Source organism: Podarcis liolepis (genome assembly GCF_965112155.1).
Source record: "Podarcis liolepis genome assembly, chromosome: 5".
NCBI lineage: Eukaryota > Metazoa > Chordata > Lepidosauria > Squamata > Lacertidae > Podarcis > Podarcis liolepis.
In genome coordinates this window covers 40,013,413-40,301,770 of record NC_139556.1, presented here as the reverse complement: position 1 = coordinate 40,301,770, position 288,358 = coordinate 40,013,413, and the positions used below count along the sequence as shown (strand labels likewise).

Genomic DNA, 288,358 nt, shown 5'->3' with positions numbered 1-288,358 from the left:
TGTATGCTAGATGCAGATAGTGAGAAAGTGGGCCTTGGATTTAGTACTTGGTGGAATAGAGTCTGATGTTTGCATCTCTCTCTATAGCAGTCTTCCAGCAGGTTGTTTGTGAACTGAGATTCTACACAAATTTGTGGGTGATCTGTGCAATATTACTTGTCTGCAGACTTGGTTTCTGCCGGATCTGAGAACTAAAGTGTGAATCAGTTGACTTCCCCATATATATATTTGCAAAATGAGGTATAAAGGTGTGATTTGCAGACCATTTAGCTTGGTAGGACACCTGCACAAATGATCAAAGAAAACTGCTTTAGAGTGCTTTCTATTTATCTTCCTCCTGTTTCTTCCCTGGTCGCAGTGCACCCCCCCCCCGCCCCACCCACCGCCATTAAGGAATGAATTGCTTCCTACGGACTTCAAAAGGAGAATTACAACAGCATGTCATCAAGTCAAGGATATTTCAATTTCATCTGGTAATTGCGTTAATAATGGTGTGTTTAGTGGTTTGTTTACTGTGCTATGACTTCAAACCCAGGTAACCTGAAAGGCGCTGGTGCAACTAAAGAGAAAGGAATTGTAGGTGCTTCCCTGAAAGATTATGCCTCTGTTGGTGAGATTAGCCTTTCCCCCCAAAAAGAGTGTGCCTTCCTTAAGACTTCTGCATTTTTCAAAAGGATTCTTCTCTATATGGTTTCCAGAGAGGTAGCTGTGTTAGTCTGTTGCAGAAAAAACAACAGAGGGTCTGTCATGGAAGACTTAGAGCATCTGGCATCTCCAGGTAAAAGAGCCAATCAGTATATCGGGAATGGGAAACCTGTGGCCTATCAGATGCTGTTGAACTACAACTCCCAACATCCCTGACCATTGACTGCCCAACAACTTCTGGAAGACTCCAGATTCCTCATCTGCACAGCAGGAAATAGGAAAGATTCAATCCTGCAGAGTCAGTACTGTACTGTTATAGGAGGGAATACTGGGCTAGAGGGAGAAAAACAATCTGTCCAGGTACAAGAAAGCATTCCACATTCCAGATTTCTTTCTCTATCCTTTTAGAGAACTGTCTCTTTGGAAATGGGCAATGGATTGCAAGACCCACACCTCTTATTTCCTGCTACAGTGGTACCTTGGGTTACATACGCTTCAGGTTACATATGCTTCAGGTTACAGACTCCGCTAACCCAGAAATAGTGCTTCAGGTTAAGAACTGTGCTTCAGGATGAGAACAGAAATCGTGCTCCAGTGGCGCAGCAGCAGCGGGAAGCCCCATTAGCTAAAGTGGTGCTTCAGGTTAAGAACAGTTTCAGGTTAAGAACGGACCTCCGGAACGAATTAAGTACTTAACCTGAGGTACCACTGTACTGTGTTGGAAGAATGAGCAAGCTGACTATTATGACACCATTACTATTCCCAATCAGAATGCAAACAAAGATGTCATTTTGTAGGGTGATGGCAGTTTATTTTTTTTATCCACAAAATTTGCTGAAACTGAACGCTGAGCTTTTTCAAGTACATGGAAATCCCCAGGTGTATTGTTTGCACAAGCGTGGGGGGTTTCCAGAGATATATCAAGCCCTAGCATCAGTAGCTTAAGTTCAGAAGTGTGGCTCTGCATCCTGGGTAAGTATATCCGTGTGACCTGTTATTGTAAAGGTAACAGATTTGCTGCTTTCTCCAGCTAATACAAGCATTTGGGGGGAGGAGATTAGCTCTGCTGAACCCTGCTGAAAACATGTACACAGATACGGAGATGCAGCTGAACAAGAGATGTACCAAAGGGGCTCTGTGTGTTCAATAAGGCTACTGAGGAATAGCAGAAAATGGTGTATGCAAGTACAGTATGTTCAGAAGACACTGAGAAATATATGTCAAAAGACAGAAGAAGAACAGAATTACCTCTCCATGTAGAACAGTGGTGTCCAAACTTTTTTCAAAGAGGGCCAGATGTGGTGAAGTGAAGGGCCGTGAGGGCTGGCCAAAGGGCCAACCAAAGTTGAGCTTTTTTAAGGGTTGAAGTGAAGTTGTTGAGGTTTTTTTAGGATTTTACCTCAGGAAATAAACTGCCACAGGGGCCAGGTTTAACCAGATTGTACACCCTAAACAGACTTTGGACATGCCTGATGTAGAAGAACTGCATAGATGCAGAGAACCAAGTGGTAATGGATTAGTGGTGGAACCAAGTGGTAATGGATTAGAACCAGACCAGGGTGACCCAATGCATGGCTTGAGGGCCGAGAGTGTTGGATTCAATGCAATAGAGAGAAAAACAATACTGGATAAATTTTAAATCTGTTCACCTTTCCTACAAAAACAAGAAACTGACTTAAAAACAAACAAACAACAAACCACAAGGCTTTTATGCCTCTAACCAAAGTCCTCTCCAGTAAACTAACGCAATGAAGCTATTTATTTATTTTGTTGCATTGAAAAAATGCACAAAAAGCAAAAGTCCTAGTGCACAAGGGGGAGCCTCCCTCAGTACGGATGTCCCATTTCTGAAGGGTGACCAATTCATGGATGGTGACCAGCATGGCAACTGGGACGTAGAGCTCACATGCTCTTCATTGCAGGGTCCAGCTCACATGTTGTTAATACAAATGTCAAATATTTGAAGTGGGCTAAAGGGAGAGATTCCACTATTTTGGACTAACTGCATGTCCTGATGCTAGGGGGGAGCGGGTGGCGCTCTGGTCTAAACCACTGAGCCTCTTGGGCTTGGCGATCAGAAGGTCGGCGGTTCAAATCCCCGCGACGGGGTGAGCTCCCGTTTTTCTGCCCCAGCTCCTCCCAACCTAGCAGTTTGAAAGCATCCCTGTGCAAGTAGATAAATAGGTACCACTACAGTGGGAAGGTAAACAGTGCTTCCGTGTGCTCTGGTTTCTGTCACTGTGTCCCGTTGCACCAGAAGCAGTTTAGTCATGCTGGCCACATGACCCGGAAAGCTGTTTGTGGACAAACGCCAGGTCCCTCGGCCTTGAAAGCAAGATGAGCCCTGCAACCCCATAGTTGCCTTTGACTGGAATTAACCATCCAGGGGTCCTTTACCTTTACCCCCCTTTTTTACCTGATGCTACTATGTCTTCCACATCTGTGCATCATAATTTCCTGGCGACAGATCCCAGAAATCCTTCCCGTTCCATCTTGTGTATATGAGTTGCAGAAAAGTGAGATTTCATCCTAAACTAGACCACATAATCTGACTTGAAAATCAAATCATATTATTAAGACCTATAATGTAAACTGCCATTTTCTTTTTTCTTGACTTTGCTTTTTGCCCAGGAGGCTAAAAATATGAGCATGTTAAAAGAAAGAAAGAAAGAAAGAAAGAAAGAAAGAAAGAAAGAAAGAAAGAAAGACATAGGCAAAGTTCTGCCAACAAGACAAGCTGCAGTTTGAAAATATTTATGCATTGTCAGGTTTGGTCTTAATCTTTCTCAATCGAATTGGCACACACACATGTCTACAGGTAATCCAAACTGTCAAGTATTGTGTCTGAAAACATGGATGGTGAATTTAATAAGGTCTAACTAAATTGCTGTGTGAAAATGCTGATTCTGAAACATGCTGTTTACCAATGCATGGGTAATTTTAATTAGAGAATGCAGCTCTGGATTTCATGTGGCTGAGAACTGCATTCAAACAAGTTAAACCAAAAAGTCTGCTTCCTGGAGTCCAAAAATTTTGGATGGTTGTAGAATCCCCATCCTTGTAATATACAATAATCATTCTGTGACACATAGAGGGAAATATTCCACACACAGGATTTGGGGGAGGGGAGAGGCTTTCTTAAACATCGGGTGATTTGTCTACATTTGCTGTTGCAGCTGATCACTTATGTGGCTCTTCAACTATGCTTGCATTTTGAATTTTCTCTCATTTTGTTCCATAAAACTACATCGCCTACCACTGATGCAGCATCTGTGATAACCCCTCTTTCTTTTTGCTTGTGTCACGTGATTCTGTTTCCCAAGCAAGTCAGCTGGAGTCAACAAGAGGACCGTGAATGTATGTTGGTGTAACTTGGTTCAGATTTAAAACTGTGAAGGTAATAATTCTGCTTTGTAACAAGCAACCATGCAAATATTTTAACAAAGTTCCAGAATACGCACAGAAATATCTTGCATTGTTTCCCTCTTCCTTGCACTAAACACTGTCAAACACACTTTATATTGCTGGTTCTGTAAATTGGTCACCCTTTTGTCGAGCTTCTCCTCAAGCTCTGGTGGCAACGGTAATGACTACAACCCCCCCCCCCCAATTTACTACAGTGCAGACATATGACCTTAAATGGGTCAGAAAGGTGGGAATGTCCTCCCTCAGAAAGTAAAAAACAAATAGTTCTGCTTGATCTGTGACTCATGGTAATTATAGCAGGTTGGAATTGGCTGGGTTGCGCTTTGCAACTTTTGGCATACCTTTGCAGTACAGACACATTTTGGCAACGAAAGTATGTTAAAAAAACAACATGGCCTCAAAGCTGTAAATAAAGTGTTACACCCAGGAAACATGGTGTTGCTAGTCCCAGATTATTGCATATTGGTGCTTTTCCAGGACCATCCAAATCATAAATCAGTAGGTCCTGAAATATTTTGTAATCCTTGGGAGGAGCAAATAGGTGTTAAAATCTGCCACAAGGCAGCAAGTCATCGCTAGGACTTTAAATCTCTCTGCTGCCTGTGAACTTGCTGATACTGTCTTGCTTCATTCTGTGTTATTCAATATCTGTCTCACTTAGCAGCATGCACAGTTTTAAAAGAAAGTTGCAAGGCGGTATGGCCCCAATCCAGCAGGGTTTAGTGCACTTAAGCTCTGATGCTCTTTGCGGTGTGGCAAACACTACTCTATATCTGCAGCAGTGATGGGTGAGAGTCAAGTGTACAATTCAGCCAGGTCATGTGATTTGATTCTACAGCAGTGCTAAATCTCCACCAATTGTATGGTTGGTTCTTACGTTATAATTGCAATATGGAGCCCCAACCACTTTGCCAAAACAATGAGTTGTATTCAACTAAATTTCACTCCGAATAGGTTCATTGAAATCAGTGGCTTTGACTAACTTAGGCCTACTTAGAGGTCTACTCTGAGCAAAAGCTTGTAGAATGCAATTCAATGTTTGGGCACTTACCATGGAAAAATACCAATAGACTTAATGGATGAGCCTAAGGCACATGAATCTAAGTCTAGATGACTATGCAAATATGGCCACACATATTCTTTTTTCCTCCCCTTAGGGTTTACAATGTAAATTATTTGTGCTTAACCATTAGAGCCAACTCCTTTCTTAATGGACATTTGTGGCCAGGTGTTTGACTGAGCATACAAGCTTTGTATTTGCAGACGTGTGGGCAGGGAGTGTGCATGAAAGCCCCACCTGTTAACTGACAATCCTTGTGTGTGTGTGTGTGTGTGAATATGTTTTTATTAAAAGATTTTCCACAAGTACATTCAATGTCTCTGTTTTCAAATTGTAGAATGCTTCATACAGGTCAACTGCAGCTAGTTTGAGATGTTTTTTGTTGTAGGCAATATGGGGTTGAGGGGGACAGAGATGTTGGGAGAGAGGGAGGAGAAAATAGAAAAAGAGAGAGAGAAAGGGAAGGAGGGGAGGTAAGGGAGACAGTAAACTTTTATTCTGAGTGGGGTATATGAGTTGAGCTTTTTGTCAGTGTCATGTGGCTAGGTGTCTTATTTTTGTTGGTGGAGCAAGATATCAGAGGACCGAAAGCAAAGCTTAGTTGCAGCTGATTAGTTGCAGTGTGTTTTGATTGTGTGTGTGTGGGGGGGAGCATTGCTAGGTTAAGTTAGCCATATTGATTTATATGTTGTGTGTGTTGGTCATTGACTTGTTGGCCTGTGTATGTGATAAGAGAGAGCCACACTGGGGGACAATTCCTGTGTTGAGTGGCTGGGGCAGAGATCCTCGGTGGGTTGTGCCCTCCACCCACTCACAGCTCCTGGCCATACCTGATTGCATGAAGTGTTCTGCTCATATTCAATAGAATGTGAATGGAATCTCACCACAGACCATGCACCATTTGAGCATTCATGTATTCAGGCAAATGCCCGAACTAGCCTTCTGGGTCCAACAGCTTTGTGCTGCAGGCAGTTGAAACTTTCCTTATTACTCTAGCTAGGGTCTAACAGTAGCTGCTAAGGCCAGACACAACTGTCAATAAAAAGTAGGTTTCTGCTTTAAAAGCTAGCCGGTATGTTTCTTTCCCAAACCATACATTTGCAACACATTTATAGTGCTTTAAAAGTTTGGTTTCTCCCAAAGAATCATGGGAAATGGAACTTACCACTCACAGGGCTAAAATTCCCAGCAGCCTCAACAAACTACAGTTTACAGCATTATTTGCGGGGGCGGGGGGGCGGGGGATAATGTGCTTTAACTGTATGAGGTGGATGAGAAACAACTCAGAGACAGTGTAAGAAATATGAAAGTCTATAGACCCAAGGAGTCATGGAAAGGAGAATGTTAACTTTTTAAAACGATGATTGCTGTTGTTTAGTTATACGTTACCTTTCAATACAAAGGCTTCCAAATGATGGTAGCATATTGATACAACAAAAGATACAATAAAATGCAACAAATCCTCAATATAAAGATAGCAAACTCACAAAACAGAAAGGGGAAAAATTGGTTCATTTTTAAGTTGTGCAGTAGAGGGAAAGGTAGGATTTCATGTTGAAGAGGACTAGGAGGTGAGGTCAAATTTACATAAAAACATTGCCTGCAGTTCAGGCTTTTACACTTGGAAATGAGATGTTTTCAAGTCTATTTTATTCCTATTGTTATGGACTTTAATTTGAATGGTACTGTGTTGGGAGGTCAGATTGTCTGCCTTTCAAATGCATTGAAAAGTATTTAGTTATTTACCATGGGGTTTAGCACAAGACTGTTTACCAAGTGGAAGGTTATTATTTTTAACCATTTCCAGAGCAGTAACTGTGTTTGCTGGTTGCAGCAAAACAAAGGAAGAACCTTCTGGCTTTGTAAAGTATTGATGCATTCATTAAGATACAAGCTTTCATGGATCAGATTTCTAATTTCACACATCTGCACACGTGCATGTCGCTGAAAAGGTTTGTTGTCAAAGCTAAATGCTATGAGATGAGACCTGATCTCATTTCGTATTTTTATGTTGTTAACCGCTTTGTGATCTTCAGACGAAGGGCGGTATACACATTTTGCTACTGCTTCTACTACAACAACTAATACTGCTTCTACTTCCAGGAGTCCAAGGAAGTTTATACCTTGTTTACTTGAACAGTGGCTGCCCCATGCTGTGGGGCAAACTTTTTTTTAAAACTGAGAAGTGTTTCAAAAGCAATTTGCATTATCACAGAGGATGTCAGCAATTAGGGTGCAAGGAGTTAAAACGCTGCATTGGCCTAGCACTACCCTCTTGCGGGAACCTCATTCTTCAGCCCTTGGGACTGTGTCCCAGGTTTCTGATTCTGGGTGACTCAGAAGGAAGTGGTTGATTTTGTATTTGTTTGTTTGAGGTACACACACACACACACACACACACACAGAGAGAGAGAGAGAGAGAGAGAGAGAGAGAGAGAGAGAGAGTACTGTCAGAAGTGCCAGTTTGGACCCCCTCAGGTTCCAAATGCCTAAAGAGTACTAAAAACATTCCAAAGGATGCCCTATGAGTCACAGAATAGGCCACCTCTTTCCAGGTGATCCTTCTAGGAATTAGTCTGCAGTTTTGGAGCAGGGGTCGGCAAGGTTTACCTCGCCTGGGCCAGTTCACTCCAGTGGAGATCCACCCATGGGCTGGATCGCACATGAACGTCAGCACGCACACCCACGATTTCTGGCATCTGTGCCTGTGCAGATGCAATTTCTGGCACCGCGGAAGCGATTTGCCAGTTTAGCACAGCACATGGGGACTCACTGAGCTGGCAGCTCAGTTCGGGGGCAGCTCGGGGGCCAGTTAAACGACCCCCCATGGGCCGCTTGTGGCCAATGGGCCTTAGGTTGCTGGCCCCTGACCTAGAGACAATGGCAGTTGCCTTGTTATTTATGTATTGGCAGGGCTGTCCTTTTAACTTCAGTGATTCAAAGAATCTTGCTTTTGCTTTTCAACATTCAAATGATTCTTTGATTGACACAACGAAAGCATTCAGTTAGCTTCTTATTAATGTATCCTAAGGACATCTATTTTCAGCTGAAGAAAAATGAGCCCAATTGCTCTGAATAGAACCATTGTATTTTATCACCATTAATTTCTATTCAGAGCAGCCCACTGAATTTAATGGGCCTAAGTTAGCCATGGGACGCGGGTGGCACTGTGGGTTAAACCACAGAGCCTAGGACTTGCTGATCAGAAGGTCGGCGGTTCGAATCCCCGCAACGGGGTGAGCTCCCATTGCTTGGTCCCTGCTCCTGCCAACCTAGCAGTTAGAAAGCACATCAAGTGCAAGTAGATAAATAGGTATCGCTCTGGCGGGAAGGTAAACAGTGTTTCCATGCACTGCTCTGGTTCGCCAGAAGCGGCTTAGTCATGCTAGCCACATGACCTGGAAGCTGTATGTCGGCTCCCTCGGCCAATAAAGTGAGATGAGTGCCGCAACCTCAGAGTCGGTCATGACTGGACCTATCCCTTTACCTTTACCTTTAAGTTAGCCATGCTTATTAATTTCAATGGGTCTGCTCCAAGTAGGACTATAATTAGATACCCCCCCCCAAGTTGCCAAATATTGGTACATTTAAAACAAGGAATATTTCAAAGCACTTTTCAGCTTTTATTATTGTAATGTGCATGCAGGAAAATTGCACCTTGAACTGTACTAGTTCTCTGAATGTTACATTAGACAGTTACAACATTACACAAACTACACATCCCTCTGCATGGGCACTGGAGTCTGATTATGCATACAGTATATCAAAGTCATTTGACTGGAATTTTGGTGTGTATACTGACATCTTGTGACTGGCAGAAGAAATACAAGCAGATGTCAGTAGAGTCAAGATGGTGAAACCTGCGGCCTTCCAGATGTTGTGGGACACCAGCAGCTCCCATCAGACCAAGCCAGCATGTCTGGTCAAGGATTATGCAAGTTGTAGTCCAGCAACATCTGGAGAACAAGTTTTACCATGTCTGCAGAGCTTTGTGTATAATGCATTTAGGAAGGGCAGAGGCAGGTGGATGGGTATTAGATTTTTTAAAATTGTGCTGTATACATTGAGCTGGTAAAGAGAGAGGAAATAATCACAGCACATTGTTTGTCTAGACTTCTATTCAACATAAATGAACTCTTCCCACCAAAGGCTGGTAGAGTTGAAAGGGAAGTGGCGGAGGGAAGAACAGAGCACAACAAAAACATCCGAACAAAATAATTGAGGAGGGGTCATGCATGTTTTGTTACATTAGGTCAAAGGTTCAGTTGCTGGCACCTCCAGTTTGAAGAGGCAGGAAGCAGGTGGTGTACCTGAGAGGTGTCGCTAGTCATAATACCTTGCGATGCAGGAAGTCCGTGTTTCTTTAAAATGAACAGCAGTTGTGGTATGTCCCAGTATGGATTGAAGCCATAGTGTTGGGGGAGAAGCTTTTACCCAACCACTTTTCCTAATTTAAGGCCATCAAGCTATTTGCACCACAGAAGAAAACATTGGAATACCAGTTGCCAAGGTGCAGGGAGGGATCAGTTAAATTGGGGGGGGGGGGGGATTGTACAGAGAAAAAGGATATATTCCTATCAGTTGCTTGCTTAAACAAGCAAAGGTGCACACAATCCCAAACATGGGAGGTCTGCTTTGGCTCCAACAGTAAAGAGTTTTAGCTTGATTTAGCTAACTGTTGGGTATGGAGTAGGGTGGTCTATAACAATGGTTCTCTGGGAATTAGTGATTTTGAAGCATTTTAAAATGGTTTCTAAGAAAATAAGGTTGTTTATAAACTAAGATGTCATATGCTTGCCAGTACTGCCAGAGAACCTTGAATCCAGATATTGACTGCAGTCCTCCAGGCCTATTTTTTCTTTGGGACTCTCCTTAGACTACCATACATTCCCTCCCCAGGCCGCTGGCCTCTCTTCCTATGCTGCATCCTTCCTTAGCCCTGCACTGCACCCTCCTCAAGGCCTTTTGCATGGCTGAAATGTGCCTCTTGCTTGCCTGAATGGAAGTGGGTGCAGGTATAGAAATCTCTGAATCTGACAAAGTAAGCATCACACCTGTTGCTCACCCACCCATTTTTACCTCTGACCCCATTTCCACCATGTAGTTCCCGCAAAAGATTCCCAAGAGGGAATGCAGCCCTAGTACTGAAAAAAGATTCCTCGCTCCTGTCCTAAAGGAATTCTATCCTTGGCAACTGCTTACAGGAGTGGGTTCACAAAATTTTATTAAGTGCTCTTTCAGTACCCGCAACATCTGTTAAATACGTTAAAATGCCAATCTCAGCAGAGAATAAGTTTTATTTTCACTCCACTAGCTTCTTCTTTGCTTACTGTTCTTCCCCTCCCCCTCCTCCCTTTCTTCATCTGCACTGTGCATTTAAAGCACATGTATATCATCATAATGGTCATGGCTTCCCCTAAAGAATCCTCACAGGGCCACAGTTCTAAGTCCCCTTAACGAAATATTTGGGGGAAGCCATAATCTTTAAATGTATGGTGTGGATCTCTCTGCCTTCTCTCCTTCCTGCTTTTCTTCAGTTCCCTCTCAGTGGCCAGCAACTGTCTTCTTCCTCTTTTTCACTTACCATTTGATATTCCTAGGCCTCAGGTTCCTTCAGTCGCCCAGTGTTTCACTGCTTGCCAACTATAGACATCACGCTAACCATAAAACACAGACTATGGGGTAACTCTAACACCTTAAATTCCAGCTTTTGGTTATCATACGTTTATGATGCTATAGCTGTTTTAGCCAAATAGCCTTTCTCCTGCAACACATTTTCATGAGTGAGGCAACAGGAAAAGCTACGTAGGGATAGCTCGCTTATGGCAGGGAACTCTTACAAAGCATGAGGCTTTAAAAGTGTTTGAGCAAGTTGTAGGCATTTTTGCTGTAGGCTTTGATGAGCAGTTGTTACATATTGAAAAGATCTGCTCAATGGTGGTTTTAGGGCTGTGAGCGGCTGATGCATTGCCAGTTCAAAAAAAAAACTCGTCACCTTCACACTCCAAGTGTGAAGGATTGCTCAGGTTCCGTTTTCATTATTGTTTTCCCCAGAATGGTGCTGACCAAATCTCTCTTTAATAGTATTTTAGCCTTTGGATGAAAAGCAAGTCTTCTGTGTTTTCCATCCCCTGTTAAATTTGTGTCACTGACTGAAAGGCCTTAAATCAGGAGTGATCAAACTTGCATTGACACAAGTTGCTGGTTGCTGCCAGAGTATTACAATTTCAATACTGAAGTGACAATCCATGTGGATTGTGATTAGTTCCAGCTCTGAGCTGTCACGTTTAGGTCATGCCTCATAAGTCGGTTCTTTCCAATCCCAAATAAAAGGCTATTATATCTTGACAGCACAACCGTTCCACGCTGGCACATAACACTCCACATTATGGAAATGATTTCCTGAAATTATACCCACCAGCTTACCTCAGAAAAATTGAGCTGATTATCATTTACCCACAAAAAGGTGCAAACCGACTGAAATCTACACATCTTTTTACACAGACGCAAGGTCTGCCCTGTCATGACTCATAGCAATGGCAGAGAGAACCTCATAACATCTATAGCTGCCATATTCTTATTGGTAGTGACAGGGCAAGTTGGGCTCCAACAGGAAATAAAGCCAAATTTCAGAATCCTAAATGTTTGCTCATAACCACACTTCACATATAAGTATAAACATATGTTAAAACTACAGTTTAGGGTGCCCTACAATAGGGGTGCCTATTGTATTGTAACTAAAGCCCTTTCTTTATTTCGTTAGTGACAACTGTGGATGAATTGGGCAATGTCAAAAGAGGGGGGCTGGTTCACATGTGCGCATACACCATCTTGGTTATACAATATTTGATTCCTCTCAGCAGCATGTGTGGACTTGCTCTGTTTTAAAAGATTGTGCTAGATATTGGTGGGCATGAAAGTTCTGTCTGTGATGGCTCATTCACACATATAAGTTACAGAGAGGGCAGGATGGACTTGCAGGATGTTTAAGGCAGCAATGCTATATACACTTAATGTACTTTTCCGCGCATAAGACTAGGATTTTATCTTAAAAAGTTATGTTAAAATTTGGAGGTTGTCTTATGCACGGATAGTGTATCCCTCCATTTTCTTAATTTGGAGTCCCCCCAAAAGGAGCGTCTTATACACGGTGGGTGGGTGGGTGTTATACACAGAAAAATACAGTAACTGGCTAGCGGTTGTGGTTCCTTAGGGAGCAACAAACCACATTCCCAGGTACAAATATAATGGGAAGCCAAGGTGATTGGATAGCGTACCCTCAACCCCCTGGCTTGCTGTAGCATCTAATCCTATATCAGGGGTGAGCAAACTTTTTCCGCAAGGGGCCAGTCCACTGTCCCTCAGACCTTGTGAGGGGCTGGACTATTTTTTTTTTTTTGGGGGGGGGGAATCTCTCCCCACCAACTTTCCCCTTCCTTCTCCATAGCACCAGACGAGCCCCGGTGGCTGCTTACCTGTGCCTTGTGAGTGCCAGGGGCTAGCGGTGGTGGCAGTATGATGAGTGGCACGAAAGGGGTGGCTCTGGAGAGGCGCTGCTTAAAATGGTGTTCAGCCAACCATGGCTCAACAAAGCCCAGCCCCCTTCCTCCTCTAGGCAGGGCAGGGAGAAGCCAGGAGGAAGCAGGCAGGAGGCGCCGCCACGGTGTGTGTGTGTGTGGGGGGGTAAATGGTGCGGACCGAATGATCAGAATCCCCACACTGATCCACGCAGCGATTCCCAGACTGACCATGGGCCGGATCCAGAAGGCTATTGGACCGGATCCAGCCCCCGGGCCTTAGTTTGCCGACCCATGTCCTATATAGTTAATCTTCACTCACCCCATTAATTGATTTCAGTGGGATTATGGGTATCCAACTGCACAGGACTGTAATAATGATACTACCACTGTCTTGACATCTGATTTCTGCTGTTGTGAACACATAATTGAAATTAGAAGTAACTATAATAAGCACAATGATAAACCACGAGTTTATATTGCTTTATTTCACCGTTTTGCTCTAAAAGTTGAACCACAGAGAATGGAAGCTTGTTGCTGTAAATATGACCTTTTAAAAACATGAGGTTCACACAGCTGGTGAACAATTATTATTGCACTGTTTTGTTTTTTTCATTTCTAAAAATGTAAGTAGTGCCTGCTTTTTCCATAAATCAAGAGGCAGGATTTCAAAGTGCTCATGATAAAAAAAACAATACTTTAAATAGAGTGCATCTTTAAAAAGAAGAGAGAAAGGGAAAGCTTTCTGGAATAATGTTTTTGGAAAGTAATTTTTAAAACAAAGATGATAACAAAATGAGAAAATAAACTGTTGTAGTCAAAATGCTGAACTGTAGCATAGTATTTTAGAGTTGGCACCACCCAATACATCATACATAACAGTTCAATTCTTAGAAATGACCCTCTTCCTGGTTAAAAACACAAGCAGTTTGATTTATGCCTCGATCCTATCCAGGGAGTAGGTCCCACTGAATTCAGTGGGGCTTGTTTTTGAGTAGATAGGTATAGGATTATCAGGTGGTTATGTTTGGTCCAAAGGTGGAGGTTTCAATACCTTACTGGAATGTAACATTTTATAGAAAAGGATCTTCCTTAACCAGATGGAAATGGATTCACAATCTTCATTGACAGGTAGTTCTACAAAAAAAGAGAAGGAAAAGTATCAAAGTGCACTCTGAATTTAAACACACACTTATTTTAGTTGAAGAGTGTTTTGCTAAAAACTCAGTTCAACAGACTTTTAATTTAATTTAGGCTCTTTATATCCTGTCCCACACCCACAGATCTCTGGGCAGGTAACAATAAAACCCATAAAACCACATTATCAATTATAAAAACCACAACAATACAATCAAAATAGCAATTGAAACCATTTCAAATGGCAGTGAAGCTATTGTCAAAGACCTGGACAGGACAGCCTGGCATCTACAGGTCAGCAGTTTAGGCACCAACTAGATTTCAAGGGGGAGGAAATTCCAAAACTAGGGCGCCATCATTAATGTCTGCCCTTGTTTCCCAGCAAAATGTACCATTCTAATGCTGGGATGCTAAGGATCATCCTCCCCAGACGCATCATCTGTAAAATTTGGATTTGGCTGGGAAATGTATTGGCAGAGCTTTGAGAACTGGAGTAACTCTGGCTAGTGGCCTCAGTCAACAAAGCAGCTAGCTGCTACATCTGCATTACGTCTTGTTCCAAGTTTTCTTCAGAGATAAACCCTCCGAAGATATAAAATACCCTTAAGGGAAATGACAGGCAATTTATTTCCTTCCCTTTCCAATGATAGTAATTCATGTACTGCTTCCTGGACAGGAGCATCAGGCTTGTATCCTGAATATAAGCCTATAACAGACAGACGCAATGTCACACACTAAAAACACTATTACACATTTTTTAAATGCTTACCGGCAGTGAGTACAGAAGAATTGCTACAAACAAGATCACAATCAGGAGGAGGATGATGCCAATGAAGACCCACTTAAATCTGCGCCACACAATGAATTTCATTGTCTTGCATGGATTTGTGAACCAAAGGAAAGATGTATCTGGTCGGCTATATTTTGGAACAACAACAAAAAAGTTGGTTACCTTAGCAAGGAACATACGATACCAAGTAACTAGCATATTTATTGCTAATGGGCTGTGCTCTCGATTTTGTGTAAGACAAAGATTGCCAACCTGGTAGCCTCTGAACAATTTGGACTACAATTCCTATCAACCCATGCCAGCAATAGTCAGGGATCATGGGAATTGTAGTCCAGCAATATCTGGAGGGTATCACATTGGCTACCCCATTATAGTTGATCATGCTTAGAGCATATCATTCAAAGAGAAAAGGCAGATGTTTTAAAATAAGACCAGTTTGAGCTAATTTACTGTAAATTCACATTTCTATTGCCTTCATCTTCTTGTATGCAGGTTAGGAGTCTTCAGGTGAGAGTCTTCAATCTATTCACTTCTATGGAGCTGAGCCTGCTATTCTGAATATTGAGTTAGGGAAAGGAAACTGGGTTTCTCCCATCCAGCATTTTCCTAGCTGCATGGTGCCTTTGGAATTTTGCCAGCCCTGTAGTTAGGGCAACCTTGCTTACAAATCTTACACAGTAGTTTTCTGTCCCTCATCCTTTTCATTTTCTTGCAGTGTTTGCCTGGCCTTTGCTTCTCTTGATGCCACTACCAGCTGTGCTCTGATGTCACACAGTTGTAATGGTTCCTCCATGACTTCCATTGCCTACTCTGCACTGAGAAGGTTCAAAAAATTCAAAAACTAGGGAGCTGAATCCCAATATGAAATCTGAATGCCAAGTTTCATTGACAATTTTTTATTAATGAAATCACATTACAATTACTTACATGTTGCCTTGGGCTTTTACGTGACTCCTTACTGGCAAATCAGTCAAGTGGGGTTTAAATGAAAACAGGCACATGATATTTGCTGCTTAGGTAGAAAAGTTAAATTATCTGGAAACTTAGTAAAGCCTAGCATATAATGTATCATATTTATAAAACTAAAGACCAGATAGTTCAGAATTTTGATTATGTGCTGCAGAGAGGACCTATATATCATGGATAGGTTCTATGAAACATCCAGTATATAGTTGATGCTAAATGTTTTAAAATAGTTGATTTGTTTAATTCATGTTACAGTCTGTTATTTCTTGAGAAAACTGTGTTGGATCCTGACTTGGTCATGCTTAGAATAAAATCATTTATTTCAATGGGTTTACATTAAGCCTGACTAAGGTCACACCCACACGATACATTTTAAGTACTCTTATATCACTTTTAACAGTCGTGGCTTCCCCCATGAATTGTAGTTTGTTAAGGATGCTGGAAATTGTAGTTCTGTGAGAGGTCTCCTAACTTTCAACACCATTAACAAACTGTAGCTCCCAGGATTCTTGGGGGAAGCCATGACTTTTAAAGTGGTATAAGGGTGCTTTAGATGTATGGCACAGACATCTAGATTTGGCATAGCATTCATTCATCTCCTATCCCCACAAATTCCATCATCCACAGCCAGCATAGCCAATCAGGGATGCTGGGAATTGTAGTTCAACAACATCTGGATACTCAAGGTTAAAGAATATTGAATTCAAATATAGGAAAGTATCTTACTTTGGTTGCTCTAATTTGGGGTTCATATTAGGTTCATCTCTGCCTTTACCAGCTGGCCGTTCATCAATGTCTTTTTCACCAAGGACTTCCAGAGTCATCTCAACTTTACCCTTCAAATAAATGAAAATACCATCAAGGATTTCACAATGAAAGTAAAACAGACCTCCAGTGTTAGGCATTACAGATGAAGAAGAGGAATTACACAGGGTGGGCTAGGTTCTTTATGCTTCCCATTAAGTTTTAAGAAATAAAACTGGAAATTTGTGTGCATAGAATCCTTGGGTTTATATGCCACAAAACACTTATGAATGCATTAAAATCAATGGGAGATAAGCTATTCATGTCAGTTGGTCCTGGCTGCAATCACTGGATCTTGTGCACATCTGGCAAGTTATTCCAGCCTCTTCCAACCTGGTGCCCTCCATATGTTTTTGACAGTAGCTCCCATTAGCCCCAGCTCTGATGATGGTCAGAACATCTGCAGGTCACCAGTCTGAGGAAGGCTGAGTTATGCTATTATGATATTTTGCTCATGGTATTTAAGGAAGGTGGAAAAGTGCTGGAGGGGAAGGGAGTTATAAGAGATTTAGAGGCAAAATGAAACCCTGGCAACTAATGATGTAATTATTTATGCATATTAACGGGGACGTACAGCCAAAACACGGGAGCCATCTTTTTCTGCATAGCATGGCCACCATCCTCTCATGGATTTCTGTTCAAAGAGTGAAGCAATCTTAGGGGTCTTGAGAGTGTTAGTTGGCTTGTATTCTGGAATCATGTCCAAAGAGCACTTTTCTGGAGACTTTGCTGGCACAATTGCATTGTGTAAATCAAGTTCAACAAAACCTATAGGAAAAGACAGAAGGGTGGGTAGGTGGGAAATCTGGTCACACACTTCGTTTCTCTCCAAATGAAAACTTGACAAAAATCTCTCCCTTTGCAAAACTCCCCACCCAACCAACCCATATTATACTTCAAAGGGCATACCGAGATAGTCATCCAAGGAAAACTTATCATTGTCCCATATTTGAATAAGCAGCTTGGGTGGAATTCTGAATTCTGTATTGTCAAGGCTCCAAAAGTGTTCCTAAGGAGAACAAAACCAGTAAAAAGAAATAGTAATTTTCATGCCTGCTGCAGTGACCCAACCTCCCTCCCACTGCCCCTAATTCCATCTCTCTGTCAGCAGCATTTCCACAAACAGGGAGTTGTGACTACAGGAAAAAAAGTGTGTGCCTAAAGCTGGGTTGGGCAACCTTTTGGCCCACCGGGGGACCCAATTCCCCAAACCACATCTACCTTTCAATCAGCTCATGTTTGGGCAGGTGATCTCAGATGATGGACAGAGTTAAATTCTGCATTGGCCAGACTCACTGTTTCCTACAAGGAACAGCACTATGCAGCCACAGCAGCACACTCAACTTCAGCTAATGAGTGAAGAGTTAAATCCTACTCAGTGCTAATTTACTGCTTAATATCTCTCCCCCCACACCTCTGCAGGCCAATTTTGATGAGTCAGACACCTGACATCATCATGACTGACAGTGCGTGGCTCCACCCACCTGTCAAAGTTGGCCAGTAGAGATGGAATGAGATAGAGATTTGGTCTGCTGGCCAAAAAGGATCACATTCAAAAGCAATTCATTAGAAGGTCCTCTGCTTGCCTAAGCTGGTGAAAACTTTTGCTGCTGCACTCACAGCAGACAAGTAATTGGTTTCCTTGCATCTTAACTGTCAATATATTGCTTTTTTTTTAAAAAAAGAATCTTACCTGAAATTTTCACACTATGAAACACTTTAATATTATGCAGGTTTGTAGTTCTGGAGCCAAAAAGGTGTGGGGTTTATTTTTTGTATCTTAGAACTCATTATCAGACATAGTGGAAAGAAAACTATCTCAGGGATATGCAAAGCAAGGTTCATAACAAAATATTTGCATTTTAAAATATTCAGGTGGCAAGGAGTGACAAATACTTGCTTGAATGTGTGAATTTGGTAAAGGCCACAATCTGACCTACCTATGGGCTACTCTAGATATGACATTACAGACACCTGTAATAGTTCTTCCAATATTAAGGCTGATTTTTCTTTATATGAAAAGCAGATGTGGGAGGCTGGAAGTTTCAGTGGAAGAACAGTAAGTGGGAAGGGCTTTTTAACCCTTTCTACTCTGGTCATTTCCTTCCCAAAATCATGTTCTTATACTTTGCTACTTTTCTACTTGTCTCTTTTCCTCTATGGATGGAAAAGCATCTGTGCAGGGGAACAGCAAATCTGAGCAGAAAAAAACAAAGGAGGGGACAGAACTTTCCTTCCATTCCAAACAGATCTACCAAAACATGTGGCTGTGGAGGTTGCAGTTTGCTGTGTCGTTTTTTATTTTTTTTAAAGATTCAGGAAAAATCTACACACAACTCAGTGTCCTGGTGCAAGGCCTTTGGCTGTGAATGGCCAAGCTTAATTTTTATTATTAACATAATCAGAGAAGAATCACCTTTTTTGAAACTGTACAGAGCTGCTCAGCTGGGAAATACTCAAAAGGAAAAATAAATCTCCAGTTGAAGTTCCCTTCCCCGTCTAGGGACCTGTAATGCACATCTGTTTTCTGTTTATTTTCTTCATGGCCAGGCATCCATCTGAAAGTCAGAAACAATGACATTTAGCTGTGTATAGTGAATAGGACTGATGGCTTTGCACAATGCAGCAACACTTCACTGCAGCTTCGGAGCTGTAATGTTTATGTTGCAAAACACCAGAACTGAAACAGAGACCCTGGCACTCTCTTGTCTGATTTCATCCCAAATAGCTCCACTAATCTCAGTGTAATGTGGCCAGTTCTGACAGTTAGATATATTGCCAGAAATCAGTCCCAATGTCCCCATTAAACTTCCTACACCCAAGATAACAAAGAAGTCATTTGACAGGGCCAGCTCAAGACATTTTCATGCCTGAGGACAACGTTCCAGCCTTTCATTAATTCCTTCTTCCAGTAATGACATCACAGGCAGCTGCCTTGTACCAAGTCCATCTAGGCCAGCTCTGTCTGCTCTGACAGGAAGTGGCTCTTCATGCTTCCAGACACGGGTTTTTCCCTCCTTGAGCTGCTGGGGATTGAACCTGGAAATGTCTGCAGTCAAAGCTCAATGCAGTGGTACTCTTAATGAGAACCAGACCTTTAAACTGATCTTACAGTTGTGTTCATCATTAACAAGATCTGGGATATGGGTCTCTTACCCTTTCACATAGATATCACTCATCTCTTCCCCTGTGATGCTTTTTTCATCCAGGATGACATCCTTTGTGTTCCACACAATTACCCGCAGCTCATACCTAGAATACAGGATTTGCTCTTAGGTTTATATCCAGCAGATCAGAGGGAGCCAATATGGTTCGTTCCTGATGTTTTGGACTACAGTTCCCATCATCACAAGCCAGCATGGCCAATGGTCAGGAATGGTTAAACTTGTAAAGGGTTCCCATTCATCTTTAAAGTCACAATTATCCTCGTCATGTAATTTGTGTGTCGGTATTTAAAGAAACAACAAAATGAACTGGACTCCTTGGCAGGTTTTGAATAAACATTCACAAACTTTTTACTGATAATATTTAGATAGATAAATTAAGGATCTGTACAGTTTTGTAACATGCAGAAAATAACATATGTTGGTAAACCAGAGAGAGGAGCTGAGGGAAGTCGGGGGGGGGGGGAGAAGGGGAGGGTGGGTTATGTTTTGGTGAGGGGGGAGGGAAAAAATAGGGGGGATTTAAGGATGATATGCTTTTTGATAATATGTTATGTTGAAATTACTAATAAAAAATATTTTTAAAAAAGGAATGGTTAAACTTGTAGTCCACAACATTTGGAAGGCACTTGGTTGGATATCCCTGTTGTGGAGTATAAAGAACACGTTTGTATTCTAGCAGTGGAAAGGACTGGAACAGAATATGAAGTACTGTGCTCATAATCATCACTGCAGTTAAAGAGTCAACATGGAAGTTCCAAAAAAGCATGCCACCTGCCGTAATCCTTATTTACTTACTTCTTAGCCTTGCGAGGAGTGATGTTGAAAGGAGGGCCGGGTGGACCCATGCTTTTGGGGAAAACATCCACCCACATCTGAAGCTTCCCCTGTATCAAGTAAGGCAATCGTGTCAGGTCTTTTTTTTAAAAAAAAACCCCTGTTATATGACATTATCAATATTCCAATTTGATATCGTGGCCTGAATCCAAAGAACCATGCAGCTTATTGCATATGCACAGTTAGATCTTGGGCTTGACTCTCCACTCTTACACCTGCCTACCATGTCACATGGCAACACATGGTTGAAACACATGAGACCTTTCAAAAGTAATTTATGACATGGCATTGCTGGGTTTCCTGTTGTTTCAAGGTGAAGATGTCAGAAATTTCACTTGGAACGCCCAAGCCCTTGCCACAGTCAATACAGCGCTTGAAGTGCTGCGAAAAATTACAGGTCTTTACCAAAACATCAAGAACGGAATACTGCAGTGACCCATGGAACAGCTTCTCATACCACTTCATATAATAACAAAACAAACAAACAAACAAACAAACAAACAAACAATGCTTAACATGCAGGGGGGGGAAAAGCTCACCCTGCCCCCAAATGACAAAATATGATAAAGATGAAAAATCCTCATCCAGCTCTAATTGTGTGCAGTATTTTTTTGAGGGGGGGGGGTTGATACAGCTAGAAGTCCCAGTGGATACACAGTGCACTTTTTTCCTTCTAAAAAAATGTTTAGGGGTACTGTCATTTTCCTGCTCCTATTGAAATACTGCCCCTCAATGAGGCCAAACTTAGATTCATAAAGTGTTTAGGGGTAGGCGTCCCCCTGCGTCCTCCCAGAAAAAAACACTGTATCTACATCAGGTATGTGATGCCAAGCCAGTCACCAGGGGATTTGGTGGATGTAACTGATGTAGAGATGAGCTCCTTGAAAGAAAAGTGGGATATAAATGCAGTAATAAATAAAATAAAAATGTATAGTACTTGTGAGATGTTTGGCTGGAAGGTACTGAACAAAGTTCTTGTCTCTACATGCTCAGGCACCAAGCCCTGAGTTCTGAGAATGTAAAGGGCAAGCCGTTCTTCACCAGGCCCAAGGTGTTCATGCAGTTTTTTGTTGGCCTCTGAAGTAAAGAAAGAAAAATGTAAATCAGTAGGCATTCACAGCCAAGTACTGAAATTAGCAAGTATCCACATTTGTATAAATATATGCAATCATTCAATAGATTTATGGTGGACCAAGAACAGCCTGCTAGATCTATGAGCACATGGGGTTTTCACTGCTAGCTATGGAAAGGCAAAATTCCACTGTCATGCATTGCATCTCTTTCACTTTCCTATAGCGAACAATTGGAAAGCCCCAGTTCCGCATGCTGATCTGGTTTTCCACATCAAAACTACTGGTTACAAATGACAATGCAGTTTCAATTCTATATTCTTATAAATATAAATGCTCAAGGAAAATACTGTGGGGACAGCACAAAACACAAATCAGCAAAACTCAATAACAAGGAGAAAACTCACCAAATTCTTCCAAAGTGTATTGTCTTCCTCCATAACTAATCCTCGTCCCATTTTCAGAAAGGACTGGGGGAGAATAGCCTTTAACCCTGGCTAAATTTTGCAAGAGTTGTGTTGGCTTCAGTTGGTCTCTCCATGTATTGATACCTGAGCTTTTTTAGGAATTAAGAGAAAATTTCAGGATAGATAGACAATGTGTCTCTTGGATACAGGCACATCATTTCTTAGTAACGCTTTGCCATATTCCTCAATATGATGAACAAGTGGATGGAATTATGTTGAATTTAAAAGACGGGTATTCAACTCCACAATAGGATGTTTTGCGAAACTAAAATATGCTAGGCTATTTTGGAGCCTATGAGAACTAGTTTAGCCTTCTTCTGAGCCCAAGTGATTTTCCCTCCATTGCCAATCACCTATTTCAAGCCTGGACAAACTGTGCTCACTCAGCTTCAAATCATAGTTGATAAAGCTGGCTGTTTTCACTAAGCATAGTTAAGATTAACCACATTTTATGGTTCGGAGGATACACTAAACTGTGGCTAATCTAAAATGGAAGCGGAGCTTCTAATTTTTTTCTAGCCAAGCTGGAGGAAAAGAATGAAGTACCATAGATGAGTCTGGGTGGATGCTATGCTCATTCCTGAAACCATGGTTTAGTGTTATGTCTGAATGAAGCCAAACATACACACACTTCTAGGCTATATTTTTTGTTGCAATGAAAATGAAGTGCCCACATGAAGGATGCTTCCCCCTTGATTTCTTACACACACACTGAAGCTGTAAAATATTATTTGGCACTGCTCACAAGGGCTTCCCATTTCCTGTAATAAAAGCAGCAGTCTTAGATATGAATCCTTTTTACTTATGAAGCTGCCTTATTGAAAAGCACACATGTGCAGGAGCTTCAGGGGCACATTGGCATATATATATATAGGATTCTGAACTGAGGTAAGTTCAGTGGAGACAATGCTTTAATCAGGAAAGCCATAGCATATCCTATCACAGTCTGTGAAAATGCAGTAAATATGAGGCGTTAAGCCAAGCCAAGATAACTGCTTCTAAGGAACGTCGTTTTTGCAGGGAGACATTTAATCATGGGCTTAGGTTTTCCATGTTTTTAATAGCTATAGCAGTGAGCAACTTACACACAGTACTGCTGTGGTATTCCACACTGAGATCCAAAGCGGGAGAGAAATCTGTTTTCCAAATCAATGATGGTTTCACCAACTTTTTCATCTCGAGTCAGCATATCATAGTCATAAACAGAAATTTTCAGATCCTTCTCTTGAGGCAAGAAGCAACTCAGTTCGTACATTCTAAACACAGGAATATTTGGCATGTTTGAAATTCAGAAAACTAACCACCCTGAAAACATTAGTGACACTCACAACAAATACGATCAGCATTTTTCATAAACCAGTAAGACACTGCAATTGGAATTACTAGTTAAACACCCTGCAAGGGTCACTATGGACCTGTGGGCTGATACAAGATAATTGGCTGATAGAAAAAACAGCAAATGAGTACTATAAAAATCCTTATTTCTAACTTATAAATACATCTTAATTCGTCACATTCTGAGGACATTAGCATATCATTAGCATAAGGATTAAACTCTCTACCTTCTTCCAAAATCCCCCACCCCTTTTAAAAAATAGTTTACAATTCCAGTTTATTAACTGGAATATTAGTACTATCAGCAGAATATATAAGCATTTTTAAATGGGAGAATTTTCTTCCTCTGTAAATTGAGGTGAATGTTCTAGTCCATCCCTCATTGTGTTCTAATCCAATTCAGGATCCTCCCATAACAAAAAACCAGAAGAAAAGCGTGCCACACTTTCCCCCCATTCCCCTGACTTTTTTTTTCATAAGCAAGAGTAAGGTGAAATAATGATTTCTTGAAACAAAATTAAATGCTATGAAAATGCTATGACAAGGCATAATTGTTCTTTAATCTATGAGAGGATTAGAGCCATTCTAATCACACAGAAGGAGGAAGTCTTAAAAGTTACCTGCCAAAAATTGGATTGATAGTGTTGGGAATATAATGATCTCTGTCTTCCACCACTTTTTTGCCCAAGGTGATTTTAATATAAGGATCACACTGTTTGGAAACAAGGGTATTGTTAATTCATGTGCACTGTAGGATTGATAATTAATACATGCCGCATTTTCTACGAAGGTCCATGTCTATATATGGAGCTCCTACACAAGGACATTTCCCAAGGAAATTTGGCCGATGGAACAGCTCTGGGCATGCAGCCTTTTGTGCAGATAGAGCTGGCCCTTTCACCTAAGAGGCTGGAGAACCACTCCAGCTCTTCCCAGCAAGGAGCGCCATTTATGCCTTGGTGCACTGGTCTCTGCAAGTAATTGCTATGTTAGTCATTCCAATCCTTATCTCATCTATTGCTGTGACACCACTGTGAGGCAGGTAACAGATGCTGCCTTTTAAGAGAGATAGATGGGGGAAGTGACTTGCTTAGGAGCGCCTGGGGGAGTCTACGTCCACCTGAAAATTTCAGCCAGATTCTCAATTCCAAGTCTGGCATTCTCAGTCATGGTATTATATTATAAAACATTTCAGTATTCATAGCTCTGTACACTCCTACCTTGGATCCCAAATGCCTTGTGAGTCAAACGTTTTGGCTCCCGAATGCCGCAAACCCAGAAGTGGGTGTTCTGGTTTGCGAACGTTCTTCAGAACCTGAATGTTTGACATGGCTTCTGCGGCTTCTAATTGGCTTCAGAAGCTTTCTGCAGCCAATCGGAAGCTGTACCTTGGTTTCTAGCCCAGTATACCTGAAGGAGTGTCTCCACCCCCATCGTTCTGCCCGGACACTGAGGTCCAGCGCCGAGGGCCTTCTGGCGGTTCCCTCACCGTGAGAAGCAAAGCTACAGGGAACCAGGCAGAGGGCCTTCTCAGTAGTGGCGCCTGCCCTGTGGAACGCCCTCCCATCAGATGTCAAAGAGATAAACAACTACCAGACATTTAGAAGACATCTGAAGGCAGCCCTGTTTTGGGAAGTTTTTAATGTGTGACATTTTAATGTATTTTTAATCTTTGTTGGAAGCCACCCAGAGTGGCTGGGGAAACCCAGCCAGATGGGTGGAGTACAAATAATAAATTATTATTGTTATTATTGTTATTATTGTGAACATTTTTGGAAGTGTAATGAACTTCTGGAACGGATTCCGTTTGACTTCCGAGGTACCACTGTATATATCTGCCTATTTCTTCCTGCTAAATTATTGCAAAATTATTATTACTATTAATAATAATATTACCCGAATCCTGGTCTAAACCAGAATCCTGGTCCAAAGCTGTACTACAACTTGCAGACCAGGGATGTCTAACTGGACAATCATGAGGTTCCGGTGTTGATTATGGGCTCCCTTGTGGTGGCATAAGAGCATCCGGCCCCTCCCCCTCCTCCATTCACGCATGATCGTTAGAACAGAAGACAGAGTTTTCGCTGCGAGGCAGATTGTTCCCTTGGTGAGCGACATTTTCCTCTCCAAAATGGGCTTTCCTCCCTAAATAAAGCTCAACAACTCAACACCTCAGGGGTAGATCCCTGCTAGTTTTTTATTCTGTGAGTAGATTGCAGTCTCTTGGGAGTTGGATGTCCCTGTTGTAGACAATAGTGGTCTAATCTTAATGCTCATCTGGAAATGTTAACTCACCATTCCATTGTTATCCTTAGGCTGGAGTTCTAAGCCTCGGACTATATAAATCCGAATGATACACTCTTGAGGCCCACTGTCTGGAAGTTCACGGAACTGCCGGGGAGGAGGTGGCACATTAGGGTCATCTGGTAATGCGTAGATCCTAAAAGAGCCCTATGAAGTTAAACAAAAATGAAAAGGTAAGTCCAAACCAAAACAAGCCTTTTTTACGTATCTGTTCTGTCTTAGGAATGGAGTACTACGCAGAACAGTACCGTACTTAAGCTTGGTTTTCTGCCTAATAATGTAATTTAAGGTGTGCGTGTTTTACCTTAAATTCTCCCACAACACTAGGGTCATCATTTTCTTCAGACCTGCCCCGATGCAGCTTGAAAGTATCACAAAAATCTGTTAAACCCCTAAAATCGGGTACATTCTCCAGTTCACTCTTGTACACCTTGAAACAAAAGTTAGGTAAAATTACCAAAAAAAGCATTAGAAACAAACAAGTGGCAAGCTTCAATAAATGCACAACTTTGCAAAACATCCCTAAGTTTTAAAGAAAGTGACTGTGTGTGTATATATAATTCATGGTGCGTGTGAAAGAACTTTAGATTGCCTGGGATAATAATACAGTAAGCAGCAATCTGTTATTTGGTGGCGTGATCTTGTCATTTTCCCATAGCACTCATGCAAAATGTGCAGTGATCATGCAAGAGAATATGCCTCTTTCAAGGTAACTTTGGAGTTTCCCCCCTGGGACCTATTTCACAACCCCTTGTACAAAAATAAAAAAGCAATATGCCTCAAGTTTTTTAAAATTGAGGGTGGCAACTTCAACCAAAAACAGTACATTGAACTAAAATCTGCTTATTTTTAAAGTTGGCGACATCTTTAATCAACAACAACAAGAAGAATGCACTCAAAACAAATACCTTTAGCGTATCGTATCCCTTTGCAATATATTGTCCACATTTCTCAGTATCTCCTATTGAAGCATAAAACTTGCTCCACCAGTCGACAATTTCTTCCTCCTATATAAAAATGGGAGATTATAGGTGGAAGTAAAAACAAACTGAAATTCTAGTATGATCTATTCCAGCCCATGGATGGGGACCCTGTGGCCCTCCAAATGTTGCTGAAATGCAACTTTCATCAGCCCTATCTGCTGGCCATGTTAACTTGGCCTGAAGGAATTTAGAAGTCCAGTAATACCTGGAAGTTCCCCACAGGCTCCCCACCTCAGATCTAGTCCTTAGGTGTGGAAGCTAGGCAGCACACATGTATAGCAGGGGCCAAGCCTTAACCAATCACAGCAAGCAGAGGAAGGGGCACCTTAAGCTGGATATGTGTGCTGTAGACCTCACCAGAAGACATTCTGATTAAATGGCCCAAAAGTCTATGATGGGGCAAAGAGAGATTCACAGATCATACAGTTCCTATAGCAAAAAGTTGCAAGGCAGAGAATGGCTCTAGATCTAACAGAGCCTCAAAGCCAGATTACATTGGATATGCCAGAAAACCCTCTTGCATGAGATGCCTTTTCCTGGCATAGGACCTCTTTCCCCACAATCCCAGCAAGGGCTCTTCCCAGCAGATCTCTTCAGAGTAGGTGCACTACTTGGCTCTGGGTGACCTGAGGGGCACAGAGAGGCCTCCAGTGGTTAAGATTCACACTGGCACATCTATGGCAAGGTGTCGGGAGCTCTGCACGTTTGCAGTTCCCTGACCCTAAATTTGGGTGCTGGTGACACTCAACCTGCTTTCCATGCAACTTGTACAGGGAGTGCACTGCGAATAAAAGGCAGAATATGTAAGAAGCTAAAGATTTAGTCCGAAATACAGAGCAGAAAACTGAAGTGACAAAGGTGCATCTGGCCAATTGCTATCGCTTTGTTATATCTCTTCATTTCAACAGAGCTTCATTGGTTCTCTGGTGGATATCTCATTAAAATAAATACGAGGAACGTGGAACTTTTCTTCCAATGGGTCCTCCTTTCAGAGCTGCTTTTTGAGAGGAAACGGGTGGGCCAAACTGCATGTAGCTCCACCCCTTTATTAATACAGTTGTACCTTGGAAGTCAAACAGAATCCATTAAAAAAGTTTGTTCGGCTGCCAAAGTGTTCGAAAACCAAAGCGCTACTTCTGATTGGCTGCAGGAAGCTCCTGCAGCCAATCGGAAGTTGCAGAAGCCCTGTTGTACGTTCGGCTTCCAAAAGAACGTTTGAAAACCAGTACAGTCACTTCCGGGTTTTGATCATTTGGGAGCAAAAACATTCGAGAACTAGGCTGCTCGAAAACCAAGGTACGACTGTATTCTTCCTTCCAGAAACTTAAACTCATGCAGCCGCAACTGACCAGGTTGAGGCTAGTTAACTTTAACAATGTAAAGTTATTGTGTGCTGTATTACCACATATTTTAGAACATGGTGAGACTTCTTAATAAGTACAAAGGGAATAGTTTACATAACCAAAATCAGGATAGATTTCATTACCTTTTCTGTGAGCTGTTCAGGAGGACACATCCAAAGGGATGGGGAAGGAAAAACCAAAGCAGAATAGTTAAAATTCAACCAATATTTCCCCCCGGTTCTATACACTGAATAAAATAAATTGTGGGTGTTTAATGAATATATTAAATGTGCAGGCAATATATTTTTTTATTTGTGTCTCTGCATATTGACCAAGTATTTATTAGGGTAGTATGTCCATTTCATAACCAACAGACCTGTTAATCCAACAATTTGATACTCCAGAAAATAAATACAGCAATTTGATACAGTTGGAAAATAAAGCATCTAATGGAAGTACCACAAGGGCTTAACCTGATTATCAGCCTGACAGTTCCAGGACTCATTCATTTGTTCAGAATCTCCCAAGTAATTAAAACTGCACTGGTGATCTGTTACTGTTAAAAGGTGACTAGGATGTGTTATATAAGAATTCCATTTTATTTTCAGTTTTATGAAGATTGCAGTCATACGCCACGTGATTTCAAATCCACGCTTTAGATAGGCTTACATTATTTTGAATTGCATTGTTTTATCACAGGGCTCCTTTGGGAGGATAGTCAAGAGAGAAAGTTAATAAATAAATATCTAAGCACTTACAGAACCACCTTATGCATGTCTGTTGAAAAGTAAGTTCCAGTGAGTTTGATAGGACTTATTTTGGGGTTGCAACCTTAATATCTGTTTTATTTTATTGGTTTACCATGATGTGAAAGCCAGTCTTTGTGCAATAAATACTTTCCACACAATATTGTGCCCTCAGCACCTGGTAAAGCTCTGACCATTTGGCTATTGAAAGTTGTAGTCCCATGAATTATTCTATATTGGGGGTGGCGGGGGGGAGAGAAACTGTTTTTTTTTTTCTGGAGTAGAAAACTTGTCATCTCCAAATGTTGTTGGATTCCAACTTCCATCAGCCCAAGCCAGCATGGCCAATGTGAGAGACGATGGGAGTTTAGGTTCAGCAACATCTGGAGGGTCCCAGATTCCCCAGCCCTCCTTTAGAGCTTGAAACAGAGAGAAAGTACTGTGAAAATTATTATTTCGATTGGCATTCTAATGAAAGAGAGAGAAAACACACGCAAAATGAACCATTATTTTCTTGCTGCACTTTGTACAGCTACCACCACCACTTCTGCCCTGATATTTTGAAAATATAAACTTGATGATTCTGTGTAAGTCTGTAAAACAAATTCCCACAACAAACTACAATTATAACCTCTAGCTGTGAATGCCACTGATTATAGTATAGCCCATGAACACTCATTGTGTCCCCAAAACCAATAAGTTTGAGATTTTGGAGAAAACATCCATATAAAGATCAGAATCATCTACTGCAGGGGTCGGCAAGCTTACCGGACAATGGGCCAGCCCATGCTCCATCCGTCGGAGAAGCGCCTGTGTGTGTGCGCACACGCTATTTCTGGCACACATCCAGGTCGGAGGAGCGCCTGTGCTCATGCACACAGGCACCATCAACTCGGAAGTTGGTCCCCGCGCTGCGCTGTGCCATGCCGAGTGGGTGGTAGGGGCAGCAGGGGTCGCCATGGGCCGGATAGAGGAGCCCCATGGGCTGCTACCAGCCCATGGGCCTTAGGTTGCTGACCCCTGATCTACTGCATGTGAAGATAAGAATTTTCCTTCAATATCCAACTTAACTTTTAAAAAATATTTTTATTATGTTTTATTTGTATATGATTCCATCTTATTGTCAACATCCAAATCCGCACCCTATGTGAATTGCTAATGTGAATGCAAGCTTTCCAGTTCCAAATGGAAATGCTGCTCTGCAAATGTCCAAATGTGAATGGAAATTTATTTTCTAAGTAATCATTCTGTTTTAAAACCTGAAACTTGGTTTTCTCCAAAACCTCCCTGCAAAAGATTCAAAGGAGGAATGAAAGTTCTGTGAACCAAAGCACCTAAGGCCCCAGGTGAATAGTGCGCATGCGTTTTCTTCATACATACATGCACTGTTGTTGGAGAAGCCATTTTGCTGAGTGCTGTTGACATACCGCTTAAACACTAGAAATTGGAATGTAGTTTAGGAAAGTTCTACATCTGTTATTCTAGTCTGTTAACGGCATACTCTTTTTTAATGTTTGCTTCCCCAAGAAGCCTTTATTTTGTCTTACCTTTAAAATATCTCAAATAATTGAAGTCCATATTTTATTGATATATTGATTTTTTGATTTTTTTTAAAAAAAGTTTGCTAGGTTGATCTCTTCAGAACCTAAGAATACCACTTCTTCCTTTTCATTCAAAAGTGTAATCCTACAACCTCTAGGTAAAATGTGAAGTTATCAAGTAAAATATTACAAGCCACAGGCAGTATACAACCCTACAGTCCTTCCTTTCTCCAATCTTTCTTGATAGTGGTTAGTGAATGGTGACCTCTAATTATTACAGTCGAACAGGAAGACTTACTGATACAATGAACATATGTTATTATCTGCAAGGACATGGACCTCTGTGGTTTACTTTATCATCACTCAGTGTGTTTACAATAACATAATGTTTGCTCATCTAATTGGCTCTCTCATATGGTACAATTAAAGGGCAGCTATACTACATCAAAGACTAAATGAAACGGCAGTCAACGAGGGAGAAGGGGCTTCTCAAAGCAAGACAAACACAGTTTTAAACAACCTGCAATTACACAGAAAGAGATAAATCACAATTTTAAAGCTTTTGTATTAAATGATGAACTTCAAATATGTTCATCATGTGTTAGCACGCAAGCTAAAAAATGCATTAAGCATTAGCATTTGGACTCATATTTGCCTTTGATGAACAATCTTGCATATTAGTTAACTGGCAATACTCAGTTTACAGTAAATAATATAGGAGTACGTATTGATGTTCAAAATTACTTTGAACTTGCTAAATGCAAATGTGCACTACATGCATCTAAGTTGAGCCATTCATCTTGCCATGTAATTGAGGAAATAACAGGTAGGCCATGCAACTGACAGGTGTTTTGTTTAACAGCACCTGCATGAAAATGCTATTTGGGCTCCCTAAATTCAACCAAATCTAATTAATATTTTGGATTTTGAACCTCAAGGATTGCCAGTGAACAGGATAAGAGTTCAAACATTATTCATCAATTTATTCACTGAATAATTTAGAACAGCAAATATGTTCTAAAGCTGCTGGCAAACAATTCACAACCAGCATGAACATATACAAGTAAGAGATTTCCATTTACACAGATAAATAAAATAGTAAGACTGGAGAAATAACAAAGTATACTTCTACATATACTTCTACACTGGATTCCCAGAGCTCCCTCCAACTTTTACAGACACTTTGCCTGGTTAGGTTTGTGTCTGCTGAAGTTGTAGGCTAAAAAGCCAATGAACTGACCACAAAAATGGAAAGGACTGAACCTGCAAATTAAGGCGATTACCTGCGCTGCTAGTAAAGGTTGCGTGTCTTCTACTTCAATGATCACATCCTGCCGAGGTGCAGCTGACAGAAGAGTAACTGAAAATCAAACATTCCATGATGATAAGCAACTCATGGGGGGGGGGGAGGGGAAATCACACCTGTAAACTTTTTTTTAGTCATAATTCTAGCCTTTATTTTTTCCAATTCCTCCTGCTATCTCTCTTTGTCTAGAAAAGTCTAGAGCCTGCACCAAATTGTCAGCTGCCTAGAGCTCAAACAAACATGTACACACAAAAATATTCTTGAATATATTGTACTTTTGTGTGGATTTTATTGTACACCACTTTGGGAGAAAATCTTGCCTAAAAAGCAGGGTAGTAAGTCAGGCTTTATGTTGTGGGGGGCAGAACCAAGTTATCTGTAGCACAATAGGTCAGTTAGTTAAGTATTTTTATTTCTTTCCCTGATTAAAGGGGCAGTTGCTATGCCCATGTAGCCAACAAGGTCATTCCATTTGTACAATGGAATCCCCGCCCAAAAAAAATCTGTTCTGAGAGGGGGAGAAGTTCTACTGCCCTACTGTGACAACTTTATTGGATACAACCCACAATAAAGATAGATGGGTTGGCTCTAACTGTTAGTCATACGTAGGTCTTACTGAAATTAATGTAAAAAAACAGTAATGACTAACTTCAGCCCTGTTGATTTCAATGGGAATGTAACTAGCTTAGGTTTGAGCCAACCCGTTTGCTTTCCACCAGGGCGCTGAAAACTATTAACTCCATAACTCAGTGTGGAGAACAATTAAAAAGGTGGGACTGGGTCACAGCAGTACCAAGAGTGACATTGCAAAATCATTCGCTAATATTCTTGCAGCTTTCTCAACTTTCTGTCATTATGTGTGAATACTAGGGATGGACTTATCAGTTTTCGTTTCAAGACTGTGACAGTTCTGCATGTGTTCATTCATAAGTATACCCTGTCCTGTTTCCACATTAATCTACATTTTTTTTAAAAAAATCCACACCATAACTTGTTTAAATACATATTTTCTCTCAAAACATGTATTCCCTCAAAGCACCCATTTCTAAATGCATCCCCCAACATGCAGAGAACTGCACCACAACATCTGAAGAAGTATAAAAACCAAAGGAAAACTGCATTCAGGTCTCTACACCGGTCCAGAAGATATTGGTACAGTCAATTTGTATCAAAATTCATGAATAATGTTTTCCTCAAGCATCCCTAGTGAATACTGGTTCTTTAAAAACGATACTGCCAGGTGTGCTGAGTCAGTCTAACATCCATGGAAAAAGTTGCCTCTACAACCTTCACAAACGAATGGGAGCTACAGAAAAGTCGGCATACATTTACTTCAAGAGATTGCATGTTTGCTATGTTTCCTGCAAATTGTGTTGATTGTTAACAAACCTACATCCAATAAGAAAAATATCATTATTATGGGAGCTCTACCTTTCATCTGTGGTGCAATGTCGGCTTTTGTCGCATAAGGATCACAGCGAAAACGCTCCAGTGCCCCAATGGTACATTGTCCCACGATAGGTTTACGGCCAAATTGCCTGTGGTCTATCACTTTAATAACTAGTGATGGCGTGTACAATTCCTCTTTGGGCAGCGACTAGTTCAAAACAAAAAAACAGAACACAGTTCCTTAACTTAAAACAAATACACACCTCACAGGATTCCTTTGCTTTCGAATGAGCTGTACAACCTGCCCTGATTCTGGCAACTCTTACATGTATGTAGGTCTGTACCAAAGCGGAATGTGGGTGGGCCAACTTTAAGAACAAAAGGGGTGCCTGGATGGGGATGCTAAGCGTCCTCACACCCCAAAACTTATTTCCATTCAAACTCTACCCCTGAGTGCTTCCCTTTCAGTTGGGCTCCAGGACTGGATAATGGAATAGTTTCATTTTTTTTTACTTGAAGGCACCCACAAGAGAGAGCTTTATACACCCGTAGTATAACCTTGAATCTAGCTTGGGAGCAACTAACAGCGAGTTTGTGAGTTGTAATCAAGAACGGATGGGAAATCCACTGGGCAAAAAGTGAAGCATTCTTGCAGTAGGCATGAATGCACATGCACCGGCATGCAAGTGCTATCTGTGCTACGTGAGTTTCCCACCCTCTTACACAGCCCTTCCCTGGATGGGCATGCAAATATACATCCACATCTAACGTCAGTGCCACTGAGCATGGCCATCCATGTGCAACAAAGGCTTCACACAGTGCTTTGCTGCACACAGGACTCTCTAGAAATATTTAAATTACCTCAAAGGTAATTTCCAGGGTGGGTTCATTTACTTCATGAGGTTGGGTGATGCGTTTGCCTCAGGTGGCACTCCCAAGGAGGTGTCACATGGTTCTGCCACCCAGCTTTGCCACTGGTTTCCCTGGCCTCTAGGGACAGAGGGGGACTGGCAGCAAAGCCTGAGTCAGTAAGAGGGGATGTGTTTCACCATCCAGCTTTGCTGCCGGGGGGGGGGGGAGATCTTCCCCGCTTCGTGGTGTGGTGGGGTTTTGCACTAGCTTATCCTGAAGGAACGGATTCAAAGGCTCACTGGCAGGCAGGAGGGGGGGGGACCCAGAAAGACTCTCCCCCCTATCCATCCATCAGGGAAGACTCCTTATGGAATTATGTCAAAGAGAACAACAACTACCAGATTTTTAGAGGACATCTGAAGGCAGCCCTGTTTAGGGAAGCTTTTAATGTTTGATGCATTACTGTATTTTAATATTTTGTTGGAAGCCACCCAGAGTGGCTGGGGAGGCCCAGCCAGATGGGCGGGGTATAAATATATTGTTGTTGTTGTTGTTGTTGTTGTTGTTGTTGTTGTTGTTGTTGTTGATTTATTTATTTTTATTTGCACTCCCATCGTGGGGATGACAGCAGGCTGTTTAGCCTCAGGTGCCAAAACGCCTCCGGCCACCTGATATCCACTGCTATTGCTCTAATATGAGCATCCTAATTCAAATTCCCCCCTTTACCAGCACCACAAGTGTGCTACAGATCTTCAATAAAAGAGAATTCAGTACCATACCACTGTCATGCAGAGAACAGATCCAGGAAAATTTGGTGTCTTCTTCAGGTTTTTAATCACAACAGATTCTATCATTTCACCTCCACACTCTATAATGAGACTGGGGGAAGTAACAGAAGCCATTTGGTAGCTTTTCATGTTGCGCAGTCCCCAGGCAAGGATCTGTTTCAAACAAAAAACAAAGCAAACACCATCAACGTTGCTAAAGGAAAACATGCTCTGTTGCCTGGGTCTCCAACCTTATCAGACCTGGGAGCACACTTAGAAACCCGAGAAGCAGTCATGAGACCACCTCAGAACAGTTCAATGATTAAATCTCCATTTTTTGCCACTCATTTAAACCACAAGTTACAGATTTATATCACTGGGAATGTTCTCAGCTGCATGCACTTACACAGAGCTTGGTGCATACAGTGCTTAAACAAGCCATACTTTATGGCATATTGTCACATCTGCTTGTGACCACCATATAGAACTCACACCTGCCCAATGTAAGGAAATGGGGGGCAGAACTCATCCCCTCCCATTTGTATAATGAACAGTGTGCTGTGGCTGGGTTCAAGGAAGTAGAGGACCCACAATGGTAAGACTACATTGTTTATTAATTCAAATACAATGTATAAATGTCAGCATTTATGCAACACTTTTTGTAAGCACTCAGTGTCCATCACTCGTGGGATTGCATTGCAGCCCTGTAAGATAAGCTGGTACTGTCATACCCACATCACATATGCAGGGCTGAGAGACATTTGCTAACCGAAGGCTAAGTTCATGACTTTGATTACATTTGGACAAGGAACTTCCCAACTCCTTTCTCAAGCATTCCATTGGCTACACATCTGGTGACAGTTTACCATGAACAGACATTTATCTGTTGCCATCAACCTGGGATAGAAACTTGCACAAATAAAGCCTAGTCCCCAAAAACATTCTGAACACTTTAATGCTTCTTGATCCAAAACAGCACCTGTTGTTTCCACACAGCCTTATGAATATCTCAGGTTTTGCCACGGCTAGCACCTGGCCTTATACATGCAGGTATCTATGAATTATAGTGAATGTTATTAAGCGCATGGCCCTGTGCATCATTGTCTATTTTCAAGTAACAACAACAATACCTCAATAGCAGTCCGTTGAACCACGGGTCTGATTCCTTGTGGCACCATATAAAGGTTTGATGCTTTTTTTGAAGGAAGAATTGGAAGGTTGGTTCCACCCTGCTCAAAGATACAAAGAAAAGGGTTTCTTAATGCATATAAAGCCTAAGTCATACAGAGCAATCATCTCGTCAAGGCGGCTTTAAGTCTGAAATCAATATATTTGTTTTCTGTTACCTTTTCACTCAGCAAAAGCTCAGCTGCTAAAAGCACATCTCCACAAGCTTTGCCCCCATTTATAACTGGATACCAGAGAAGTTTCGGACTGATGTCAATATCTGGGTTGAGCTTGACCATAGGACAGCAAGAGGTTCTTCCAAGGAACTCATCTTTGCCCTGCAAAAATGGACGAATCCAAAATGGTGAATTTGTAACCATCTGCTGTCATTATATAATCCAGAGGAAATCTGGATAAAAGCTGATATGATACCCACCACTTGGTCACTGTCAAAGAGTTCAACAACCACATGAGGAGGGCTTTGTTCTACCGTGTAGGGATCTCCATAGATTTCAATTTCATCAAATATGACAGTTTGATCCCATGTTGGGTTCAATGTTGACCTGATGGTTTCGGTTGTTTTGCTTCGGTGAAGGAATGAAACATGAGCATACGGATCTAACAAACCACAGGAGAACAGATATGGGTATAGTGATCCATTTTAAAAGACTGACTTTTATATTCCCATTCTCTCTTTCTTCTATAATTGGCAAACAAAAGTTGATCTGACAAGCTGGGTGTCTGCCAGCCCGTGCTGTAGATATGATAGACAATCCAATATAAAATTATTCTTGTGCATGGTAACCATTCTTGAATACCTTTGTATCTAAGGTACAACACCTAAGGACACATGAACAAGAGAGTCATTCCACCTGCAACTTAAACAGTACATCCCACAAACTGAACACACAGATCTGACATGAGTCTAAAACGTAGTTATTTATGGCCTTATTATGAAGCAGAGGTGAATGATTAAAGAGCTCTAGGCCTCCTGTTAGAAAGACTTTTAAACCATCAGGGCCTCTGAAGAAGGTACCTGATTATGGGTATTAGCATTTCCTGTACAAATTGTCATTACCCAGTGCCCAGAGCAATGTAAAATGTTAGATGGAGGCCATCCTCACTGACCTCTTAACAAGGGATCTAATTTCATTTAACTTTTTTTGGTCGTTAATAAGAAAAGGTGTTCAATACATTCTTTGAAGAGACAGGTTTTCAGAGGGTTAAGGGAGAAAAAATGGGATTGGGGAGTGGACATGAAAAAAAAAATCAAGAGAAACTCCCAAAGCCTTGAACATTTCAATCTAACTGCTGCAGAAAAAAAAAAGAATGGACTTGCTTTGGCAGACAAATGTGTCCTTTGGATTTAATAGATCCCCACCTCAGCCTAAGTACCTGAAAAGCTGTCTTTATCCAAAGCTATTAGATTTCTTGCTTGATAGATATAACATCGAAGGTGGTAACTGTAGACTCCTTAAAAAGAAAAAGAAGCTAAATCAGAAGGCTGTAAATGAAATAGCAACTTCACTTTTTCAGCTCTAAACCTCAGCATCTCTGCTTCTTCCCATCACTTGGCTCTTGGTGTGCTTTCCATGGCCATCCCCCCACCCCACGCTGCCTGATTTTAGTGGTCCACAAACTTCAAGTGGTTGAAGATGAGAGATAACATATCCAATGCATTAAAACATTGATTTTTAATTGCGTTTTTAATTATTTCTTTAATTCCCTATATACTGCATTGTTTTTCATTTGTTCACTGGAATTTGAATAGTAATGCAATGAAATACAACATATAAGAAATTAAGGAATTAAGTAGAATTAAAAATCATCCAGCACCTAGGACAGCGCATTACAATTGCTACAACACAGAGAAAAATCATGAAGTGGTTTGCCAAGACCCTCAGCAATTTTCAAGGGGTCCATAGGGAAAAGGTGTCTGAGAATCACTGGCTTAGCCTATTGTGCAACCAAAATCATGGTTAAGGTATCTGCTTCTTCACCGCATTTTGTAGCCAAGGTTTGTCCAGGTTTGTTACAGGTTGTGGTTAAGGACGAGAGATCCATGGAGAGGCAAAAATAGTTATTAATATTTTGATCACACAGAGAAAGCTGTATCAGATGAGGAAAAGGGTAAGGCCTTTAGAAAACTAGTCATGCAGCCACAACAAAAAGTCTTGCAGCACCTTAAAGAAATATACAGTCTCAAATCAGGAATTTCACATGAACTTACTGTCAAAGTTGCAAGAGATTATAGGAGTGCTTGCACCGAATATGCGTGTTGCTGCTGCCTCTTTGGTCTTCTCAGAAGATTTTTCTCCCTCATCAATGCTTGTATCTGCTCCCTAAGATTATATGCATATTATTATTGTTTCTCATTTATAAAACTTGAACGAAAAGCTCAGTTATTGATTCAGATATTCCCGGAAGGAGATGTAGTTGCTGTTTTAAAAAGTACACTAATATTTATTCACTATTGTGGGTTCAAAAGAGTAATGTCAGGACCCTAAACCAGTCACACCCAGAACACTTCAAAGAAAGGGAGAGACTGAAATTCACTTCTACAGGCAATTGATTATCATAGTTAGTAAAAATAAGCAGTTTCTATTCCTTGATCCCTTCCACCACTCCTGGGTCAATGCTGTTAGACAAAAGTTCATCAAAAGACTGCATGAAGAGATGAAAAGTTAAGCCTCATGTTTAACTCCACATATAGTTTGGGAGGAAGAAGATTGAGAGAAGACAGCTTGGGATGATCGTAAGTATTTGCACTTTAAAAAGTAAAAAAACAGGATTCTGGAGGCCCTGCTTTATGCTGAACTTTCTATATTGCTATTACAAGCTGCTGGATAAAAGCTTTAGTTGATTTAATTGCCTTCACATAATCCAGCATTTTACCAGGACGCGGGTGGCGCTGTGAGTGGCACAGGTGGCGCCTAGGACTTGCCAATCAGAAGGTCGGCGGTTCGAATCCCCGTGATGGGGTGAGCTCCCATTGCTCTGTCCCTGCTCCTGCCAACCTAGCAGTTTGAAAGCATGTCAAAGTGCAAGTAGATAAATAGGTACCACTCCGGCAGGAAGGTAAACGGCATTTCCGTGCGCTGCTCTGGTTTGCCAGAAGTGGCTTAGTCATGCTGGCCACATGACCCGGAAGCTGTACGCCGGCTCCCTTGGCCAATAAAGCAAGATGAGTTCCGCAACCCCAGAGTTGGTCACGACTGGACCTAATGGTCAGGGGTCCCTTTACCTTTTTAATCCAGCATTTTACAGCCTCCCCTTATACATTGCTTTCAATTATTCCATCAGGTATGGTTATATATATATATACTTCAAACTCTGTCGCATTCCTTTTTCTCTCTACAGCAGACAGACTCATCTACAGCATTTTGGCATTCTGCTGAAAACTCTCCCACACAGTCTTAGTCACAGTCAAGTACTACTTAGAATGCAGGAATATAGAAATGTGCCTCATGAAGTCAGACCATTGATTTATCTAACTCAGGGTTTAGCCATACCTTTCACCCTGCTCTTTCGAAGCACAGGCCTGTGCTGTAATGCTCAATATCCAAGCCTTTTGCAGGGTTCCCCCCACCCCCGGGGAAAACCCACTCTTTGAATCAGAACAAAGTCAGTTTAGGTTTTCCATGGACTGCTGTTTGCTCTGTTTGAGCTTTAAAGAGAAGGTTTTTGTGGCGCATTCGGACATGGGGCTCTAAATCACGGACTGTGCCTGGAAAGAGCAGAGGAAAGGAAAGTGTGGATAAGCCCTCAGGGTTACCTACGCTGAGAGCTCATCCAGACTTGCACTTGTCCCATGCCTAGAAAGTACGAGTCTGAGAAGTTTTCTGCTTATGAACAGTTTTGCCCTCACTCCATCACTTCCCCCAAAAAACTCACTCTTTAGCAACAAATTGGAGCAAACATCAATCCAGAGAAAACACAATTGACATTTGCTTGAATTCAGTGGTAAAGATGGGGTTTTCCCAGGGGAAAGTGGCAGGGCAAGGGCAATTCTGGGTGAGCCCTAACTGACACTGACTCTCCATGATTTCCAAAGGGGTCTCTTCCAGCCCTACCAGCCAAGGATTGAACCCAGACCTTTCTGTTTGAAAAGCAGGTGTTCTACCACTGAGCTACAGCCCATTCCACTTGATGATTCTCATTTAACTTTGAGATAATAATTAATGCTGAAGTTAAGTGGCATGAGCAAGCCAGCAAGTTAAGTTCCTCTTTCTTACAAGAGCTCCTTCAAGCTTAAAGATGGCTGATGAACCACATGTGTCAGAAGGAACCATTTCTCTCCTCCATCGCCTGCGGCGGAAAGTGTCGGAACTGCGTTGCTTCCAGTGAAATTTCCATCCAATCAGTGATGCAAATTCCCATCCTTCTTGATCTTCATAGGGTGTGGTTGCCTAGAAGACAATTGCAAAAACTCAATCCACAATGGCCAGAATGTAGGGTTAATGACGAACTCTGTAATCAATGCATGCCTTATTTTCTGATACACCATTATTTTTCTAAATAAACATGCACAACGTTCTAGTAAATGCCAATGTTTGGTTGCAATTTATATTTAGCCATTTTACCCTTGATGAAACTGTTTGGTTTGGATCTTTTCTGCGTCTTCGAACCAGCCTTCTTCTTCTATGAGTATGATACATTTTCTCTGCTGCAACCCACGACTTGGGCTTATCATCAGGGGGAATGGTAATTCCATATTCCCAAGCTAAAATAACACAGATAAAATATACACTGGTTACCATATCAGGATTTTGACTCAGTGACCAATATGGTAGCTGATTTATCAAATTCGTAGCTCTGACAAGCCGAACCACAGTAATTCACTACCCCTAATTATTCAAATAACTTATTGTACCATGTAGTTCCTTGGTGTAATTCTATGAAAAAAAAAACACCATTTACCCCAATTTTTCAGTTCATCTGTGTCTTGTACATTTCCTAGAAGTTATACTGTTTTTCTAAATATTTTGATTAGACTAAAAATCACACCCAAACTAATGTAACTTATTTCTTTGGGGTACAGTGGTGTACATACTGAAAAAGCAAAACCAAATGTGTATTGATGCCCAAAAAGCTGTTTGTGAATGCCTATGGGTCACACTGCAGGACTTCTGATTTGTCCCCAATAGCTGGCACTTCACCCCATGCCATCTTGCCAACTCTCCTCCAATTTAAACAGATTTTGCCATGCAGCATGTAGAGGTCTGCATTTCGAGGAACAGAAGTTCAAAGAACAATTTGGAATGCAGAAACAGTTGCCTGGTGCTAGCCCACGGATTAAGAATTCGACACGAGAGGCATTCTGTCCATTCTAACCCTTACCTTTTTCATCCACTGCTCGGTTTATATCGTATATCCAAGCATCATCCTCCCACATCCAGCCTGGAGGACAGGTTATTTCACCTGGTGGTGGTGCTTTTTCTCCATTCTTTGAAACAGAAAAGGCAACACACGCTTACACACTCCAAGATAGTCATACTTAAAAAGTAGCAATGACTACACATAACACACATCTAAACTTAATAGGATTTCACACACACACAAAAATCAAAACAAAATTTTTGGACAACCTTAAATCTAGTCCACAAAAACTGGTGTGGGGATAAATGTAAATGGTACAAGACGTTTTGTTGTTTTGGAGGCATGAGATCTAGAAACGTTGACCCTCAAAAGTAGCCTTGTTGTTTTTACTCTAGGCCTGCACAATTTGGGGCCCACCAAGCCAAATGCCGCACACCAGCCATGAATTTTGGCCTGTTGGGTGCTGGCAATGTCTGTTATTCCAATCCCAGGCATGAATCTAACACAGAAACTATATAGAGCCCCTGATGGATGCTTAGTAGGCTGGCTTTGGCTTGGTGGATCAAAAGGTTGTACCTGTTTTACTGAAAAGATGCCGTCCTCTGTAGGAAGTGGGAAGATGCTATAAAATTGTATTTCCACTTCCACTTTGTATGATCAGTTCACTCCATTGCCTGCTTTAAATTTAGCGGCATGCATTCTGTTTTTATACTGCAATTTGGATTTTAAGTATATTTTGCTGTGAAAACTAACAATCTGCCTTAACTTACATGCATTGCAGCTGTAACCTAAAGAGAGGTTATTGAAATTAAACACATTGGCTCATCAAAAGCGTGATCCTCACCACATCTGTAAAAGCGTCTTCAGCTGCTTTCCATTCTCCTCCAGGATAGCGGCTTTCATTTTGATACACTTCATCAGCAAACTCAGTGTGACCAGCATCTGCTTCCGTCAGCAAGCTGTGAAACCAGAAGCAGACCTTCCAACTATTGTTAGGTGCCAAAAGACGTTCACTGGACACATTGCACTGACAGAATCATGCTGTGCCCACCTGTCAAAGTGACTCACTGGGGTTCGGGAATTCAGGATCTGACCTATCTGCCAGATCCATTTCCCAGAGTCCCACAACCACTTAGGAACCACTTATCCACGAGCAGCTGCCACAGAGCTAGAAGAACGTTCAAACAAGCCACGTGGTCCCATGTGGGTAAGTGCCATGTGATCAAACCTTTTAATTTTTCTTCCAGCTGCCAGGATTTGAAGCCAGTTTGACACCCTGATTAAGTGAGAACTTTTACATAGCTCTGACTGCAGTCAACATTGCTGCCAATGAAATGCTTACAGGTTAATGCAGGGAGAGGCAAAAATTGTTTCCAGGAAGGGAGCAAAAGGCAGCATGTGCTCTTGTGGCTTATTCATGGTGGCTTATCATAGTTAAGAGCATATTTGCAGCTAGGAATGGAAGGATCTGCCAATTAAAGGTGTTTGTGGGGGGACTTACTGGTTTGTGTGTTCTTGTTTTTATTGTGTATTTTGTGTTTTTACTTTTTATGTTGTGAACCACCCTGAGATCTGTGTATGAAGGGCTGTATCCAAACTTAATGAATAGTAATAAATAATAATTTCGGTTCTCCCATTTTCTCGTATTTTTTCTAGTCCTAAATTCAGTTCCCTACATTTGGCAGCAATTTGCAATTTTCTTGTTCAACATTTTAGTGTGAATTTCTCCTGAGAAACACCTTTTAAAATGCACTTTGTCTAACGTATGCTCTTTTGCAAGCACTCTCCCCTTATATAATGCATTGCGTATGGCATTTTCACAAATATCTTTATTTTTATGCACATTTTCCTCCAATATCTGCATTTTTGTAAACACTGGTTAGCTGGAGAACTGTAGTGCAGAAGTTGGATGTGTGTGCATATGTGTGTTTCAGAAAGTGGGGGTTTGACAGATTCAGTATTAATTGCATATTGAATCAAATTTCTCCTTTGTTTGTAGCCAATGAAAACCCTAACATAGTTTTTTCATTTTACAGTCTTGATCCATTGGGCTGTGTTAGAGGAGAGCTTTAGGAGAAGAGGCTGAGAGATCTAACACCCTTGTAGGCCACATCTGGGTAGTTTAAATAATAATAATAATCCTAATTTTTATTGGGACCACAACATGTGGTGAGGAGGGGAGGTTTAATCCTTACCTTCTCAGCTGTAATCCCACTGGAAACAAGCCCTCATGCTGCAATTAGAATAGGGTGTCTGTGGAATCTGTATTAGGATTTTCTATTGTTAATTGCAGCACAGCTAATTGCTAAGCACAACAATTAACACAACATATAGTCAGGTCCACAGTTTACCAGGGTGGCAGTCATGGAGAAAGTGGACTGTGTTGGAGTCTACCTAAGGGTGTTAGCTAATTGGGGTTGCCAATGTGACCCGGGCCAATGCTAACCACTCCGGTAAAGACTTTATTTGGGGGGAAAGGATGTTTCTCTGCATGGCTGGACTTGGTCCAAACCACGTTGGCAGTTTGTAAATAGTCTCACTAGGTAGGAATCAGTGGCAACATTTTTAAATATTTTGAAATCACGAAGCTATTCCAAAGTGCTGAAATGCATAGTTGCAATCTGGAAACTATTATTCTTTTCCTGTCTCCTAGGCATCGTCTAGATAAAGAAATGGAGGAAGAAGGCAATTAAGCAGGCTGCCAGGAATCATTTGTAGCACTGAATTTACAATGAGCTATAAATGATCTGCAGCCAGTACTGTAAATTGTTTCTTCCATGGTACAGTGGATCACATTATTCCATAAAGCACATTATCACTGATGTAGCACACTCTTATTAATATATGCCTTTCAAAAACACACACAAAATAAACACATATATGCAATGTTATAAAAAATAATACTACAACAGAGATAAACACCTCATACCAAAGATACTCAGCTATTTATAGCAGGGATCAAAAAGAGCCTACAACTGTTCTATACTGCCATCTGTTGGCCAAAATACAGTTTGTAGATTATTTTCCGCCCATTGAAAGGCTGCTTCTTATTACCTCAACCTGTCTTTCCATCAGGCTTCCCTTTCCTTTGAAATAGCATTTGAGAGGCACTTCAATGCGAATGAACATTCCGGACAGCATAGATTTCCCAAATTGTGCCACGAATTGGATCGGAGCAAATTTCACCTCAGATGGGGAAAGCATCTTAAGGCTGTAATCTTGCACCCCAATCGCCACCATCCTCATAATGGTTTCTTACAGAAGATTTATTCTTTACGCCTCAGAGGTTCAAATCCCTGCTCAGCTACAGAGTATCACCGGGTCATCTTAGGCTAGTTGCCATTCCTAATCCAATTTGCAGGGTAGTTGTGAGCATAAAATAGAGGAACGATTTGCTCCTTGAAATTTGGGGGGGTGGGATATTATTAATAAATATTTTGCTCCAAGCACTAATTAGAGCTTGATTAGCACAAGGTCATTGAGAAAGCCTCGCATATCAAAGCTACTTCCAACCTGATGAGGAACCACTGCGTCAGAAAAGTATGTATTCTGTATGGAGCAGGCATAGGCAAACTTGGCCCTCCAGATGTTCGGGGACTACAATTCCCATCATCCCTGACCACTGGTCCTGTTAGCTAGGATTATGGGAGTTGTAGTCCCAAAACATTTGGAGGGCCAAGTTTGCCTATGCCGGGTATGGAGCATAGTTTGAGTGTGCTTTACATGTTATTTAAAGAGGAAGGGTGAGACACAACCAGGAAGTATGAAACATCTGTCCTGACTAACTGTGTAAAAGCTTGTTAAAATGCTGTTCCTCTTTTTTAAATGGACTATAAAATAGTGAGACATCCTGTAATGTAGCAGAGACTGCCTTGCCTCCCCAAAGATGTCAGTAAAGTTATATTAACGAAATTACCAGCGTGGACATATCCAAAGACAGGACTGACTCCACTGTTACTCATGACAACTATAAACATCTTCACTTGGGAGTTCCTAATGGAGCTGTTTTGTACTGAAACTTGGCATTTTATTGCCTCCCTCTCTTTTCGCAAGAGTTTTGAAATTTCCTTAGTGGGAAATTACACAAGCCCATCCCTTTGTCTTATTTTAGAGGAATCCAAACAAAAAACTGACTTTCTTTCAGGATCAATGAACCAGTCGTCTTTCCAGTCCCATCCTTTGGGAGGCAGAAAGTACTCTCTTTTCAGTTTTATTTTTCCTGTGACATCGGAAAACTTGTGGCGGCCAACGAGTCCGGAAGTTCCCCACTTCCCAAACATAAGTGCTTGGTTTTCATACTGTCGAGAAAGTAAAATAAAATAAAAAATAAAGCAACTGCACGGACTGCAGAAAAAAGTTTTATAAATTAAATATCTATCTCCCTGAATATGTATATACGAACAGTATACGAAGCCTTCTGCTCAGTTAGACAACTGATTCCTCTGGGGCAGCACTGCCTACACCAGGCTAACATTTTTTGGCACACTTGAAATTTTGAGAGAGTGCCTTTAAAATAGTCTGAAAAGAGGCGGTATACCCACAATGCCAATTACATCACCAAAGGAACCACAGATGATAAAAGTGATACAAAAGTCTCTTCTCTTTGACGGGACTGCTGGGGCAAAGGTTCTCATGTACATCTGATCTGGCATCTTAGGGCACAAACCCTTGGGATGCTCTCCTCTGCACATACCTGTGAAATGAGTGGGAGCTGCACCAGCACAATTGAAATGGGTGTGCTTTTTGCATGACTCCCATTCATTTCAATGGTGCTTGTGCAGGAGAACTTCCTGGTGGACTGTACCATTACAATTCTTTGGGGAAGATGCAATAGATAAATAAATAAATAAATTCAAATCCCTGGGACCTTATCTTAAATAGTAATCTTTACTGCACATACCATTTCAGCAAAGACGCTAAATGTTCCTTCTGCGAAGCTATTAAACTTCTTTTCTACTGCACTCAAGCCAAGCCAAAAACTAATTCGCAACTGTGCGGGTATTTTGTTGCCGTTGTTTTTGTCCTGTGGATACTAAACAAAACACACACACATACACAAAAGCGGTTACTTTCCGATGTGTCAGAAGGACTAACAAAAGATATACAATAGAAATATTTGTAGCCTGTGCCCCAGTGACAGCTTATTGGCATGTATGTTCCTGGCCAACATTTTCCTGTGCCAGAGGTTACTTCATAATGGTAGGAAAAGTTAAGGTGTTGAAAATTGAGCAGTGTCCCCAAACCAACTTTTAAATAGAGCAGTTTCCCTACATTTAGGAGACAATCGCAGCCAGATTGTTAATTCTTTTCCTGTTATTCCATTCTTGGCTCTTATCTAACAATGTGTTTACTCCTGCCTATTTCTGAGAACTTGGCAGTACCAGCCGTTAGTATTTCCTCGCCATAAGTGGTCTGAAAAGCAGTTGTGTGATGTGATGTTTGCATGAGTGTATCCACCACTACAGATAGTGGGAGAGGGAGCCCTGACTACAAGAGGTCAACCCCCCCAAAAATGACTCACACAAAGGTGGGCAGCCATATGTTGGGGATGCCCCAGCTCTGAATTTCCTGCACCGGGCAGGAGGTTGGAACAGATAAGCCTATTCTGTGACTCTGCGCAGAGCTGGTGTAGTGGTTAAGAGCGGTAGACTCGTAATCTGGTGAACCAGGTTCGTGTCTCCGCTCCTCCACATGCAGCTGCTGGGTGACCTTGGGCCAGTCACACTTCTCTGAAGTCTCTCAGCCCCACTCACCTCACAGAGTGTTTGTTGTGGGGGAGGAAGGGAAAGGAGAATGTTAGCCGCTTTGAGACTCCTTAGGGTAGTGATAAAGCGGGATATCAAATCCAAACTCCTCCTCCTCCTCCTCCTCTACAGCAGGCAGTCTTCATGAGAGAAGATAGGAATGAATGAAAGCAGTGCCAGTTAATGAGACACAACATGGTGCCAGAAGGATAGGAGCTTTTCTAACCTTACTGTTCAGCATGGGGAGGTGGTGAGTGATGCAGACACAACCGTGCAAGCATATGGCCACTGACCCTAATGACATTGGCAGCCTGTGCCCATGCCAGAATGACTAACAACAACAACAATTTATTACTTATACCCTGCCCATCTGGCTGGGCCTCCCCAGCCACTCTGGGCAGCTCCCAACAGAATATTAAAAGTATGATAAAACATCAAACATCAAAAGCTTCCCTAAACAGGACTCAGCAACTGTTGCTTGCACAGCACTGGCAGTGGCTGTCTTATACACATGCACATCTACCACGTCTTTCCCAGCTAAAGGCAGGAAGCCCCCTTTCCTCTATTCTGCCATGCTGCACAGGTTTCACCTGGCAAACTGCTTCAACGGCCACCACTGACTGAATCATCAAGTCCCACCTGAGGCAAAGACACTGTGTGTTTACCCATCTCAGCAAAGCCAGGTTGGAAAAAGGCAGTCCTCCTGAATACAGGCAGAGACCGTTTTGCATGGGGGTTCTGTTCTTGACCCCGTGTGTAGTGTACATAAACAACCCCGTCCTGTCCTGCCTCCTCTCTTCTGGGTCTGAAAGGATCCACACACTGGCAATTGCACACCAATTGGATGCACCTAAAATGGTTGCCTCCTGGAGTCAAAACCCAGGGGTGACAGAGCTTGGGAAAGCTCCAGGTCGGTGGCAGCCCTGAAGTCCTCTGACCTCTGTTTGTCGTTTAGTCATGTCCGACTCTTTGTGACCCCATGGACCAGAGCACACCAGGCACTCCTGTCTTCCACTGCCTCCCGCAGTTTGGTCAAACTCATGTTCGTAGCTTTGAGAACACTGTCCAACCATCTCGTCGTCTGTCGTCCCCTTCTCCTTGTGCCCTCCATCTTTCCCAACATCAGGGTCTTTTCCAGGGAGTCTTCTCTTCTCATGAGGTGGCCAAAGTATTGGAGCCTCAGCTTCAGGACCTGTCCTTCCTGTGAGCACTCAGGGCTGATTTCCTTAAGAATGGATAGGTTTGATCTTCTTGCAGTCCATGGGACTCTCAAGAGTCTCCTCCAGCACCATAATTCAAAAGCATCAATTCTTCAGCACCCCGTCCCAATGAGCACAGCATTTCTGCCACCGGCAGAATGCAACTGCCTCTGCCACCAGCCCACCACTGGTGAGAACACAGGGGAGACACAAGCAGGCCACTTCCTTGATAGATGAGTGACTTTGGACTCTGAAGCCTGAGTTTATTTATTTTATTTATCACGATCCATTTGGTTATTGCAAATTAAGAGGAAATAGATCCGTACACAGTTTGTGTGCATGTACATGGAAAGCATAAATTTATTTCAGTGTTATGCTTTCAAGCATCTCTGCCAGGACTACTGTATTTCCAGTAGTGGCATTCTGTACCAAGCTGACTCTGAAAAGGACTGCTCTCCAGGGCACAGATTTGAAGAAGCACTGGAGACCTAACCATGTTGGGCAGACAAGTGTTTGGCTTAGGTTACCTTTAAGAAGACGGTCCGGGACTTCCCACAAAATTTCCCAGATGCCCCAGGAATTGTGGAATATAAAACCTCGTGGGCAGGAATGCGAGCATAGGCAAGCCTCTTCTCCCCCCGAATCATCCAAACGATCACGTCAGGCATGCTGTTCTGTGGCTGTTGTTTTGCAATGAGAGGGGAAATGAGACAAAGTTTGTGTAAAACAATATTATTTCCTATTAAAAGCATTTGTAGACTCACATTTAAGGGGGAGGGGGAAGGCACGACAGATAATTTGCTCTAAAGAATTATATCACATTATACAGTAACAAAAAGATATGGCAGGCCAGCAGGCATTCTGGTATGTTTCATATATTGGCCAAGTTTGTTATTGAGTGTGCACTCAAAAGGAAGTTACAACCAATCCCAGGTCTCTGACGTGGGTGGCTGTATTAAACATGTAAAACAACAGGCAAAAACATTCTAATACACAAGAGTTTCTGTCTTCAGCACAACCATATGCTAAATGGGAATAGAATATGGAGAATGTAATGCTTTTATTTCAAGACCGTGACACCTGAGTCACAGAATACCTTGTATCTACACTGTTATTCTTCTGGTAAGTTGCCCTGGGAATGCAATTCCACAAGCAGCTACCACCTCCAAAAAGTCTCTTTCCTGTCACAACTAGTTGCATCTCAAATACCAGGTGTCTCACGCAGATCCTCTAAAGGTGACCTCAGTATGGCCTAGTTTTCATGTAATGCTAAACCATGGTTTAATAAATTACGGTTTGTCAATTCACGGTTTGTTGGGCCGTCTAAACCCTGACCAGCCCTTTGACTGTGGTTTGCTTACTAACAAGACATCATGGCTTGTTGTTTACTTACAAACCTTGGTTTGTTTTAACTATGGTTTGGCATTGCCTATGACTCCTTCCTTTTTTCTTGATTTACTTCTTGCAGTAACTCCTGATCAGAGGGTGAAGAGGCACATTTGCAAGGTAAGAAGACCTTGGAAAAGCTTTGTGCGTCCTCCCTATTATAGTGCTGGGGTAGGACAAGAGTGCTGATGTGGGAGGCAAAAATGCATCAGTTTTTCTCCACGATACAATATTGAAACTAGCACTGTAGCGGGGAGCAGAAACACTGGGCACCGCTGGTCTGCCTGCCTGCCTGCCTGAATGTGCGAGTTTGCTTCTGCTTGCCTGCTGGAGCCTGTCCCCCTCCTGCCTGTATGAGTGATAAGCATGTGGCCTCTATGTGCCTGTCTGTCTGTTTGTGTACTAGCAATGCCCAGCGCTAGCTTGCGACCCTCAGAAGAAAGAAAAAGTTAGCCCATTATCAATACAGAGAGAACAACCTCTTCAGATAGCAGTATTAATTTTTCCAGCCAATCCTCAATTTCTGTCAGTGTGGCCTTGATATCTGTGGCTTCTCTCCTCATTTTCAGAGCTGCCTCCTGAATCTGTCTGATTGATTTCTCCCGCAGTTTGTAGATCTGTGTATCGAGGACCGTGACATTGTGTTTGCCTTGCTGGCTTGGGAATTCCTTGCTGAAAGAAAAAATGAGTAGGCTTTCTTAGTAACAAACATACCAATCAACCAACAGTTTGTGGGAACGGCTGTGAAACCTGAAGTCAGTTTTTAAAATAACATCACAAACATTGGTGTGTAAGGCACCATGGACCCAAAGAGACTCTGGCTCAGGAGTTTTGCTTCCTCCCTGAGGAACTGGGACACTTCTTAAGCAGAAGGAACCAATCTCTGTACTGAATTTCTGGGCAGTTGTGAAGAGGGAAGATACAGAGCAACTTACCTCAGGTCCTCCATAAGCTCATCTATTAACTTCAGCCACGTTTCAGTCAACTGGTTTTCCGAAACCTTTGCTTGTATTCCTGATTTTAAGGCTGTCAGGTTTGTTTGCTATGGATTTAAAGAGTTGGGTAAGTCCATATGTGCTACTCATTTGCAACCTTTTTCCCCAGTGAGATTCTCTCATCGGTGTTACAGAAAACTATTTGTAAAGCACACAGCCGGATCCAGATTTAGACATATTCAGAGCTGACCCACTGAAATCAATGGGGCTTAAGCCAGCCATTGTGACTAACCTAAACCTCATTTGTTACTTATTTTCATTTTCAAATACTCATATACCATATTCATAATACCAGAGTGGTTCACAAAATACACATTAAAACTATACCAAATACCTTTGGCATGGTTTTGTTCTGTTTTCATGCTGGTATAAGAATTTATACTGCTGTGACTGTTGTTATAATTGTCATTGCTGTAGGAAAATTGTGGAGAAGTCCACATTGATAATTTCTTTAAAACTTTCAGGAAGGTTAAAAACTTGTATTAAAGGTATTGGGGGCGGGGAGAGTTATTCAGCTGACCTCATGGCACGTGCCAGGCAAGCCTCCCAAGAGAGAGAATTCCACAAATGGGGAGCCACTTTCCAGAAGGACCTTACCCAGGTATCTGCTCACTGCACCTCAGATAATGGGGACACCTGGAAAAAGGGCTTGTGATGATGTTCTTATCAGATCAACAGTCCCGGCATATGCCTGTTAATACACTGCCATATGTGGAGAAAAGTGATCCTTTGAGTGCCCTCATTCCATGCTGTAATGGACTTAAAAGTCATGAATCAGCTCTCTGAACTGGGCCTGGAAATGGACCAGGAACCAGTGCAACGTATGAAGCATCAGCATAATTTGTTCATCATGTCCAGGCCCAGTTAACAGCCTTGCAGCTGTATTTTATGCAGCTTACATCACAAAAAAACAACAACGTTTCTTGCATTTTTCACTGGACGAGACTGAAATTCTGCCTGCTGTGAAACCAGAAGCCCACTTTCTACCACAGTTTTGATTACATTGCTGCATGCAAGAATACAAATCCAAGAAGAAGCTTTATAACTTACTTACTTACTTACTTATTTTATATACAGCCACAACAATGTTGTATATATGAATTATGGGAAAGAGAAACAGTTGTGATTAACTTACCAGTTTTTCCACTATGGCAAGAAGAAGGTTCAAAGGGTCCAGTCTATGACTTATATCCTCCCAATATGAAGTAAGTGTCACCACTGGCTTCGTGTTTGCCCATGGCAGGTAGTAATAGAAGTTTCCTGGAGTGAAATAGGCACATTATTTGGGGGAATATGTCCTCTTACAAAAATATATTGGATTTCAACAATCTTTATTCACATTATTTCAACCAAGATTGGGCAAGCTATTTTTCTGCCTAAAGTAGAAAATGCAAATGAATATCTCAGGTTATTAGATATATACATATCTAAAAATAAATAATAACCTGATGCCCTACAATGGCACCCAAAATCTGCCTTGCTCTACCTAATCATAAGTACAGATTTAAAAGTTACAGCCCCCACCCACCCAAATATGTCATTATTGCTAGCTTTGTGCAGCAGTAATACTCACCATCAAATACAGCCCGACTGTACTGAGTTGTTGATGCCAGCGGTTTGCAGGTGGTATCAAATTTATTGCCATAGTTCCCTATGCTGACTTCAAATTGGATGGCTTCGCCAATATCTTGCAACATGGTGGCAGAATGGAACACGGCGCTGAGGCTGTACTTTCTTCTCCGCTGATATTTCTGTAGGTTCAAACAAGAACAGTGGTTCAACAAACAGTGGTTTAATTTTTGAAGCAAAACCCCACCTAAAATACATATAGGCACACACACACTCATTTACCAGTGTGGAGAAACATTAAATGTCAAACGAAACCACACATTTTAAATGATTTGCTGGCTACCAATACAGTGGAACCTCGGGTTGTGAACGTGATCCATGCGGGAGGCACGTTCGCAACCCGCAGCGTTCGCAACCCGCAGCGCCGCATCTGCGCATGCGCGGGTCGTGATTCTGCACATGTGTGAGCATCGAAACCTGGAAGTAACCTGTTCCAGCACTTCCGGGTTCGGTGCGGTGCGCAACCTGAAAACACATAACCTGAAGCGTCTGTAACCCTAGGTACCACTGTATGTGGAAAATAAATGCAAAAGGAGGCATAGTATTCTTTTCTGCCCACTCCAAAGATATGTCTAGGGGTGTGATTTGCCTAACCACCCTATGAGATCAAGGACCTCCGATTGTGTGGTGGGCCTTGCCCAAAAGGAGAAAGATTGAAATATTTCATATTTCACATATCGGGAACAAAACAGCACTTACCTCAACCACTAGTACATCATCACTGGGTATCATTTCAATCTTTTTAGAAAGGGGTTTGCTGTCAAGCAGTGTGGTTAGTTCAACCAGGATCCGGCCTCTGTAAGATACCCCCTCTCCCTGAAACACAAACGCGATACTTCAATCTATAGTATGTAAGCTGCAAAGCTAGTATATTCTTTAAAACTGTGAGTATCATCTGCACCCTCCAATTTGCATGCTTTATCACATCTCACAATAAAATAGGCTTCCCCCCCACGACATAATTTAAGTCAACAATCCCAGTTTTTCTACTGAAACTAATAAACATGGGTCATTGGATACAATTTTATAATATTGATCTTGAGCTTATTTGTTTATTTGTTTGATTACATCATTTGAAGATCCCTGGGTGAGTTACAAATAAGTTTAGTTAAAAGCAATAAGGTTATTAAAGTAAGTAAAACAGAACCACTTCTTTTGAGGCAGCTGGAATCAGGCCAATTAACCGCTTGGCAGGAAGGGGTGGGAAGATTGAATCCAGGCTGTTTTCGTGCCTTCCAAACAGTTGACTGATGCAATTCCAGCTTCCTTTACAGACCTAAGCATGCACAATCTTAGCTGCTTTGGAGAGAGGCAAGCAGCAATTTGTGTGAGAATCTCCCAATCCTGTTTCTGCATGCCTAGGGCCCATAGATGGACTAGACTTTGCAAGATGTGCCTGTTACAAAGGGCCACAGTGGTTTTTGGTACCAGAGAAATAACAATATTTTAATTTTAGCACCAATACAATTTGCACGTTATGTTTGAAGACTACAAACTGTGTTTTGAGAATCGGTACTATTGTTGCTTGAAAATGACATCACCAAATCAAATCCTTTTAAAAGGTACACATTATTTTATACATGTGATGGAGTGTTTGAAAGGACAGCTGGTGAAGGAGTCATAACACTATATTCTCAACTCCCTGCCAACATTCTTTCTCCTGCCATTGTGTGGAAGCAAGAGAACAGCAAAAAGCAGATATTTTGACGAAGAGATATTCCAAAAGATAAACAAACCTTTCCAGAATTTAGATCATCGTACGGATCTGGGAATCCAGTATATTCTCTTGGACTTCCATAAAGGTTTAGATAACAAGGCCCAAATGTTGGTAAGAATCCCACTTCCGTCTCTCCGGTATTTACTGATAAGCAAACATCATGATTAAAACTTGTTGTATTAGGGGCTACCTTAAGAGGGTATAAACATTAACTCTGGATGCAGCAAACTAAAATGTTAAATGTTAGTTGTTAGTCAAATAAGAACATTTTATTCTATGGGTATAAAGAAAGTCCAAGTGCTGGGAATATCTCTCAATAGATTAACCATGACCCATAAACTCTTGTGACTGGGCCATTTCTAATCCACGGTGACTAACCTGTGGTTCTCTACATGTTGTTGGACTCCAAATACCCTCGGTCCCAGCTATGCTGGGAATTGTAGTCCAGCAACATCTTGAGGCCACAGTTTCCCCACCCCCTCCTCTGGGGTGCACTGGGGTAAGGAACTGCCTGCCCCAGGGAAAATCTAGCCTCCCAAACAGGAACAGTGCAAAAATTTGGCTTCCTGCAAAAGAGCAGTGAGTGGGCAGGATCTATGGCAAGACCAGTTATGTATGTGGATCCACAAGGATGTCTCCATACACTTCAATGAAAGGAGCCCACTGCACATGACAGTGTCTGGAGAGCTCTGGGTCAGAACGGTGATGCATAAATTTGAATTTAGTCAAAACTTTATGGGAAAAGAACCCCATAGAATAAACTGGCTGTGCTACCTTCATGCTAAGAGACATTCATTTATTCAAAAGAACCATAGCACTGAGAGATATGTGTCCTGTATTAACATCTTTTTTCAGGAGCCAAAGGAAGGCGATGTAAGCATAGGAGAGAACTACAGGCACAACCAGAGCTTTGACAGCTGTTATTATCAGCGTAGATTCCTCGGCAGAAAGAAACATCCAGAAAAAACTCCAGCTATACTCATAGTTCTCTCGTCACTGTGCTTTTCTCTCTTCTTTAACTCCTGATCATAAACGTTAATGCATGACTGCTTTTTGCACATTAATAAAACTGAAAGGAGATATTAGCCACACGTTCTATCTAAACTACTGTTACAATCACAGGTGAAAGGTTAGCGTAGATCAGTACACGGTTGTAATAATTGAATTATTTAATTGTATCAGATGTTGCAGCAGAAGACTAGTAGAATCAGTTGCTGTTAAATGCTGGGAACAAATATCCAAACCAACTCATAGCCCCCTAGAAACACAACCACAGCTGCTCTCCAAACTGCACAGTGAGAGCAATCTATGAAGAAGTGAGATCCAGAACTCTTCTTTTTTTGCGTTTAGGGTGGGCAGATGCAAAGGAGGTTGGGGCTCCTGTAGTCACTAGATGTGCAGAAGCAGGAAGTTCAGCAGGTGTCGTTTGCCACAATATAATCCCCTATGTTTGCCATGATAAAATCCCTATTATACATCACTATTAAAAGTGAAGGTGCACCCTCCTGTATTTCACCCAACCATCTTATTCACATTATTTCCGTAGCAGTGTAGAATTAGAAGTGTGAATCACTCTCATCCCACAATTCTTTGTAATGTGAAAAAAATATAATCTCCTCTCCAAGTAAATGTGCCAAGGCCAGGCAAATATAAAGTTACACACTGTGTGTGTGTGTGTGTGTGTGTGTGTGTGTGTGTGTGTGTAATTCCTTTTTTAAAGTATTCACTAATCAGGCAAAGGTTTCTTAGAAATTTCACAGTATAATTACTGTTGCATAATTAAATTTTCAGTGCAATTCAGCACAGAAATGTGAAAATTTTCTGGATGAGAAAACAAAGTTTTATGGGTACCTTTCAGAGGCAGATCTTTAATATTGCACCCGTATTTATGAAAAGTTTTTTAATCTTTGAGAAATCAGGCACAGAATTTGAGGCAATGTGATAGTTTTCATAGATAAAATCTGTTTATGTGCTCTCATTAAACGCAGCAAGCCATTAAAGGCCCAAACCGCCAAGCACTGTCTCCAAAGCTCCTGCATATATCTTTAGTACTACAAGTTGGGGTATAGAATAAATTAAACAATTGCATGCAAAAATATACAGTAAAGCCATGCAAAAGTCAAAGAAAATCTCATGCAATCGTGATCCAATGCCCAAACTGTTAAAAATTATCATCATAAGTATCATCACAGCTGCTAACATTAATGTAAGTGTATGGGTTACACATTTGGGTTTAAAAGGAAATATTAGTTTGCGGAAAGGGCAAGAATTTGCATTGAACTCCAATATATGATTATGAACCTTCGTATGATGAAGCCCCAGCTCCCGAAGATGAAAACTCTATAGATTATAAAAGACAACACATTATTTGGTATGTAGTACTGTACAGAGAACGTACAACATATAAAACATTTAAATCAAAGTGAATCTGGAGTCTTGCTCTAAAAATAAGGCATGTCCTGATCCTAAGTCTTGCTTCTAAATCACATAAGTACTTAGGATGGGTTGTGCCGACAGCTTTGCCGGTATCAACCTCACAAAATAAGAAATTATAGCAGCATTTTACGGCTATTATGCGGGCATCACAGGATGACAGACAAGTGCAAACATTTAAGATCAGAGGTGCCACTCTCATGCAGTCCTCAAAGGAACTAGTCCTCAAAGCTAAATCAGCTTCAGAAGAAAATATAGCAACCCATAGTGGTAAGGAAACTCAAGATATTGCGTGGTATGCATAGACCTATAGCAACCAGTTTTCATTTTTCAACAATAGCGTACTACACACTCATTATGAAGGATATAATGGATTGGTCTAAGAGAGACACCTCCGAAGATTAGTAACTGTTCTACCCAAATGTGGGAAGTTTCACGGGGCGGGGGGGAGCCAACCAACTTTCATCAAGGCAACAACATCTATGGTGGGAAGCTGACCACCAAGACCACACTATTCCTGAAATAGTCCCTGTAGAGAGAAAACGACTACTCCAGGGGTCAGCAACCTTTTTCAGACATGGGCCAGTCCACTGTCCCTCAGACCATGTGATGGGCTGGACTATATTTTTTTGGGAAGAAATGAACGAATTCCTATGCCCCACAAATAACCCAGAGATGCATTTTAAATAAAAGCACACATTCTACTCACGCTGATTCCCAGACTGTCCGCAGGCCTGAGTCAGAAGGCGAATGGGCCGCATCCGGCCCCCGAGCCTTAGGTTGCCTACTCCTGGACTACTCTAGGCAAGCGTTACATGCAGACTCATATGGCACTTTGTACCAATCAGGTAGCAGGACATATGAATAGGAATGTCAGAAGGAACTGAGTTGCTGCTTACCAGGACAAGGTGGGATAAAGGAGCAGGGAGGTCAGTGCTGTGCAGGCGTATCAGCAGGAGCATCAGAATGGCTCTGCTGATGTGTCTGCACAGCACCCAACCTTCCTAGCGCCTGGTCTCTCCCCCCTCCCGGCAAGTGGTCCTTCAGTATACCTCAAGGAGCTTCTCCACCCCCATCGTTCTGCCTGGACACTGAGGTCCAGTACAGAGGGTCTTCTGGCAATTCCCTCCCTGCAAGAAGTGAGGTTACAGGGAACCAGGCAAAGGGCCTTCTCAGATGTGGCGCCTGCCCTGTGGAATGCCCTCCCATTAGATGTTAAGGAAATAAACAGCTACCTGACTTTTAGAAAACATCTGAAGGCAGCCCTGTTTAGAGAAGTTTTTAATGTTTGATGTTTTATCATGTTTTTAATATGTTGGGAGCTACCCAGAGTGGCTGGGGAGGCGCAGCCAGATGGGTGGGGCATAAGTAATAAATTATTATTATTATTATTATTATTATTATTATTATTATTATTATTATTATTATTCCAGGAGGCTTGGTATGTGATGCCACCACTCCTCTCCAACGGCTCCGTACATTGAACCTGAGTGAAGAAATACGATTTCTTACATTGTCCTTCCTTCTTCTTTCTTCTGTTTTGAACTTACAGGTGCTCCTTTGAAGAAACAACATTGGAAGAGAAACTACCTTACCTTCAACTTCTCCCCCCGAAGCAGCAATTTTGGATAGGCTCAAGTATGTGGTGCCTACGACATCATTTCTGGTGAGGCGATCCCTTCATGAAATGATGAAATCGTCAGTATTCATTTTAAATATTCAGATGTGGGTGTGGTCTTAAGCATATAAAATTGTAGTACTATATAGGTCCTGTTTTAACCATGTTCTGTATTGAAAATTGTATATTTATCACTAATACTACCATTATCATCATCAACCTTTTATTCGACTGTCAGTCAGCAAAAAGTACATTTGTCAATACACAGTTAAAACATCCAGGAAGATTTTAGAACTTAGCCAACACTAAAATGGGCTAAACAGATAGCCCCATATCAATACAGTCAATTATAGTCTTGCGATGCTTAAAAGCTAAAAAAAGAAATTTGGCCACCAAGGAAGGTATAGCTCTAGTGACGTTATTCAGCAAGTGTAAAACCTGGTTTTCTCCGGGTAGGAAGCTAAATTGACATAGGAGTGGGTCTATAAAATTTTGTCTAAGCTCTGCATAAGAAGGGCAAGTCAAGAGAATGTGTTCGGTGGACTCAACCACACCCATGTCACAATGACAGGTTCTCTGGGCGTATGGTACTCCCCTGTACCTTCCCCACAATATCGCAGAGTCAAGGACATTTAATCTAGCCGCTGTAAGAAGTCTACGGTATTCCACATAGTGGATTTCTGCAAGGTAGGGGGCTGGTATGGTCCGATAGATCTGGTCCCCTAGGAACATCCCTGGTTTTACCTGGGCTATGTCCTCTTGTCTGGCAATGTCACTCAGTCTCCGGGAGATCACAGCTCTAGCTTGATTGTACGTCATAGACTCAAAGTAAAGGTGAGACAATCCGCAGGATTGAACCTTGTTAGTGACCTCCCTTTCCCACGATGATTGGAAATCGTCCCTCAATATCAAGGGGGCAATACCCACTGGTTTAAAACAAAGCTTGAGCCATAGCCAGAGCTTCTTCTTCAAGGCCACATACCGTAGAGCTTGCCAGCCGACCTCTAATCTCATAACTGCACCCGCTACTGAGGGGGGAATCCTAAGGATGGCTCTAAGGAATCGCGTTTGGATAGAATCCAGTTTCAAAAAATCCCTACGGGAGCCTAAAGAGATGCCCACCAAAAGAAGGGGGAGGACTTTCATTTGAAAGAGTCTCAAAGCTATCTTCACTGATTGAGCCTGATTCTTAGCATATAGAGATCTAATCTGGATGGCGGCTTTAGATGTGTTAGTTGTTATATAGTCTCTATGGGCCAGAAAAGACCTATTTGACCGTATTACTTGTCCCAGATATTTAAAGCAGTTAACCTGCTCTAGGGGGATCCCGTTCATCGACCATTGATGGAGTCTCGGCCGGGCAGAGAAGACCATGATCTTGGTCTTAGCATAGTTGGGTTGGAGCTCATGCTGATCACAGTATTCATGTAGAGCTTGCAACATTCTCCTCAGTCCAATAGGGGCGTCATCCGCATACAGAAGTGCGGCGTCATCCGCATACAGAAGAACATTCAGAGATCGGCCTGCTAATTTGGGGGGGTGGAAAGCATCATTGGCCATGTGAGTCACCAGTGAGTTAATGTAAAAATTAAACAATGCTGGGGCCAATAGACAACCCTGTCTTACCCCTCTAGTGGTGGTAACTGGGTTGGAGACTAGGCCTTTATTGTCTAGCCTGATTCTCAGAAAGGTGTTTGTATGGAGGCTGATAATCAGATGAAGGAGACGACGATCGATCTTTGTAGCAGCCAGTTTTGTCCATAGCTGCTTTCTAGAGATTCAATCAAATGCCTGCTTAAGGTCAATAAAAGCCACATGAAGAGCCTTTGGGGCTTTGCCGGCATACTTTTCCGCCAGGTGATTCAAGGTTAATATTTGGTCTGTGGTAGATCTTCCAGGGCGAAAACCCGCCTGTTCATCGGCAATGATATTGTCGTCCTCCATCCATTTCGATAGTTTGTTTAGCAGGTACCCCGAGTAAATCTTCCCAATGACATTTAGCAAGCTGATTGGCCTAAAGTTGCTCGGCTCTGTACGTGGGCCTTTCTTATGTATTAATACAATCAACGCAGAGCTCCAGCTTGAGGGAAATTTTGCTGTTTTGCTTATATGCGTGTAAAAGTGGGATCCACCAATCTTTATTTGCTTTGATGGCATCAATGGATATAAGGTCATCACCGGGGGCCTTGCCTGCTTTAAATCGATCTATGAGAGTTTCAACTTCAGGGCATGTAACTGGGTCCCAATCGGGCAGTGCTTCCGGCTCCACCGTATCTCCGCAGGCATCATGAGCTGCATACAGATCGGCGAAGTATCTTTCCCAAGTGTCTGCTAAGATGTGGGGTTCTATTCTTTCAAGTGGCCTACCCAGGTATCTGGAAATTAACTGCCAAAAAGAGGCTGGATTTCTATTCTCTGCAGCTATCAAAAGGTTGTTCCAATTGTTTCTTTCTGCCTCAAGCTTCTTTTCCTTTAGTAGGGCTTTATAACTTCTCCTGAGGGTGATAAGACGGTTATTTGGCATGGGGTCATATGATGCTCTGTATGCCAACCATTCATTATACAGATGATTCTTGAAGTTTTTGCATTCCTCATCGAACCATTTTTTGTGGAAAAACTGTTTACCGTGCTTTGTGGGGGACCGAGCTAGTGTTGGTTTTAGAAGTTCTACTAAATCGTCATACATTGGTAGAGGCTCATCCGCCTGCATAAGGGAAGCCCTTTTTATTTGGAGCTGATCAGACCAGAGAAGTTCGTTCAACTGCTGGGCCGAATTGGAGGTCCATTTAAGGGCTGTAGGTCTTATCTCCAGATGATCATTTGATAGGTGCACAAAGGAGTGCCTATCAAGTTCGTCTGCTAGAGTCAAGGAAATTTCTAGAGGGAAGTGATCACTCTCCAGTCTTGAAGCCACCTTAAAGCTGGATATTTTGGGGGTAAGGTCAGGAGATATCCATACAAAATCAATAGTGGATGCACGTGAACCTGACCAATAGGTGAATTCGGCAGGGTAGTCCGAGCTGACTGCCCCATTTAGCAGAAGGAAATTGAGGGCCAGCAAGGTTTGCCTGCATTTGAAACCTGCGTAAGTGGCTATGCTATCTTTGAATTTCCTTGGTAAAAGATCTGTAGTCATAAGAAGTGAAGAAGGGTACTTGCTAAATTTAGAGAATAAGATTTGGTCAGTGTGTGACAGGCGTCCATTAAAATCTCCTGCCAACAGAAAAGTGGCTTCGGGGTATTTATCAAAAAGTGTTTCCAATGTCACTTGGATTTCCTGCCATCTCAGATCAACCAAATTTCTCTTATAGATTGGACATAAGTAGATATTGATCACTACTATCGTTTCCTCTGCTGTTTGCAACTTTATAATCAGCATGAGTGACGACTGGATGTCGATTTTTTCGGCCTGAAGATTTATGGCTAAGGAAACAAAAGTAGCCAAGCCTCCTTGCAGTCTACCATGTGATAACGAGTTCTGCGTGGCATTCAGGTAGAAGCCCTTGTATCCTGTTAGATAGAAGTCCTCACAGGCCCATGACTCTTGGAATAGAAGGATGTGGCTGCCATTTATATAAGCAACAAATGATGGATCTGTCAGTTTGGATTTAATACCAGCCACATTCCATGATAGTAGTGTAAGAGGCCGCTTTGTGTTTCCCTCAAGTCATGATTTCTCTTGCGTGGTTAATCCTGGAGAATCCAAATGGGGGTGCACGCTGCGTGAAGGGGCAGTAGGGTGAAAAAAGGCAGTGATTTTTGATTGTTTGCATTTCAGGTTCAAGTTGTCACATGTCACAGGAGCAGCCAGTGGCTGGGGCGAATTTATAGATCGCTGTAAGAGAAAATCTTGATACGAGGGGGTGTTACTAACCGACAAGTCCATAGACTCGTCGTTTGCCGTATGCTCTGTAGTTGCAGGAGTCGTGCCTTGAGGATCGAGGCTTGTTGATGGGAAAGCACTATGTAAGACAGAAGAAAGTCATCCTTTTCGGTTAGCTTCCAGTAGCTTGTTTAGCCTTGCCACTGCCTCAGTGTTTGTCCAAAGGGCTACTGGATCTTCCAGTGTCTCTTGCATCGTCATGGTATCAGCACAAGGAATGCAGCCATTTTGAGGATTGGAGATCGTTATCGCTGCAGGGGGGTCCACATAGGCTTGTGTCTGCCAATCTTTAGAAGCATCTATAATGGCCAAAGCTGGACCCGTCAAAGCTCTACCCCTTAAGGCAGTCCCTTCTTGCCGGTGGGATGGTCGGCTAGTAAATCGTGGGGAGGGGTTCATAGGAAGGGTCCGTTGCTGCGAATTCCAGTCATAATCCTCAGTCCTCCTTGTAGGTTGGCTAACCAAATTTGCTGAGTTTGCGATTTTCCCAATAATGCCCCTACAGTTGTTAAAGAAGCATCTTTGTGGAAAGATTCCAAACCAGTTGAGACGATTTCGAAGTTTGCTTAAAAGTGCAGGAAGCCTGGGAGAGTTGAACTTGAGCAACAAGCGCTTAAATTTTGGAGTCTCTGGCAGCCATTCTAATGATAGGAGACCACCCTGGGCCAAGTAGGACCTGGTCAACATTCGCAATGAGATCACAGCAGCTTTACAGTTACTCCAGGCATAATAGGGGAAGCAGGAGTGAGCGATGTTCAAGTATATATTGTTAGGGGTGAGTTGGAGGTTTACTAGCTGCTGCCCCCTACTTAGGCTCTGTGCCTCATGATTATCAGGTCCCTGATGATTTAATGGCGGATTCAAAATCGAGACAGGGGTTTTGGTGAAGGCATTTAGTTTTCCCTCTAACATATTGATGGAAGCTGATAGCACCTTTATTTCGTCAGCCAAGTGCAGGCAATATTTCTGCAAAGTCCTCAGCTCCACTGATTGTACTATATCACATAAAGATTTACGATGAGGGTCGGGGTAGGGAGAGAGGCCATCTGGGCTGGAGGTCATATCCAACAGCGATTTGTCTCCTGGCAAGGGAGTATTTGAAGTCGTTGCGGGATCATATGGACAGTCTACCTGCTTGGAGGTGTTTAAATGGTTGTTTGGAGTCATTGCAGGATCATGTAGGCAATCTAACTGCTTGGAAGTAACAGGTGAAGGAGGCACAAGATTGCAGAAAAACTCCTCCAATGATGAGATAGAAGGCTCTAAGATCTTAGGTGGTGAATCCAGCCCAGTAGGCTTCGAAACCTTAGACATAGGTTCTGAGGCATTAAAGGAACGGTCTTCCACAGAAGAGGTACGGCCACGTTTTAGATTCATCATGCTAAACCCCTTGAGCGGCTCGGTTATCTAAGAGTCCTTCAAAGGCCAAGCAAGAGCTGGTGGAAGGCCAAGGAAGCGCGGCCGGTGGCTGCCCAAGTTACAGCTAATCAGGTTGTTAGTGAAGCTCATTAAGGAGATTTATGGTGCTGGCTTTGCAAGCTTCCACAGGGCGAGTTCCTGGCGTTATCATCAAAACATTATCGTGCCAACTTCCAGAGAAAAATAGGAGCGGAGTAACTTACAGCATGAACTGGAAAGGGGAGCTCCGGCAAGCGCGTCTTACTTCATCGCCATCTTAGAGCCCTCCCCCTGTCTACTACCATTATTATTTACTGCATTTGTAAAGAAACATATATATATATATATATATATATATATATGTTTTCGTAGATTTTCACGGGTACAGGAATGCAGGTTTTGGTGTCCTCGGGTGTCTTCCCGTGTAAAAGTTGGGGTGTCTAGGCGACGTTTCGACGAGGTCTCACTCGTCATCTTCAGGCTGGTGCTTTCGGCTTCTTGTTACTGGAACAGAGCGGGATCTCAGTGTTTGAGTTCCTATAAATACTGTAGAGGGGTGTGGTGTATTGCCTCAAAAGTTCTGGGCAGAGGGGAAGTTCCCAGGCTAGTGTTCTTTTCTTCTTTTGTTCCTTAATTACTTGAGGGATATCTTGAGTGATTTCTGGAGTGATATTCTGAGTACCACTTAGGTGGGTCATTAGGTGTGGATTAGTTGCTAAAGCCTTCGTGTCTTGACCTCTTGAATTTGTGAAGAGTTTTTCTGGGAAGATGGCTGTACTGCACTTAGTTGTGCTTTGGCTTGGCTTCGTGTATAGGGGCGAGCTGTGGTTTTGTGCCCTGTGCCAGCCAGATCTGTGTAGGGATTGCAGGGGGGTGCAGCATCCGGAGGTGCCACTATGGTTTGGTTACTGGATGGTGTCTGTAATTTATCTGTGGAGAGGGTCTGGGTTTGGGTCTGGTGTGGTTGATTGGTGGTGGCGTTCTGTGTGCCTCTGGATCTGGTGTCGGTTTTTGTGGGGAGGGCTAATTTCCAGATGTCTGGCAGGCGGGACGTGTCGTCACGCTTGTTCATGTTGTGAGGGTGTTTCTCTATCTCGATGGCTTCCATGATTATTCTCTTGTGGTGATGTTCCATGTTAAAGAGCAATTTGGAATCTGCAAAATTAATTTCGTGTCCTGTTTCTTTCATGTGTTGGAAAAGAGAGGAAGATTTTTCTTCTTTTTTGACGGCATTCTTGTGTTCTGCGATACGTGCATTTATTCGTCTGTTTGTTTGTCCAATGTACGTGGCTGGGCAGACTTTGCAGGGTATTTCATAGACCCCTTGGTTTTCCAACTGGATTTTATCTTTGGGGTTTCTGAGGATATTGGCTATTTTTTGGTTGGTGCAAAAGGCTGTTTTGATATTGTGTTTATGGAGGATTTTGCTAATTTTATCTGTAGTGCCCTTGATATAAGGAAGGAGGGCCATGCCATTGTTTTCTTCTGTGTCTTGGTTTTTGGTTTATGAAATACCCTGCAAAGTCTGCCCAGCCACGTACATTGGACAAACAAACAGACGAATAAATGCACGTATCGCAGAACACAAGAATGCCGTCAAAAAAGAAGAAAAATCTTCCTCTCTTTTCCAACACATGAAAGAAACAGGACACGAAATTAATTTTGCAGATTCCAAATTGCTCTTTAACATGGAACATCACCACAAGAGAATAATCATGGAAGCCATCGAGATAGAGAAACACCCTCACAACATGAACAAGCGTGACGACACGTCCCGCCTGCCAGACATCTGGAAATTAGCCCTCCCCACAAAAACCGACACCAGATCCAGAGGCACACAGAACGCCACCACCAATCAACCACACCAGACCCAAACCCAGACCCTCTCCACAGATAAATTACAGACACCATCCAGTAACCAAACCATAGTGGCACCTCCGGATGCTGCACCCCCCTGCAATCCCTACACAGATCTGGCTGGCACAGGGCACAAAACCACAGCTCGCCCCTATACACGAAGCCAAGCCAAAGCACAACTAAGTGCAGTACAGCCATCTTCCCAGAAAAACTCTTCACAAATTCAAGAGGTCAAGACACGAAGGCTTTAGCAACTAATCCACACCTAATGACCCACCTAAGTGGTACTCAGAATATCACTCCAGAAATCACTCAAGATATCCCTCAAGTAATTAAGGAACAAAAGAAGAAAAGAACACTAGCCTGGGAACTTCCCCTCTGCCCAGAACTTTTGAGGCAATACACCACACCCCTCTACAGTATTTATAGGAACTCAAACACTGAGATCCCGCTCTGTTCCAGTAACAAGAAGCCGAAAGCACCAGCCTGAAGATGACGAGTGAGACCTCGTCGAAACGTCGCCTAGACACCCCAACTTTTACACGGGAAGACACCCGAGGACACCAAAACCTGCATATATATATATATATATATATATATATATATATATATATATACACACACACACACACACACACACACATATATATATATATATAGCGCCATGGGCAAATCAGTCAGTTTCTAGTTCTCTCAGTTTCTCATTTTTCAATGTTAAGGTCAGTTTACCACATTTCTGCAAAAATACCCCCCCCCAAAAAAAAAACCTTCTCACAAAATCTTTTGGCACTTTAGTACAAATTCTTCCTAATATATACATTTTAATATACTTTTGCAAGCAATTTCCCCAGATATGATGCATTTTGTATGTTATTTTAATTTAAAAAAAACACATTTTTATGCACGTTTCCCTAATATATGCATTTTAGTACACATTTTTTTTTAGTTGGAGAACAGCATCACAGAATTAGGAGAAATCGCTGTGTCTCAATTCACATTTCGTTTCAAGAAGTATGAATTAGGCAGACTTGCACTAAAATACAAGCTGAACCAAATTTCTCCCCATCCCTAAGCCCAAGTCAGCAAGGTTAGGAGAAGACAACACACAAGGTTATCCTATGGCTGCTACACTCACCTATACGTCCGTGACAGGATTTCAGTTCCACCAGTAGCCATCAGATGGCACAACGCGCACTACTCAATTGTTAAAGGATGTACACATATCTTTTAGCACCTTATAGAAAGACTATGTGCCTGTATTACCCCCTGCCTTGACAGCTGACAACCCTGACAGCAGTAAGCCTAATGGACATAATTATCCATGAAACAATTCTAATGATCTCTATAATCTTTATAATGGTTCAAGCTGAGTAGCTAATGAATGAGAACTCGTGGGAATTTTAAACAGGCAGGCCTGTCATGCTCCATAACAGCGGCAATTATTAAGAACACCAAGCTATAACCAACTTCATTACAAATAATCTGAGCACCACTCTGCAAAGAGCACTTAATTAATTCTGCGATAGCTTGTGCGGCACAAGTCACCAACGTATGTGAAAACCTTTTTGTTTTGAAGCATTGTCATTGTTGCTTCGCATGCAACTCTATAAACAACAAAGGAGAACTCACCAATCGTACACCACCAGTCTTATTTTTTCACACATCGAAGGGAACTAGAAAAAAAGAAGACTGTACTAATTAACCAAAGTCTTATTTCTAAATAAAACAACAACATTGTAATAGTTTTTGTACAGCAACAAACCAACCTTGATCTGAAGATTAACAAGTTGATTCCACACTGGGTTAGCATTTTTTTCAATTATATTTGTGCAAACCTGGAAAAAAATCCCCATATGAAAGTTATGAACAGTTCTATGTCTAGGAATAGCTTTTATTCAGACATAAGGAAGATTAACAAATGCTCACAAAATATAACGGGTGCTCTGCATAGTAACTGTCAGTATACAGTCGTACCTTGGTTTTTGAGCAGCTTAGTTCACGAACAACTTGGAACTTGAATGCCACAAACCCGGAAGTAGATGTTCCAGTTTGCAAACTTTGCTTTGGAAGCCGAATATCCAGCGCAGCTTCCACGGCTTCCGATTGGCTGCAGGATGCTCCTGCAGCCAATCGGAAGCTGCACCTTGGTTTCTGAACATTTTGTAAGTCAAACGAACTTCCGGAACGCATTCTGTTCAGAAACCAAGGTATGACTGTGTTCAGTTTTTGGCAGGCATTGGCCTGAATGCTAGACTAGGAGTCACCTATATGGCCCCAGAACATAGGAGCCAATTCCTAGGGGCTGAGATCCCTTAGGCCTTCTCAATAAAATATTTGAGGGGGCTGCCCCCTGCAAGTTAATGGGCATTGCCTTTCAAATGGTGTGTACACACTTTGTCTTGTGATCAGTAATGCAGGGTGGAACTTACTCCCCCCCCCCATATTTTATTCAAATTTGCACCTCCTGCCCCAGATGTTCATATGCAGAAGGTGCAGACAGATGCCTACCCTGGTGCCCACAGGGTTGTCTCCTCCCACTGAAATCAGGTTTAAAAGAAGCATTTCATTGTAACAAAATGAATGTGCTGGTGTGTGTGTGTGTGTATGTCTGTCCATCCGTGGTCATGACAGTTTATCCATTTTGCAAATGTGCTCACAGGTCCCAAAAGTGTGGTGACTCTTGGGCTAATCTATAGCATAACGTGCACAAGACTTGGGTTTGTGTGCAGCTGAGTGAAGTTCAGGAGCATCTGCTTGCATTTTCAAATAACCACAGTTTCCTATTATGTTCAAATCAGAAATTATGGTTGGCATTAAATGGTTTCTTGAAACAAGCCCGGATCATTAAACATGATCTGAAGTTGGGTTGTTCCAATATGCCACAAGACCAAGCACATCTTGTCCAGGTTCAGATATAACAAAAAACCTACAGTTAGCTGAAAACATATCACTATAAATGTCTGAGGAGGGGAAGAAGAGGAAGAGAGGGAGGGGAGAACACATGACCTCAGAGGCAAGTGTGTAAGTCCAAGGCTTCAGCACATAATGGGAAACTGTGTTGTGTCTCTGAACCCAGGCAAGATGTGACTACAGTAGTATCTCTGGTTAAGAACTTAATTCATTCTGGAGGTCCATTCTTAACCTGAAACTGTTCTTAACCTGAAGCACCACTTTAGCTAATGGGGCCTCCCACTGCCGCTGCGCCACAATTTCTGTTCTCATCCTGAAACAAAGTTCTTAACCCGAGCTACTATTTCTGGGTTAGCGGAGTCTGTAACCTGAAGTGTATGTAACCTGAGGTACCACAGTATTCTTATGGCTTATTGAAACAAGCCAACTTCAAACAATGATTAATGATCCTGACTGGTTTCAAGCATATTTATTTATATAGTTCTGTTATTAGCACTGAATACCTTTTTCCCAGCAAAGCAAACTTCCACAAATGGATCCACAAGGTTTTTCTTATCTGCTTCTCCACCAAATATTTCCTTTACAGTCTGCGCAAAAGCATCATCCACTGCACAGAAAACATACAGAAGAGGGAAAAAATGGCAATCATTTTTCACAACCAAGATCTCGGAGCCACAAAGTTGGCATATTTCATGAACATGCAGCGAAGTGGCAGCTGGGTATGGTATTGTGGAACTTAAATAGCATGATAGTGAAAACTGAGTCCAGCAAACAAGGGATCAGCGGCCAGAGACATGGGGCTCAGATTTGGCCCCTTCTGGAGTGATGTCTCTCCCTGGAAACACCAAGTTAGAGGTAACAGAGAAATGGGCAGGGATGGCAGCAGCTAAAATGACCCCCAATTCAGGGGCAATATTCACTACACTAGCAGAGGGGCTTACTTTTACGAGTGGTGGCAACTTTTTTGCTGCTTTTTTAAAATAAAAAAGCTTTATTTTGTCACCAAAAAGATGGAAATCCACACTGGTGGCTGCCATTTTTTTTTTTTTGCAGAGACTAGCTAGCCATTCCCCTACGATGCTTTGTCCCACAATGCTTTGGAATGCAATAAAATGGTGGCTGGGACTGGTCATTCCTGGGTGGATCTGAGCCCTGTTAAAAGCAGCAGTGCTCAGGGGGTTCCAGTAGGGAGCTCCAAATTAGTGGGGATTTGTGTTTGGCACCAGATTAAAACAATGCTGAACACAAGTCCGAGCTGCAATGCAATCTGGAGGACACTCTAAGGCTCTTGATTTTTCCTTTGATGCCACGACTTTACCTATCCTGTCTTTGATGTGGGTGTAAGGTAAAGGTACCCCTGCCCGTACGGGCCAGTCTTGCCAGACTCTAGGGTTGTGCGCTCATCTCACTCTATAGGCTGGGAGCCAGCGCTGTCCGCAGACACTTCCGGGTCACGTGGCCAGCGTGACAAGCTGCATCTGGCGAGCCAGTGCAGCACACGGAACGCCGTTTACCTTCCCACTGGTAAGCGGTCCCTATTTATCTACTTGCACCCGGAGGTGCTTTCGAACTGCTAGGTTGGCAGGCGCTGGGACCGAACGACGGGAGCAAACCCCGCCGCGGGGATTCGAACCGCCAACCATGCGATCGGCAAGTCCTAGGCACTGAGGTTTTACCCACAGCGCCACCCGTGTCCCGCTATGGCAGGTGGGTGTAGCTAGGCCCAAATGACCTTGTAGGCCAAATTGGGCAGTTTGGCAAGCCTTGAATTCTACACCCATGGTAGCAGAAGAAGAATAAATCTTTATTTGCATCAGCCATCAGCCACAGCAATAAAACAACAATATGATACACACAGAGTAGAAATAAAAAGTCAATTATATAAAATACATTTTAGGGTTTTTAATCTCTAGTCAAATAGTGGATCTTATTCTAATTGCCCCAGCTAAAAAACCTTGCAACCTTTGCCGCCACCTCTTGATCTGCCAAGAGAAAGGACACCGTGGCAGTGACCGGGCGACCCGAAATGGACAATGAAAGAGGGGTGATAACCTCATTCCTCAAGTCTTTATAAAGAGTGCAAGCCAGAAGGACACGCACCACAGATTCGGTACTGACATCTATACAGGGTCATAAGAGTTTTTTGTGTGGAATCTGTTGGAATCGTCCCTCAAGTACAGCCGAGGGCAAAACATTCAATCTTGAGAGAGTAAAAGCGCGTCTATATTTTATAATTGCTAGGTTATGCAGATAGGGGTACACCCATGATATATGTAGAGGATTTTTTTTTAATTAAAAAGTTTATACAGTTATATGAGGCCCTAAATGAAGTCTGAAGGAGTACAGCCCAGACACAGACTTACCACCTAGGTAAGAACTGAGTCTTAAGCATCTCTTGAGCTCTCAAGAAACTAATATTGGTATAAAAAAATTCAGTTGCACACAATTCCAACTTTAAGAATGTGTAACTCAGAAAATAAAACAAAAAGTTTATACTCTGAGGAATATCTTCAGCTCTGTAGATCTTAAGAACGAAAGTGACCCATCGGAGTACTATCCCAGCCGGTAGCAAAAGATTACTTTCTACATCATCGTTTTCATTCTCCCGCTCTCTATTTTCCACCTGTTGGAGACACATTCAAATGCATTATTCTTCTTCCCCTAGCAGACAGCAAGCAAGCCCTTGTTAAATAGCCACTACCTGCAACCATTTTAGAGTGAAGTGCAGAGTTGTGTGCATACAGGGCATAACTCTGGCAACTTCACTTTGAAGTGATTCCTCTTTGCCCCTAAACAACCGCAGCTTGCAAGAAAGCTGTGCCTTTCACAGATCATAGAATGCTGGGCTGTGAGCTTGTACTGAAATTATGCATGCATATAAATCTTAGAAGACCACACCCAGGGTGTTTTCATACAGATGATTTAGCCACCACATGTCACCAATGCTATTCTCCTGCAAAGTGGGAAGGCGAAGCTAAGCAGAGGTTCCCCTACTTTCCCCTGCTAGCTGTTTTTCCTCTGTATAACAATCACAAATCCTATGCATAACCTATAATAGCAACGATGTACATCATACAGTGTCATTCTGTCTTCTATTCAGCATTAGCTAAATACATGGTACAAAGTGTGTAAGAGGCTGCAAGGCATTTTTAGTGGCTTAGACAAGGGTCTAGGAATTGGAGGGTCAAAGTTTTGAGGAAACCTTCCATAAGGTCAGTTTCACTAATCTTCAGTACAAAAGAATGTGAGGATTATCGGCACAAACCTTTAGGCTGACTAATATGTCCAACAATTTGAATTTTGCAGGTCAAGACTTGCACATAAGATTATGTAGCGCAAGTTTAGCTAAAACATGATTGGCATTTTGTTTGCAATGTATATAATCTTAAATGGGGAAAAATGGGCTCACTCTACACTGGATTCTTTCCGAATTACAATCTTTTGACATTTTAGAAGTCAAATTTAATGTGAGAATATTGTCATAAAAAATGACAATAACAACATTCCAGAAGATTTTTGAAATGATATATATTATTGACCATGAAATATCACCTTGGGCTAATCAGAATCCTTCAGCTTTATGCACCTTACAAAGCTATTGTGAAGATAAAGGGGGGGGCGGGGAATGGCATGTATCCTTGCAGATTTGTACATTTCCCCATTTTAATAACACTCCCAAGAGCATCTGGGGGAAAAATCCAAGATTCAGTCTTTTCTGTGACTGAATGAAGCATCTGGGAACAGCAGAGGGGAGAAGCAGTACCATGAGCAAGAAGAGGCTGTACCCCAAAGATGAGAAATTGGGAAAAGTTAAGGGGAGATGTACCTTTGAAAGGCAGCGATGCAGAAGGCCATGGGAGAGAAGCACTGTGGCGATAGGGTGGAAAGTAGCGGAGCAAGCAGAACTGGGGAAAAGAAACATACAGTAAGCAGGTTCGGTCATTAAAGTACCTTCAAATGTAATTTCTGGCACCAACATAAGCATAGATTAACCCGTGTGAAGCATATTAGTAGAAGGAAAGTATCTATTTATGACTGAAACTTACAGGTGGCTCATCTCCTGTTCCGAGAACGAACATGCTGACTTTCAAGTACCCTTTGGCACCTGAATTTGAATCTTCAGGGTCATTTAGAAGCAGCCATTTTCTCATGGCCGCGTGTCCTGGGAATAAAAAGAGAGAAGATAGCATCCCTTCAGGGAAATAATATACTAATTCTCTCAAATAAGCCATATGCACGAGGTGTTTTTTTCTTCTTTAAGGAGTCACATTTAAACTGTGATGATAACTAGTGGCAGTGAGAAGCAGGAATGTCAAATGTGGAGGAGAAAGGGGAGGAGGTCTTAGCTCACTGGTAGAGCATCTGCTTTGCATGCAGAAGGTCCCAGGTTCAAGCCCCAGCATCTCCAGTAGGGGCTGATAGAGGCTCCTGCCTGAAACCCACTCCAGAGAGCTGCTGCAAATCACTATAGACATTCCTGAGCTGTATGGAACAATGACTTGGTATGAGCTGGGTGTGATTGGTAGGTGGAGTGGGGCAGACCAGACCAACTCCAAAGATTGCTGCTGTTGCAGGGGTCAGCACACCCGAAGTGCAATGGATGACCCACACCCTAGGAAAACCACCTTCATAATCATGGTCTGCCCCCTGCCAGCTATTCCACTTTTTTCCTAGGAGGGAAATACAGAAGATAGTGCCTTAAAGGCACGTACTCACCAGGTTCATCGTAGACATAGCCAATGTCAATCTGAAACAAAGGTTTAGCATATTAACACTCCAGAAAAAAACAACAACAACAACAAGGAAAGTACCACAGCAGGAAGTATAACAATTTTCACAAATGAAACTTCAGAGCCTCCATCTTTTGTGAGAAATGTGTTCCCCTTTCCCAACAGTTTCATTACAGATCTGGTAAGAGGGTAAACAGAAAGCATGTGTTGAGACATCAAGAATACTTACTTTAAATTCCCCCATTAGACTGTCGGCACGTAAAGAATAAGAGTCATATACCTATAATTGAATGATAGGAATGGAATAATGTATTACTTTTATTCAACAGTAATGAGGCAATTATAAAGAACATTGTTAGTTTTACTTACCCGAATGCTTATTGTTTCATCAAAGAGCTCTGAAGGGGTCATGTGGACATTGTAGTAAAACATCTGTTAAGTCATGGGAGGAAATAGCTTGGTTATTAAATCTGAATATTCTTGGGAGTTAAAAGACGCCAAGGATTCGGATGAGGAATTTTATTCATGATAGAGGAAACTCTCTGTTTGAATCCAGCACAAATGCATGTTACATTTCTTCATATGACTTTCAGTCCAAGTTCTTTAATCATTTTACAGCACAAAATGGGACTTCTCAGTATAGGAAATCCCAGTGATTTCAACAGTTTACTTCCAAATATGTTTGTTTAGGATTTAGCCATCTTATCCATCTGTCTCATAAAATATGGCAACTAGACTTAGATTGTGCACAGATAAGAAAGTAGTTTTGCTTTATTATTTTTCTACTGAGAACAGTTAGCCACAAGGAGTGGGGTGAGAGTTAAAGATAGAAATAGATAAAATAAGTTTTTATTTTTTTCCAGGTAAAAAACCTATGCCTTTCAGCTAGGAGATTATCAAAGATGTGCATTACAATACCTCATCAAAATAAGGATTATTGCCTCTTTTGATTCTTGTTCTGTGTGTCTGGCCACAAATGTGTACTTTCACAACTGGCTTTATGTTATTCCCAGAGAACTGACGTCCTTCAATGACCCTAACACGAATCTAACGCAGGGAGAAAAACAAATGCAAATATTAGATCACTGATGTGTTCCTTTTATCGGCTGGTTTCTCATCATGTCACGTTGACAAAGTGTTTCTTTTCTTTTATTGTTAAAATAAACTAACCAGCAGTACTGGACTCTATTAACCAAAGTTAGACAATCCAGAAGAACATCTCATTCTAATGGGCAGAAACTAAGAGTTTCCACTGGCTACATGGAACATTCCTGGGCCCAAACAAGAAAGAAAACCACTAGATTTATGGAGTGCTGCATCCTCACTTTTAACTCTGCTGCTTATCAAATATTGATGGGGGGGGGCAGGAATACTCCAGACTTCACTTTTAAATCCTGAGGTTTATTCATACCACTCCTTTGCTATTCTAGACTGGAGCCAAGAGACATTACACCGGGGGAAAGAATCTTCCAAGATTTAAATGAGAGCTTCTGAAACGTCTGGAGATTCCAGAACAGAAAAATTACACATGCTTACTATGCATGAATTGTCCTTTTCACTGATATTTATCATGCAGTCCTATGCATTACACCACTGTGTTCAGTGAGGTTTATTCCTTGGCACCTGTGCACAGGACTGCAGCCTGAGGTCATCCTGAAATCTGGCATATTAGGTCTTGCAGTGCATATGACTTATCAACTCTACAACCTGGAAGTCTTGAGGCTTGTTAGAAAGCAGCCTCCGGTTTTGCTTTCCTTTGGCAATTCGACGAGCAAGCTGAGTTTCGCGGGTGCCACGTGGACCGCCCTGGGGAACGGGACCAGCTCCACCGTCAGGCGACTTCTCATCACCTCCGTCTTCTTCGCCATCTGCCAAAGATATAAATCAGTGCGGTCACTGTAGAAACAAGATGAACATAAGCAAAAACAACAAGGACTGGTGTGCTCATTCCTACGCCTGAAACTACACAGCGTGACCACGACTTTACCTAAATACAATTGAGCGTATGCTGCTTGAAGGTGCAATTAGGCAGTGACCTCATTTATCTATTATAACCAACTTTTCCATACGAGGATAGTCAAGGCAGTTCACCCCTAAATAAAAAAGCATTGATCCGAAAACCAAAACCATAACAAAAAAATTGCATAATATAAAATGTTATACGGGCTACCGGGGAGGGGGGAGTAATACCGAACATTAGGATAAAATACACATTTCACAACAGTTCAAACAAAAACAAGGAGCAACATAATGGGAGGCTTGTTTCCAGCTATTCCGCCCCCCCCCCGCCGCCTGCAGGAGAGAGACTCTGAGCAACATCATGGAGGGCTATTTCTAGGACCAAGTTGGAACTGTCCAGCTCCCTTCCTTTTTTTTTTTTTTTTTTTTGCTGCTGATAATTGCTAATGTCAACTTGCTACATTTATAGTATTGAAATGTTGCTTCTCGCATGTTATTATATTTGCTATTGTGTTGTTTTGCTGTTATTATGAAATTGCTTTTGCACTTTGATTTTGAAATGCTTTCCTGTTTTCTTTGTTGTAAAAGCCACTCTGAGGCTGAGGAGGTTTTTGGGTGGGGCGTGTAAAAGTGGCATATGGATAAAATTATTAATTAAAAATTATTATCAGCAGGTATAAGAGCCAAAGCATTGTTGGAATAGCCGTGTCTTCACATATTATACCTCCTCTAGAAAAGTTTTTGTTTTGTTTTTTTACAATTTCCACGTCACTTTCACATGCACCTAAACAGCTCTGGTCATGGTGAGCTAGAAGAGCAGGGCATTTGATGTTCCACTGAGATATAGAGTCAAATAGGAGGTTCATAAAATATCCGACTCTCTGGCAATTTAGGCCTGTAAAGGTCAAAAGCAGCACTTTGTATCGGAATGGAAACAAACAGGCGACCAGGGAAGATGAAAAAAAGTATCAGAGTGATATGTTCCTGTTTGTATGCTCTATTTAGCAATCTGTCAACTGCATTTGACCCATGTTTTGTTCCCACATTGTCATCAGAGGCAGCCTCACAAGGGGCTTGTTATAACAGTCTGATCCAGAGGTTTTCAACCTTTTGAGTCCACAGTTCCCTTGAGCAACTACATTCTTTCTGCGGGACCCCTGTGGGGCTCAGGGGCCCAGTTATGTCATTCCTTGCCTGCCGAGTTGGCAGCCTCTCACCCTTTTTCGAACACCCTCCCTTGTGGAGTGTTCCCCCAGCCTCTGCTCCTCTCCCCTCTCCTTGGGAGTTCTCCAAGCAGCCGCTGCAGCAACCCCTGGTCTCTGAGCTGCCTCAGCTCCTGGCAACCAGCACCCCCTAGCCAGATCCAGAGGCACCATTCGCCTGGGGAGCTTGTAGCCAGGGCTGCTGCAACAAACAGCTGTGCAAGCCTTTGGGAGGTAGAGATGCAAGAGGGTATCTGAGGAAGGGAGGGAAGGAAAGAAGGGACAGAGGGCAGCTTTGCCCATGGCACCCCTGACCATCATTCAAGACACCCCATAGTGCCATGGCACACTGGTTTAAAACCACTGGTCTAATCTGACTCTGCATAGGATATGAATGACAATTGCATAATTTGCACTACCATAACATTGCACTACTCCATGTGAAACCATTTTATTTGGAATAGGCTGGGCTGCAACACAGAAATAGAATTTACTTCAGGATCCTGGTTTTGACCTATAAAGCCTTAAACGGCTCAGGACCGCAATACCTCAAGGACTACCTCTTCCCATATGAACCCACCTGTACCCTGAGAAACCCCAATTTTTCGCTCTAGAGGACGCACTTTCCCCCCTCCAAAAATGAAGGGGAAATGTGTGTACGTCCTATGGAGTGAATGAGGGCTTTCGCTGGCGCCTGGTGCTCCCCGGGCTTCGGGCAGCTATCCGCAAGCCTTCGGAGCCCGGCAGGATCCCGCTGGCTGTCTTGGCTTCTTTGCTCTTTGGGGCTGGGGAGGGGGGTGGAATAAATTTTTTCCTCTTTATTTCCCCCCCCTAAAAACTAGGTGCGCCCTATGGTCCAGTGCGCCCTATGGAGCAAAAAATACGGTAATCTTCCGAGGCCCTCCTTTGTTTCCCTCCTCCTCAAGAGGTCTGGAGGGTGGCAACACAAGAATGGGCCTTCTTTGCAGAGGCTCCCCATCTAAGGAATGCTCTCCCCAGGGAAGTTCGCCTGACGCCTTCATTATACACCTTTAGGTGCCAGGCAAAAACGTTCCTTTTTAACCAGGCCTTTGGTTAATCTTATTTACATCCAACATCCTTTTAGAATGTGGTTCTTTTTTTGGGGGGGGGGTTATTGGGCTATTGTTTTTGGTTTGATTTTATATGTTGTGGTCTTGTTTGTGAACCACCCTGAGACCTCCGGGTATAGGGCGGTGTATAAGCTGAATAAATATCTAAAATATAGATCCTCTCTTCTAGGTAAATATGATATTGTGTATCCATCTTCAACCAGGAACTGAAACTGTGACATTCACAATGGTGTAATAAAATGCGGCAAATCCTCAGAAATTCTGAATTACAAAACTTTACCACAAATAATTAACCCACAAAGGGCGTCTCCATAACGTATTTACTCATGATCCCTAAATAGAGGGTTTTGAATAAATTTAGTAAGACTTTCTTAGGAATTCATATTGTTTATTCATACTATTTTTCTCTTTCAAAGTAGATTTCATCTTCACATACTTTACTGATCAGAAACCAAATTGCTAATTAAAAAACCCCATATCTGCTTATGTATACAAGATACAAACAGCTGCCTCAGAACTTCCTAATAATAATAACAATAGTCAATTGTGTGATTAAACTATCTGTAGGCTGTACCACTTCAAAGTATAGATGTGGGGTTGCATGTTGTTTTGCAAAAATACCTTGCAAAAGTAAACTCTTATTTTCAAGCAGACATCTGAAAGCAATACCTCCTTCTGTGTCACAAAGCACATTTTGCATGAGTGCTTTTCTGATTTAAGAGAAGTTAATGAAACATTTCTCTTGTTTAGGCCAGTTCCTACCTTCCAGCATGTTCTGTTCCTGGGGAAAACACAAGAGCCTAGCAGATTCACTTTCCACAATACAATTTAAAGTTTAAAGGTGACGCTACTTGATGAAAACTGGAAGAACAAGTTTCTGTAGCTTGGGGAAAGGTTACACCCTGGCCTCTAAGTATATATTTTTAACTAGCAGGATCCTCCTTTCTCACCTGGGAGTCAAGGCCATACAACCTCTGACAATACAAGAGGCTTTCTGTAAACTAACAAATTGGTTTTCAAGACATAAAAAGCTAACATTTGGGAGAGGCTTTAAATCATAACAGTGACTATCTTCGGCAGTAACTACTGAAACAGAGAGCTTAAGGCATGAGTTTGATTTATAGAGGCAAGCAAGGTGACACCCTGAACGTTTAGTGAAGTGGAGTGTGTCATAACTCTGAATTAGAAGAGTTAACATAGAATTTGGGATGGGGCCAGCTCAAGGCATTTTGGCACCTGAGGCAAGCCACAAAATGGTTAGAAACAGAACTGTATTGAAAAGGACCCTGAGAGTCATCTAGTCCAATCCCCTGCAATGCAGGAATGTTTTGCCCAATGTGGGACTTGAACCCACAAACCTGAGATTAAGAGTCTCATGCTCTACTGACTGAGCTATTTAAGGAGTGCCCCCTCCTTCCAGGGTACAAGGGGGTGAGCAAAGTTCTACATAGGGAACAAGGGAGGGAATATTATCAACCTTACCCAATGGTTGAACTGCGAATCAAAGGGGATCATAGGGGGAAAGAGGCCCACTCTGAATCATGCTGGTTGGATGCAGAGCCTAGGAGACCCTAGAGGGCAGACCCTGACAATTCCTCCCTAGGGGTGGGAACAGACCAGCAGTGCCTCCTATTTGCCAAGAGGCCGCTGTGGAGGCTGCATGGGGAGGCTGTCAAGGAGGCGGTAGTTCCAAAGAGCATGTGGCAGTTGCAGGTGGCATCACAACATCAGGCAAGGTGTTCCTTGGAACCTGGATTTGTCACCTTGCCTCATGGGTGGGCCAGCCCTGACGTTGGGGATTTACAATATGGACCTTTGAAACTTAACTTGAGGTACGATTATGGGCAACTTTACGGGGGTGGGGCATTTGCTTCCAGAAAAAAACGCATCACTTCGAAGGAAGAAAGGAAATGGGGGGAAACAGAACTCCTCTAAAATACCAGAGAAAGTGACTGGAAAGGATAAAAATTGGTTTGCAAGTGTCCCAGGTAGCTCACCTCCCACAATCCATCCCCACAAGCAATTTTCTCCTCAGCCAGCTGAGCTGGGTTGAGCTAAGAAAATGTGCTGGTGTCTGGGTGGAGCCCAGCTAAAAAAAATGTTCCTGCACCTATGATATCCTGTCTCGTTTGGCTCTGAAGGACTATCATAGAATAGATAGGCTGTTTTATTTGTTTCCTATCAGCCCCATTTGGATGTAATGGTAACTTTATGGCCTCCTACACCTTTACCAGCCCATCTTATGGCACAGCCACAAGGAGGTAAGTTATATTTCCACTAACCAGAGTTCCAATTATATTTAGGCTACGTACACATAACTGGCTTAAAGTGCAGCAAGGTCTTTCCCTCCCTGCTGTGCTTCAAGCCACATTTGCATGTTGCCGAACACACCAGAGAGGGCGGGCAGATGTCTCCACCTGATGCACATCAAGTTGAAGCTCTGGCTTGAGGGCAAATGCTTCAGACAGCAGTATTTCTCAAGAAACCGCAGGATGACGCCGCATCATGGGTAACGCCTGTGTACACCGATTTGAGAGCCAGTGGTGGGAGCACAGTGGATCCAGAGTAAACAATAATGTGCACACAGCCTGGTTACTCCGAATTATGGTTAGTTCACCCAGGCCTGTGCCTAGAAATACAGAGCAAAGGTAAGTCTGGAAGAGCCCTAACTTCTGTGTAAGCTTTGTGCAAGCAAATCATCCTGAATGCTCAATAAACAGGGTTGCCAGAAAGGGTCTGAACTGTGGTTTATGGCTGTGGCATGTCCTGCAGAGTTCAGAAGAGATGGGAATCCCTGGTCAGTTTGAAAGCAGAAGGATCTGCCCCAGAGAAGAAGAAGGAAGGGGACAGGCAATCTGTGAGCCCAAGGTTTATCAATTCTCCATAAGAACCTCATCCCCTGGCTGCTTGGTTTTCCTTCTGGAGGCTTGTTGTCTTGCTGTGTGCTTGTAAGAAGGAGATCATTTACCTAACGTTCTTAGCTGACTATTGAACTCTGTTGGTATTTAGAATATGTAGGAGTTATTTCTTAATCTTATGGGATCTGTTAGGGTACCAAGGGGTTGCTCGAGAGCAAGTAGGCAAATGCCTCCCTGCTTGGCTGTGAAGCCTTGCTTTTGATGCCAAAATAAACTTTCTCTGTGCAGAGCGCCACTCTCCCGTGGCTGGCTCATTCACTGGCGGAATCGGTGAGTGGGTGGTCCTTAAACCTTCCCCAGCAGAGTAGTTTCTTGACGCCCAATCTGCGCCTCCCCTCTCGGTGCGGAAGCCTACTGCGCAGGGAGGGCATGGGTAATGGAGGACCTCTCTCCTCTCCGCTTTGCCCAGGCAAGGTGTCCTGGCACTTCCTCGCCTCCTCCGAGCCCTGAAGCTCCTCTCCACTGGAGGTGTGGTTACTCTTCTCCGCTGAGGAGGTGCTGCTTCCCACGATCTTTGGGGGCTCTCTGTAATCCATCCGGCTTTTCCCCTCTCGCCCCTGAGCCGATCGCAGTTCCCTGACAGGATCCTTACCTCTGCTCTTTTTTTAAAAAAATTCCATAATATATAAAGGTGAGGAATGGCTTTTGCAACCAGTTGTTTTTATCTTAATTTCCCCCCTTCCTGGCTTTATGATCTATTGTAAAGTCCCTTTCAACCTCAATAAAAATACATTTTTTTAAAAAGGAAACAGTCTGGCTAGAAACTCTCTCTAAAAATCTAGTGACCTTAAAAAACAACAACATTCCTGTAGGGAACGGAAAAGGAGGAAGGATTCAGGGGGTGGGGGGAGCTGAAATACCTTCAATGCCTTGTGCATCTGTTCCCCCTGGGTCATTTGGATTCGGAGGTCCAGCTGGTGGCTCATACCCCACCACCAAATCAATTGTTGCCTAAATTAAAGGAAAAGAAAAATCACAAACATATAGGATCGAAAGAGCTACTTAGGTTCATGCAGAGGAATCGGCAAAAGCCTATGAGGCCGCCAGCCCCTAATTTCATGTCACAATAACACTTTTCAGATTTTATTGTGCTTCAAAAGAAACATAACCCAAACTCTTGTTTGATTGCAGAAACCAATGTGCATAATGGATAGGAAATAAAATTGCACCCAATGCCCAAAAAACTGTGCAAAATGGCACTTTCCTTACCCACCTTAACACCTGCCTCCACACACACTTTCCCTCTCTATAGCAATTTTTAAATTGATCAATGCAGCTTCCATGAAATATATGTTGCCAAAATGTTTCCTATGCTGTTGGAATAGATTATACTGTAAAACATGCAACTACGAAAAGTAAGGAGGTCACTCACGCCGGTTTCCAGTCCCTTTTCATTCAGCAGTGAAACGAGCTTGAATGGAAGCGATCTGCTTTGTGTGCCTACTAGTTCTTTGAGGGATACAGTTGCTGTGCCAATTAACCTGGAAGACAAGAGGGAAGGACGTTGCCCAGGGATATGATTAGAGTCTTACAAAAAGGACAGAAAACCTTTCTTTGATCAGTTGCCATTTCTTAACCGGCATTTTTGGCAGGAGGGCTCAAGTCAGTTCTAAAAGTTTAGGTGTAAATGAATATGGTACAATTTATTGCATTAACAAATAATCACAATTTATGATAGACATAATATATCACAAGGACAGGAAGAAACATGATGGACAGAATAATTGCCACATACAGGAATAACAAGGAGAGAGTTTGAATGCTTCACCTGTAGCTGTATAAATCATTTAATGTGTCAATACAAAGGGAAGTCATTAAAACTGCAGTTGCGATATAAGGGATTGTTATTTTGACGGGAGCGTAATTGGAATTTCCAAGATTTATAAATTTATAAGAACTCAGAAATAAAGAAAATCAAACCATCAATTTTAGCACACAGGGGGTCACTTAAATTGCATAATTTGGCATCTCAATGATTGGTATTATTAACTGTATTATTATTTGGCATTGTTATAATGAGGCTTTTATTGGATTGTTGCAATTGAAAACTAATAAAAATATTATTTTAAAAAACCAAATAATCACAATTTGTTAAGTTTCTAGTTTTGTATTCAAATGCATATGAGATGTTAACAAGGTGCTGAGAGATATTGGGCCGAGTTTAGCAGCTTTTATCTGTACAAAAGAATTATTCTTTTGCTTCCAAGGTCCTCAGCACTGATCACCTTTTAATAACACCTGTCCAGGGTGTTCTGGGTCCCCAACCTCCAGAACAGTTATCAGCTCTCAAAGCTGACATAATATATTTTCTGTTTGATGGTATTTTCACTGTACAAGAGTAAGTCCCCACATGAAAATCCTACTTACCGCATGTGCAAATACTACATTATTTTAGCTGGGGGGGGGGGGGGAATACAGTGACCGTGCTCCAACATCATGGCAGCAGATGAGACCTAGTTCCTCTCTCCTCCTCATCCTCCACCTCTTGTAGCCCCTGTACCCTCCTAATCTGTTCTAAAGGGTCCCCCAATGCTCCAGATTTTGGAGCAGCACAGGGGGTTGCATGGAAGAGGGGAGGAAGGCTAAGTCTCATTTGCACAACTGGACTGTCACAGCTGGATGTTGCCCAACAATTTCCACTTAATGTTTGTTACAGCAAGCGTGACTTATGTACATGTAATTGAAATACTGTATTTACTCGAATCTAATGCTCACTTTTTTGGCCGAATTATGTTGTGAAAATTAAGGTGCACATTAGATTCGAGTAAATCTGGCAATACCTATTCTTTCCTAGTCTACTCCTCCCCTTACCCTCTTTTCTACCTGTGGTGAATTATAATATTATAAGCTCCTTGGAGACAGGGGCCTGTCCTCTTGTACAGTGGTACCTCGGGTTAAGTACTTAATTCGTTCCAGAGGTCCGTTCTTAACCTGAAACTGTTCTTAACCTAAAGCACCACTTTAGCTAATGGGGCCTCCTGCTGCCGCTGCGCTGCCACTGCACAATTTCTGTTCTCATCCTGAAGCAAAGTTCTTAACCCGAGGTACTATTTCTGGGTTAGCGGAGTCTGTAACCTGAAGCGTATGTAACCTGAGAGACCATTGTACTGTGCAAAGCTCCACACCCAATGATGGTGCTATAGCAATAAACAAATAAATAATAAACCAGGATTCATATGGAGCTGTAACCCTAATGCATGAACAGTTGCAAATTAAGACGGCACTTCATATATTGCTGAAACTGTTGTCCCCATAATTTTAAACGTCACTGAAAATGGAGGCAGCATTCAATTCATTTCTTAAGTGTAATTTGGTTAGACAGTCCCTCACACTATGAGGAAATGGTATCGAAAGTTGGAAAATTTCAAAACCATCCTGACTGTAAATCTGTTCTTACACGGCTGTCAGAAGGTACAAGGGTGTGGCTGCTCACACTGTCAACAAGATGAGACAGCTTCATTTCCATTATCTTTGTTTAAAGATATTTCCTTACAGAAGTCTGCTTGTATTCTCAGACACAGAAGTGACATAGGTAACTGCTTTTAATTTGGCGGGGGGGAGGGGGGATCACTTCAAGCTGCATTTGTACCACTGCATTTGTACAAGAAGAATTACAGGCCCACAGCTCTCGATCTCCACATCATCCTCTTGCTGAGGCACGTGAAGGAAGAAGTGACAAAGCAGAGACTTCAGACTTGCCAATTTCTCCAACAATGCAAGCACAAGGACCATCAGAGAGGTGTGTGTGGAAAAGGCAGGTTCCAGGTTGCATGGCGACCAGTTTTACCCTTCCAGCTTCTCCTCCTTTGTGTAGTAAAGTGGGCATCTCAGCTGGTCCTAAGTGGGGGTGAGGGCTTCACCAGGATGGTTGCCTTGGGGAGAGAAATTCTATTCTGGGTTTCCATCTATTTCTGTATGCTTCGGAAGCCTGTTGTGCATGTCACTTCCTCTTTTTCAGGGTAGGAGCCACAGTTTCCATTTTTGGACAAGTCTGTTTGAAGCTCCTTGAACATGCACATTCCTGCCAGCTCTTATCACACTACTGTACACAAGGCTGTGAAAAAAGTTTGCAAGAGTTTTGGGTTCTCCCTGACTCGTTTTGCATTATACATTTGTGTGGGCTTATCTATAAATTGCCTCTAATTGCAGAACAGAAGCTCACTTGCACATTCTATTTTATAGTGTTAATTTAGAGCTAAGGACATTGTGTTTCTTAAAGGCTGTATTTTAAAAGAAAGAAAGAAAGAAAGAAAGAAAGAAAGAAAGAAAGAAAGAAAGAAAGAAAGAAAGAAAGAAAGAAAGCTCATACAAAGGAGCCTTCCTAGATAACTATAGCCATCCCCATTTTTCCACCACACACTTTAGGGCTCCAAGAACAGCTGTGTTTAGAATATTCATTTCAACAACATTTCCCATTCCAAAGTTGCATCTGTGTCCATTAGGCTGCATGCATACCACACATTTAAAGCATGTGACTCTCCCCGCCCCCTGGAACTTCTAAAACTGTAGTTCACCCCTCTAAGAACTATAATTTCCAGTGCCCTTAACAAACTGGACTTCCCAGCATTCTTTTGGCATGCATGTCATGTGCTTTAAATGTATGGTGTGTACACAGCCCAAGTCTCAACAGCTGTCTTTAGGGAAATTGCTTTCATGACTGAAGGATTGATTGCTTTAACGCTCTTATCTAACATGCATAATCCTTCTCTCCAGGCATCACAGATAATAACATACTCTTCCCTTATTGAGTACTATTGTCCCTACAGATCATATTCTGAATTTTACATTACATGCATTGCAATATGTCCCTTCGCTGCCACTTATTTTGTTGGTCACTAATGGGACTTAAGCAACCTTCACGCCAAGTACCTTCTAATCAATTTTCCTTCCTGCCAATCAGTTTGTTTTCCTTTTGCCCTGTGACTTCATTCACTAGGCGAGGTTATGTGGATGATCCCACAAGATGGCCAGGACTGATTTATCTCCAGACTGGGTTATTGTTTAGTTTGTTGGTTGGTTGGTTGGTTTGGTCTACCAAAATAGTTGCATTATCAAACAATTGTTAGGGATAACAATAGAACAATTATGTCAAAGCAAATTGAAGAAGTGGGGGTGAACCTCAGCACAAAGTGCTGCCTGTAAGTGGCATTTGCAATGTTCGTTTTATGAGACTCCCCCTCGCCAATTCACACAGGATTTCCTTCATTTAAAGCAGATAAAATCTAAACTGGGGGCATCCTTAAACCAAGATGCATAAACTCCTATTGCCTAAGGTTGTTGAGTGGCAACTTTTTCCTCTACCTCCTTCAACATTAAATGGGTCAGGATATATCCTAACAAAATTTCTCATAGGATTGCAGACAGCACAGAATCTCTACTACTTTCAACACACCATTTCTCAGGCTAGTGAAAAGTTATGTGCTTACCCAGGTTTGGTTTTCTTTGGGTGTAGCTCTCTGGAGGCTTGTTGGTATATTGTATTTATTTAGAAATATAAAGGCTGAGCACATCTTTAACACTCTTACCAAGCAGCTACTCATATTTCCAGAGAGACAGACATCAGCTGAAATAGCTTCTTGGGGGAAGCAATGTATGTAGTAAGGGATGGGATGAGGAACTGAAAATTATTTGAATACAATGGTATCTCAGGTTACATACGCTTCAGGTTACATATGCTTCAGGTTACAGACTCCACTAACCCAGAAATATTACCTCGGGTTAAGAACTTTGCTTCAGGATGAGAACAGAAATCATGCAGCGGCAGCACAGCGGCAGGAGGAGGCCCCATTAGCTAAAGTGGTGCTTCAGGTTAAGAACAGATTCAGGTTAAGAACGGACCTCCAGAACCAATTAAGTTCTTAACCTGCGGTACCACTGTAGTTTCATTTAAAAATCTAAGACTACAAGCTTATGAGCAGTTTCCTGGGAATCAATCCTATTAAATGTTGCACTTACTTTGGACTAAACATGCAGAGGACCAGAGCTGAAGAAGTTAGCTGTATATTTACATTCCTCACTGGAAGAAATGACTGTTTTCTTGAGTAAAAGTCTGACCTACCACTTTTCTCTTCTGTTGCTAGGCTACCAACAATACAGTGTCTGGAAAAATAAGTACAACTGTTCATTTCTCCTCCCACTTATGGAATAAATCCATGTGACACAAATTTTTGGTGCAACTTCCTTTCTGTAGCATGAACTTCTATTCTATACTATGCACTAGCAGAAAATATTCCCCCTGTGTTACACTTCTTTTATATTTCTTTTTTACATGTAAAACAAAAGAATAAGAAGCTGCTTTAGCTAAATGACAGACTTCAAAGTGGAAGCTAACATAACAGAAAGCAGATGTGTGCCCCCCCTCCATCCTCTCTCCCATTTTCCTTAAAAGGGAAAACTTAGCTGTGCAAATCGTCATGTGAGCTGGACCTTCAGCAACTTTTGTATCATGCATGTTAACATTTTTCAGTCAGGGCTTTTAAAATTACTTTTCCAGTGAGGTAAGGCTTCTGTTACAGCACCTGCACATTATGCCTGCTCTGATCTGAAGGTACGATAAAGGTTTCTGCAAGTCAAAGCATGTTTCAGCTTCCAGGAAAAGGGGGGGGGGGAATATGAAGTGGCTGTGTTGGCTTTAAATACTGGGACAAACATGCCACAGCGATGAGTAGTTTGCTGGCAGTACACAACTGCAAGGAAACATTTACCAGGCTTATTCTCCAAAGAGCAAACTCAGTAAAGACTTTAAAAAAAAACCACCCATGAACACTCCTTCCACCCTGGGTTTCTCTGCAAGGAATTTCCTCGACTTTTGTTGCTTTGGCACAAATGCAGTTTGAACTTCACCAGGAAGTTTTTCTGCACCAGCCCCACCGGAATGAGGACATCTTGGTCGATTTTGCTCAGAGAGAGCAAGTAATACAAGAACTACGACAGACCACGAGGAAAAGATGTTCCCCCAATCTCAACATTCATGTAGCACAGGCGTGGGAAATTTTTTAAGAGCCCGGGGGCCACATTCCCTTCTGAATGGCCTAAAAAGGGCCAAACGCTAGTAGTATGCAGGGCCCTGAGGCAAAAGCAGGTGAGGTGAAAAAATTCAGGGCACGAAGCAGGGCTAGTGAGAGGAGTTGCCTGAGGAGATTTATGAGGGCCAGGTAGAGAAGTCTGGGCCTGAAGTTCTCCACCCCAATGTAGCACTTCTAGCAAGTCAATTTAATGCAGGGCACAACACATTCTTCTTTTTTAAAAGAGGTTTACTACTACAAGAAGAGAGAAAGGTGTTGTATGAGAGGCCTGAGTGGGCAGGGAGAAGCTACTTTTTCCCAAGAAGTTTTCTTTGTTTGCTCATTATTTTTACTTAGCATGACAAGCTGGAAGCCAACTCCCTACTCATAAATAAGAGAACCAATATTTGTAATGATCAGCACTGGATCATCATGTGAAACACAAACAGAACAAGTGGGTAGCTGCAAACATGCCCTTCGTCTAGAAATGGATATATCTGGTTTAGAAAGGGGAAAGAATCACCTGGAATCTGAGCACGGATGCTTGACTGAACCTGTTTGAGAGTACAGATAAAGATCTATCCCATTTTTGTGATCTCATGAGCATTCTATTATAGTCAGGAGGCCTGCGCCTGAGTTTCTCTCACCAGAAAACACATACCCCAAAAATTCCATGAGATTTGAACTACAGTGTACTTTCTTAGTACACATAATTGGGATTGGCCCTATCATTAGGCAAACTGAGGCAGCTATCCTGTGGATAGTGGAGGCTGAAGTAAGAATGATGTTGGGGATATCACCATGTCCTTCACCGCAGACAGCAGAATGTCTTGGACTGGCCCTAGTTATCCAGGTACATGAGAAGCTCTAGAGTTTTATTGCTCTGCTGGTTTTTCAGTGTCCCATGAATTTTGTATATTCAGAATATTCAGAACTGAATGCAGGATTAATTTTATCTCATTCTTCTTCTCAGGTTAACAGCACAATTCTATGCACATGTACTCAGCAGTAAATCCTTCTGTGGTCCTTGAGGCCTACTCCCTAATATGTGTGTGTAAGACTGGAGCCTAAAGTTAAAATATCATACAGACTTACCTCTCATACAGGCTCTTACTTCTAAATAGACATGTAAGGAATTACACTGTAAACGTATCACTATTATCTCAATCTGTTACCAGATAGTAAAAGCTCTAAGTAATTGGGAATTGCCTTATTCTTTCAGAAAGTAGAAATTTTGTGATTTGGTTCCCTAGCAGCAAAAGTATATGCAATTTGCTTAAAATGTGTTGCAAAGTGAGTGAAAGAAAGAATTGTTTGCAGGAAGTGGGTTTTTTAAATAAACATTGCTTGGTGATCTTTTAATCATTTCCTAGGAACAATATTTTTACCCATGAATCAGAAAGCAAACTGTACAATATGTAAAAGTTCTAAAAGAACTTTGCTTTCCCTTTCTGACATCCTGAAATGAAAGGGTGTGTCCATAAGGACTAGATCCAGCTGTCTCACACACCTACACTGGCATTCAGAGATAAAAATCACAAGCATAAACACATCTGTGACGCCTCCAGCATCATCTCCATGCATATCTCCACAACAATAGGAAAATATAGGGAAACACACTTTGCAAAGGTAGCTGTAGTCCTCCATACAGTTTGGTTGTTTAACATCCCACTGAAGTATATCCATAAGATGTATGGCCTGGGCTAATCTGATTGGATACCTTGGGCACAGCTGCAGTCCTGACCCAAAACATACGGAAGAAAGCTACTCATTGCAGTTTCTCATCCCTCTTCCAGATCTTTTCAATGGGCATTACACAGGCTAACCAACCCCTCTTGCCACACATTGACAAGCTCCATGCCTTTTGCAAAGCATTATAATTAGAACAGCTACTCCACCCACAACTTAAAAACTCACTTCTTCAAAATCTTTCCTGAACAAGCCTCATTTCCTGGGCACTTCTCAGTTACAGATTAACTCTCTCCTGAACGCACCCATCCTTCCTATACTTTCTTGAGGCCACCTCTCAGCATCACTGTTGCCTTGCGACATTATATTGTAAGCCCTCTAGTGTGGGCTCCATCACTGTTACATTGGGTGCAACACCCAACGTATTGTCGGGATGGTGAATAAGAAAACGTTATGTTTACAGAGATCTTGTCTTCCCATAGTTCAGAAATACGGCTGAAGGGTTAGCTGAAGTACAAGTCAGAAGAGCCAGCAGTAAATGACCCAGTAAGATGTCTGAAGTCCTTTATATTTAGCAAATCCAACCATACAGATATGCTGCAAAATTAGAGCAATTAGTTTTTAAAAGACACCTTTTGCATGAAGCAAATTGCACTGAAAAAGAAATATATCCCTCCCCTTCAAAATTTCAAAAAGTCAACATACTTGTTTTGCCCTATAGTTTCGAAATCTTTCACAATAATCTGAAGGACTGATGAAATATCCAAAGCGATTCCTTTCAAATCAAACTCAAGAATCTGCGCAAAAAAAATGAGAATAACCCTTAGAAGTTGAAACAACAACATAACCATGCAATGAACAGGCAATAAAAAAGATTTAAGGAATCAACATTTTTCATCAGTAACACAATTAAATAGATAAGTGCAGACTATATTTGCATGTAGTTCTCTAGGTTGAAAATGCCCGTAGAACTCCAGGCCAGTTCAGACAATATAAAATGTGTAACTGCTATATATTCAGGGGGGTGTACAAATGTGCGCAATGGCATAATCTACCAAAGGTTAGTCATGACTATGTCCCATTGAAAGGGATGCATAGTGAATGCAATGGAACCAGCTTCCAAGTAGATGTGCACAGTGGCGTAGCGTGGGTTGTCAGCACCCGGGGCAAGGCAAGTAATTTGTGCCCCCTAACCCGTGGATTTGCGCCCCCTAACCCGTGGATTTGCGCCCCCTAACCCTAACCCCTAGATGTTGCGCCCGGTGCAGCCGGCCCCCCCTGCACCCCCCACGCTACGCCACTGGATGTGCACAAGATTGGGCTACACTACGGCATGACTAAGAAAGCCCCACTGATTTATCTATTATTAGCTCTGAGTCTAACTGACCTTTGCTAAACTGTCCCAGTATGCTGGAGTTTTGCAATCTTTCTAATATTTATAAAGTGGAAGGTGACAGGAAGGTGACAAGAACCAGCTGCAGAGGAATACACACAAGCTTGTGTTGCCCTGCCCTACCATGCATCAAAAGTATGTTGTTACTACTTTTTTTTTTTAAAGCAACCAAAAAGACTGGAAAAGACTTAAAATAATCCTCTGCTGGCACCTTGACATCTAATGTTGAGCAAGGTCTTAAGGTTCATATATGGCATTACAATATGTGTAGTTTGGGGTTCAGCAAGCAGAAATCAAGATATTAGACTAGGTTTTTAATTATTATTATTATTATTATTATTATTATTATTATTAATTAATTAATTTATTTATACATACATACATACATACATACATACATACATACACACATACATACCCCACCCATCTGGCTGGGTTTCCCCAGCCACTCTGGGTGGCTCCCAACAGAAAATTTACAGCACAATAAAACGTCAAACATTAAAAACTTCCCTAAACAGGGCTGCCTTCAGAGGTCTTCTAAAAGTCAGATAGTTGTTTATTTCCTTGACATCTGATGGGAGGGCGTTCCACAGGGTGGGCACCACTACTGAGAAGGCCCTCTGCCTGGTTCCCTGTAACTTGGCTTATCGCAGGGAGGGAACCACCAGAAGGCCCTCGGAGCTGGACCTCAGTGTCCGGGCAGAATGATGGGGGTGGAGATGCTCCTTCAGGTATACAGGACCGAGGCCATTTAGGGCTTTAAAGGTCAGCACCAACACTTTGAATTGTGCTCGGAAACGTACTGGGAGGGCTTTGTGCAGGTCTTTAGAGATGCAGACAATGCAGTGGATGATCTGGGAACACCAAATGCTCCAACATTAATGAAGCTAAGCAGTTGCGATCTTGATCCATGAAACAAGACATTGATAGAATAAATCAGGCTGCAGGTCTAAGTCCTCATACGTGGCAATAAGCACTATTGAATTCAGTGGGAGTTACTTCAGCATAGGGTTGCATCTAATAAAGTTATTCCACCTGCACAAGGACTTCTCCCACTAAAGTGTGTACCAGATATTGCACATCTCCCCTTAGCAGGAACTGTGGAAGTTTTGTTTCTGGATACAGAGAATCACAGGAACAGTCGGTTGTGACATGTGCATTTCTTGTTCCATAATGTCATGCAACAGAGAATAGGGCTGAACTTTGTCACACATGCTCTGCCTTATCACATACAACAGAACCAATAAAAAAAAAGTCACCTCATTCCAAACAGGGTTGAGTTCACTATCAATTTTCTTTGTTTTCTTTTTTTCATCTGGAAATAAACAAAAACGTGCTTACTTATTGGAAGATATATAAAACAGCAATCACAATATATTAAAATAATATATATTTTTTTAATGCAAGAGGGCTGACTTGATTTATTTGGTTGCTGGCCATGGTATCTAATCTATACAGAATGTTTTGTGCTTGTGTACATAATAAACCTGCCTCCCAATAAAGTTGTTTTGGCCTAACTATATTGCCAGCTCCCCCCACACTTTTCAAAACAGATATTTTCTGTTAGTGTAGATTCTGCTGTGTCTGTGGTGAAGCCACTGTTTAAGACACACCTTGATTTAACCTCATTCACCACAAACAATGGTGCAGTAGGGTGCTGTAGGAGGACAATAGCTCAGCAACAGAGCATCTGCCTTGCAGGCAAAAGGCCTCAGGTTCAGCCTCTGACATCTCAGATAGGCTGGGAGAGACTCCTGGCCCCAAACCCTAGAGAGCTGCTGTCAATCAGCGTAGAGACAACACTGAGATAGATAGACCAATGGTCTGAGTTGATATAAGGCAGTTTTTTAATGACTTTGGCCGAGTGATCCAGTAACTGCTTTACTTTCAGGAATTGTTGAACTATAACTCCCACCACCCTGAGCACCAGCCACACTGGCTGAGGCAGCTGGAATCTGAGTCCAGCAACAACTGGAGGGGCACAGGTTCCCCATTCCTTCATTAAAGTGTTCTTAATCTCTGAACCTTTAATGGATTAAGGCTAACAGGGGTCTGAGAGAGTAAACCCATTGAACATAGTGGGGCTGACTTCCAAGTCGGCATGAACAAGATTGCACTGTGTGTTGAGGAGGAACACAAATCAACAAGTTCCCCCTTCCCTTCTCTGTCTTACACTGAGTCAGTCAGCTCTGATGTACTCCCGATAGTTCTCTGCTGGATATATGGGGGAGGCGATGACAATTAGCCCTTGTGCAGGGAGTGGGGAACTGACTCACATTCCTGTAACTGGAATCATTTTAGAAAGACTATGCAGGACAATGACTCAGACCAGACCACAAAAACTGTAAATTTGCAACTCGTACAGGAAAATATCTACCGCAATGCTATCAGTCTAAACTGAATGATATTGTAGCTCGTTGTGCTTTAACATATATTTAGTAATATCAGGCATTGGTCCAAACTAATTGTTTCATGTAGAAGAAATGAATGGAAAAAGCAGCAGTAGCCAAGGATGCAATTTTCCTTTGGCAAGGACAGGGGCTTATTATGTAGGGCAGCCAAGAGACATGGCGATACAGAATTCTTTGTTATCGTCCTTCTAATTCAGGGTTGAGGGTGCTGTGGCCCTCCATATATTGGTAGATTCCAGCTGTGGTCAGCCTCAGTCAGCATGATAAATGGCCATTGCTTTAATTACACTTGCGGAGGCTACAACACTTTGCTGACAGAAGAAAAATGGAGCACGTGGCTTTGAATAGGGATTATTATTTATTATTTATCCCCCACACATCTGGCTGGGTTTCCCCAGCCACTCTGGGTAGCTTACAGCATATCCAAAAACATAATAAAAGCATCAAACATTAAAAACCTCCTGATACAGGGCTGCCTTTAGATGTCTTCTAAAAGTTGTGTAATTCTTTATTTCCTTGACATCTGAGGGGAGGGTGTTCCACACGGAAGGTGCCACTACCAAGAAGGCCCTCTGCCTGGTTCCCTGTAACTTCACTTCTCGCAGTGAGGGAACTAGCAGAAGACCCTCAAAGGAGGACCTCAATGTCCAGGCTGAACAATGGGGGTGGAGACACTCCTTCAGGTATATTGGGCCGAGGCTGTTTAGGGCTTTAAAGGTCAGCACCAACACTTTGAAATGTGCTCGGAAACATACCGGAAGCCAGTGAAGATCCATTAGGTCTTGGTGGCCACTCCCAGTTAACAGTCTAGCTGCCACATTCTGGATTAGTTGTAGTTTCCGAGTCACCTTCAAAGGTAGCCCCACGTAGAGTGCATTGCAGTAGTCCAAGTGGGAGATAACCAGGGCATGCACCACTATGGTAAGACTGTCTGCAGGCAGGCAAAGTCTCAGCCTGCATACCAGATGGAGCTGGTAGACAGCTGCTCTGGACACAGAATTGACCTGCACCTCCATGGACATATTTGGTCTAACTCAGTATATGTTCCTATATGCTTCCTATATTCCTATTTGCCATTATCACCTAGCAGTCAGAAGGGCAAGCAGGACCTTCAACAGAACCTTAACCAATGTGAAGTGTTTCTTTTCAGTATTGCACTCAGTCCATCATGACCCCCTGCAGGATTCTCTAGTCCATTCCCCCTACCAGTTTTTCTGGTTTTGCCCCTGTCAGTCAGTCAGCATTCCAAGGCTATTCTCAGTGGTTATTGGGCAGTTTTGGAGATTCAACCTTCCCCTACCCAGATGAAATGCCCCTCTTGGGCTGCACCAACACTCATGCCTTAATATCAGAATTATTATTACATATTTATTTATACCCCACCTTCTTCCCTTTCAAGGCAGCTTACCGATTAAAAAAAAGAATTTCTAAAGACATAGAAAAAACAGAAATAGATGGAATTATGATGATACTGTTTCTAAATATTCTGCTGATCAACCTATCCCCGTGCTTGCTGCTGGTAGGATATTCTGGTTCCCAAATCTCTCTCCTTTGCTTGTTCTTGACTTGCTTCTACTCACACTTACGTTTGGCTCTGATCCTGTAAATACCACCCACATCCCAGGCCCTTAGAGTCTCTAGAATTACTGCATCTTTGGACTACTTTGCTGTTTTCCTTCTCTATTGAAGCTATTCACTTAACATTTTCAAGAAGAAAACGACATTTGGCGAAGAACCATAAGGATACACCTTTGCCCTTTTATCCAAACTTTTTCTCCAACAATCGGATTCAAATTTGCATGTGGAAAGTCAGTAATCTGCCTGGTCCACCATGAGCCCAGAAGGCCTTAAAGTCTCTCATTCTGTGACTTTATGCATATGGTTCAACTTCATTAAGGCTGTGGGCTTGAAGAACGCTGAAAAACCCATAAACATGCCAACACATTTTTGGTGACTGTATTTTAAGTATCCTAACTTCAGCTACAGAATTGCAGAGGAAGACAAACCTGCATATCTATCTTTCATTGCATTCAACCAGGGTGAAAAAGACACAATTAAATATAACAACTAATTCACTGCCTCAAAATGTTTTTTATATAAACTATATTAGAGCATGCAAGGGAAAGTTCAAGTAGAAGAGAGAAGACGTGATTCAAGGGCTTTAAAATGAACTTTTTTTAAAAAAATCCTGCCCTCAGGAAATCAGGCCTTCCTACATATATTTATCTACTGAGGAAATCGGGGCATTCTGTGGCATGTTCATTTGAAACAGGAAGTTGGCTGGGCCGTGGTCCTACCATCATTCCCCACAGACCATTCCCCGGGGCTACGCATTGGTAAAACTGAGGAACAAGCGGTCTCTCAAAGAAGGATGTCAGCAATTATTGAGTTTTGCGTTGTGGAACTTCTGTGAATCTTCCAAAGAACCCCAGGGGTCGTAGGAACCAGTCCTCATAGCCGTGCCCCCCACAGCTACATTCTTTCTAAGTTTAAAGAGCAAAAATGAAGTTGTGACTAATATAGACAATCACGGTTTCAATATCAAGCTGCTTTGTCTCTCTTACTCGCTCACACACCAACTTATGGTGTGTTCAGCCTTATGAGGAGTTCTGGTGGGCTCCAACGCTTGCTTGCTATTTTGTGACCTTTTGGCTGGCCGCAATTAAGGGATTTTGGATTTTAAAATAAACCAAAAGGTGACGGCTTAACCCTTAGCCATGCACGAGAATATAATGTACATCTTTCCCTGCTTAGTTTGTTTGGTAGATTTGTATGCAAGAGAAAAAACTTATTTGGCAGGCAGAGGATTTGCACATGGCGCCGCAAGAGATGACCTTGATGGAAGAAGTGGAGGCTCTGCAACACTACTGCTAGGAAGGTACCGTATTTTTCGCTCTATAGGACGCACTTTTTCCCCTTCAAAAATGAAGGGGAAATGTGTGTGCGTCCTATGGAGCAAAGACTCCATAGCCCCGCGACCCTCTCCCGGCTGGAGAGGTGACGCGCGGCTATGGCAGGAACCTTTACAGCCCCGTGTCACCTCTCCAGCCGGGAGAGCGCGCTCGCGGGGCTAAAGCAGCCCCCCGCGACCCTCTCCCGGCTGGAGAGGTGACGTGCGGCTATAGAGGCTCCTGCCATAGCCGTGCGTCACCTCTCCAGCCGGGAGAGCGTGCGCGGGGCTAAAGCAGCCCCCCGCAACCCTCTCCCAGCTGGAGAGGGGACGCACGGCTATGGCAGGAGCCTCTCCGCTGCGCCTTTCCGCTGCTCCCTGACTTGCTCTTTGGGGCTGGTGGTGGGCTTCCCCCCGCCAGCCCCAAAGAGCAGGTCGAAAGGAACCTGAAGCCTGGAGAGCGAGAGGGGTCAGTGCACACCGACCCCTCTCGCTCTCCAGGCTTCCAAGGTAGCCGCCTGAACGCACCTTAAACGCACTTTGTTTTAGAGCGGAAAAACAAGAGGGGGAAAGTTCTCCCCCTCTCTGCACAGCACCTCCTGCCGCTTCACTGAAGGGGCGCTGGGCAGAGAAGGGGAGAAATTTTTTTTCTTGTTCTTCCCCCTCTAAAACAAAGTGCGTCCTATTGTCCGGTGCGTCCTATGGTGTGAAAAATACGGCAATTTAAAAATGAAACCTATATTACGTACTGGAGAGGTGTCCTTTTAAAGGTCAAATTCTATCTTTTGCTGCAGATTCAGCTTTAGGACATTTGCATTGTATGTTGAAGGTCTAAGGATCAATCTCAGGCATCTGCAGGTAGGGCTGGGAAGGTCCCACGCCTGAAACCCTGGAGAGCTGATACCAGTCAGTGTGGTCATTACTAGGTAAAGGTGAAAAAAGCTAAAGGACCCCTGGACGGTTATGTCCAGTCAAAGACGACCATGGGGTTGTGGTGCTCATCTCTGCTTTCAGGCCAAGGGAGGCTGCGTTTGTCCACAGACAGCTTTCTGGGTCATGTGGCCAGCATGACTAAACCACTTCTGGTGCAATGGAACACCGTGACGGAAACCAGAGTGCATGGAAACACCATTTACCTTCCCGCTGCAGCTGTACCCATTTATCTACTTGCACTGGCGTGCTTTCAAACTGCTAGGTTGGCAGGAGCTGAGACAGAGCAATGGGAGCTCACTCCGTCACGGGAATTCGAACCACCAACCTTCTGATCAACAAGCCTAAGAGGCTCAGTGCTTTAGACCACAGCACCACCCACATCCATTACTAATCCAGATAGACCAATGGTCTGACTCAGTATGGGGTAGCTCTTTATGTTCCTGTGAATTTATTTTCACCTGTTTTTAGGCAGGCCAACAGGCAGACAGAAGAGAGAATTAGATTGGGACAGAGAGGGTGTCTTTAATCCTTACCCCATGCGGTTTTTATCACCTAACACACCCTAAACCCCTCCCAGCCCTGCCACTAAGGTAAGCTGCTTTTTGCACTGCTGAGGGGAAAATAGTTAAATACAGATAACGTGCAATATATCATTTGACCCCTATCCTACGATTAAGCTACCCATACACTGCCTCGTGCAAAAATCCAGCCAGCTAAGTTTTTGTTTTAAAAGGTAAATACACCTTGAGCAAGCTCAAATATGGACTGTGTAAACCATGAATGAACCATAAAAAAATCATGAATATCATATATCAGCCTTTGGCTTTTTCACAAAGCGATGTCTCGGAAAAACCAAGAAAGGTCTGCAAAAGTGTAGTTTAGGGGTGTAATCCTATGCTGCAGATCTACTGGTTGAGAACTTGTGGGGTTCAGCGGAAGCCTTGATCGTCCAGGGGAATAACAAATGCAATGCACCAGGACAGACACACTGGCGGAACACCCTTGATATGCTGGTAGAGTAGCTGGAGGGAGAGATGTGGGTGGGTTGTGGGAAGAACAGGGGAGGAGCACATTCCACATCCTAACCCGCATAGATGGCGCAGCTTTGCCCTAGCCCCAGGCCTAACACCAATAAGTTCCCTTCTATTGTTTTCAAAGAGCTTTTAGAAATAACTGAACAGCAGTAGTATATCTTAAGTCCCATGGTAATGTGAATAGAAGGCTTGCTCTGTTGGTTTGTAACTACTGCATGTATTCACCCATAAATTCCTGTTTCACAAGCCACCGTTTGAGTTTTATGCAAAGGCAGAACAGAAGGACAGTGCTGAATATCCTAAAATATGGCAAGTAGACTAGGCTTCCTCAACCTTGGCCCTCCAGATATTTTGAGACTACAATTCCCATCATCCCTGACCACTGGTCCTGCTAGCTAGGGATCATGGGAGTTGTAGGCCAAAAACAGCTGGAGGGCCGAGTTTGAGGAAACCTGAAGTAGACAGAAACCTTTAAAAAAACAACAACAACCCAACCCAACTAGGAGTAGAGGAAACCATGGTTCACACCTTTCCACAATGCCATTCAAATATTCCAGTAATAAGTTTTTCAAGTATTACAGTACAAACCAACTTCCTTATTGCACTGTATTTCCTTATTTAAATAATCTCAGCCTATTGTAAACTCAGTATCCTGCAGTTATCTGCATCCAGTAAAACTCTTACAATCTATTTTTCAGTTCAGCACAGGCATCCAAGAATAATATATCTAATAATATATCTAAACTGTCCTGTTCAATTAAGGCAGCCATACGTCCGGAGTTTCCCGGACATTACCGGGATTCCAAAGGCAGACATCAGGGGGAATTTCCAAAAGGTGGTGCTTTGTCCTGGATCTTAGGCAAGTCAATCAAAAAAGCTCAACAACGTCTTTCAGGGTGTCCTGGTTTTTACTTTTTGAAACATGGCAACCCTAGTTTAATGTATGTGATCAGGCACACGACTCTATATGCACCTTAACATAACAGCATTACAACCATCTACTTATATGAGGATAGGAAGTAGCACAAACTGAAATTCGCCACAAAGTTTACACCAAAGAAAAGTGGAATAAATCTGTCAGTTTCACACTTACGGACAAATGCAAATGAGCTTCCTTTTTTCTCCCCCTCATCTTTTATTGCTTTGCTAAGCACAAAGTCTAAAAAGCAAAAAGCCCCCAAGAAGGGGGAAGGAGTCTAACAACATAGATGATTAATGTTCAAAATGTTTTTAAGGCAAACAGGAAAAGAAAACTGTGTTTCCAAAAAAAAGGATATGAACTAAACACTCAAAATCACTATTTGTTGTTGCAAAAAAGTAATTTCTTAACGTGAAATTCACTTAAACATTAATCCAAACTAAAAAGGGGCTCTATCTATGTGTGGGCATAGATGCAACAAGCCTATACAGAAGTTTAGAAAGAGCCGCTCCACAAAATGCCACCCAACCACTTTCCAGTTCTTAAAAAAACCCTGTGTTGTACAAAAGTTACTACTTTCTTCAGAAGTATGTCATTTGCAAATTACCAGAACTGTTACACTTTTTATCATGGCATCTTGGCACATTGAAACACATCCTTGCTTAAAATAATATTTCACAAGTTAGCTTTCCTTACCTTTAAAAATAACAGACACAATAGGATCCGGTTTTCCGAATTTATGTCTAGGGATATTGGAAGCAGATTCCACAATTACCCGAAGCATGGTTTTCAGTGTTTTTTAAACTGCAGCTGTTTTCGAAGAAATGTGTACTTCAGACTCTCTGCAGCCTCCAGTCTGAAGTGCCAGCAGGAGGAGGCTGGAAATGGCACTTTACAGTAAAGTGCAGCTGATGGGTGGATCCATGACGAGTTTAGTTACTAAAGGGGGGGGGGAGAGATTTGTGTAAACTGACTCCCTGTGGTATTAGAGAGAGTTAGTTACTAAAGGCTAAGTAGGGAGAGGGTTTGTGTAAGCTGACACCCACCATTCCTGTGGTATTAGAAAAAACTGGTACCAACTTGTGAATTCTGGCAGTGCAAAGTAAGGAATTTGCTAAGTACGGTGGTTGATAAAGAGGTGGGAATCATTTTGCATATGAATTAAAGTCGGGAAAGAAATATGAATGTAACGCACAGAACTCCCCCCCCCCCACACACACACGTTTTGCTATTGATGTGAAAAGAAGTTAATATAACTTTTGCAATAAAACATAGCAATGTTCTCCCTTTTGAAACGAACTTCTTTCCACATGCCATCAGCCGGTATACTCCTGTCAATTTTTTGTTTCTATTTCATCCAGGACTTCAATCAATCAAAACAGCCTTAGATTTCCCCCTTCTGGAGGGATCAAAAATAACCTGTGAAATAAATTTGTAAGATGGTTATGTACAGTAGGTGTATTTTCACCAATCAGTATATTAGGAAAGAAAACAAAAAATAACATTCTTTTTTAAATAAATAAATATTATTTTAATTTATAACAAATAAACATTTCAGCAAAAAAAGGAAACAATTCTTATATATAAATCTTCAACTTCCACCCCCCTCTTTCTGTGGTTCCATAAATGTGTTCTTTCTTTTTTCCTGCATATCCAAATTAACTCTATTTATTCCTTTTCTCATCCATTTCCTATATGTTTTAGAAACTGCAAGTTTTTACAATAATTTTGCTAATGTCTTAGTTTGTTTGCAATTTGTAATTCAACAAACAATTTCCATTCCTTATTCAAAGTTTGTTATCTTGATTTCTTATTCTTCCGGTAAGTTTCGCCATTTCTGCATATTCCATTAGTTTCTGTAACCATTCTTCTCTCGTTGGGACTTCTTACTCCTTCATTTTTGAGCAAATATCATTCTTGCAGTGGTAGTTGTATACATAAATAAATTTCTTTATTGTTTAGGTAATTCTGATCTCAAAATCCCTAAGAAAAAAACTTCTGATTTTTTAACAAATGTTATCTTAAACATATTTTTCAATTCATTATAAATCATTTCCTAGAAAGCTTTAACCTTAATACAAGACCACCACATTTTTGCCAGTCTCCTAGGTGTTAGGTACCATCTATATAACATGTTCATATAATTTTTTCTTAAACCATAACATGCTGTAAATTTTATATCCATTTTCCATAATTGTTCCCATGCCGGCATTTCTTTGTTATGACCCATATCTATTGCCCAATGTATCATTGAAGATTTCACTTGTTCATCTTTTGTCTCCCATTCCAATAACATCTTACACATTCTAGACATCACTTTAACATTACAATCTAGCAGGTCTCTCTCTAGGTAAGAGATGTAACCTTCAATTTAATTAGTCATCACTTGAGAATCAAAAGAGCCATGGCAGGTCAGGCCACTGGAATAAATGGCATTTTAAAGTCCATTGACCTGTGCAAGGTAAGTACAGCCAATTTATCCCTCCATGTTCTTGAATGCCATGATGTCAGAATTCCACGCACACTAACAACAGAAACAGAGATTAAATGATAGTTATATAATAATAATCAGGATAAAGGCTTTTCTTACTTAACTTACCAGTGCCAGGATGTCTATGTAATCCCCAACAACTATTGTTGTTTTTTTGCAAGGCAACAAATAGCCTTTTTTGATGCTGATACATGGAAGACACAACAAGTTTGTTTTCTCCTGCTCCAAAGGCTAGGACCTGAACCAATGCATCCAAGTTATAAGAAAGGAGACTCTGACTAAACATCAATAAAAACTTTCTGACAGTAAGAGCTGTTTGACAGTGGAACGGACCCCCCTGGAAGGTGGTGAACTCTTTCTTTGGAGGTTTTTAAGCAGAGGTTGGATTTAACTGAGATTCCTGCATCCCAAGTGGTTAGACCAGATGCCCTTCAGCTCTACAATTCTATGATTCTACTGTTAATAGATGGGCAGAGCACTATCAAGAACTGTACTCATTGGAAAAAATGATCTCCAAGGCTGGATCTAGGCACGTCAAAGAAGCGATTCAGTTAAACGCATTGTAAACTTATACAGCAGGTGGCGCTGTGGTCTAAACCACTGAGCCTCTTGGGCTTACTGATCAGGAGGTCGGCGGTTTGAATCCCCGTGACGGGGTGAATTCCCGTTGCTCGGTCCCAGCTCCTGCCCACCTAGCAGTTCGAAAGCACCCCAAAAAGTGCAAGTAGATAAATAGGCGGGAAGGTAAACAGTGTTTCTGTGTGCTGCTCTTGTTAGGTCGTGGGTTGACATAGCAGCCGGCACAGCGATTTCTTCAAGTAGCTCTTTATTATGGCAAGCTGGAATAGAACTGAGAACAGCTCAGCCGGCCTGTATTTATAGGCAGCCGGCTGACAACATTGTAACCACAACAGCCCAGAGTTCCCGCCTAAAATAACTGCCGCGGACCTGAGTGAAAACTATCTACAGACCTGAGTGAAAACTATATACAGTATCCCCCTGTTGGCCCAGGGTGAAACTACACTACATAACACCCCTCCCCACCGAGATAAGGCGTTAGTTACAATCGTAATGGTTTCCTTATATACAGCACTACGCGTAATGGTTCAATTAAGCACAAAAGCATATCGGTTACATTTCCCATACTTAGACCAACAGTGATACCTGTCCCACAACATAGTCCTTTAAATAAGTTGGGCGCTTGGAAACTCTGCCAGACCGCCGGGGACTGGTAGCCAAGTCCGGAGGGCCACACAGTTCTCGCTGAGGCTGTGGTGCGACCCTAAGTGGTGTTGGAACCAACTCCCCTGGATCCGCTGCTGTGGGTGGAGCCTCCGCAAGTGGAGTGGTCTGAGTCTGTTCTGAAACGGCTTGGTTCGGCTCCACGCTGGCAGCTTGCGAGGGAGGTGTAGGTGGGGCCTCGCCATCTGTTGGGGGCACCTCGGTAGTGTCCAAGTCCCCAACCCTGCGCCTAAGCTGGTCTATGTGCCGTCGCCACAAGCGTCCGTCTTCGAGTGCCACCTGGTACGAGCGAGGTCCTGTGACTCCCACTACTGTGGCTGGCACCCAAGGGATGTCCCCCACATAGTTCCGGGCAAAGACCTGGTTTCCTGGGACAAATGACCGTGGTGCGTTGGCACAGCCTGGGGGTTCAGCCACGGCAAAGTCTGGGTGTAGCCGGTCGAGCGGTGACCTGAGGCGGCGGCCCATAAGCAGTTCAGCAGGACTCCTCCCTGTGGCCGCATGAGGGGTGATGTGTTGCACGAACAAGTATTCAGCGACCCGCTCATGCCAGTCTCCCCGGTCCAGGCGCGCCAGTGCCTCTTTTGTCGAGCGCACCATTCTTTCCGCTTGCCCGTTGCTGGATGGATGAAAGGGTGCCGTTAGGGCATGGCGGATGCCCAGTCCCAAAAGATACCGCTCAAACGTGCCTGACGTGAACTGCGGTCCGTTGTCAGAGACAAGGACATCAGGACACCCATGCGTTGCAAACAGGCCTCGCAGCACCCGGATGACAGCTTCGGTAGTGGTGGAGGGCATCAGGGCGACCTCCAGCCATTTGGAATAGGCGTCCACCACTACCATAAAGGTCCGGCCGTGAAAGGGGCCAGCCAGATCGATGTGCACCCTCGACCAGGGTGTCTTTGGCGTCTCCCAGGTGTGTCCCTTAGCTGCCGGTGGTGCAGGCCTCGACTCCTGGCACGCTTGACAGGCGGACACCCAGGCAGTGATGGCATCGTCCATATTAGGCCACCAGACGTAACACCAAGCCAACGCCTTCATTTTGACAATTCCCGGGTGGCCAACGTGCAGAGCCTCCAGGACGCGCTGACGGAGTCCCTGGGGAATCACGACGCGGTCTCCCCACAGCAGACAGCCGCGATGAGCTGAGAGTTCATGTTGTCTGGTTGCGAAGGGCTGGAACTCTGATGCAAAGGGCCCTTGTGGCCACCCCCTCCACACCCAGTTGAGCACCCGGCTGATGGTGCGATCCTGGGCAGATGCGGAGGCCACAGTGGCAGCCGATACAGGCGCTGCCGGAAGATCCTCAATCAGAAGGAGCGGTGAAGCTGGAGCCGGGTCTTCCACAAATGCTGGAAGAGGGCAACGGCTGAGGGCGTCGGCATGGCCCATCGATTTCCCCGGGCGATGGATGAGCCGGTAGTGGTAGGCAGCCAGGAAAACAGTCCATCGCAGCATGCGTGGTGAGAGGACCGGTGGAGTTGGACGATCACCGGCGAGGAGGCCCAGGAGTGGCTTGTGGTCAGTGATGAGGTCAAAAGTCCTGCCATAGAGGTATTCATGGAACCTCTTCACTCCAGCCACAAGCGCCAATGCCTCCTTGTCGAGCTGGCTGTAATTCCGTTCCGTCGGAGATAGTGTCCTGGAAAAGTAGGCGAGCGGTGCTTCTCTTCCATCTGGAAAACGGTGACTAAGGACAGCACCGATGCCAAAAGGTGAGGCGTCGCAGGCAAGGACCAGCGGCCTGGATTCACTGTACTGTACCAGCACACTGTCTGAAGAAAGGAGAGCCTTGACCGCGTTGAAGGCCGCCGTCTCCCGATGACCCCAGGCCCAAGGCGTCTTAGTGCTAAGGCGTCGGTGAAGAGGCTCAGCCACTGTGGCTTTGTGGGGCAGGAACATGTTATAAAAGTTCAGCAGCCCCAGGAATGCCTGCAACTCCGTTTTGTTCTTTGGAGTGGGGGCCTGCTGGATAGCGCGGATCTTGGATGCGGTTGGATGAAGACCGGAGGCATCGATAAGATAGCCCAGGAACTCTACCTGTGGAACGGCGATCTGGCACTTCTCCCTCTTTACCTTGAGCCCGGCCTCCTGGAACCTGGTCAGCACGGCACGGAGGCGCTCGAACAGCTGCTGGTGTGAGTCTGCAGACACCAAGACGTCATCAAAATATGGTACCACGCCTGGAAGCCCTTGCAGGAGACGCTCCATAAGGCTTTGGAAGATGCCAGGAGCCACACTCACCCCGAACTGCAACCGGCGGCAACGGAATGCCCCCCGGTGGGTGACGATCGTCTGGGCTTCAGCAGTGGCATCATCGACTGGCAGTTGTTGATAGGCTTGGGCAAGGTCCAGCTTAGCGAAGACCTTACCCTCACCCAGGGAATGCAGCAGGTGTTGGACAACAGGAACCGGATAAGCGTGCTGCTGAAGTGCCTTGTTGATCGTGCACTTGTAGTCAGCGCAGATTCTCACCGACCCATCTGGCTTGACAGGCGTGACGATGGGGGTTTCCCACTTTGCGTGGTCAACCGGCTCCAAAACTCCTTGGGCGATCAGTTTGTCCAGTTGTTCGTCCACCTTAGCCTTGAGAGCAAAGGGAACCCGGCGTGGCTTTAGCTTGATGGGGGCGACTTGTGGATCAAGGCTAAAGGAGATGGGCGTACCTGTATATTGGCCCAAGGTGCCGTCAAAAACCTCGGCAAAGTCTTTGACCAGACCCTCAGTCTCTGCGTTAGAGATGCAGTTGATGCCGGTGACTTCCAGGCCGAGGGCATCAAACCAGTCTAGCCCTAGGAGGCTTGGCCGCTGACCTTCGACCACCACCAACCGGAGCAGGCCCGAAAAATCCTTGAAGGCGATCCGGAACCGGCCAACGCCTACCACGGGAATGTCGTTTCCCTGGTAGTCTCTCAGGTGTACGCGGTGAGAGTCGAGTTGCCTTTTGGACACTCTGGGTACCAGTCTTTTGATGGTGCTCCATGACACGATGGACAGGGCAGACCCGGTGTCGATCTCCATGTCACATGGAGCTCCTTCAATGAGCACCGTGACGTTCAGCTTGCGTCGCGTAGGCGAGTCGGTTTGGCCAATCGTGGTTCCAGACGGGCAGCGGCAGTTGGTGAGAGCGAAACAACTTTCCTTGGCAGACTGGAGTGAAGACTTGGACTTGCGAGTCGATGAAGGGGGGTGTCAGACGGAGCCGATCGGCAGACCTTAGCGATGTGGCCCCTTCTGGAACACTTCCTACAGATGGCGTCTCTGAATCGACACTTGGCACGGGAATGGTTGCCTCCGCAGCCAGCACATTCCGGTTGGCCCTTGGACTTCTGTTGGAACTTCCTGCGCTCCCGCTTTGTCTGGTGCACGTCATCGTCTTCACTGGAGGATGCCTCCTCACTGCTGGCCTCTTCATGATGCACCGGAACTGGCTCCCTAGCAAGACGCGGGCTGCTGGACTTGCGGATCTCCTGGGCGGAGCGTTCAGCAGCTTCTGAGGCCACAGCCTCCTCAATGGCTTTCTGTAGCGTGAGGTCTGGCTTGGCTAGGAGACGCCATTGCAGATGGATGTCCCGGACCCCGCAGACGATTCGATCCATCAGGGCATCGTCTAAGTCTCGGAACTCACAGTGCATTGCAGCCTGTCGCAGGGCGGTGGTGTAGTTGTTGATTGACTCCCCCTCTGCCTGGTTCCGGTGGTAGAACGCATGGCGGGCAGCAATCTTGGACGGCTTTGGTGCGTAGTGGTTGCGGAGCTTCTCTTGGATCGTGTCCCATGGTGTTGCCTGGACTGCTTCAGGCGCAACCAACGCTCGGGCCGTCTCAAACACCTCAGGCCCACAGAGGCTGAGGAATAGGCCCCGCTTCCGATCCTTTGATACTGCTGTCAGCTCGTTGGCTTGGAGGTAGCAGTCGAACTGAGCGAGGTAGGAGTCCCATGATTCAGAGGCTGGCGCAAACGGCGGTAGAGGCACAAGTGAAGCCATGATTCCGATGCCGGCGTGAAGGGCGATGGATGGAACACAGTCCTCTAGCCAGAACAGTCAGCTCTGAATTGGTTCTGCCCAGTGATTTCGCTCAGTGATTTCGCTCTGTGATTCAGCTCAGTGATTCAGCTCAGTTCAGAGGCTGGCCGCATCTGGCTGTGCTCTGATGTCCATCTATCCCACCTTCGTCGCCAGTGTTAGGTCGTGGGTTGACATAGCAGCCGGCACAGCGATTTCTTCAAGTAGCTCTTTATTATGGCAAGCTGGAATAGAACTGAGAACAGCTCAGCCGGCCTGTATTTATAGGCAGCCGGCTGACAACATTGTAACCACAACAGCCCAGAGTTCCCGCCTAAAATAACTGCCGCGGACCTGAGTGAAAACTATCTACAGACCTGAGTGAAAACTATATACAGTATCCCCCTGTTGGCCCAGGGTGAAACTACACTACATAACAGCTCTGGTTCTCCAGAAGCGGCTTAGTCATGCTGGCCACATGACCCGGAAAGACTGTCTGCAGAGCGGACAAAAGCCGGCTTCCTCGGCCTGTAAAGCGAGATGAGCGCCACAACCCCAGAGTTGTTCACAACTGGACTTAACTGTCAGGGGTCCTTTACCTTTACCTAAACTTATACATATAGAGAAAGATGGGACTCCACAGCACCATCTGGTGTCACCGTGTTATTCATATACAGTGCATATAAAACACATTTTCTTTACCAATCTGAGTCCCAACACAGCAACTGATAGCATCCGGATTCTGCCTGTCTTGAAAGAGCTGGATTTCCCTCCCTCCCTTGACATCAACTGGATTTCCCTCCCTTCCCTTGTCATCAACTCTCAGGCATGTGGTAAAGACCGAGCACAGGATGGAATCCCAACAGAAGTGCTGAAAGCCTTAAGTCCTCCTTCATGATGCACCTCTACAGCCTTCTCCTGCAGTGTTGGGGGAAAGGATCTGTGCCATAAGACATGTGCAACCCCATCATTGTGACCCTATAAGAACAAAGGTGACCACCATGACTGTAACAACTGTGGAATCCCCCTGCTGGGTACTTGGGGAAAGCTTTCGCCCATGTAGTTCTCTGCAGATTAGAGTTACTCGCTGACAGTCACAAGTTCCTCCCAAGGAAGTAACATGGAGTCCAGACTTTTTATGACAGTACAGGATTTAGGCTATAATCCTGTACCATCATAAAAAGTCTGGACTCCATGTTACTTCCTTGGGAGGAGACATGTGTCACCTTGTCAGTGCCTTGTGGTGCTTATTCGTATTTTCCAATCTTAGGTTACCCAAACACATAGGAAGCATATCTATTCATCTCAGTAATGTCTACACAGGCCGGCAGCAGCTGTCTGGGATTTCACACAGGGCTCTCCACCAGCTCTAAGTGGAGATGCTCGGAGTCAGAATCTTCTCCATGTCAAACGGAGGCTCTGCCATTGATCCACAGCCCTTCCCACACCTCGTGCAGCCCTTACTCTCGCGCATGCCGGTGTAACCAAGTGAGCAAAATCTGCACCATAAGGCAAACCTGGTCTCTGGTCAAGATTGCTCGAGAGAAGCTCCGTCTATTATTATTATTTATCAGTGTTTTTTTCTGGGGGGACGCATACCCCTAAACATTTTGTGAATCTTTGTACTTTTGTCCATTTACTGTATTTATTTCTTCAACTTGAACTATAAAATGGTGATTTTCTTGAGTCAGAACGAAAGTACCCCTAGACATTTTTGTGGTGGTTTTTTTTTTTTAGAAAAAAGCACCGATTATTATTATTATTATTTGCTTTGCTGTGTTCTTTCGCACAAGGTTACAGACGAGCTAATCAGCGTCGATCCGCTCAGTCGTTCCTACATTGAAAACCACCCATTTCAGAATTGCTGATGGAAATTTTAAAAACGCTTCTGCAGCGGCGAAGGATGCTGAAACTGCAAAATCCACAGCAGGGCAATGTATTCCATTAAAATACACCGAAAAGGAGGCAGGCGCGCAAAAAAAAACTTGCAAGCTTCCAACGTCCTCCCCCTCACTTCTCTTTCTCCGCCTACTTCCTTCAACCCCACCCCTTCTGAATCACCGCCATTCGCGCCGCCTTCTCCGCGCAAGCTCCAGCTCCGCCGGCGTTTCGTCTCGTTCTGACCCTTCCCGCGCCCCGTCGCTTTCTAACTGAAACGGAAATGGCGTCGAGCGGAGCCGCGGCATTCAAACTCCCGGAAGCAAGCGCTCGGGCGGGGCCGGGTTCGAAGAGAAGCGGTAAAGCGGCTCCCCTCCGCGTCCCTCCCGGAGAGGTGGAAGGAAGGGAGGGGCGGCGGCGCCGTTGTTGCAGCAGCAGCAGCAGCCTTGACGCTGCCCTGTCCTCCCGTCGCTCGCTCGCTCGCCGGGTCTCTCCACAGTTTCGCGACCATCCGAGGCTGAAAGAAAGCGGGTAAACGGAGCGGAGTGGGGGAAAGAGAGCTCGGCTCGGGATGGGCGAAGGAAGGGGTGGCTTAGGGTCAGGGAGAGAAACGCGGGTCCCCAGAATATTGGGTTGGCTTCGCTGCCTTGCACCTGCTCGGCTTTTCCATAAGGCGCTCCAGGGGAGAGGGCGTTATGCTTTTGTTATTGCAGCAGGGACAAAACAGAAATACTGTACATGCATGCATGCAGTGCCGGATTTACGTATAAACTAAACAAGCTATAGCTTAGGGTCCACTCCCTTGGGGGCCCCCAAAAAAAATTAAAGGAAAAAAAATGTGTTTCTAAAGGAATGTCATTTATTGCCAAATGCCAATGTGTTTGCATTATCAAGTTTTGTTATGAATAAAAAATCATTTTAAGTTAGAGCTTAATCATTGTTTCACTATTAATATACTTATTCTCAGTTGTATTTCACTATTAATATACTATTAATATACTTATATTAATATACTATTAATATATTTCTATTAATATACTATTAATACTTATATTTCCGTTTAACAATTACTTTGTTAAAATACATACTCTATTTTATGTGCAAATGGCTTTAGATACCTATTAGGTCCATAGATTACCATATAGCATATATTGAACCCAAAAAACAGCAACAATTTGTTGTTGACAAAGGACAGCTGGACATATAAAGGGCCCCATTAACTTCAGTAGCTTAGGGCCTCATCAAACCTAAATCCGGCCCTGTATACATCCACAGACCAAACACCTCTTCAGCACACTGATGGTCCAGGAGATGTGCGATCTGCCTTATCCAGCTTTTGCCTGCCCACATAGCGAAACCTCCTCCCTATCCATCTCTTTTTTTACTTGTCCGCTAGGCGTTTTCTAGCCACCTCAAGTTTCCTACCAAATACAATAAACGACCCTACTGTGCTGCGTGGGAGATCTGCTAAATCCAGGGTGGGTGGGTGTGATTTCTCTCCTGGAGATGAAATGGCTGTAATCTTTCCTCTACGGGACAAACAATAGTTGAGGGGCCAGTTTTCATTGGAGAAGTGGCACCACAGTGAGGGTTTAACATGATGGCTCTGAAGAAATTTGCAGCCTCTTGCACCTGCACTACATTTCCGGTTGTTGTTTTTTTAAAAAATAACAAAGCGAAGCGTTAAGAAAATATGCCTGCAAGTAGTGAAGGGAAGGGGGAAGGGGGAAATAGACTATATTGTGCTTGAGCTGATGCTGGGAGTAGCAAGCTGCATAAAATATCTGATGCCTGATTTTAGTACCTATCGTACTTTGTAACGTTGTAATGCACCCTGGAGCTTCTGGTAGGCAAGACATTCTAATGATAATAAATCATAATAATAAGGCAAATGCTTTGAGGTGTTACAGAAGGCAGCAAATTGTTATTTAAGTGAATTACTACTGTGTTGTTATTGCCAGGGATGAAGGGGAAGTACTTGTGGGATTTTGTGCCCCAGGTATCAGAATAACTTGACTTACCTTGCATACTACCGTATTTTTCGCCCTATAAGATGCACTTTCCCCCCTCCAAAAATGAAGGGGAAATGTGTGTGTGTCCTATGGGGCGAATGCAGGCTTTCGCTGACGCCTGGAGAGCGAGAGGCATCGGTACGCACCGACCCCTCTCGCTCTCCAGGCTTCAGGAAGCTATTCGCAAGCCTTGCGAGCCCGGGGGAGTTCCCGCGGGCTCGCAAGGCTTGTGGGCAGCAACCTGCAGCCCGGAGGACGCCCCGTGCTTCGGGCAAGTGTCCGCAAGCCTCGCGCGCCCACGGGAGGTCCCGCCAGGCGCTCGAGGCTTGGGGCGGCAGCCTGCATCCCAAAGCATGGGGCGACCTCCAGAGGACGCCCCGTGCTTCAGGAAGGTGTCCACAAGCCTCCCGCGCCCAGCGGGAGGTCCCGCCAGGCTCGCAAGGCTTGCAGACAGCAGCCTGTTCTGGGGTCGGGGGAAGCTCGGGCTTCCCCCGCGCTAGCCCCGCGCCTGGGGGGGGGGAATAATTTTTTTTCTTTATACCCCCCCCCAAAGCTAGGTGCGTCCTATGGGGCGGTGTGTCCTATGGGGCGAAAAATACGGTATACAGCTTGATAGGGGGATTTTGCTGGTGGCAAAATGTATTGTGCCAGCCATTCTCTCAGAAGTCTACTAGAAGTTTCATATAATAATAATTTTACAGTATATAATAAAATGTATTAGTCCTTATGACCTTTCAGTACTTCCTATTTCCTTTGTGCCATATTTTCCAAGCATCACATGATGTGGCAGACACAGCTGCATTTTTTATATATTCCGTTGTGATGTTTTGTTGCAGACTAACTAAGTATTATAACTGTAACAGGGATCATAAATATTTCAGTTTGGTTTTTTTGCAGTTATGTTGTTGTTTCTAACTATCAGCCCACAAATTCTACACATTTTTAATTTTGCTGCTCTTAACTTTGGAAGGAGCACTGCCTATTTCAGTGGAAATATTATGTTCTTTGAATAGGGATTTTTGTTCTATTCAAAATGTTTGTGAGTCAAACTTACTGCTATAATCCTGTTTTATGCATGTTTGGGACCAAGTGTGGTATATTCAATTAAACATTTGTGCAAAAGGATTAGTTGTCACATAGTGGTACTTCCCCCCCCCCAACCTTTCCTCCCTTGTGCACCCTTCATTGCCTCCAAATCTGCTTTAGAGGATTAGGGGAACTCCAGAACAGTTTTAGGGAAGGGAGAAGGAGAGAATGTTCCTTTGCCCAGTGCGAAATCCTAGCATTGAAGGAAAGTTCTCCATAGTGCTACACTGACTACAACTCTATGGCTTCAAATTTTTAAAATAATTTCTATAGAGGAAGTCCCAGTGAATTTGGTTAGACTTCTGAGTAAGCTTGCTTAAGATCAGGCTGAAAGACGAGTTATTCATCTTATTTAATGAGACTTGAATTGAGGCTTTATTACAAGCCACTTTGGACACTGCAATGAAACATACATAATGCAAGGACAGAAGAGGCTGTTCCTTCAATGGTACCTGGTTATTTATTTTTAGAAAATCTGAAGGACATCAAAGAGATGAATATCGGCAAGTGGGGATTGAAGTCTGGTGATTCCAAATCTGAATCTGAGTTGCAGGTATATAAGAAAGAGAATGCAGCCCTTAAAAAATCTTTGGAAGACCTCACTAAGGGCAAAAGAAAAATGATGCCAGAAGAAAGGAACAGATTCCTGGAGGTGATATAAACATTTCTGCATGCAAAACTTCCTGTCTTGTGCTGTTAACTGTAAAGGAATCATTGAAGATTTAACAAATGAAGTGATTTTGTATTGCATATTACTTAAAATCTGAATGTTAATTTTGAACCTTTAAAGTGTCTTCTCTCTCAAAGTCAGAACTAGGGAGATAAGTTACTTTGCCACAAAACACCAATTATACCATCATAGTTGCTAACAGTACCGGTATGATTGCTTGCCCTGTACAATTAAGAATATTTTATTTCAAAATCGGCTTGTTAACTGTGATAATATGCTTGCTTACATTTTCATGTAGAGAATACTTGCCCTTGAAACAGAAAATGCAAAATGTAATAATATCCTTGGAGAGAAAAATCAAGAAATTCAGCTCCTGAAAGACAAGCTGAAGATCAAAAGTAAAAATGGTGATGTTACTTCTCTGCTTGGTCAACTAGAAGAGAAAACACAGGAAGTGGCAAAGAGAGAGCAGCTACTCCATTCCCTCTCAGAAGAGGTGGATCGGTTGAAAAACCAGTTATCTGCAGTTACTACAGATTGTTCAGACCTTGAAAATAGAGCTAATAATGTGCAGATTTCCCAGGTAAGTTATTATGGCTGTTGTTCTATATTTATTACCCCACCATTTTCCACGACAGGACAAACGACAGCTTACAGATAAAAATGAGAAGTGCTTAAAGCATAGAAAACAATTTAAAAATAATTAAACATTGATAGAATTAAAGCTATATACACATATAAAATATATGAAAGCCATACCATTTACAATTAAAACAGCATTAGCTTAATGTTCTTGATGGTAAGAGCAGTGTGACAATGGAACCAACTGCCTACAGTGGTGGTGAGTTGTTGTTGTTGTTGTTGTTGTTGTTTTTGCATTAGGCCTTCAAATAGAGGCTGGGCAGCCATCTATTAGGGATGCTCTAACTCTGGAATTCCTGCACTGAGCAGGGGGTTGGGTTAGGTGGCTTACGGGGCCATAGTTGTGGTCGACCGTATGGACATCCCTGTTCTAATTGATGCATAGCACCAGCTTAGACCAAATTCTTTTAACATAAGAAGCGTAAAAAGAGCCTGCTGGATCAGGCCAATGGCCCATCTAGTCCTTCATCCTGTTCTCGCAGTGGCCTGTGGGAAACACGCAAGCACTCCCTACCTGCTATTCTCAGCAACTGACATTCGGAGACATACAGTGGTGCCTCGCAAGACGAAATTAATCCGTTCCGCGAGTCTCTTCGTCTTGCGGTTTTTTCGTCTTGCGAAGCACGGCTATTAGCGGATTAGCGGCTATTAACGGCTTAGCGGCTTTAAGAAAAAGGAAACAAACTCGCAAGAACTCGCAAGACGTTTCGTCTTGCGAAGCAAGCCCATAGGGAAATTCGTCTTGCGGAACGACTCAAAAAACGGAAAACTCTTTTGTCTTGCGCGTTTTTCGTCGTGCGAGGCACCACTGTACTACCTCCGACAGTGAAGGTAGAACACAGCCATTGTGGTGAACGGCCTTTGATAGGCTCATCCTCCATCAAATTATCAAGTCTTCTTGTAAAGCCATTGCTGTCTCCTGCTGGAGCAAGTTCCACAATTTGACAGCTTTGCTAGCCCATTAATTATCCCATTGCTAACACCGACAGACTTTTAGTATTGTTAACATCAGCAGATAACTTTAGTAATCTCTAGTTTGGTAAATGGAATGTTGGTGAGTCTGATTCCTTGCAAAAGGCTTTTGATTCGACGTAGAATATTGTGGAAAACAATTATGGCAATACCATGAAGAGAAGGTAGGTGGCAATAGAATATCAGCTACATTGTGTGAAACGGCATATACAGTGGTACCTCGATTTACGAACTTAATCTGTTCCTGAAGTCTGTTCTTAAACCACACTTTCCCTAATGAGGCCTCCCGCCGGCGGTGCCCTTCCACCGTTCGGATTCCGTTTGTAGACTGAGGTAAAGTTCGCAAACTGGAACACTACTTCTGGTTTTGCGGAGTTCGTAAACCAAATAGTTTGTAAACAGGACTGTTCATAAACCGAGGTACCACTGTATAAGTTACAGGCTGGCTGTGTGTGTTTTCAATTGGTGATCAAACATTTACAGGAAAAGAAGTTAGTCCTGTTATTTTAGGGCCGGCAACAAGTTAGCGCCTTGTTTAATTTTTAGTATGCCATTTGGGAATCCTAGTATTTAAACCCCTTGGCCGCAGTCCAGTACAGAATTGAATGCACTTAAGCCGATTGATTTCAATAGCTTAAGCATACGTATGTTTATATGGGATTGTGGCTAGGATGTGCAACTGTTGAAAATGCATTTTGAATGCAGGTTACGTTCAAGTCGGATCAGCCTTGTGCTAGAAGGGAATTAATTTCTGCTAATGGGCAATATACTTACTCCTGTAGGACTGAGTTGAATAAACCGAAAAGGCTTCCAAAGGGTGTGTGTGTGTAGATATATAGATATATATTCCCCTAGTATTGCAAAAGCCCTCTGAATCCCCATTTGGGTTTGGAAGGCGCAGATTGGCAAATAACTCGGTGTGTAACTTAATAGTGTCTGCTGAAAATAGTTCCCAATACCTAAAATATGAAATCTTTTGAAATCCATTTTAGCACCAGTTACGTAAAAGTTGCAACTAGTGCAAAATGCAGCCGAGTATGAACACAGGCCACACCAACTTTGAAGGAGTTGCACTTGTTAGTATGCTTCTGGATCCAACTCAAGGTGCTAGTAACACATCCATTCCTAAACTGTTTGGAGCCAAAATTTATGACAGAATGCCTCTTCCTTCATGGTTGTCCCATCCTGGGTGAAGCAGAGGGATGGGTGTAGGGGTTTTTATGTCATCTTTCCCCACCTCTGGAACAATCTATCCCAGAGGTGCATCTAGCACTGCATTAATACCCTTGTTCTAGTTGCTGAAGGTGCGCCATGCTGCAAAAGCATTTGTAGAACTAGTTTTCTATGAAGAATATATTAACCTATCCTGTATTGCTGCCATGGTGCCTGCTCCAAGTGTATTGGCTGAATAATGTTGCATTTTAATTGTTTTTTATGTAATGTTGATGTGTAATATTTTATATTCTTTGGGGATGTAGTTGGTCAGAGCAATCAAAGCCATATCATTGGCACTTAATCAAAGGAATCTGAGAGTTTGGGGGCATATCCCATAGTGAATGTAATGAAGTTTTTCTATTGCAGGTAGTTCCTTTTCGACCCACAATACAGAAGAAAATAATTCTTCAGGAGATATTTGATGTAGTGCGCATAAGAAGTCAATTGGCTTTTTAAAATGATGCTTTCCCTATTACATAGAACAAGTTGATCTTAGAAAACTGCATGCCGTGATGTGGTTGTATATATTCCTGTCTAAAAATTAGAGACATGTGCACCCAGCTTAGCAAAATCAAACTGTTGAACTGGTTTGTGTTTTGCAGGAAACTGCTATAAACTGCACTGGAACATCAACAAATGAAGTTGAAATCCAGCTGAAAGATGTAAGATTCTTTTTTAAATGGCGCTGTGTGTGTGTGTGTGTGTGTGTGTGTGTGTACTACTGAAGAGAAATACCTAATAGTTCAGGCCAATCCCTTGCATGTTTACTTGGAAGCAAGTTCTAGGGACTCAAAACGGGGCTTGCTCCCAAATAGATGTGTATGGTAGAGCTCAGTGGCAGAACATCTGCTTTGCAGGCAGAATGTTGCAGATTCAATCCTTGGCATTTTCAGGTGGGGCTGGGAGAGACCCATGTTTGAAGCTCTGCTAGTCATTGTAGACAATAATGTACTAGATGGACCCATGTTATCCCTGTGAATAAGGCAGCTTCCTATGTTTCTATGTAAACTTATGAGTGCAAGACGTGGAACCACCATGCTAGATTAGACCAAAGTCTATTGTCTAGTCCAGATTTACATTCACAAGCATCTGGCTATGTTTGGGAGACAACTCAGAACTTGACGGCAACAGCTCCAGCCCATTATTCACCCACAACTTCACATAAGAATTAGTTCCCAGGCAGATATGAAATGGTACTTTACGGGCTGCTTTGCATTAAAATGCAAGTAACCTTTAAGGCGTTAGCAGTGTTCTAGCTGCCATTGTAAGTGACACTTCTAATTATACTTGTGCCGCAGAAATGTGAATTGGCAATGTTTAGAGTGCTGTGTTAGGGCCATGTTCAGATCTCTACTCGGTCTCCTCACCTGGGGTGGGGGCAGGATTCAGTGAGCTATACCTGCTTCCATGAGTCTCCTTTACTTGACCATAAATGAGAATTATACAGCCCATCATTTCTTCAAAAAAATGTTGCACAAACTAGTAACTGTGACTGGCTTGTGGGATTGTCTCAGCACCGCACCACAGATGGCGCCCTATGGATAGGTTGTGCCAAGTTTATGTTCAGGTGTTTTACGATTCCTTCAAAGAAGGGCAAATTTCCCCAATCAAGCTTTATGCGATGAATGTGTTGTGGAAAGAAGAATTGTTGGTTTATTTTTGTACTTATTATGCATTTTTAGTTTTTAATATTGTAACTTCCCTACGATCTACAGATGACTCCTTGTATTTAGTCACCAGGGCGTTTACATGCAGACCAAATTTTTCTTATCTCTTGGGCATCTGCCATTGTTCACTTGCTCCGATGGAGCCACTGCCCTACCTGTGTCATGGCTTCATTCCTTGCTACACACCTGCATCTAAGTATGCTTAATACCATGCATCTTTTAGAATTATTATTTTTTAAAGCAAAAGGGACAGTGACAGGCGAACAAGCTCTGCATTTCCCTCCATGGGTGTGAAATAATACAAAATAATGTTTCAAGACTGACATTTACCTTTTGACCTTGTATAAGCCTCTGCTACTACACTCTCAGTAAACTAGCAATTAGAGTGGTTAATTGTATAGAAATGCATATCTCGAAGCTTGAACTGTTGTATAGAGTTGTAGGCGAGCCTCAGGACTGAATGCCTATGATTTTGGGCAGTGCCCAATGAAGTAGTTCTGTTATCACAAGGATTTATGGCTGCACAACAGAACTTTCCCTCCCTACACACCCTAACTAAATTTGCTCTGGAGGATTGGGGGAACACCCAGAGCAGTCTAGGCAGTGCGCAGAAGAGAGGCAGGGAAAGTCACATTGTTTAGGTGGAAGCCCTTGTGCTAACAGACTACTTTCTTGGATGCTGCCCTTTATGTTGCTGTAGCTAACTTTTCCATATGTCAAATACACACACAAACACAAAAATAGTATTGTGAGCCTTGGAAGAAAGTATATAATGCCCCCTAACTGCAGCCACTGGGATGCATACAAACTACTCCAGAAATTAAAAACCATTTTGAAGACTGTTCAATATGACTTGGGAGGTGGTGGTTCAAGAAAAAGTCAAATTTCACTGTGCTAGCACAAGCCTGTTTTGCGGGCCCAAGTAGTTCTTTGGATCCTGGCCAAAGTTAACGTAGAAAGGAGATTTACCAGGTAGCACAGGTACAGACTGTTTGGGCTGCACGGAGCCATAAATTTTTATAGGTCTTGGAATAGGAAACGCAACCTCCTACCACACTTTTGTAACTACTTTGCCTATACATAGCCAACTTCACAGCTTGTTTGGGGTGCCTATTTTTCTTTAACACTCAAAATATGCAATTATATTATAAAATAATAATTTGCTGATCTTATTAAAACAGTATAATTAACTCTTGGAATCGTATGTTGAAGCAAATATCTTGAAGCTTCATAATGTGAATAAGTGTGGTTTCAGTAGCATTGTCATCGTTAGAAGTGAATCTTAAGAATAATACTTGCTTTAAAAGTGCTTTGGAAAATCTCTCAGGTAGCTTCTGTTTCCCGGAGTATTTCACAATCTGTATTGTTTGCAAGAGATAACCAATGACATCAGCAGATGGTATGCCTATACTTGCCCTATCTTTACAAGGTTTTCCTGATCTTAAATAAAAGCTGATCTGGTTGTTTGATTAAAAGTAAGTTCATTTATGTGTATTTAGTTTCTGACACTGCGAATCACTTTGAGGAAAACATGTGATGGCAGCACCTCTTAATACCCAAAGGGTGCTTCTCAGATTTAGGGGAGTGCTCCTTGGTGGTATTAAGCATGTTTTATTAGGTTGATAACAGCTAAACACCTCTTGCATAAATAAAAGCAAAAACAGGCATGTGTGAGTGATTGACGGAAATTCCAAGGTACACCTTGCAGTCAAAGTAAAGTTGAATTTTATTTATTAAAACTTGTGTTCACATGATCTTTAACAGTTAAATATTTCAAAATTGGTAGAAAGCATAAAGTTGAAAAACACAGTCTTCTTTAGGCTGAGGCGCCTGTGCCAAGTAGGATGCTTTTCGTGTACTGATAATACATATGACTTACAGAAAGGTAACTTATCAGTACTTTCCTTGAAGCAACTCTTAACCAACTTACTTATTATCTTCCCTCTCAAGGCTCTGGAGAAAAACCAGCAGTGGCTAATATATGACCAACAGCGAGAAGCCTACGTTCAGAGCCTTGTGGCAAGGCTCTTTGAACTGGAACAGCAGCTGGAAACTGTTAACCAGCACCAACCCAATGAAACCAGGGCAGAAGGTATTAGCTGGCTTTTCTTCAGGCTCAACAGATTGCATGACAAATTAGTTTACGTGGAGAAAGCTATCCCAGATCAGTTTTCTGTTGTTAGCTGTGAACACTTACAAGCATAAAACTAAATTAAATTATCACTCTTTTCAGATACTTATACACGTGCTGTAAAAATTTTTTAAAAAATGGTGTACAAATATATACTGATCATTGCTTAGCTGCGAATCATGGATGTTGGGATAAATAAATATTGAGTTGTCTTGGCATTGCTTTAACAACGTATTAGTGTCTTAAATTTCCTTCTGAGTAAGTTTGAATAAGGAAATACAGCTTACTGCGAGGGGCAAGGCAGAGTCTAGAATAAGGCTGTTCATTTTTGTTTACAAATACGTTCTGCGGGTGCGAGTTTGCTAAGGATCTTTGTTGAAGCATCCCCCCCCCCCCACTTTTCTCTTCCATGTTCTGTTGTGGGTTCCTGCCAGAAGATAAGCAGAGATATTACGAGCAGTTGTTGCTAGCCGCCAGAAATGATCTAGAGACAGAAAGGCGTTCCGTAGCCCAGCTGCATTCTGACCTGATTGAATTCAAAAGGAAGTATGACGAAGCCAAGCAGGAGGTGATGAATTTAAATAGTCTACTAAAGTCGCACAAGCAGGCTGACATTCAGACTCTTCAGGACGAAAACAACCTCAAAGGGCAGATGCTGCAGAGGCTTACTCAAGAAAATGAAGTGACCAGAGACCAGCTTGAGGAAGAAAGGAAACGAACGCAAGCACTCTCATCTCAGGTTGGTATATAGGGGAGTTGCTGACTTCACTTTCACAACTTACACATTTATGGAGTTGGGGTGGAAGGTGACCTCCAAGCCCAATATGATCCCTACCCTTTTCCCCCTCCATAATTCAAGGGGCTGCGAATTATATCAGATGCACATATAAATGTGGTAAGTGCCAATGCTGATTAGCCACACCGCATTGCTTTCAAAGGAATGTGCATTTCAAGGGCCCTTACCACTGAAATCAACCAAGTGTGGACAGGTAGCATCTTTGCTTAGATACCTGTCCTATATTGGCAAGCAATATGTGCTTCCATGCATTGGTCTCCTTGGGTGTGAGTTGAGCAAAGAAACATGGGGGGGGGAGGCAGCAGGAAAAGGAGGAAACCACTGTTCTCTACCCTGTTCCTTTTTCTTAGGTGAGATGCATAACCAAGTAGAAGCAAAATATGGTTAATTTAATTTATTACCCACCTTCACTCTGAAGTCCCAGGGTGGGTCACAACACTTTAAAATGCAACAATAAAAACAATATAAAACACAATTTCAACAAAAGGGTTGTTCCTAAAAATACTTGTTCAGCATGCTTAAAAACTTTTAAAAGCAAGGAACCTGGAGTAGCAGCTCTACCATCTTACCGGTAAGGATGTATAAAACCAATGAAAACCCATGGATTTACATAGGTTGATTATTTGAAACCACCTTATAGAATTGTCTTGTTAATATAGTCTTTTACACGTGATATAGGTTGAGATGCTTCAGAGATCTTTGCTAAAGCAGCAGGAAGAACACACAAGGATAACAGCTTTGGAACAGCAGGTACCAGGTTACACACTATTATTTTAATGGCACTTTTCAGTCAGAACTAAAACCCATAGGTATAATATTCATGTTAATATTTTAGGCAGTTTTATTACAATACAAGCAAGTAAGCTGTTCTTCCTCATATTGAGATATATTGTGCATTTTTCATGATAGCGATTTGTCTTGGTACTTACTGCTGATAGGAAAGTTTTGAACTAAGTGAGAATTTAAAATCCATTCATTTAATTGGCATCCCGCTGTAGAATCTCTACTCATTTAATTCTATGGTTATGGTAGTGAGGTTTTTTGAAATATTAAAGGACTTAACAACTTTGTGTGTACATGCAGTAAGGTAAAGGGGGAGAGAGCTGGCGTACAGCTTCCGGGTCATGTGGCCAGCATGACTAAGCCGCTTCTGGCGAACCAGAGCAGCGCATGGAAACGCCGTTTACCTTCCCGCCGGAGCGGTACCTCTTTATCTACTTGCACTTTGACGTGCTTTCAAACTGCTAGGTTGGCAGGAGCTGGGACAGAGCAATGGGAGCTCACCCGCCGACCTGATTGGCAAGTCCTAGGCTCTGTGGTTTAACCCACAGTGCCACCCATGTCCCCGTACATGCAGTAGCAGAACATTAAAAATACATCGCACAAACCCTTCAAAATAGGCTTTAATTTATTTATTTGCTTTAGATCCAACCTTTTGTTTTCCTAAAGAGATCATGTAATTAATAGCATGAAATCCGGCGTGTGTAACAGACTCTCTGGTTTTTCACCCAATGTTTCTTGCCAGATCCAGGCATGCACATCTGATTTTGAGAATGAGAAGCTCGACCGACAGAACTTGCAGCATCAGTTGAGCAAAGTCCTTAAGGAGCTGCGCAAGGCAAGGGACCAAATAACTCGCCTTGAGCCCTCAGTGAGTAGTACTGTGTTTCTAGAGTCATTGGGTGGAATTCAGTGTAGTGCTAAGAAGATTGGCTGGACCTATAAAGGAATATTATTAATTTGTAGTGGGAAATATTTAGATGCACCAATTCATTTTTTTCAGAAGCTTCCAGAGTGTGGAGGATGTACAGAAGTCTTGCACAACTTCCAGGCTGCCTTTGAAGACAAGCTGACAATACAGAACAAATGTCCTTCACCCAAACGTTCAAATCTTCTTGATGAAAGTTTCCTGGAGTGCCCCAAATGTAAAGCACAATACCCTACAAGCCAGCATAGGGAGCTGTTAGCCCATATTGACTTCTGTGCAGATTAAATACAAGGACAAACTTGTAGGTATGTCTTGTCGCTCCCATGTATTTTTAACAGAAAATAATGGCTTGTTAAAGAAAAAAAAAGCAAGATTCTAAAGGACCACAGTTCCTATTCCCATGATGTGCACTTCTGTCTCATTATTATTATTTTACAAAGGGTTAGTCCTTGACAGTATCTACGAAAACAGGAAATAGTTTTGTTTTAGAGTGGTAATGTAAATTCTAAACTACTGATTGTGCCATATTTGCACAGCCGGAGCCAGTAGAAATGGTTTGATTTTATTTTCCATGACCAAATACCCCCATACAAATAGTCAACAAAATTACTGCCAAACATTCCTGTTTCGATCTTAAAGATATACGTAGTTTGTTTTACTGGATTAATATTTTCTGCTTTATATATCGTCTGTTTCCAGAAATGCATTTTCAGAATCTTGGGGCAGAAAGGAAAATGTTTCTAATATATGAGTCTCTGTGAGGATTTAGCCCACCCGAGGGAATGTGTGACGACAATTGCGTGTAGCAGAAAAATTTATATAGTACCTCTTCTACCTTCCATCAAACATTTTGTGTGTGTGTGTGTGTGCAGAAAAAAAAGAGTGAACCCAAAATTCAGAGCATCAGGGTGCCTCTTAAGACTGTTGCAGCCATTTTGTTTGCTTGAAATACACTCCTGTTTGCACTCTGCTATCCCACAGCTAAAAGCTGGGGATATAATTTATCAGGGAACCTGTATGAGGAAATGGTTTTTAAATGAATAAAACAGAATTGGCTATGCCACCAATGCTCTCTGTGTCTTTTTTTAATAGCTGGTGAACATTAAGGCAAATCAAACAGCTAGGCAAATTGTATCTATGTATGCAGTGGTGTGTTTCTCAGACTTCATGAAATCCTCTCCTATCCCCTAAAATACACGAGATCACCTTCATTTGCCTTCAGTTCCTCATCCCTGCTTTGCCACTTCCTTAACTCTTCTCATTATGCCACCTCCCCAGCCTAAGTTAACTTGACTGTAAACAGTCACTGCTCGTTCTCAGAAATCCCATTGGGGTGTAATGCCTTATATTTTGGAAATTCCCGTACCTTGTGTTTGTAAAATCGCTACCCAATTTGGCATGCAAACTGTTTGCAATGAATCACCTTGCAGGTATTGCACACCAATCTGGAAACAGATATTGTTGGTTGTATGGCACTAGGTGAACAGATGCCAAACTAGAGACCATGCTACAAGAAAAACATCCTATCTTGCAATCTCACCAGACAAAACTGGCTAGTACAGTTCTGAAGTTTGGATTTGGCCAGGCGCATGTTCAGACGTGCTTTGATCTTGACTGGTTTGTGATAGAGCAAGCATGAGCTCCAGCCCCCAGGGCCACCACACTTAGCACTGCTCTCGACTCCTGCCCAGCCCAGCCCACTCTGCAGAACCCTTTTAACAACAAAGCATTGAACAGAATGCTGCCTTCAAGTAACAAAGGTTTTTCAGACTGGTTGTGTTGTACGGGTTTTAGCTTTTTTAAAAAATTGTCATTATTTTAAAAAGAAGGTTTTCTTTACAATGTTAATAATAATAATAATAATAATTTATTATTTGTACCCCGCCCATCTGGCTGGGTTTCCCCAGCCACTCTGGGCGGCTTCCACAGAAACCAAAAATACAGTAAAATGTTCTTATTTCATTTAACCTCTTATATCCCTGAAACATACGATTGCCTTAAATCAGGAGTGAACAAACATTTCAGGATCAAGTGGACTAATTTTAGAGAAACTAAGCCCATAGGATACAGAGGAACATAAAGTGTACTGTATGCTACTCCATTAACAGTAAATGGTACTCTCACAAAAAATTATGTATATTCTGTGTTTCTGTGTTATACGTGGTGTTGGCCTACTTGGAACACCATATTCATTGGAAAAGCATTGTTAGTAGGCTTATTTATCAGCCAGTTGGAAGACATTGTAATGTAGTATTGTTAAAGGACTGTTCTGGGTTAGTTCCAACATGTGCTGCTTCTCTGGAGAAAGATAGTACACTCAAGACTTCTGAGTGGAGCTGGATTCTGCAAAAAAGAAAGAAAAGTGTGTGGTATTGATTCTCCCCCAACAGAAATTCACTTTCTTGATGTAGGACAGCTTTTAACCTTCCCGAGGTTTTGGATTATTCCCATTAGCTTCAGCTAGCATGGAGCTGATGGAAATAATAGTCCAAAAGAGCTGAAGGGTTGGCTAAGGCAGTGGTACAGTTTTGTGTGTTTCTATTGCCACATGATTAGGAAATTTATTCCGTTAAACCAGCTGACTGACATTTCTCCCCTCAATGTTGCCTTCCGGAACATTGAGGCATTAAGGGTTGTCAGTGCTTTGTACTGTTCTGAAAAGAGGGCAGGCCCAAGATTGGCATAGTATTTACCCAGGTAGCTTTCCATGGTAAAAATCTACCAAGCTTGAGCAAAAGCTAATTTTTACATGACTGGAACAAACTGACCCAGTTGGCGAACATTAACTTCTGTCTAGCTTTCGTTACACAGAATGCAATGGATTATGCAACTAAGTTTTGGTTTCAGATTCTCATGATAAACTCAATCTGTTCAAATATAGATTTATGATTCCCAAAGGTAAACGATAAGTAATACTAATATAACTTAATATCCTTGAATTGCCCACATACCCTACTCAAAGAAACTATACTGACACTAAATAATTCAGCTTTTTATTAAAGCCTTGGAGTTCTACAACTGTATTGAAGTATTAAACAAGGATAAAGAGATGCAAGGTACCATCCCAGGTCCAAATTCTCAAGTCACTTTATAGAACATTTCATTAGTTTAGCTTTGCAGAGGTGTAACGCTGTGGCCAAAACGGTTTTGTAGCATTTCCAATGCTAACAAATGTAGCAATAAGTGTGTAGGCTTGTGTTGATCAGGGAGTCCCATTAGTAAGCATGTATGTATACATCTTAAACCTTTATGACAAGGATTTGGAGGCAGGGCAAGAATATGTTATACCTGTTGCCATTGGATACCTTTTCATTACTTTCATTCCTTATGCTAACTTATTGCCCAGAGGAGACTTATTACCTGGGTCCATTTAAATCTAGCTTCAGACTCAATAGAAATAATGCGACCCATAATTACCGTATTTTTCGCCCTATAGGACGCATTGTTTCCCCTCCAAAAATGAAGGGGAAATGTGTGTGCGTCCTATGGGGCGAATGCAGGCTTTCGTTGAAGCCTGGAGAGCGAGAGGGGTCGGTGCACACCGACCCCTCTTGCTCTCCAGGCTTCGCGGACCTCTCCACAAGCTCCCGCTGCTTGCGGAGAGCTGCCTGCATGCTGAAGCCTGCGCGCGCTGATCTCAGCGCGTCCAGGCTTCGCGGACCTCCCTGCAAGCAGCAGGAGCGCTCCCGCTGCTTGGGGAGAGTTGCCGGCATCCCGAAGCCTGCGCGCGCTGAGATCAGTGCGTCCAGGCTTCGCGGACCTCTCCGCAAGCAGCGGGAGCCAGCGCTGGGCTCCCACGGCTTGCAGAGAGCTGCCTGTTTGGGGGCTGGGGTCGGGGGAAGCTCGGGCCGCCCCAGCCCCGCGCCTGGGGGGGAAATAATTTTTTTCCCTTTATTTCCCCCCCAAAAAACTAGGTGCGCCTTATGGGACGGTGCGTCCTATAGGGTGAAAAATACGGTAAAATCCATAGTAAAACAATTTCACCAAAACTCTCAAACATCCATAGTTCAAATGTATAATATACACGCCCAACAACATAACAGTTAAAACAGCAATCGAGCAGGAAGTTCAAGCCAGTATATCAGGGGAATACTTGTCAAAACGTGTTGTCAAGAGCTGACAAAATTCCTTGTATTCTGATAGTCATCAAACCGATGTTAGAATGATGGGGACTGAGAACATGTTGTTTCTCTTGTACCTCTCAGTGGCTTTATATACGACTGGATTGTCAATTCTAGAAGGTGATGCTGGGACTCAGCCCTGTAGCATTTACAACCTCTGCATGAAACTGTTTATAGTGAGGCTGTCTTGAGCATTCAGAGCTGAGAATCATCAAAAGTGTCAAATCAATAATGAACTGGATAAGAGTCAATAAACTGATGTTCAAAGCTGACAAGATGGAGGTACCATTGCTGAGCAGGCAGGCAGGGCTGTTCAGGGAGGTGGTTTCCAACATGTACAACCCTCCCCTCCCCAAAGGATTGGTCTTCTGGAGAGACACACAGATCTAGTGTTGTCCCTGGAAGTTCAAGTGATATGGAACACCTTTTGCCAGCTGAAGCCATTCATAGATAGGAAGAGCTTGGCCATTAGGTGTCTATGGTTTGGCAATCTCCAGATTAAACCACTGCGACACATTGAATACAGGGCTGCCCTTGAAGGTGGCAAAGACTGTTCAGAAATGGCAGTTCAGAATACAGCTGCCACAGCTGACAGGAGATGTTGGGAACATTTTTGTTGTGCTTAAACAGCTCAGCTGGCTTCTTGGTCCATTTCCAAGATCAGTCCCAAGTGCTGGTGCTTACCTTCAAGAGCCCTTATGCTGCTTCAGACTTGAAAAGCGAAAGGGACATCTATTGCCATATCAACCTGCCTATGAACTTGGGCCATCTTTGGAATCCCTCCAGGTTTCTCTGCTATCTGAGAAGAGCTGGTTGGTAATTTGAGAGACTGCATCAGATGCCACAACACCACTGCTCTGCACCACTGCCTCCAGGCTTGCCTGTCAACCTGTTTTGATATATTTCCAGTGCAGCGTGAGGGTCTCTTTCTTTTCTCAGCCTTTTATCTGCTTTTGATTGTTTTAATGCTGGTTCCACCTGCTTTCTTATTCTTGCATGTTTTATTTTATCTGCAGACTGTGTCGTTGCCCTGGAAATACTTCCACTGAAACGTGGCATATAAATCTGTAAAACTAAAGCAAACAAAAAAGACCTAAGTCCCCATTGACTCAGCTGGGAGAATCACACAAGAGGCAACATTCCCTAAAACAAAATACATTTGTCTTAAAGCCCTCTTTAGGGAAGTTTTTAATGTCTAATGCTGTATTGTTTTTAATATTCAGTTGGAAGCCGCCCAGAGCGGCTGGGGAAACCCAGCCAGATGGGCGGGGTATAGATAATAAATTATTATTATTATTATTATTATTATTATTATTATTAAAGCTAAAGTCACACAGCTAGTAATTATTGATACAGCTTGCCTGAAGAACTTAGTCTTAGTTAGTTTTAAAGGCAACTCATGGAACAGGGAAGTGGTAAGAATTTGATGTATAAAGGCTCCCCACCCACCAGCTGCTTTGGTGCTACCCATCACTGACCTCAGCTTAGGTCAGGTTGAACATGTTTGTTGTTCTTTTCCCTTCAACCAACCAAACAGCACTAGGATTGCTCATAGTCTTTGCCCAGGTGTGTTAACCTGCCGTCATCAAATGTTATTTTTAGGCCTCTAAGATGCAAACTGTGGGCAACATCCATGTCCATCTTGCCTGCACAACAGAAATCCACTGATGCACATCATCCATCTTCCATAAAGCCTTCCCTGCTCATTTGAAACATGCTTTGTTTATAAATGGAAATGCAGGTAATGTTGCTTCAGACCCCGAATAACATAGGTATGTTCCTCTGTTTCAGATAGTTAATAGTATGATGCAATCCTCCACACCAGGCCCTCTCTAGAACTTTAATGAGAAATACAGCACTTTAACCTGTGGGAAAGATTCTACTGAGAAACTTTAGGAGCTGGAAGAATTATTCCGCCCCCCTCTCCTAGGCCAGTGACCTACCTATTCCTGCACAACTATTTTCAAACTCAGCCAGCCTACCCTCGTCACCATGTCAACTGCTCACCATCTGCTTCTTCATATTCAGTATATCTCTGCCATCTGTTTGCCTTAAGACGGTGAAAAAGAACTGAGCTGGCCTGCTCTTATTTGCTGCATGCAAATAAAGGACTGAATGCCTTCATGCATGGAATGCAATAAACAATTTCTTTTTCACAGCCCTTGAAGGCCAGCTGAAAAGGACTCTGCCTTCTTTATGGGTAGAGTTTAATATGTCACGCCAAACACCACAAATATTTAAAGATGCTATGTGTCACCCCTCACATGTAAAGGAGTATGAAAGCACCAAGAACACAACGTCTTCAAAGCCTACACAGACTTACGCCTCTAGGCAAACATACATTTCCCAAAGACCGAGACTGCAATCTATACACGCTTACCTGGGAATAATTCTCATTGAGCCCAACAAGATGTACTTCCCTGTAAAAGTATGTGAATAACACTGCTATATGCAAGCCTTTTGCTCATTTCCACACACTTTAAAACAGTTTGTCTCACATGCTTGTGTAAAAGGAAAAAGAAATACCGCTTACCATAAATCCAGGTTTTCAAGACAAGCTGTAGAATGGAATGGACCGGAACAGTTTTACAATCTAAGCGCGTCAGCATTGTTATGGTATATTATACGGTAATTCAAACATGGGGAACAAGAGAAACTATATTCACATGGGGGGGGGACATTATTAATCATTTATCAAAAGGGTTTTTAAAAACAAAACAAAACACCCTAACAAGATTTGACTGAGAAGCAACAGATAAAATAAAATAAAATGTGATGTTCATTCTGAAAGCTCTGTAAAGCAGGTTGGCAAAAGAGTTCTGTGTAACTCCTAAGCTTTCTGTTATTGAAGGATTTGTGCCTTAGTGGTAGGGCACATGCTTTCAATTAATGAGGGCCCAAACTGAATCCAGTTAAAGAATCTCAGCAGATACCTTGGCAAGCTGCTGTCAACCAGATACACTACTGGTCTAGGAAGCTCCTTTACGCTGAATCAAACCATTGGTCCACGTAGCTCAGTACTGTCAACACTTGCTGGCAACAGCTCTCCAGGACTCTAGACTGGGCATATTCTCAGCCCTACCTGGGAAGGCAAAGGACCTTCTGCATGCAAAGCAGTTGCTCTACTACTGAGCTACAACCGGCCGCCGATAGACCTTCTGCAACCTGATGCCATCCAGATATTTTGGACTACAATTCCCATCAGCCCCAGCCAACACAGCTGGAGAATGCCAGTTTGGGGGAGGGTGGTCTAGATGGCCCAATGGATGGACTCTACAAGACAGCTTCAGACGTTCCAACGTTAGTGCTGTAAGGATATTGCCTTACTTCCTCTGTGTTTCTTGAAACTCAACTGCTAATCTCAACTGCCTTTTGAATGAACTCTTGCTATGACTAAAAATCAACACCACAAATACAATGATGTAAAAGCACTTTGTAAACATCGAACAGCATAATACACCTGTTAAGGTGGCAGTGCTATGTCAACTCATTATAAGAGAGATACACAGAATGAGAGCTTGATCACCCAGGGTTGGGTTCCATAAAAATGCACTTCCAGGCCCCAAATGCCTAAACAGAGCAACTGTGGGTTGTTGGTGCTTTTCTTAGATGGGCTGGCATCCGTCTGCCTCAGGAGACAATGGAACGGAGCACTTTCAGGAGTGAAGTCAAATCGATGGAGAGTTACAGCGCCTGCTGTGGCTGTAGAGACCGATGATGGTAAACAGTCTGATAACTGTCACTGGTTTTTTGTATTGATTGGGTTTCACGCAAATCACGCACCCAGCAAAGAACAGTTTGCAGCCTGACCACAAAGCCTGTGTCAATATGGGATGGTGGAACCCACTGTATTCTTGAGCTTGTGAGATCATCAATAAAAGAGGTTCAATGCAGTTAAGGAACAGGGTATGGGTGAAGCAGGGATCAATCTAGCCTGACAGCTGTGGACTGGATAACTGCATTGCTGAATTGCACCACCTTGACAGTTACATGATGGTGTGGAAATTTTATTAGAGGGAGATTTGGGGTCAACTGAGGGCAAGATACGCAACTTCAAAGTGTGCATCAGGTCACTCGTGTGTGAGCTACTAGCCTGGATTGAAGTGTCCTGCCAAGTAATCACATGAGCACTCTGCAACAAAGCATGAACTTCCATTCAGTCCATTACCACAAGCAAAGTAAAATAAACTGTGTAGAGGCAATGCAATATTCATAATAATTTGCCATGTAAATATAAGAAGGGCCCTGTTGAATCAGACTAAAGGCGCATATAGTTGGGCATTTGTTCCCTCAGTGGCCAGCTAGATGACTATAGGAAGCCCACAAACGAAATATGAGTCCATTTGCACTCCTCATGCTCTTAAGATATATTTGCACTTCAGCCTGAATAGAGAAAGTCACTAACATTTTTTGGGGGGGTGGAGTGGGGTGGGAATGTTTTCAAATGTTCTCAAATGTCTTAGAATGTTCTAAGGCCCAAACCAAGTTACAAGAAAAGATATCCTGACTAAATATCAGGAAGAACTTTCTGTTAGGAGTAATAGCTGTTCAGCAGTGGAATAGGCTCCCAGAAGACATGGCGAACCTTCCTTCCTTGGAGGTTGCTGAGCAGAGGTCAGATGGCCTGCATTGGGGGATTGGAATAGATGATCATCAGGATCCCTTCCAAATCTATAATTCTATGATTTTATGATTTCTTCTTCTACTACTACATTTTATTAAGCAGACAAATAAAATCTAGCTTGCTGAAAATTTCAAATTAATAAGCATCTTCCTTACAGACTACAGGAGACCTGATAAAATCAATGGCCATTGTAAGCAAACAGGGTGAGCACGAATGATAATATAAGCATGATAGGGAAGATATGGGAAATCTGCAGACTAAATAGGGTTTTTGACTAAAAAACTGTTATATGACTCTAAATAGGGAATCCTGAGAGGAATGACAGCCCCCACTGATATAGGAATCCCTATTCCTGTAATAGCACCATTTTTACCTCTGGATTTTAAATTGTATGCAATCTGCGCTGGGACCTGCTGATGGAGGGAGGGAAGACAAGTGGAAAGGTGGGCAATAAAATTAATATGAATACTAGCAATAATAACTTCTAACTGAATATTCCACCCCACTTCATTCCACTTCCAGAAAAGTAACAGGTGTAATATCTGAAGCGTAAAAACAGAGCCCAGTGGCATTTTAAGGCTGCAATCCGATACACACATTTCTGGAAGTAGTCTCCATTGAACTAATGGAGCTTACTTCTGAGTAGACATGGCTAGGGAATGAGCTGTAAATCTCTCCTACTGCACTGCTGTATTTTCACCCAGGATCCCTCATTCTACTGATCTTATTTGTCTCCCTCAAGCCACCATTGTTCTGATCTGGCACTCAACTTTACACCAAACGGGTTCTGTTTAACACCCTTTCCTCTGATGCCTTAGTTCCCATCTTCCTAGGCCCATATCATTCCAAGGGTGCCCACAATGGTCTCTCAACCCCAACAATTCCACCTTCCTCTCCTTCCCCCGGTCTTTTATGGTTCACCTAATGTACCCGGTTCAGTTTGTTGTCATTAGGTTCCAATGGCCATTCATTCCTCGCATGCCCATTATTGCCAACTGGGGAGGGGGCAGCGGCTTGCTCAGCAACTGGTGGCTCGCAGCCAAGGAGGCCTTGGTGCCTTCCTGTCATATATAGTCCCTTGCTCATAAATCCCTCCTTTTGTCGCCGGCCAGCGCCACTATTTACCTCCTAGCCTCCTCCTATCACTTCCTCGTTGCAGAGGAGTCAGCAAGGTGCACGGTCCTATCCCAACTTGCCCGGAGGGAAGCAGGAGGCGGCGTGTTTGGCCAGCTGCCCTGTGGCGCGCCGTCGGGGCGCGCAAGAGAGATAGGGCTCCTCCTCGGCTCGGCGAGGCTGCCTCATGCCCTGGGCACCCTGCCCCCGATGCCCGGGGCTGGGACGACCCCCGCAGGGAACCGCACAGATTTCTTCCCCTTCTTCTCGGAGTTCAGGGGCGCCAGCCGCGTGGCGCTCAGCGCCCTGGAGACGGCCGTGCTGGCGTGCATCTTCGCGCTGGCCCTGGCGGCCAATGCGTGCGCCATCCGGCTCCTGGCGCGCCGCAAGCGGAGGCTGAGCGTGGCCAGCTGCCTGGTGCTCAACCTGTTCTGCGCCGACCTGTTCTTCATCAGCGCCATCCCCATCATCGCCGTGGTGCGCTGGACCGAGAGCTGGACCATGGGCCACGCTGTCTGCCACCTGCTCTTCTACATGATGGGCCTCAGCGGCAGCGTCACCATCCTCTCGCTGGCTGCCGTCAGCCTGGAGCGCGTGGTCAGCATCGTCCGGCTCCGGCCCTCGAGGGCCTACAGAGGCAGGCTGGTGGCCGGACTCCTGCTCCTCATCTGGGTCGTCTCGGCGCTGGCCACCTTGCCCCTCTGCCTTTTCTTCACAGTCCAGCCGCTGTCCGAAAAGCACCAGGTGAGATGACCCTATAAAACAGACAAGGCGGTCTTTTGTTACAAAAGGCAACCCTTTTACTGCCCAGATCCCAACACACATTTACTCGCATGCCACTGATTTTTGTACAACTTGCTTTCGATTAAGTCTGCGTATGATATTAGCCTTTCCTGTTAGGCACAGTTCCTCCCACCCACGCCAGTAAGAAGTTGACTCGGAAAGTCTGGCTATAGGTTTATGCACTTGGGGACAGCACCATTGAACTCAATGGGGCTTATGTCACGCGAAACATTTACAGAAGCAGCCTGCTATTATATACTTCTTAGGGCACACCTGCAAAATTCCATGCTACATGTTGATTTGGGAGGGGGAACTAACAACCCAGGTGTCCTGCCTTCGAGGAATGCTCATTGGTGGTCTCCCAAATTCACCCCCCAATTATGTACTGGAAGTGCAAGTGAGGAATCTAACTTGATTACACAATGAAGTGTTGAAATAGGTGTTAAGGGATAATTGGTCCATACGAAGTTAGTTCCACAAAGAGAGAGATTTATTGGTTTCAAAGTAATGATCTATTCCACCCCCCACCTAAAGGTTTGGGGTGAATAATAATTGAAAAGCTTAAAAATACAATTCAGTTAAGTCAGAACACCATTGCAGATAGGTCAACTGTCCCTGTAAAGCCAAACCATGTAGATATTCCAAAAGTTCTGCAAGCTTGGACTATGGTGAATCTGCAGAACAGATGGAGAGGAGATATAATTTCAGATTGCTCCTATTGTAAGGGGCAGCCAATAAATCTCCCTTTGCTTATCGTTTGAGCTGTGAACCCTCAATATAGTCCGCTGTTTGGGTTTGTTAACAATCCAGTGCAGCCCCTCCACATATAAATGGTTATAGAGTCAGCTATGCATACTTCGAAAATGCATCCAAGAAGTGCCTCAGGTAAGTGTGCATAGGATTGTAGCCTTCAACTTTAGAATGGTTTTGAAGTTAATTCATGCTTCCTGTGCTTTTGCATAGTTTCAGATTAGATATTTCACATCTCTATTGGTCAGAATAGGGAGATATAACATGGGAGATGTCGGAGACTGATTTTGCAGGGATAGCCAAGGTGGTTCCTTCAGATGGTGTTGGACTCCAGCTTCCATCATCCACCGCCATTGACCATGTTGCTGGGAATTGGAGACCAATAACATCTGGAGGGTACACTGTTGGCTACCCCTATTGTTGTGAATTGTGTGGAGGGACAAGAGACACAGCAGAAATCTCATAAAAATCTTCTGTAGTCTATGAAGCTATTTTTTCCCTTCAAACAAGCAACACCTCTTGTATTCTTTTGGGGCTGTGCCAATCTGAACAAAGAGGGGTGTTCTCATTTGAAGATGATGGATTTGTAGGGCTGGCTGACTGCTGTTGTTTGCTTTTATCAAGAGGCTGTTATTCTCCGCCATGGTATCTCTTCTCCATAAACTTTAAGGGCCGTGCAGGAGAACATGACAACATGCGTCCACTGCTTGGTTGGCTTTGTCAAGCCCAAAAAACATTTAAGACATGAAAACAGAAAGTGGGAGAAAACCCTATATTCTAGAGACCAATGGTAAATGGCCTGATAACTGTCTCTGGCATGCAGGGCTTCAGGAAAAGCACAGGTATTGCTGAGATTTCAGTGGTGCTCTCCTAAGGCAAGGCTGGTTATTCTCAAATCCTTTGAGTCCTTCACTGAGAGTACATAGTGAGTAGGCGTATCAAAGGAGTTGGCGTAGGTGCAAATAAATGGGTTTTCGTGATTTTGAATCATGCAAGCTGACTTGAACACTTCGAGGGACGCCACATCAATGGGTAATTAAATTCGGATAAATTAAAGAGTCCCTTTCGGGATTAGTAATTGATGCATGGCTAAAGAGCAGGTTTTACCTGGGAAAGGAGTGGAGCAAGGGTGGAAAGGGGAAACCACACAAACCTGTGTTTTCTACACAAGTGGAAGTGTGGGCAAGCCCTCAGTTGTGAAGCTCATGCAAAAGGTCCCATATTAAATCCCTGACACCTCCAGGTAGGACTGTGAAAGATCCCTGTTTGAAACCCTGGAGAGTCAATGCCAGTCAGTGTAGACAGATGAAAGTAAAGGACCCCAGATGATTAAGTCCAGTCAAAGGCGATTATGGGGCTGTGGCGCTCATCTTGTTTTCAGTCTGAGGGAGCCAGCGTTTGTCCACAGACAGCTTTCTGGGTCATGTGGCCAGCATGACTAAACCGCTTCTGGTGCAACAGGACACTGTGATGAGTGCCAGAGCGCACAGAAACACCGTTTACCACTGTTTACCACTCTGACCTGGCATAAGCAGCTCCCTTGAGTTCCAGACTATACATTACGCCAGTGGTTCTCAAAGGGTGTGGCAGCAGAGGATGGCCAATGTGGCAGGAAGATTCAAGAAGATTCAAGTAGTTGTGTTCTGTTTTACAAGTCAAGTACTGCTAGGAGTTATTTCTTTTTGTTTTACAATGTATTTCTTATCAATAAAGAAATATGTTGTGGGGTGAGCAAATTTTAAAAGTGTGACCCAGAGAAAAAAGGGTAGCATGCACCTATGTCTGACTTTTCTTTAATTAATCACAGGCATGATGCACCTTGACTGTCAGATAAAAAAACATTAAAATTTAGGAATTTCTTAAGAATTCATAATAAATACTATTTTTTATCAACTGACTTGGTGCTATTTAAGTATCGGATTTATTTGCCAAAAAAGCGATGAAAGTTTCTCCTCAGTTTGCCTGTTAACCTTTCAACTTTCAGTGACTATGGGAGGAGCACAACATGCGCAAAGTTAAGTTTAGAATTGAATTGGTGACTAGCCTTTGCAAAACTCTTCATTTGTCCCGTGTTCTACAGTACATATTGTATCTTTCACACAAGAACACACAAGCTCTGTTGTACCTATGCATTTCTTGAAAAGCAGACGTTTATGTGGACATGTAAGATGACTGCATAGACCACAGGAGATAACAGGAGAGAGTCATCATCAGCAAATAATTAGATTACGTTCCCATTTTTTGTCCGCCTTGCAGCTGTCTTTGCAAGGAAATCACATTTAATACTAGTAAGATGAGGTCAGATACGACATTAGCTTCTAGTATTTGTTAAACTATTTCATCACATTGTCATAATGGTTCAAATTGTAGGTGGTGGAGGATTTTTTTGTTTGCTTGTTTGCTTGTTTGTTTTGTTTGCCAGATCTTGTGACTACACTTTTATCTGAATATGTTCCAGGTTAAAATCATAAAGGTATTTTGATCATTAACTATTTCCGTAGATCCTGTTTGGTTAGTGGTTATCTGTTCTGAAAACAGGCACCAAGCCAGAGCATGTTGACAGAGGTGTACCTAGGGGGGAAGCTCAAAAACCACCTATCAAACTACGAAGTGTATGACGTATATGTGTGTGGAGATGTGCCACTGTTGTTGCAGCAAGAGCAAAAACAGGAGAACCTTCCTGTCCTCCTTGCACCATAGCACAAAGGCATGCATTTTTTCCGCACTTATTCCTTGCCCCAGCTTTACTCTGGATGCTTCAAGTGCTGGGGTCATGTAAAATGTAGTAATTTCTGATGTGTCTATTGCACTAAAGGGTTTTTCCCCCCCTGTGGGGAGGCACTGATACAGCTCCTTGCCAAGGGCACAAGGGACTCTAGGTGCGCCTCTGTGTGTCTCTCAAACATTATGGTTAAAGCAAACACCCAGACTAAAAACTTATAGGGATTTTGTTCTTTTTCTTGCAGGAAGTGTTAATTTGCACCTTGGACTGGCCCAGCGTTTCAGGAGAGATCGCTTGGGATGTGTCTTTTGCAACTGTGATCTTCTTAATACCAGGATTAGTCATTGTAATTAGTTATTCAAAGATTTTACAGGTATTTTTCATCATCATCATCATCATCATTATTTTTAAAAAGATGCTAATAGAGTTATCCACAATTAAAATTAAATCAGAGTTCTCATAGTAAATAGAGTTTTAGTTTTAGAGATGGTAATAACAGACCACAAGTAGCCAAAAAAGTAACACACTTCCTAGTTCTTAACAGTTTTATTCTAGTTCATTTGCAATAGTCGCAAAACCTGAGTTGTTTATCACTTCATATCCTCAACATTTAATTAATCTAGGGCTAAACTACATGTTATATTAAGTACAGTGGTACCTCGGGTTACAGACACTTCAGGTTACAGATGCTTCAGGTTACAGACTCCGCTAACCCAGAAATAGTACCTCAGGTTAAGAACTTTGCTTCAGGATGAGAACAGAAATCGCATGACGGTGGCGCAGCAGCAGCAGGAGGCCCCAATAGCTAAAGTGGTGCTTCAGGTTAAGAACAGTTTCAGCTTAAGAACGGACCTCCAGAACAAATTAAGTTCTGAACCCGAGGTAGCACTGTATGTTATTTAAACAATGTGATTCGGACAGCCACTTCTCACTCTTAACTGAAAGTAATCTTAGCACCCTGATCTAGACTGGCACCATGGTGTGTGTGTGTGTGTGTGTGTGTGTGTGTGTGTGTTGACAGCTCTTCTCCTCCATGCCATTTTCCTGCCAGAAAATCACCCCAAAGTTGCTACCTGCCCTTAAAAAATGGATTGTCCCATATAGACTTACCCATTTTGTTAAGATCTATCATGGAGGCCTTACCATCTTTAGCTGAGCCTGCTATATGGCAGTGCACGAGAGAGCCTTCTTGGCAGTGGCACCCCACTTTAAGAATTCCCTCCCCTCTGTGATACATGTGCTGCCTGCTTTTTTACATTTTAGATGCCAGCAAAGGGCTTGGTTATTCCCCCAGGGATTTAGCAGAATCTGATGCTGCTACTGACATTTTTTGTTGGCTGGCTGCGACCGACCGACCTTCTTGTTTTTATTCATTGCATTGTGAATTTGATACTGTTTCAGTTGAAGCCTGCACTGCAATTGCTGTGCAATGAAAAATGTGTTTTAAATAAGTAGCACTCTGGAATTTTCACCGGGAAACTTCCTCTCCCTGCTCCTGTTTGTGGGTGGCCAAACAGCGCTGTTGAAAGATGCTGTCAATATTACACATTTCCCAGGAAGGTGGTGCTAGAGAGTTACATATGACTTAATCCTCCCTTCGTCAGAAGATTATGTCTTCCTTGTAGAATTCCATTTTGCCATCAAGGAATATGTTTGGAAGTTAAAAGACAATAAAACTGTATTTCGAAGAACCTCTCCATTGTTCTTTGCACTAGATAACATTTGCAACCCATTAACTTTCTGTAGCAAACAGTATATAAATGTGGTATGAGTCAGACTATTGGTCCATTCCACATTAGCTGCAGGTGAGAGGAGTTGTAGTCTGACACATTTAGAGAGCACCAGGTTGGGGAAAAGCTGCTGTAAACTGATATTGCTTCCCCATCTGAGAAAAAGCAGTGTGCAGGTGGAAGAACAGTGGATGAGTGTGCATGCAAAATTAGTTTCCTGGCATTTCAAAAAACACAGTAATTGGATTAGGGAAAGCAAAATGAGAAGCAGTAAGAGAAATATTTTTTTCCATAATATTCAAACACTATACAAATCATATTTGTGTAAGGATTAAACGCTGCTTTCCCCAAGAGGAAACAAAACTACTAATTTTGTTATGGTGGAACAGGAGAGCATTTCCCCTTCATCATAATATTTCGCCCTCTTTCAGTGCTCACTGAGTGCAACATGCTAATTTTGATATTCCTTGATTGTAAGTCTGACTGGAGTGTCCCATATTATTTTGGTACCTTGCACATTTCTAAACAATCGGCATATTTTCCTTGGATGCAGCAGCATTTGGAAGGCAGGCATGACAAAGTGATGTCCACATCATCTGCAAGCTGCTGGTTGCGGCGAGAGCCTTTCCTGGAGCTGATACTGTACTCTTAAAAAAAAATAATTTTTAAAAAAACCCAGATATGAAAACAGCCTCTCATTTAAAAAAAGTACATTTTGATTACCTGTATATTCCTATTCCCTGAGGAAGTTGGGTGGAGGTGTGAGTACATTTAGCACAGCTATCTGGCTCACTGAAAAAAAAAGGGGGGGGGACCAAAACATGTTTAAAAATGTGTATTTCCATGCCATCCACTCTACCCTTTCAAACTTCCAAAGGAGATTCCACAACACCCCGTGTCATTTTTTTCATTGTTGAGCTGTTCTTAATCAGAAAAAACTAATTTTTTTATTTATTGATATCTAATCACAGAGTTTGCCTAACAATTTTTAAAGAATTAAAATATATTTACTGAAAGGTGTTTTTTTATGTTCTAATGCAGATTGCAAAAGAATCAAGGAGACGTCTTCATGCTGGCATGGCCTACTCAGAGGGTCATCACATTCGAATTTCCCAGAAAGACTTCAGACTGTTGCGGACTTTGTTTGTATTGATGATCTCTTTCTTTCTTATGTGGAGTCCGATAATCATCACCATTCTCCTCATTTTAGTGCAGAAATTCAATCCAAACGTGAACCTGATGCCTTCTTTATTCTTTTGGATAGTGGCTTTCACATTTTCCAATTCAATTGTCAACCCAGTTTTATATAATGTTTCCCACTTCAGGCATGAATGGAGGAAAATCTTTTTCTGCTGCCCAGGTCCTCTTGGAAGAAAAGCACTTGCAACAGACACTACGCTAAGACAGAATAACAACAGACATTTTACTGTGTCTGCTATTTCCACATAACCATGTGATGTTTCTGACAGCAGTAATCTCACCAGCTATTTAGAACAGTGTGCTAAAGAAAGTGTCTGGGAAAGAGGGAGGCAGGTGGAATTAAAATATCAAGATTTGCACAGCATATTCTGGTCTTGGGAAATCGTGGTGCTGCAGAAAATGACCTTATAACTCTCCCATAGCAATGGATACAGGTGCTGATGGCATTAAAACAGAAGTTAAAATGTTGACTGCAGAGCATAACTGAACTCTGCAGTTTACTATCTTCCAGAAAGTGATTGTATTTTGTGGAATCTTTGGCATGGAGCAGGGACAACGACACTTCCTTGCGTGAGAGCCAAAGGATTGGCGTTAACAAATAACAAGTTTAAAAATGCGTAAGTGGCAGGGACACAACCAAGCGTTCGCATGTGACTGCTAGGTTTATAAATGTACAAGTAGCTGCCAGCCACAGGGAGACTCAGCCATTCAAACAATGCTGTGTGTTTTGAACATGTGTCTATGGGTTTTCTTCTTGTACTGGATTCATGCCTAGCTGGTGTAAAAAGGTTGCTGGGGTATGAGAAATGCACAGGATGTAGGTGCTTAGCACATGGTCACCTCTGGCAGAACCCATCACCTGTTCAGTCAAGAAAGTGAGAGATAAGTGCAGGTGGGACTTAGCACAGGCAGCTCACCTTCCATCCACTGAACAGATGAAAGCACATGATTGTCAGGGGCTGGGCTGGATCGGAAGATTGGGGAATGCAATCACAGGGAGATCAGCTCCTAACAGAAGAGGAGGGGAAATATTTGCTGTCCCCGTGCCCCCTGCTTCCAGCGTTTCCAGAAGCAGAGAGACAGGCAGACACAGAAGCTGCTCGGTTGAGAGAGGAGCTACCCAGCTATGAGATAGTAGCTGAGCAACCAGAAGGGAGGGAGCAGCAGGAACCCCTCCCTCCCCCCAAACTCAGAGGTCCGAGCGTGTCATAGAACAAAGAAGATGCAAGGGGTGTGTGTGAGGCACTTCCCATTGGTGTGCTTCTTGCTGCAGAAGTGGGGAGAAATCAGAATAGGCAACTGATATCCTTGCGGAGAGTTGCCTGTTGTGCTTGTAACATAATGCTGTAATTAAAGGACTATAAATCTACCAAATGCTCATTAATTCTTATTGGTGAGCTACCAGAAGGGAGAGGGGAACTCTCGTACTTGACAGTGATGCAGCAACCTTGTTGGAGCTTGCCTAGAGCGAAATCAGTGCCTAGATGGGAGATCACCTCAGAACCCCTTCACCCTATGCTTCATGAAAGAAAAGCCATACACAAATGTGTTGGAGAATAACTAAACAAAATTTGTTGGGCAAATAGAATGAAAGGAGTTCCTTAAAACTAGAGGTGGGTATGGAATCTCCTTCTGCGTTCCTGGTTTCCAGGATCAGGAGGCAATGCGTTTGTTTGGGATGTAAGCCACACTGAGCCCTGTTACTTGGCTGCTGCTGAGTAGTTTTGCACAGAATCAAAATGTATGTCACCGAAAACAAAACCCCACCCAAAATTAAAAAAACAGTTTGCTTCCTTGGAGGCTTTAGGTAGGATTTTGAGCATTACAGCATGCTCTTTGAAAAAACTTGATCATTAGTCTGATAAGAAATACAGTAAAATAGAAATATATATTTTTCATGGTAATGTGAGCTTATCCTCCCCAACCCTTCTGTAGCTCAGTTAGTTGGAGTGTGGTGCTGATAATGCCAAGGTCAATCCCTGTAGAGGACAAGTGCCTATTCCTGCATTGTAGGGGATAGACTAGATGATCCCCAGAGTCCCTTCCAACTCTACAGTTCTATGAGCTCATGAGGCAGGAGGGACAGTTGATGGCTGAAGGTGGCAACCTGTGCCAAAAGTTATTTTACACAGCTTCTGGCAAACCTATGGGGTTTTAATCAAGTTGTGGTTAAAAAAGCTTGTCTGTGTTTTCATTCATTGACTGTGCAGGCTGGGGTTGATGGGATACGTAGTCCAGAACATCAGAAGGGCACCAAGTTGGGGAGGTCAGGGCTAGAGTGTTGGACTAGAACAAAGGAGACAAAGTTCAAATCCCCCACTCAGCTATGAAACTCACTGGGTGATATTGAGTGGTCATTCTTTCAACTTAACCTTCCTCATAGGGCTGTTGTGAGGAGAAAATTCGGGAGGGATTCATCTTGTATGCTGCCTTTAACTCTTTGGAGGAAAAGAGGGATGTCAATGCAATTACTGAAATAGTAAAGTATTTAATTTTAAATGGCGCCAACCTCAGTGTGGAATCCGTAGTGAGGATGTCAGTTTGTGTGACATAAACCTCTTTCAGAGTAGAGGTGTTTCTCAGCTTAGCTACACCTTCCTTTGGGGCAAATTCAGACTGCTTAAACTGGTGTGGTCCTACTGAAAGCACGACTGCGATAATCTGTGATGACCCCAACACAGTTTATTTGAAAGTTCCACCATATTTAATGAGGCCTTCACATCCTGGCCCTTTGGTTGCCATGGTCACCAACCTAGTCATGGAAGAAATGGACTCATAGCTCCTGACCTGGTGCTATCACAAGGGCTCTAAGCCAACTGGCAGTTGCAGCAATCATGGATGTCACAACTTGCAACCTTGGTCAGTGCTAGTTTGGTGCTGTGTCAGCACAGAACATTGTCCTTCAGCCATTGGCATGGGAGTGTTACATGAACTCCCCAGGTATGCTGTCTCTGGAATGGTGATGGATCGGAATGTATCAACACAACAGCATTTGTGGATCAGGTGCAAAATGTCAAGCCATTGTTTCTGGGAATAAAAGTTTTAAATAACAAATAAAGTATTCCTGTTCAGAAAGTAAAGAAAATAGATACTTTGTATTTTTAAAAAAATTGAAATACTGTACTAGGATTGCCAACTTGGGGGGGGGGGAGCCTGTGGTGACCAAAAATCATCATCATCATCAAAATGATAAGAAATTAGTTACTACAATATGGATTTATAATTGTAAGCACTTGCATAAAAGAATGTTTAGCTGGCGCAACATGCTAATTACAGGTGTTAAATTCATGAACATGTGTTTGCAACACAAATAATATGTAATTCACTAATCTCAGGTTTATTAAATTCCACATACTGGCAGGGTAAATGGTACAGTTCAGATAAATATACTCAAAATCGAAAAGAATCTGCTTGAAGGACTTTCCTACAAAACAATTAGTTTTTCAAACTGTGCAACTACTGAGCATTTTCCTCAGAGCAGTATCCTAAAACGGAAAAGAAAAAGAAAAGCTGTTAAAATGTCTAAGCCGACATTACAAAATAATGTGTATCAATTCAACTCTTGCCACAATAAAGTATATTACCTATGACCCTTATTCCTTGGTCTCAAATCAGAATTAGCAAGTCTCAATTTGACAGTATTCTACAGCCAATGGAAGATTAAACCTTGTCCTCCCCCCTGTCAGCCCATGTCATACCATGGCATGGTTTTGGGGAAAAGGAGCTCACAGGCCAAATTGGACCCCCTGATGTGTCAAGACTGGCTCGTGGGTCAGAGAATACAAGTTCTAGATCAGGTGCAGGGAACCTTTTGCCCACCAAATGATGCTAAACTAAAACTCCCATCAGCCACAGCAAGCATAGCCAAAGGTCAGGGGTGATGGGAACTGTTGCTGATGAAAGGTTGGAATGTAAACGTAATAATGAATAAAAAGCCTGTTTTCTGGTGCACAGGCTTTTGTACAAACTGGAAATTGATGTGACAGGCCGTAGTACTTCCAAAATAGCATCCTGGAGGGATTGCCTAGAATAAATCCATGTCATGGGTGTGTGTGTGATCCTTATCACCAGGCAGAGGCACCAGCTTCTCCAGACAATTGTGGGGGCCCAACATGACCTCCTGGGATCACATGTGCAGCCCTCTGAACATTGAAGGAGTCTGGCCCCCGCAAAAACAAGTTGGAGGACCCCGATGGAATAATCAACCAACAAACAGACGGGTTGGTTCAAGATGGGTACCCAGTGCCTACGCTGACAATAAGGGTAGTGGCCATGTCTTCATTTCTGCTTGTCACACCCCTCCAGCTCCCCGGTGACCTCAGGCTTACTGTGCCTGGGCATGCAAACAGTTTCATAGCAGCACAGGAATTACCAACAGTACTTTTGCCCACCTGCCTTTTGGTAAAATTCTACTGAAATATTTCTTACCGTTATGAACAATAACCCTGTATTGTCTGTCTAAGCAGAGCTCTGTCTGCTTTTGCCTGACGATTCTTTGTGCTTCTGGACGTAGTCCATTGGCGTCACGGGAAAACACAAAGGAGTAGCTGTCGGCGCAAGTGCCATCCTCATTCAGCTGACGGCAAGAGTAGTGTAGAGCATAGGTGTCATAATCTGTGGCCACTACCCAGTGATCGTCATCTGGAAGAAGCCATAAAAACAATTAGGAAAGCTCAGTACCATTGTGCCACCACTGTGCACTTCAAACATTTTGCATTAAACCAGGATTTGTTTTACATGGAATGCAGAATTCCATGTGTGGCAGAAAAGATGTCTGGCTGCCGTTTAGACAATAAATATGAACAAGACACAAATAAATAAAAATATGCCTTATGTTTTCAAAATAGCACTTAAACATCTAAAGTGCATGCCTAAATAAAAATATATGAAACAAGTCTAATACATGTAGTCACATCTGCTCCCTACATTTAAAGCACTCTTGGACTACGTTAAGAGACGCGGGTGGCGCTGTGGGTTGAAACACAGAGCCTAGGGCTTGCCGATCAGAAGGTTGGCGGTTCGAATCCCTGCGACGGGGTGAGCTCCCGTTGCTCAGTCCCTGCTCCTGCCCACCTAGCAGTTCAAAAGCACGTCAAAGTGCAAGTAGATAAATAGGTACCGCTCCGGCAGGAAGGTAAACAGTGTTTCCATGCACTGCTCTGGTTCGCCAGAAGCGGCTTAGTCATGCTGGCCACATGACCCGGAAGCTGTACGCCGGTTCCATCGGCCAATAAAGCGAGATGAGTGCCGCAACCCCAGATTCGGCCACGACTGGACCTAATGGTCAGGGGTCCCTTTACCTTTTACTACATTAAGAGTCATAGCTTCCTCTCAAAAATCCTGGGAACTGTAGTTTGTTAAGGGTGCTAAGCTTTGTTGAAAGCTCCTCAACAAAATACATGTGCCATTCTTTGAGGGAAAGCCATGACTGTTGAAGTAGAATAAGAGTGTTTTAAATGTATAGTACATGTGTGACCATTTTCCAATATGAAGATTAATCTTTTCAGGAAAAATCAAGAAGGAAGGTAGAAATGTAAAATGCACATGCAAATATAAAGCACATATGTTAAGTATGTATTGCTGCTTGTCAGTGGAATAGACTCCCACGAGAGGTGGTGGACTCTCCTTCCATGGAGGTTCTTAAGCAGAGGCTGGATGGCCATCTGTTGTGTAGGATCTTGCTGAGATTCCTGCATTGCAGGGGGTTGGATCAGACCCTTGGGTTCAGCAAATTTGGGAAGAAGGACAGGATAGAATAATAAACAGACTGGAAAAGTGAAAGGGGAAAATGAATGGGGATAAATCTGGGTCTGAAAACAAATGTATTTTACTTGATCTTCAAAGCTGTCAAAATGTCAGAAGAGGTAGCTGCATTTTAGCAGATTCTTCTGTCAAGGTGCCTCCAGACTATCAGAATTTTGTGGAAAGGTTTCAAGTGCACGCTGGGAAAATTATGTTTGTGTAATTAAAGCGGATCAAAGCATTCTGCTGCCCTAGCACAGCCAATCCACTTTAAAAATTGAAAGTGGCTTTTTGCAGTTTGGAAAGTGACAGGAAAATGCATCAAAAAGTGTGGAATGATTTAATGAGAAGACCTATAAACCCCACACAAGCAAACAGGACGAATGCTCACTGTTGTATAAATCTCCCGCAAATCAGAATAATTTATATCCAGTCAATAACCATTGTGCAAGCAAGTCATGGCGAATGCTTAATAAACAGGTCAACTGGAGAAGCCCTCACAGGGTCATCTTGCAGAGCCAACATTTGAAAACATTCAATAAAGGGAATGCTGAGAGTTGGTATTTCACATAAGGACATAGATAAGGATAATGGCCTTTTGGACTCTGAGTCCTCAGGAAGCTGCATGCTTTGATTTCGTGGCAGGGCAAAGGTAGAATACTTGTTGAAGGTTGAAGTAAAGAAGGGGGGAATCCTGTCGGCCCCCTGCGACTGGCTGAGACCAATGGTGATGTCAGCTGGCTGCGCAGGCAAGAATCCTCCCCCCCCCCCCGATTGGCTCTCCCATGGCTGTGCCAGGCCACAATCGCCACTGCTGTCAAGAACAGGTCGATTTCATTCCTTCTCAACAGACCAGAAAAATCTGCAATATGTCTTCAGATGGCTCTACATCTGCATGTACTATCAGCAAATAATGTTTAGTTATATGTACTTTTTGTTACTGCTGCATACTTAGGGTAGCAAGTTATGCACTGCCAAAAAAAGAGAGGATTTGCATAACTACAAAAAAGGACGCCAATTTTGCATATGGTAACTTGGAATTTTAGGCATAATTACTATAATTTAAACAGGAATGCAATATATCTCACTGTAGTGGGGAAGAAACCAGGTAACTTGTGTGGCTGCTCACCCCGTGTTTCTAACTGTTGATGGGCAACTTCAAGGCTCCTGCTGTCACTTTTTATAGTTCCTTATCTTTAGGCTAGACTTGGGCTTAGTAGTCCTCCCATTGGAGACGCCTTCAAACAGAGCAGCATCCTCTGATAGCCCTTCAACACAGAGGACTGTCATCTATAAAGTAGGAGACATGGCCACTCTATGCATCCACTATCCCACAACATCAAACATTGTGTGTTCTGGTTCCTTTCCAATTTTCCCCCTTCAGCATCATAGATACTGTAGATTGACACAATTCTGCAAATGGTAGCCTTACTAGTCAGCTTTGGACTTGTTACACCAATCAGCAGAAAACAAGCAACGGAAATAATATACAGCATGCTAAAAAGAACGGATACTCACTTCCCTTCTGGAGATAGCTTGCCATCCCAAAATATTTCATCCTGAACTTGGCAGGATCCTCAGTCTCCGTGAAGATACCCGTCATGACAGGGCATATCTCCAACTGACTGAAAAGAGAGAGCAATGGATATAGAGTTAAAAGCCTTGGGAATCTGAGCTTAGGGGCGTGCTTGGGCTTACAAAACGGAGAAAGGGATTTGGAGCCTGTGGGGAAGCAGTGGAAAAAGAAACAGACTTACTTGAAGAGCACAACTCTGCCCTGGGCTTTAGCAGTCATATGCCCAGCCTCATCGACAAAGAACTGGGCTACAATATTGTCCTGAAGGAACAGTCCCTCGGGGTCTTTCTTGGCCACGGCATACCAGAATCCAGCATACTGCAGTAGGAGCAGAAAAGATCTTGTCAGAGGTGCTTAGAGGATGAGCTTAGGGGATGCAGTACAAGGAAAGGAGATGCATCTTGAACGGGCTTCAGGACTGGCCATATCATTAGACAGAGGGAGGAAATTGCCTAAGCCACAGATATTCTGGCAGCACCATTAACCATTCCTCCCGAGTCCCCTAGACATTCTCCTCTGATGGAGATTGGAACTGGGTGCACCACATAGCCTCCCATGCACTCACAAAACTATCCGGCTGCCATCAGGTTTAAAGGAAGCAAAATGCAACTGCCAGCCCACAGCTTCTGTACATAAAATGGTGGGCCACCATTTTGTCCACCTTAGGAAGCCAAAATGGCTTGTGCGGTTCTGACCGATTGTAGCCACAGCTGCTGACTTCTCCCAGATGAAGGTTGCTGCCCAAATTTTTTGCCAAAATAAAATTAGCAGCAAAGGGGAGCAGCTTGAGACATTTCAGCTGAAACACCTGAAGAATTTCAGTAAGGCTAGCTAGAAAAATTGTCTGAATTCTCAGCAAATTTTTCTCAGCTTCAACTTGATGGAAGAAACATTCAAGGAATTCTGAGGAAAGCCCACAGTTTTGATAATAAAACTTAAGGAAAATTCTAAGGGAGTAGAAGTGATTTGTATCGTCATATGTAAAATAAATATCCAAAACCAATTCTTTTATTTACTATGATGCAATCTCTATGTAGAAATCCATAGCATAACTTGACCCACACATTTAGAGCCCTCCAAGAGCTGAATTCTGTACTTTCCCATAGGAAAACCCTTTCTTCCTGAGGGTCATTTGGGCCCCATCCCTGAGATTCCACACCCCTATTTTATAATGTATTTTAAAGCATTACTACTACTACTACTACTACTACTACTACTATTACTATTACTACCACCATTGAAATTAGCTAAAATCAGGTTACTGGGTGCTAGAAATTAAAACATGCTACAGTCAAATAAGCAAAGAGACTTCTGCAAGACATTCACAAAACTATCCTTTTTGAAATTCACTAAAAGTAAACAGGCAAACAGTATCTCTGGTTGTTATATGTGCTTAGGCTTAGTTATATTTCAGACTAAAAATTAACACCAGCAACATCCAGCTTTATAGTGCAACTGTGGTTTAAAAATAAATGCAAGCCAGGCAGCCCATCAGGAAATGTGGGAAACAGGAATCAAAATAGTATTTCTGTTTTCTCTAATATATGAGATAACAAATCTAGTCACCTAGCTTTATAGAATGAACTTTGCTGTTTTTAGAAAATCCACTACACTGATCTGCTCAATTACCTTTTTGTTTTTTTGGGTGGGGAGAGGAATCCAATACTAAAGAATCTAAGCATAATCCCAAGTCTTTGCTTATACAAGAATCCTACTCTGGTGCATTTCATCCTGTCCTTGGCTGTGTACACCCCATACATTGAAAGCATATGCCCCAAAGAATCCTGGGAACTATAGTTTGTTAAGGGTGCTATGAAGTGCTGCTCTGTGAGGTAAAACACTGCCCTGGATTCTCAGGGGCAGGGCGTAGAATGTGTTAGAAATATGCTTTAAATGTATGTTGTCTGTATACGCAACTTACTCCCTTGCTGAAGAGCTGGCATTCCTTTCTCTGTAATCATTACAAAATAATTAAAATGATATTTCTAAGTGAAGCAACTCTGTTTTGATTATATTTAAGGGACTGGAACTCAAGTGCAGATAATTTACAAGCCAACACAGGCAGTATCTTACATGTCAAGGAGCATAAAAGAAGAAAAACAGGCTGAAAAGACCTACTCGGTACTTGTCGAAGTTTTCCTGGACTTTGAAGCTGCTCACTCGACAGTCGCGCTGTGCTTGGCATCTGGTGTCCAACAGCGCCAGGGCCGCAAGCACCACCCAGGCAAGGACTCCTCTCAGGTGAACCATCTTGCTCCTACGCACCAGCAACAAACAGAACACGCAATTCATCACAGAGAAGAAAGGAAAGCGCCCAACACACACACAGCCCCAACATTCCTCAGGAAATAGGGACATTCTATTCTACATCAGTAGGATGGATGCCAGATGCTTTGAGGGAAGCTGGAGGCAGCTTCATAAATACCACCTCCAAGATCCTAAGAAGCCCCCACCCCTTTTTTTAAAAGTCCTCTGTGTGCAGGGAAGGATGGGGCCTTCCTTCTTTCAGTAATAACAGAGCCATAATCACCAGACAGTGGGGTTGAAAAGCTACTGAAGAGGATATGTCCGTCTGTCAAGGAGCAGCGCAGAGCCAAAGAGCCAAACCTACAATGTACAAGAGGCAAGGCTGGATGCATGTTTTATAGCTCTGGGTAGGGAGGAGGAGCGGGGAGCAGTTCTTTAGTAAACCCAGCAGGCAAAAGATCAATATTGTTAGGGGGAGGTGATGAGCCACACGAGAGCTTGATCGATTCCCGCTGCTGGTCAAGCTGTTTTCACAACACTCTTGCTTAACTCTGCAACGGGAGGCCGATGGAGCTGCAGTGATCTTTGATCCCGGTCCCTGGCTGCGCAGGGGGTGTTGCAAATGCATGATCCACCCTGGGTTTCAGACCAGACAACACTTCTCTAGTTTGTAGAAACAGAACCTAGAAGAAGAAAAGGGCAGGGGGGGGGGGACAAGGAGGCAGGAGGGACAAAGCAAGATCAACTTGAGGCTCCTGGAGGAGGAGATGCCAACAAGACAAGAAATGCTAACAAGGAAGACTATATGAGGGGAAAGAAGTGTGTTCTTCTTTTCATTATACAATACATAGCGCCCATATTGTTAAGAAAATTACTTGCCGCTATACCTCATGAAAACAGGGACATTTCATTCTAAAGCATTTAGAATGCCTCTATTTTCATATGTAATGTTGGAGAGCATCACCTTAAACAATGGTTTAGTACAACAGGGTTTCATGGTTTGTAATTCATTAGCTTCATCATTAGAGCCCACTAGTTTGCTAGTCCACATTGGTCTCCCCATTAGCCAAGAGTGATATTGACAATCTTTTGTAAAGTTTTTCTCTGAGTCTGGAACAAAGGGAGGTTCCTCCACTTAAGTGATTAGGTAGGTTCCTATTCAGGCAGAGAAGTTGCTACAAGGGGATATCTGTATATTTTTGCAGGCTAGCAGGTGCTTCAACATTCAAGGGGCATGGCTAGGAGGTACAGCCTTGCTGCCACTAACATGTTGATGAGGTCCTTTGTGTGAACAGCTCTATAATCTTTGTCCGTAATGATATGAATGTTTCCCCTCCTTCACTGAGGTTGAGATGAACTGTGGAGTATTAATGTGTGACAACCCTAAAAATGTTTTTCAATGGAGTCTTTCGCATTCAACCCCAGTACTGTGGTCAGAATTCCCATGAAGAAGAATGAGGTGGCAATGTGATAGGAGAGTCCTGATGTGGTAAAATGACGGCAGCATCTCATACAGGGTGAGGGCACCGTAGAAGAGGAGGGTTTTATTTTGATTTGTTAGATGTGTGAAGAAAGTAATGTCAGGCTTTAATGTGTAGAACCACTAATATAGAGATTAACAAGTTGGCTTTGCTTTTGACTTCCAGACACATGAAAAACATAATAAAGTGTGGTACAAATATACACAGTGATTATGGCCATGGGGTACAATGTTGCGGTTCTTTTCTGTGTGAATCACATTTCATAGAAACATAGAATTGTAAATTTGGAAGGGACCACGAGGGTCATCTAGTCCAACTCCCTGCAATGTAGGTATCAGAATCCTTAGAATTCATGTGTGTCCCCCCCCCTTGTTGTTGAGCTTCTTTTATTGTTATATAAAATGTTTATTTTCCTCCTCTTTGAGCACATGGTGTTGCGTCGCTGGTCAATATTTGTTCTGTAGTTTCAACATCTCAAGAAGCATTAGAGGAATCCTGTTAAACATTTTCCAGCTATGTTATCTGGAGTAGGACAGGATGACAGAACCAATCAGGCCCAAACTAGATGAGTCCTCATATCTAACACATACAGTGGTACCTCAGGTTACATACGCTTCAGGTTACATACGCTTCAGGTTACAGACTCCGCTAACCCAGAAATAGTGCTTCAGGTTAAGAACTTTGCTTCAGGATGAGAACAGAAATCGTGCTCCGGAGGCACAGCGGCACCAGGAGGCCCCATTAGCTAAAGTGGTGCTTCAGGTTAAGAACAGTTTCAGGTTAAGAATGGACCTCCAGAACAAATTAAGTACTTAACCTGAGGTACTACTGTACAGGTTAAAAAAAGCAGCCAGGGGTGATTTTATTTTATTATAAAAATATTTATATACCACTATATAGGTAATTTTTTAAAAAAAACAAGATGGTTTGCCACAACCATATCTATACACAATGAGAACCCTGCAAAAATTTACAAGCAGAGATCATCTGTTATTACAGGGAAATATTTTCTTAATGGCCTGCTTAAGCCAAGTGGCAAAGAAAAGTGTTCAGCAGCTGTTTAAAGGTTAAAACAGAAGGCGTTTGCTGAATCTCTGTTAGGAGAGCAAATGGCCAAGAGGTAAAAAAGGCGAAGCTGTACCGTCCCCAATACTCCACTTAACTCATATGCTGCCGAGATCTTGGTTAAAGTGAGGAAGTAGACATGGAAGTGTTGTAGCACCCTGCTTGTGGTTAACGCTTAGCTGGAATGAAATATTCAACGCAGCAATAGAGAAATTAAAATAATTATTTATTTGTCAGACAAATAAATGAGAGGCACAGTGGTATATGGTTACCAAGCTCTGGCCTGGCCTCCTGCCATTATGGCCAGCACTTATATTCCCTTAATCCAGCCCCCTTTGCTCCTCCTTGGGCTGCCTCTGTCCAATCAGCCTGGTTGGATTTCCTATTGGCTGATTGCTATATCCAATCCTAAAAGATACACCCACATCCTCCTGTCCTTATATGGAACACAAACAGCTATATATTGTTACATCTATAAATGACAAATAAGTAGTAATATATCTTACATGTGTCTCAACAAGGAATCTTAATTACCAGCTCACCTCTTGCCCTCCCTGCCCTATTGCCTTCTAAAACAAATGGTTAATCTTAAATTTTTATCTTAAACATATGTCAAGGATCTTGAGTTTCACATCAACATTGAAAGATATCCTTCATTTGAAGGTTTCTAAACAAATGTCTGACAGCTAATATATCAAGACAGCATTTGATGGCGTCTTCTTGTCTGGCAGGGGGCTGGACTGGTGGCTGACTTAATTCCAGGATAAATACAACTCTTCTAGCATTTGTTAAATCCTTTGCATAATTACATTTAAGCCAATATATTTAAGCTAATATATTTCATACATTATCATAGGTAACCTTTTAAAAGGAATAAGGCCTTTTTAAAGTAGAGAGAGAAAGAAAAAAAAAGAACTCAGTTTAAAACAGTTTCAGAAGAAGGCTCTTCAGTTTACATCCCCCCCCTTCAGCAAGCTGCTTTTCCCATTATCTGTTTAAGGAAGAAACAGCTTTAAAAAGACTTCCCAGCTAGATGCTTTAAAAAGACTTCCCAAAAAGCCTCTCTTTCTCTGTCAGCTAGATGTTTTTTCTCCCATTTGCCTCTGGCCTTAGAAAATACAGCTCAAGGTTTAAAAGAGGCCCATGGTATCATTTTACTATTTGCCCATTCCTAATTATGCTTATCTCTGCCTTTTTTATCTTCTATAACATGTAGGGTCAGTGTCATTACTCAGTCTGTAATTTCAGCTTTTACGACTTTGAGAATTGTTTTCTGCTATCAATCAAAAGGGGCCCCTTGTCTAAGAGGAAGAAAACACTGTCAGTGTTTTCTTAAGCAGCTAGCCTTCTTGCCTGGCATGAAACGTTTGAAAATCTTTTAGGCTCTCTCTAATATACAAGTCCTGATCAAACATTAATAAAATGCAGGCTTATGCCTGATGCCTCATTCCCCCCTTTCAAGCTCAAGGACCTTCGTCCCAAGTGTCCTTGATAGCTTGACCTTCATCATATTCCTGAGGTAAAGCTCTGTATAGGGCCATGATATGAGGTAGAGTTTCATTTGAAACCATCTTGCTAATTGTACTTCTAAAACATGAAATGATACATGGCATCATACATAAAACCATTACCACTACTGTCAAGAAAAACAAGCAAGACAATAGTATCCCTTTGAGTCCTGTGACATTAGGTAACCAATTGGTGAGCCATCCCATATCCCATCCTTCCCATGTTTGTACTGGGACATGTGCTATATTCTCCATCTTTGTGGCCAACACACGGATTGCCTCACCATTATCTGAAATGTTAAAGCAACAGGCATTCCCTGTCAAGTTCAAGACTCCACATAGGCCTCCCTGCTTGGCAAGTACATAATCCATTCCCATTTTCAGCTGCAAAATGGCGGCTCTACTTTCATCCAATTGTTGTGCAATAAGTCTCAAACTCCGGGCCGTTGCATTGGTTACAAGTTCCACTACTGCTTGCAATCGAATTATTCTGTTTAGATTATAAATAGGATCCCGTGCCCCTTGTATGAGCTCACCAGGATTCCAGGAGGCAGGATCATAATAGGCTATAATGCGCTCTGGTGGCCAATCATCAGTACCGCTCCAACTTTGGGTACTTCCTCCTGCTATATGAGAAATATCAGCGTTTCTTCGTGTTCGCTTGGCCAAATTAGTAGGCATAATCCACATTGGTGGTAATACCCATCCCAGGAAACAAGTCCCACTCCATTTGGAGGGGAGTTTCTTGTATGCCCATTCTCCACATATCCACCACAACCATCGTGTCTGAGGTCTTTGGTACGTGGAGTACAGAAGGCGAAATAGCAAAAGAGGTAGAGAGTTCACAGTGCAGTATGTTAGATTGCCTTTTTCTGTCACAGTTATGTTCCATACCACTTTCCATGCATGAATAAAAGGAGGTGCACAGGGCAAGGCATCCCGAGTTCGATAGGTAGTATCGTGTGCCCAGGTATTCTTAATATTATCCCAAGTATAGTGACAATGAGAAGAGCCTATCATGGTAGAATCAGCTGCATCTGATGATTTATGTACACAGAATTCCCCTTGTACAGGTATAACTCGTAATGGTTTAGTTGAGTTCCATCCGGGGAAATTCTGTACTTCTGTCTGGTGTGGTATTTCGCTTACCATACCAATGGCATCTAATGGTATCGGTAATAAGGGCATACCTCCCTCTGAATCATCTGGCCCGAGAGAGCAAACAAGGCAATTGGTCCTATTTGCAACATTGGCTACCATTTCAGCTAAACCTACCCACATATTGTGGTCATGGTGGAATCCATATTTAGTCAATTTGGCCAGATTCAAGGACCCTTCCCCTTCCCAAGGGATCAGGATTAATAATAGAATCATGTTGATGTCTAGCATATGCATTCCTTCCACAAAAGATTACCTTATAGTGATGGCAAATAAATATTAGTCCCAATATAATTCCCCCAGTGACAGAAATGGGGAACCACCAAGACCAAAACATATATCCCGAGGATCCCCAATGAGTAATATCTCTGATAATTGTTCCACAAGGGGGTGGGCAGTCAATTAATTGTATAAGAGAATCTGTCCTTTCACAATCGCTGGTTCAGATGCTCCTCAAGCTTCAGGCGTGCGCAGGTCAGCCAGCTTCCAGGTTGTGGCTGCAGCAGGCCGGTCGTCTAATGTTGCCCGTGACCTAGCCCGTTCCCGGTAGGGCTAGATACAGGGGTTTTTGGAGAGAGTCAGTTTTAAAGGATTAGAGGGGTCACCTTTGCACGTCCAACTGCCTTCGGACTTCTTCAAACGAGAGTGATGAATCCAGGGGGTCACCTCAGCTACCTTCACCGCTGTTGGAGTAGAGAGCAAGACAGTGTAAGGTCCACGCCACTTAGGTGCAAGTGGATCACGTTTCCACTCTTTCACCCATACGCTATCGCCAGCCTGGAACTGATGAATCGGCTCGGCAATGCTGCACGGCGTGCGCTCGAGGACCCACCTGTTAAGAGAAACAAAAACACGGGAGAGAGATTGCACTTGTCCCTGTGTCACATGGTCTCCTATTTGTTTAAGATCAGCTGAAATATCCTGAACAAAGGAGGGCGGTCTCCCATACAGGAGCTCAAAAGGTGACAACTTAAGTCTTTTTGTGGGTGCACACCGAACACGAAACAGTGTTATGGGTAACACATCTACCCATCCCAATCCCGTTTCCTGGGTTAATTTTGCCAATTGGGTTTTCAGAGTCCGATTCATTCTTTCAGTTTTCCCTGAACTCTGAGGCCTATAGGCTGCATGCAGTCTCCATTTCACTTGTAAGACTCGACATACTTCTTGTACTACTTGATCAATGAACGCTGGCCCATTATCACTTCCAATGCATCTAGGTAATCCAAACCTCGGGATCAATTCAGTGAGGAGTCTCTTAGTTACTTCTCGTGCCTTTTCAGTTCGGGTGGGAAAAGCTTCAACCCATCCGGTAAGAGTATCTACAAACACAAGGAGATACTTGAATCCCTTAGAAGGGACCAGCTCTGTGAAGTCCACAATTAGGCTTTCCATGGGGACATATCCCACATGTTGGATTCCAGGAGGTTGTACCGGTCCCTGCCTGGGATTGTTTTTAGCACAAAGAACACATTTCTGTGAAATGCAAGTTGCTAATTGTGATAGGTTAATAATATACAACTTCCGACTGAGACTCTCTCTGGTTGCAGTACCGCCAAGGTGAGTAGATTCATGATAATTTCTTACAATTGTGCCTGCTAGATGATGAGGTACATAAATCCTATTGTCTGGCAGGATCATCCAACCGTCCTTCACAACTGCTCCTTCCTGTTCAGCCCACTTCCTCTCTTCTGGGGTATAGTGAGGTTTAACTTCTTCTGGAACTACCTCTGGTATGAGGGCTGCTATAAATCCTCCCACAGGCTTTTGGGCTGCCTCTCGGGCTGCTTTGTCAGCAGCATGATTTCCTCTGGTTATTGGATCCCTTCCTCGTCCATGACCTTTGCAGTGCATTACAGCAATCTGTTCTGGAGCCCATACTGCTTCTAACAGGATTTCTACTTCAGGTCCATATTTCAAGGCCTTCCCGTGGGCTCCTATTAGACCTCTTTCTTTCCATAGAGCACCATGTGCATGCAGGGTTAAGAAGGCATATTTAGAATCAGTATAGATGTTTGCCTTACATCCGGCTGCCAATTGCAGAGCTCTAGTTAAACCTATAAGTTCAGCTTTTTGTGCTGAGGTGCCAGCAGGCAAAGCTTCAGCTTCCACAACTTCCTCATTGGTGACCACAGCATATCCTGCTCGTCTGGCACCTTCATGCAGGTAACTGCTACCATCAGTATAATACACAACATCTGGATTTTTCAATGGTTCATCTTTCAGATCGGGTCTACTGGAATAAACTTCATCCATTATTTGGAGACAATCATGTGATTCTTCATCATCTACCTCTGGTAGGGGCAGCAAAGTCGCTGGATTGAGCATATTCACTACTCGTAGATGAATCCTGGGATTTTCACACAATAGGCCTTGGTACCTAGCCATCCTTGGGTTCGTTAGCCAATAACTACCCTTATATTCCATGAGTGTCAGAACAGCATGAGGTACATTCACATACATTGTCTGGCCGAAGGTAAATTTATCAGCTTCTTTGACAAGGCTTGCAGTGGCCGCTACTGCCCTTAGGCATGGAGGCCATCCTTTTGCTACTGAGTCCAATTGTTTTGACAAATAAGCTACTGGACGATTCCAACTTCCTAATCTCTGGGTCAGGACTGCCGCTGCAATCCCATTCTGTTCATGTACATACAGCTGAAAGGGTTTTTCCGAATTAGGCAGTCCAAGGGCTGGGGCCTCCATAAGTCGTTGTTTGATAACTAAAAAGGCTTGTTGCTGCTCAGGTCCCCATACGAATGGGTCCTTTTCTGCACCTCGAGTGCTTTCATGTAAGGGCTTGGCCAGACTGCTGAAATCAGGTATCCATAGTCTACAAAACCCTGCTGTTCCCAGGAATCCTCTGAGTTGTTTCCTTGTGGTAGGTTCCTTGATAAGGCAAATAGCTTCTTTCCTCTCTGGTCTCAATGCTCGTTGTTGGTGTGAGATGTCAAAGCCCAAATATTTGACCTTTTCTAAACATAACTGTGCCTTTTTCTGGGAAACTCGGTAGCCAGCTTCCCAGAGCAAGTGGAGCAGTTCCTCTGTACCTTCTTTACAGGTATCAAAATCCTTTGCTGCTAGTATAAGGTCATCTACATATTGCAGAACCACCTTTTCTCCAGGTATTGAGGGGTAACTTGTTAGATCCTTCGCCAAGGCAGTGCCAAATAAAGTTGGGGAATTTTTGAATCCCTGGGGCAATCTCGTCCAGGTTAGCTGGCCTTTTGTTCCTGTCAAAGGGTCTTCCCACTGGAAGGCAAATATAGGTTGGCTCTGTGGTGCCAGCCGGCAACAGAAGAATGCATCTTTCAAGTCCAATACAGTAAAAAATGTTGCTTCTGGTGGGATCAAACTCAGCAGGGTGTATGGGTTTGGTACATTTGGGTGCAAGGTCTCGATAGCCTGGTTTACGAGCCTCAAGTCCTGCACTGGCCTGTATTCATCTGTCCCAGGTTTTCGAACAGGCAAAAGGGGTGTGTTCCACTCTGATTGGCAGGGCTTAAGCAGACCATATTTTAATAGGCGGTCCAAATGTTTCTGGATGCCCTCTGCTGCTCGCCGGGGTAAAGGATATTGCTTTACAGATACAGGGGTAGCCATAGGTTTTAAGGTTACTACAATTGGAGCTATGTTCTTGGCCATTCCTGGTGGGCTATTTTCGGCCCATACTCCTGGTGGCACCTGTAGAGTTCGGAGGAGCTTGTTTAACTCTGTATCCAATGTGGGTTGGACTTGCAGGGCTGACATTAGGCGCCATGATTGTTCCTTAGGTACTGAGAGGGAAATTATTCCTGCTGCCTTTGATGGCAATTTCATTTCTGGACCTCGAGGAGTGAAGGTGATTTGGGCCTGCAATTTGGACAGCATATCTCTACCTAAGAGAGGTATTGGACACTCAGGTATATACAAAAACTGATGGGTTAAACGATGTCCCCCAATCTGGCATTCCAAAGGTTGGAGGAAAGACCTCTTAGCTGACTGACCAGTGGCACTTTTAATGACTACACTTTTGGATGCCTTTTTCTGCAATAGTTCTGGGAGTACTGAGTATTCAGCCCCAGTATCAATCATAAAGTCTATTAAATGGCTTCCTAATTGAATCGTGACCGTGGGCTCCTGGAAGCCTAACTTTATGGAGTCCGGTCGTTCCTAGTCTTGGGTAAAATCCTCCTCTGCCAGTCCAATGACATTGTCCCTACTCCGTCCTTGTCCAGGTCTCTGATATCTTCCATCTCGGATCATTCCCCGTCCCCGTCCCTGGTTTCTTGGGCCGGAGCCTGGGCCTGGGCCTGGGCCTGGGCGTACTTCTTCCAACCTCAGGGGTTCAGGACACTCCCGCTTCCAATGACCCTCCTTCTTGCAATTTGCACATTGATTCCTTCCCAGTGGTGGATTCCTTCCCCGCCCTCTTCCTCCATTTAAGGGGCGGTAGTCTTGCTTCACTGCTGTGGCTAGCATTACCATCTTTTCCTTCTGCCACTTCTTCTTCTCTTGTTTCTCAGCCTCATCCCTATTCCGATAAACTCGGCGTGCAATGGCCATAATTTGGCTCATCAGCATCCCTTCCCATCCTTCTGATTTCTGAATTTTCTTACGAATGTCAGAAGCGCACTGGGCCACAAATGTAGCAGTAATCATTCTGCTGTTTTCAGGGGCTTCAGGGTCAAAAGGAGTCCATATACGATAGGCTTCTTGCAGCCTCTCTAAAAAGTCTCCTGGACTCTCATTTGGTTTCTGTTCTACTTCTGAGACTTTAGACATATTAGTGGGCTTCTGGCATGCCCTGCGGATACCTTGCACAAGCGTCTGGCGGTAGGTGGTAAGTCTGGCCAGGTGAATTACATTGTTTGGATCCCAATTAGGATCTTCCAAGGGAAAGTTGTCTTGGAGATGACGGTCAATATTAAAAATATTTCCCACTCTGGCCTGCTCACGCAAATATATCTGTGCCTTTTCAATTATGTCTCTCCTTTCCTCAGTGGTGAACAGAGTATTCAGGAGCTGGCGGCAATCTGTCCAAGTAGGACTATGAGTATTTATTATTGAAGTCACCAAGTCCATCATAGCCTGAGGTTTTTCTGCGAAAGATGGGGTGTGTGTTTTCCAATTCATCAGATCCGTAGTTGTGAATGGAATGTACTGCAGGGTCGAAGTTCGAGGTGGCCTTGGTCCAGGTAGCCCGTTAACCAGCACAGGCTCCTCAAGTGCATCAAATACTCTTCTGAGAGGGGCTACTACGTGATCTTTCTCTTCGCTTTGCTCTAGGGGTCTCAAATCATAGGGGATGGTATTTGTCCCAAGGCGTTCTTTTAGCAGCTTTATACGCCTGGCTGTATTGCTTGCTGACCGATTAAGGTCTCCCTGTAACTTCTGTAATAATTCTCTAGGATTTGGATGTACAGGAGTTTGGGGTAGGCAATCAGTTGTTTCACTAAAAGAGACTGTAGATGGAGTTCTACTGGGACTCACAGATGGAATAACCACTTCTGCTTGGGCTTTATTATAGGCCTCCAATGCCTCCTGAAGATATTTATCATAATCTATCAAGGAATCAAGTTCTGTGACTCCAGCCCCATTATTCATTCCACTTTCTTGCCTTGGGGTTACAACTGGTGGAGTGTTTGGATTAGGCTCCCTTCGATGTGGAGCATAAGGTGGAGGTGGAAGCAGCTCTTCCTCTGGTCCCTCAAAAATGGGTTTGAGTTTATTTGGCAAGATTCCTTTCCTGGCTTCGGCTTTTACAGCCAATAATTTGCATCGTTGGACTTTGCATTCCCTTATCCATGGAGGATTTTTATTTAATGTGCTCAGCCAAGAATCTATATATGAAAATTGTTCTGGGCACCCTCCAATTTCTTTGGCGATGTTAGACCAAAGTTTGCTTACTAAATTTATATCAAAGGTTCCTTGAGATGGCCATTCAGTATTTTGCTTCGGCCACTCTAATTCACATAACGTTCTCAGGCGCTCTGGCGTCATTTTGACTCCATATGCCCCTGAGAAGGCTTTCTTAAAATTATTTAACATACATTCAAGAGGTGTATTTTCCCCTTTTGAACCCCCAACTCCCATTGTATGGCCCTGTGAAGTATCCACTCAGTCACTCACACACACGCTTCGTGGGTTTCCTTGCCCAGATGGAGTCGCCTCACTGGGAACCGAAGTACTACCCACTCCACACTCAGGTCAGCTACAGATTGCTCTGTACTTTCTCACACATACAATGCGCTGGATACTTCACCACACACTACCTCCCATTCTTCCCTTTTCCCCCACCAGACCACCATCTGATGTATCCAACCACCTAGCGTACTCAGTTCCCACTTACTGAGACGCAGAAGTTTGATCAAGACTTCTCTTCCTCCCAATTAATTGGAGGGCCAAAAATCCCTTTGTGCACTTACCCCTGGTTGGTTCCGTTTCCCCCCGGTCCGTCGCCGCCAGTGAGCAGGGTATCAGACAGACGAGACTTCTGCGTTCCCCCTGGAAAAATTTACCAGTGCGCGCTTGGGTAAGCAGTTTAGAGATCCTCTCTCTTGTACCCTGCTCAGTAGAGCGAAGGGGCTGCGTTCCAGCAGACCACTTATCCGAGTCACAGGGCACCATAAAATGTAGCACCCTGCTTGTGGTTAACGCTTAGCTGGAATGAAATATTCAACGCAGCAATAGAGAAATTAAAATAATTATTTATTTGTCAGACAAATAAATGAGAGGCACAGTGGTATATGGTTACCAAGCTCTGGCCTGGCCTCCTGCCATTATGGCCAGCACTTATATTCCCTTAATCCAGCCCCCTTTGCTCCTCCTTGGGCTGCCTCTGTCCAATCAGCCTGGTTGGATTTCCTATTGGCTGATTGCTATATCCAATCCTAAAAGATACACCCACATCCTCCTGTCCTTATATGGAACACAAACAGCTATATATTGTTACATCTATAAATGACAAATAAGTAGTAATATATCTTACATGTGTCTCAACAAGGAATCTTAATTACCAGCTCACCTCTTGCCCTCCCTGCCCTATTGCCTTCTAAAACAAATGGTTAATCTTAAATTTTTATCTTAAACATATGTCAAGGATCTTGAGTTTCACATCAACATTGAAAGATATCCTTCATTTGAAGGTTTCTAAACAAATGTCTGACAGCTAATATATCAAGACAGCATTTGATGGCGTCTTCTTGTCTGGCAGGGGGCTGGACTGGTGGCTGACTTAATTCCAGGATAAATACAACTCTTCTAGCATTTGTTAAATCCTTTGCATAATTACATTTAAGCCAATATATTTAAGCTAATATATTTCATACATTATCATAGGTAACCTTTTAAAAGGAATAAGGCCTTTTTAAAGTAGAGAGAGAAAGAAAAAAAAAAGAACTCAGTTTAAAACAGTTTCAGAAGAAGGCTCTTCAGTTTACATCCCCCCCCTTCAGCAAGCTGCTTTTCCCATTATCTGTTTAAGGAAGAAACAGCTTTAAAAAGACTTCCCAGCTAGATGCTTTAAAAAGACTTCCCAAAAAGCCTCTCTTTCTCTGTCAGCTAGATGTTTTTTCTCCCATTTGCCTCTGGCCTTAGAAAATACAGCTCAAGGTTTAAAAGAGGCCCATGGTATCATTTTACTATTTGCCCATTCCTAATTATGCTTATCTCTGCCTTTTTTATCTTCTATAACATGTAGGGTCAGTGTCATTACTCAGTCTGTAATTTCAGCTTTTACGACTTTGAGAATTGTTTTCTGCTATCAATCAAAAGGGGCCCCTTGTCTAAGAGGAAGAAAACACTGTCAGTGTTTTCTTAAGCAGCTAGCCTTCTTGCCTGGCATGAAACGTTTGAAAATCTTTTAGGCTCTCTCTAATATACAAGTCCTGATCAAACATTAATAAAATGCAGGCTTATGCCTGATGCCTCAGTGTCACATCCAGTTTGGCCTGTTTATCCTGTTTTCATAAGGACTCAGTTTCAAATAGTGTGATGGGATCCAAATACAAAAAAGAGGGGAGTGCTGCAAGTGTGGAATGGCGGATGGTGGAGTTTGAATGAGTTCAAACTCCATTTGGTTACAAAACGCACTGTGACCTTGGCCCAGTCTCCTCCTCCAGGGCAGCCACACAGAAGAGTCCAGAAGGTTCTGCTTATTTTTTTTAAATAATGGCAGCATGCCATCTTGACTGGACCTGGATGAACTGCTTTAACGGCGATTGGTTGAAACAAATCCGATACGCCTTGGCTAGTGTTCACACTCCTGCTTACTGTGCACTCATTGTGTTTCCAACGCTGGGTTTTTAATCCATGTTCACATAACATTATCCAAAATGCATATGGATCCTGTACTTTCTATAAAACACTCCTGTCTGGTGCTGTGTTTCTCAAACCAGCTTTGCACCGATTGGAGTCCTGACGCTACTGGTTTTCAACTAGTGTGCGGTGGTACCCTGGGGTGCCTTGAATGATAGTCAGGGGTGCCGTGGGCAACACTGGCCTCTGTTCCTCTTTCCTTCCCTACCTTCCTCTGATGGCCTCTTTTGTCTCTGCCTCCCAAAGGCTTGCACAGCAGTTTGTTGCAGCAGGCCTGGCTTCAAGCTGCTCAGGTTAATGGTGCATCTGGGGCTGGCCAGTGTGAGGAGGCACCTTTCTTTGGGGCAGCTCAGAGACCAGGACCAGCAGCTGCAGCTGTCCAAAGGACTCTTAAGGAGAGGGGAGAAGAGATGTGGATGAGGGAACACTCCCCAAAGGGTGAGGGGCTGCTGGCTCTGCAAGCAAAGGGTGACATAACTGGGTTCCTGAGCCCCACAGGGGTGCCACAGAAGGAATGTGGTTGGACAAGGAAGCCATGGACCCAAAAAGGTTGAAAACCTTTGCCTTAAGCTATTCCTAATTCTTCTCTAGCATAACCCTGGAAACATCCAATTTCCCCCTGCAAAAGCACTGCAGCCATTTTGGGCACTGCGATCTTACCCGATTTCGTGCCGAGATCTTGCCCTTTGGGGGGGGCAGCAATCCCATGTGGGTCACGTGACATATGTGGGAGCATGACTGGGAAGACACACATCCTGGTTTGGGGAAACTCAACATGTTGGAGGATATGCTGTAGTCAAGGTGTGAACACCTTTGCACAGAGTAAAAACACCCTGCTCTGATAATGCTCCTTGGAGTCTGCACAAAGACAAACAAATCTGACACTAATTAAGCTGTGTTGATGTGAAACGAGGTTGGGATGGGCCGATAGATAGCTGTGAAGTGCATGCAGAAAAGCACTGCATGAAACATACCTCTTCTCCAGCATTTCAAGATTGGTTTTGTTTTGGTTTTTTGTCTTTTTCATTGGACGCTTCTCCTGTTGTGTGTGTAAACCATGGGTAGGAAAACTAAGGCCCGGGGGCCAAATCTGGCCCATTCGCCTTCTAAATCCGGCCCATGGACGGTCCAGGAATCAGCGTTTTTTTACATGAGTAGAATGTGTCCTTTTATTTAAAATGCATCTCTGGATTATTTGTGGGGCATAGGAATTCGTTCACCCCCCCCCCATATAGTCCAGCCCCCCACAAGGTCTGAGGGACAGTGGACCGGCCCCCTGCTGAAAAAGTTTGCTGACCCCTGAACTCAGCCACTATTTCTCAGCCTAAGCCACTTCACAGGTGTGATATGCGATTAAAAAAGAGGCTGTAGATATATGCTGCCCTGAGCTCCTCTGAGGAATGACGGGATAAAATAATTGCTAGACTCCCTGCTTCAGTAGTTTAAGCCATGTACTGGGAAATCCTCCAGATATAAAAGGCTTTGTACATGTGCTCTAGCCTCAGCTGGGCCAAAAAGGAGGGCACAAGCTGACTGACCCACCCTCCTTTGGTTACAGGGTTACCTCAGGTTTAACCCAACCATTTGTTCAAGAGCCAAGAACGATGTTTTTCATGTTATCATACATTGGCTGAGAGAAAGGATGCTTCCTCCCTTCCTTGGGTTATCTCTTTTGAAATGAATGTTAACAGCTAGCTATGAATTTCTGATTTCTTTGTCATAACTTGCAGGATGTTAAGAATGTTCTGTGTGTGACAGAGAGAGATCATGGCCCATTAGAGAGAAGTGAATTGGAATCGAAACAGCCTACCTGTATGAAGGATTGGAGCCCATGACTTTTCTGTTTATACTTTTATGATTTGGTGGTAGGCTAGAATGAGGGATGGAAGAGAAATTTGATTCAATTCCCATTTAAGACAAACTCACCTAATAGACCTATAATATATAAATTTAATAAATAATAAATACAGTAATAATAGTAATTCACATTTTTCAAACCAAACTGAAACACAGCCGAAACACAACTGAAAGCGAAACACAGATTTTTCATATGGAATTTATTTGAAGGATTAAAAAAATTGCTGCAGAAATGTGGAGAACTAAATTTAATATCGGTAAAATGAGAAACTGAAACAAACAAACAAAAAAGAAGAAGAAGATAGACCACTTCATCCCTTTTTGGTACAGTCCACAAACTCTCAATTTCTTTTGAAAATCTCGAAGGATGAGCCACATCTTGAGGAATGAACTCCTGTTGCCATGACTACACTCAGATGTAAACACTAGGCTGAACAAGTGGAACCTTATAAATACCTTTGGCATTTACATGCTACTTGAATCTATTTTGAATAGCCACATGTCTGTCAGTTATCCTTCTTAGGAGTTTCCATGTACTGTAGGAGCTCAAAGATGGTGTATGGCTAAGAAGCATTCCATAAATAGTTGTGTTTGCTGTTGTAACTGCAAGCGTCAACAATATGTCATGCATGTTAAAATAACAAGACATGTGTATATCGAGATTATTTTGAAACAGCAACACAATAAAGAAAAATACTCTTAGTTCACCACAATCATAAACTCCAAAAGCATTTATATGGAAAACAGAATCAAGCATTTAAAACTAGCTTCTTCTTTTGTGCTGACCTGAAAACAAATACCTGTATACTCAAAGTGAGATTAAATTGTACACTTAAAAACATGTGTTACTGAAATATTTGATCATCACTCATGCTTATTTTATTTATATAACAAGTTTGATCAATGTAACTGTTGGGTGGATTTGTAGCTTGTTAATCTATCAAATACAGAGTGCTCACTAATGGCTCCTCTTCACCTTGTAAAAAAATGACAAGTGGGATGACGCAGGGTTCTGTCCTGGGCCCATTGATGTTCAACATCTTTATAAATGACTTGGATTAAGGCATTGGGGAGATGCTCATCAAATTTGCAGATAACACCAAACTGGGAGGGGTAGCCAATGCTCCAAAAGACAGAATTGGGATTCAAGATGACCTTAACAGAACTGGGCCAAAACCAGACCTTTTTTTTATGGTGCTTGTACTGTGTACCCTTGATGCCAGAGGAAGCCACCAGGGCTTAGGAATTTGCCTCTCCCACCTGCTTAAGTTTGATAAATAAATAGAGTTTATCTAATAAGCTTTTATTAATGTAAGAAAGGATCAAATGTACAAAGACCATTGCATTTCTCTGTGGAAAATAATTTGGGGGATTTTTTAGAAATATATCATAAACTGCCAGACTAAAAAAAATGTACTGAAATAAATTTTGATTTCTATATTACTTTCATGGGGTGGGATTCACCTGACAAACCCTCTCAACTGATGCTCCGTGCAAACTGTCTGCTTGCACAACAGGGCTCCCCAATCTTTTCTCCCCCTCCTGATATTGGCTGGGGGGGGGTGAGTAGGGGAAACCCCAGAAGAGCACATGGGGTGAGAGGAAAGGGGGATTGTTCTGGCTGGCAAGTTGATGTGCTTGTGCAGTTTGAATGTTCAACACAGTGCAGCAATGAATTCCACCCACTATACATAATCATGTGATAAAATTATCATCGGCGTTAACACAAAAAAGTTATTGTTATGATTATGACTATATTGTATGTGAAGCAGTTTATTAAGAGTTCATTTTATGATTTCTTTATTCAGTTCTTGCCTAATAATACAATGCATTTTAATAAAAAGAAGATTCTTTTTAAAGCATCATAAATATTTACTAATAATACTTAGGCAAGGATTAAGGTCGGAAATTACCTCATGATTGTTTGAACCAATGGGAGGTTTTTTCCTTAAAAGATGTTGGCCGTTAAAAAAGAGAAGAGAATTAGAGTTTGTTATTTCTTTTACAGAATTATCAATTAAAATCTATATTGTGATTCAAAACTCTTTTGGCTCACTTCTTCCTATACTAAAACAAACTGTACAGCCCACTCCTTTGCATGCCTTGTCTGAAGGGAAATTTATTAAGTTCAATGGCTTGTATTCCTAAGTTACACTCAGAGTACAGCCACTGAAATCAATGGGTCTAAATTAGTCATGGCCATTAATTTTAGGATTGCAGCCTAAAGCATTTTGCCTAGCTGTCTTGGATATTCAGGTTCACTGAGTTAAATCATCCCACCTTTGTGTAAATAATTTTAACGTTTGTTCCATTCTATACATTTGTACTACTGCAGTTATTGTTTCCAGAACTACCCAGTTTCCTAGCAAGAGAAAGCTTTCCCATACAATGAGTGGCTTCCTGGTGTGTTTCGTGTATCCAAGGTACAAGTATCTTTTATACTGAAGAGTGTCTGTGCATGTGCACAGGAGTGCACGTGTGGGCATGTGAAGTACTTATTTGCATACCTGTGGGGAGGGAGAGAGGCTTAAGTATTTCCCACATTGTACACCAAAGGAAATTTCTAATCCATTAAAGAAATAAAGAGCATAAAATACAAGCGCGAATATATGGGCACCCACTTACATGCACTTTTTTTTTTTACACCATTGCACAATCTAGGAACAGTTGGTTTAGTTTATCACTCTAAAATGTCTCCCTTTGGATTTATGAGCTAAGAGTGCTCAAGGGTTTAGTGTCCTGACATCTCTTTAATTAGCAGTCTCCTGGATCCTTCGCTAAGAAGACACTAAGCCAGCGGAGTGCTGTCAAATCTTAAGGATTTCAGAAGGTTGGAAAGCCACAGAGCAAGCCTACAGGTCTATAGCCTATGCCTATATTCTATACAGAATGTGCAATCTACCATTTTCCCCTTAGAAGCAAAGTTCGACTTTTGGCTGTGATTGCTGCTGCTTTGATGGTGATGGAGGTGTGAAGCGGCGAAAAAGCTACCGAGCAAAAATGGGTGAGATAAGTAAAGATGATGTCGAGAAATACCTGGAGAACAACCCACAGTTTGCCAAGGAGTATTATGACAAAAAACTGCGTGCGGAAGTAGTGGGAAGCGTCTTCAAAGTCAACCCTGGGGATGTAAAGGATGGAATCTCCTTCAAGGAAATGACAAAGCTGGAGGAATGTCAGGTGCTTTTTGAGCTGATGATGGAAATCCAGGAAGAAGCCAGCTCTGTGGAAAAGATAGTGCACAAAATCCTGCAAAGGATGGCACAGTTGCTGGCAGCTGACCGGTGTAGTATGTTTATTCAACGTTCCCGCAATGGTATTCCAGAAGTGGCTAGCAGGCTCATGGATGTCACCCCTACTTCCAAATATGAGAGCAATCTGGTGCCTCCTGAGAAAGAAGTCGTTTTTCCTCTGGACATTGGGATAGTTGGGTGGGTTGCTCATACCAAGAAGGTATTTAACATACCAGATGTAAAAAAGGTAAGTGAGAAAGCTTTTCTGGGTTTGGTGTAGGGCAACCTCTCCCCGCTCCCCTTTATGTGAAAGGCTAGTCAACATTGTGCCCTCCAGACACTGTCAGACTACAACTCCTATCTTCCCTGACACTCTGGCTGAGGTTGTGGTCCAAAACATATGGATGATACCAAATTGGCCACCCCAGTTTATAGTTTACGGGGCAAATGGAATGAAGGAATTACAGGACCGTTCCTTCAAGAGCCAAGCCCATATCTAGACATATTGTTGGAAATGTGGAGGGGGGAAGCTTTCAGTCAATTAACAAATTTCCCGTATTTACCCTGTGTGTTAAGAAAGTAAATGCAAACTTGGGAGTTGAACATCCAAACAGTGGCATTCGCATAGATAGCGAGGGAGAGATTCAGAGCTGATTTCAGCCACATGTGTGAAAACTATAGAGAGTTTTCAATCTCTCAGGAATAACCACCTTAAAATACCTTAAAAGGGAGAAACGCAGGGCTTTCTGCCTGATCCTCTGCAGAGTTAGACTTAGGTGTGCCTAACTCTGTTTTGGATTGGTCTGTTTAGTGGGTCACAAGTTGTGTAAGCTTAAAGTAGCCACCTCCACTCAACTGCTTTAATCTGGAGCAGTCCCAAAAACTTCAGTAGAGACTGAAATAAATGGGATGCAGACCTGCCAGAGGCGGGGCTAACACGAGGCTCTGCATCCAGTTTCAGGTATTGGGCGCCACTGAGAGCAGTACTGTTGCATGCCCCTCAAGTGTCCCAATTTTCCAGGGACAGTCCTGGAATTACAGAAGCCATCCCACAGAAGAATAGGGTGTCCCTATTTTCATTGGAAAAATGTTGGTGGGTATGCAGTTGGAAACAGGCTGATTGCAACTCCAAGGAACCATTCACTGCTGTGCCCTTATGCAGCTGCCATTTGTTTCAATGGACCTTGCACAAGAGAACTGTCTTGATGCCTTGTAACCTGGATTAAATAACAGTAAGGAGAGGACATACCAGATAGGCCTGTGTTCGATTATAGAATCAGACTGCTTTGGCTACAGGCTCATTATGACCTGTTTTGAAACTACTTTCCACAACCAAAAATATACCCAGATTTGAGGTAGGAAAGCTAATATACTTGTGAAATTTGAAATCATGCCATATAGCACCTGTCTCGGTATTTTGGTTCTGATTGCTGGACCCATTTTCTATGGCAAGCAATATTGTACTTACTGCCTGTTACCATCAACAGAGGCCTGTGTGGATAATCTTTTTAAATTCATAAAGCAGATTACAGGAGAAAAGATCGACAGGACCAGAGAATATGTGCATCTCATTAGACTAAGCACTGTTATTTTAATATTACTGAGTGACTGTTGCCGCTTGAAATATAGTATGCTCTACATTTCGGTACCAATGATATTTGGATATAATTAAGAAACAAATCAACCTAGGGGCATGGCCCAGTTAGATATCTCCTATTGAATTTAATGGAGCTAAACAGTTTTTTTGTATTTTTATCTTTGACTAGATTGTGCTCAAGTTTCTTTATAAAGCAGGAGAGGGATGAGGTGTGTTTTCTGTGTCATTTACATTTGCTAACGCAACATTCAGTTTTTCCTTTTTCTTTAGAATATTCTTACCGTAACTGGAAGTTCATAAAAGAGCAAAAAATAAAGTTTTGCTTGTCACTGACATTCTAAAATAAAATGGTAGCTGTATCATTTTATGATGTATAATTTATCATATAATTAAAACATGAAAATAGAGATTTTCATGTATTAATTATCCGTATTCATTCACAGTGGTTCTCAAACATGGAAAGCCAAATATTAACCCCAGCATCCATTACTTGAGGTTTTCTATTTGACTTCCATGTCTGGGAACTCTGCATGTAGTCTTGCATTCACTAGTACTTTAGTCTTACAATTTTGCTAGCTGTTTTTTTCTCAGTGCTATTTTTCTAGAAAAAGAGGTGCCGGAACTCACCACGAATACTTCCCTCCTTCTCTTAGAATAGCAATGGTGCCCACCTGAGAGGTGCCGGAACTGAGTTCCGGCTGAAAAAAGCCCTGAGATTCAGGGGACTGGTTAAATGAAAGAGTCAAAGGGCAGCCTTGACGGAACGTGGGGCTAAACACTCAAATGGAAACCGATATGGTGAACCTGCTCTGGAGTGGGGCGGCGAGATTCTTCTCAAACACCTCACTCAGAAATCCCATTGATGTCTCTGGGAAGTTACCTAAGGGAGGTCTTCAAATATGGGGCTTTAATCAGTAACATATCCATTGCTGTGGTTAATTATATTAGGAGTCCTCAGTGCTTCTACTTGAAATCCTTTAAACATTATTAAAACCCTATAGCATTACCGTCTTTGGAAATCTTTGAGGTTCCAGGTAGGGGATTATGAACTGCAACCAATTCCAAACAGATAAAATGGATGCAAATTCTAAAATGGCTGTCTTTAAAAGTTTCCTGACTAGCTGCCAGGGGTGCAAACTTGAATAAAATATTGCGGGGGCCCATGTAAGCCCTGCCCTGAATAATTGACCACATGATACAGTGCACACACACCATTTTAATGGGAATACCCATCAACTGTGGGGGAGCCCAGCCCCCTCAAATATTTTATTTTGGGGGCCAAGGCCCCCACAGCCCCTAGGAGTTGGCTCCTATGCTAGCTGCCAAGTCACAAGGAACTGAATCATACTTCTGAGCAGATATGTTGAAGACTGTACTGCAAATGGTCTTGATTACATGCAGCAACATACGTCTGGGTTTTCCTGGACATATCCGGCTGCAAAATGGCGTCTGGGCGGATTTTTGCTGAATTGGCAAAATGTCGAGGAAAACCCATATTTGGGAATATGGCAACCCTAATTAATGTCATTGATGAAATCCTTGGAGAGAACAGTATTGTCACTGCAGTAAATTCTATATTTTAACCAATCAGTTTCAGTACTTTTGCCCAACTTATTTCTTTCTTCTTTCAAATGAGAAGCTTGCAACTGAGCCAGGAGCAATTCCCTGAGGGGCCACTTTTGTTTGCCACTCATCAGCTCCCACAGAGGTGAGAGGTTGCCAGGGCAACTGACCTTGTCAGAAGGCCAGCTGAAAGGTCTGGATCTGTTGCCCACAACCTCTTCCTCTTCTCATTAATCTAGCAAAACTAAGAGCAAACCAGAGGTGTGAATTGGCACCAGGATAAGAGTAAAAGTTCATTTATGAGGCATTCCTAGGCCTATGTTTCTAAATATTGGTTGCCACACTTGCAATCATTTTCTTCTCTGTCAGAGTTAACAAGAGACTATGCTATTTTTTTCTAGAATTATTTCTCCTGTGGAAAAGGAGAAAAAAATGCAGTGGGAAAATATTCCTGAAATGTTCTGTCCTTTTCAAGATAGGCATTTTAGAACTTACAACTATTTTATCAGTTTGAATTCGGTTGTTTTTTCGGTTGTTTAAGCCCCTATTTTTACAAAGAGACTTGTGGCTCCTTTAAGACTAGCCTTCTCTAATTTGGTGCATGCCATGCTTTGGACTACATTTCCCATCATCCCCAACCAGGAGTGGGCTGGGAGTTGTAGTCCAAAACATAATGAGAGCATGGGGCTGAGGAAGACTGATAAAGACTAACATAGATATCGAGGCCTAAACTTTTGTGAGGGAAAGATAATCTCGTCAGAGGCATGAAGATTATCATATATGGCAGGTACCACAGCATTCTTTTGTTGCTTTTGTAGCAACAGACTAGCATGGCTACCACTTCGTAATTTCCCTGTTTTAAGAAATTACTTTAAGGAATTTTAAGTTAATATTTGGGGCAAGAGTTTTAGGGTGTTTGTGCATGGAAGATAGCCTAATGGAACCTTTCGGAATATGCGCTGCTCAGAAAAAAATAAATAAGCAAGGAAACAAACAATGTGTTGCCATTTCTCGCTATACACACAGAGAAAGACACACAGAGTGCATGCATTCCTATTGCAACTGTTACATGAAATGTGAAACAGCAAAGATACACCATTTATTATAGCGTAAACATTTTAAAGGCCACAGTCCGTTTCAGTATGGTTGCCTTCCTCCATGTCATTTTTCCGGCCTTGAAAACAAGCAAATGAAAAGCACAGCTATTTAAATAAATTCACAAGCCTCACTTCCGTATTTCTGCAAGGCAGTTATAGAATACTAATAAACATTTCAAACGTTAAAACTAATATATTAAGGAACCCGATTCAAGCATCTTTAAAGAGCTGAACAAATAAGAAACATAGCTGCAGCAAGATAAAATCCATTCTGAGAACATTTTAAAGGACCCGAGAAAATATAAAGGTAGGTAAAGACACAAAAGCAGGCAAACCTCCCTGAGGTAAATGTGAAGGGACAGCAGCATGATTGAAAAGGCCCTTTGCCCAATGGCTACCCATGTTACCTTAGAAGGCAGGCCACTGGAAGAAGCTGACATTATGTCAGGATTGAGCCACAGGAATTTCAAGTGAGACACAGAATTAATTAGATACAGGGTTTTTTTTCCAGCCAGAACTTTTGTCACTTCTCAGGTGGGTGCCTTGGCATTATAAGAGAACAAGAGAGGTAATCATGGTGAGTTCCAGTACCTCTTTTTCTAGAAAAATAGCACTGCTTAGATGGTTTTTAAAGAAATGTATAAAAAGGAAATATCTACTTGAAATGACACCTTTAGGGTTAAATAATTATTCATCCATTTAGTTGTTGTTTTTTAAAAAAGAAACATATTCATCATGTTGTGCTTTGAGCGGCTTACAGTGTCATTAAAATGCAAGGAGACCCATAAAATAGAAAAACGGTTACGTAAAACATTGTTTAGCTGTGTTTTATGATATTTACAGGTGTGGAGAGCATGTCATAGCCAATCAGTTAGCCATACCCTTTCCCCGGATATTACATTCCATTCCCACTCTCCCGTTTTCAAAATAGTCTGTGGCCACTGAGCATGCCTAGTCTTCATTGGGCTGCTTTGGGGGATCCGCCCTGCCCCCCGCTTTTAGGTGGTTATATAATTATTTTCCTATTTCTGAAAACCTTGGGATTCTCCAGAGCCTCCTGGTTCCTCTTTTTTGTGCATGGATAGTGCTGTTTTGACTTCCTGGGGATAAACAATCAAGAGAATGAATTTGTTTTTAAGACTTGCTGTTGCCAGTTTTATCCTTTCACTTCATGTAAATCCAATACTGTAATATACTTTTGATATGAGTCTCAAACCATTCTGGCTTTGTTTAATAAGCACAGAATTTCTAACCTTTTCTACTTTCTACCTGAAGCTAATGACTATTAGGCAGCGTTTCCTGGCACCGAAAACTGCACATCCCGTGTTTGCACCCACCATGCAGCTTTTAAGAGGCATGGGCTGCTTCCAGACGGGTGGCTCCTTGGGCTAATAAATCATTGCCCTTACTTTGTAAGCTGCAAGTGATTATATTATAGGGGATATTGCACTTTCCCCTGCATCTTCACCCTGCTATGTTCCATCCACACAAGTTAGCTTGAATAGCTAACTCTGGATAGGTTAGGCAAAGGTCCTATTTACCTGAGTGACCACTTGGAACATTCTGAGTGATCCTTAAAACACACACACAATTCTTTCATTAGCTCTAAGTGGTTATTCATTTAAGAGTGGTCTCCCATTACTACTCATATGTTTCTTCTTCAAACAGTTTAATGTTTCTGGTGGATCATAAAGGTTGATTGGAAATGTTTAATGTGGGGCACTGCTGAAATGCTGGTGACTGGAAAGGTTTTTTAGTGAGTTTTATGGGGCTGAATGCCTGGGCCTCCTTCTAATTCTTGGAATAGCCACACTGGTTTCCTGGTGAGGTGATAGCCTGGGCAATGGGCCATTAAGGAAACAAAGGAAGGGGTTCTGTGTGATACGGCAAACAGGTGGGATACGGCAAACTAGAAAGATAGAGAGTTGAAAGTTTGGGTTGAGGTGAGCTAGAAGCTGTAACATAAACTGTGGGTTGGGAAGCAGGCAGAGAGAGCCATGATTGATTTCTGTTTGAATACAAGGCTGCAGTTACAGGGGGAAGCGAGACCCTCTTAGGGTGTTAATGCTGTGACATCCTCTATTGTAGACACAGGTTGTATATAAGTGCAGTGCTTTTTTTCTGGGGGCGATGCAGGGGTATGCATGCCCCTAAACATTTTGTGAATCTTTGTACTTTTGTCCATTTGCTGTATTTATTTTCCCCAATTTGAACTATAAAATGGTGATTTTCTTGAGTCAAAATGAGAGTACCCCTAAACATTTTTTAAAGAAAAAAAGCACTGTATATGTGTAAATAAACCATATATCATAAAAACACCACAGTCTCTGTTGTAGCTCATTCTGAAGGAAATCTCGCACTGCTTGGAGACTGCTATGCAACAATAGCTTTCATTTAAGCAGTATTTTGCTAATATTTTAATATTAGTAAATAATATCTAAATAAAATATTCACATATATATAGAAAGAAAAGCATTTTAGCACTAATTAAAAGATGGATTTAAAATAAAAAAGAGCAGGGCTATAGAATTGTGACCACTGCAAAGATTAAGGTGAATAGGTTTACTTACCCGATATGTCAAGACCACTTTCTACCTTAAACTAATGACTAATGACCTCTTCAAAAAGACAGAAGGGTAGCACTAAAGGCATGTATATCTGTGAAGATTGTGCTAATCTACTCAAAAACATTGGACTTCCTCTGGTAAGAAAAAAATATGGAAGAAACGCTAGGGAAACATAGGTTTACAAAGAGCTGATAGCAGAGTGTGGACCTCCAGGAAAATGCAAGTGAACAAGGTGTGGAGATTCTATACCAAACATCTAGAATGGAAGCTTGATAGACCCATGTCAAGATGAAGGCAGGAACTCTAACGGAAAACAAAATATCAATAGAATTTGCCAAGTGGGTTGAAATATCCATTTTTAAAAACTGGAGATACGGTACTCCTTTCTTGGTGTTTATTTATCCTGAGATTACCTCCTTACAGTTACCAGTAAACGTGAAGAAGCACCTTGCCCTGACTAATGGTTCAGAGGGTTAAAGGAGAGGGGAAGATCTAGACCTTCATCAGTTAGCTTAGAAACAGCATCTGTTCCCTTCCCCCAACAGGGATTAGTAAGAGAGAGAGAGCGCTGTTGATCACAGGAGCTAATAGTGTTTAATCCTGGATTTAATAGTATCAGGCAAGAAGAAAGCAACCATGCCCACTGACCTAACAAATGGTTAGTCAAATGGGACAAATGAGTTGTTCAATTAGTTGTATTTCATTTCTACTGGAATAGACCTTGGCTGCAGTTAATGTTATCCTAGTACCTTCACACCAGGACTATTGAAAGAATACAGGTTGTTTAGTACCATTTAAATACAGTGGTACCTCAGGTTAAGTACTTAATTCTTTCTGGAGGTCTGTTCTTAACCTGAAGCACCACTTTAGCTAATGTGGCCTCCCGCTGCTGCTGCTGGAGCACGATTTCTGTTCTCCTTCTGAAGCAAAGTTCTTAACCCGAGGTAATATTTCTGGGTTAGCAGAGTCTGTAACCTGAAGCGTATGTAACCTGAAGCGTATGTAACCCAAGGTACCACTGTACAAGTATCTTCTAGCTGGTGATAGCATGCAAATATACAGACATTATATTAATCTGCAAGCAGCTACTCAAGTAATGGGACCTCAATGGAAGATTGTGGTATGCTTCCTCAAAATATGTACAGTTTTTGTAATATCTAGTTAGAAATAAAGAAAAGAAGAAAGGAAAAGAAGCATGAATTTGTCCATGAATGTGGATACCTTCAATGCCTAGTAGGGATGGAAGGATCTGTCAATTTCAGTTCTCACTGTTTTTCATTTTTCCAATCTTAAATTCAGGTCTCCACATTTCTGCAGCAGTCCTCTTGAAAATTCATCAACATTTTAGTGCAAATTTCTCCTCATAAACACTTTTCCTTTTTCAGTTTTGACTAATATTCACATTTTTGCAAGCAATTCCTCCTAATATAATGCATTTTATAGTCTTAGTTTCACTAATGTATTCATTTTTATGCACACTTTCCCCTAATATATGTGTATATTCTTTGGTTGGAGAACTGCACAGCAAATTCTGGATAAGTGTGAGTTTTGAAAGATGCCTGTGCTTTGGTTCTCATATTGTTTCAGAAAGTGCAAAATTGACAGATTCGCCTTTAACTGCAAACTGAATCAAATTCCTCCCCCATTCCTAATGCCTAGTTGTTGTTGTTTTTTTTAAATCTGCCCCAATATATCCTGTCTTCCTTTCAGGTTTCAGCCTCAATAGGAAGTCATGAGAAGTTATTATATCTGCATATATTTAAACAAATTAATATAATAAGTGTTAAAGAGCCTTTTCTCTCTGTCTCCTTCTGGAGATGCTAATCCTGACCTATACTTCAGTCAAGGAGAAATGAAGTAAGGAAGTTGTATATATACATACCAGGAATGCTTCTCTGTATTAATGCATATTCTGTTATGCAGTTAACAATATGTGGGTTAGTATTTTTCATCTTTAGACTTTTAATCAAGGCCTTTTAAAATTAGTTTATTCTGAATTTTGTTAGAATCTGTTGCTTGATAATGGTCTGGTTTGTTTGATAATGATAAGCCAGCTGCAAAACATAAGTCTCCCTGACTGGCTTGGAAAGAGAAGTTGCCAGGGTAATAGTGGGTGATGCTGTAAGCGGAAAGGCTAGCAGTTGTTTTTTGCAAGTGGTTCTGGGAGGGTAAAAGTGGGCAGAGCGCCATGCTGAGGAGAACAAGCTATAACAATGAGGCCCAGGCAGCATAGCTGATACCTCTGCTTGTAGGTTCAAGCTTCTTGCGCTTAGGAGAGCAATAAAAGACTTTCTTGTGAAGTGAATGCTGGGAACTCTCTCCATCTAGAGTCTAGACTCAGGTTGTAAATATGTGTATATAAACCATATTTCATAAAAACACCATAGCCTCTGCTGTGCCTAATTGTCCAAAAGGAAATACAGCCCTTTGTAAGCCCTGGGAACTCCCTGGAATTTTGTCATCGCTTGGCAGAGATTGGGGGTGGCGTGTAACAATGTATATACCGTATTTCACCACATACTGGTTGCCACTGCGTAATAGTCCCTCCCCCCATTTTCAGACCCCGAAAAATGTCCCAGAGCATTCCCCACATAATAGTTGCAGGGGTAAGCTGCAGCTCATGCTGCAGGATACCCCAGCCAAGAAGGGGAAGCAGCAGGTGAGCAACCACCTCCACTGCCTGCCTGTGGCCCCTTCCTCCATCTGGTAATTCACTGCATAATGGTGACACACACCTTTTCGGAAAGGTAAAATCGGCACAAAAAACATGACCATTACGCAGTGAAATATGGTAAATCCAGTGAAATTAGTATAGTAGTACCTGAAAGACCACCTGCCTCAGAACAAACCTGTAAAATAATTCAGATTATCTGAGGAAATTCTACTCATGGCACCATACACTTCAGAGTATCGCACAGTGATGACCTAAATACAGATTTTATGCTACTGCCCCTATCATACCTTGGAAGCAGCAACCATCAATTGTCTCAGACATCTTGTAAAGACTTATATTTGTCTCAGACATCTTGTAAAGCCCTATGTTTTATTTGCTTTTTTATACTGCTGTTTAACTGATTTTAGATTGTATTTTTCTTTTAATGATGCATATATTTAAAATATTGCAAACCACTTGGAGATTTTAAAAAAATATTAAGTGATTTATAAATTCTTTTAGATACCTAAGTCAATGATGTGGCTTAGAGATCGGCACTTCCATTCCAGCTTTTGGCCGCTGGGGAGAGAAAGGGTTGTTGCTTCCCTATTTATCACAGTAATACAGTGGAGGTCTATCTGATGCAGAAGGGTGAAACATAAGCTGATCTTCGGCACCTAGAAGGCTAAGATTAAGAGAACCGTGTTGGGAAGGGAGTTTCCAATGAACAAGGTCAGGGTTGGTAAGCTTAGTGAAGGAGGAGGGATTTATGCCTGCTCCAATATTAGAGCAACTGCGTCATCTCGAAAACCAAAGAGCAGATGGCATATGACAGCTGTTGGATCCCACCCTGCCTCCTTCCCTCATGCTGAGCACCACCTGTCAGGTCTCCCCTGATGATGCTACCACTAATCCTCCATTGGCTGGATTTTACTACATAAGACACTATGGGACATTGCATTTTGGGAAATTTTAAATGGTAGCCACTCAACGACGACTAGTGCCAAGCAACTGATTGGCTCCCATTGGAAGTGTGCCAGCATGACTGCCAAGGTCTGCTGTCGTGCTGCTGTCATGAGGCCTCAGTGGAGTGCTTAAGAGTGGCACTATGCCACTATGCCATTGGTAGCCATAACTATGCTGCAGGCCTGCTCAAACCTGGTGCTGGCCTTGCCTGTGATCAGCATAATGGAGGGGTGTTTCTAGGACTTAGGTGAAACTGTGAAGCTTCCTTGTTGCTTTGCTACTGGATGTCACTCCGTATAGTTAAAGCTATGGTTTTCCCAGTAGTGATGTATGAAAGTGAGAGCTGGACCATAAAGAAGGCTGATCGCCAAAGAATTGATGCTTTTGAATTATGGTGCTGGAGGAGACTCTTGAGAGTCCCATGGACTGCAAGAAGATCAAACCTATCCATTCTTAAGGAAATCAGCCCTGAGTGCTCACTGGAAGGACAGATTGTGAAGCTGAGGCTCCAATACTTTGGCCACCTCATGAGAAGAAAGACTCCCTGGAAAAGACCCTGATGTTGGGAAACATGGAGGGCACAAGGAGAAGGGGACGACAGAGGACGAGATGATTGGATAGTGTTCTCAAAGCTACCAGCATGAGTTTGACCAAACTGCGGGAGGCAGTGGAAGACAGGAGTGCCTGGCGTGCTCTGGTCCATGGGTCACGAAAAGTCGGACAGGACTTAATGACTAGACAACAACAATTGGATGTTGCATGCTTTGTAATCTTCTTGCATTTATAGTACTGAAATGTGATTTTTTTTGGGGGGGAGGGACTATGTTTTTATATTTGCTATTGTTTTGCCAGTGACTGATTTAGGGCAGCGCAACCAGTTCTGCCACACTGGGCCGAGGCTAAGGGGTGCTGCAGAGCACTGCAACTATGAAGTAGTGAATTGGTGGGTCCTTGCACAGGATGCCCCTGAAAATATGGAAGACCAAGGTCCACCCCTGGTTTTGCTATGTTATTATGAAAATGTTTTTGCAGTGTTTGTTTGAAATGTATTCCTGTTTTCTTCATTGTAAGCTGCTTTGAGCATGATTTGTTTTTGTGGAAAAGTGACATACAAATCAAGTGAATGAATGAATGAATGAATGAATGAATGAAAATAATGTAGTGGTAGGATCCCATGATCTGCAAACCTGATGTGAGATCAAGGAGATGATCCAAATCTCTGATGTTGGACCAATAATAATAAAACTGATTTATTTACACAGTATTCCTCAAATTCCTGATAGCTGAGATGAGGAGTGGTTCTGTATGCATATGTGCTCTAGGTTTAAACTAAATCACACCACTTGCATTCGGCCGAAACGAATTACTTTTAGAGTAAAAAATACCCTCTATCTCTGACAATCCTTGTCCCTATGTTTCTGCATCAGTCACTGATTCCTGGTTGAAAGCAGACAAGCACAGAACAGTAATATGCAGAGATGCAAAGCAAAGTCTCAGGGCAAGGTTTTTGTTCACTCTGCTGTGGTCACAGAAGTTGTGAAGGCAATCAGAATTCCCTAGTAGAGTCTGATCTAAAGGGAGCTAGGCTGCTACCGTCATCAACATCACCAAGAAATATCATGTCTATAAAAATTTAGAGCATTCAAAGAACTTTGCATTCAGTATCAGGATGAAAAGAGACATTCTAAGTGTGGTGGAAGTATGTACCGTATTTTTTGCACCATAACACTCACTTTTTTCCTCCTAAAAAGTAAGGGGAAATGTCTGTGCATGTTATGGAGGGAATGCCTACGGGTGGCATGCCTATGGATTTTCCTCCTCTAAAAACTACGTGCGTGTTATGGTCGGGTGCGTGTTATAGAGCGAAAAATACGGTAGTTTGAGCAGTTTCTGCCCTAAAAACAAATGCCTCAGAATGCAATAAATGAGTACAGTAGTTTGTGTAAGGCCACCTAGTGAGTAAATGGCAGAAGTGAGAGTGGAACTCTCTAGATCAGTGTTTCCCAACCGGTGTTCCGCGGCACACTAGTGTGCCGCGAGATGATGCCTGGTGTGCCGCGAGCGAGTCCAAAAAAGGGGGAGTCCCTTCCCCCGCGGACGCCCCCTCGGCTCCCGCATCCCCCAGCGCGCCTGGACGCCGCCGCCACCGCCGCGCGCAGCCTCCCGGGGCTCGGAGGCTCTCCAGCAGCGGCAACATCTGGCGCTGCACCGCCTCCCGGGCCGGGCGGGCGCGGTCCCTGGACGCCGCCGGCGCCTCCCCTCGAGGGCTGCCGGTACCTGGCGCCCCGCCATCCCCGGCCAGGCTGGGCGGCCGCAGCCGCGTAGCCTCCGCTTCCGCCGGTCGGAGTGCAAAGGGCGCTCGGGGAGGCGCTGCGAGCCGGCACCGCCTTTTTATCCCGCCCCGTCGAGCCGGGGCCTCGCGGAGGCTCCCAGCTCCGCGCCGGGGCCTCGCGGAGGCTCCCAGCTCCGCGCCGGGGCCTCGCGGAGGCTCCCAGCTCCGCGCCGGGCGCCCCTCCGCACCCTCCCCTACCTGCCGGGCTGCTGGGAGAGGCGGCGGCGGGATGGCGCCCCGCGCCCCCCAAAGCGCCTTCCTTCCCGTCCCCGCCGTCCAGGCTCCCGGGGCGCACGGCAGGCTGGAAGGCAGCCTCCCTCTCCCGGAGCCGGAGCTGAGCCTCGCCGCCTCTCCAAATCGAGAACAAAGCCCGGGGGACAGGCGAGAGGGGGGCGCGGGACCCCCGACAGAACAATGGGGGGCCGGGGAGGGGAGGGGGCTTCCAAAGGATTAAGCAAATCCCGCGGGGATCCGAGGCCGGGATGTAGCTACAATGCAGCCACAGTTTTTATTTACAGTTTTTATTTACAGTTTCGACGAAGGCGCCAGAGGACCCCCATCCTCAGCTCCTTCAGAAAGGAAGCTCCCTACGCCGCCAGGCAGCTCAGCTGACTGACGAGGACGTTCTGCGGCGGCGGCCACCGCACAACCACCGCAGTTGCTGGCAGCGTCCGCAGCGCAATAAGTAACAGCGCCTGGTGCTGCCAACTCTTTCTCTCTCTCTCCCGCCCCGCCCCCAAGCTCTCGCGCGCCCCGCGTCAAGATCGCCGCGCGCAGCTTCCCGAGCTCGAGGCCAGCCGCTGCACGCACGCGCCGGCTTGTCATCGGCTCCGGTTGTTGCCTTTCTCCGCCGAGGTCGGTGGACCCCGAGCCTAGGCTTCCTTCCCGCACCCCGCTTTCCGAAGACCGCACACCAGTTGGGCCAGTACATATTCCCCTCCCGTGACTGGAGCGGAATAGCCCTTTCTCTTCTTCCCCAACCCTTCCCCAACCCTCAGTCCCTCGCTTTGCTGCCTCCTCGCCCCCCCACCCCCAAAGCTTGGAGGTTCCCCGGCAAGGGGGAGGGGAAAAAATTGAAAGTTACACTTTCGTGCGTCCCTCCCGGCGTGACGCTGCGCGCTGACATCACGGGGCTGTAATGGTGGTGTGCCTCGAGATTTTTTTCATCAAACAAGTGTGCCTTTGCCCAAAAAAGGTTGGGAAACACTGCTCTAGATCAGTCATGATTACATAGCTGTCAGCCATGTGACCTCCATCGTCACTATTTGGGTCATGTGATTGTTTCATTATAAACATGTCCCTGCTTTATCACAAGTATTGCATTTACTTCAACACTATTCAGCAGCTTCTTAGTGTCAAATCACATAACTTCTAAATTAGATCACTGCAGTTCCTTGTATAGGAAAGGGTTTTTTTAATGTTTAATGTTTTATTATGTTTTTATGTATGTTGGAAGCTGCTCAAAGTGGCTGGGGCAACGTGTGGGGTTTAAATAGTAAAATTATCATTATGGAATGGAACGTCCCTATTTTCATTGGAGAAATGTTGGAGGGTATGTTATACATGGAGCTGCCTTTGAAGACTGTTCAGAAACAGCAGCTGGTACAGAAGTTGGAAATCAGATTGCTTAGCGGGACAGGATGGCTTGAACATGTAACACAAACCTTGGCATGACTACACTGGCTACCAGTTAATTTACTTGCTCAATTCAAAGTGTTGGTTTTTTACATATAAAGCCTGATTTATTTTTTTTACTCTCGTATCCTCTTCCCTCCCTATTCCTTTCCCCTTGTGTGTTATGTTTTTGTTTTTGTTTAGATTGCCTGCCTGCCGGTAGGGATTGTTTTGATTGTATGTTCTTTTGAATATATTTTTGGATGAGCGCTTTAGGTGGGTTTTTTATTGCTTTTTAGTATTTGGTTTACTTCTGTTTCATTTTAATATTTCTTGTGATTTTGTATCTTGTAAGTTGCTTTAATATGCTTCAGTGTAAAAAGCAACAGAATCATTTAGGGTGGCTTGCAATGACAATCCAATAGCTGGAGCATTGTGAGGTTGGCATGGGTTTTGCATCCCCACAGATGCCACTCACTGAAATGCTTGTTGCTTATACCGTGGTAAATATCAGTTCAGGAGTTGTGTTGCAGGCTGTTGCAATTTATTAAAAATATTCTACAGTGGTTTTTTTCCTGTTTACTTTTTACTCCAAATGTTGACACTATATACATGGAATGAGGGTGCTTCCTGACACAAGTTTCCAAGCAACAGTTGTGCAATGCCAAGCCCATAAGTGAAACCAAAAGTATGTCAAAAAGGATATGGCTGTTTTTATCTTGTGGGTGGTAGCTTTTACTTCTGACTTTGTACTAAGGCTGTTTGTGATGCTTGTGCTGGTTTTGCTAGTCTGTGTGGGGATTACCTGCTTCCTCATAGCTCAGTTGGTTAGAGTGAGGTGCTGATAATGCCAAGGTTGCAAGTTTGATCCCTGTAAAGCACAGCTGCATATTCCTGCATTGCAGGGGGTTCAGCTAGAATAGCTAGATCATGTTGCACATAGAATCAGAGTACATACCACCTTCAAAGTCATCTTGCCAAGCATAGGATGGTGGCTTTACTAAAGCCGGCAAGGCTACAGTTGTTGGTCAGAATTGCTAAAGAAAATACGTTGGAATTGCATGTCATGTGACAGGGACATTGTTTACATGTTTCAGTAATGTTGCATAAAGGTAATGCAAGAACTTGTGCCCACTATGGGCAAAAGTCAGGAGACAAAGACTAGTCCATAATATGCACAGCTGCAGGATTCCATGAAATGTTTTGCTTTAGGAATTTTTCCAGACAATCTGCTTGTTGAGCATTTATCCTGATTTGTTTCAGGGATATTAGATGACACTGGTTAATTAATGAGCGTTCACTCTGAGAGGCTAGATGATGTTGCATCAAAGCAATCTTATCCCACACTTTCCCCATTTCTTTCCTTATAGCGAAAAGGGGGATGTGTGTGTTTGGTGCAAAAGCCCCAAATCAATTTTATTTTATTTTTTTAAAAAGATATTTATTGAGATTTTAAACAATAAAAGAAACCTTCACACACAGAATAAAACAGAAAAATACATTAAAGTACATTAAAAAAGAAAAAAGAAAAAAACCTAAAAAATATGAAAAAAGAGAAAAGAGAGAAGAAGATAAAAAACCTAACCCCAAACCTAACCCTAACCCCAAATCAATTTTAATTGTGGATCCTAATTTTTTCTGTAGGTGATTGAATCCCACCCAAGAACAGAAATTCTGGAAGCCTGCTAGCTGTTCATGCTTCAGCCAAGAAATAAACTATGTAAAATATGCAGAGCATTTGCAAGGCATTTAGTGCTGACGCCTTGTCAAACTGTTTGTGTTGGCGGTGCTCTTCCAAATATATTGTTTATAGTATTGTAGGAAGCAAAGAGATATCCCTCTCCTTCTATGTTACTGTATAGCCTGTTAGTTAATGATTAAGTTAATGATGAAGAAAAAAATGTTTTCTTAATGGAGCAGTAGACTTGTCTTTATCCAAAACACAATATAAATGATGCATAATGTAACACTTAATTGCAGAATGGGAGCTGAAAAGAATAGTTTGTTCAGGTTGAGTTTGGTCAGAGAACAGGAAAATAGCATGGTTTTCTAAAGCTAAAAGACAGAAACAGTTTTGGGGAAATCTCCCGAGGTTTTGCCGTTTTACTCTTGAGAACTCATGCTGGTTTGAACCAAGCAGCACATGCTGTGTCCTTATTTACTTTTCATCCTCTCGTCCTTGGTGTCAGGAAATAAACAACCACTTCAGAAAGAAATGCATATCTTATGCTAACTTTTCACTGGAAGAATGCTAGATTAGAGGGATCTTTAGTCTCATAAGGGTTTTCTACACTTTTGAAGCTGTACAAAACTTCCCAGATCCCCTCTGGTTACATATGTCACACAAGCAGTAATTGGGTCTCTACAGATTTCTGCCAAAAGCCATCAGAAGAAGCCATTTTGCTCTTACTGTCAAGTTTCACATAAGATATACTTGGAATTGCAGATGAGGCTACCAGCATTAAGTGTATCAAGCATACAGTGTAATCCTATACATGTCTACTCAGATGCAAGTCCAACTTAGTTTAATGGGGCTGTTAGCATTATCATTATCATTATTATTATTATTCAAACATTTTGGCTTAAAATGTATTTGATCACTAGAATAAAGTGTTTTCTTATGGCAATTGTTCCATCAGCACAAGGATTTCGACTTGTCCCTCTCCTCTCCCTGTAAGCTGTTCCGGGGTTCTCCTGACTCTCCTAGAGTCTATTGCAGGCATAGGCAAACTCAGCCCTCCAGATGTTTTGGGACTGCAACTCCCATCATCCCTAGCTAACAGGACCACTTGTCAGGGATGATGGGAGTTGTAGTCCGAAAACATCTGGAGGGCCAATTTTGCCTATGCCTGGTCTATTGGGTGACCGGGGGGGGGGGGGAGAGAAGGGAAAGCCTCATTGTACCTAGTGGGACTTGTTAGTTGAATCTGGCCTCATGAGTTCAAACAGAACTGATTCACTCTTCTGTGTCATGGTTATTTTATGTGTTATATCACAGAATTAATTATTAACTTCCTTTGTTTGCCAATGAAGCAATTTATTATGCAAACAATGGCAAACTGAAAATAAGGTACACATAACTCCTACTAAGGGATGCAGGTGGCGCTGTGGGTTAAACCACAGAGCCTAGGACTTGCCGATCAGAAGGTCAGCGGTTTGAATCCCTGCGATGGGGTGAGCTCCCGTTGCTCGGTCCCTGCTCCTGCCAACCCAGCAGTTCGAAAGCATGAAGTGCAAGTAGATAAATATGTACCGCTCCAGCGGGAAGGTAAACGGCGTTTCCGTGTGCTGCTCTGGTTTGCCAGAAGCAGCTTAGTCATGCTGGTCACATGACGCTGTACGCCAGCTCCCTTGGCCAATAAAACGAGATGAGTGCCGCAACCCCAGAGTCGGTCACGACTGGACCTAATGGTCAGGGGTCCCTTTACCTTTACCTTTACCTTTATACGCCCACAGTCATTCTTGACTTATTGCAAGTTCCAGGGCTGCTTAAATCTGATAGTTTCTACATGTGACCTGTGTGAGGTAGGAGATGATTGGTTTAATGGGTGCCGAAGTCACAGAAACTCTGATGGCTCCCAAATGCATGGGAGAGCAGTAATAATGCTGTATACAGTTCCTAGGCATTTGGTGTTCTCTCCTAGATAATAGGCTAATCTCTCTGCACCTTCCTACCAAGTCATCTTTGCAAAGTTTCTCTCCTTGGAATGGAAGGATCTGTTCATTTCAGTACTCTCTGTTTCATATTTTCCCTGTCTTAAATTCAGTTCTCCACATTTTGCAGCAATTTGTGGTTATTATTTTTTTAAGTCCTTGTGAAAATTTACCAGCATTTCAGTGCAAATTTCTCTTGATAAACACATTTTTATTGGCAGTTTGGACTAGTATGCACATTTTTGCAGGCAATTCCCCCTAATATAATGCATCTTTGTATGTTATTTTCATAAATGTCCATTTTAATGCACACATTTCCAAAATATATGCATTTCTGTAAACGTTTGGTTGGGGGACTCCATCACAACAGTTAGATGAATGCAAATTTGGAAGGATAGCTATGTTTTGGTTTGCATATTGTTTTGGAGAGTGCAAATTTGTCAGATTTGGCTTAAAACACTTATGGAATTTTATTTCTCCTCTGCCCCTACTCTCTCCTCCACCTAGACACCAGTTTAGAAGGAGAAGGCAGCCAGACTTTCTTACATTTATATCCTGCTGTTCTTCCATCATGGAAACCAAGTTAGCATTCATGTGGTTTCCATCCAGACATGGACAAGATCCAGACCTGCTTAGCTTCAGTAAGATAGTGGCCTCCTGTGCCTTCAGACCATGTCATGGAAGAGATCTTATCCAGGCTAATCATTGCAGGGTAGGAATTAAAGTAATATACAGCCTGTTAGAGGGCAAAACATTGATTGCTATTTTGAATGCAGGATCCTCTAGATCTCCATAACGGGGCAACTGAAATTAAAAAACAACAACTCTTAGTTGGCTATTTTAGAAAGCAACATTCACAGAATTTCATTAAACTGTCCAAATTGTTGAGAAAACTGATCAACAACTGATGAAAGGATTTTCACTCTGAAATGTAAGTACAAATTGTTTGTACTAAGGAGCTTGCTGACACAAAGATGCTATACTGTACCAGAAATCTAAATGAACACCCTCTGCTGACACACACTCTCTCCTGTGGAGCGAGAAGTGTATTATTACTATTATTATTTTAACATTTATACTGTTTTATATAAGTAAGTGATTTACATAAAACACCATAAGATCATTTTTAAAAGAAAAGAAAAAATATAAACACAACACTATAACCAAAATTACATAGCAATAGATCTGTAAAAACAGAAAATCTATCAATAAAACATTCAATTAAATATATATGAATAACAGAACAGTGTGATGAATCTTATGAGCCAGGGAAAGCCTGCTTAAACAGATGGCTTTAAAGGAGGTATTTCAAGCCTGCCACTATTTCTGCTTCACAAACAGCACATGGAAGGGTATAGCAATAATGTCAATGGACCGAAGGCATTGTGAAAATTCAGGGCACAGTTCCAACATGGCAAGGCTTTAAAGCAGAGCTTTCCCAACTTTTCATGTTGGTGACACACTTTTTAGACATGCATCATTTCACAACACAGTAATTCAGTTTAACTAGCAAACCGAACGTGGGGAAAGTTCGTGCAACATGCCTACAGACTGCAGCCGACATACTATCGTGTTGCAACACAAAGTTTGGAAAGCTCTGCTTTAAAGGATGTCAGGGAAAAAATGCATGGCTGTTTTTGGCTCATGCTCTCTGTATGCCTGCCTGCTATTGCTGTCCATGAGCCCCATCTAGAAGATTGTAGCCATTACCTTTTCCTCTGCTGTTAAGAGCTTATTGATTGTATCTTGAATTTTATTTAAATAAGTTTCTTTACCCACTGTAATGAACACTCAGTCTCCTCTAGGTCAGGTAGCAGTTACTGACCAAAATCTTGACCCTACATGGCAAACCTTCCAGTAACTTTATTGTGATCAAAATTAATTTTAGTTAGTGATATCCAACTAAGTCATACTCAGAACATGCCCTCTGTATGAAAAAGAAATGGATTCATTCGTGTTCTAATGCACATAATTTCTGGGTAAATACTATCATTTTCAGCATCCTATCCTATTTAAAATGTGCCATATCATGGATACTTTGAGATTTGTGCATTGCAAGGATATGGACCGATGACCCTCAGGGTGCTCTACAATTCTATGATTCTATAATATTTGTGTTGCAAAACCTATAGAGATGTAATGTAGATCATTTCACATCATTCTGCTTCTCATGAGAACATGCATATTTTTCTGCAAGCAAGAGAACATTTCTGCAATATCTCCATTATGTTGAATGAGAAGCTATCTGTGTTTGTATGGATTGTCTGGTTCATTTAATTGACTCTTCCTGGGATCGTTTATTTCAGAGCCATTAATTCAACAAGTTTTAGTGTAACTGATGTCTGTTGCTGTTTCTGTTATTTCCCAGATACTCATTGTTCTGGGCGATTTCAGCATCCATGCTGAGGGTACTTTGTCAGTATGATTTTATGGCAGGAATAGCCAACGTGGTAATTTCCAAATGTTGTTGGGACTACAGCTCCTATCAGCATGGCCAACGATCAGAAATTATGGGAAAGTGGTCCAACAACATATTGAAGACCTTCCTCTTGAGCCAATTGAGTTCTAAAACTTTTCTAAAGGTGTCACTGTTCAATATGATAGTTACCCTGGCTGAGTTCTCCATTCCGAAAGAATAAATGTGAAACCAAGCACAATGAAGATTGTATAAGGTAAAGGTAAAGGGACCCCTGAACATTAGATGCAGTCATGACTGACTCTGGGGTTGCGGCGCTCATCTCGCTTTATTGGCCGAGGGAGTCAGCGTTTGTCTGCAGACAGCTTCTGGGTCATGTGGCCAGCATGACTAAGCCGCTTCTGGCGAACCAGAGCAGCACACGGAAACGCCGTTTACCTTCCCGCCTGAGCGGTACCAATTTATCTACTTGCACTTTGATGTGCTTTCGAACTGCTAGGTTGTCAGGAGCAGGGACTGAGCAACAGGAGCTCACCCCGTCGCGGGGATTTGAACTGCCGACCTTCTGATCAGCAAGTCCTAGGCTCTGTGGTTTAACCCACAGTGCCGCCCACGTCCAGAAGATTGTATAGTCCTTTGCAAATCAAAAGTGACAAATGAATTGCTGATAATATTTGAAAGGCTAATGAACTGGTCCCATTTGTTTCAGAATAATCATTTCTCCGACTTTGTGGATAAACAAACCGGCTATACAACCGTCAACATGCTTGCAGCTCCAATAGTGTCTGGGAAAGAGGTTCTCGCTGTGTTCATGGTTCTTAACAAGCAAAATGCCTCTGAATTCTCTAAAGAAGACGAAGATGTAAGTACTGACATGAAGAATGCTGTGGTCCGTAGAGCAACAAGAAGTAACAAGTTGGGTTCACTGAGTGGCCTGAGCATAGCTGTCAACTTTTCCCTTTTCTTGCGAGGAATCCTATTCGGAATAAGGGAATTTCCCTTTAAAAAAAGGGAAACGTTGACAGCTATGGGCCTGAGGTCACCTGACAAATGTAGCATTCTACTGTATTTGCTAAATGGATGCTAATCTGACATGAGAAAGGGCAATATCCAGAAATCAGTAGCAAAACATGTCAGCCTCCCAGGACACTCTGCTGCTGACTTTAAAGTAGCAATTATTTTAAAAAGGGATTTCTACAGCAGGAAACAGCTGAATTACAGTTTGTGAGCCAGTGTGAAGTAATGGTTAGAGCAGGCATAGGCAAACTCGGCCCTCCAGATGTTTTGAGACTACAGTTCCCATTATCCCTGACCACTGGTCCTGTTAGCTAGGGATGATGGGCATTGTAGTCCCAAAACCTCTGGAGGGCCGAGTTTGCCTGTGCCTGGAGTCTTGGAACATGACCTGAGAGACCAGCATTTGAATCCCAACTCAGTCATGAAGCTCACTGGGTGACCTTGGGCCAGTCATCATCTCTTAGCCTAACTTACCTCACAGGGTCGTTGTGAGGATGAAATGGGGAGGAGGAGAACCTTGGCAGATGAAGGTGGCATAGAAATGTAATAAAATAAATAAAGAGAAGATAAATCCAGAAATTCAATCCTATCCCTTGTGGCCAGAACTGGGATAATGGGTTTTTATCCCACTACAGGTGTTAATTAACTTTCCAGTGCCAGGTATTTGCATTACCAGCAATACTGTTCTGTGAATAGTCACTATAATGACTTAATGTCATTATAACTTTTTGTACTTGGTTGCGTTTAATTTCTCTCTGATCTCACTGGTTGTAATTCGTCTCTACAATTATGAATATTATATATATATATATATATATATATATATATATATATATATATATACAGTCAATGCAGATTAAAAGCCGATGCATCGGATAATCTTGTCATCAACGCTTATGCCACAATAAATTTGATTGTTTTTAAAGTGCCACAAGAACCTCTCCAGTTTTTGCTACAACTAACTCACTGGAAATTATAGCATTGTTGGAACTTATGCATGTCGACTCAGAAGTAAGTCCCACTGAGTTCAGTGGGGTTTATTTCCAGCTAAGGGGATATAGGATTTCAGCCTTAGTGGGTAAAGATCTGGATAGGAGAAAGTTAGGAGCCTTGTGTAAGCTGTTTGCCTTTCCAAGGAAGAGTGCGGTGCAAGTAAAAAACACACACCATTATGAGCCACAATCCCACCAAAGCGCTGTGAAGGCCCATTGACTTCAGTAGCAGTAAGACATCTTTGTGCTTAAGTATGTCATTGAAATAAATGGAACTTGAAGCACTTGACTTTGTTTGGATCATGCCCATGATAATTGCTACTCTCTCTCTCTCTCTCTCTCTCTCTCCTTTGCAGCTATTTAACAAATACATTAATTTCCTTGCACTTGCTGTAAAGCAGTATCACACGGCATACTTGTACAATATTGAATCCAGAAAAAGTCAGGTAACGTATTACATCTTACTTAATTAAATGTGAAGTCAGTGAAAGTCCTGTTACTTATTTTTCTTGCTGCTGCTTATGCTTTCATAATGTGCCCCAAAATGCAAAAGTATGTACTGATTGTGACACATTTCCTCATGATTTGCCAGTGTTGTCGTTTACGCTTCAGCCTGCATCAGTCAGAGTTTTAAATGTTTCCTCATTTTTTTTCTCTCTCTCTTAAATAGATGCTTTTGTGGTCTGCCAACAAAGTATTTGAAGAACTTACAGATATTGAGCGACAGTTTCACAAAGCACTGTACACCATTCGAATATACTTAAACTGTGAAAGATATTCTGTTGGTCTGCTGGACATGACCAAAGAGAAGGTCACTACTATTTCTTATAACTAGCTAATTAACCTAACTAAACTTTTACAAAAGCCTAATGAGGTGGTGCCAGAGAAGAGGCATCTTGCCCCCCACTTGTCACACTCGTCTTTACTTGAAGGAAAGGCACATACAAATTGTAACTGAATCATCATTAAAATATAGCTGTGGTCTTAAGCATGCTTACTTGAAAGTTAACTCTGTCAGAAATCAATAGGAGTTACTACTTCAGCTAAAATATGTTTTGGATGGGAGCATTATTTCTCTTTCATAAATGTGGAACAAGCATGCCCCTCCTCGAAAAGCCTTTTGTTTCCCTCTCCCCACTTCCCAATTGTTGCTGCTGCCGCTACAGGAAGCCTACATGATCTTGTGTATGGTGAGTCTACTTAAATCGAATCCACTTCAGCAGGATTCAAGCACCCTAACTGGCCACAAGATCAGAGATGAACTCTTGTCCCCCCTCCCCCAATCCTTGGTGCCATTTTTCAGGGACATTTTGCTCATTCATATGTTACTATTCCCAGGAATTCTATGATGAATGGCCAATTAAACTGGGAGAAGCAGAGCCTTACAAAGGACCGAAAACACCCGATGGCCGAGTGAGTACAATTCTTTCATCTCTCCAAAGCACAGCCTTCTGGATACTATTGACAGATTCTAACATTTCTTTCTCCCCTTGTATTTAGGAAGTCAACTTTTATAAGATTATTGATTACATCTTACATGGAAAAGAAGAAATCAAAGTCATTCCGTGAGTGTTTCCTGCCAGTTTGTTAGATAGTAATTAGTAGAGTGTGTTTGGAACAGGCCCAGATTGCGTGGGGGGGAGCACGAGGGGGGAATTGCTCTGGGTGGCAGGCTAGTGGGGTGGCAAAACAGCATCCCACCCTAGCTTGGTTTTCCTATTTAGAAGAGGCCATAGCCTGCCATGCTGTGTTGTCCTGTTGCCAATGTGGTGTGCCTGTCTATGGCCCACCATGGTGTTCCATCCTTCATTTGCAAGTCAGAGTAGTCTCTGTAGAAAGAAGACTGTCAGTGAGGCTTTGCATGGCGGATGGAAGTGGAGAGAGACGAGGCAAAAGGAGAGGTATCTACTGCTGCTACTGCTCTTTATGCCCCAGGTCTGGGGAAATAGTAAGGATGTTGATGATGGTGATGATAATAATTATATTTATACCCTGCCCTTCTGGCTGGGTTTCCCCAGCCACTCTGGGCAGCTTACAGTACATATAAAAACATGGACACTGCTTTGCTTTGCTCTGCTCTGTTACCTTTTGCTCTTCCTTCCTTCTCCCCCAGGCTCCAGAATTTAGCAAATGGCTTCCTCTGGTGACTTACACTTCACTAAGCCCTTATGCAACCAGTGGCGTAGCGTGGGGGGTGCAGGGGGGGCCGGCTGCACCAGGCGCAACATCTGGGGGTTAGGGTTAGGGGGCGCAAATCCATGGGTTAGGGGGCGCAAATTACTTGCCTTGCCCCGGGTGCTGACAACCCACGCTACGCCACTGTATGCAACATCCACTTGAGGAAGGGAGGGAAGTAGGAAGAGGCTAGGGGTCCAGCCAGAGTCCAAGATGTTTCTTCCTTTCAGTGCCTGCTTTTGCCCTAAGATCTGGGGAGGGGGATTGCAGCTGTGGGCACCATGCAATACCTTCCTGATGTTTCTGTTTAAATGAAACAAGGCACCTTTTCTCTCTCTTTGACACTGACCACGAGAGCAGCTTCTCTCTTGGTGATAAGGGTAGAGGGGTGGGATAGACAGACCAGAATACACAGAGGATGTAATTATTTGAGACAAACCTGAGAACAAGAATATGTGAGGGGGCGCTTTCCATATATTTTTATTAATGCCAATCTTGCTCCCAAACGCTCGGATTCATTACCCACAACATTTTTTTTTTAAAAAAACCCTCTAAAGCCCACCCACCCACACCAACACCACAGTCTTAAGAGCTTAATGGGTGTCACTGGTCACCTTTCAGTTTGTAGATCTGGTACTGGGTTTGGAAGTGCTCAATTTTATCTCATTCTCTTCTTCAAAGATCACCTCCTCCAGATCACTGGTGTCTTGCTAGCGGATTGCCAACTTACGTTGCTGAAAATGGATTTGTAAGTTTCAGGGATTTTTTTTATACAGCTCCATATGTATAGGTGTATTTTGTTTAAATCTTTATATCAGTATGTTTCACAATAATCTAAATATATGTGTAAGGGCTCCTCCCGGGGACCTCCTTATTTGGCATTCATCCGGATTTCCTTGCACAAATTTCACCCAAAGTTTAGATTATATCTGGTATTTATTTTAGGTTTACTTTACCCAGGATCAGTGTATGTGAAGAAGTCTGTAGCCATAACAGCAGGAGCCCCCACCCTGTAGAAGCATCATCTAGAAGTGCCCCCAAGAAGATACAAGCAAAAATACTCTACTTGGCCTGTCTCCTGTAACAGCTGACACCTGACATTTAAATGACACGGCTTCTTTTCATTGTATTTCTCTCCCTCTCTCTCTAGATTTGTAATATGATGAATGCACCAGCAGATGAATACTTCACTTTTCAGGTAGTGTCTTTTCGTTTATTGCATTAACAAGTAAATAATGCTAAGATAATACATCAGCACTAGAGATGGATGAGACAATTCTTGGTCTGCTTTTTCAAGTGAATTGACCTAATTTGCCAGTCTTAGATTATATGTGGGTTGGAATGTAGCAACCAATCAGATCTAAAACATGTATCTTATGTGTTTATAATTGCCCAGAAGAAATAGTATTTTAAGGTAAAATGCATTGAATAGCACAGTAAAAAGTGTGCCATTTACATTTATTGATTGATTAAATTTATATCTTCTGCCCAAAGGAGTCCAGAGTAGCAAGTAATAAAAACATCTCAATGTCAATTTTCTCTCTCTGTGTGTGTTTAATTTGCAAAAAACAGGGCACCCGACATGCAAAACTGACAGGGGATGAAAGTCGACTGATCTATCCATCCATCGTGTTCATACAGGCATTATAGTGCTTTAATACGTGTGTGGTAATGTAATTTCTTTTCTTTTTCTCTTCTGCAGAAAGAAGCTTTCGATGAGACAGGGTGGATTATTAAAAATGTCTTATCTTTACCTATTGTCAACAAGAAGGAAGAAATTGTCGGTGTAGCTACATTTTACAACAGGAAAGATGGCAAACCCTTTGACGAGCATGATGAACAGCTTACTGAAGTACGCTCCAAGTTGCTTGACATTGTCAGGCTACAATCAGACACTGGAGGGAGGGTGTTTTACCATAATTGGAAATTTAAAAGCAAAATACTAACATCTTACACTACACTTCAGTATCTTGGGAAAGTAGTTGGTATGTATACAACCTATCCTGAGCATCTAATATATTGTCATAGTAAGTGTGAGGACTTGGATGTCACTGTTACTTTTATTAACAGAAATTTCCTATAAAAAGTAATAATTTTCTATAAAAGATAATGCCAATGGGTTTGATCCAAAGTAGTGGATAAATAACTTGTTCACTAATTAGTGGTGCTCAAGTGCTAGTGGAAGACGTGTCTGTAAAAGACAGGTGTTTTGCATTATCACAGTGTGTGTGCCTTCCCAGCTGTGCAGAGCAGATGGAAATACCTAAATGTTTTTATTTATTTACTCCGTTTCAGATGCTTACACAGTTCCTGGGATGGTCTGTTCTAAATACCGACACCTATGACAAAATGAATAAGCTTGAAAACAGAAAAGACATTGCTCAGGAAATGCTGATGTATCAGACAAAAGCAACAGCGGCTGAAATTCAGACCATATTGGTGAGTGTGAGTTCACTTGTACAAAAATGAAGTTTGGACATTTTTGTGAGATCAGCTGAACTCAATGGTTTTATTTGCTTTTTTCCCCATTTTAGAAATACAAAGAAAAACTGAATTTAGATGTTATAGATGAGAACTGTGATGAGAAACAACTTATCAAAATTTTGGTAAGTAACTAAAGGCATACTTATATTTGATATGGGACATGGTGTTTGTTGTTTGTTTGGGATGGTGTTAGACTGTCCCCAAAGGATCAGGTACAGAGTCTGAGGATACTCCTATTCTGTCTTTCCTCTGAAGGCTGAGGTAGTTGGAGGCATGAAATGCCTGTTGCAGTTCCACCTGCTTCACCATGTACAGGAATAGCCTGGCCACAGTAACCTACACCCACATTTACTACTGTATTGACTACTGAATGTGCATCCTCTATGTGCATCCTGAAGATGGTTCAAAGATGATGCAGCATGGGTACCAACAAATGGGAGCATGGAACACTGTCACCGAGTCCCATTCAAGGTGTTGACTCTGATATATAAAACCCTAAATGGCTTGGTGCGGGGGGACAGACACCTGATTATATGAAAGAACACCTCTCCCAATACTATCCTGTCCATGATCCTAGCTCGGCTGCAGAAGTGCTATTAGCTGTACTATCATCAAGGGAGATCCAATTAAGTGGAACTGGGCTACAGCTTTCCAATGAGCTTTCTGCTGAGATCAGGCAGGCTACTGCACTGAGTTCCAGCAACAGCAGAAAACACCATTATTTCCCTGAGTCTTTATGCATTAGTTGTACGTGTTAATTTATATTGTTATTCAGAGATGATAAATATTATGAGCGTTGGGTACTGGTTCTAGAGGTTTTAGTGATTTAATTTTGTTTATGTTATTTGTTTAGAGTTATGTGATTTGATGTTGCAACAAGACTGTAACCTTAGGGTGAAGCATGGGATATGAAGTCTAACAAATAAACAAGCAGATAATAGCTCTTGCTCACACTGGGCTTTGCTGCAGTTTTGTGAACTCTGGTGTAGAGGGAAGGAACCATGCCCAAGAAAGCATTTGCAGGGGAGTTTGATGAATTCATTGGAACTACCATATCTGCATGGATCTACATGCTAGGGTACATGACCTTAAAGCAGTACCCTATGCAATATACCTAATAAAGTTAGGGAATCTACAAGGCAAAAAAAAAAAAAAAAGCATTTGGAATGATTTTTCTAAAATGTACTTGGTCAGATATTTACATGGCAAATTCTCAGTGAATTAGCAAGAAATTCTGGGGTGGGTTTTTTCCTTCTGTTTTTCTTTTGTATAACTAGACTCCTTTGATAGAGTCACATGGAATGGCTTTTTTAGCAGGGAACATTCTTTGGTATTCCTGCTCTCTGCTTGTATCACTATTTAGTCTGGATTAGCAGAGGCTGGGGTTGGAAAGGATGAGAGAATGTGGGTGATCCCCGCCCTTTGGCTTGTGATTGGAAAAAATAGCTTTAATTACTTCTACTGCTACTATTTGGTGATGTTACCTACAAGGGAACTAGTTATGTCTCTGCAATTCTCCATCCCCGGTAGAAGTCTACAGCTTTTGCAACTGATGTACTGCACAGCATGGCAGAATGAGCCCTCTCTTGTCCTCATCTGCTTGCTACTACAGCTGTGTGCCTCTCTGTGACTTCATATAGTATATGCTTTGGTAGGACTGTATTGCAGGGAGACACAGGGTTGTTATTGAAAATGGAATCTGTTGTGTATTGAGTCAAAGGATTTTACATCTGTATTATTATTGTCTGTATTCGCATTAGGATAAAGTAACTGCCTTTTGGTTCCAGAGGGTACAGCTACTATTGGTTCATTTAAGCTGCTGTATTTGGATCCTCTGTCTTATTGGTTCCCTCCAAAAGGCAGGACTGTGATTGCCTGATATTGTTCCCTCCAAAATGTATCCTTTCTTGCTAGTTCCCAGTCCCTATAAATGTAGCTTTCCTCTCCCCAGTCTTTAGTCTTGTTGCTTTAATAAAGAAGTGTTACTAGAGAACTGTCTCCAGCATGTTATATCAAGAGAGCTGAAATCACAAACCCCACGTCACAACAACTGGCGACGAAGGTGGGATCCGGAATGCTGAGGAGCGGTTAAACGCAGCCCTGCCTCAGAGTCCGGATTGCAGCTAAGAACAAGACTCACTGGCCAGCTGAGAAGACGACCCTGCCCACAGGACAATGGAGAGTCCAAGGGTATTGGAGCCCTTCCAGCCATCAGAGCCCCACACGTGGGAAGACTACGTCGAACGCTTCGAGTTCTTCGCAGAGGCTCAAGGGATCACCGATGCCAGCAAAAGAAGGGCCACATTCCTGAGCTACTGTGGGCCTGAGACCTTCAAGCTGGCCAAGGCATTGCTTGCTCCAGCGAAGCTAAGTGAGACATCTCTCAAAGATATTCTTGCCTGCCTAACAAGCCACTTGGCGCCTACTGAGACCAAGATGGCTCAGCGGATGGAGTTTCATAAGAGGCAGCAGCATGCTGGGGAGCCTGTATCTGCATTTCTGGCTGAACTGCGGAAGCTCGCTCAGCACTGCGACTTCCAAAATCTGGAAGAGACTCTCCTGGATCGGTTTATCGGTGGTCTGAGCAGCAAGAAAGCCAGAAGACGCATCGTGGCTAAAGAAGAGGTTACCCTTGCTTCAGCCTTGAAGGAGGCCACCGCCACGGAGAATTATGAAAGAGAGGAGCTTGATGCCAGTCGCAAGGCCCCTAAGCCACAGATAGAAGTTGCGCATGCCATGGACGAGCTAGAGGCTACTACGAGCCAGAGCCCAGTCCGTGGGGTCGGGTCAGTGCATCAGGCCTGCACAGTGCACAAAGATCACCGACGCAGGTGCCCAGGTTGTGGCGGAAACCATGAGCGGAAGAGTTGTCGTTTCCGGGATGCTATGTGCCGGACGTGCGGGAAGACAGGTCACATCGCCAGGGTCTGTAGATCGGCGGCGTTGGGAGCGACAGGAGCACCTAGACCGCCCACAGTCGGTCGCATCGCATCGCAGACCGCCCACAGCAACCCATTTTCTAAAGGACTGCCACTACGTAACGGAGATCAACGGGAGGGTCGTGCAGTTCCCAGCACAAGGCAAGGCACACGTCAAGGTGAAGATTGAGGGTCAGCAGTGTGACATGGAGGTGGACTCCGGATCTGGATTCACTATCGTGTCGGACCAGACCGCGAGGACATTCTTCCCCAGGGGTAAGTTGCCCCCTCTGGAGCCCTTCCCGGCAACCTTGCAGTCATACTCAGCGGGCCGCATCCATGTTATGGGAATGTGTGCCGTGAGAGTACAGTTCCGGGACAAACAGGCTGTACTCAAACTGGTGATTGCGAAGGGCAGTCGCCCCAGTCTCCTGGGCACTGACTGGTTCCCCGCCCTGGGACTGAGTATATCAGGGCTTAATTCAATCCAAACCTGCCCTGAGATGAGTGAGGCATTATGCAAAGAATTTGCTGGTCTCTTTAATGGAAAACTGGGTTGTTATAAAGGGCCCCCAGTTGACTTCGAGTTGGGCCCTGGGGTGGCCCCAATCCGACTCAAACCAAGGCGAGTGCCATTTGCACTGCAACCCAAGATCGAAGCAGAGCTGGATAAATTGGTCAAGCAGGGAGTTCTCTCACCCGTGGACTCTGCTAAGTGGGAGACTCCAATCGTCACGCCCCTTAAAGCAAATGGGGAAGTCAGGATCTGTGCAGATTACAAATGCACTATCAATAAGGCACTCAGGGGAAACTCATACCCCATTCCAGTCGTATCACATCTGTTGGCTAAACTGGCTGGGGGCAAGGTGTTCGCCAAAATTGACCTGGCACAAGCTTACCAACAGCTGCCAGTAACCCCACAATCAGCGGAAGCACAGACTATTGTCACACATAAAGGGGCGTTCAGAGTTAACAGATTACAATTTGGAGTTTGTGTGGCCCCAGGGATTTTTCAAGGGCTCATGGAACGTCTGTTAAGAGGTCTGCCGGGGGTCTTGCCATTTTTTGATGACGTTTTGATTGCTGGAAAAGACCCACAGGAACTGGTTGCGCGTGTTCGTGCAGTGTTGCTCAAGTTCAAGGAGGTGGGGTTGCAACTGAAAAAGAAAAAATGCAGTTTTGGGGTGCCAACTGTGGATTTCTTGGGGTTTAAAATTGATGCATCAGGCATCCACCCCACAGATGCTAAGATTAAGGCCATCATCGAGGCGCCACGACCACAGAACAAGACGGAGTTGCAGTCATTCCTGGGACTTATTAACTTTTATCATTCGTTCTTACCCCAGAAAGCTTCGGTAGCTGAACCATTACATAGACTGTTGCAGAAAAAGAATGTGTGGCGATGGGGGCAGGGGCAGCAGAAGGTTTTTGACTCCTTGCGAGGAATGCTGAGTAGCAGGAGCGTCCTTGCTCATTATGACGAGTCAAAGCCTCTGGTCCTGGCATGTGATGCCTCTCAATACGGCCTGGGGGCGGTGCTAAGTCATAGGGAACCGGATGGGTCGGAAAAGCCCATCTCTTTCTATTCCCGTATGTTGTCGCCCACGGAGCGCAACTATGCTCAAATTGACAAAGAGGCACTTGCAATTGTGGCAGGAATCAAAAAGTTCCATGATTATGTGTATGGTCGCCATTTCTACATTGAAACGGACCACAAGCCACTGTTAGGGTTGTTCAACCCGAACAAACAAACGCCACAAATTCTCTCCCCCAGAATGTTACGTTGGTCTATATTCCTGAACGGGTTCCAGTACACCTTGACCCATGTGCCGGGGAAACGGTTGTGCCACGCTGATGCGCTGAGTCGATTGCCCCTTCCTGGCGGGAGCACTGAGGATCCTGCTCCAGCGGAGCACATAATGATGCTGGAAACACTTCCGGGGGCTCCTGTAACGGCTACTGATATAGCTGAGAAAACGAGGAAAGATGCTGTTCTCTCCCGTGTGCTCACTTGGGTGGGGAGGGGGTGGCCAGGTGGTCCGCATGAAGACAAATTCAGGCCTTATGCGACTAGGCAGCACGAGTTGTCCATGCATAAGGGTTGTCTCCTGTGGGGAGATAGGGTGATCATCCCAGCACCACTGAGAAACAGGGTTCTTGAGACGCTTCACATGGGACACCCGGGAATGGTCAGGATGAAGTCGCTAGCCCGATGTTATGTGTGGTGGCCTGGAATGGACCAGAACATAGAACAATGGGTACGAACATGCAAGGCATGCCAAGAGGTGTGGCCAGAAGTGGCCAGAGCACCAGTCCACTGGTGGGAGCAGTCCAGATCTCCCTGGAGCCGGCTGCACTTAGATTTTGCTGGGCCATTCCAAGGAAAGGTCTTTTTGGTTATCGTTGATGCATATTCCAAATGGTTAGAAGTGGCGATGGTCCCTAGCATGGCATCAGCTGCCGTAATCAAGGTGTTGAGGCAGCTGTTTGCAACCCACGGGTTACCTGAGACCATTGTATCAGATAATGGGGCAGCTTTTGTATCCCAAGAATTCAGGGCATTCTTGGCTGATAACTTCATAAGAGGGGTCACATCCGCGCCCTTTCACCCATCCTCCAATGGGCAGGCTGAGCGCATGGTAAGAACAGCCAAAGAATCCATTGCGCGCTTAATGGAGGGTAACTGGTCAGCTCGCATCGCGCGAATGTTATTTTTGCAGCATGCGACACCGTGTACCGCGACGGGCAAGTCGCCAGCTGAGCTGCTCTTGGGTAGGAGACTGGTAACGGTGCTGGATTATGTCCACCCGGATAAAATGCCAAACCGTAATTCAAGAGCAACCCCCCAGGCTGAGACTGACACAACAAGGTATCTCGCCCCTGAAGATCTGGTCTGGGTGAGGAACTATTCACGAGGTTCGCGGTGGGTGGCTGGTGTGGTCACCCGGGCTAGTGGACCTGTGTCCTATTATGTGACCTTGGAAAATGGGCAAGTGTGGAAGAGACATATAGATCAGCTGAGGCGCCGGGCGCTCAGCAGGGAGGAGCCAGATAATTCATCCCTGGCTAACGACGCAGAGCTGCAAGACCAGAGTGAAAATGGCCCAGAGGTGCAGTCACCAGGGGCTTTAACAAATGAACCAGGGTCTGCTAGTCATCACGATGACGAGGTACAGATAGGGGACCCTGAGATGTCTGGGACTCCATCTGTTCCTGATGAAACCCCTAGAGCAGCCCCTCTACCACAGGTAACACCCAATCCAGAACCGGCAACACCTGTTGTCAGGAGATCAAGTAGAAGTTGTAGGACCCCACAGTACCTGAGAGATTACGTCTGCTGTGCTCACTAGGGGGGGAGGGGTGTTGTGTATTGACTCAAAGGATTTTACATCTGTATTATTATTGTCTGTATTCGCATTAGGGTAAAGTAACTGCCTTTTGGTTCCAGAGGGTACAGCTACTATTGGTTCATTTAAGCTGCTGTATTTGGATCCTCTGTCTTATTGGTTCCCTCCAAAAGGCAGGACTGTGATTGCCTGATATTGTTCCCTCCAAAATGTATCCTTTCTTGCTAGTTCCCAGTCCCTATAAATGTAGCTTTCCTCTCCCCAGTCTTTAGTCTTGTTGCTTTAATAAAGAAGTGTTACTAGAGAACTGTCTCCAGCATGTTATATCAAGAGAGCTGAAATCACAAACCCCACGTCACAACAGAATCCACATGTTGAGCATTCTCTCATTTTGTATCATGTATTTGTTATGTATATATGCCAGATTTCCATGGCATCATGTGCTTCTGCACCACTGCCAACTACATATGTACAGTAGAGGTGATGAAATGCACAGCATCCTATCATGGCATAGGGAGAAGAAAAATTAACAGGGAATAGACTTGACACAGAATGCCATTTTCACTAGGAGTCTTCTATAACAAAGAGTTGTGCCCTGAGATTCATTAAGCCATTGGAGGGAATCCTCAGGCTCAGGGGCCAGTTGAATTACAGACCTTTTTATCTGGCCTTCAGGATTCTCCCCAGTTCACACCCCTCCCTGGCATTGATCTGTGTTCTCCTTGTGTTATTTTGCCTGAGCCCTTGAATTGTGGTAATACCTCTTGTTTGCCTGGATAGTGAGGTGTGCGTGTTGAAAACTAAAAATCAGGGTCCCATGTTTCCCCCCACTGAGCTTGTATGTGAGTGAAACATTGGGCTGAAAAACTCTAGAAAATAATGCAGCCAAATTCCTGATAGAGAAGGGCACCTAAATGTAAGGTCTGATCTCCCGTGCACTGCCAAATACAACAGCTTTATCCTATTAGAAAGCTTGGAATCCCAGCTTGCTAATGGGATAAAGCAGGTGTTGCATCTTAAAACTGTCATTGCTCCAGAAGTGACTGGCTCTTGCCCTTGACCTGGGATCAGAATAAATAGAAGAGGGAACCTACTTATTTTGAAAAGAATGATAATAAAAAGGGAGGCATGTTGAGATACTTTTCGTCATTGAGTTTTGCACTCAATATCTCGAGTGGTAAACAGCAGTTCCATTGGCCACAGTAGAATATAAGTAGACTCTGCATTTGGTACAGAAACAACTTTGGTCACCCTGACCCATGACCAGTGCCAGGAGAGGAATTCCCCTGGACTTCTCAATGACTTTTCATACTATGGAGCAGTGGCGGAGCTTCATGCTTTGGCACCAGGGGGGTGGAGAGCAAGCGGGGGCGGCGCTGGCGCACATCCTGGAGGCGTGGCACCCAGTGCAGGCGGGGGGCAGCCGTGATGGCACCCCACCGGGATTGCGCTGCTGGGGGCAGTGCGCTCCCCCCGCACTCTTCTTCCTCCGCCAGTACTATGGAGTGGACCATGATATCCTTCTGGCTAGGCTATCTGGATTGAGAACTGGAGGTATAATTTTACAGTTCTGTTCCTACATGAACAGGCAATTTCAGATGATGACGCTGGGGGACCACTGGTCAGCTCAACAACATTTATACTGTGGTGTTACATGGGACTAAGTCTTGTTCTTTGCTTTTTTATTACCTACCATGAAACCACTGAGTTAGATCACCCAGAGATTTGGGCTGAGGTGCCATCAGTATAAGTGCTACATTGGTGCTTGAGTACAGTAATGGACTGTATGAGGGCCAACAAACCAAGTCTCCATTCATATAAGACAGAGGGGCTTTCTGTAGCATGTTTGTCTATTCAAATGTCCCCCCCGTTCTGGATGGGGTTGTAGTCCCTCTGAAGGTACAGGTTTGCAGTATGAGGATGCTCCTTCCACAGTCTCTGTCACTAGAGGTGCAAGTTTCCACTGTGGCATGAATCCCCTTTTACCAGCTTAGGCTGATTTTCCAGCTCTTGCTCTGGTAACCTTTCACTTAGATTACTGTATGTGTGCAGCTGCAACCACACACATCGCCGCAACTCGGGAAGTGCCCACTCCACCAACATGCATGGCAGCCAGGTACATAACCCCCACGCAAAACAGTAGTTGACTGTAGTTGATAATACGGCTGTTAGACTGCTAAGTGAGACTGGACATTATGATCATGTTGTGCTGGTGTTTTGATAACTGTGCTGGCTCCTAGTCTGTTTTGGGGTGCAGTTCAAAGTGCAGAGTCTTGATCTTTAAAACCATTAATGGATTGAGTCCAGGCTGCCTGAAATATTGTTTATTTCCTGCCCACACTTTGAGATTGTCCTCATCTGAGGCCCCTTGTTTAGGTTCTTCCAGCATCTGACATGTGGTGTGTAACTCTTGGGGGACAAAGCATTTTCAGAGGTGGTGACTCAGCTTAGAATGTTCTCCCCAGAAAAATGCTCTGACAGTTTTCTCGCAGCACATGAAGATTTCTAATTTAATTTTTTTCTTTATATTTTTTGTTAAATTGTTTTATTTGAATATTGTTTTTATAGAGTTGCCGCTTTTAGATTATTTTAATGTACAAATGCTTTTACAAAGCAATGTCCTCTACATCTTTTAGGCTATGCACTGCTCTCCAAATAATACCTGACAGTCTAAGGCAGGCATTCCCAACCTTCAGCCCTCCAGATGTTTTGGATTAAAATTCCTATCATCCCTGACCACTGGTCCTGTTAGCTAGGGATCATGGGAGTTGTAGGCCAAAACATCTGGAGGGCCACAGGTTGGGGATGCCTGGTCTAAGGCTAGAGACATACAATAGTTTGAAAGAACATTCAAAGTGGTGCAAAAGTTTAAAAAAAATTCTACAACATACACTCGTGCGCATGTATTTTGGCCTACTGTTGCCTTTCATCATCAGACAGGTTTTGCAGGTTTTTGAAACAATTCTGTTTTGAAAACCTGCAAAACCTGTTGAGCCAGAGGGGGAAGTTGGATCATTATACACACCAGAATCATGTCACCTTCAACTCTTTAGGGGGGAAAAATAATATTCTCCAGAACAAGGCCTGCCCAACCTGTGACCCGCCAAGCTGAACATAGCCCACCAGTGGCCATTAGCAGCCCATTCAACCTTCGAGATTTGCTCCTTTGCCTGCCACAGCAAAAAAGAAAGAGAAAAGCAGGGTGGCTGGGGTGGGTAGAAGTCAAGCACCTGGCAGCCACAATGCATTTTTTTGGGTGAGCTATGTTCAGTCTGATGGGTCACAATTTGGGCCAGTCTGATCTAAACAATATATACCTTGTGATCTAAGTGCATCTAACTGGATGGCAAATCTAACTGGATCTAACCAATGCATAAACATACGCCTCCCCACCTTAAAAATAATTTGGAGGTATTAAGCAACTTAGTATGCAATGCTGATTTTTCTAGAACTGTTGCTTGAAACATGAGAGATCTGTATATTCATGGTGGTTTTGATTCCAAAGTGTTGGCATGGCAACCCTCCCACGGAAGCTGAAGACAGAAAAATTATCTCCGCCTAATCCCTTGTGACATGTCAAACTGATGGGGTTTTGTTTGGTTTTCCCAACAGAAAGAGGAATTGCCTGAACCAAAGGATGTAGAACTTTATGAATTTCGCTTCAGTGACTTCCCCGTTACAGAACATGAGTTGATCAAGTGTGGGATACGGATGTTCTTTGAGATAAATGTTGTGGAAAAGTTCAAAGTACCAGCAGAGGTCAGATATATTTTGCCTTGTTTCCCTAAGCCTGTGCCATATGAAACAAAGAACATAGCATTACCTTTGCAGACCTAGCGTGCCATTAATAGTCCTAAATATGAGGCAGATCTGCTCTTGTATATATATTCAGCTGTGGTGCGCCAGGATGCACCATTTCATCATGCAAACTAAGCCAGGGAATAGGCGGTGACACAACACAGAAGAGTCAATATGGAGTGTAGGCCTGACTCTATGTCATAAGCAGGCCCACAGGCACCCTCCATCTTATGCAGCTGCTCCTCATAACTGGCATCAGTCAGTCACCAAACAGAATTGCCCTCCCTTTGCATCAGCTGGGTGTCTGGTGCTTTGGAAACTACTTAAGTTGGCTTTGACAAATCCCTACTCTTTCTGATGATGATGATGATTTGTATATTAGCAAATGTAAAGCACAATAAAACACCAAACATTAAAAACTTCCCTATAAAGCCGTCTTCTAAAAGTTGTGTAATTCTTTATTTCCTTGACATCTGATGGGAGGGCGTTCCACAAGGAGGGTGCCACTACCAAGAAGGCCCTCTGCCTGGTTCCCTGTACCTTTACTTCTCACAGTGAGGGAACCACCAGACGGCCCTCAGAGGAGGACCTCAGTGTCCTGGCTGAATGATGGGGGTGGAGACACTCCTTCAGGTATACTGGGCTGAGGCTGTTTAGGCCCAACCTTTACCTATATCATGTCAGGCATAGGGTGGGTGGAGGCGGATTACCCAAAATGGTCTTGCAGGCCAAGATGAGCTGAGAGGGGATTTGACCCTTGGTCTCCCAGGTCACAGCCCCAGACCCTCCAAGTGCCCCTATTTTCCAGGGATGTCCCTGATTTAGAGATGCCGTACCAGTTTCTGATTTGATCCTGGAATGTCCCACTTTTCCTTAGGATGTCCCTGTTTTCATTGGAGAAATGTTGGAGGGTATGGAATTATCTGACCCGAGCCATCTGAAGGCAATCCTGTATAGGGAAGCTTTTTAAAAAATGTGTGATGTTTTATTATGTTATTATATATGTTGGAAGCTGCCCAGAATGGCTAGGGCAATCATGTGTGGGGTATAAATTGTAAAATTATCGCTATGGCATGGGACGTCCCTATTTTCATTGGAGAAATGTTGGAGGGTATGTAGTCTAGTATTCTGTTAACGCTACGCTGACACAAAATCAGGATTAATCTCAACTTTATTATAGTACAACCAATTTTATAGCTGTGGCAAAATAGCTTCGTATTTTGTTTACAAGACTTAAAAGTACAGAGAATCAAGTGTGTTTAATTTGCCACAGGTGCTTACAAGGTGGATGTACACTGTGAGAAAAGGCTATCGCGATATCACTTACCACAACTGGCGGCATGGATTCAACGTTGGGCAGACCATGTTCACCCTTTTGATGGTATCTTTTGTTTCTCTGGATCTATGCCTAAATTTGTTTTTCATTTGTAACACACCTGTAGATGCGTTATTTATTTATTTATTTATTTATTTAAAACCCTTCTCTTTCTATAGACAGGTAGAATAAAGAAATATTATACGGACCTAGAAGCCTTTGCTATGGTATCTGCAGCTTTTTGCCATGACATTGATCACAGAGGGACCAACAACTTGTATCAAATGAAGTAAGTGGTGTTTGTTGACATATACATCTGGAACAACTGTCTTAAAAGTAGGGAACATGATTGGATGGCGGTGAAAAGAAATTGCCATTATCTAAAGCAGCCAGTTCAACTTAGTGCCTAATGGATCAGACCATATATGCATCTAGGCTAGAATCCTCTTTTCTGCAGTGACCAACCAGGCACGTTCTTATGTAGTGGATAAATTTGCTGTAGTGGGAGCAACATGCATCATTTATTGGTCCTCTTGTTCAGATAGCCACTTATTGCAAAAACAAAACACAACCCAAAGAACCCACCACCCACACTTCTATTCCTCCTTTATATCTACACCATGGGTAGGCAACCTAAGGCCTGTGGACTGGATGTGGCCCAATCGCCTTCTAAATCCGGCCCGCGGATGGTCCGGGAATCAGCGTGTTTTTACATGAGTAGAACGTGTCCATTTATTTAAAATGCATCTCTGGGTTATTTGTGGGGCATAGGAATTCATTCATTTTTTTTTTATTTTTTCAAAATGTAGTCCGGCCCCCCACAAGGTCTGAGGGACAGTGGACCAGCCCCCTGCTGAAAAGGTTTGCCGACCCCTGATCTACACAGTTAGTTGTCTGCAACTTCATGGTGGTCAGCTAGATCAGTCAAGGAGGGACAGCTGAACTCTGGGCTCAGCTTATCTCTTTCATGCACGGAAGTTGAGGTCAATAACTATATTACAACAGGATGGACCAGCAGGAAGACATGTTGTTGGTACTCTATGAATGAGAATAGTTTCCCATTAATTAAAAGCAAATTAGTGTGGATAAGCTCTACAGTATAAGTTCATGCTTCAGAAATACACCCTGTGGATTATTTTAAACTATATAATTGTGTTTCATCAGGTCAGCATCTCCACTGGCAAGACTTCATGGCTCTTCCATTTTAGAAAGACACCATCTAGAGTACAGTAAAACCTTGCTACAAGATGAGGTCTGTGTCTGTGTTCAGGTTATTTATTTGTACTTATTTTGCCCAGAAGGTCTGTTATTAGCTACTTTTATACACAACACTACTGCTATCCCTAGTTTTTGTTTTTATTTTGGATGACTAGGAAATACTAAGACAGTTTACTTTAAGTAGATGCATTATTATATAGTAGCATATACACATGGAATAATTTTGTAAGGTGTATTGATTTGCCAAAATCTCAATCTTGCAGAGTTTAAACATCTTCCAGAACCTAAATAAGCGCCAGTATGAAACTGTTCTACATTTATTTGAAGTTGCAATCATAGCAACTGACTTGGCTTTATATTTCAAGTAAGTGCTAAATTATTTTCTACTATAATGCTTCCTTCTTAGGAAAATAATTTAAAATGCAGCTACTGTGGCCATTTTATAATTTTTAAAAACTTTTTTTCTGGGTAGTTTTTTAATGTTTTGAGCCTACTAGATTAAAAATGTTTTTAAGTATTAAAGGTAAAGGTACCCCTGACCATCAGGTGCAGTCGTGACCGACTCTGGGGTTGCGGCACTCATCTCGCTTTATTGGCGTACTGCTTCCGGGTCACGTGGCCAGCGTGACTAAGCCGCTTCTGGCAGACCAGAGCAGCACACGGAAACGCCGTTTACCTTCCCGCCGGAGAGTGGTCCCTATTTATCTACTCGCACTCGAGGTGCTTTCGAACTGCTAGGTTGACAGGAGCTGGGACCGAACAATGGGAGCGCACCCCGTTGCAGGGATTCGAACCGTCGACCTTCCGATCAGCAAGTCCTAGGCTCCGTGGTTTTACCCACAGCGCCACCCGCGGTCCCTGTTAAGTATTTAAGTATTACTTTAACATAAAAGGAAAAACATAAACAATGTCAAAAATACATGCATTTATGTATGGAATGTTTTTTTGTCTGTGTCTCATCATGTGAAAAAAAACTTAGTCAGATACCCTGTACAGTACACTGTGTACATGTTGGTGCATATTTAAACTAAAGGATACCTGAAAAGTGATGATAATGTGATTCCATTGTTAATCTTAGCAAAGGTTTACCTGACAGGGTTAGTCCATTAGGTCATTACTGCAATTACAAGCCCAACGTAATTAACTTTAGTGCCTATTATCCATCAGGGTTTCTTGCTGTTTGGCCTCATAATTCCATTTCAGAGGCCCATGTTGGGCTCCAGGACAGTAAAATTCCCAAGTAGGCTGTAAAAGGGACCATGCGTGCATTGTAAAAGTCACCGTATTTCCACAGGAAAAGAACTATGTTTCAAAAGATTGTGGATGCAATTGAAAAGATGGAAAAAGAAGAGGAAGCAATTAAATATATATCTATGGACCCGACCAAAAAGGAAGTAATAATGTAGGTCAATTTCATTTTACCCTTCCTCCATTAAAGCTAGTACTGTTTTTCCTCCTCCTATAAATCTATTATCTTTATTTAAAGGGCGATGATGATGACTGGCTGTGACTTGTCTGCTATCACTAAACCTTGGGAGGTGCAAAGTAAGGTGAGCATCTTCAGAATCAAGTTTGACGTAATTTTTATTGAGAGAAAATACACAAGGCTTTTATTTCAGTAATATCTAGATATACGTTTGATGCTGAAGCATGTGAAGATGTTTATTGATTTCCAGATTTGTTCCCTATTCTTTTTCCAAAACGAGCTTACCATAACAATAATAAAACAGGAATTCAACAGCTTTAAGAAGTTCAGAAGAGCAGATCCTGCTGATCAGACCAAGGGTCCGTCTGGCCCAAGCACTCTGCAAAGCCCTCAAGCAGATGGTCTTTGCCATCCCAAGCAACTGGTGTTCAGACAGATGTAGGCTCTGGCTCTGAGCTAAGAGCTAAGGCCAATCATTCAGGTTTGATCATATTTTAAAGCCATCTAAACCATTGGCCATAACCATCTCTTGCAGCAGTGAATGCCATCAGTTAGTGAGTTCCAGAGGGCAGTGAGTAGACAGCATACCATTCATTTCCAGCTATAGATACTGCAGTAACATATTAAATACTTGTAGAATGCATTCCCACCTTCTTCGCTGTGATACATTTCAATTCAGAGTTGGATTCAGGACATGTTTGTGGTATTCCAAAATGATCAGAATGTGTGGCAAATATATCTTATTGGTCATTTTTAAAGAGTTATTACTATGATGGCAAAAACACATTCTTCTGCTACTTTTTCTGTGGAACAGGTTGAATACTCTTTTAGGTTACAATTGCTGTTTAATCTTGGATCTTTCAATAGAAGCCATTATTCATTCCTAGGTTGCCATCATGGTTGCAAATGAATTCTGGGAGCAAGGTGATCTTGAACGAACTGTCCTACAGCAACAGCCAATTGTAAGTGTTTCGTTGTAATTATATTATCTATTATATTGTTTTGTTTTAAAAACAAAGACTTCCAAGTATTTCAACTGACTATATCTGCTCCATTCATTTTTTTAGCCTATGATGGACAGGAACAAAGGTGAAGAACTGCCCAAGCTTCAAGTTGGTTTCATTGATTTTGTGTGTACTTTTGTATACAAGGTAAGACGAATAATTTGAGTGTCAGATTATTCCGTTTTTACAATGTATACCTAAATTTTGAGACGTAAGGAATTGTAAGAGTCAAATATGTATGTTAAATGGTTACAACTGTGCATGTTTTGAACTGTTGAGTCTCCTAAAACATCTCCTACTGGTATTACTCAGAGCTTTTCATATCAGGATGTCTGATCCTCCCTACTTTTAAAAGTTTCCTTTCAATGTAAATAGCATCATTCTTATCGTATACATACACTAAGGACAGAATTAGATTTTCATCAGCAAGTGCATGATTTCTAATCACAAATTTGCCTCTTGGGGCATTTACAGGGGAGAACCCAACACTTTCCCTCATTTGACTGGGAAAGCAAGTTTCTAAGCCAGGCTGAGGGAATTAAACCCCTTCTGCCCATCAACCACTTATTTTTGACAAATGTTACCTTATCCTGGCATTGCGCATCAGAAACCTTCCTGCTAGCCAACTTAGTTCTACCCTGAGATAAATATGTTTGTCACCGCAGCTTGCCAGCTAATGGCCATCTTTAGTCTGCACATGTCAGAAATGTCTGTTACCACTGTAGATGCACCATTTCACCATGAAAGGTCAGTTTACAGATCTGCACTGTTTACTTAGGAATTCTCGAGGTTCCACAAGGAAATTACGCCTATGTTTGATGGTCTTCAAAACAACCGGGTGGAATGGAAGTCGCGAGCTGACGTGTATGAAGAAAAGATGAAGAAGATTGAGGAAGAAAAGAAAAGGCAGGAGGAAGAAGCTGCCAAGAAAGGTTAGGCATATAAAAATGTGTTCCTACATGCATGCACATGCTTGTGCAATTTGGGTAACTTTGGCTGGATTTGGCATTCAAGGCTAAAGTCTTCTGATCAGCACTTAGTGGTAAGTAGGGATGGAATGGGCTGGATTAAGAGATTCCATGAGCTGAGCTCTGCAAATGAAACCTTTGACTCACAGAAGGGGAGAGAGGCAATTTTCAACGGTTCCCCTTTCTGATTGCTACCCCTCCTTCCACCCCACAAAATGTGTTCCAGAGTGCGTTGGGGGCTCTGGAACACCATGGAAGGTGGGAGAAGGAAGGTAGACTTGGTTGAAAGTCATCTCCTCTGCAGCTTTCATGATCAGCAGCCATTAGTGGGACCCTAACCCTTCTGTGAATAGAAGAAACCTCTGGTTTTGCTGCTGGAACACCAAGTTGTCTGGTGCTTACTCTTACCATCTTAGCTCAGTACACCTTTTGCTCAGAGTTCGTCTTCCAGGAAGCACAATCGCAAGTCAAACACCTGTGTTACATGTGCCCCAGTCTCTGAGTGGTAAGAGATTTCAGGAGCGCCAGGCAAACCTCAGGTTTGATTTCCTGAGAATGGAGGTCACTGGAAACTGTGGTGCCACTGCAAATGCTAGATGAGCACTCTGTTGTAGAGAGAGTATACCGGACCAGTCCTGCCAAATGTAGTGTGCAGGAGGAAGCCAGCAGAGAAAGCCCGCAGTGCAGGGGCAAAGGTAGTACACTCTCCCTCCCACCATGAGTTCCCCCAAGCGTTTCAGCAGAGAAAAAAAGCACCTGCGTGGAGAAGGAAGAGAATTGTCCAAGGTACGGTGTGTGTGTGTGTGGTGTCAATCTATTTTACCTACCAGGTCATCAGCTGCTGTATAGGCTGCAATCTGATATCCATTACCTCAGAGGAAGCCCCACTGAACTCAGTGGAACTTACTTCTCCGAGCGGATATGTACATGACTGAGCTGTTAGTGGGGAAAGTGGAAGAGTCACAGTAGCATTAATTGCCAGTTTGAAAATCCTTAGCAAAATCTCCCTTTACACACTAGAGAAATCAACTGGTGTTGTTATCTGTTGAACTAGACATCTATTTCTAGCCTAAGTTCAAGAAGTGAGTCTTGGCAGAAGAAAAAGGAAAATAGCATGAGCAACTGAATCGACTTCATCTTGTGATGCTTTCATAACTTTTTTCAAATGCCTTGTTCCCTATGAGGATACAATACTTTATTTTCATGCTGTTCCTTGCACAAACCTGAGTCCAAAACAAATAGTATCCTTGCCAAAAACAATAGAAAATGCTGTTGTATCAGTTACTCCAGCTGCAACGACAAGTTCACGTTCATGTTTGCCTTCTGAACTTGATATTTCCCAAGTTATTAGCAAGACTCAGAAAAACGCAGTCAGCCCAATACTGCTAAGGAGATCTGCATAAATAAACAGGCTTACCACTTACTAGATTTGGAACTAAGAGTATAGGATGAGGTGCAAGTAAAAAAGTCTATTCATCTGTACTTGACTGCCTTGAATAAGATGCATATTCCAAAGTGCATTCCATTGTGCATGTACATATTCTCATGCAACAAGGTATGTGGTAATACCTTGTGGATACATAGCTAGGGCTACATCAGGGCCAACAGCTAAGCTGGTTTGTAAGAACATAGAAATTGGCACCCTACACAATTCATTTTTTCTTTTAAATGATGAGATGCTTTTGCCTTTTCTCTTCCTGTGAAAAATGTGGATGTGTTTGGGAAAGTGCTTTGGGTCTTTGGTCCTCTGGTCTGCTAATTTTAATTTCAAAAAGAAAAACCGCCTTTAAAAAGCATCTTTTAAAAGTAGGTGAAGACAAGATAACATGGAAAGATTGCTCCTCTAAAAGCTATGAATATATTATTTTTGGCAGGATGTATTTAAAATACTCTGTACAATATTCAAGGATTATTATTAGTCATTACAGTGTTACAGTGAAACAGTAAGCTCACAAAACCAGGGTCTTTATATAAAGAGATCAATGGTCTAAAAATTGTAGAGTAGTAGAAACACTTCAGTTTTGTATATAGGCATGTAAGGACCATTCAGATACTTCACTGATACAACAGTGCAATCCTGAAACATTAGGTAGGCTTACCATCGGAGTTCAATACAGTGGTACCTCGGGTTAAGTACTTAATTCGTTCTGGAGGTCCGTTCTTAACCTGAAAATGTTCTTAACCTGAAGCACCACTTTAGCTAATGGGGCCTCCTGCTGCCGCCGCGCCGCCGGAGCCCGATTTCTGTTCTTATTCTGAAGCAAAGTTCTTAACCTGGAGCACTATTTCTGGGTTAGCGGAGTGTGTAACCTGAAGCGTATGTAACCTGAAGCGTATGTAACCCGAGGTACCACTGTATATGATTTGGATTACACTCATATCTTTGGACCACCTGGTTGTGATGCTGCATTGAATGCTTGCCTTTCAAAATAAAAACAAATTTTATTTGCTGAACCACTACAGTGGAAAGTTCAGAACAGAAAATAAACAGGATGATATGAGATATTACAAAAATTAAGATCAATATTTTGAATATCATGCTGTTAATTATAGGTAAACATTCTAGAGGCTAGGCCACTGATCATGTGACGTGTTTCAATGCAGGTGGAAAGGGTCGAAAATAACCTAGTAGCATGGTGATCCACAGCTTTCAAATGTAAGTTTTCATTCTAATGTTGCTATGTTAATTTACATGAACCAGAAAGCAACAATTTGCTTTACTACAAAGAGAAAAACTATGAAAAATTAAAACCTGTGGAATCATTTGAAAGACGTTGGAAGCAATAGAAAAAGTAGTTTTAGGGTTTGATTTTGAGATTCAATAAAAGTTTTTGGGTGTCCCCCCCCCATGTCATCTGTATTCAGGATAAAAAAAGGTCCACATTTTTTCCTCCCGAAGAGTTCGGAGGATTATATCGACCTATGATTTAATTTTCTGTCTGAAGACCTTTCATCAGCTACAGTTTTGTCAATGCAGTTAAGTATACCTAGTTGCTGAAACTTTCCAGGAAGAGTGGTTCAGTGTGTGTTTGTCCTTTGAAAAGTTTTCATATATTGTGCCATACCTTAGGTGAATAATATTTGGTTATTAGCCATCAAGTTGCTAAATGGTTATTCATCAAATGGCACAATTGCTGATAATGTGTTGAGCTTTAAAATGGCCAAACACACGTGCTTTCATGCCACAAAGTAAACACCTGTAAAATACCTAATGAATACTATTAAAACACACACACATCACCTCAATAACCCTTTGCTTTCTGCTTTTTATTAGCTGAAGCAGCAGCAGCAGCAAAAGGCGGCGGCGGCGGTGGTGGTGGTGGTGGAGGAGGTGGAGGAGAAGAGGGCAAATCAAAAACATGTACAATTTTATAACTGACTTCAATGGCACTAAAAAAAACCATCAAGGACAATATTTCTGCTACAGTGGAAGAAATCTAGGAAGATCTTCAGTGAGCTTGGGGATTTCTCTGAAACATAAAGTAGCATACAGTCCAGTCCTTACTTGTCTGCCATTTCCAGTGGAATCAACAGTGACAGCATTGGGAGGAAACTGAAAAAAAAATCACGACGAATGGATGAAATATAATCAGAGATTAATTTGTACAAGTGGATTATGGGTTCATTTCTTGGGTTGCTGTCACCCTCAATTTATACAGAATGTTTTTTATTAAACGAATTAAAGCTGCAAACTGTCAGGATTTTTACACTATTTTCTGTCAATTTCATATAAGCATCTCTACATTGCACACCTTGTAATCCCATAATTAGTAATGGAGAACAATAGGTTTTATATTATGTTTAGCCCTTTCATCTGGAATTATTTATCTTCTTTTCCCTGTACTGTTACAAATAAAGTTGCAGCAGATGTCATGTTAGTAGCTGTAATTCCAGCATCAGATTTGTGCCTATAAACAGACCTATTGCACATGCATATATACACCTTGACCCAGAGAGTTTCAATGGGTGCAGGAGCTGTAGTGCAGAGGTGAGCAGTCTTAAGGCCCACAGGATCGACTTTGCTTTTTTTACTAGCATACCAAGGTTCACCAACCAGAGCCAGATGCAAAATAGTGGTTCAAGAGGGAGGACGAGTGCTCAGAAATAATGACAAGGCACCTCTGTCCACTCTTGGTCTCCCACCCAAGCTTTGCTTCAGAAGCTTAACTTAGGTGTTGCAGAGGGGGGAGCCTGTTAGTTAATGCTATGAGCTATCCGAGAATCAGACAACCTTGCCAATTTCCCAGAGTTCACAACCAGCCTTCAGCCCACTCCAGAGCAGACAGGGAGAAATCCCATCCACAAAAGCTGCCCTATTCTTAAAAGAAGGTAGTAAATCTTTACCCATTATTTTGCATATGTGGATCTGTTGGATCCACTGAAATGAATGGAAGGTTCATGTACACACAAACTCTTGTGTTCTGCAGTGTGGGAGCTACTGTAGTGTGGCTCTTTCCCACACTGAAAAGATACAGTCTGAAACCTGAGACCACGGTGGAACCCGTGCTGTATATCGTTCATCTTCACACCAGTATTCTCGTTTCCATACCCTTCCCACATAACTTGGCACTTCCCATGATAGCTTTGTGGTACAAAATGAATCGTGCGGTAAAAAGTATGTGAGAAGCCAGGCTATCTGTTAACAAATCACACAAACACAGCAATTTTACCGGTCATGACACTAGAACCTGGGACCATTCAGTGATGCTGAATGTTGAGAGATTCAAGATAGACAAGAGAAAGTACTTTTTCACTCAGTGCATATGGAATTCATTTCCCCACAATGTACGATGACCATCCACTTAGCTGGAGGATAAGGCTATCAATGGCTAGTAGCCAAGATGTCTATGTTCTGCCTCCCTGTTGGAGCCGTTATGCCTCTGTATACCAGTGGCTGGACCTGCTTGTGGGCTTCTTACAGGCATTTGGTTGGCTACTGTGAGAACAGGCTGTTAGACTAGATGGGCCTTTGCCTGATTTGCCAAGCCTCTTTTGTTCAAATCAGCAAGGGTAGTTTATAAATGGACATCTGTCTTGAAAGCAACCCCCCACCAAAACCCAAGTTCAGTCCTTGAATAAGCACTAATTCTCACTCAGTAAGCAATGCAAAACCCTTCTCAACCCAGTTGTAAATACTTTGGCCAAAAAGCCTGAATGCAGCTCACAGGCATTTCTTTGGAGTTTTCCCTGTCGCCAGCATTTCTTTCTGAAAAGCTTCAACCACCATGCAAGTTAAGCTAACAGTTTTAACTCCATGTACATATACAGATGTTGTATATGGAAAACTCTGGTCATTACATAGCATTGAGCATCCAATCCATATCTATTTATCTTTTCAGAGTATGCTTGATCACTATGGACAAAGGAAGTATCTTTCATTGATAAATCTTTATCTGCTGTGCACTAGGTTACTGAAATTAAAACACAACTGCAACAATTTTTTCAAATGTGCTATGACTATGATCCTCAAATCATATTAGTATCAGATGTTTCGCTAAGCCAGCCATTTTGTTTTTATACGTCCAAATAGTGGCAAATACCTTAGGGGCAGAAATGCAAATACAGCTGTGCAGCACCTGCTTCTATAAACTTCTAAACATGCTACAAAAATGTTTCCGAAAAGGGTCAAAGCTATACAAAATACAAGAGTAACCCAATGATACAGTGCTTCATTAAAATTTATCATTTGTTCGATTATTGATTACTGGGCCAAATATTTTATGCAGACTTTTACAATGCCATAAAAATATATAACTATATTATTTTTCTGTATTAAATATAGATACAAGCAAGAGATACTAAGGTTGCTGTTGATCATATACTTTGTATTAAAACAAAAAACAGCATATTAAATATGTACTGACCATTTTTTATAACTGCACTGGAAAGACCTACAAGAAAAACTGGACCTCGACAATGGACACTTTATAGTGTTTGAAGCAGCAGATATCGTAGTGGACTCTTCCAAAGCCCTGAGAGACATGTTACACAGATGCAAGCTGATTGTTGCTTATTGGATTTGGCTCCCAACCAAACTTACAAGAAGGCAAAGATTTAACCTTTAAATCCACCTTCTTACCTAAAGAAGCCTTCACACACAGACAGCTACCTTTCTTTGCTATTCAAGGACACCCTTAATGATTTATCTTCCTTCTGTGTGCATGAATGCTGAAAAATATAATGAAATAACATTAAATGTGTGTAGAGATGTTCCAATATTCACTCAAGCTGTACACCAGGGTAAAAACATGTTCATGAATATATTGTGAATATGTTCAATTAGCGTTATTTTTTTTAAAACCTCTGGTCTTTTATTACCTGGCATATTTAATTGTTTACTGTCAAAATGATAAGCACACTACTTTAAATATAATTGTTTCACGCACCCCCTCAAAAATTAAATGTAAATGTCATGCAAAAATATGCTAATTTCTTTTTAAACCTTATTTCACATTGCTCAGGGACCAAACAAGATAGTTATTTTCGAGCATATTATTTATTAGAAGCATATGGTAAAATGGATTTAAGATAGGTTGTACTTTGAACAGGGGAGAAAGAACCAGGCTGAAAGGTTGTGTGTTCTCGTCTTGCTGTATGCTCAGGATTACATTCTAAAGGAAGATTACTGTTCGTTCACTGCTAAGGGGATCAGAAATCGTGGATAATGCTTAAGCCGCATGTACCTTTGCCCAAGGCAAGCCATCTCCCTCGTTCATTAAAACAAAATGTGACAGTTAACTTAGTTCCCAGTCTTACGTATCTATCCTTCAGAAATAGCTAGCCATACAAGCAGTGGCGTAGCGTGGGGGGTGCCAGGGGTGCCGGCCGCACTGGGCGCAACATCTGGGGGGGCGCGCTCGCTGCCTCCGGAGTCGCCGAAGAGCCTCGGGCGCAGGCTGTAGCGGAGCCGCATGTCTCGCGGAACCGACGAGCTGTGCGCGCGTCCAGGCTGAAGGCGCCCGGCAGGCAGCGGCTCTCAGCGCTCGCCACGGAGGACGCGCCAGGCAGCCCCTCCTCACAGCCCCACCTCCGCCGCTGCAGCTGCTGGGCCGTTGCATTTTCCTCGCCTCTCTGCCCCCCTCCTCCTCCGGGCAAGCGGCGTCGTTTGGGCAGCAGCGCCAGTGGCAACTCACAGGTTAGGGGTTGGGGGGGGCGCAAATTACTTGCCTTGCCCCGGGTTAGGGGGCGCAAATTACTTGCGTTGCCCCGGGTGCTGACAACTCACGCTACGCCGCTGCATACAAGCGCTCATGCTAGTCTCACCTTTGATCACCAAACCTAAGCATTCCCTCTAACAGCAAACTTTAATAGCAAACTGACTGCTAATAAGATTGGAGTCAAAACAGAAGCGCTGAGGAAGAAGAGGAAGGTATCAGTGACGCTGGGTAAGTTCTGAGGAATGCAGAACTACAAAGCAATAAAAGGCCCCAAAATTGCCTCTGCATATTCGTTTGGTGTTTGTTTGTTTTTAAAAAGTGAACATTAATCAGCTGCTCTGTTCATCAGAGAATGCTGACTCTTATCATAGTTTTTGAATGTAGTATATCACATGGAAATAATCTCTTAAACTACTGCAAAAAAACCACAATCTTATGCCAGATATCTAAGTGAGCCTGTGGAGAAATGTTGTGCTGGATAATTCTTATGCAATTAAAACCATATTTAAAGAAAAGTCAGGTATGAAATTGGAAGCTTGATGTTTATTTACGGATTCTGATGATCCACGAAGTTCCAGATTTCCACATTACATTTCAGAGAAATAAGTCTTGAAAATACTCATCAAATTCTTCTTCCCTGTAAAACAATAGCAAATAGTATTAAGAAGCACTGGGGGCGGGGGGGCGGACGACATGCATGCAGTCATTTTCATTTACTCACAAGGACATTTTTCAGTCCAAGGTGTGGTACACATTTTAGGTGTGCTGGCAGGGTCTGTGCTGACAAAAACATTGCACTATTGGGGCATATTGTTAAGCAAACATATGCTTACAAAAATGCTTACAACTTACGGTGGCATGGCAGAGGTGCTGTACCAATCTTGCAAATAGATAACACGTGCGCAAACAGTAATGCCAGGGTTGTTAGATCATTCAAATGTGTGAAATGGCTGAAACAAAACTGAGAAACCTATGGGAAGATTGAAATCGAAGGGGAATGTTCCCAAAGGATGGTGCTGCCTGCAGTGAGGCCCAAACTGCATCCTTGCCCACATGTAAAATGTCTTCCTGAACCTCCCAGACACCAATTGTTACCTTCCTTCTAAGGCTGGTGCTGTCTGTCTTCACCCTGTTGTATGACTGGCCCTGGCTGATAGATTTTTGACTACGCGATTTGCCCGCCACTTTCCCTCTTTTAGAGGCAGAGCAAATTTTATTTTACAAAGTCTCCAAATAAGTCTGCAATTTACAGAGAGGAGTTCTCTTCTCTGTTTCGTTTACTGAAGGAGGACATCTGCCCATAAAGGTTAACTGTAATTGTTACAAATTTGAGGAAAAATGACGTAATTATATTTATTTTAAATAAGCACCATTTTTTTAAAACAAACAGCTACTCATCAAAAAACTGACCGTGTTTTCTCTTCAGTTTCTTGTGGTGGACCCTTCCAAAAATCAGCATCTGAGGGACCATCTTGCTCGTCATTATTGACAGAATCTGTGAATGAAAGAGTAGTATTTAAAATGATTTTAGGAATGTCACATTTTAAACTATGTTTGTAAGCTGCCCAAAGTGGCTGGGGAAACCCAGCCAGATGGGTGGGGTGTAAATATAACAACAACAACAACAAAAATAATAATCTCAAAGCATTTTCTTTAATAACAAGTCTTTCACAATCCAATGAAGGTAACATTCTCAATCTATTTTTTGTAAATATTAAAACAGGAGAAGAATTAGGAACGACAGGCTTATGGATAAGCTGCAACTATATTTAGCTAGTTTATATTCCAATATCAACATTGTGAAAAAGACTGACCAAGCCTTTCCTCTTTAAAATCCATCCCTTTGTAATCATGGTGTGCTTTTCTTCCTAAACAGGTAATTTTGGCATGTGATTTTGTGCGCTACAGCCCAACTGCAGGCATAAGAGGAACAAATATTGTTGCAGGTTTAAATGACTTGTGTTTATCACCTCTTTTCCTAATCCCAAACAAAGTATCTTTTTTAAACAAGGCAAAAGATGCAATGCAACTAAATAGCCAATGTGGTTTGGGTCCCAACAGCCTATCGGCTGCTGGATTACAAACTGTAATTTTCTGCACTTCCACATTAGCATCAGAATGTACTTTCTTGCCACCTATCAACTCTGCATTGCGTTCAGTGGAATGGACATTTGAATGTGTATTCAAAATGCAGCCCCCAATCCACATCTTTGTACATCTGGCAGCACCTAAGTACTTTTTTTAAAAAAAGAAAAGAATTTGGAGCACGGCACTTAATGCTTACTTGGGGTAGAAAATCTCCTGGTAACATGAGCTTCTTGCCGGCATTTGTGTCTATCTGGGTCACAAGCGTTTAGGAGGCCAGGCTCCAGGCTGGCCCAGGGACCTGCCTGCCTCTCCTCCACTTTGACTGACATGCTCAACAGGAATATGGCTGCGGTAATGGGCCCACCACTCCTTTAAGCCAAAAATCAAGATTTCACCTGCAATTTAGTTACCTTTGTCAGAATCATCTGATTCTTCTAAGAATGTCTGATCTGAAAAGAGACATTTTTAGAATTTTATGTTAGTTACACATCTGGTTATTAAAATACACGTACAAATATCATGTTAGAAACTCAACATCTACCTAGCAATTCCTGGCATTTGATAAGGCCAGAGAGAAATGCTAAAAAATAATAATTATGGTTTTTAACTAGTAAGTCTCAAATATATAACAAATGCTTTTGGTTAATACCTAAATGTCAGTTTTCAGCAAATGAGTTTACCATGAAATGTTGCTAAATGTCCAACATAAACATAGTGACCCAGGACGACATAAAGGCTAGTTCATCGGACAACAGGCTGTTTCCTCCACCAGGCCTCCTGTGCACAAATTCTCCTTCTACCCTCAGCCGTAATTTGCAAACCACATGAAACACAGATAATCTTAATTTAGCACCTGAAACCAAGGTTTGGCTTGAAATGTCAGCTTAGAAGCACCCCAGGACAGAGAGATTTGCTTTCAAACCTACTTGGGAAACCTTCCCACCTGTAGGAAATAGACCAGGCATTTTCCCAGTTCCCCTCTTCCTCCCATGTTTATCCTTTCCTCTCACAACCGGATGTGATCTGCAATCCCACAGGCACACAAATCCTCCTGAGTCGAATCGGCTAGCGGTTTTCCAAACCACGAAATGTACATGTAGAGTCAAACATTCAACTATGAATGTTAACATTTTAAAACAACCTTGCTTTAAGCATAAAGGTTTCTTTTACCTTTATGGCTCTTTCTTTTCTTTGGCTTGTGTCTGTGAGGTGAAGATAATCTTGTTTTCTTTGAAGCTTTGGAGCTTTGTTCTGTGCTTGCTCTCTTTTTCGTTGGTGTGACTTCCTTCCTCCTTTATAAAAGGGAGTGGGTGTTAAAAGTTCTATCAATGTGTTTATCCAGCAACAAAAATATTACAGAAATATATAGTGGGTGGGGAAGGGCTCTTTATAATTCCTGAACAGCCAACCCTGAAAAAATCAGTAAATTTGATGTTTTGAAACTGATCAATTTGAACATAGCATGGATGTTTTTTGTGTAAGAAAAGATGTTTCCTGTATGCTCTAATAAAAGAGAAAAGGTTTGAGCTAACTCAGCTGCTTCCAAAAAAGGGCCACATCTTAGTTGAACATAAAGGTGCAGAGTGTAACCTGAATCAAAGCTTAACCCCAGAACTGTGTAATGCTATCAATCAGTTCTTGAACCAGGAAAGTAGAAGAAGTGTCAATAAACATGCATACACATTTCCCCAATCTAATAATAATAATAATAATAATAATAATAATAATAATAATAATAATTTATGCCCCGCCCTCCCTGACCAGATCTGCGCTCAGGGCAGATAACACCAATAAAATCACAGTAAAAACATAATCGGGTGGGGGGGACCAATTTAAAATACAGGTGAAAATGCAATTTAAAATGCAGCCTCATTTTAAAAGTAGACGATAAATCAAGATCATAAGGGGAGGGAAACATAATGGTCAGACTGAGTCCAAACCAAAGGCCAGGCGGAACAGCTCTGTCTTGCAGACCTTGCGGAAAGATGTCAAGTCCCGCAGGGCCCTAGTTGTGACAGAGCATTCCACCAAGTCGGGGCCAGTACTGAAAAGGCCCTGGCCCTAGTTGAGACCAATCTAACCACCTTGCGGCTCAGGACCTCCAAAATGTTGTCATTTGTGGACCTTAAGGTCCTCCGCAGGGCATACCAGGAGAGGCGGTCCCGTAGGTACGTGGGTCCTAGGCGGCATAGGGCATGAGGGGACTTTACGCATACACAAGCAGATTTCCATATGTGTATATTCCTAGCCGGACTAGCAAAGAAGTGCTTCAAGGCTCTGCTCCCAAATCCAACAACTGAGATTTCAGTTTTGGAAAAGCTGGAAACAGTTGCTTGGGAGAGGAAGATAATTTCAGGTTGTGGCAAACATCTGTTGGGGAACTCACTGGAGCAGATCATGGAATCATAGAATTGTAAAATTGGGCGTGACCCCAAAGGTCATCAAGTCCGATCCCCTGCAATGTTGCAAATACACCAAGGGGAGGAGACGAAACATAACCCCGCCGACATAGCATTGTGCATACAACTCAGTATACCCATATATATATATATATACATATACAAAGACTGTACTTTCGTTACCTGTGGTGAAAGTTTAATTTGTAAGAGCATTCGGGACAAAGCCCTTAAAAAAGAGGGAAAAAAGAAGAATTAAATGTAGAGGAATTAAATTATCCCCATAAATTTTACATCTAACATCAATTATACCCATATCCTCAGTTTTTGTAAGATTGCCATGTCTAGCATGTCACACATGCTGCACACTAATCAAAACCGGCAGCACTAATTCTGCCTTTTAATAAATAAATCGGAAAAGCATTATTAAAAAAACACTCGTGGAGGTTTTCAACTAAGTTGTTGTGTGTGCGTGTGGAATGAGGTCTGCCCGCACAGAAGGAATTTCCTCACTCTCCTGCCATCCACACTGCCCAAATGTCCTCTGGAGCGTTGCTGGGACCCCCAGGACAGGTTTAGGGCACACGGGGGAGTCGCACAGGGGGAGGAGAGAGTGGGAAAGTCTCATAGAAAGAGCAGACCTTGTTCCTTGTGTGCACGCCCCACTTAGTGCTACGCTGGGGTAAGCATAACCAAACTCAATGGGACTTACTTTTGAGTAGATATGTGTTGGACTACCCTGTTGTTCAACCAAAGAAATCTTTGGTGGCCTTTGAACACAACACTAAAACATAATTTAACCACTAGAGGGATGAGCCTGAGCAAAGGGTTAGGCTCATTTGCTCCCTGCTCACCTCTTTTGCCGCAGAAGGTGGTTTTCAGCAAAGCCAAACAACCCACATTCTACAGAAATCAGCTGGTTTGGAATGGATCCAGACTGCACTCCCCTTTTGTGAACTCTGTACTTTAAAAAAATCCTGTAATGGGGTTTATAAAAGTCCTAATGTAATTTTCTACCCCAAGTGAACATCAACAGTAATAATTCAGCTGGCCAGGTCCATTTATAATTAGCCGACTAAACCACTTTGAGGTTTTCTTAAAAGTAAGCAGTGTATTGTTAAATAAAAATAAAAATCAAAGCTCACTGTTAGAACTCACGTAATTTAACAAGTGCGTTTTTCTTTTCGCCATGCTCAACGTAACCAAAATTCACCTCCCAACTCTTCAAGCCTTCTTTCTCATCACAGTGCTTACTTCCACAGGAAAACTGACCTAGAAAGCAGGCAAAACAGAAAACAGCACTAAATTTATCTCTCCCCAGGTAAGTTGCTAACAATTAAGTTAACTGTTAAGGATACTACTACTAGGTTTGTTTAACAAGAGGGCCTTCTCAGCACCCTCCCTGTGGAACACTCTCCCTTCAGATGTCAAGGAAATAAACAACTATCTGACTTTTAGAAGACATCTGAAGGCAGCCCTGTATCGGGAAGTTTCTAATGTTTAATGTTTCAATATGTTTCAATATATGCTGTGAGCCACCCAGAGTGGCTGGGGAAATGTTATTATTATTATAACATCATGCGATATTTACAATGAAGATTAGGTTAGTCTAAATCAGATGCAATCTCCAGCATTTTGCATAGGCAAGGGAAGAAAAATAATATATTGCAAGAGCAAGCAAGTGCAATAACACTGTTTCCTTGGTTCTACATGATCATTTGATGGTCCTGGAATGCTATACCCATACCTTTCTATGGTCCAAAATCTAAGACATTGAGAAATATGAGTAATATATTGAAATCATTCCATTAGTTCACAATCCTAAACCAGCATGCCTATTTCAATGGCTGGAGGGGGTCAGAAAGCAACTCTGCCATGTGGGGGGAGGGGATTGCCCCATGACAGAAGCCCTTGCTATGCCTAGGAAGGAGTCAAGTTCCCACCAGTGACAAACCCCATACTGCGATTCAGAACAAACCATTTAACACCCCTGATAGGGATGCATAGCTGGACTCTGTACTGTGCATGTCTTTCTTAGGATGCTGAACTTCAGTAACGAAACGGGCACAGCATGTGGCAGCCTTGTTTCGGCATGTCCCACGAATGAAAGCCCAACATCTCGTTTGATTTCACTGGCTCTGTTGTGTTCCTAACCCCGTGTGTAGTACCAGCAACATACAGCCTCTCGGAAAATGAGACATCCCCATGCCTAGCGAGTGGTAACTATCTGTATTAATAGGCTCACCTCCAGAACTGTTTTTGAAAGATTAACCTCAGAATGTTCTGCCTAAGCTGCTAACCAATGGATTGACAGTGTCCTCAGATACTTCACTTCTGCTGTGCAAAACCAACCGTAATGCTAAAGCAGGAACCAAAGAGCACAGAATGCTGCTGCTCATTTACTTCTCCAAATGAATTAAGAGACACGCAGTCTACCCTGGTTAAAAGAACATTTGAATATTTATACAAAACACACAAACGGGAAGCATCAGGGTTTGTTTAATCAATACGGTGTATTTTGTTTTAATTTACACTTACAGCAATCTGATGCCAGCATTAAAACTCTGGCTGATGGTGATGGGTTGGGATTGTAGCCCATGCTTCAAGACATATGCACAAAGGAGACAAAGGATGTGCCTGATTAATAGGCTGATTTTTAGACACAACAGAGCTCTTAATCTAAGAGGGGAGGAATCAAAATGTATTTAAGGACCCTCAAAGGCTTGAGCTGCTGTGGCACAAAACAGCCGTTGGGGAACCTTGGAAGAGGGGATTTAAGTCACTTAAGGGTTAGGCTGATCACTTTGTTTAGTGGTATGGAGGAATCTTCTCTGACAGCTGATTGGCAAGTATCTCTGGATGCTTCACCCTCAGCCGTACTGTATCTCTTAACTCACTTGCTGGAGTCATTGCGCTCTATCTACGTCCTAGTGGTTTGGCGCAATATTTCCTGTTCGTGGTTGGTATAACTATTTATTTATTAAATCTGTATGCCACCCTTCATCTGAAGATCACAGGGTGTTTCACAACATAAAAATGTGAAATGCAAAAACAAATTACATAATAAAACAAAAACAAACCAATAATCCCCCTCCCACAAACATATTTAAAGGCCATATAATGTTTACTCAGCCAAAGGCCTGGTTACAGAGAAGTGTTTTCATCTGGTGCCTAAGGATAAGTAATGAAGGTGCCAGGCGAGCCTCCCTGGGGTGAGCATTGCACAAACAGGCAGCTACCACAGGAAAGGCTCTTTCTTGTGTTGCTGCCCTCCAGACCTCTCACGGAGGAGGCACAGGAATAAGGGCCTTGGATGACGATTGCAGGGTCTGGGTATTCATTTGGGGAGAGGTGGTCCTTGAAATATTGTGGTCCTGAGCTGTTTAAGGATTATAGGTAGAAAACATCACTTTGAATTAGGCCCAGAAACTAATTGGCAGCCAGTGCAGTTGGGCCAGGATCAGTGTAATATGCTCAAACTGCTTTGCCCTGGTGAGCAACCTGGGTGCTGAATTCTGCACCAGCCAAAGTTTCCAAACCATCTTCAGAGGCAGCCCTACGTATAACGTGCTGCAGTAATCTAACCTAGAGGATACCAGAGCATAGGCAATAGTAGTTATCTGGGGCGTAGCTGAACCACCAGCTGTAGCTGACGGAAGGCACTCTGCACCACCGAGGCCACCTGAGCCTCAAAGGATCCAGAAGTAGCCCCATGCTGTGTACCTGTTCCTTCAGAGGGAGTGTAACCCCATCAAGAGCAGGCAACCTCCCATCCATCTCGGAACCTCCCATAACAATGCCTCAGTCTTATCTGGATTGAGCTTCGCTTTGTTGGCTCTCATCCAGTCCATTACTGATGTAAGGCAGTGGTCCAGCACATCCACTGCCACACCTGCAGATAGAAAGGAGGAGGAGAGCTGTGTGTCATCAGCTCTTTGCTCACAACATACTCCAAACCTCCAGATAGCCCTACTCAGCAGCTTTATGTAAATATTAAACAGCATGGAGGATAAAAACGAACCCTGAAGGAACCCCACATTGAAGGCTCCCTGGGTCTGAATATGGGTCTTTCTGTGCCAAAAGCAGACCTAAACCCTGACTGAAATGGATCTGCAAAATCAGTTTCCTCCAAGAATGTCTGGCATCAAAATAACTACAATGAAAATGTTTGATATGAACCTCAACCTGGTTATGGAAGGAAAACACAACTTGTTTCGTTAAATGATAGCTAGGAAGCCAAACCAGAATTCAGAAGAAAATGTCATTTTAAAATTAATGTCACTGCTGCTTGTTTTTCTTACATACTGGGCTGGGAGAAGCTTTAAACAGCTTCTATTGCCATGCTGAGATGTATGCAAAATCAGAAGAATGTTTGATTTGAGAATGCTAATAAAATAATATACAAAACATGTTTTGCAAGAGTAAGTTCTGCAAAACAGATTACACAACTGCATCTAGAAATGTTTACAAAACTGCTGAATGCTTGCGCCCCTTAGTGGTGAACTATATTATTGATCTATGCTAATAGCTGCTGGTAACTGCAGCTGTCTTTTCAGAAATAATAATTGAGAAACAATAAATAAATGCAGAATATATATTAGCGGACTACTGCATTGCTAGAACAAGAAACTGTCACAAGAAGCTAGCCATAGCACAGCTGTGCTTCCTATACATTGTTTATTGGAACTTGATCAGATATATTTATATCTTCAAACTTTCTATAAATTACAAAGTATCTATGGTTCCAAGCCAGCAGAAGCTCCCACTGGTGAAAATTGCATTCGCGGCTTCTACCCATCTCTCCTCACCCCTGCAGCTCCAATGCCACCACCTACACAGCTCCAGAGGATGGCCCAACTTAGTGGTGGGGGCACAGGGAGCTGCAGCAGGAAAGGGAAGCTCTACCAGCCAAAGCCTGCATCAATAGGCAGGCATGAGAAAAGATTGCATGGACTGTCAAGGAGTGAGACATACAAAAAAAGTCATGTTGGTATCAACAGTCCTCTTGCCCTGTCTACTTTACTACCTATGGTTGCATTAGCAAATGCTTCTGGAAACAATACATACTACAGTGGTACCTCAGGTTACATACGCTTCAGGTTACAGACTCCGCTAACCCAGAAATCTTGCTTCAGGTTAAGAACTTTGCTTCAGGATGAGAACAGAAATCGTGCTCCAGCAGCGCAGCAGCAGCAGGAGGGCCCATTAGCTAAAGTGGTGCTTCAGGTTAAGAACAGTTTCAGGTTAAGAACGGACCTCCGAAACGAATTAAGTTCTTAACCTGAGGTACCACTGTAAATGAAATTAAGCTTGTTTCTCAGCTATTCTCCACCCAGATCATTAAAGCACTCTAGAGATGGTAACTGACAGAACGATATAAGCTAATTTCATGTTATTGTGTATATCTTGAAAAAAATAGTCATTATGTGGCAATGTAATAAGTAAGAGAGAGCAAGTAAAAACATTCATTCAAAAAGGCTTAGATCTCAAAGTTCCCTATGTGAGCATAAAGAACAAGGGAGAATCCCCTCCTAGCTGCACCCTTCCACACTAAGTCTCATAATGTTACAAAAGGTTTATCAGCTGGCAAACAACAATTGGGGGCAGGGGCTGCAGCGGGAAGCCCCATTCTCTGAACAGAACTCTGCTCATAGAAGTTACAATTCAAACCACAATAAGAAAAAATAATAATAACAACTTGCCTTTTCCTGACACAACCTCTTTCTCATGTCTCCATCTAAATCCAAACTGTTAGAAGAATAAAAGACATGCAGTAAGCATTTTGCACTTACAGATTCAGTGCATCCAGTGCAACTGCGATATTTCTCTTATGCCTCAGGTATTGCAATTTTATTTTTCTAGATCACTATCACTGAATTATTATGATATTGAGCTACGTGTTCCACAGACAATGGAAAGAATGCATTTCATAGACTCTGATAACTGCTAGTAGGCAAGAAATAGGAATGATTAAAATATGAATTGGTAAGATCCACCCTCGCCTGGAATTGCTTCTGGTGTTACTATAGGTTGCTCTTCCTCCACTTTATAAGTTCAAAGTGTTTACTTTAATCCAACTTTCCGTACTTCCTCTGTACCATTTAAATCTTGCAGCTAGTTGCATGATAACCTTTTATTTGTTCAGGAGACACTGTCCATTCCAACTTTTTCATAATGTCTTGTCACAGAGGTCAACAACTTGTTCATGGTCCCAGGAGAAGAGCAGGTAATGAGCTTCAGGGGTGCCAGTGAAATACCCAGCTAGATGCATGACACTACCTGGGAGCAGGGGAAACCTGTGAAGGTGACTGCTGGGATCAAGGCCTATCTGAGAGCCTCCAACTCCTACAGGAACCCCAGGCTCCTTTGTATGAGTAGCCATGTCAGATCTGTACCTGCAAGCCTCTCCAGAACCAGCAAAACAGAAAGTAACAAATATAGATGGTATAAATTGTCTGTGCAGGTAGGGGACAGAGAGGTGAAAAGAGCACTCTGGGGAAGTAATACCGGATATATACATTCCTGGGGACAACCACCTCTTCGCCCTGCCATCCCCTCTCACAATACCCCATTTAAAAAGCTGTGTAATGAATAAGACTACGATGTGTACTTTCATTCAAGGGCATTCCCTCTCCAAAAAACCCTGCTTTGAAAAAAAAAGACTGCAAATAACACTGTACAGAAAAGTTGGTCGTTCCAATTGGCTGATCTAGATCCAACATACTGGCCACTTAGCTATACTCCCTTTTTATCATCAAATGACAAGGAATAGACAAAGCACTGTTATGTATAACAGTCTGTGCCAAAGTGTTATGCATATGTCTGTGCCAAAGTCCTGTTCAGCCTCTGCATTTTCAGCAAGGTGCAAGCAGGTAAAAATTGTAACCCACAGCAAGAGCCATTGTGGGTAGTAGCCACTGATAGCATTATTCCACATGAATTTATCTATTCCTGTTTTAAAGCCATCCAAATTGGTGGCTATCACTACAGCTTCTAAGAGTGAATTCCATAGTGTCTCATTGCACTGTGTGAAGAAGTACAGTGGTACTTCCGGTTACAGATGCTTCAGGTAACAGACACTTCAGGTTACAGACTCAGCTAACCCAGAAATAGTACCTCGGGTTAAGAACTTTGCTTCAGGATGAGAACAGAAATCGTGCTCCGGCAGCAGGAGGCCCCATTAGCTAAATTGGTACCTCAGGTTAAGAACAGTTTCAGGTTAAGAACAGACCTCCAGAACGAATTGAGTTCTTAACCAGAGGTATCACTATACGTAATTTCTTCTGTCTGTTCTGAATCTTGCAACATTCAGCTTCATAGGATGTCCATGAGTTCTAATACTATAAAACAGCCACAGTCACCTCCATGAGACCTGCATTCTTGTGTGTTCACACTAGGCTATACTTTGGCTTATGATTACATGCAAACCAAGACATTCTCTCTACAGTACCTATTATTGGCCACAGGTGTTAAGATACTGGCTATGTTTCTACCTATAGTCTCTGCAATAGAATACATTGCCTTAAGAGAGATTACATTCACTTGGATGAACATAGACAGCCCCCGAGTTACAAAATCTGTCCAGCATGTACCTTGTTCTCTTTGTATTTAGTCAGATCTGCTATGCAGTACTCCTTGAATAATTTATCGTAGTATTTCTTGCTGAGCCTCTTCTCCCTGAAAGATGGAGACATTATTATGGGTTAGTTGGTTAGATAACGCAAATGTGGGCAAAAGATAGAAGTTTTTTTCTATCTTTTTATCTTGTATTAAAAAGGCAGGAATACTAGCAAGGTAGTTTTATAAATGTACAGCTGTCACAGAAAATTAAAGAAAAAGCACAATTCAATGGCCTTTTCTTTAAATACATCCTATGCATTTATGCAGAAACCACCCTGTGTTTAAATGGGGATAGTGAATATAGAGGTGAAGAGAATTGGTGGGCCAGTTGGACAACTCCCATCAGTCCTGGCTAGCATGATAAGGGATAGCCAATGGTAAAGAATGAGAGGAGCTACAGCCCAGCAACATCTAGAGAGCCACAAGTTCTGCACATCTGGTGTATAGAACTGCAGCCTAACACACAGCTGAGAAACAGCTTTGAAGATGCCTTGTTTTGTAGCATTAAAAACAAATCACTAGATTGCTTTTAACTGGCAATGCACAACAATAATTCCCACTCACTCGCATCATGAGTCTATTAGCCACAAAGGTGTACAATTAGACTCCTTAAGTTTATCAAGCCATTTTACATAAAAAGAATACCGTATTTTTCGCCCCATAAGACGCACCGGCCCATAAGACGCACCTAGTTTTTTGGGGGGGAAATAAAGGGAAAAACAATTATTCCCCCCCCCAGGTGCGCTGCGCTACACCAGGAGCTTGGGGCGTGCTGAGCTCAGTGCGCCCCAAGCTTCTGCGTGCGCGCAAGCAGTCCGCTAGCCTTGGGAGAGCCGCGGGGCTCTCCCAGGGCTAGCGGACCCCTGCGCTACACCAGAAGCTTGGGGCGTGCCGAGCTCAGCGCGCCCCAAGCTTCTGCGTGCGCGCAAGCAGTCCGCTAGCCTTGGGAGAGCCGCGGGGCTCTCCCAGGGCTAGCGGACCCCTGCGCTACACCAGAAGCTTGGGGCGTGCCGAGCTCAGCGCGCCCCAAGCTTCTGCGTGCGCGCAAGCAGTCCGCTAGCCCTAGGAGAGCCGCGCGGCTCTCCCAAGGCTAGCGGACTGCTTGCGCGCACCTAGAAGCACAGGCTGCCGCCCAAGCCTCGTGCACCCGGTGGGACCTCCTGCCGGGCGCGCGAGGCTTGCAGGCATTCGCCCCATAAGACGCACCCCGATTTCCCCTTCATTTTTGGAGGGGAAAAAGTGCGTCTTATGGGGCGAAAAATACGGTATGTATGAATTAACGTATTTATACAAGAGAGAAATAAATGAGATCAATCCCAGCCCAAGTTACCAGTTCATGTCAGCTTCATCTTCCTCTCTCCACAAGAATCTGTGGTTTTCTCTTATAATGTCAAGGTCAGTCTTGTCATTTTCTCTGTTAAAAAATCAATAAAAATCAATCAGATATCAAATGATTATTAAAAAAAAAAAAAAGATTACCTCTCTTCATTTGTTGCATTTCCTTTCAGAATCTCTAACACATTCAGTTTCATTTTACAGCTCACTTTTCCGGAAAAATCGGTGTCCAAAGTGGCACATAATGCATACAAAATACAAAATGAGCAATGTTTGTCCCTGCCCTTATGCAGCATTTGAAAGGGTGGAACACTTTGCAATTCAGCAAGGAGGAGATGGAGGCAGGAAAGACATAAGAAACTTCTGCACCTGAGCCAATGGGGAGGGAGATTTGGCTGGCTGTAAAATGCCTTAAGTCTGCCTCCCAACTGAGTTGGGGAAAACATGGAACCCATCCATCCTGCCACTCTTCTGTGCAGGGCTCACTGGTCTCTTCAAGACCAAATGAGATGTTCTGCCTTCATCTTACATGGCTGTGGGGTGGGATTCCCCCCCACACCTACTATGCACTATATCACTGTGTTGCTTTTCCCCACCACAAACAACAACATGGGATGGATGCAAGTAAACTGTAACATGTGAAGCACTCCTGAATTATCCAGAGTTTACTTCCGCACGGCCCACTCCTATTTACTCAAAAGTACGCCCTCAGTGATTTCACTTTAACTTGCTCTCTATTATTTATGCATAAGATTACAGACTTAGTAACTTCTGAAAGCAGACAGACTTCTGTAATTATTTTGTACTCACCCTGAACGTTTGAAATCTTCTTTCTTGCCACCGTAGTACAAAATATAGTCATTGACCATTTTCTTATGTCTTGCATACTGACAAAAATTAAGGAATTTGCTGACAGCATTTTCCTGCTTTCCAAAAAAGAAATAAGATAACTGGAAATCTATTGTTCCTTTGCTGAAAGAACTCTGCCTACACCTAGCAAATTTGGAAATGGCTCACACAGCATATGAAGGACCACTCAAGGAACAAGACAAAGATTTCTGCAAGAGAGAAGTTGGGGAGACTGGCAAATCTAGTGACAAAATTTTACCATTCCAAAATAAAATCTACACTGGAAGGTTCCAATTTGGGCCATTTCATACAAGTGCCAACCACAGTGCAATTGGCAAAATTAGCACTATGACCACATGATGTAGTTATCTGATGAAAACACTGAACAAGGAAAATACTCATAATATGGTAATTCCCGATATAATGTCTTACAATTTTTTTTGACACAGGCTTCTTCTGTGCTGGTTATTTTTAACCAAGGACAACACAATAAATACAGGCAAGTAACTGCAGGGGTGGGGGCAGAATATTTAGTTATTTTAGAATTGTCCCAGAACTGGTTACATAAAAGCCGCCTAGAAGTGTTGCTTCCTTTGTCAATAAAGCAACAGGCTTTCAGCCATGCTATCATGGTATCATAAATCATTTATCAAGCTTCTAACTTACACAGCACGTATACAAATATAGACAGAGAGCTCTGCCCCTAGGATATAGCACTAAATATTACAAGACAAGGCATAGACAGCTGAACTTTGTACACTATTGCTGACACAGGCCTAATATATATGAAGCTGAACTAAGGACACCCCACTCCATGTAAATAGAGAAAGCAATCCACCCATCAGCTGGATTCATGACAGACAAGGAATGCTATCCCAAAAAAAAGAGGTAAAGCAAAACAATGGAATATCCTTCCGAGAAAGGACACAAACTATTCAACTATTAACACCGCATTTCACTGAAGAGGTATCAGGAGTGAAGTGGTCACTGCCTGTATATTATTGACTAGAATCCAGCTTTGGAGTCATACCTGTCTTCCACCCACACGTTTGTTGTCTTAAAAGACAGCAAGAACAGAAATAGGAGCGTCCAAGTTAGTTCTTCTAATCAATTGAGGAAGGCTTTATGTCATACTCAATAGCACTTGTGGTGGTGGTGTAGTGGCACTGCTCACCTGGTTCCCCAATGCAAAGTGTGGCTGTGGGCATAATGGCATCAGAGTGGCTCCACCACTGTGCCCACACTGAGCTCTCCTCCTGGCAACTGGCAGAGATGCTCACTGTTTAGAAGCCAGGTGAGCGATGCTACCCCACCTGCCCTACTGACTGCAACTGGTACTGTTCAACCTGCTGCAGTAGCTACACCTGCTGAATTCTCCTTGTAACAAGAAAAGGGCACTGAGGCTCACTAGAAGGAGCTGCAATCCATTTGCCTCCTCTTTTGTTCTTTCCGACAGCCTTCAGGCACCTTGCTGGGGAAGAAAAGCAGCACACCTATTACTAAAGAGCTCAATCTCACTCAATGACTCCCTCTCAGGTCATCATATTGTCAGTTCTGCTCCAGATCATACTGTGTTGTGTCAAGTCAAGTTGGTGTTTCTGTTGGGAGTTCAGAAGGAATAAATTGTTCTAGCAGGTGGTATAGGCAAGGGCCCTGATTGGCAGGCTGTAGCAATGAGATCCACACTGTGCCACAAGAGTGCTCCCTAGAAAAACTTACATATAACCAAGATTATATATGTGGCAAATTTAATGGCTGGTACTTAACTATGCTCAGCGAAAATTCCTCTCTTAGATCATGAGAAATGAAATCCTATACCCTACCCCTAAGGAAGCAAACTCTCAAACAAAGGTCTCTTTCATGAAGTTTCCTCTTCTTCTCAAAATTAAGATGAACTGTTTCTTCATCAACGCAAATTTAAAGGATACAGCATCCAATGCTAGGAAATGAAATCTTTGATTTCTTGCTTCTTCCCTGGTAAAAACAACAATGTTATTCTAGTTGTCTACATGCCATGTGCTTAATGCTGTTCTGAAAACATTCCACAAGTATGGCAATGTACCTGTCCCATTCATCTGTCGCCACCTGTCTGTGGGCCACCTTGCTCTGTTTTTCTTTCTGGAAGGGCTTTTTGAGTAATGCATCTTCATTCCTTATCATGCAGGAGGGGAAACACACAAAATTGGTTATTAGATGAAAATACATATAAACAGAGCAGCAACTTAGTGTTAAAAGAAAAGCTTACCCCCTGTCAATAATTAGTTGGACCACTTGGAGAAGGGATGGGAAGTAGGAGGTTGATCTACACCACCACTCATTCGCCCCCCGCCCCCCACGGCATAGAGCAGGGCCAGCAACTCCCACTGCTACAGCATGAGCTTCCTCTACACCCCTCTCTTGCTTCTGGATTAGCAATTGGAAGGCCAATGGATCATCCTCAGGAGTCAGACTTGACCCTGGATTTTCCAGGCACTGATCTCTAACTTATTGGGTAAAGGAAGCTGTGTTGGCCCATGAGAAAAACCCCAAAGTCCACATTCCTAAATAACAATAAGTAGTACTCGGACATCTGGGATCAGGAACAGGGGCTTACAGATTGGAACATACAGCTTTCATATGGGTTTAAACTCCAGCATATCTCTAGATATTTAGCACTGAGTGTTAGTTCTCCATAGGAATCGCTCCTAAAGGACTACCATGCAAAGAAAGCTCACTAAGGTTTCTTTTCTGCAAATCAAATTGCATCCCTCTCTTGACATCTGAGCAACATTACAAGAGTTAACCAGGAAACTACTTTCTTATTTTCAAGTTTAATGTCTGTCACTTCTTTACATCTACATGTTTACAACTCTTCTGATGCTCTGAGCAGCTGGTAGAGATGAAAGATCTATCCCTGGAATGCAACCCAATGAGTTGCTTAGCTGCCTTTGTGCATGTCTTCTAAACAGGGAAGCTCTAGTTCTTTCTCCAAGACATTTATACAGCTGAGACAGGAAGTCTGGCACTCTATGCAATGCACTGGTGTCATCTACAGTTAGGCCAGCCCAGTGTGTAGAAAATGTTGCACTAGAACTGACATTCAGCCAAGGCTGGGGCAAGGAAGTTATATTCTTTGATCTACTCTCCTGAAGTTAAGCAGACAGCCCCAGCTGGTTTTGGTGTTGTTGTTTTTGCTCTTGAATGCTGTCTTCAGCACAGGAAAGGCAACTAACCATTAGGTTAATAAATAATCCACATAAATAAATTATTTAGGCATGTTTAGGGATTTACTCCCAGGTAAGTGTGCATAGGACTGCACCCTTAGTTGCCACAAAAACGAGTAATAGGATATAATAATCAAGCAGCAAGAGCACTCCATTCCCTTCCAGCAGGTGTCTTATTCTTTCATAGCCTGCTGCCACCTGGCTTTGACTGCTTTGATCTCTCATTCAGTAGCTTGATTAATCCTGCTGAGATGTGGCAGACGGAAAATCAAACTAAAGGACCAACTAGGCCTCAGTGCTGTTCTTGTAGAGATGAAGCACAGAACTGCAAGAAATGAGATGGCACAGAGACACTAGATGAGCACAGCAGTTCTCCCCTACCCCGCTCCTCATTGGAGACAGCACTTTCTGTCAAGCTTGAGAGAAAGAAGATGAAGGTTCCTGTCATTTACACTCCTAGGAAGGACCTTATAATACTACTAGTAAAAGGCATTACCTATTTTTCTGCTGGTCCGATTTCTCTCCTGTTTCATCATCACTAAAATCAGAGTCATATCCTCCATGGCCAAGGATCTGGGAGAGGAATTTCAAGACAAAGAATCTAGTAAATTTAAGGATCACAAGACACTGATTTAAAAGAGAATTGCCATCATTTCCCACTAAGTTTAAAGGAACAAGAAGCATGTTTTGATAGATGATCCAAACTACTTATTGGCTTCATAAACAGAGAGAAGATGAGAGGAAGTAAACAGATTTCTGCATGTCCCCTCTGCTTAGAAAACCACACTGCATAAGAACAGCACTTCATCAATTGTTTCTGACTCCAGAGACTACTGAAGAGGACTGTCACAACAGCAGCAGCCACACATCATTGCATTTCTCTTCCAATGAAGTTTCACTGCAGGAGCACATAAGAGGTGATGTGGGAAAGCTCCAACTTACCTCTCACCTAGGAGCAGAAGATGTAAACAGGCTCTCTGCACACATATATTTACCAGTGCATCAAAAGATCCTAGTATCATCTACATGTTATTGCCCATCTTTCAGTGGCTAGCCCATCTCTGACTTTCTCAGGTCTTTGCACAACACCCTGCCAGCACCATGGAAAAACCAGGAGTTGCTAACATGGTGCCTTCCAGAGGCTGCTGGACTACAACTCCCATAATTCCTGACTACTGGCTATGCTGTGGTTTTAGAATGGAATCCAAAAGTATCTGGAAGGTACATAATTGGCTACTCATGCCCTGACTGACAGGTCCTAACACCTTTTCAACCAAGTCCTCCAAGTAAACTCTACAATGAACTAGATTCTACTTCTGTCTTATCTAGGAAATGATTCAGAGATGATGGAACAAGGCAACACCATAACCCAGGCACTGAAGCATCTAGGACTGGTTCACAGAGTCCTATTTCCAGTTTTTCTCTTCACACAATCAGCAATAGTGGCTCTCCAGTGAAGCATATGTCCATGATTATAAATTTACAGGGGAAAAATATGTCAGCATGAAAATCTGGAATTTATTAAGTAGGATGGATCCATAATGTCCTTTTAAAGGTTGCATAATACTTCTTCCTTACACACAATGCACACCAGCATTCGGTCTCAATTTAGGAGAAAGTGAACTTTTCCCCTTTCAGTAAGTCACTCTCTAATATCTAAATTGCATGCCTGGTTTAGAAAATGCCATACACTGATCAAAGAGCAGTAAAAGGATATAATGATCCCCAACTTTCATTTAGGCTTATGAGTAAAAAGGAGGGATTCTAATCTGTAATAGTGAGACAGCACAAAATCAAGGTGTGATAATTATTCTGCATGAAAAAGTATGACATGCAAGAGTGCCATCTTATGTACGTGGCATCACCAGAGTAACTAGGACAGACACTTACTGTGAAGTAGCCCCACAGCATTCATTGTTATGAGAGTAACTGCAGTAATACCTGGCAATACCTTTCTGCTCTGAGAGGCCAGAGTTCAAATCCCTACTCTGGTATGAAGCCCACTGTGTGACCTTGGGCCATTCAGCCTAACCTAGTCTCACAGGGTTGTTATGATGTTAAACTGAAAGCAAGAGAGGCATGTACTCCACCTTGAACTCCGTGGAGGAAAGGTGGGTTATAAATGCAGTAATAAATAAATAAATAAAACCTCTGGCAGTGTCAGCTAATTTCTGTTGTCATTCTTTATCTGCAGCTCTAGGAATTAACATGTTCTTGCAGTTTAGTGCAGATTATTCTTAAAAACAACTGCATGTGTTTCTACAGTATACAGTGGTACCTCGGGATGCAAATGGGATCCGTTCTGGAGGCCCGTTCGCATCCTGAATGGAACATAAGACGCGACGGCCGTTTCCTCGCATGCGCGTGACATCATTTTGAGCGTCTGCGCATACGCGAGTGGCAAAACCCGGAAGCAACGCACTCCGAAAGCGCTCAACCTGAAGCACATTCAACCCGAGGTGTGACTGTATATACAATATATAAATACATATATACACAAATATTCTATTTGTATAAATACAAAATATATACAAATTGTAAAAAGACTAGAGTCAGTGACAATGTGTTTAGCATAGTGTTTCAAAGTGGCAAAAAAAGAATGTTTTTCCATCCTTTCAAAATATGTATATGGATGAAACAGTTCTTCTAATCTGCAGTAGCAGTTGTGAATACTGAGAGGAAAATAGTTATTTAGGATTAAAATGGAGTACAAACGTTTCATCATATGTGTGTGTTTTTTGACTGGCCTGGGATCACTAGATAAAGAGCAGTATGTAAATAATCTTTAAAAAAACAACCCAAAAGCAAGCATGTTTACTTAACACTTATGATAATTAGTGAGGCTGATAAACACAAGGCTGAGGTTGCAATCCTAGACATTAGGGGTGGAAAGCCAGTGGCACCCCGGCTGTTCTTGGACTCCCATCAGCCAGAGCCAGGATGCCCAAAAGCCAGGGATGAGGGGAGCCACATTTTACAACATCTGGAGTGTCCATTCGGTTCTCCCTCTCCCCTGTGCCATTTCCCTGTGCGTGACCTCATCTGTCGGCAGCAGCAAAACATTGCACCGCAAATGTTGCTGAATCAGTACAGAAAACAAGATTAGAGCCATTTTAAAATAAAGCCAGATTCTTTTTTTGCATTTGCATTTTGCCCTTCTTTCAAGAAGCTGGCTGGGAGGCACCCACGACTTTATTCCCAAATTAAACTTCGTGAGATAAGACTGATGAGAAATAAGTTGCTTTCCCACGGAATTAAACTTCAGGCCTCCTCGGTCCAAGTGTGACCCTGTGCCCATCAACCCACACCATATCCATTGCTAGCCAATGAAGAATTTACCCCCTATATATAAACCGCGTTAAAAACAAAAACAAAAAAACGTTTAAGTGTTAAGCCTCCTACATTCAAACTTTAAATGCGGGGAGTCCGTGGACGTATGCATGCAAGCTTCGGGGTCGCAACTGCCTTAAGAGATGAGATCCCCTCCTGCCTCCTCTCCCCAAACCCACAGGAGAGTCTTCGGGACCATTATTCTTATTTTCATTTTTGCTGCCCGACCCGCAGCGAGCGCCTTCCCAGCCGGTCACTGAGGCGACGGGCTCCGGCCCTCCGTTTCCTTCTCCCTCCCCCGGGGCGAGGGGCACCGACTCACCGCATTCGAGAGATTCATCTCCGGCGGCCGCCCCGGCTTCCAGCCCGTTCGCTTTGCCTGGGAGGAAGAAGCGCGGCGCTTAGGCCTCTCCTCCTCCCGCGGAGGAGTCCCTCAGAGAGAAAGGCCCCGTCGGAAACCGCGTCCGCAGCCCCAGGGGGCCGGGCGGAGAAAGCTTTGGCCGCGCTGGGCGGCGACTCTCCGGGGCCGGATCCTTGTCCGCATGAAGGCTCGCTCGCTGTTCCCCCCTGACTTGGGAGTCGTCGGCGGGCGGCTTTCTTCGCTCCCTCTCGGAGCAGAAGGACAGGCCTGCAAATCTCCGCCCGCCCCAGCTGAGGGGGGAGGCCGGCCACCTTCTCGCCGAGCACAGCGCCTCCCTTGCGGTCCTGCGAGAAGGCGCCATGCCGTGGTATCAGGCGCCCCCAGGTGTGGTGGTCAGTAGCGAAGGGCAGACACTTCATGATCATAAGCATTGCCCCTTCTAAGATTAGGCAGAAAAAATAATAATGAATTTCTGCTCATTATGGATTCCCTCATATTCGCAGTTAAGGTAGTGAAGAACCCCTGAACACCTTGAGGAGTAAGGGGAAATTTCACTGAATTCGATGCAAGTTTTAAGGGCTCACCCACCACTTCTGTTTGTCCCGTGATTTCTAGACCTGAGAAGTTTTTCTTTCAAATTATTTTTATTAGTTTTCCAAATTATTGCAAATCAAACCAAATTACTTTAATTCAATACAATTAAAAAACAACAACAAACAGGTTTCCCACTCCTGTTGCGAACAGGTTTTTCCACTTACCCTGGAAAACCGGCTGTTTACTGCTGAATTGGAACAGACATCCTGCAGAAAACCCGATCGATGTTTGTTCCCATTCAGCAGTAAACAATTCTAAATGTTTCAAAAACTTGTGATCCAAAAAAGGCCAGACACACAGAAGCCACATTTTATTCAGCTATAGTCTTGTTAAAGTATATTCTCAAGTAAATGGAATGTTTTCAAGGATGGATCATAGACGTCTCTTAATGAAATAATTCTGTATGTTTATATATATTAAGGGTGTGCTGCAACCACAATATTTGCCTTGTGTCTGTATCTGTAGCTTTTGGAAGCAGCCTGATCTGTTTTGGATCTGCTCTGTCATTCCAGTTCGATTCAGGTTCATTTCTGTTCATCCAAATCTCTGTTTTGCTCCCTTTGACTATAATGGGGAACCTAAAGATGATGGTCATGTCCCCCCCTTTTTTAACATAAGTGGGTGGAATTTGCAGGCAAATGAGCCCCTTTGACTTGGATGGAGCTTGCCAAGTTCCATGCATACCCATTCATGGGTTTTCATACAGGGAACTTTTACAATTTTTTGTAAAAAAATGTTATCTGCCAGAATTGGATGCACATTTGAGGCATGGTCCAGCGTACTAAAGGGATGAAGTCTGTCGAATTTCAGAAATAAAGGTGCATTGGTTGTTCTGAAATGAAAAGCTTTGCTATTTTCGGGTGTGCATTCCCCTTTGGAAACTGTAGACATGAGGGAGGTGCCCCTGGGTGGAAAACCTGTCAAATTTCAGACAAATAGGTGCAGACTGGATGATGTTACCTTCATTATATCTTAAAAAGCAACAACTGGGAGAATGATTTTTTCTCACTGCTCCCCCGCCCTTCCTGGAAGCATCCTCCATGAAAAAAGGAGAGCGCTATGGTTTTTATGGAAACAGCTATGTGAGAAAGAAGCAGGCTACCTCAGTCTCTTACCTCTGTCTCATGCCCTGCTGTCATAGCCAAAACTCAAAGGGGAATGACAATCCACATCCTTCCCCCTCTCTGTCAAAATGGGGACAAGGAAGGGGGCACAATTCCACTTCTTTCTCCTCTCAAGCTCTGGGTGTTTTCCCAGACATCTTGATTTCATTTCTCAGCAAAGGGGAGGAGGAAAAGGCTGTGTGTTTGTTGAAAAGCTACTTGGAAGGTTGGGAATTCCCTAATCCGCCTTGAGATCTCTTGCTTTGGTGTAACCCAACCAGGGGCGCCGACTTATAAAAAATATTGGGGGGGCCCATACCGGGGTCCTGCCCCGGGAAGTTTTCTAAGTTCCAATGTCAGCGGCGCCCGGCAGAGCAGCCCTCTCGGCCACGGCAGCCTGGCTCTCCCAGCCCCCGGGGGCCGCCCTCCTCCCTCGTGCACCCGCAGCGTTCCCGCCCGGGGAGGCGGCGCCCCCAAGGACTCAGGTTCGGTTGTACCTGAGAAGCCGAGCACCTTGGCTCCCAAACAAATCGGCTTCTGAACAATCGAAACCCGGAAGTGAGTGTTCTGGTTTTCAAATGATTTTTGGAGGGCGAACATCCGGTGCGGCTTCCGATTGGCTGCAGGGGGCTCCTCTGGCAGAAGCCGCACTCTGGTTTTCAAATGGTTCCAGGAGTCCAATGGACTCCCGGAACACATTCTGTTCGAGAACCAAGGTACAGTGGACGCTCGGGTTGTGAACGTGATCCATGTGGGAGGCACGTTCGTAACCCGCAGTGTTCGCAACTCACATTGCTGCGTCTGCGCACACACAGGTTGTGATTTAGCGCTTTTGCTCATGCACAAGTGCCGAAACCTGGAAGTAACCCATTCCGGTACTTCTGGGTTTCAGTGCATCCATAACCTGAAAATGCTTAAGCTGAAGCATCTGTAACCCGAGGTATGACTGTATGTACCAGTCCTAAGGAACTGGCCAAGTAAGGCAATCAGCATCTGCAGGTCCCTTGACAGACAGGAGAGAAGCCACACTCTTGGATTTCTGTTGGTAGATGCCTCTTCCTGAGATGCTTGTATCATAGAATCATAGAGACAGAAGGGACCCCAAGGTCATCTAGTCCAGCCCCCTGCAATGCAGGAATCTTAGCTCAAGCATCCCTGACAGATGGCCACCTAGCCTCTCCCAGGGAGCAGAGACCGTCTGAACAGCTCTTATTGTCAGAAAGCTCTTCCTGATGTTGAGCCGGAAAAGTCTTTCAAAGCTGCTGCACACCTTTGTTTGGGGTCCTCCCCTCCTTGCAAATGTCAGTGGGAAGGAGGGCTCTGTTTCAACAGAAAAATAAAGATTCCCCCTTTCTTCCAGCTTCCACTCATTCGTCTCCGACTGATAATGGACTTGGGAGGCTTTGAGCCCCTTGGGGAGCTGAGCTGTAAAGGACAACCTCCAATGTTCATGCATCAGAAGGAGCCCAGGAGCCCCATCCGGGCTTACCCTGTGCAGGCTGGTTCCCCCCCCCCACACACAAACACACACACTGGGTTGCAATTTTGTGGGGCAGCTTTGGCTGGGAGAGGCAGCCCCCGTTAAGTCTCTGCCAGCCCAATAGCACAGCCCCCCCCCCGCCAAGTCCATGGCAGGAGACAGGCAGCAGCACCCAGACCCCAGAGGCTGCCCTTGGGACTGGCGTTCCCACACTGCCGCCTCCGCAACAAAGGCCAGCGGCCAAGTCCCCCCCCCCCAGCCGCTTCCTTGGTCCCACAGGAAAGCCAGGCAGGGGCTGCACATCCTGCGCTCCGCCTCTTCCTGCTGCCCCCAACAGACAACCAGGCCTGCAAGCTTCCTCTTCTGACATCGCCCAGGCCCCCACACAGCCCCCCACCAGCAAAACACCCAGGAGTTTGAAGGGACCCGAGGGCCACGCAGCCAAGGGGTCTAACTCTGCAGGGAAAAGCTTCCTGTCTTTCCTCTGCCCCCTCCCCACCGGAAAGGGATGGTGGCTGCAGGCTCTTCCCCCCCCCTTAACATCTGCAAAATGATTAAGGCTGATACATTGTGTTACAGGATTTTATCTAGGTAACTTCCCTGAGCTGTCAAGTTGAAAGGGTACATTCAGGCATAATATTTGCAACATTTAACAACTTTAAAGATGTCCCCCCCCCCTGTAATTTCCATAACAGTTGGAAGGACAAAAATATAACCTCCTATGACAACTCCTGCAACCCATGAGCTTTCAGACAAAGATCATGCATGGACAAATGTAAAGATCTTTGGAAAGTATTGATCGAAACCACAGTAACAAACAAATCAATGTATCTTCAAGGGAAAGAATAAGTAGATTCATTTGCATATATAGCTCTGTAGGCTTAATGAGATTCCCACAAAACATTAGGAAGGCCTTTCTGGTGGTGAGAGCAGTCAGACAGGGGAAGGGGCTTTTAGGGAGAGGTGGGGGGGGGCATCTGCCAGGGATGCTTTAGCTGTGAGTCCTGAATTGCTGGGGGTTGGACTGGATGACCTTTGGGTCCCTTCCACCTCTATGATTCCATGACCTTTAAGGGAAGTCACCTCCATCTTCGTCTCAGAGCAGATGCCCACAAGCCCTGGGCGGGAAGAGCCCGAGAGAGAGAGAGAGCCCGAGAGAGAGAGAGAGAGAGAGAGCCCGAGAGAGAGAGAGAGAGAGAGAGAGAGAGCCCGAGAGAGAGAGAGAGAGAGCGAGAAAGAGAGAGAGAGAGAGAGAGCGCGAGAGAGAGAGAGCCCGAGAGAGAGAGACCGAGAGAGAGACACCGAGAGAGAGAGAGACACCGAGAGAGAGAGAGAGCCCGAGAGAGAGAGCGAGAAAGAGAGAGAGAGAGAGAGAGAGAGAGCGAGAAAGAGAGAGAGAGAGAGAGAGAGAGAGAGCCCGAGAGAGAGAGAGCCCGAGAGAGAGAGAGAGCGAGAAAGAGAGAGAGAGAGAGCCCGAGAGAGAGAGAGCCCGAGAGAGAGAGAGAGAGAGAGAGAGAGACACCGAGAGAGAGAGAGAGCCCGAGAGAGAGAGAGCGCAGCCAAGCCCCCTTCACCGCCTGCCCCCCCCCGCCAGCCCCCTCTCCCCTCCTCCCTAGGCGGCAGCTCCGCCATGACCACAAACGGCGGCGGCAGCAGCAGCAGCCGCGCGCGGCCCGGGCTCCCCTCGCCGGCCGCGGGAGCCAAGGCGCGCGATAATTTGCTTAAATTATGTCAGCGGCGCCCGGCAGAGCAGCCCTCTCGGCCACGGCAGCCCGGCTCTCCTAGCCCCCGGGGGCCGCCCTCCTCTCTCGCGCAACCGCAGCGTTCCCGCCCGGGGAGGCGGCGCCCCCAGGAGAGGCGGCAGCAGCAGCCGCGCGCGGCCCGGGCTCCCCTCGCCGGCCGCGGGAGCCAAGGCGCGCGACGAGGGAGCCAAGGTGCGCGATAATTTTTTAAATTATTGGGGGGGCGGAGCCCCCCCAATAAAATTTTTGAGGGGGCTCGGGCCCCCTCAGGCCCCATGGGGTCGGCGCCTATGAACCCAACTCAGTAACATGAAAGACTACCCTGAATCACCCTGATGTGCCTTGTTATTTGGGTATACGCACAGCTAATGCACACCCCTAATATATATTCCACTATATAATGGATGTGATTTTCCTTTAAAGGAACTCAACTTAGTGCTTGCAAAAGTGGCATCACGTGAATTATTCAAATAACTCAAAATAAATAATTTATACATACCAGGCGATAAAAGCCAGTCCCTCCCTCCCCTCTTTTGTCATCCCACTCCCAAGGAACTAAAAGTCTATTTTTGTATGAATGAATCTTGATATAAGTCTAGCAACTGGGCCAACATAATCACATTTTGTGCACGTAAAAGGAGAGAAGATTTATAATTCTTCATTATACTTGTTATACAAGACATATGTAGGCAAGAGGTAGCTTCCAAGATAGTGAAATTCTAGACAGTGACAATTTCAGCTGCTGAGCAATAAGATTTTTGTGTGTGTGTTTGTGAAAACCATGTTTAAAAAGCCAGTAGTGCTGGATAAATAATAAGGTATGCTATCTATCGGACTGGTAACGGAGAACCATTTAGGGTTTCCTTTTTATTTTCTTGTTTATACTCTGTGATCTCAGATATCTATAAATTAAAACTGGTCCCAAGATTTCCATGAAGAAGAGGTTGATGAGTCACTTTTCAGGAAAATGCAAGCATGCCCCAGGGTGCTGTCTCATATCTATTCCCTTTAAAGGCAGTGCATTTCCCACATACTGCTGATAAAATAGGTAGTTGGAAACCCCAAAGAGTCTTGTGGCAACTTAAAAGATAACACATTTAATAAACTTGTTAGTCTTTAAGGTGCCGCAAGACTCCGTGTTTTCTGCTGCAAGAGACTAACATAGCTACCCTTCTGGAAATAGCTGAGTGGAGATAGTGAATGTTCATCTCTGTCTCAACAGTTGTTCCTTTATCTTTCACTAAGGCGAGCTTTAACAACTAACATCCCCATCGATTGGTCTTAAATCTGCATGTAGGACAGCCTCAATGGCCATGAATCTTACATCCAAATCCCGTGTCCAAAAGTCATGGGTCTGGATGGTTCTTATTCTAATCTAAATGTGTCTTAGAATGACTTCAGCAAAATATTTCCATAGAACCAAAATAGAGAACACTATATTCTGCTATTGATTTTTGTTCCTAAGTTGTCTCTTTCTTGAACTTTTTCCAGTACAGGTACGACCTTGAGCAAAGATTCTGCAAACAAAGCTGCTGGATTCTGGTGAAATAAGATAGTGATGGCACAGGTGATCAACAGCCAGTTATCATGGCCCTGTAAGTTCCAACTGTTGGTTCCCCAGGATTTAAAAATCACATCACACACCCCAGACACTTCAAATGGCACCTGATGATCTACCTCATTTCTAGGTGAAATAAAAGTCCTAAAGGAGATACCAGAGACCCCATGGCACTTTGAAAGAAAATATTTCAGTTAACTAGCAAGGATCTTTTAAAGGTTCTGTTTGGAAATATCCAGGAATGTGGCCTGCCTAATATTGTATAGGTTAATACTCCGCAATCATGGGGCCACCACCCAAAAAGCACAGTATCATATCAGACACTTTAATTATACTAACTGCAATGTTAGATTACTTATGGCATTGTTTTTGTGTTGTTCCTCTGGAATGTTCTGACATCTTCAATTTATTGAATTTTATTGGGAAATCATATTTGAGCTTTGTATTGTGTTTTCAGTGGCTCCATTTTTTACACTTTCATCAGTAAGGTGATGCACATGTCCTGCAAACAATGCACTCATAATAGGTGGGGCAAATGGTTGAATAGATCCTAGATTTATTAGGTTATTCAGTTATAGAGGGACTATGTTACAATTTTGTTATTTTTCAAGAAGTTAATTTGAAAACAACCAGCATAAACAAAATGCTGAAATATTGTCTTCTGTTTCCTTAAAAAAAAAGTCATTCATGAATCTGTGACTTAAGAATGTGCAAAAGAATTTTCTGTTGTTTTGTTTTGTATTAAAGATGGTCTGTGGCCCCAGATTGACAGTGTTGTGTTTGCCCATCTCTAAACCAATCTGTTCCAAAAATAAGTCTTCATGGGTTTTATCCTTCCTTGGGTCCAGGGCTTTTTTTCAGCTGGAACTCTCCAGAACGGCATTCCAGCACCTCTGAGCTGACCTTGGAAGTTTGGGAGAGATTGACCAGCCTCAGCAAAGCCTCGCTGTGCTTCCAGCTCACGAGGAGACCCTCCCCAGAGCCTGAAGGGGACATCCTCTGTGAGCTTTTTGTGAGCCAGAGGCACAGTGGGCCTTTGCTGAGGCTTTTCAGCCTCCCGGCTAATAGCTGACACATGAGAAAGCTGTGCCTCAGCTGAGCAAGCCCCCAGCTGCTCCGGAGCCAGAGAGGCCTGGGGTGGGGGCTCCTTAAGCTGCTGTGCTGAGGCACGGAAGCCTCTCCATGCCCCATGCTCTGGCTCACACAAGGCATAGGGATGGGGAGAGGTTGCTAAGCTGATCAGCTGCAGTGCAGCCTCAAAAAGCCTCTGGCTGGCAAGGGAACTACCCCCCTCAGCTCAAAGAGATCCTCGTTGGGCTCTGTGGTGGGTCTTTTGCATTCCAGCACCCTTTTCTCTAAGGAAAAAAATCACTGCTTGGGAATATCAAAGGAAAGGCCACTGTTTGGATATACAGTGGTGCCCCGCAAGACGAATGCCTCGCAAGACGAAAAACTTGCTAGACGAAAGGGTTTTTTGGTTTTGCGTTGCTTCGCTAGACGAATTTCCCTATGGGCTTGCTTCGCAAGACGAAAACGTCTTGCGCTTTTTTCTTAAAGCCGCTTGAAGAGGCGCAGTTGCGACGGACCGTGCTTCGCAAGACAAAAAACATCGCAAGATGAAAAGACTCGCGGAAAGAATTAATTTCGTCTTGCGAGGCACCACTGTATATTCCCTGCTCCAATATGTCGTATCTTCCATCCAAAGATCATGTCAAGTCAGCTTGCCACAGCCTGTTTTTGCTGCAAGTGAGAAAGGTACAAAAAAATTTCAGAAGATTTAGTTGTTCCATAGTCGGCATTAAGTATGTGTCACAGCAAAGATAGATTTCTAATACCCGGGAATTTGAACAATTCACATCAAATAGCCAGTGAGGATCATCCATAGTACAAATGTCTAATTTAAACATTAGATGTGACCTGCACCACCCTAATGGATGTTAAGCCTCAGGAGAGCTCCAGGCTATGTTCCCCTCGCCTCCCCAATTAATCTGGCAAGAAGTCGAAATGTTCTTCTGGCAGTGGATCTTAGTGGTTGCGCCAGTAGGAAGGGTAATCCCTTTCAAAAGGGTTTATTTTGTTTATTGTGGCTGAGGTAAAACAGAGCCTCAGTTGGTCTGAATTTGGCATTTGCAACAGAACACTTCACAAGAGCATCACTAGGAATGTAAACTCAGAATTCCAGCAGAGGTTCACAGGGAGAATTTCTGATCTCAAAAATCTTTGCTGTGTAACTGTTTTTGCAGCCTAGCAATGGCAATCAGCTTCTGAGTAGAAACATCTAAGGCTTCAGTGCTGAACACTGTAAAGCAGTTCCCACAGGGCCCAGTTTAACGCACCCCTTCCCTCACCAGTAGCCTTGACGCATGGTGCAGCATTGTTATTCCATGTGAACCCTGAGGCTCAGGTAGAATGTTCAGGTTCAGCAGAATCTCTCCATGCTTTTCCTTCAAATGTTCCAGCAGCTAGTTTTACCTGGGTCCTTGGCAAGCAGAAGCTGGGGAGAAAGTTGCACTGGTGAGGGTTGGCACCAGCGCATAGCACCCTCAGACAGTTGTGAGCGCCCCAACAAAATCCACTGCTGATCCTTACCTTTGGCCACTCTTTAGCTCTTGTTTTCAGACCTGGAATGCCAGGCAGTCTAGCCATCCTATGAATTTCCCCCAGTGCCCTGGGGCAACAGTACAGCTGGGCCATTGCATGGCATTTAAAGGAAGCCTAACTCTGCAGCCTGGCCCTACTTTGGAGTTCTGCCACCTCCAGGAAAATTCATAGGGACTTGCTGATGGAGGGTGTCAGGAGCTGGAGCCAGCGATAAAACATTAAAGCGCCCAATGTCAGTGACATTAACTCTTTATTCAAAGAAACAAAACAGTGCAGTCCTAGTGGTCGCAGCAACCCTTCCCAGTAGGTCTTGCCCCAGTGAAGCAGTTGTGAGGACTGAAGGTCCCCATTTTTCCACCACTCTCTAAGGCTCCATCCCTGGTTCCTTCCCCAGCAGCCTAAGGCTTCCACATCTTGCCTCTTGTTGCCCTGCCCTCTTCATTTCTCTACATGTTCTGGGAAACCGGGGGGAGAGGAGCTTGTCACAGCAGCAGGGGGAGACTCCCTAGATTCTTCAGCCACCTTCCTCATCTCTGTCTCCTGTCCCCACTCCTCTCCTGCCTCTGAGTCTGGACTGCTCTCTGCCATAGTCTCTTCTTGCTCACTAAACCCTGTTTCCTCTTCAGCTTCCGACACCTTCTCCTCCCAGTGTGCCTCCTCTTCTACCTTCTGAGCATTCATCGTTGTCACACCACCTATCGCCAGGCTCTGAGCCTTCTTCGTCTGGGGGTTCCCTTGGAGGTTCCCCAGCTGGTGCCTCCTCCCACTCCTTGGCATCTGGCTAGTCCATGACAAAGAGGAGCATTGTTGGGGGAGGTAGACCACCAAAGGGCTGTGATACAGGTTTCAGGTTGGGAGCTCGCCATGATACTGAAGGACTCTAGGAGCCATTCTGCTCTCTGTGCACTCAGGATGGTAGATTGAAACAATAGGCATGTGCCTTGATTTTCGCAAAAGCAACTCTGTGGCACCTTAAAGACTATCACGACGTAGCCAATATGGCACCCTCCAGGAGTTTTGGACCACAACTCCCTTAATTGCACACCACCAGCCATGATGGCTGCCCTGATGGAAGTCCTAGTCCACAATATCTGGAGAGCACCATGTTGCCTACGCTTGGACTGTCACATTTACAGCCACAGGCACTTTTGCTGAATGGCACTCATTTCATCTGAGAAAATAGGCATTAGCTTCATTAGCACCAGTTTAATCGGCAGATTAATCAATGGTGGGCAATTTTAATCTCTGAGGATACAATTTGAGTGCAATTTAAGGACATGCCAATTTATTTTCCAAGGCTATTTTGTTCTGTTATTATACTGTGATGGAACATGGAAAAAGCAAGATATTAAATATCACCTTCCCTCCTACTAATGGGTGGTAGCTTTTATTTCTAATTCTAAGTTATCTCACACTTTTTCCTATCTCAAAAATGACCCAATACCCTTCTGTCAAATTTTTGATACTATGCAAATTTATGTATATAGTGTTAGCCAATCAGTTAATTGGTTAAAAGACAGATGAATCCGCAACAGCACTTTTAAAGTAAGTTGGAACACCTAGAAAATACCCCTAACAAAGTGAATTGAAACATTCTTATATACAAAGAGGAAGGTTTGGCTGGGTTTCTTGCTTTGATGTGTTTATTCCTCCATTAGTGTTGTAAATAGTTCATCTGGCAGAGCAGTTGCCAAAAGCAATTATATTAACTCTCAGATGCACGTAACACCTAATTCCAAACAGCACTGGGATAGCCAATAATACTGTGTGACAGGTTTGGCCAATCAGAATCTTCTAATGTCTTCTAGATACTATTCATCATTATTTTAATTTAAGACATGCCAGACAAGTACGGATAAAGTAAAACCATTTAAAATAATGCAAATGTAACAGTCCATCTCTTACACAGTAGTATAAAGAAGGAATAGTGAAGAGGGCACATAACTTGAAGCAAGCTATATTGGGACATGAAATGGGTCTCATGTTATATAGGATCTTTTCAGTTTTGAGCAATTGTATGTATTCAAGGTGGTAAATGAAAAGCCGTATGCTAGCTTGCTGGGAAGCATAGTGAAGGCAACAGGATCTTTGCTTTCTGCCTAAAAGCATATTCGTCCCTTGAGTTCTGCTGGCCAGGAGGAATGAATTGAAGGCATGTGAGTCTGTCTAGCTACTGCTGATTAGGTAGCAGCAACACAGCTTCTGAGCTGACTCACTGTAGAGCACCACATATAGGGAGCAGTCTATCTGTGCTGTGTCAGTTTAGAATTTCAGCAGCAGTACTTACTGCCCATAAAGGAATACATTCGTTTTGGGCTTAGCCCAGATTTTACCAATCATTTCGCAAGTGGAACTGTTCTGGGATAATTGCTATTTTATACATTTGGAAACTTATCTATTTGGGAACTTGCCTTGGGCCCGGAAATTACTAGTTTACAGGATTGCTTTTGGGTGGGCGGGAGGAAATCTTTCCTTTCTTCCGGGCAAAGAGGTGAATTGGAATACTGAAAGGAGCGAGCTAACGTCTCCAAGGAGTCGCCTGGCATCACTCCACCTTCTTTTGTTTCTAATGGCTGTTTCAGACCACCCTGCTGCAAGAAGTAACCAAGGTATGCCTCGTCAGGATTTGTACATCAAAGAGGCTGTATGGCAAACGCTCAGATTCATGATGAGAGGTGGAAGCTTAAGTCTTAATAGGTTTTGCAGAATGTACATGACGGCATTCTTCTTGTTGCCAGGCTACAGTAGCCACCTAGCTATTACAATAAGAGCAGCAGAATGCAAAATGAATACAGTAAAATTCAAATTGAGGAAATACAGTGATGAGTGGCTTTTTCAAGGGGATTGTACTCCAGAAGCTCAGGTGCACTACCATTATTCTTAGCCTGGGTTTAAGGGGTCTTGATTTAATGCGTTGGCTGAACTCCACCTACAATATCAGAATGGACTGGAGGATGAAAATATCAGACTGGCCTGGAGAATAAGCAGGGCTTATTTCAGTTCGGTGAAAATCCTGGCTGTCGGTATGCTGTTCCACAAAAGAAAAAGCCACTGCTTTCCAAAGTGCTGAAGAGATCGTCCCTAATCAACCCTAGAATTTGCCAGAACCTGGCCCTGCTCCATGGATTGCTATCAGCTTGAAATGATGATGGAGCAAGATAAAGTCCAGGCTATGAGGAACCTCTGTGCAAGCACCTTTTTTGAGCTGTTGCTGTTATATCTGGCACACACACACCACGAAAAGGTATTAAAGGGAAGAGGTACTTACACAAGCTGTAGAAATTAGAACGGGATCATACTGGTTTACTGAAAATGTGTGCAAGGAATGGTCCATGCAGGAAGCATCCTTCTTTTCCTGATTTGTCATCAGGCATGGAAATCAACAGCAAAGGGAAGCTGGGTGAGTCTGACCCCTCGCTACCAGATTCAGGAGAGGACAAACAACCCAGAAAGGCAGCTGAATGCCTACCTGCTTGTGGGCTTCGCATAGTCATCTTGACAGCTAGTGTTGCAAGCCAAATGCTGGCCTGTCAAACAGCCCCTTTGTCTGATCCAGCGGGTCTCGTTATTTTTCTTCAACCAGTCCTAGAGGAGAAACAGGCACCACTGGGGCTGGGACTGAATAGATCTGGGTGCTGCTTTCCTTTCTGTTCCTCCATCCTTTGCGGCCATGGTATGGTCTGAAGTTCCATTCAGCATAAACACAGGACAATTTTCAGAACCCCTCATGCATTTTACTCTTCCGTATGCTGGAACTTTGGGTTTCTGTATTAATGGAGTGGTGCTTGGTGCTGGCTGGGTTCCACAGTGATGCAACGGTCCTGCAATGATGCATGCCCAGATGCTGGTTCCCCTTTCTCCTCATAGCCATTCTGGTCCTTTGTAGGTGAAGCTGTACCTCTCAGTCCACGCCAAGCCAGTGTTGTGGCCTTTAGATGTCATAGAAGCCAACGCCTTCACTATTGGCCATGTTGCTCTAGGGCTGCTCTAAAGGGCATCAGGTTCCCCATCCCTGTCTCTAGGCCAAGCCCTGCTGCGAGCCTCTGACCACATTCTGCCCATCCCCAAATAAATCCACTCTAAAGGGATAAAGCAACATTCCCTGTTCAGCTTTGTACCTCCGCTACTGTTTATCTGCTACTCTCCTGTCCTCGAGATTCCAGTCTCCCTGGCAACAGTTGCCTGGAGCTCCATATGTTCACCTGGCCCCTCTTGTCCATCACCTTCCATCCAGGTGAAGCTTCCCTCCTCTACCACACTTGACTCACCACTGGTGGGGATGTTCAGGGGAAATTTGATTCAGTTCACATTCAAAGACAAATGCACCTAATACACATTTCTGAAACATTGTGGGAGCTGCAAAACAGCCATCCTTTGAAATTCGCAATTCTCCAAATTTTGCAATGCGATTCTCCAGGCAAGCAATGTGTGCAAAACCCCCCGCATAAACCAGGTAAAGGGTGCATAAAAAAGCATATAACACACCACTGTGTTATATTAGGTGAAATGTTCTTTGCAAAAAATATGTACATTAGACCAAAATGGATACAAAGCTGTAATTCCTGAACTGTCCAGCTGAGCAGGTGGCGACCCTCTATGACAGTGAGCCTGGCAATAGATCCTTAGCACTCACAAGGGATTCCTGTGTAAACTGCTGCCAGTGTGACCTGTGCCTAGGCACATTCAATCCAATCCATACCTGTTTCTCCAGCAGAAAGAGGAAAGGAGAGGAAATCTAGGAGGAAATCAACCAGGCATCTTGACATGGGCCTCAACAGAAAGGTTGTCTTCCCCCAAAGATTGGAGAGGTCACAGTGATTGAACTAACAATTGGGAAACCAGATTTCCACAGCTGAAGCTTGAGTGAGCCATTAAAAAAAAAAATCCATACAACCCACATAATCTTATAAACAGATTGATGAGAATACAAAGCAGATACCCGGCTTGGCAGGAATGGGAATATAAGTTCATTTTTTATTGCCCTGTAATAAAAATAAACCATTGCAATGTTTAGACTTGTGGTTAAACCAGATTGTGAGAAGTAATCTTTTGGGCTTTGTGGTGCTGGGCTGGAAAATATGAACAAAGGCATTGCGTTCTACTGCATAATGCATGGGTATAGGGAGATGTGTGCAGATGCTGGACACGTGGGGCAGGGGTTAAATGAGGAAAAGTTGCAACATCTCATTGTCCTAAGACTCAGACAACAGACTTAAAGGGAATCCAGAGCCATTGGGAGCTGAGCAGAGTTTGCAGTTTTTAAAAACAGGCCATTAGTACCACGACAAATCTATTGTCCTGGCTCTTATTTTCATTAGAGACACATTTTCGGTTTGAAAACAGACATTGGCTGATGCATTTACATGTCAGGCACTAAAGTAATCAAGCAGGGAGTCCCATGGATCAGTGTTTGCAGTAAAGGGGAGCTCACCATTGTCAGGGGGTGGTGTTTCATTAAAGCCCCTCAGCAATAATTTGAGCACTGCTCAAATTCCTTGTTCTGTTCCTTGCATCAGAAATGACTGTTGGTCAGTTTAGTGGACTTCAGGTAGTTTGGCAGATCCAGTGACAGCAGAAGGCCATTGCTGGGCCACTTCCTGTTACTGAGTTTCCAGAATGGTTCACGCTTTCTCTGGGCAACATTCTACAGTGGGAGATTATTTATGTCCTGGTCATTTCTCTCTGCTCAACTACTAGTTGCTTGCTACCTCACTGTCTTCCTAAAGGAACTTGCCTGCCCTTGGCCATGAATGACTGACAGGTTCACTTTCACCACCTCAATTCTATACAAGTCCCAACCTCCAAAAAAGATGGCAAGAGCTTGACTACCTACCTGCCATAGTGTTGGACTTGCTTCCATCATGTGCTGTTGTACTCAAGTCAATGGATTGTGCAACCACTGCTTAACAACCCCGTAGTGATACATGGGATGTCTGTGTGTTCTGAACCACAGCCCCAGCAGAGGGCTCATGGAAGTAGTTGGGTGCAGAGATCCCAAAGGAGGAGGCCAAAAATACCAGAGTGATCCGTTCTAGTGCCTTATTAAAAAAGGTGTAGACTTACAGCCTGACAGCTCTCCTCACTGAACCCAGGATGGACACCACAGCTAGGAGATGGCTTGTCCATACCCAAGCAGAAGTGTGTATGTTCGTCATCCAGTAAGCAGCATACGTAACATGGCCTAGGGTTTCCCATCACTCCACCTGCCCAGATGAGGGCATGGGTGGCAAATACCCAACTCTTCCAGCTAGTTCCCCTTTCTGGGCTCAGAGCCTAGCACCCAAAGCCCACCGATAAGGATAACATCAAAGCAAGCCAATCAGCTTATATCAAAGCAAGTGAATATAAGCATATATGAGCTCATTGCTACAACAACTACCAATTAATTGTGGGGTTGTCTTGACTACCAAGATGGTGTTAGCAAAGCTCCCAGAACAGTTCACCTTTGGGTCAACACGCTACGAAAGGTGTTTTGGCCCTTTTCTACATAGGACTACCCCTAGCCTCGATCTCAAGAGGGGAAATGAGGTTCATCAGCATGAGATCCACTTAATACAGGCCTACAGATACTAGATGTTCAGCTTGATAATAGCACTTCCTGTACCATTCTCTGTTGGTGATGTACATTCCTCTCAAATTTTGTGCCTCTACAACACTTCTAATCATAACCATATACTTTATTCTTAAAAAGGAAAATAATTATATTGATGCCTGCTTACCGGCTATGGTATTCTATGAACCAATATTTTCCCTTAGCACCTGAAATAATGGAGTTATACTAAAGGCAAAATTGATCCATTCATTTTCTCTTGTCGTTATTATGCACCTGAAGTTCGGACTGACAAGAGGATTATTTAAGTGCTTTCAATATCATCCTCATCATCCTCATCATCATCACCCATAAGTGTGCACAATGCTTTGGAGTATGCAAGGGGACAGGTCCCTGCCCCAAAGAGCTTACAGTCTAAAAATTGGCACAGGTGAAACAACAGAACAAAAGGATAGGCTGGGGCAAATACTGTGCAATTATTTGAGTTGCATGTGCTTTGGCTTGGTTACAGGCTTAGTTACAGCAGCAGCTGTTCCACTGGACCAAATGGCAAATGGTGGGCAATTTCGTAATTGTTTCTCCCAGCCTGTTTTTCTTAAAGAAGTGCAGCTGTAGGTGGCTGAAATCAGGAGCAGAGGAGCAGCAGCAATTGTCTGCTCAAAATCATGATCTTTTCACTTTGCAGGGGGGGGGGGGAATACAGGGAAATGAAAGGGTTAAGCACCCTACCTTACTCTCTCTGATGCTCCACTCTTGATTTTTAGCCTTTCATGGCTGCTTGTAATTTTTTTTTTATTATTATTATTTTTAAAACCCACTATCAGTAGGAAGAATCATGGAACTGTACAACACATATCATTTGTCCCTTTCTCTGACAGAGAAGACTCTACCAGTCCCAGTGACAGCTTCATTTTATGCAGTACTCAGTTCATCAGATTCTGTCACCTGGCCAGCAGGTTAGCTAAGCTCCACTTGCCTAATCTGTAAAAATGATCCCTGTGTCAAAAGATCAGAAATCCTTCTAATGAATGATGCAGTGCCCAGGGAAAGAACCATCTCCAAAGGACTGATGTTCTGCTTTTTTGGTTTTGAATTTTAAATTAAGGGATGTTAAGTTTAAGTACATTTATTATTGATCTGCAGCTCCTTGCACATAGAATGTTCTAAAGTCCAATAGTGCTTTAAATATCTTCTACTTATAAGAGCAATGATAGGATAATGGCGAGGATAAGAACTTAGTCCTAATTGGGGGTGGGTGGACATTGCCTTTTCTTCAACTGTGATGTAGCAAATGTAAGTTTTAAGCAGCCAACGTCACAGTGCTTAATTCCTGGTAAAAGTAAGACAAGAGCTCAAGCCTTGGATAAAACATCCTTGAGAAACCTCTCCAATCCCCAGTGCTGAAGGCTCCTTCTTCAGTGGTTGGGCAAATGCACACCCAACATGCTCAGGGGCACTTGCATATATTCAGATGTCCTAGGCTGGGGTGAAGCCTTGGCTTCAGAAACAGATGCTGAGGCAGCGACTTTACACAGATTAAGCCCCACTCTTTTGCCTCTTTCTAAGGATGACACAGCCTACCGCAGCAAATAAACAAGTTTTCAAAATAATATGCAAATTGGTTTGCTTCAAAGGCTGGCTGCTGTACATTAGCAAGACAAAGATGCAAGGGAGGTTTAAAAAAGGATTTTGTCTGAGAGCAAAAGAGCATTTTCTTTCTCAAATGACAGTTGTAGGCATTCTTGGTAATAGGCTCCATGTGTGCCTGTTTGTCTAGCTGTGACCTGAGCTTGTGCGAGAAAAGCAAGCCCATAAGACAACTGTTCCTTTAGCTGTGATGGCTTTGGACCGTGTCACTCAATTTCCTCTTTTTGCTGTCACTTGGCATATGCAAAGCAGAAACGAGGGAAGGGAGCCCCAATTCCCAAAGGACATTTTTACACAGGTGGAGGGATCCAGTCAAAGATGATGACCGATCTCCCCACCACACACACTCACACACACACACACACACAATCCACCTCACGCCCACGCACCCACCCACCAGCAAAGCATAATGTTGTGCTATTTTTGGTAACAAGAAGAGGGCCTCCCCTCAGACGAGAGAGAAAGGGAGAGCGCCGTGTATTTTCTCAGTTGCGTCACTTTGCAACCTAAAGCTGTGTTGTGCTCAGTGTTTCTTTGCGGTGATGCAAGCCCTCTTCTGCTTCTACAGCTGGTTGGATTTTCCTCCTCCCTGCCTTCACAGCACCTCGCAGGTTCCCTCTCTGAGAGCGCTACGCTGCTTGAGTGAATAGAAAGAAACATACAGCTCAGCTGCAGGTTTTCCAGCTACAAAAAGAGAGAGAGAGAGAGAGAGGAAACATTCAGAGGGAAAGAGACAGAAAAGAGCTGGAGAAAGAGAGAGAGAAATATATTGCTGTGTCTTAACAAGAAAGACATTCAACGGCTGAATAAAAAGGTGCGGGGGGAAAACCCTGTTCATGTTTTGGGATACCATTCTTTCAACTGGCTGGAACCAGAGTGGATCAAAAGAATGGGAAATGCCAGCAAACCCTTTAGAAGAACTGCTTCTTTCCTATGCTTTTTCTCTGTACTGTTGCTGACTGAAGGGAGCAAGACAGGGAAGACAACATGTCCAGCTTGGTGTATTTGTACCAAAGATAATGCTTTATGTGAAAATGCCAGAGCTATTCCGCGCAGCGTTCCACCTGACGTTACCTCACTGTAAGGGCTGTAAGCATTTGGTTCTTTTAATTTCTGTTTAAAAATTGAGCCAGCATGTGTGGTGTTTTCAGTGCAGACTGAGGGGTGTCTGCAGTCGTGAATACCTACAGCATTCAAAACCCGGGAGCCAGGCGTTGAGGGGGGATGTGCTTAATGTTGTTCTCTCTGAATGCAGCTAGAACATCTAATTTATTTCTTTTTCTGAAACTTGTAGCATCCATTTCCCCTTTTTGTGGAAATAATGTAAATCCTTGTGATGATGACAAGAAATGGTCCTTTGAAGTGGTAAATAACTATTCCGGGAGCTCACATTAATGTAAGGTCTGTTTTCTTTTCCTTCTAGTTCCTTTGTGAGATCGGCTTTTACTAAAATCCCAGAAAGGAGTTTTGTCTTCTCACCATCTCTGCAACTTCTGTGAGAAAGATTTATATCATTGTTACTTGTTATGAAACATGTGTATCTAAAGTAACGGGGCTTTAGTACTTGTTCTATAAGAAATAGTGCAGATCAGTTATGTAACAAAATGCACCCTAGCGATTCCAGTAAAGGTAATTAAAGGTGTGTCATGCCTAGTTGGATATATATATATAACTTTATCTTCCTCTTTAATATTTGTTAATTGCTGTTATCTTTATCATTATTATCTTCATTGTGCTTACTTGGCAATATTATTTGGCTAGGCTAAATTTAGATGCCTGATTATAATCATGTTCCCACATTGCGTTCCTAAATCACATGTATTGTACTTCAAAGGCCTGACTACACTAATGGGTCGTAATTATTAATTCCCCACACTTTAAAAATTTGGTACTGGTGGATGTTAAAGTCTAAGAGTTGTTGCTGACTAAATAGGCTGGCTGTTTTCAGAATCGAGACCTGAATTTCAATGGGACAATTCTGCAAGCAAAACCCGTAATGTTTGCTTCGGTAGAGGTTTAGCATTTCCCACAGATATTTCTTTAGGTAGGGACTGGATTTGTCCCCTGTTCTCCATCACAACAGAGACCTGGAGAAAAACTGAAGTCAGTTGATGTTTTGTGCAGTAGGGATAGCTCAGAAATATGTCTGTTTTGAATGTATACTTTGTGTGAAATAGAGACACCTATAAAGGATGGCCCTTACATATGACTGATTTGGTTCAGAAACCTGTCGAGAAATCTTCTCACTCATTTTTTAAAAAAGAAAATTGTGTGTGTGTGTGTGTACATGATGGTAGCATAAACGAGATGAGTCAGCCCAGGGCATAATTTTGTTTGGCTACTAAGCATTACCTTCTGTTGGAACATTACATCTATTCAGTTCAAATGCTGATGCCCTGATAGTTGACGCTATGACCCTTCCTGTTCTTGTCTACTGTCAAGGGAGCTGATAAGAAGGCATGCGCACAGCGAGTAAGGTTTTGAATCCAGGACAAATGAGTAAATATAGTTACCATGGAAACCTTTATGTTGCCCCTGTACACATTATCCCACACAAGCTTTTTTGGAGTAAGAGCATATTACAAAAAGAGAGAGAGAGAGAGGGGGGGGGCAAAATTCACACATCATCTGTGCTGGGGGAAAGAGACGGTTACAGTTTTTGTATTTGGTCGTTTGTGTGCCCATAAAGGGAAAGGCACATCATGAGTTTGCCATTTAGCTGTGAGACACCACCTGCACTGCCATCCGGCTATGTGGTGCAAAGAACATGCGAGGTGGCCCATCTCAGCAGGCTTTTCAGCGAGGCGGCACGTTTCCTTGGCTCACAGTGTACTTGCTCTGAAGGCCTTTTTGCAGGTGGAAAAGCAGCATATACATTTCAGTATAAACAAACCTACTCCATGCTTTTGAAACACCAAGAGTCCAGACGCTCACTTACAAACCTAGGAGTACAGATTTCAGCTCCAGGTGTATGTGCATTGTAATAATGTGGGGCTAGAGCAATGCAAGATAACTGTAATACTCTTAATCTCAAGGCCATGGGTTTGAGCCCTGCCTTGGGCAAAAGATTCCTGCATTGCAGGGGATTGGATGAGATGACCCTCCCAACTCTACACTTCTAGGATTCTAGGAGTCACCAACCTTTCTGGGCTAGTGAGCATATTTGCATACCAGAGAAACTGTTCTGGGCATCACACTGCAACCTCGTTTAGAATGTTTATTTCACGTCTAATTTCAGCTGGGGAGGGAACCAGGTGTGTACCAGAGAAGGCCAAACATTTGACCCCCCAGTTACACATCAATTCTCATCAACTATTTTTTCTTCTTCTAGAGCTTATTCCATACAGGTCTTCTTGCCTAAAATTATTTCTGTTCAGTTAGACCAGGGGTCTGCAACCCGCGGCTCCAGAGCCGCATGTGGCTCTTTTACACCTTTGCCGCGGCTCCGGGGCGGATACTAACGAGGGGAGGAGGCGCATTGTGCGCCCCGACACTCCCCACTGTGGCGGGTGCTGTACTGGCTGTGACGTCGCATGGGGGCGGTGCGTGCATTAGTCACACACCGTCCCGACGTCACCTTCCCGCCCACCCGCTACATTGTAAGGGGCATGTACGCTGGTCACTGCATTGAAAGGGGGCATGTACGCTGGTCACTGCATTGAAAGGGGGCATGTACGCTGGTCACTGTTTTGAAGGGGAGTGAAGAACACACACACACACAAAGGTAACTTGTTAATTTATCGTTTATTTCTATGAGGAGGAGTAATTCTGAGGGGTCAAACAAAGAAATAATAAAAAAGTGACCAAAAAGTTATTTTTACAATGACGAGTTTTGAGGCTCCCAGGTTTTTTTTCTTCGGAAACGGGTCCAAGTGGCTCTTTTTGTCTTAAAGGTTGCAGACCCCTGAGTTAGACCATTACCTGTTGGAGTTTTTTTGGAAGGCCAGGTCACTGGTCAAAAGAGAATAGGTTTAGGTCCTTTACAGGTAACATAAACATTGTGGCTTTCAAATCCTATAGTATACAGTATAGAGAAATGTCATGATACCTTACAGAGATTGTAGCTTGAAGTCTGCCAAGTGGGATGCATTTCCCGAGTAATAGGTTGAAGATATAGCCAGGAGGGTAGGAAGCACACTGCCAAGGGCTGCACTGGAAGTACGTAATGCAACATACATAGACTGCATTCTTAGTAGCATTTGCTCTATGATCTCCTGACAGAGCCCAAAGGACACATAGAGCTGGAAGGATTCCAAAAGATTGTCAGAACTAACCTCCCATTGTAAGATTAGACCATCTGCATACCAACCCTGCACAGATCACCCCACACAACCCATGGGTGAGCACAGAAGGGTCCCCACAGAACAGGTCGCTCCAGAATGTGATCCAAACAGTGAGCCCAGACTACAATCAAGCTAAACTGGTAGGCAGAACACGGCTTCTCCTGCAACATGTTCAGAACAGAAATGGTGACAAGGATTCAGGGAGTTTCTTAGAGCATAGTGGAGCTTCACTGAGCCCATTCCTCTTCCACTCTGCATTGCTCAGTTAGCTGCTCATGAAATGTAGGAGGCCTTTCGGTGTGGTCTCCAATGCAGAGCAAGGACCTGTTTATTTGATCCTGATCGGTTTGCTGGGAGGCTAGATGATGTTGCATCAAGCTAGTGTTATCCCACACTTTCTAGTGTTTTCCCTTATCACTTTCCTTATTGTGTAAAGTCCAGTTTTGCAGGGGAGGCAGGCTTGTCACACAAGAGGTCCAAAACAGTTTTAACTGTGCAAGCTGAACTTGCTGGAATGTGATTGAATCCCACCCCAATATACCAATAATCTGGAAGCAAACAGGAAACAAGGGAAGGCCTAGCCAGTGCACCCATAGAAGGGTTTGGGCACATGAATAGTGGTCTTTCAGTCCCAGCAAGGCTTTCCAAATGGGAAAAAAGCACTGAGTCAGGCATGTATTACTCTCAGGATATAGGCATACAAATCATTCCAGCTGGAAAAATTGACATTTCCCTCTGTTTTTACTTGTTTCCTTGCCCCTCTGGTTCTACTGCCCTCAAGAGGTCTAGTCATCTTGCTCTTTCTGCTCCAGCATCGGTAGAGACATCATAATAATTATATCTGTGGGGCTCCTCAGTCAGAATGAATTATAGAAATTAGTCATACACGTTACATAATTTTGACCCATTGTGAGCCTAGAATATATACAAATCCCCATACAGAATGTCCCCTACTATCTAATCTATTGAATCATGAGCCCTATTCCTGTGTTCCTCACATGCAAATCCAGTTGTAGACTGTGCTCCATAGCCCCTCCTGTCACTGGCTTCTTTGCCTCTCACACACAGAGGGCTGAATGTCTGCAGTGAGGTCCCTTTTCGACTTGTGTAGGGGCTCACTTTGTGATTGAGAACCCTGGAAGGTCAGTGTTCTAGATCATGCGATGACCCTACCTGAGAAGAGAAGGCTCCCTACTGCAGAAGTTCTGACCCCAACCCATGGTGGCTGACAAAGTTAGCCATAGCAACGAGGCAGAAGGCATGGGGCCAGGGAGCATGCCTCTGCTGCACAATTCAGATTGCAGGTGTGGCAGCGCCTGAATAGGGCTACAGAATCATATGCTGTGCATATTCTTTCCTTCAAAGAATTCTGGGTACTGTAGTTTACTCATCAAAGTTACAATTCCCAGCATCCCTTAACTAACTACAGTGCCCAGAATTCTTTGAGGGAAAGAATGTGTTTTAGAGGTATAAAGGTAAAGATACCCCTGCCCGTATGGGCCAGTCTTGACAGACTCTAGGGTTGTGCGCTCATCTCACTCTAGAGGCCGGGAGCCGGTGCCGTCCGCAGACACTTCCGGGTCACGTGGCCAGCGTGACAAATAGGTAAAAGAACAAATAAACAAAACATGCCCCCCAAATATTCTATAAATGTCTCTAAAATACTCATGGCTGTTTGACAGCAAGAATTGTTGCTAGTAGCTGTCGGTTGACTACTAGTAGTTGATTTGCCTTTCTCCAATCTACTGCAGTCATAGATGATTAACAGTTAGGGCAAAATCCTACCTGAGAGTAGGGATAGAAGAACCTGCCCATTTTGGTTTGCTTAGTTTCTCATTTTTCTAGTCTTAAATTCAGTTCTCTACAGTGCTGAAACAGCTTGCATTTTTTATTAAAAAATCCTCATGAAAATTCTTCAGCATTTTGGCATGAATTTCCCTTAATAAACATATTTTTAACTAATGTTCACATTTTTGCAAACATTTTATTCCAATTTAATATGCTTTTGCATTTTACTTTCACTAATATAGTCATTTTTTATGTGCACTGTGCCCTAATATATGCATTTTTGCAAAATTCAAGTGCATGTTGATTTTGAAGGATGGATATGTTTCAGTTCTTATATTTCCTCAGAAAGTGTGAATTTTGATAGATTCAGCTTTAAATGCAAACAGAATCAAATTTCTGTCTCATCCCTATCTGGGAAGGAAGTTACTTGAAAGTAAACACTCATTCATTGCTAGTCTTGGGAACAGACGACCCTTTGGCCATGACACCTTCCTCTTCCTGGAATAATTTTTGCTGAGGAGGGTAGGGAGTAGTATTAGGCTTGCCATATGTCCGCAAAATTCTGGACATGTACAGAAATCAGATGTCTAAAATGGCGTACGGAATTCCCAGAACATATGGCAACCTGAGGTTTTTTTTTCAGTTTTCTGTGTCCCCCCCTTTTTTAAATATTCCAGGGGAGGCTGCGCCCCAGCATCAGTGGAAGTGACAAGAGGTCACTTCCCTTGGCTGGAGAGGGACAGAGGGAAGGGGAGGGAGGAAGGCGATCCAGCAGCCTAGCTGCCCATAGTTTTTTGAAAAAGGGACCCCGTACCAGGGGCGTCCCCATGGGCGACTCAGTCGCAGTGGTGGAGGTAGTGAGAGAGGGTCTGTAGCTGGGCAGTTGGGAGCTGCTAGCACAGCCACCTTGCCCAAGGGGTACGTGGACACAAGGGGTACCACCTCCTTGTGTTGCCAGGGCGGCCTGCAGCTGCTCTGGGCCACCATCCCATTCTAGCTGCCGCACTATAGAGGCAGAGATGGGAGCCAGGTAGGTAACGGGGGGGAGCGTGATACTGCAGGAAAGTGTTTAAACAAGACCTGGATAGGCCTGGATAGCAAGGGCAACAAACTGTGAGGAAGGGGGACAAAACCAGCTGTGGTACATTCGAGGTTGCGGGGGGGAGAAAGGTGGCCGTGCTTCACTACATGTTTCCGAGGGCTGTTGGGAGCCTGGGCAGGTTTGTGGGGGTGTGGTTTAGAGGAAGGTTAGGTGGGGGGCATGTTGGAGAAAGGGGTGCATTGGGGCCTGGCTGTTTTCATTGGGGGGGGTTCCAATATCTAATAATCTTCCTCTTGGAGATGCTGTGGATGGTGGTTTTTTGTGGGTTTTTTTTTTAGGGGTTTCCTGAAAAAAGCTCAACAACTTTGGGGGTGTCAGGAATTCTACTACTTGAAATATGGCCGTCCTAAGTAGTATAAGCTTTCAGGTGCTATCGGTCCCCCAACTGGCACATGGGGCCAAGTTTCACTTCCTCCAAGTCCAGTAGAAGATGCCATGTCAATCATATCAGACAAGGTGTTCTCCAAATAAGAGCAATTAGTAAATACTTGTGCTCCAAGAAATTTTTTAAGGTAGAATGAATTAATTATTCTAAACCCTTGTCATATAGATCAATTTTAAGTTCAGATTTTTTAATGCATGTTGAAGCTCCATTGCATTAAATTACATAAATTACATTATGTTGTTGTTGTTTAGTCGTTTAGTTGTGTCCGACTCTTCGTGACCCCATGGACCAGAGCATGCCAGGCACTTCTGTCCTCCACTGCCTCCCGCAGTTTGATCAAACTCATGCTGGTAGCTTCAAGAACACCATCCAACCATCTCATCCTCTGTCGTCCCCTTCTCCTTGTGCGCTCCATCTTTCCCAACATCAGGATCTTTTCCAGGGAGTCTTCTCTTCTCATGAGGTGGCCAAAGTATTGGAGCCTCAGCTTCACGATCTGTCCTTCCAGTGAGCACTCAGGGCTGATTTCCTTAAGAATGGATAGGTTTGATCTTCTTGCAGTCCATGGGACTCTCAAGAGTCTCCTCCAGCACCATAATTCAAAAGCATCAATTCTTCGGCGATCAGCCTTCTTTATGGTCCAGCTCTCACTTCCATACATCACTACTGGGAAAACCATGGCTTTAACTATACAGACCTAAATTACATTATACTGTCATGTAATGTTTGCATTTTATCACATTGCTAAATGTATGTTAAGCATAAAAACAATGTTTAAGCTGCAGTTTTAAAGACTGAACCGTACATTGAGTTGCTTCTAACGGTTACCCAAGTGGAAGGCAGCTTATGCAAGAAACTTTTCTCATTCTGTCCTGCCCCCTAAAAAGCCTTTCAAGAGAGTTGGAGGCCCTCCCTGAACAGCCACATGGAACTGTCATGCAAGAGGGGAACCACCTGGAAGCTTGCATGAACAGAGATATTTCATTAAGCCTCACCTACACAGCCACGTGGACCACTGCTGCAGATAACATGAAAAATATTTACCATAGTAGCCGTATTTACCATTGAGAAACAGTTAAATTACAGTGGTGCCTCGCAAGACGAAAATAATTCGTTCCGCGAGTCTTTTCGTCTTGCGATGTTTTTCGTCTTGCGAAGCATGGTCCGTCGCAACTGCGCCTCTTCAAGCGGCTTTAAGAAAAAAGCGCAAGACGTTTTTGTCTTGCGAAGCAAGCCCATAGGGAAATTCGTCTAGCGAAGCAACGCAAAACCGAAAAAACCTTTCGTCTAGCGAGTTTTTTGTCTTGCGAGGCATTCGTCTTGTGGGGCACCACTGTACACACTGATCTCTTGATTCCTTGTGGGTTCAGAAGCATATGTGTATCTGAAAGAGTTTCTCTATTCATTTTATGGTGCAGTACTCAGAAGTAGGCCTCATTGAAAAGGGCATTGAATAGGGCATCCTTTATGGAAAGTGAGCATAGGATAGCAGCTTACTTAGGGCTGCCATAAGTCTGCAGACTTTTGCCAAAGTGGACATATGACAAGCAGGGTGATAATTTTTCTGGGGGAGATGTTGTTCTTTGAGGAATATGACAAGTAAATCGGAAAGCCTGTCCATTGAAAAGCTCCCATGTGCAGCTGAGAGCACAGATGAAGCTCTGGAATTGGGGCCACTTATGCAGACTTCACATGCCAGAATCAAAACTTTGAACATCCAAGCAAGGCCGCAGTATATTTTTGAATGCACAGGTAATGATATCAAGTGCACAATGAGCAATAGTGAGAAACCATAGGGAAACGCCATCATTTCAAATAGCCACACATTTAAAGATTACTATTAGCCTATTTCCCAAAGGTTCTAATGAACTTATGTCAGTTTTCCAGCTTAGGATCTGGCGTTGTCTGCTTTTGTATTACAATATTTCCCTTGGGTTGTTCTTATGCAGGAGACGGAATATGCCTCCTGAGATCTGTGGTTCTTCATCTTTAACTTTAACCAAGAACCAGCAAGGTGGCTTTTAAACATCTGTTCCAACAGCATGTCACTGTTTAGTTATTTTTTGCTTTATATTTCTTTATACAGGTTATTTACAGCAAATACATTTGATGTCATTAGCAGTGATGCCTTCATGGGCCTTCCTCATCTAGAATATTTGTGAGTTGAAAAAATAATGTGAAAGATTTCTTGAGAGTGGTTGTGTGCTTGAGATAGAGAGATTCCTTTGACCAAGCTGCCTTTATGACCCATTGCAGGTTTATAGAGAACAACAACATCAAGTCTCTTTCAAACACTTCCTTCCGAGGACTGAAATCTTTAATTCACCTGTAAGTAAAAGTGTTCGTTTTATTCCTTGCCATCTTTACAGAACTATGTCAATGACATATTTCTTTTGAAGATTTTAACCAGCTAAAGGTTTTGGGGGTTGATTACCTGTTTTGCCATTAATCAATTGATTATACAATTAAACAGGCAATTGCCTAATGTATCATTTAATAATTCAAATCCTGTTCTGTGAGTAGTGTTAGTATCTGCAGCTTGGATCCAAGGAATCAAGAAACTGCTTTGCATATACAAGGAAGCTTTGAGCTTGACTTTTGTTTCACCCCCTGAACTGCCCTTCATGGCACGATTTTAAACTTAAAGAAGGTTCAAAAGCAATTTGTGATATTGTGGAGGTGTGCCATGCAGTGGGGGAAATTAAACAGTTCCACTGGGTATGCCCAAATCCTTGGGTAATCCTAAAGTAACTCTTTGGATCTCAGCCAGTGTGATCCAGGCATTAAAGTTTATGCATAAGGTCTTTTGCATACATGAATGAAACTATCAATCTCTTGGCATGCTTCATGGTGTGCAATTCGGAGAAAAGTGAATAACACACAATAAAATAGCACATTTTCTTCTTCTCCATCCACCAGCAACTTAGCCACAGAAATACTGTTAAAACTTCACCCTAAAATGAAAATTGTGCAAGTCAACAAGCGTGGGGTGTCAGTGTTTGCATGGGGTTCATATCTTTTGGATTGAATCTAAAGGGAGAAGTGCTAGTACAAAACAATGTTTCACAGTCAAATTACCGACATTAGCAAAAACCAAATTTATCTATACTGTAAATCATATGTGAAAAATGCTTTCTCCAAATAAGGTTACTTTAAGAATATGGGAATGCACTAGAACTACCACCCCCATCCCCAAAGTCTTTTTTTATTTATTTGAATCATGCATAAGTAATATAAAATAATGGAAAATTTTGATATGAAAACAATATTATTTATTTAAGACATTTATATACCACTCAGTTATTCACATTTCTAAGTGGTGTACATAAAATCAATCCACAGAAAATGGGACAGTAAAACAATATATACCATCATAAAATGAAATTTTTATTGTAGTTGTTAAATTTATAACTACATCACATACATACATTCAGTGATCACAGGGTAGTGTATGATTTAAAACCAGCAATAATAATACTGCGTGTGTAAACATCATAAAATTAGGCTCATATTGGTCAATGAAACTAATTGGCACAGTCCAAGAAGCTAAAAAAATAGGCATATACTGATGCCTCATCTTCTTTCAAATGTTCTAGTGAAAAAAAATCATCTTTAAAAGATCCAAAAAAGACAGTATTGAGAAGGGGGAATCACATTTCCAGTGGGATGACATTTAATTATGGAACAGGACTTGTGGTCAGTTCAATCCCTGCTTCATCCCATAAATATATTATCAGATATATCATGTTCAAGTACAATGTATATAGATGTAATCAGTAATCCTGTGGTCCTCCAGATGTTGTTGGCCTCCAGTTCTCATCAGCCCCAGCCAGCATAGCCAATCAGCTGGGACAATGGACATTGTAGCTGAAAAACATCTGGAAGGCCACATATTCTCCATCCCTGTCTTCATACTACTAAGCGGGGGGTGGAATCCTTGGGCCCTTCCTTTCCTTCTTTTCCAGCATGGTCACAACAAAGAGATCAGAAGCTTTCACTTCCACCAAATGAGGTTCTTTATTACGTTGACCAAAACTATGGTGTGCTCAAAGAAGCCAAGATTAAACAAACCATAGTTTAACAAGTATCTTCATTCATTTCAGACATAAAGAGTAACTCTAGCTACCGGTAATTTAAAAGTAGCAGCAGAGATTTCTGATCTCTTCTTCAATGCCCTGTGAGAGGAGCGAGAAGCACATGAGTTTGGGGCTCAATGCAGTTTGTGCATGTAACACTAATCCATAGTTTAGCATTAGGTCTGAACTGGGCCATTATATTCCTATACAGCACAGCAAATAAATTTGTGATAATGTTCTGTGAAATTACAGCAGCTGATTAATTTAGTTCCTGACACACTAGTTTCATTCAAATGAACTTTTACATAGAAGTATAATGATTCAAGCAGCTATTAAAAATATAATTATAAATTGGCTTCTTGACAGCAGAGAGCCATTTAATACTAAATATGCTTCAGACAATTTGTTTTCAACAGAAATGGATTTTTTAAAAAAGTGTAGCAGCTTTGATTTGTTGAATATCACTTGGAGGGCAGCAAGGGGGCAGAAATTTGTATTTATGCATGGGATGAAAACTCTTTCTTGACATTTGTTGTTGATGGTTTTTGCTTAATATTGTGCAAGTCACCGTGGCTTGTTTTGGGTTGTTGTTTCTCAATTGAGGGGTGGGATATATTAAATAAGCTAAATAAAATAACTTTGCATCTTTGAAAGTCTTCAGAACAATTAAAAGAAAGCAAAAAATCACAGAGTTTGTCAAAATATTGACAAGGCATGGGAAATCTTCACATTCAACAATTCTTTTGGAGAGCAATCGGAAATGCAGACATGATATTTTAACAAAGAACTGTTAAATAAGTTGCTCTGACAAATAATCCTTTAAAGAAAAACACTTCTTGGCATTCACATAGCACTCCTTAATTGTTTGCCATAGAAGTATTTGATGAAACAGATTAGAAATGAATGAAAGGATGATCTTGTGCTAAGAATAAAATATTTTCTTTTGCAGGAGTCTTGCAAACAATAATCTCCAAACCCTCCCAAAAGACATATTCAAAGGCTTGGATTCTTTAACAAATGTGTAAGAAAGCTTCTTCATTTTAACACTATGATTTGAAAGACAAGAGATCAATACTCACTAGTAATTATTACAGAATAAGTACAGGTCTGGCCACTCATTAGGTGGGCGTGGTATGACAGATGCATTAAAACCATTGCTGCCAGTTGCAATTTACATTCAGGCACCAACTGGTTCCATTAGGAGATATATTTTGCCTGTTACCAAACATCTCTCCAACCTACCAATTTTTTTAAAGCTTCAAAAATGTATAACAAGATAGAAACGCAGCAAGCACCAGCAAGGACGAGGCTGCTGCCTAAGTGTTCAATTGGCTGCATAGCAAGCAAATTACTTTGTTTTGAACCAAACCTTTCCAATAGATGAAGACAGTGATTGGAACACTGTCAAGGGTATTAACATCGTTTGTGTAATTCCACAGCCAAAAGTTGACATTTGAGACACAGTCGAAAACACCCTGATTATATACAGGGAAAGTTGAAAAATGGGATAGACTGTGTGCCATCAAATCTCCCTTGTCAGAGAATAATAAAATCATATAGAGTTGGAAGGGACCTTGAGGGTCATCTAGTCCAAACCCCTGCATTGCCAGAATCCCAACATGCAGTCCTCCATCCATTTTTTTAAAAGTTTATTTTTATTAAAAGATTTTCATGTATAACAAAGATACATATGTAGCATCTGTTTTCAGTTAATAAAGTCCTTTCTGCACGTCAGTTACATTCAGTATGAGACATTACCGTCCTAGGCATTGTGAGGTTGGCTTACACTGTACCCCATCCAATTTGAAACCAGACCAGACCCTGCTTAGCTTTGCAAATGTGCTGGCAGTGTTATTGCTGCACTATTAGGAGGGCAGAGTCACCAGTGTTTTAGTGGAGAGCATACCTGCAGGAGAGATGAGGCTTGGAGAGGGGAGGACATTTTCAGTGGCAGCCAGGAGCATCCTTGTGCTTGCAGAGTATAAGCTACGTTTACTAGGATCTATAATGTTGTGGCACCTACACTTTGGAACTCCTTGCCATCAAGAGCCCATACTGAGAGCAGTGAGACTTAACTGGATGAAAAGGGGGTTGCAATATTTGAACACACTTACAACCATATCTGCAAATAAGTAAGAGATGCTCCCTCCTTATGCTGCTCTACGACCGTAATAAAGTGTTGATTGATTGATAAGTAAGAAATGGAAAACTAATGTTTCAAAAGCACTTGTACTGCACCTACAACCCCCGCCCCTCCTTTCTCCTTCCGACAGGGACCTTAGAGGTAATGCATTCAAATGTGACTGCAAATTGAAGTGGTTGGTTGCGTGGGTGAGCAGAACAAATGCAACAGTAGAGGACATTTATTGTGAGAGTCCTCCGGAATATAAGAAGCGAAAAATCAACAGCCTCTCTCCCAATGAGTTTGATTGCATTATTACAGGTGAGTGTTCTAACTGCCTTTCGTTTACTGCATTGATGGCATATTTTACAAGTCACTCTCGCCATATGCTATAGAATGGGGATGTATAGCACACCCCATGGGACATGTGTCCCAGCTCTACTAACCCTCTTCAAGCCTCACCTTTAGATTCTGGGGCATGCCTAGCACCTAATAGGGAATTGGATGTACAGTGGTACCTCAGTTCTCAAACTTAATCCCCTCTGGGAGTCCATTCGACTCCAGAAACCATTTGAAAACCAAGGCGCAACTTCCAATTGGCTGCAGGAGCTTCCTATACTCAAGCAGAAGCTGCGGAAGCCACATCAGACCATCGGCTTCTGAAAAATGTTTGCAAACTGGAACACCTACTTCCAGGTTTGGGAGCCGATTTATTCAACAACTATGCTGTTCAGGAACCAAGGTACTACTGTAGTTAGAATGATTCCTTCCCTCCCCATGCCCATTCCCTGCCTTCAGAACACCTCATTTTGGGCCATATTTTGGTGGACATATCACATGCCTGCTGAGCTGCCCACTGGCATGTGGACATGGTTCTGCTAGCACGCAGGTTTTCTGCCGGCGTGACACCTTGTCCACCAGACTGTGTGTTAACTGCCCCCACCCAGCTCCTCCCAGGTGATACTTTGGATTGCTCTGGTAATTCTTCAGTTCTTGAGCTTTTTTAAAACAACAACAACCAAACACCCATGAAGCTTTGCTTCCACTCAACAACCATTCATTCCAGTAAAGAACTGAGTAACAGCGTTGAAACTTCCTGCGTTATGTACTTTGCCCAGGTTAACAGAAATAAGGGGCTTTAGAAAGTAACCACTGTCTGGGAACAGGAGTGCCAGCTTGGCCCCGTGGCTGTGGGTGCTTGGGGCTGTGGGTGCCAAGCAGTGTGCATGGCCCTGGCGTGAAAATTGGTTGGTGCCCAGTCCCTTCATGGAGAATTTTGTGGGACCCAGAGAGCCGACACCTATGTCTGGAAACCATTTTTAATAATAATAATAATAAATGAGCAAGTCTCCTTTTGGTGTGCCTTTTTTGCAGAATTTGTTGTTTTTCGGAAGCTGCCTTATCAGTCACTATCGGTGGACACATTCTCGTTTGAGAATGATGAATTTGTTGTCATTGCCCAGCCTTTTACTGGAAAGTGTATCTTCCTTCAATGGGACCACGTGGAAGGGACTTTTAGAAATTTTGACAACATTACAGGTATGAATGATTCATCTCCACAGACATTGTGTTGCTACCTGATCTAAATGCCAGTTGATGATGAAGCAATCTTTTATCTCTTTTTTACTTTTTTTTAATCCAGGGACGTCAGTGGTTGTATGCAAGCCTGTTATTGTCGAGAGAAACCTGTACATCATAGTTGCCCAACTCTTTGGCGGCTCCCATATATACAAAAGAGACGTTAATGCAAATAAATTCACTAAAATTCAGGATATTGAGATTCTCAAAATCAGAAAGCCGAATGACATTGAAATATTCACGATGGCGAAAGAATGGTATTTTGCAATTGCAGACAGTTCAAAAGCTGGAATCACCACTGTTTACAAATGGAATGGAATCGGATTTTACTCTGACCAGTCTTTGCATGAGTGGTATAGAGATACTGATGTGGAGTACCTTGAAATAGCTGGCAAACCTCACTTGATCCTGTCCAGTAGTTCTCAGCACCCTGTCATCTATCAGTGGAACAAAGGAACAAACAAATTTGTTGACCCTGTTGACATTCCAGATATGGAGGATGTTTATGCCGTAAAGCACTTCACTGTGAAAGATGACATTTACGTTTGTCTAACAAGGTTCATTGGTGATTCCAAAGTAATGAAATGGGGAGGTTCAAAATTTCTGGATTTACAAAGGATGCCATCAAGAGGGTCAATGGTATTCCAGCCACTTCAGATAAAAAATTATCAATATGCTATTCTTGGAAGTGATTATTCATTTACTCAAGTCTATTTCTGGGAGGCAGGAAAGGCCAAATTTGTGAAGTTTCAGGAATTAAATATACAAGCTCCAAGATCTTTCACACACGTTTTTGTCGACAAGCAAGATTTTCTCTTTGCCTCAAGCTTTAAAGGGAATACAGTGATTTATAAACATATCATAGTGGACCTAAGTGCGTGACACACAGAGATTTTTGGAATCTGTTGTGAGGCTTCCTCCAATGATAACAAGGACCTAATGAACTAAATGCATGATGATGATTCTCTTTACTTCCAGTCTGCGGAATGCCTTTAACGGATCAGATTGCTAGAATCAAATACTACAAGTATCTTCATCCGTAAATGTCACGTCTAGTGCTGTTGGGAATTGCTTTTTTTTTTTTTAAAGAAAAGACAAATTAAATCATTAATTATTCTTTGCAGTCACAATGGCTTGGATCCAAATTTAGTCATGCTTAAAGTAGACCCGTTGATATCAATGGTACATAGTACAGTGATGAGTAACTCAAGTCCCACTGATTCCAGTGGGTCTAGTCTAAACATGACTAAGGCTGCATACACACCATACATTTAGAGCACATTTAAAGCACATTCCCCTCACCCAAGAATCCTGGGAACTGCAGTTTATCTTTCAAAGAGCTACAATTCCCAGCATCCTTAACAAACTACAGCTCACAGGATTCTTTGCCCGGGGGTGGGGGTCCTTAAAATATATCGTGTGTATGCAGGTAGTCTGGATCCAGTGCTCTGTAAATATGTAGTGAAACTCCATCTATCTTGGGGGGGGGGGGGGATCCAATAAGATGTAATTTTCCATTCTTCACCTATTTGAAAACTGCCAAATAAAACGTTTACATTTTCTTTCATATTCCAAATGGTATTTTGTTTCAGAATGATGTCATTTTTTAATGTACTTTTGCACCAATTCAGCAGTTTCCTAGGGACATTGAGGTCCACTGTGAGGATGCCGGAAATGTAACACTGGACCTGGACCTATGTGGTTTGTTTGTTTTTAAGTTTGAAGAGCTGTTTTTTATAATTTTTTTATTATTTTTCAAAATTATGCAAATCAAGTCTAATTACATTACTTTAATAGTTTCTTAAAATCGGGTTTCCCGCTCCTGTTTCAAACATGTCAATCATTTCTTTCCATAGATGCATCATTTCTTATTTAGTGTCCAGTTGTCATCCTTCGCTTGCCGTTAAACCATTCTTACAGCTGACTGCTTTCCCCCTGTTACAAACAGCATCTCTGCTACATCTTTTTACATACATATACATTTTTGTTCCAGACCTGGTGTGCTGGGAGAGTTCATTACTATCTTCCATTGTTCAGTCCTTTGCAGTGTTTATCTGGATGGTACAAAGTCACATCCCATTCCTTCCGCTGTTTACAGACTAGCGTATGGGCCGTAGCCATTAATAACTCACAGGGTGTACATCCAGGCTCTGCCATTAAATTCCGCTCTGGAGTTCTTTCTCGGCACACAGTTAAGAGCAAGATCTTTCCTCAAATTCAGTCTCTTTACCACATCTGTTCAACTGCAGTTCATCCCCCCCCCGCATTCCTCCGACAATACTCCAGTCCAGAAATAGTTGCGGATAAAGTCCATTCAGCCTCGACAGAGGGGGGAGGGCATACCAAAACCTTATTAAATTCCTTAGCATAAATCAAAAGCCTCCCCCCTCTTTTTCAAAGTATCAGACAGAATAACAAAGCAGTGGCTACACACATCTCTTTCATTATGCAGGGGAGGTCAAGAAAAGGAAAGACCATTTGAAAACTGTAAGAAAGCACAAAGCACCTTGTCCTCCCCCTTCCTTTCCCAGTTGTTGTAGGGGTTCTCAAGCTTCAGAAAAACATTCAAATACATTCAGAGAGCCAAGCCCAGTCCTTTTGGCAGCTGATTGATTGCAGCCCATTAGCATATGTCAGTCCAGGAGCGCTTCTTGATTAAAGACAATTGTCCAGATTAAGGAGGAGCCAACCACAAATCACGCTGGTAACAGAGGATCGTCCAAAGCAGGGACACACTTCCAGGTCGTTCCCACTCTGCCGTTCAAGTTGGCAGACACAGGATTTCATGGTACTGTGGATGCAGTGAACTCCCCAGGCCCTAGTGTGGAGCATTGCGAGGATTTATGCTTCATAAGTCCTCGCTTTCCCCTGCCTGAACTTCCTTGCAGCTTGTGGAGGGCTGCGAAGAACAACTGCCATTGACTCGTGAAGCAGCTGGAAATGAACCTGGACCTGTGTTATGACACTGTTGGACTTTTCTAGCCACTTGAAGTGCATAGCTCCCAAACTCTAAATATGGATATCTTTGGGTACAACACAGCTCCATAGAAATGGAGAAAATGAGTGTGTGGCACCCCACTTTCCATGACTTACATAGGGAAAAAAATCCTGTTGAATTCCGCTCTTTTTGCTTCCAATAATTCCTTACATATCCATACTGTGGGTGGAGCTCAAGATACTGCGGGTGAAGCTCAAGCAAATACTACTTTTGCACAGAACTTCTTGGTAAATTACCAGTTAAATATTTATCATTAATCCGTATTTCTAAGGCTTTTCATTTTAATGAAAAATATGCAGTGTTTATTCAGAAGCAAGTCCCGCTGTCATAATCATAGGATTGCCAGGTCAGGGGCATCGCAGACCCTGAAATTTCTCGGCCTAAACCTGAGACTTAGGGACAGCCCCTGGTGATGTCATAGGAGTGGGCCCTGACCTTTCTTCCTCTGTGCTCCCTCCCTCTATTGAACCCTGGAGATGGAGGTTAATTGGGAGACAGCAGAGAAGGGCAGTTCCCACCACCAGCAAAAAAAGTATATGCAATAATTTGCAGCCAGCTCCTGCCAGGCTGAAATGTGCAAGCTGCGTGCAGAAATGTCTTAATTAAAAATAAATAAATTAAGGCATTCTCACACACCTGGACATTCAAGACTTCCCTTTGCTACCTGGAGGGAGCCAGGCAAACCTGGAGACTTTGGGTCAGCCCCAAAGGTTTGGCAACCCTATATAAACTGCCCTTCCTTCCTTCCAAACAGCAGCACTCAGTGATACTATTTCAGAATATACTGGGATGTTATTTTGGGATATCCTGAGATGCCGTTCCTATTTGCCCTGTTTACGTGGCTAGTTAACACAGTCTTTAATCAAGATGCTGAGGATGCAACTCTTCTTTCAACAGAGAGAAAGAGAAATCATAAATCTAACATGAAATGAAATGTCCCCGGTCATGTACCGAGAAGGACTGAACTTGACAATATGCCAGCTACAGTTGGGAGTGTCTGATGCACCCTGAATTAAAGCAGAGCGACAGTTCTGGAGAAGAAAACCTGTCACCTTGCTAATTAGCAGGAATGCAGCATGAGCCACTCACTAAACAGTTATCAGATGTTTTGTCCCACAGTGCTGTCACTGCGACAGTTCTTTTCACAGAACTGTGCTTCAAAGACAGCCCTCCAAATTCCTGGCACGGTATTGATGCAAACATATTCTCAAGCGAATAGTTCCTGGAATAACATGGCAGACATTACAGGGTCTCCTAGAGCTCTCTCTCTTTCCCCTCCCTCCCTCCCCCCTCTCCCTGCTGTGTTTAAGTCATGAGAAAATCAGAAAGCAGACACAGGACACACAACACCAAATCCTGGTTTTAAAATGGAGACTCTTGGATGTCAATTTCCAAGTATACACTTGCTTAATGGCTGCAGTTTCAAAAAAAAGGAATTAAGAACCAGCAAGGGTATTGCTTTGCACACAGCCACAGATGGATTCAGTATAATACTATGCACATCTATTAGGAAGTCAGTCCCACTAAGTTCAGTGGGGCTTACTCCTTGGTAAGTGGGTACAGAATCACACCCTTGCTCACTGTTTAAGTGTATCTGTTGGGGGAAATACAATGCAACAGAATGATTTTGCCACCTCAAGACTGCCCCCCCCAACTGTGCTTTCTCTGACTGTTTTTCAACAGGCAGCAATGTCATTAATCCCATCACCTAAAAAAGAATTCAGCACCTCCTTTTGGGGCAGATTCTTGAAGGGTCTTCTAGACTAAAAAAGTCTGAAATAACTAGTTGCTACAAATGGCCCCTAATTGGACCCCCATCAAATTTGGGTGCAAGGTCTGTTACCACCAGTTTCTGTGGATGTTGTCATCTCAGCACCATTAAGAGTAACATCATACAAGCACCTAGACGTGCAGTTATATTTGAGCTTATAGTCCTATGAGTCTTTAACTCACCCCACTCCCAGAAATGTTTATTGTTAGAGCACACAAATGAAGATGCAGAGATAAATGCAGGAAATTTAGGAAACAAAAGAAGAATATCATTCTAACTTTTCTGTTCTGACCCCTGTGGTTTTTAGAAAACCATGAGGCCAAAAATCAGCGTCCCTATCCTTACAGCTGGATCATAGCCATGATAGACAGCATTTCCTCTAGATGACTGATTTCTGGCTGACTTTCCCTCCAGTAGCTGCCGCTCCACGTGTTCTGTAAATGGGGTCCCTTTGGCAACACAGGGGTTCCAGAATGGTTGAGTGGGGGTGGAGCTTCTGCTTCCCTACTTATAGTAGCCCCTTGTGAGATTTTGCACAAGGCTGAAGGGTTTAATGGGACCTTGTGAGGGTTGGAAATCCCAGAACATATGTAGGGGGACACGGGAGGGCTGCAGTGAGAGGAGAGGGAGGGGAAATGCCAAAAGTCTTTGCACTATTTAGTTGGATGCTACGGTGGCACTGTGGGTTAAACCACAGAGCCTAGGACTTGCCGATAAGAAGGTCAGTGGTTCGAATCCCCGCGATGGGGTGAGCTCCCGTTGCTCTGTCCCAGCTTCTGCCAACCTAGCAGTTCGAAAGCATGACAAATTGCAAGTAGATAAATAGGTACCACTCCGGCGGGAAGGTAAACGGTGTTTCCGTGCGCTGCTCTGGTTCGCCAGAAGTGGCTTAGTCATGCTGGCCTCATGACCCAGAAGCTGTACGCCGGCTCCCTCGGCCAATAAAGCGAGATGAGCGCCGCAACCCCAGAGTAGGCCATGACTGAACCTAATGGTCAGGGGCCCCTTTACCTTTACCTTTGAACACTGAAGTAAATATACAGGGATTTTAGGGGCAATGGAATGACACAGCTGTGGCCACAATTTTCTCTGCACACTTGCTATTTCCTGGGTTCCACTGTGGTTACTGAGTCAACATGCTCCTGGGATTCTTGGGATCAGTTTTGAATGTATACATAAATTGGACATCAAATTGTATCTTCAAAGGGGTTTCTCAGCCTCAAGCAGTTTTAATCAGAAGCTAAAAATTGGGATATTGTGTTATCACTGAGAATTTCCAGTGATCTCCAGATATAGTGCAAAATTCAAACTGAAATTTTCAGCATTAAAAGATCTCTACGGATATTCCCAGTTCAGAAAGTACCACATAGAGATAGCTTTTCAGTGAGCAACACAAGGAATGGGATATTTTTAGCACAGGATTCATGATAGGTGAGCTATCTTTAAAGTGCAGGAGAGTAAAGGTTGAATAGGCAGCTTTCTACATTGACTTTGAGAAAGATAATAATTTCACTGTTCATTATGGATACTGAACCACATTCTTTCATAGGCCTCTGGAGAATCATCACTTATTTTTATGGACTGGATCGTGGTTAAATATAACATGGTTAATCATTATTATGTTAATAATTTCCTCCAAAGTAATACTTAAGAGAAGCAACAACAGATTTTTCTGCTAGTGCAGTATATGTTATTTTTTTGCTTCCACACTGATGTTTGAAGCTGTAATGGCTTTTTGGTGCTCCCTGGTGGTTTTGCTTTTGATTGACAGATCACATGCTAGGACCAAATGTTCCTGAAATGATAAGCAATGCAGAAAGTTATTAATGGATGCAAACTACAGATCAATTTTTTTTAATGTAGCATCTTCACTTTGATATGCCTCACTTTAATGTCTTAGCCATAATAGTCCTATTGATGGAATTTTATCATATACCCATAGCTCTCTTATCTATTGCTGTATTAATTTTTAAATGATATGTGTGCATAAGGTTAGTGAATTCCACATGCCTTTGTTTACTCCCATAAAGGAGCTAAGATTTTACCCATCTGTTCCAAATAATTTGATATCAGTGTATTTAAGAAATGAATTTTTCACAGGATAGGAGAGATTAAACACAGAACCCCATTCAACTTTTTCTGGAGATATTCAATACATTTGCATCAATTCATAGTTAAGGGATAGTGGCAGTGGCGGAGCTTCATGTTCCAGCACCAGGAGGCGGAGAGCAGGCGGGGGCGGGGCTGGCGCACATCCTGGGGGCGTGGCACACTGTTTGCAGGGGCATGGCCCGCAGGGGGACAGCCGCGATGGCACCCTACCAGGATCGCGCTGCCAGGGGCGATGGGCTCCCCCCGCACTCCTCTTCCTTCGCCAGTGGATAGTGGCTTCTCAGCCATGAGCTATGATGAGTCAGGAAGTTCCTAAGCTCAAATAGATGATGTTAAGCAAGGTCTCCTCTCTCCATATCAGTCTCCCAACGAAAGGTCCATCTAGTCTTACATACAATTCCCAGTGTCAGATTACTCTGCAAACCATTTTTTATGGGGAGGATGGGTAGAATATCTAGAAACTTCAACCCAGACTTAACAGTGCCACATTTTGTTGTGTCCAATAGCCACTGGTTGACCTATGTTCTCTGAATTTGTCTAATCACCTTTTAAAACAATGTGAGCCAGTGCATAATTATTTTATTTATAAAAATACTTACAGTATTTTTTGCTCTATAAGACACACCAGACCACAAGACGCACCTAGTTTTGGGGGGAGGAAAACAAGAAAAAAAATATTCTGAATCTCAGAATCCAGAACAGCAAGAGGGATCGCTGCGCAGTGAAAGCAGCAATCCCTCTTGCTGTTCTGGCTTCTGGGATAGCTGTGCAGCCTGCATTCGCTCCATAAGACGCACACACATTTCCCCTTGCTTTTTAGGAGGGAAAAAGTGAGTCTTATAGAGCAAAAAATATGGTATATGCCGCTGTATTACAGTGTTTTGCAGCAATATGAAAACATAAAACCAAACAATAAAATTGTAAAAAGTTAAAAGCAAAAAGAAGTTAAAAACAACACATCTTGGGGTTGCAAATTTCATGCATTAATTATTTGTCTGAAAAAGTATTTTATTTTGTCTCCCCTGTTGATCGGTTCTGCTGGTGTTATGAGGGATGGAGAATGTTGTATCTTTCTGTCCACTTTCTCCAAATCTCACATAACTTCCATCTGCTTCTATTCCTTTCCCTATGACATCTTTTTTTATCTAAGCCAGTGTTTCCCAACCGGTGTTCCGCGGCACACTACTGTGCCGTGAGACATCGGCTGGTGTGCCGTGGGAGGGAGGCGGGCGAGAGGCGGCGGCGGCGAGGATCCGGCGGGGGTGGGGGGAGCGGGGGCCGTCGCGCGCAACCGAACTCACTTGGCGCGCTGCCGGCTTGTCCTCCTTCAACCCGGGTCGGGCCAGGCCTGCTCACGTCCCCGGATCCCCTAGCAGCAGCCGCACGCTCTCCAAAAGCGCAACGCTGCGCGCAACCGCTCGGCCAGCTGGTGCTCTGCGACTCCGCCCTTTCCCCTCCCAGCGCCGGAGGGTTTGCGCGACCGCAGCTGTTCCCTTTCGCAGCGCGCGGGAAACAATTCCAGGCCGATTGCCTTGTGCCGAAAAGCACCGCCTCTCCTTCCAGCTCAGGTCCGGGCCGCCGGCTCCCCGAATGACGTCACGGGGGCGGGGCTTTAATGGTGGTGTGCCACGAGATTTTTTTCCGGTAAACAGGTGTGCCGTTGCCCAAAAACGTTTGGGAAACACTGATCTAAGCTATAAAAATACAATTTTTTGCTTTTCCTTACGGGGAAGATGGTCCAGTCTTTCCATCATCTGAGTTGTCCTTTCCTACAGTCTGTGAATCCAATCAACTTAAGTGTGCTACCGCCATAAAAGAGAGCCTTCCCTAAATTAATTGTGTTAATTGAGATTTGCTCCATTGTGCTATGGTAATTTATGATGCTCTTTTAATCTGAAACACAAATTAAGTAACACAGGACAAATTCATCCCTGGTGAGATACTGTTAATTTACCTGAAGCTACACCAAAGGTTACTATAACTCATCACGTACTCACAGTCTTTATACCATTACCTAAGGATGAGAGAGAGGAGAAGGGCAACTGGTGCCTCCAGGTATTTTTTGAAGGTTTGGAACAGAGGTAGTGCAATTCCAATGCCGTCACCACCCCTCCCTAGGGATGGGAAAGCAATTTGATTCAGTCTGCTTTTAAATGTGAATTTACCTTTAAATGCAAAGTGAATTGAACCAAATCCCAGCCATTCTTCAAAAATTTGCACTTATCTATAGCCTAGAAGCAAGCCAAATGTATTGTCAAACAGAGACTAAAGGCAATTGACCTACAAGAGTGTATGGCGTGGCGCCAAGGAGCCTTGTTCCTCTCAGTTGCTGGGTTTGCCAAATTCCACTTCTAAGAATGGGATGGCTTATCTGAAATGGTTATCTGTTCCTAAACACAGGAAAGCCTTTTATCTGGCACCCTTAAATGCCTAACCCTCAAAAGCTTTTATGGGGAACATATATCCAAGTTCCTATAAATAACGAATACTGCCCTTGTCATCACAAGATGGTGGAGTTGGTGCCAAATTGTGTTTATATATGTCTTTTTAAACAAAAAACAGGGAACCACAGAAAATTTGATATACCACTTTACTTGGGATGGATGGAAGCATTAAAGCCACATTTGGCTTGCTATAGATTCTTAATTATCTATAGATAAGCTATAGATAATTAAGAAGGTGAAAACTCAAGTACGATGGTACCTTGGTTCTCAAACGCCTTGGTACTCAAGCAACTTGGAACCCAAACACTGTAAACCCAGAAGTAAGTGTTCCAGTTTGTGAACTTTTTTGGAAGCCGAACATGCTCTGTTTTGAGTGTTATGCTTCCGATTTGAGTGCCACACTTCTGTTTCGAGTGTTACGCTGAGGTCTGTCTGTTTTTGCTATTTATTTTGCATCTTTGCGGCTCTTTTGTTTTTGTTTTTGTGACTGTGTGGAACCCAGTTCAGCTACAGGTTGCTTGATTGTGTGACTGCAGTACATTATTTATTGCTTTCATTTTATCGATCAGTGGTCTTGTTAGATAGTAAAATTCATGTTAAATTGCTTTTTAGGGGTTGTTTTTAAAACTCTGGAATGGATTAATCCATTTTGCATTACTTTATAAGGGAAAGCGTGCCTTGGTTTTGGAACGCTTTGGTTTTGGAACGGACTTCCGGAACGGATTAAGTTTGAGAACCAAGGTACCACTGTGACAACATTTTGCAGCAATTCCTTCATCTAGGCAGACTTATGAGAGTCCCTCATCACCTGGAAAACAAAGGAACTGGGAGGAAGCAAAAGAGCAGTGGAGCCAAAAGTGAATGGAATACATCCAAGCTAAGGTCAAAGAATTTAGTTCAGTTTCCAAAAGCAGCATCGGCAACACATATTGATGTGCCAAATATAAATCTAAGAAAACAGGACTGAACTCCTTCTAAGTTAAAACTTAAGACATGGAGACCCAGTAGGTGCTCCAAAAAGAATCTGTGATACGGATATAGCATGGAAATAAGCAGTGACTTGGCGAGGGCTACACAGTGAGCTTAGTAGCTGGAGAGGGATCTGAACTCACATACGGTAGCCTCTGCCAAGCTCAATACAGTTGTACCTCGGGTTACATACGCTTCAGGTTACACACTCCACTAAGCCAGAAATAGTGCTTCAGGATAAGTATAGAAATCGGGCTCCAGCAGCGCAGTGGCAGCAGGAGGCCCCATAAGCTAAAGTGGTGCTTCAGGTTAAGAACAGTTTCAGGTTAAGAACAGACCTCCGGAACGAATTAAGTACTTAACCCGAGGTACCACTGTACTCTACTGACTACATGACACCAGTTGGCTTTTCAAAATGCTTCTCTTATCTGACTGCCTTCTGTTAACAATCTATTGGGTTTCTCCAGGTTCTTCTTCATACTGATCTTCGATATCAAGGACATAAAATATCTTCAATAAAAAAATGATAATTTCCCTAAAAGTTACTAAAACAGATCTGGTAAAGAACAACCTTCAAAGATCTGCCACCGCTCCAATCCAGCTTGCAGGAACAGCAGAGTTTTCAACTAGCCCCTAATTGATGCTGTGATGTTCTGAATAAAGAGGACAGGTCTGCTCTACTAATGCCTGTTATTTGTCAAATGTTGCACAATCCAGAGGCAGGTTCAAGTTTTGAAAGAAAACACACAGAGGAGTCTGGGAGGTGCTAGGAAATGGTTTTAGAGATGCCAATGATTTTAACATTTTGGCTAATGTGTTCAAACATCCTGCAAACCAAGTTAAACAAGAACTTCTGCTGAATTCAGCTACAGAAGTTTTGACAGACAAGTAACCCCACTGGAACAGATGAATAAGGCATCTTTTCTGGTGCTGTTAGCTATGGATAATTATTCTCAGCTGCTCAGAAGACACCAAGATCTTGTCTCTGGAGGAAGTCATTAAGACGAAAGTTGACATCATCATACTGGTGAACTCATTTGAGGAGCATGGAGTGCATAACCCCAAACCCAAACCCATTCCCAAACACACAGGGAAAGCACAATATTGTAGGCTGTTTGGCAAACATCTACTTGTGCCAGCTTTGCACCAGGAATTAGGAAACCATAATAATTCCCTCTCTGTCTCTCCCTTGTATAAACTCCTTAGAGTAACCCGATTCAAAGCAAGCTTTACTCAGCCTCTTCTTCTGCTTCTCATCTTGGCCAATACATAATAATAATAATAATAATAATAATAATAATAATAATAATATTTTTTTATTTATTTATATCCTGCCCTCCCCAGCCGAAGCCGGGCTCAGGGTGGCTAACAATAAAATAATACAACATTCTAAAATCATTTCATTCTAAAATTAATTCAAATCAAATTGATGGCAACCATTGGGCTAGAGTTCTGTGAAGATTGCCAAAGGAGGGAGTCAGGCTGTGCCCTGACCAAAGGCCTGGTGGAACAGCTCTGTCTTGCAGGCCCTGCAGAAAGATGTCAAGTCCCGCAGGGCCCTAGTCTCTTGTGACAGAGCGTTCCACCAGATTGGAGCCACAGCCGAAAAAGCCCTGGCTCTAGTTGAGGCCTGCCTAACCTCTCTGTGGCCTGGGACCTTCAAGATGTTTTTGTTTGAAGACCATAAATTCCTCTGTGGGACATGAGGCTTAAATTACCTTGGAACCAGTTTCATGCTATTTAAGTCATCCATCATATTACAGGAAATAAAATGAGGGTGGCTGACATTTATAAGATGAGTGGGAATCGCAGCCAATGTCATTTTTACATTGGCAAATAGATTTTTGAGTAAGATAATTTTTAAATCCCTCTCTACTGGCAGAAACATCAGCATTGCTGCAGAGGACTGAGAACCCTACCCCTGCCCTTAAAAGATTTGCACAGGTTTTCCCCTGGTCAACCAAGTAAATCAGAGGGGAGAGCATTTGCAACCTGAGAGGAATCCTCTCTCATCACTGCCATGGCTTAGTAATTTAGAAGGACCAAAACCACTGTTTTGTCTCAACAAGCAGCAGTAGCAATGTTAATGGGCTGACCAAGATGAGAACAAATGGTGAAAGAGGGTGAAAATCCAATGAAACACCAAATAGAATTACAAGCTTTTAATTCTTTTTAAAGAATGTTTTTCATAATGACATAGCAGATATATGCATGGTTTAATCTAAATAATCTATCATTTTACTTGTATACCACTTAGAGAGTTTTTGGATTCAGCAGTTTATTATTATTTTAAATGAATGAATGAATAATCTACTCCATTTCTGCTTGCTACAAACAAACAAACAAATGGAAATGAAAACCTGACTGTTACTTCTCATGCACTGAGAAGAACAAGATGTCATGTCCCAGCGCTAACAAAGATATTAGAATTAGATGCGTATTGTCAAGGAACACTTTTGCATACCTATAGATCCCTGGGAATGGGAAGGCTTTTTCTTCCAGTTGCCTCTTGTGAAATCTGAAACCCATTGAAAGTTTTCTTTTGAAATCAGTCCAACAGCAGCACAGGGAGGGGAAACAGACCAGGGAACTGAGCTTGATTTAATCTAGAAACTCCCGACCCCCTGCAGTTTCCCCCTTGCCTACTATGCTGACAGATAGAATTACAAGGGACAAAGTGACTAACTGAACTATGGGAAGTGGTAACAAGACATTTGGGGAGCAGGCCAGTGAAGTCGCCAAGAACATTTTAGATCGCCCTGTTCTTGATGCAATCGCACACAATGTCCACTGTGTGCAAGGCATCTTTGACAACAACAGCAACCAGCATGCAACTCATTTCAAGGTGCCGTGGGACATGCACCCAGAACATGCCAGATGCAGAATGGAACTGGCAGAAGCAAGCAGGCAAAAGAGCCGCGGGAATAAAAGTTAGGGTGGCATTAACAAGGGAGAGGGAAAGTCAGTAGCAAAGGTTGAAATGCAGATTACCAGTCCAGTAAAAATCCCAAAGACATAAGACAGCAGCAGCTGGATACCTTAAACATCTCTTGCTATGTCCAGTACAAAGCTAGTTTCTGTACAATGAGTTACTTTCATGCTGCTGAAAAGTTGGAAGGGCCTGAAAAAATTCTAATTAATAATCTTCAGTGTCCAGATTATGGAATGGCGCCCATTGATGGACTTGCAGGGCGAAAGGCAGGGAGACCAACAGTAAGTAGAGGCAGAGACAATGAAAGGCAAGGCCAGCTAATTCTAGTTTGTCTCCATCCTCCTCCCTGCTGAATTCTACAAGGGATAACATGGAGACTAAGGAGAAGGAAGCTAATAGACTTGTAGTAAGCAAGAAGGCAGGCAGCTGGGGGCCGGCTGAGGGCAGACTGAGGCTGGTGGGGCAGGAATCCATTTGCCCATATGGACCAGCATCCACTGTCCAATAGATTAAGCTGCTTACTACAAATTAGGCTGGAGGGACCAGTCAATTGACTGGTCAATTGGTGGCAATGGCATACCCTCCAACACTTTTGAGAAGAAAACTGGGACACTGTCTTTTGGTGCCGCGTTGCTGCATGGGTCAGGTAGCTTGTGCAGAAATGTGCACCAAACTGCCACTGTTTACCAGGGTTGGAGAAAGATAACAGAAAGAGAGAGGGGAATAAACATTTCGCGCCTCGGCTACATGTCCAAACCTCCCTCTCAGGGCCCTCGGTTTACCCCAGCAGCACAAGCGAAGCCTCTCCCGAAGTCCCTTCCTAGCACCCAGATAAGGAGGCATATCTCTAAGTCCCACTTGCAACACCCAGGCTGTCCATTCCCAAGTGCAGATTCCTCACGAGATTGGTCCACACGCGTACTTTAAGCCCCTGAGGTAGGAATTCCCTCAGTGGTGCTTCCTGCCAATACTAATAGCCCTTGTGGCCTAGTCCACTAGGGCTGGGGTAACTGGAAACTGGCAGTATGGGAGGCAATTCCTCATCTCTGTGAAAAGCGCCACCACAGATCGGTCAGCTCACCACACTTGGCCTGAGTGGATGAAAAGAAACAGCATGCCACCTTCCCAACACCACTGCCGCCTCAGGAGCTGCTTCTGTGGCCCTTGTCCGCCGGCAGGGAGAAATCTGAGCACCCCAGGATTAGCTCAGAAACCGTGGTGGCTTTTCTAATTCCATGGCTGCCCCCCCCCCCGGTAGAATCGGGACAGTTGAACAGTATGCAATGACAAGTTTTCATTTTGCTAAATGCAGCTCAGAGGGGGCTCTTTGCATTTGGATCTCTGCTGGAGAGGAAAGGATACAACTTTAAATATCAGTCAATCGTACGTTAATGCGACGTTGCTATAATAACTTACCCAGGCTGTTATCTTTCCAAATGATAAAAGCATAAGAAGAGCCCTGCAGGCGCAGCCAGGCCAATGGCACATCTAACACAGCCTCCTGTTCTCACAGTGGCCAACCAGTTGCCTGTAGGAAACCTGCAAACTCGCAATAACACCGTGTCACATCTTCTAAGTACACGGAACATTGGAAGAATGTTCATTTTCTCAGATATTTCATGAGTAAGCAGTAAACATTTAGTGGGAATAATTCCTTGATCCAAGAACCAACTATAATTTGTCACCAGCTGGAAGTATCTGTGCCACCCTAACAGATAGCAACATCACACCAGTGTCAACAGTGCATGTGCGTATCTTGTGACTATCATGTTTTCCTTGCTTGTTTTACATCAGCAATGTGCAGCTGCCTACCTCTTTGTGGGCCGTGAGCAAAGTCAAGGAAATTCCCATTGTGGTGTTGCACTAAGTACCTGCTTCTCTTCTGTGACAAGTTTCTTGTTTGCCTCATTAAATGACTAGATAAGTGCCTTTTAGAGAAAGATGGATAACTCTCATGTGTTACCATCTACATGACGCAAGTCCTGTCAGTTTCCTGGTACAGATGCAGTCCTTCGAAATTACAACTGTATAATTGTTCAAGGTTGTCTTGGTGGTTTTCAGGATTTTATGAAGGATGGCCATATCTTTTCATATACAGTGGTACCTCTGGATACGAACGGGATCCGTTCCAGAGCCCTGTTCACATCCTGAAGCGAACGCAACCTGTGTCTGCGCATCTGCGTGTGTGCTGGTTGTGATTCGCCACTTCTGCGCATGGGCGAGCGGCGAAACCCGGAAGAAACGCCTTCCGTTACTTCCGGGTTGCTGTGGAGCGCAACCCAAAAACGCTTAACCTGAAGCAACTTTAACCCGAGGTATGACTGTATCAGTTACCGTGACTTATGCCATGTTCACATAGAATCAGTTAGCTGTGTTTGCACACACATGTACTACCACATCCCCCAGTTGCTATGTATTAGTTGACAAATAGTGTAGATTTGTTGCTTTTCTGGAAAGTGCACGTTTGTCACACAGATCTTTGTAACACAAAAAATGCAACAGTGAGGAAGGAGGCAGAAGCTCTCTTTAATGGCCTGTTCTTAATTCCCTTATTAGTTTGTAGCTCCTTCTTGTAAACAGCAGATGGCACTGGCTGTTCTCTGTTTTTCCACATGATTGTTCTGTGCAAAAGACTGCAGGTTAAGAATGCCAACTAAATTTATATCCCATCCATCTCCAGTTACATATTAAAGGTTTGTAGCATCACAGTTACCTAGCATGGCAGTTTATCTCATACATACGGTCATCCTCAAAGCACAATTAAAATTCTGTGGTACACCACACTTTGGAACGTTAGATGACATCATATATATCATATATTATATTGCATCAGATATAATAGCCTTTTTGTAGACATAGCCTGTGGGGTTACTTCAGTTGTTTCATTAGGTATTCATTCGTAAAAACATTTGATTTCTGGTAAAAGGCCAGAGCCAGCCAACTGTTTAAACTCCCTTTCAGTATACTTTTTATATAACCAATGCCTTCCAGGCCTTGTTTTTGCTCTGCACTGTAGTATTCAAATCAATCTATCTTCTAGAAAGCCCTCTCTACAACTGAAGGCTGTCTAGTACTATAGACCTCATCAAGGATTTAAAGAAAGACATTCTTCTTTCCTATCAAGACTCACCATGACCCCAACCCTAGAGTGAGGGCAATGCCTAAGACCTACCAGTCACTGAACTGGAACTTTCCAAAGTGTGTTGCCAATGTACAATAGCCCTGTGTTGGTCGTACCATCTTTTCCGGAGGCCTTTCCCCACAGTTCTGGTGTGGCAAAGCACCAACCTATGAGTTTGGTATGTTCTCATGCAGATCTGCTCTAGACTACCGGTGTTTCCAGATAAAGGTCTGTAGTCATCTACTCAGAGTAGATCCATTCAAATGAATGAACCTAAGTTAGTCATGTTTATTAATTTAAATGAGCTGTCTTCAATGATGTCCTAAGTAGCACTTTGTATTACTTCCCCACCCCACCTTCTCTCCCTGTGTGCTCCTTAAATCTCTTCTGGGAGTTCTTGCTACCCTTTGGAGCAAATCTGGGGGTGGTGGGATGTGCATGGAGGAAGGAGAGGGGGAGGGAAAGTCCTGTTGCACAAACAGAAGTTTTTCCACTCATGCATTTATTTTACCACCCAATGAGCCTATTCTGAGTAGCACTGAATACCCAGAACATTTGTCAAGTACCAAGCACACTGAATGAGCACATCTGAAACTCACAACCCACACCAGAGCAATGCTGGTTCCTAAGCTGATTGCTGCTAGTTCACATGGGCAGCACATGAATATAGGAAGCTATTTTATACTCCATAAGAATATTGCTCTAATGGTCCACCTATCTCAGTATTGTCTACAGTGACAGTTGGTGAGTTCTCCTCAGGGCTTCCCTATTGGTGACAATAGAAACGTTTTGATCAACACTATGTGAGAGTGATGCTGAAAAGTCATTGTGGCAAATTGAAAAAGTGGCTCTCAGATGCAGCTGGGGTGGGTATGCATCCACACATCATAAACCCTGGCTGTTGCTTGAGGCTTTCCAGGGTTTCAAATGGGAGCCTTCTCCAGCCCAATCTGGAGATGTTGGGGATTGAATTTGGGACCTTCTGCACACAAAAAACCACATACTCTGATACCACTAAGCTACGGCCCTTTCTAGCCATAATCTGTATGTGTGGCATAGCCCACTGCAGCCACTGAGTACAAAATCTGATGCAGTCTAGATGAAATTATATGCATTATTAGGCAATCAGTTTATTTTTTTCTCTTTTGAAACCCAAATAATAGGGTGGGGTGGAAGAGCAAAGCATAAGCAGACCAAAATCAAATATTTTGAATGCCTGAGCAAACAAGTTTTAACCTGGCACTGAAAAGATGTAACATTGACATCCTGTTCCACTTCAGTAGGGAGAGTGTTCCAAAGTTAAGGCCTCACTACAGAAAAATGCCCTCTCCTTTGTGCAAGTTTAACATGCTTCAGGAAATGAAGGCGCTCGACCTCTGGTTGACCACTGTGAGAACAGAATACTGCACTGGATGAGCCTTTGGTCTGATCCAACAGGGCTCTTGTAATGTTCTTACTCTCAATATCAGGTGAAGTAGGGCCTTTGTGACATACTTGTAAGCCCCCTTTGAAGCAGCTATCTGGGTACTACCAAAGGAAACCAAATTCTGGATTAGATGGACCTTGGCCAGTCCAACAGGAATCTTCCTAAATGTTTATGTTTGACAAATACCTTTGTTTTGCCTATTTGTATGTGATGATATGCTGCAGATCAATGGTGGGGAACCTGTTGCCCTCCAGATGTTGTTGGACTATGCCATCCCTGGTCATTGGGCATGGTGGTTGAAGCCAATAGGTGCTGGAGTCCAATAATCTCTGGAGGGCCAAAGGTTCTCAACCCTACTTGATGTGCTGGATTAGAACCTAAGATAGTTGACTCCAGGCAGTTCACAGAAGTTCCCCATTCCCTTTCCCCCATCCTTATGGCCATCTGCACACACATCCCAAAGTCCCTATGGAGGGTTGGGAGTCCCTTATTCAAAACATGTGCATATCTTAGGATCTAAGTCTGATTTGGAGTGATATCCCCCTTCCCCATCACACATGGTTAAGGAACCATCTCCCAAACTCCAAAAAAAGCTTTGCTGAAGGTGCTTGTGACTGGAGGGAACAGGGACAAGATGAGAAACTTCCCATGGGCTTCCTTAACTTATATGAGGATCCAGACTATTGCAACTAAGCTGTTCAATAAGCATGTAACAAACCTCACAGTGTCATAGTGACCCAATCAATAATAAAGAGAAATTGTATCCACATGTATAGTAGAAGAGGAACAGCACTGTGCGTGGCTATCCATTTAATTAACCCCTATAAACAAAGATAGGGAAATAGTTTCTAGGAGACAGTTGTTACAGCAGAAGGCAGGGAACCCTAATCATTACAAACTGATTTCATAAAACCCCTTAT

The 288,358-nt window shown here is 43.1% G+C and overlaps 7 protein-coding genes across 23 annotated transcripts; 4 read left to right on the top strand and 3 right to left on the bottom strand.

The window, feature by feature from the left end:
* Positions 1-13,115: 13,115 nt before the first annotated feature.
* Positions 13,116-98,876, bottom strand: MYOF (myoferlin). 5 transcript variants are annotated; one of them, XM_083505819.1, is made up of 55 exons: positions 98,574-98,778; positions 90,950-91,005; positions 89,003-89,094; positions 80,977-81,085; positions 80,465-80,555; positions 74,142-74,302; positions 73,353-73,481; positions 72,804-72,866; positions 72,664-72,714; positions 72,421-72,451; positions 71,740-71,866; positions 71,531-71,609; positions 70,201-70,327; positions 68,208-68,311; positions 66,561-66,629; positions 66,424-66,467; positions 57,634-57,716; positions 55,907-55,945; positions 53,625-53,749; positions 52,588-52,704; positions 51,833-52,010; positions 51,395-51,519; positions 50,200-50,306; positions 49,744-49,936; positions 48,406-48,558; positions 45,836-45,967; positions 45,070-45,233; positions 41,780-41,894; positions 40,957-41,062; positions 40,200-40,339; positions 39,852-40,025; positions 37,847-37,958; positions 37,012-37,089; positions 36,053-36,234; positions 35,796-35,954; positions 35,580-35,678; positions 34,462-34,623; positions 32,873-33,038; positions 31,419-31,495; positions 27,992-28,003; positions 26,431-26,529; positions 25,827-25,952; positions 25,514-25,669; positions 23,839-23,930; positions 22,969-23,139; positions 21,824-21,972; positions 21,284-21,423; positions 20,308-20,396; positions 19,502-19,597; positions 18,762-18,903; positions 17,255-17,354; positions 16,920-17,113; positions 16,268-16,377; positions 14,555-14,702; positions 13,116-13,785 (listed from the first exon to the last, which is right to left on the bottom strand). In XM_083505819.1, the coding sequence occupies exons 1-55, from the start codon at positions 98,659-98,661 to the stop codon at positions 13,741-13,743; spliced, it is 6,276 nt and encodes a 2,091-aa protein (XP_083361945.1). In that variant the 5' UTR covers positions 98,662-98,778; the 3' UTR covers positions 13,116-13,740. The 5 variants fall into 5 exon arrangements, with proteins under 5 accessions (XP_083361945.1, XP_083361943.1, XP_083361941.1 ...); XM_083505817.1 differs by having other exon boundaries at positions 71,751-71,866; positions 98,574-98,633; XM_083505815.1 differs by lacking the exon at positions 71,531-71,609 and having other exon boundaries at positions 71,751-71,866; positions 98,574-98,876.
* Positions 98,877-107,747: 8,871 nt separating this feature from the next.
* On the top strand, positions 107,748-121,454 carry CEP55 (centrosomal protein 55). 6 transcript variants are annotated; one of them, XM_083505900.1, is made up of 10 exons: positions 107,772-108,023; positions 111,061-111,242; positions 111,559-111,843; positions 114,692-114,751; positions 117,707-117,848; positions 118,325-118,626; positions 119,362-119,433; positions 120,209-120,334; positions 120,467-120,696; positions 121,091-121,454. In XM_083505900.1, the coding sequence occupies exons 2-9, from the start codon at positions 111,084-111,086 to the stop codon at positions 120,674-120,676; spliced, it is 1,356 nt and encodes a 451-aa protein (XP_083362026.1). In that variant the 5' UTR covers positions 107,772-108,023; positions 111,061-111,083; the 3' UTR covers positions 120,677-120,696; positions 121,091-121,454. The 6 variants fall into 6 exon arrangements, with proteins under 6 accessions (XP_083362025.1, XP_083362026.1, XP_083362023.1 ...); XM_083505897.1 differs by having other exon boundaries at positions 118,322-118,626; XM_083505901.1 differs by having other exon boundaries at positions 107,797-108,023; positions 111,061-111,143; positions 118,322-118,626.
* Positions 121,455-130,302: 8,848 nt separating this feature from the next.
* FFAR4 (free fatty acid receptor 4) lies at positions 130,303-138,803 on the top strand. The gene is made up of 3 exons (XM_083505727.1): positions 130,303-130,993; positions 134,749-134,877; positions 137,276-138,803. The coding sequence occupies exons 1-3, from the start codon at positions 130,460-130,462 to the stop codon at positions 137,681-137,683; spliced, it is 1,071 nt and encodes a 356-aa protein (XP_083361853.1). The 5' UTR covers positions 130,303-130,459; the 3' UTR covers positions 137,684-138,803.
* A 1,947-nt stretch (positions 138,804-140,750) lies between these two features.
* On the bottom strand, positions 140,751-147,412 carry RBP4 (retinol binding protein 4). Its single transcript, XM_083505728.1, has 6 exons — positions 147,283-147,412; positions 146,871-147,009; positions 144,934-145,070; positions 144,695-144,801; positions 141,863-142,075; positions 140,751-140,919 (listed from the first exon to the last, which is right to left on the bottom strand). The coding sequence occupies exons 2-6, from the start codon at positions 147,000-147,002 to the stop codon at positions 140,891-140,893; spliced, it is 618 nt and encodes a 205-aa protein (XP_083361854.1). The 5' UTR covers positions 147,003-147,009; positions 147,283-147,412; the 3' UTR covers positions 140,751-140,890.
* Positions 147,413-165,201: 17,789 nt separating this feature from the next.
* On the top strand, positions 165,202-212,270 carry PDE6C (phosphodiesterase 6C). 4 transcript variants are annotated; one of them, XM_083505851.1, is made up of 23 exons: positions 165,202-165,843; positions 186,765-186,917; positions 188,421-188,510; positions 188,735-188,875; positions 189,403-189,477; positions 189,565-189,629; positions 190,921-190,987; positions 191,390-191,437; positions 191,942-192,091; positions 192,535-192,678; positions 192,774-192,845; positions 202,601-202,747; positions 204,060-204,167; positions 204,281-204,390; positions 205,266-205,353; positions 205,583-205,683; positions 206,614-206,721; positions 206,806-206,869; positions 207,633-207,707; positions 207,813-207,896; positions 208,528-208,681; positions 211,322-211,373; positions 211,992-212,010. In XM_083505851.1, the coding sequence occupies exons 1-22, from the start codon at positions 165,364-165,366 to the stop codon at positions 211,339-211,341; spliced, it is 2,544 nt and encodes an 847-aa protein (XP_083361977.1). In that variant the 5' UTR covers positions 165,202-165,363; the 3' UTR covers positions 211,342-211,373; positions 211,992-212,010. The 4 variants fall into 4 exon arrangements, with proteins under 4 accessions (XP_083361977.1, XP_083361975.1, XP_083361974.1 ...); XM_083505849.1 differs by lacking the exon at positions 211,322-211,373 and having other exon boundaries at positions 211,998-212,270; XM_083505848.1 differs by lacking the exon at positions 211,322-211,373 and having other exon boundaries at positions 211,992-212,270.
* A 4,127-nt stretch (positions 212,271-216,397) lies between these two features.
* LOC310708106 (protein FRA10AC1 homolog) lies at positions 216,398-237,159 on the bottom strand. Its single transcript, XM_083505902.1, has 14 exons — positions 237,018-237,159; positions 233,862-233,938; positions 232,225-232,314; positions 232,091-232,136; positions 230,124-230,200; positions 229,309-229,392; positions 227,951-228,035; positions 226,061-226,106; positions 221,517-221,630; positions 220,545-220,587; positions 219,133-219,254; positions 218,373-218,411; positions 217,285-217,369; positions 216,398-216,511 (listed from the first exon to the last, which is right to left on the bottom strand). The coding sequence occupies exons 1-14, from the start codon at positions 237,033-237,035 to the stop codon at positions 216,469-216,471; spliced, it is 969 nt and encodes a 322-aa protein (XP_083362028.1). The 5' UTR covers positions 237,036-237,159; the 3' UTR covers positions 216,398-216,468.
* Positions 237,160-237,314: 155 nt separating this feature from the next.
* LGI1 (leucine rich glioma inactivated 1) lies at positions 237,315-271,227 on the top strand. 5 transcript variants are annotated; one of them, XM_083505892.1, is made up of 9 exons: positions 237,315-237,440; positions 243,467-243,570; positions 255,755-255,826; positions 263,976-264,047; positions 264,146-264,217; positions 266,915-266,986; positions 268,239-268,408; positions 269,462-269,626; positions 269,730-271,227. In XM_083505892.1, the coding sequence occupies exons 2-9, from the start codon at positions 243,563-243,565 to the stop codon at positions 270,545-270,547; spliced, it is 1,449 nt and encodes a 482-aa protein (XP_083362018.1). In that variant the 5' UTR covers positions 237,315-237,440; positions 243,467-243,562; the 3' UTR covers positions 270,548-271,227. The 5 variants fall into 5 exon arrangements, with proteins under 5 accessions (XP_083362018.1, XP_083362019.1, XP_083362017.1 ...); XM_083505893.1 differs by lacking the exon at positions 255,755-255,826; XM_083505891.1 differs by lacking the exons at positions 237,315-237,440; positions 243,467-243,570 and adding an exon at positions 254,587-255,411.
* The last annotated feature ends 17,131 nt before the right edge of the window (positions 271,228-288,358 follow it).

Bases quoted from the DNA above. Each gene is read 5' to 3' on its own strand.
- FFAR4 (XM_083505727.1), top strand. From the start codon at position 130,460: ATGCCCGGGGCTGGGACGACCCCCGCAGGGAACCGCACAGATTTCTTC. The intron at 130,994-134,748 runs GTGAGATGACCC...TTTTTCTTGCAG, and splicing joins CGCTGTCCGAAAAGCACCAG to GAAGTGTTAATTTGCACCTT. The intron at 134,878-137,275 runs GTATTTTTCATC...GTTCTAATGCAG, and splicing joins GTTATTCAAAGATTTTACAG to ATTGCAAAAGAATCAAGGAG.
- MYOF (XM_083505819.1), bottom strand. From the start codon at position 98,661: ATGCTTCGGGTAATTGTGGAATCTGCTTCCAATATCCCTAGACATAAA. The intron at 66,630-68,207 runs GTATTCAGTGCT...ATTTTTTTCCAG, and splicing joins TTTGCTTTGCTGGGAAAAAG to GTTTGCACAAATATAATTGA. The intron at 49,937-50,199 runs GTAAGTTGCTCT...TTTTTCTTTCAG, and splicing joins GAGCTTATGGAGGACCTGAG to CAAGGAATTCCCAAGCCAGC.
- CEP55 (XM_083505897.1), top strand. From the start codon at position 111,084: ATGAATATCGGCAAGTGGGGATTGAAGTCTGGTGATTCCAAATCTGAA. The intron at 111,243-111,558 runs GTGATATAAACA...ATTTTCATGTAG, and splicing joins AAAGGAACAGATTCCTGGAG to AGAATACTTGCCCTTGAAAC. The intron at 111,844-114,691 runs GTAAGTTATTAT...TGTGTTTTGCAG, and splicing joins ATAATGTGCAGATTTCCCAG to GAAACTGCTATAAACTGCAC.
- PDE6C (XM_083505848.1), top strand. From the start codon at position 165,364: ATGGGTGAGATAAGTAAAGATGATGTCGAGAAATACCTGGAGAACAAC. The intron at 186,918-188,420 runs GTAAGTACTGAC...TCTCCTTTGCAG, and splicing joins TCTCTAAAGAAGACGAAGAT to CTATTTAACAAATACATTAA. The intron at 191,438-191,941 runs GTAGTGTCTTTT...TCTCTTCTGCAG, and splicing joins ATGAATACTTCACTTTTCAG to AAAGAAGCTTTCGATGAGAC.
- RBP4 (XM_083505728.1), bottom strand. From the start codon at position 147,002: ATGGTTCACCTGAGAGGAGTCCTTGCCTGGGTGGTGCTTGCGGCCCTG. The intron at 142,076-144,694 runs GTGAGTATCCGT...GGCTTCTTCCAG, and splicing joins AAGCTATCTCCAGAAGGGAA to ATGACGATCACTGGGTAGTG. The intron at 140,920-141,862 runs GTAAGAAATATT...TTTCCGTTTTAG, and splicing joins CAGGGTTATTGTTCATAACG to GATACTGCTCTGAGGAAAAT.
- LGI1 (XM_083505891.1), top strand. From the start codon at position 255,221: ATGGGAAATGCCAGCAAACCCTTTAGAAGAACTGCTTCTTTCCTATGC. The intron at 264,218-266,914 runs GTAAGTAAAAGT...TTTCTTTTGCAG, and splicing joins CTGAAATCTTTAATTCACCT to GAGTCTTGCAAACAATAATC. The intron at 269,627-269,729 runs GTATGAATGATT...TTTTTAATCCAG, and splicing joins AAATTTTGACAACATTACAG to GGACGTCAGTGGTTGTATGC.
- LOC310708106 (XM_083505902.1), bottom strand. The intron at 229,393-230,123 runs GTGAGTACAAAA...ATTTTTTAACAG, and splicing joins GAAGATTTCAAACGTTCAGG to AGAAAATGACAAGACTGACC. The intron at 218,412-219,132 runs GTAAAAGAAACC...GTCTCTTTTCAG, and splicing joins GAAAAGAAAGAGCCATAAAG to ATCAGACATTCTTAGAAGAA.